Genomic DNA, 272,923 nt, shown 5'->3' with positions numbered 1-272,923 from the left:
GCCATTTCTGTGGCAGCTTAAGGTAGCAGACCAATAAGTTTATAGCTACAAATGTCACAAATAATATAAGTATCCGGACCCTTAATATTGCATACCAATATAATAAAGAGTAAAATTACACTAAAATAATTAATAACTACATAATACGATTCATAAAACCAATACAACTGGATTCCATTGCACTAATAAGTTTCATACGAAGGCCTATCAACTGCAGTTGAAGAAGTAAAGTAGGTACTGTGTAACCACCAGCTCAGCGTCCCTGGCTGGAATGCGGCGACTGCCTGCTAGTAAGACAAGGACAGAGCTATGTTGAGGTGTAACATGCATGCTACTACCTAAATAGAAAATATTACTCACATTGTATTCCTCATGGCGAAAGTGGTGTTGCTAGATCCGATAGGTCCGACATGCGCAGAAATGAAGAAGTCTGATCGTCACTGTCATCACTATCACTGTTATTCTCACTATCATTATCAGTGCTGAAACCGTCTGCAGAAATGATAATGCTGTAGATAACATCAGGTAGTCTTCCATCTGCTTCCCAGTATGAGTCCTCCAGTTTCTTCACGTGGTCACAGCAGTGTTTCCAGTCGTCTTTCGTTATGGACGCTATTGCATATTTTGCAATATTATTCAGCGCCTGTAAGGACAGGTCACCTGTAACATTATTTTCTCGCACTATGCGCTTCATTTGTGCCCAAATGAGTTCACACATGTAAGGGAGTAGTCGCAATATGGTATGACCATGTGAAGCAAGCATGGTTAAGTCTCAGTGTACACTTTTTTCTGCAGCCATGTTATAATATCCTGTTTCACAGCACACCGTGAGGGAACTTCGTCAATTTGCATACTGTGATATGGGGCGTTATCCATAATCACTACAGCTTGGGAAGGGAGATTTGGAATTAGTTTTTCCGTAACCCACTTCTCGAAATTAACATGGTTCATTTGACCATGGTAGTCACCAGTAGACGTACCTGCCTTTATAGATAAACTCAGAATTTTGAATGAAACCGTTGCTACTGCCCGCATGAACAACGATCAATCTCTTTTTGGCACTTACGTCCATATGAATGCCTATATCACTATCATCTTGCCAACATCTCCTGAAAGTCAAGTTACTGTCGATCCAACTTTCGTCCAAGTAAACCAGCTCACGACCAACTTCCCTATAGCGCCGAATTTGAACTAAATATCCGTGCCGCCAACTCAAAATATCAGGTCTCTCTAATAACACTTTCCGCTAACTTCGACATTTTTTCCACTTAAATCCCATCCTCTTCATAAGAGTTTGGAGAGATGATTTACTCCATGGAAAGTGTATTTTCTGTCGAATAATGGGCAGCAGTTTCGGCACGGTTGGAACTTTCTTCTCTTTTAAGTAGAAGTCGTGTACAGTCCTGCGAATGACACATTGATTGAAGTCATCTACTTACATTGTCGTATGAGGTGGTTTAGTTTTGCGTTTCTTTCCTGGAGTAGACAGAGGTTCATTAGGAGAATTTATTTCCTGTAATTTATTCTCTTTACGTATATTTTAAGTAGTTTCCGATTTATTGCAATATAATGCTGCTCTTTTTGCTGCCTGATTTATAGGAAAAAGCATTATTCCTAGCTTTTTTTTAGTAGGTTATTTTACGACGCTTTACCAACAGCTTAGGTTATTTAGCGTCTGAATGAGATGAAGGTGATAATGCCGGTGAAATGATTCCGGGGTCCAACACCGAAAGTTACCCAGCATTTGCTTATTCCTAGCTTATCATCACACTGCTTAATAACGGAACTGATAATGTCGCGGCCTTCCGAATGGATCAATTTACTCTTCTTTTTTGGCGGCATTTTAACATTACACCCTTTCAATATAGCTTACTATTTTATTTATAAGTCACAATCATAAATAAACACAAGAAGAGAAAAGAGAAAATGAAAATACACACACTAAGAACCACACTATCGCTATAGCACGCTGGCCTACTGGTTGAGACAAGTGTTTTTTGCACGAATACTACAGTCACCCCTACCCCAGCTAACGGGACTGATAATCTACCCCTCACTTCCCCAGCTCTCAGAGGTGTTGAGCTGCTGGCCAGACAGTACCGTACATACTCTGATATATAATTTTTATTACGATATTTTTTTACGAAACTAACAATCCTCTTGATACATATTAAATACTATACAAATGTTATTGTGACAAAGTGAGAGAACAAACGGATATAAGTTAAGAAAATTAGGCCTACTGGCTTACTATCTGTCCTAAAATAATAATAACATTTAAATAATAATATTAATAATAATTTAGGCCTATTATTATTATTATTATTATCATTATTATTATTGTGGAATAATGTAGCTCTCTTTATTAAATCAAGCATCAGTTCTGAAAAATTGCTGTTTACAATGCCATGCACATTTTCGTTAATCAGTTTTTTTCCTTCAGTTCTTTAGTCAAGCTTGTAAGTTGGATATTATAACTGCATATCTGTCACATTTTCTTTCATAACCAGAGTTTCTTTTTTCAAACTCCTAATCTGTTTATTCTTTTTCTGTAACTGATATTTCATCAGTGGCGTAAGCAGAATATTGTCAAAGGGGGAAGTTATATTTACATGATCGGTATTTTAAGTTTTGTGTATTGTTATTATTATTATTATTATTATTATTATTATTATTATTATTATTATTGAAATCGACAACCTATGAGTTCGGTATGTGGCCATACGAACTTAATTGCAGAGTGTATTGCTATTTCAAAATCTGCTATTTCAAATTTCTGAAATGGCTCCTATGTTGCCAATGTTAATAAATAAACGCTTGGGGGATGAGTTTACATGTTACCAATGTAAAGAAATAAACGCTAGGCGGACGAATTCACATGTTCGATTAAAATGTCACGTCATCGAAATGCGATGTGTTTGTCAGTTTTGAATGAATTTACATTTCCCCGGAATTTTATAACGAAATTTTGGCTAGTGTATGGGACCGGTGCCACTCAGCATCTGATGAATTTGAGAAGTTAGACTAGGTAGCAAAATTCGGTCTCGAAAACCAGCTATAAACACTGGAAGTGGGAATCATCGTGCTAACCACACGATACCTCCATACTGACTGGATTTTCATTCACCTCCGTTTAGGCATGTGGACGCGAGGATAGCAATCGTTTGGTCAGCCTTGACCCTACATGAGCTGTGGCGCCACAGGTTACTTTATTTAATACTAGCTCAAAAATTGTATGACAAAATTGCAACGAATTTGATGACTCTTGAAACTTCGCAAGGAATTGAATTGCGTACTTGGTTGACCCCGGAAGGGATTTAATTGTTTATTTAGTCAGAACCAACCGTAAGGAATTCCAGTGCGCCCGATGGCGAGATGAGTCTGAAGATTACCTAGGAGATTACGTAACATACACCTTTAGGTTGGGGAAACCTCGGGTAAAACCAAGTCAGGTAATCGACCTGAGCGGGATTCCAGTCACATACGGAGTATTACAGATTACATCACAGACCGCCCAATGAGAGACAATAGCGAGTTCGAAGTATAAACAAAGCATTGCACTAAACTTGATTGCGACCTGAACTTGTACAATATTAATTCGAGGAATTGATAGCGCACGGAAGATCTGAATCCATTACAACTTCCAGTGGTTTCGGTGGTGGAATTTCCTGTTCTCTTCGGATTATTCATCCAAAACTAGACGTGGTGCAATTTTCAACGGGCAGGAAAAGTCGTGATTTCATTTCCTTAAGTATGGGTGACAAATCGTTCGGTATTCTCGCCACAATTTTATGGAATCTTATTAATTTGAATATTCATTACCGGTATTGCTAATTAGAAACGTGATGTGTGTGAACTCAACATTTCTCTCTCTCTCTCTCTCTCTCTCTCTCTCTCTCTCTCTCTCTCTCTCTCTCTCTCTCTCTCTCTCTCCACTCTTCGTGTTCCTCTTACTTCCTCTCTCACTCTCTTTTCCACGCATAGCTCAAGGGAAAGGAAATAATGAGGATGAAAATTATGATTATGATAACAATGATTAGAGTAAAGAGGCTGATCCCTAACTTTGCTCACTATTAAAACATACACTACTTCTTCTCTTTCTTTACTTGAAGATATGATATACTGTATGTTATATTTCGTGTCAACAATTACATACATGTAATGTGGACCTCACAATTTTGCATCTGGTGCCACTATTACATTCATTACAAATATACTTTTTTTTTCCTGTAGACGATCTTACAATTTAGATTCATACCTAACCGAACGAGTTGGCTCATGAGAATCGCATGGGACTCACATTTGGGAGGTCCGTGCTTCGAGTCTCGGACCGACCAACCTGCCTGGTGTTTTTACACAGTTACTTAGGCAAATAATACAGAACCTAACATCGAAACCATTCCAAATACACAATGGAGTTCGTCAAGGAGATGCATTAGCATGCCTCCTATTCAATATTGCATTGGAAAGTGTCGTCAGGAAGTCTGAAGTGCAAACACGGAGCAACATTTTTTATAAATCCACACAAATATTGGCATTTGCGGATGACATTGTCATTATTGGCAGATCCATGAAATATGTAAAGGAAGTGTTCCGTTCCTTGGAACAGGCTGGAAAAGAAATAGGCCTCATCATCAACGAGAGGAAAACAAAATAAATGTTGGCAGATAATGGAAAGATAGGTGACAAAATAGGCAGCCTGCAGATATCAGATTATAATTTTGAGAAAGTTGACAACTTTACATATTTAGGATCAGTGGTCACTAGCGATAATAACATGTCCAAAGAAATCTCTAATCGATTAATGAAAGCAAACAGAGCATATTTCGGCTTGAAATATCACTTTAGTTCGCATGCTCTATCCAGGAAAGTAAAAGTTATTCTTTACAAAACATTAGTGAGACCAGTTTTGACATATGCGGCAGAAACGTGGTCAATCTCCAAAAATGATGAAAAAAGACTGGAGATTTTCGAAAGAAAGATTCTGCGAAGGATCTATGGCCCAACATTTGAGGAAGGTCTCTGGAGGAGGAGATGCAACTATGAATTATATAGACTTCTAGGAGAGCCGAATATAATCAATACAGTTAAAACTAGCAGATTGAGGTGGGCAGGATATGTAATACGCATGGAACCAAGTGAACCTTGCAAAAAAATTGTAATAACAAATCCGGGAGGTCAGAGAAGACGAGGTCGACCGCACTTGCGGTGGATTGATGGAGTGGAAGAGGATCCCAGAAAGTTGGGGTGCAAGAATTGGAAGGCTGCTACACAAGATAGAGATGGATGGCGACAATTACTAAGGGAGGCCCAGGCCCACCAAGGGCTGTAGCGCCAGTGATGATGATGATGATGACTTAGGCAAATGCTGGGTTGGAATTCCCATTGCCACGGTCCATTTTCCCTTCCCCACCCATGTAGAAACAGAAAAAAGAAGAGCTAAACACAATCAAATACATAGCACAAGAAAACGGATACAACCCTAACATAATAGACAACATAATACGTAAGACAAAACATAATCACAAAAAAAACATAAGAATACAACACAAACACAAGAACACAAAAAATACATCACACTAACACGCGAAAACAAACAAAAAAAAAAAACAAAATTGCAACCTCATTCAAGAAATTAAATTAAAACATCGCATACAGAACAAATAACACTCTACAAAAACATCTCAACACACAAACAACAAACAACAAAAAACCAACAAATACTACCACACAGGCGTATACAAACTGAAATGTAACACCTGCAACAACTTCTACATAGGACATACAGGCAGATCGTTTCAAACACGTTACAAAGAACACATCACAGCCATAACAAAATTACAAAACACCTCCACATATGAGAACACATCATAAATGCTAACCACACCCACAGAGACATCAACATAGACATGGAAATACTATACATCCAACCAAAATGCCAGAAACTAAACACACTAGAACAATATGAAATATACAGACACATAAAAACACACCCCAACGAAATTCTCAACACACAACTCAACTTCAAAACACACACACTCTTTGACTCTACATTATACCACACGAACACACCCTCACAGGAAACAGAACAAGTGGCGCCAAGAACAACAACGACCAGTTCTGAAGATGACCCATAAATAGGTCGAAACATGTAAACGAGGTACGTTGAAATTTAAGACAGGAACGTCTTACCATATATATTCCGAAAAGAATTTATATTTTCGTATAATTCATCTTTCTCCTCATTCAATAGCCATATTCAGGTCAAGACGCATGCCTTCATCCGCTTACGGGAAGGGGCGTCCTCTCTACAACCGTTCTGAGTTTCCAGCCTTCCGCAATATCTCAGCCAGAATCCATTCCTTAAGAGCACTTCCAAGGACGTTTCGACACTTTGGAAGGGCCTTTGAAATGGATCCTGGGATACTTGTTGTCCTTGGCGGTGTGAATTTAGAGTGGGGGAGGGTAGGAGGGTGAGCGGAGTAGGGGTCACATGCGGCCGGTGGGCTGGTAACCCTCATCATCATTCATCCCATATACTTTGGGGTGCACAATAGGCCTCAGTATAGCCGACGTGCAAAGGATCGTCTTAACCCGCCCGTAGCCACCGTGACCTAACCTAGATTCATACTTCATACATTCATTTTTATATCCTTCTCACTCACTATTTACTACAATCTCTCCCTTCTGTTCCCATCTAAATTTTTCCATACTCTTCCCTTTTAAAATCTAATGACCTTGAAGATATAGACATTAACCTTCCCTATACCAGCTGTAGATACATAAAAGTTATTATTTAAAAAAAAAAAATATATATATATATATATATATATATATATATATATATATATATCATGCTGTGTGTAATTGAGGAGCTCAGCGCGCACCTACAACATTTTCATATTTATTTTATTGCTTTAAAGAGCTCCTCATATTGTTCTCTTCAAAGTGTAAATCGGTCTAATCATCATTCCCAGTTTTTCATAAGATTTCAGCACAATTTTCGTTTGTGTATCACATTTCGCGCACTGTTACAAAGACGTAAAGTGAAAATAAGAAAAATTGATTAAATGGCACGATGAAAGAGTAATGGAACGGAGAAAAATTCTCTCCGGCGCCGGGATTTGAACCCGGGTTTTCAGCTCTACGTGCTGATGCTTTATCCACTAAGCCACACCGGATACAACCCCGGCGTCGGACAGAATTGTCTCTGATTGAGTTCCAACTCTTGGGTTCCCTCTAGTGGCCGCCCTCTGCACTACGTCATAGATGTCTATGAACATAGGACCGAAGTCCACACATGTGCTGAGGTGCGCGCCGGAGAGAATTTTTCTCCGTTCCATTACTCTTTCATCGTATGATGACGCAGAATATCTGCATGGAAATGTCATATGTACTTCGGTACATTGAAATAATATATATGATATGCGTAAATCACTTCGTGATTTAAGACGGCGCTTATTCCGTCGGATCCCGGCCAACTAGTCACTCATAACGAGTGCACCTCAGCACATGTGTGGACTTCGGTCCTATGTTCATAGACATCTATGACGTAGTGCAGAGGGCGGCCACTAGAGGGAACCCAAGAGTTGGAACTCAATCAGAGACAATTCTGTCCGACGCCGGGGTTGTATCCGGTATGGCTTAGTGGATAAAGCATCAGCACGTAGAGCTGAAAACCCGGGTTCAAATCCCGGCGCCGGAGAGAATTTTTCTCCGTTCCATTACTCTTTCATCGTATGATGACGCAGAATATCTGCATGGAAATATCATATGTACTTCGGTATATTGAAATAATATATATGATTAAATGGCGATCTTACTCTTGTTAATTGTGTAAGCATGTGCGGCTTACAGCTGTTTCGGTGCTTCTTCACACCATCCTCAGAGCCTACTAGATCTCGGCGTCATCTCGAACTTCGCTGCCTGTTGTGTGGGTGCGTTCGATTGTTGAAAAGTGTTGAAATGTGGTGTCAAATAGTGTGTGTGTTCTGAAATTGATCTGTGTGTTGAGAATTTGATCATAACTAGCACATAACTAATGCTAACCACACATACAATAACATTAATACAGACATGGAAATCCTACACATACAACCCAAAAACCAAAAACTCAACACACTAGAACAATATGAAATATACAGACACACTAAAACACACCCTGATCAAATTGTCAACACACAGATCAATTTCAGAACACACACACACTATTTGACACCACATTTCAACTCTTTTCAACAATCGAACGCACCCACATAACAGGCAGCGAAGTTCTAGATGACGCCGAGATCTAGTAGGGTCTGAGGATGGTGTGAAGAAGCACCGAAACAGCTGTAAGCCGCACATGCTTACACAATTAACACGAGTAAGATCGCCATTTAATCAATTATTTATATTCAAGTGTTAAAAGTAGTGTACGAAAGATTCAACATGAAAATAAGATATTGTGGGTTGGGCCCAAGAGCTAGAAATAATACTTCTAGCTCGTTGGTTGGGCCATTTGTGCGCTGAGCGCCTCAATTGTACCAAGAAGAAAATCATATATTCATAAACACTCTTACTAACATACCACTTGTATTGCAGTATTACTTAAAACGAGCTAAGAATAAACATTTCCTAATATGGTGCAAAAAAAAAAAAAAAGAAGAATATAGATTTCCTATTATTATCACAAAACTAGTTTTCATGGTGATTTTCAATATATTCAAATAACTAACACCCTGCATTTAAAAGTACTGGGTGTTCATTTCAAAGTGTGTCATGACGTCACTGTTGTTGGGTCACCGATTTGAAGCGAGTTTCAGCTTATATGTTAGAGAAGTTGCCTATTATTTAAGGCGTTCTTCAATCTGAACTTGAGAACGTGTACGGTATAACTTGAACGTCGTAGCAACAGATGGCGGTCTGTACGGTCTGTGTGCTACCATAACCTCTTTCGAACTGTGTTTTGCGCCGGCAAGTCGTACGCAGGGTATTTGTTATCATCTTTTGCGTACGGTAACATTCCACAACACAAATCAAATGCTCCGTGTCCATGTTGACCGTCGAAGTTAATGTCAACAAATACGTAAGTAATCGTCTTAACCCTCTCCCCATATCCCGACAGTACGTATTTCCAAACAGTTCACATTCCTGCCACTACCGGCGTTACCGTACGTATCGGTACGTACTCTTCAGAATGAACGCCGTACTTGCTAGGAAACTTCTCTGCCTCTTAGGTTATACACCTCTGCGGAAGTGTAGGAAGATTGAATTCTCTAGGCTCATCAGCTAGCCACATGACGGCATACAGTGAGCCATGACACATTTTGAACTCAGCACCCAGTATATTAAAGATTATTTAAACATAATTGATATATATTTTCAGTCTATATTTTTTTCCGGTACTATAACAGTGAGTTTTTATTATAGACGGTATGGCGCACTGGCCGAACTACAGCACTGGATAGACCTGTTTGCAAATTAAGTGTTGGAAAGAATAGGGAGAGACGGAGGAGACGAAAAAAAGATTATAGGGGAAATGGGCGAGGAGTGATGGGTGGAGTGTGTTGGGAGGGAGGGGAGAGTTGTAAAGATTTCTGCGCGGTGTTTTACTGTAACCTTGGAGTTAGCTGAAGGCATTCGAGCGACTGTAATGGTTTTATTTGTGAAGTAAAATTGTTTCCTCGTAAATAAATTATATTCCATAGGCTGTTTTCGTTTAGGAAACACTGTATGTTATGAGTACTCATTCTCATGCAGATGACGAGTAGAGTCCGGATTTTTATGTAATTAAGCCTACATATTTTTTTCCTTAGTATATGAGTCGGTTAGAGTCATAACTCACATGCTCCAAAAAATGAAAAATTGAGATACCGTTATATTCCCATGCAGATATCTGCGTAGCACACAATTCAGAAGTTAACTTTTCACATTTTTTACATGATGCTTGTGTAAATGGGCGACAAACTTCCCGGTTTCTGTCAAAAGTCTCATGATCCATTGGATATTGTGAGTTCTGTTGTATAGCGCTTCTCGACCAATCACCGATCAGTATTTCCATCCCGCTTCTCCACTTCTAGTGTCTACAATAGGCTTGTGGATAAGTATCTTGCATGTGCCTTGTTATTTTTATAAATATCAGTGAATTTAGCGGCTGTAATTGAGCATTTTGTAAACGTAATATTATGGAAGAGAACGTATCACCGGTTGGAGAGAGAGGACGACCAAGGAAATGTATAGCAGCTCCAGAAATAACGAAAAGAAACCAGGCCAAATTAGCAAGATTAATATTCTTCTCTGATTCTGCTAGGCTCCTATTGATGTATTGGTAAATTAAGCAGGATCGAATGTTTTATCACAATTATAATATATTCAAGTCCTACATGTATGTCATTGATTGTGCCGTGAATAATAATCAATTGAACAATACTGAACATATGTACGAATTGATGGAAGAAGATTTTAATTTTGTGATATAAAGGAACGTAGTAACGAAAATTTGATTTTTGATAAAATTTATAATTAGTATTTCTTTTGTAGGTTGTAAATTGAGGGTTCGACTTAAATAAGGGGAGAACCTGCTTTTCTAAGAAAATTTAGTTTTTTTTCGTCTCTAGAATGTTGTGTCATAATTGCAATAACTCTGGCAATAGCTTAGCCCACTGGAATTTAAATTTCCGCAATAAATTCTTAGACTGTTTTGAGAATACCTAATTTCCGTATTCCAAGATTTGTGACTTATCCTTCTCTCTGACTGGACCCCTCAATTTATACTGTACTGTATTATTTTGTAAAATGTACTCATCTGAAGAATTTAATAATCGGACACCTATTCTTTTACATTGAATTTTAAAATATGCTTGAGGTAATGTTATTGTGTAATATTTTAATTTGTTACTATCAAATCCCACATGATCGCAACTGGTCACTTTCTAAATTCACATGTTCCAAACGGAGCACTCTCAGAACACTCATGATCCAAAGATCATTGTCAAAACTTGTATGATCCATAATTTAAAGCTAAATAACTTTTACTCCTGTATAAATAAATACGGTTACAAATCTGAGTAGTAGTTTTTAATCATTTCTCTTTCATTTATTAACCTTCATTGTGAAGAATATGGTCTCCAAGTATTACAAATATGTTTTCCCTCATTTGTGAAAATTTTCATTTTTTTGGAACAAGTGAGTTATGACTCTAACCGACTCATATGTCTGAAAACTCTTTTGAGTTGGCAAATTAGGTTACTAAGACCATTAAATTTAATTTTAATACTACATATTTTTAACATAATTACACATATTTACATCATCATCCTTCCATATGTCGACCTGGTTGGCGAGTTGGTACAGCGCTGACCTTCTATGCCCAAGGTTGCGGGTTCGATCCCGGGCCAGGTCGATGGTATTAAGTGTGCTTAAATGCGACAGGCTCATGTCAGTAGATTTACTGGCATGTAAAAAAACTCCTGAGGAACAAAATTCCGGCACATCCGGCGACGCTGATATAACCTTTGCAGTTGCGAGCGTCGTTAAATGAAACGTAACATTTAACATCCTTCCATATATTGTGTCTAGTGGCCCGTTACAGTCTCTTGTCAAAGTTCTAACCGTCTGCCCAAGTATCTCTTGCCCATAAAATTAATATCTATTCAAAATTTCATTTTATTAAACGCTTTGTAAGGAAGAATAGGCATACCATGATTTCAGCACAAACCAAAACGAAATTATAATAGTACATTATGTAACGAGCCTATAATGGTAGTAATTAAGACGCGAGTATGTTTATGAAACGAGCGCAAGCGAGCTTCATAATTTTCATATGAGCGTCTTAATTACCATTATAGTCAAGTTTCATACGACTTTTTATGCTCGACCATATTTCTAACTTGAAATTATTCATAAGTATTCATGTTATTTTTATCTGACTGAGGAGCGGAACTGACCTTGTGCAATACCTCGTAAATTGTGAGATGTGCGCAGACGAGAAAGTATTTTTTTTCCGAGAAACAAATGTCGACATTGACCTTAATATAATCTAGAGAGTAAAATAAACATTAATCTTGATATAACCTTGAGATTGAATTAGACATTGAAAAACGAGATGACAAATTGAATTTATTTGAATATTATTTACAATTAACTCTAATTATTATAGCGACAGAACTAGTTGTCTTTCGATTGCATATCCGAGAATAATCGATACTTGCGCTTTCATATTGCTACAATGGTATTTTCTGATTGGTGGAACACCTGAACTTTAATGAATAGGTGTACTTTAATGAGGTCCATTAAATGGCTGCTATCAGGTGTATAATTAGTACATTTCGGCATGGTCGAGCTACAGTGGCGGCTCTACAATAAGAACTGCAGAGCTGCAGAACCGCCATTTAAATGGACCTGTAAAATTAAAAATGGAAAATGTGCTTTTATGTAATCTAGTTCATTGTTTCATTTATTTTTCCAATTTATTCTCCTTCGATTCGAGATTTTACTGTCTGTAGGAGCCTTGAACTGCTGGAGAATTTTATCTGTAGTGTACTTTTCGGATCTGTGCTCGGCAATTCCTGAAGCTCAACGTAGGGTAGTCGGCAGCAGAAAACTGGTTTTCTTCACTGTCCCATAAGACTGCATTAGAGCTGCAACCGAAGCAGATCTGTTCGAGTACACAAAAGAACCGTCAACACCCTCATCTCTTTATGACCTGCGTTGGAACACAGGCTTCTAGACTACTGTATATCATTACAGTTCCAGTGTATTATAGTACTGTGGGTGGTGTGATGATTAGTCAGTGTGTCTAAGAAAATATTTTATATTAAAAATGAGTGAAATGAAAATCTAATCGACCAAGCCTTTTCGAAATTAAAAGAGAAATTGCACGTTAACTTAAGAAATTAGGACATCCTACACCAAATTTAAATTTGGAAATTTCTGGAAAAAGTCCAAGAAATCATGTAGCCTACTAGTCATTTTAATACCGAAATGTGTAATGGAAACGATTGGTTTTTTGCTGCGATCATGAAAACGCTTTCTCCCCCACCCGTGTATTCTGTTTAGAGGAGAAAATACATGGACAAAGACCGGAGTGAAGGATTTAGTTAATTTGACTTAAAAAACTACAAGAGCATGAAAATTCGAAAACTCATTTCAAGTCAAACAGATTTGTCACTGTTAACGATATTAAAATATTCTAACACAGCTTGATTCTGCGTATTGGATTAACATTCAGAAACAAGAAGGAAATGTTTCTAAAAAGAGATATGGTCTATCTAAAATAAATTAACTGTGTGAAATTCTGTGCCGCATTTGAATTAGCGATTCGAGGACTTGCTGAATCAGGAGATTCAACAAACAGCGGTATATTTCGGGGTTTGACTGATTTTACTCCACATTTAGATTAAACTTCCAAAGATCATTTATAGGGCTCGTCACAATTGAAAGGAACTACGAAAACAATTCAAAATTAATTGCTGGATAGCAATAAAATTATTGGAAATTTCTCTTCACTGCCACCAAGACATGACGCTGAAAGTTTGGTGCAAACTATCTTAATGGAATTTAGGCTTAACGGAAATTCAGTCATAATTGAACCACATGAATTAATTGTGCTGGTTAATGGCGGGGCTAACGTAATGAGTGGGAAACACGGAGAATTTATATTGTGTTCCACAACATATTTCTTGCCAAGGAATTAAATTTAATAATGCAACAAACATGTTCACAAACTGGTCAAGTTACGATACTTTATTGCAAATCTGTAGGAACTCCCAGCTCTCTGTTTTATAATTCCGTCTGCCGGTACGGGTGTAGGCTAGAAAAGTTGACGTAAAGAAATTCGGTAGGAGTTAAAAGCGTTCGAACGATAAAAAAGTTCCTGATGGTTGTTCATTCAGGTATCAACATGAGGGGCATATCTCCACTAGGTGACTAGTTGTGCCAGGTGGGAGAGGTGAAGCGCACGGGGTGGGGAGGGCGCACGGATTGTTGGAGTACAACTTCGAGAAGGGACTGTAATTACACGCGTTATCCGATTTAAATGCAATAAACAGCATGCGTTTGCTAAATACACTATTTTTCATGCAGAACTGCCAACCTTTATAACCGCGGGCCGCTACTGGACTCGAGCATAAAAATATTTATGCAATTTTAGTTAGTACATAATGGGATAGATATATTTTCAGCATTCAGCACAGGATAGAGACTCAGGTATAACCAGGTATTAATTTATCTGCCAATCATGCCTTCTTGCACTTTGTTCTCACCTCTTGAAAAACCTCGGTGCACTTTATTCTAATCTGGAAAACCCCACGTGATTGAAAGGTCTCGCTAAATAATGACCTCGTGTCACTCCACCTTCTAAAGGCAGCTCAACTTTAGTCTTTGTCCTTTGTTAGCTGGTGTTTACAAAATGCAGAAAAGGACATTTCCTGCATATTCTGGATGTTTTGTTATACTTGACAGTGGCTTTACCTTCTATTCTAATATTCACTTGACTGCTTCACAACGTGTGTTACAGAATTCTAAAATTAATTGTGAAGTGGCGTATATAGACTTCAAATTCGGCTGGATTTCCATAAACATAGAATAGTTGGAAACTGTCGGACTTTCTCTCATGGAATTGATGGGCCTCATCTTGACGCACTAAAAAGAAATTGGGGTTACGCCAGTTCATTTAATGTTAGTCAGATCCTCAGCGGAGCGACGAGGAAATCTCCAGAAGACACTTATCAGCCATATCTAAAGGTTTTTTTTCGATCTCTGATAACGAATTTGAATGACATCATGTGTGTCAGGAGTCACACGACAGCTGAACTGTGGCGCGAGGTGACAGACCAGCAGTGAGTGATCTCATAGTCAGTGTGCACGGCGACTCAAAGCAGAAATTTCCAAGAAAATCGAGCCTTTTTGGGAGTACATAACAACCCTTTCCGATACCAAGTACAGTTAAGTGAAAATAAAACAAACCTGCAATAAACGAGTTTTCGTTATTTGCAAGAAAGACATCTTCTGTGTACTTAATAAGATTGGTAAAGCTCGAATGGAATTAATTTGTATCATCTCGTGGGGTGCGGCGACTTGTGACGGGGGTGGATTTAATTGCTTTTTCCACTCTGGAATTAATCCCATCCGAGCTTTGCCAGTCTTATTAGGTACACACAAGATGCCTTTCTTGGAAACCACGTGTTTTGCAGGCTCTATGATTTTCACGTAACTGTAGGCCTACTTGGCATCGGAAAGAGTTGTTGTGTACTCCTCCTAAAAGGGCTCGATTTTCTTGGGCATTGCTACTGTGATACACCGTGCACTCTGATTATGAAATCACTGACTAGTGGTCTGACACCTCTCGCCACAATTCAGCTGTCGGTATGATTCCTGACGCACATGACGTCATTCAAATTCGTTATCAGAGATCGGAAACAACCCTGTATTTGTTTAAATATGCACCAGTAACCACATGCGATGTCGAGAGATCGTTTTCTGTGTATAGAAACATACGTTTTCGCAGAAACAACTTAACTTCTCTAAGTGTGAGGAAATATCTTGTGGTAGGGCCCCTACATTATGCTTCATGCCTCAACTTTAGAACCCACCAAACACTATATCGTGGCACATACTCTTATAATTTTGTAATTTCTATGAAATTAATCTTCTAATGTACCTTAATTTAAAGTAAAATTAGTTTTTTAATTAAGTAACAATAAATTTTAATTGTCTCCAAAATTTTGATATTATATAGACATAATTAATACATATTTTGAGGTTTTTAATTATACATTTATGTACATATTTTCAGGATAAATATTACATAAAATTCCGGGCTCTAATGAAGAGCGTAACTAACGAAAGTTTAAGCTTATAACCAGATTTGCTAAAACATTGTCAAAGAGCTGCCCTGTTTTCTTTCATTCTAAATACAGCAGACGGTGAATCATCTTTTTGGAATATGAAATATAGGGATCAGCTTATTTTCTTTGTAAAGGTAAGCGTTCACTACATCGTATCGCACTCATCGGACGAATCGCACGGATCGGAAAAAGACAATCTTTGCTGTAATTCTTATGTAACCGCGTTCACTACATCGTATCGCATGCATCGCCTCTCGGCAAATCCGTCCACGTTTCTCGGATGAGCAACTTTTCCGATGCGTGCGATCATGGCCTCCTTTAATAAGTCAATTTTAATTGCTCAACTATTACTATTATGTTGTGCCATGTTCAGTATCGCGCCAAAATGACAGACGGAAAACTTATTTCGCTTGTAGAAAATTGCGAAGAATTATATAATTTGAGGCGTTCCCATTACAGTAATCAATTCATTTCTTACATATATATTATGTAACCAATATTTCTTTCGTTTCTTCTCCTTCAATTAAGAAGCATGAAGCAATTACAAATTCTTATTCGCTAACAGTCATAATTAATAGACCTTACCTCAACTCCTCTGCTTTCAGCAATGTCAATATCGTAAGACGTTATGTTTCAAACAGCTGACAGGGGAATCCGATGAGGCGATGAGATGGAGCCGTTACAGTGAACGCACTGCACTTAAAATATTCGTTGCGTGCGATTCGTACGAGGAGTGCGATACGATGTAGTGAACGCTTACCTTAAATAGTAATTCCCAACTGTCACACAAATCTTACCATCACTCCCACTAATCTTACTATTAGCGTTATCTGTTCGCTTGCATTATCCCAAACTTCGAATTTTTAGTTTCTAAAAATCCTGCTTTAGATACTTAAACAGGCTTTATTCCAATACAAAATAGGTTCAAAAGGGCAAATCAAGTTTTTAAATTACATCAATAAATTATCAATTAAAATAAAATAATGTGAAATGTAATACAGAAATGTATAGTGGAGTAGAATGAAGTTGCATATTCAAAATTGTACTGATAATAAACACGCGAAAGCTTTTGTAACAATTAACTTTAGAAGTCCCGATGGATGAATTTTCCTCAATGGTTTAATTTTTCCGGCCATGCTGTTTATTCAGCCTCTAACAGACATGAATACCAGGGCGTTCCTTGAGGTAAAGGAGGCCAGCACATAGGGCGGATTGTCTGTGAAGTTGGAAGCCTAGACCTGCCACCAACTTCTGGGCCGATTTTGCCTGTAACGAGGTTGAATTTACATTACATTTATATAAAGAAAGAAATAAGTACCGCCTATAAAAAAGAGTATATTTAATTAATTTTCCATTAGTGTTTTAACTAAACTGACAAGTACACCAGAGACACCTGTTGTTCTTCATCTCAATACACCCCTTCCTATTTACCCTCCGTGTTCGAAACAGAGGTAGTTGCACGGGATCAATAATTTAATTTCATTATAGCCGAATTGTCAATCAGCCATTCTAGTTGTCACGGATGTTACATTTTCACTATTTTCAAACTCTATAGAGACTGATTCACGAGGATTTACCGTCACTTACAGAGTTCATTACCGAAGACATTCTGAGCAAAAAATGTCAAATAAACATGTGTCCTAATCTTAATATTTTCAGAGTTACACTAATTTGAAGTTGTTAGTAAAATACCTTTCTTCTTTAGTTTTAAGGGTAAAAAAATATTACAAATAGAGAATGAACTATTCAGAAGTATCATTTCTTTAATTGGCTAGTGTTCTGAAGCTAAAAATGTGTTGTTAATTGCTTTGTACAGATTTTGTTTTTCAATTTTTAACTAAAAATTACATTATTCTTATGCACTGATAAAAAAATTGTTACAAATCATACGACTTAAGGAACTTGATTTTTTACAGTTTAATTATGCGTCTTAAAGTACAATTTTGAAGAATTTACAAGAACGGCGTGATTTGTAACAACTGTTGTGATAAATGCGTAAGAAAATATAATTTTGTGGTTATAAATCGGGAAAAAAAATTGTACGAAGCAACTATGGAATTCACAACATATTTTTAGCTTCAGAATACTAGCTAATTAAAGAAATGATACTCCTGAATAGTTCACTCTTTATCTGTAATATTCTTTTACCTATAAAATTCAAGAATAATGGAATTTTACAAGCAGTTTCAAATTAGTGTAACTCTGAAAATATTGAGATGAGAACAAAAATGTTTATATGACACTCTTTGCTCAGAATGTCTTCGGAAATAAGCTCCGCAAGTAATGGTAAATCTTCGTGAATCACCCTGTATATTGAAAATGGAATGACATTTGTCAGCTTTTATTATTAGAATCAATTTAGAAAATCAGTATCATTTTACAGAAAAAAGGTTGTTTGAATAAAATTTATTATTACTGCAAAAAATAAAGAAAAGATTCCGTCACGGATGTTGCAAGATTTGTGAACTATCTTCACACCTTATTAACAAAACGTAAAAAACACAGGTCTCTGCCTCAAGCAAAAAGAGATCCATTCTCATAGTGTCCATGTAAAGCTATGCAAATCTCATGACATCTAATTAGTTCACAAAAATATAATTGGTAAATATTTTTATCGCTGTTTCTTCCATATGACTGATGTTACACACATTTTGTCACTGATGTTACAGATGATTTAATGTCCTTCATTTTTCCAGTTTCAATACAACAGTGGCATTTCTAACTCAAAACATTCACTTGAACTATAAGATTGCTAATTGTTATTAGCCCAATCTACTTAAAATAAATGGCAGAAAGAATGTAGTACAGAGTAAAAAGCTTCTTGATCCTGGAGCTCTGGAATTAATAGTGCAGGCTCTCAAAATATTTCTTCAACAATAGCTGCTTGAAAAACATACATTTACAGCTGATCTTTCTACGAGTAAGTGCTGCAAACTTTATGGAAACAAAAAGTACCTATTACCTAGCGAAGACCACTTAGATTCAATGCCTATAAAACTTGCAAAATATTTTCTTTCTGAAAATAAATTATTATAATATTTAAATTTAGAGTATTATCTATGTCTTACACTAACAATAAACAAATATTTCTGAAAAATACTTTTTCATTGGAATTCCCAGTTTGCCTGGAATGGCTACACTGCAGAGACAGGCAAACTGTCGATCAGGCTTGCCCATGACTGGCTACGTCCGTGAGCGGGCTTACGCTTCGTATCGTTCGCCCGCCTGCAACCTTCCCTCACAAGCAGGCAGGCAGTGTGGTTGCACGTGATTCCAAACAGTCTTAAGAGTGACCCGAAAGGACTGTTGGGTTCCGCCGACCTGCGGTAGACTGTGCTGCTTTCAGATGCATGATAAATATGAACCAAGTCATTCAAACCTGACAAAAGCCTATAGATATAGACAAACTACTGAAAACTTAATTTGTTGTCTTCTGAAACGTGCCGTTAATAAATACAAAGAGTCCACACCTGTGGAGTAACGGTCAGCGCGTCTGGCTGCGAAACCAGGTGGCCCGGGTTCGATTCCCGGTCGGGGCAAGTTACCTGGTTGAGGTTTTTTCCGGGGTTTTTCCTCAACCCAATACGAGCAAATGCTGGGTAACTTTAGGTGCTGGACCCCGGACTCATTTCACCGGCATTATCACCTTCATATCATTCAGACCCTAAATAACCTAGATGTTGATACAGCGTCGTAAAATAACCCCCAAAAATAAAAATAAATAAATAAAGACAAAGAAAACTATTTCTCGTCAACATAATATTCATTAAATGCCAACAGTTATTACAAATTACTTGCACTTTCCTTTTCATCGTAGTAATATAAATTTAATGCAAACCATTCAAACTTTCAGCTTCATAAATAAAATGAAATCTGTTACTCAGAATTTAAATAGCAAATCAATATTCTGAAGAACGGAAAACTTTTATACACTTTACAGTTATTCATGAGGCTTTTAATTGTTGATAAGGAAAAAGTTAAAATGAAATATTTTTCTATAATAGTTGTTGATATTCATAATAATTGTTACCAATATCTTTTCAACATATTTCCTTCTCTTCTCTTCTCTTCTCTTCTCTTCTCTTCTCTTCTCTTCTCTTCTCTTCTCTTCTCTTCTCTTCTCTTCTCTTCTCTTCTCTTCTCTTCTCTTCTCTTCTCTTCTCTTCTCTTCTCTTCTCTTCTCTTCTCGTCACAAGTTACTTAATGTTACTATTTTGTTGAGTCAGATGCACTTTGCAGGAATATGAAATGTATAATATTGTCTTATTACTTTATGAATTCTGTAGCGCAATAAATAGTAAAACCGTGTTTCTTTAATCAAGAAATATCTGCCGTGTTGGATCATAAGATAAAGATTTTTTGAAGTGGCTAAATAGCCAACTGTTTCATCTTAACCAAAGCAGACTGGCTTCCGTGAATGCAAGTCACTCTACCTTATAATACGAGCAAACAGGCAGGCTTTCTTGGGTCCCGCCTGGACTGAACCTATAAAACCCGGGCTCAATGGGCTCAGGCTAAAAGTTAACTTGCTTTGTAGCGTCACCGGAACCCAAGCATGACGGCAACCGGGTACGGGCGTGAGTCTTGTGTGATTTGCCGGTCTCTACTACACTGTAACCGATTTCACTAAATTCTGAGTTGATTGTATGTTTGTGCGCATATATGTGTGTGTAATTAAGCTTTTATATAAACTTATATTGGAGCTACGTCATATTTTAAAAGGAATATTTTATATACTTTATATACCGATGTGTTTTCACAAAGAAAAATTATAATAAATAAAAGTAATTTCTAACAACAATTTAGATGTTTTAGGTACTATAAGAAACCGAGCGGGCTAGCGGCGTAGTAGAGGGCTGGCCTCGCATTCTGGAGGTCCGGGGTTCGATCCCAAGGCGCCGGCAATCCTAACTGAGGTTTTTTTTTATGATTTCCTCAGTTATTTCCAGACAATTGCCGCGATTGTACCTTTTGAAAGTCCGGGCATGGACGGCAATCCTTCCCTTAATCCTTTCATTTGTGTGAGTGAATGCTGTGTAATGTCTTAAATGTTTGTGTTGTATCGGAGGCGGCCCTGGCATTGAGCTGATCCCTCATCCGTGGAGGCCCTCCATGTCCTTGTGTGATCAAAAAAGTATGTACAGTAGTGGCAAAAAAACCGGACCGACCCTTGTAGTTGATTTCAGAGTCACAGACTCAAATTTTGCTAGTCACAAAACACATACATATTGTTTTGTGCGAGATCGTGCGTATTTGCTTGTTTTCCGCACAGAACCAATACGCGGTAAGTGTGAAATACCACATTCAGTATTCCCAACGTAACACACATAACAATTTCCCTCTTCTTACCGCTTAAGCGCGACATCCATTTTACTGCTTTAGGCTTTTAACATATTATTTTTAGAGACGTTTAACATCGTAATAATTATAAATTGGAAACTTACCACTGCAATTTCACCTAAATTGCAATATTAATTATTGTTTTTAAATATTTGCAAAAATTAAGTAAAGTCTACTACTCCACGAAACTTATTGCATTCCTGATACAAGTAACATTAAGGAAGCCGTGAAAAAATCAACGAGATTCCAGATGCCGATGTTATTACTGCAATATGTTATAAAAATAATATTGTTAAAATATTAAAATGAAAAATAAATCATTATATAACCTTACCGTTTGTTTTAAGTTCGCATTTATAGACTGGGGGGGGGGGAAAGACAGACGTATATCACGGCCTGCTGGAGTATAGTAAACACAGAAAACATTTTACAGTAACAATGTTGAAGAAAGATATTTTGGTGTTCCGAAGTTGGCGTCATTAAACAGAAACCAACATGGAGATTTCATTGCAACTAATTAGAAATTCGTCTTTCAGGTATCTAATAAACGATCTTCGCACAAAATAATGTACGATACACGAGCGGTATGTTTGTTTTCATGTTCTCGGGAATTAAAAAAGCTCAACTACGTTTCGCTTTTTCAATCTTTTCCTCGAACATGAAAACGTCAACATACCGCTCTTGTAACGTATATTACTATTATTAATTGTAACAATGAAATTTATTGCATTTGTTCGATTCTTACCGCCTTTTGTTTCCTTCAGTGCCTCAAACTTACAGACGAAAAAAATTTGAGATTTTTATTTTCATCGGGCATCAATATTACATTTCTACCTCTATTCGGCAAAGATAACTGCGTATTTTTACATTACTAGCAGTACATACCTCTGGTTTCACTATCCATATTGAAATTACCACAGTTTGAGACAATACACAGCACAGGATTCTTTTGTACCAGCTACAAGGGTCGGCCCGGTTTATTTGCCACTACTGTACAGTATGTGGTCCAATAGATTAATTCCTCTCCCGACAGGTCGCGGCCCAGTAAGGCCCGTGTTGCTCCTGTGGCGTGGTTCGTATAAATGAACCTAAAAAGGAGAGGTTAAACTAAGGTAAAGAAAGAAAGAAAGAAAGAAAGAAAGAAAGAAAGAAAGAAAGAAAAGGTACTATAGGACTACCAATTACGATAATAACATATTTCCATATATAGTGTATACATGAATTTATTTTCATGTATTACATGAACAAAATAGGTTTTTACCTAAATTCCGAAGAGTATTCATTATTCTCATAACATTTAACTACTTATTTGAGAAAAACTATTAATGATATCCACATCATTGGAAATGTGGGGGGAGAAGGGGAATTCGAAGTGCTAATGCAGGCTTTCCTGTAACCACATCGTAATCTTTCCATAATTCATAGGAAGCTGCTGCATCGTATCAAATTCCCAAGCGACGGGATGTCCGGCGATGCGTCATCTTCATCCTTGCTTTCGTAGTTCGTAACATTCACTATTATTCTTGTCATCATGATACTCAGTATTTTACAATACGTAGCAATCTGATAACTATACCTATGTATCATGTGATAATATTGACCACTATTTTTTTTACCATAGGTAATACTACAAGAGGTTTTCATTTTTGTTTTGATAAATTCACTAGCACGAAGCGCGAGTGGATTTATCCAAGGGAAATAAAATCCCTGAATGACATTTAAGCCGACTATTTCGCGAATAGGCCTAAAATAATAAATTCATAATAAATAAATAAAATGAAGATATCACATATCATTTTAAAACATGATAATTAATTTGCTAACATAGAATTATATTTTATTTTTTTGGCATGGCCTTGGTTAGGGTGACCAGATTCACATAGATAAAAAAGAGGACACAAAATCTATACTAGCGACAGACTACAGACGCTAACCGCGATTAACATTTATCGCGATCTCCGATTGCGATTACCGAAAATGTGTTGACACACTAGGTCACGCTTGGTCCCGTCTGGTCAACAGCTGAATTACCATAGAGGAAATAATTTTCTCTATGTACATACTTGTATCACAGTCTAGTTCACAGTCTACTATATACAGCCGCGAAGCTCAATATGTAGTAAAAATGCAAACATGGGTAGTTGCCCACCACTAGGATCGCTACTATCGCCTCATCATCGCAGATCTCTCTCCTAGTAGACGACAAAATATGTTACACTTTCGTTGTGTTCTTTTGGAAAAATTAACACCTCCCTTCCATTATTGAAATATTAAATGCATAAAGTTAATTTATTATTTTAATGAAGTATATTAAATTCCACCGTAAACTCGAAGATACTTGCAAGAAATAGATTAATATTATTTTTGTTTGTGCAAAACGAACTGAAATTTACTATAATCGCTTCACTCATTCAAGATTATAGCGATAATTAACTATGAAACCAATAAATATTAATTTTCATTTCCCTTTATAACAATAATAATGGAAATATGAATTAATGGAGTAACTTACGTGTACCGGTACTTGTAGTGTAGGCTTACGTAGTTAACAAAGTGGGATGAGGTTAAGCAATAATAATCACACCAGAACTGGATATAAAACGTGATCAATAAATTTTATTGTAACAGACTTACTTTTTCTACGTCTCTAGTAAAGTAAAAATAAAAATAACAACAAAATTAATAGCTATAATTAAAAACATATCCTTTGAAAAAAAAGTAGGCCTAAGTAATAATAATCCCACCAGAATTGAAAATAAAACGTGATCAATAAATTTCATTAAAACAAACTTAATTTTTCTACGTCTCTAGTAAAATATTATTATTCAAATTATTGTATTTTAGCCATTAACACTTTTATTATAACCAATAACGAACATTTCACAAGCATCAATGTGAAATACGCAACGAGCTAGCACTCGATGGAAATACGACACAGTCCAAAGTCGACCGTGGACATTCTATTGTTTCTAGTTGCTAACCGCTTGGAGCGCTTTATCACGAGATTTGCAAAAAATCACCTCAAGTTTCGCTACTGTATATAATAGACTGTGGTCTAGTCAGTGTTCCGCAACCGGTGTACCGCGGCACACTGGTGTGCTTTCACAAGGTGAAAGGTGTGACGCGAACTTTTACCTATTATTGTAAGAAATTGATGTAATTAATTTAGAATAAATTAAAATTAAAATTTAATTGTTTTCATAAATATATGTTTGCATATAGGTCATTCGGTATCTCGTAAAACCTACATGCGCGTGAACCTAATTACCCGCCGAGTTAGTGGCATGTCCAGTGACATCGAAGTCATTATGAAGGAGAAAATAAAGGGCAGTCAGAAGTTGTCACTTCAGATCGACGAGTCCACCGATATTAGCGGTCACGCACAACTTCTTTCCCATTTTCGGTACATTGATGGGCATGTAATTGTAAATAATCATTTTTTTGCAAAGAACTGCCCGAGCGAGCTATCGATGAAGAAATATTTCGTACAACTAATCAATATATATTCCTTAATGAATTAACATGGGAGGATTGCATTAGTATCTGTACAGATGGAGCCTCTTCTATGACAGGCTGAGTGAAAGGATTCGTGGCTAAAGTACGTGAAATAAATCCTAACATACGGAGCAACCACTGTCTCATTCACCGCGAAGCCATTGTTGCTAAGTCTTTGCCATCTCCTCTGAAAATTGTGATGGACGAAGTAAAGGCTGTGTGATGTATCTTGTCTCACTGTGAAAAGAGAGAGAAAGGAGATTTGTCTTCGTCTGTGTTGTTATGGGGATGGGGGAGTGGAGCGGTGCCGTCCATCCATCCAGTGGCGGAAGGGACTAGTTGATAGATTCTGTAGCACAAAATAAAATAACAAAATACCTCTCTTCGTACTGTGTAGTTCCGTCACTGAGCTTGTCTTTCAAGAAACTGAGTTCAGGAAGCCTGTACAATAACAAGGTTTTGAAAGGAATCCTGAAAATTTACAATCCTCCTATGATCTCCACCCTCATTTGAAGGGACTTGGTTTTATTGCTACTGAGACAAGATACACCTCACCAGGTATAGTAAAAGTCGTGAACTTCATCAAATCGCGGTCCCTAAATACGCTACTTTCTTCCGTTTTGTGTCACAAAATGGGATCAGAGCACACTACACTCTTGTTACACACAGAAGTGCGATGGTTATCACGAGGTAAAGTGTTAGCGTGAATTTTTAACTTAAAGATGAGGTAGGGTAAATTAGGGTCTGTTGGACAGTCGGGCATGTTGGACACTTTGTACTTTAACGTGTTACCTCGCCACTTGTGGGCACCACAGGAAGTAGCCACGTGGCTACTTCCGTCATTGACTTCTAGCAGAATATGGTGCCCACAAGTGGCGAGGTAACACGTTAAAGTACAAAGTGTCCAACATGCCCGACTGTCCAACAGACCCTAATTTACCCTACTTGCATTTTTTACTATTGAGGGGCATGAGTACGCGGATTTATTTGCTGATGATGAATGGGTGTTTAAGTTGGCATATCTTTCAGATATATTTGTACATTTGAATGAGCTTAACAGAAAAATGCAAGATAGGAACGAAAATATTCTGACTAGTATGGATGAGATTCAAGGATTTGTGAATAAACTGAATTTGTGGATACAGATTATATAAAATACGTGGTTTGAGATGTTTCCAACTGTATGACCCCTTGCGGACGGTAATATATTTAGTAATCTTGCAGCAGAAGTTAAAGAATTATTTTGGAGAGAGTGTTCAAGATTTCGACTGGGTTCGTGATCCATTCATTGTGGATTCAAACAATCTTCCGAATAATATACTTGTACAACTGGAACTGGCAGATTTAAAAGCAGACAGAACACTGACATTAAAACTTCTCAAAGTGTCTTTGGAAACATTTTAGCTGTCAATAAGGAGTGAATATCCGGTGATCTCTCAGGTGGCAGTTAATATGTTATTGCCAATTTCAACTACATATATGTTTGAAGTGGGCTTCTTAACGTTAAATGAAATTATAACATCAAAGAGGGAGAGACTCAAATCCATCGATGAAAAAATGAGGCTTGCACTGTCAACGATTCCGTCACGGATCAATCACCTGTGTGCAGCTAATCAGGCCCAAGAATCACATTGAAGATATGAGTAGAGTTGTTTACTTTAATATTGGTAATAGAAATGGGTATTTTCTACAGAGAAGTTCATAAATTGTTAATAAATATAAGAGTCTATTTATGTTTTATAAAAAAGATACGGTCACACGTCTCTACTTTTGCTGCGCAACTTTTGTACTGCAGCTGCAAAAGTTGCGTGTCGTGTTCACACGTAAGCCAAAAGTAGCGCGCTGCACGCTACTTTTCGTGCTGCGCAACCCGAGTACTGCAAAAGTTGCAACTGCAGGTTGCGAGTCTCTTCACACACAAGGCGCTACTTTTGCAGCCGCAGTCATGTTGCAGGTTTCCATCTCCGTGTTGACTTCTCAATATACATTTTGTAGTTATGTTCGCACTATTAATAAACTCATGCGAAAGCTTATTTATCTATTATTTGCTTTTCAGTCCTAACTAGTATTCAGAAATTGGCATTATTTTACTATAAATCTTTTAAAAACGCCTATATACTTAAATGATAACCAACAGCATATTCACGTAATCAATGTTGGCAACCCTCCTGTTTGAAACTACGCTACAGAAAATTAAAAAAGTGAATTATATCGTCAGCAAATATGATCAGACTGTGTTGTACATTTAATAATTGTTACAAATTATTTATTTTCATCACATCTAACATTAAAATACATCCAAACAATAAGAGTATCATTGGCACATATGGGTGGCAACACTGGTCGCAACAGCAGCAAAAGTTTCAACAAAACCGATATCAAAAATGCTGCGGCTGCAACCCTGAGAACCCTGTTCAGACGTCGCTACTTTTAAGCTGCGCGCAGCATGAAAAAGTAGCGAGCAGCAGGTTCGACAGCCGCTACTTTTCGGGTTGCACCGTTGTTCACACGTCGCTGTACGAGAGTTGCGCAGTTTTTTGTACTGCATCGCTGCAAAAATAGCGACGTGTGACCGTACCTTAAGATGTGCCGTGTTGAGTCTAGGCCCGTCTAGGGTGTGCCGTGGATAGAAAAAGGTTGCGGAACACTGATGTAGGTCACGATCCCTCTTTGTCATAATGATGCTATGGTACAGTGACGTAAAATAACCTTTGTATTTGAAGTCATCCGGGAACAAGCGCTTAGTTTCAGAGGGAAAGCCCAGGTGGAAACCGCAACATCCCGCGACCGCGACGTCTGCATGACAGTAGGCCTACTGTCTAAGGACATGACAGTTATTTTTATGTAGTAACCTAGAATTTCAGTGCCACCATTAAAATTATTATAGAAAGTAAAGTAAGACTAGCGAATATGTATGAATATTAACGGGAATCGTCAGAAGTTAGAAACGAAAACTGAAATATAATACACCTTGATTACACAACTTTTAACACTGTATCACTTCGGAATATGTATTATATGACTTTCTTGTGTTAAATTCTATAGTATTTGGTTTACATATTCCGACCTATTATGGGTCATCTTCAGAACTGGTCGTTGTTGGTCTTGGCGCCTCTTGTTTTGTTTCTGGTGAGGGTGTGTTTGTGTAGTGTAATGTGGAGTCAAAGAGTGTGTGTGTTCTGAAATTGAGTTGTGTGTTGAGAATTTCATTGGGGTGTGTTTTTGTGTGTCTGTATATTTCATATTGTTCTAGTGCGTTTAGTTTCTGGCTTTTTGGTTGGATGTGTAGTATTTCCATGTCTGTGTTGATGTCTAACCTAGAGTTAGACCTACACAAAGTGAACAGGAGTAACTAATATATGAGGACTCAATTGAAGAGTACTAATAATAATAATAATAATAATAATAATAATAATAATAATAATAATAATAATAATAATAATAATAATAATAATAATAATAATAATAATAATAATAATAATCCGTGGCGCTACAGCCAATGAAGGGCCGGCTGCTGGCCTCACGCCCACATGTCGTAGCAGAGGTGGACGATCATCCAACCAGAATGGAGGTATCGTCTGGTTAGCATGATGATCCCCCCAGTCGTTCAATTGAAGAGTATGATCCCAAAACTCGATCAGTATATTTGGCCATATTTATGATTTATAGTATTAGTATTTATTTATTTAATCTGGTAGAGATAAGTCCATGATGCCTTCTTTTCCCTCTGTCAGGGGATTACAACTACAATCTGAAGAATTCAACTACAGGTTAAATAAATAAATACTACTACTAAATACTACTACAATCATAATTAGAATTAATATTAAATTTATAATTGCAATTACAGTAACAATCGAAGTGCGAAAATATTACCTGATTAATAAAGATTAGGTAATTTATTGTAGAAGTTAAGAACAAAGAAATATTTTAGAAACTTTGGCAAAATCTGAATATTCGTAGCTTAAATATCAATCACTAAAAAAACTCTAAAACGAATTAACAAAAAAACCCCTGCAGGATATCAAAGTTGTAAAACTCAACTTTTGCTTATTTTAGAGGAGAGGCGAAAAACTAGATCCTTGTATACCCAATGTCACCGTCATACGTACACTTTTTTCAACATTCTCATGGGTCATAGAAATATTTTTTTCGGTCTCAAAATGTGATTAAAATTAATATTCAAATCGAAATTTAAATTTAAAAAGTGGAGTTGTTCATCTCTGAAACTAAGTCAAGGAGTCGTGTGTTTTTGAAACTAAATGAAGCTATATTTAAAGTGGAGTTGTCTGTTTCTGAAACCAAACGAAGCCATTTTTTAAATGAAATTTTCTACTTTTGAATCTATAAGTCTCTTCTAACTCGGCTGCAAAGCAATTTACGTAAAACAGTAGGCTACTTATTCATCCACAAACCGATTATATAAACAATTAGCCATGTTGTATTCGCGATGTATGATGGGAAAAGGTGGTACGAATGTGGGCTTCTCATTGGCTACTGAAGGAATTGTTCTAATTTTTAAACCAAGCCACAGTGGATTTGTCTACATTTTTATTCTAAAGCGCTATTTGAGCTCTGTTCTGTCTGTTTTTGAACCTAAACAGTTTCAGAATCGCATTCAACACACAAAATTCAATGAGAAACAATCAATATCTCGAAATCGCAAAAAATGGAGTTGTCTAACTTTGATACTATGCTCCTCAATTATATAGTGATGAAATTACCGGATATTGAAATATTTTGGGATAGAATAAGAGAACTACTGACAAGAAGGTATGTGTGAACGAGTCTCAATTACTGACCAAGTGCCTAGTAAGTTTGCGTTTGAATTCAATTTTATTTCTACAGTCCCTGTTGCTAGCAGGTAGCGAATTCCAGAGTTTTGGCAGGGCTCGTGAAAGAGGATGAGTATGAGGAGGTACGATGGGATAATATTGTTGGTATTGTTTCATGGCGAGAGCGTGTGTTCAGACTATGGTGGGAAGAAAGGTACCGGTAAGAGAAGCGAGTCGACAGGTACGAAGGAATAGAAGAGTTCAAAATTTCAAAGAGAAGGAAAAGTGAATGTAAATTTTTTTTTATCTAGTTTAAGTCAATCTATTGTTGCTTCCAGGGATGGGGTAATATGATCACATTTGCGAACTTTGCTTACAAAACGTAGGCCTACACATAAATTATGAGCACGTTGAAGTTTCATTTTGTTGTCGCTGGAAAAGACAGTCAGTAAAATGTCGGCATAGTCAAAATAGGGCAATACAAGCGTCTGTATATTTATATACGCACAAATGATTTTGTTTGAGACCACTATCACGATATTTTAAGTGTATTTTCTTTGAAAATAACGCTAATCCTTGTCTAAAAGTCTGTGTTATTGTGCATGTCACTCGAAAACTCGCTCAGTCCGCAGACCGGTGGATAAAGAACTATCCCAGTCCTTCATAAAATGGACTTAACGCGTTTTGAGATAATTACTGTTCGGGTGTTTATAAGGTTATATTTTTATTCGGGCTTCTATTTTGGTTCTAAATTGAAATTAAAGACTTTCTTATCGAATGATGGTTACTTGATTGATATCGAAGCCTCCTTTCTAGAAGTGACGTGTTCTAAATCAGGGGCGCCCAAACTTTGTACCATGTCTCTCACGCTAGAATATTAACACATTTAAACATGCATTATTATTTAATTTCAGAAAAAGTAGTAGAACACACAAATATTTATTTAAACTGATATTAACTGTATTGTGGGTCCCTATCACCACGGCATGGCGCGTCCTCAGGTTGCGGATTGAGGAGACGGCCTCCAGATATGGAGGGTAGCTGTGAATATATTGAATAAGCTGTCGCGGACAGCCGATGAGGGGTGGTCCTCCAGCTTGGGGGTTTGGCGAAGGGCTAACAACCCATCACCGTAAAAAAACAGCTTGTTACGAATCCTTGAAATAAGCCTCGAAATGGGACTGATTCTCTGGCACGACCACAGCAAACGAATAAGGTTTTGAGATTTGGTACTTGGAATGTTACAAGTCTATATAGAACAGGAGGGGTAACATTAGTAGCAAAAGAACTAGCTAGATATAGAATAGACTTTGTGGGAGTACAGGAGGTTAGGTTAGATGGGAACGGCATAACACAAATAGAAGATTATTTGTTGTATTATGGGGAAGGAAACGATAATCACCAATTAGGAACAGGATTCTTTATTCATAAAAGAATAAAATCAGCAGTAAAAAAGGTCTAATTTATCAGTGATAGGTTTATCGTGTTTAGTAGGCTACTTAAGAGTAGATAGTGCGATATAGTAGTTATAAATACTCATGCCCCTACAGAAGAGAAAGACGACCATATAAAGGATAGCTTCTATGAGGAATTGGAACAGACTTTTGATCAGTTACCTATATATCACATGAAAATTTTATTGGGGGATTTCAATGCTAAAGTAGGACGGGAGGATATTTTTAAACCGACTATTGGAAAAATGGAGAAAGTTACACAACACAGAACTGCATGCATTGTATTATTCGCCTGACATAATTAGGAACATTAAATCCAGACGTTTCAAATGGGCAGGGCATGTAGCACGTATGGGCGAATCCAGAAATACATATAGAGAGTTAGTTGGAAGGCCGGAGGGAAAAAGACCTTTAGGGAGGCCGAGACGTAGATGGGAAGATAATATTAAAATGGATTTGAGGGAGGTGGGATATGATGATAGAGAATGGATTAATCTTGCTCAGGATAGGGACCTATGGCGGGCTTATGTGAGGGCGGCAATGAACCTCCGGGTTTCCTTAAAAGCCAGTAAGTAGGTAATATTAACTCTTTGCTAGATATACCTACTGATGTAATTGTTTTCGTACTTTAACTAACGAATAAGCAGTATAACGCAAATGAAATAAGGAAATAAATATTTTTTTTTTTCTGAGAAAACTATCGAAGTTTTGACCTATGTTGTATGGACTTCTTTTTATCCTGTAGACCGTCCACGACGACTGTGAAAGGACGACACTTATATACCTTACACCCTGTATATGTATGACATTTCTTAATTGGGTCTGCTAGGCGAAAGACCAGAATGGTTCATGCAGGATATGCCGCACAGGACCCAGAGAGTGGGCTCTCAGGTCACCTGACTTCGTTTTCTCCGGTTACCTTAAGGAAAATGTATAGGCCTACACAGTGAAGATTCGTGACTTGCAACATCTAAGAACGTGGATCGAGGAAAAGTATCGTGAAATCACCGCCGACATGTTACAAAGCGTTGTAAATAACATTAAGTTCCGCCTCCAGACTTGTTTGGAATCGGAGAGTCATACTGAACATATTTTATAATTTAGCCTATGATGCAGGACTTGTAGAGGACAATGTAATTACTATTATGTAACTTTTAGTAAAGTATTCTTGTGCTCAAATTGTACAATAAATTTGCGGTGCATATTAAGGGCGTAATACCATGGATAGTGAAATAGGAGCTAGATTAGGCTAATAGCAGCCAATAAGAGCTATTTTGGATTAGCAAATACAGGGACATCATTTTATTTTTACTTCAATTTTTATTGTACCTGAGTTTTTGAATATACTTCACTCCCACCCCTTCTACTAATGAAGTTCAATCGTCCTCCACACAGATCCAAGACCGCATATACAGTCATAGAAGCCTTTCGGTCATAGTAAACAGTACGTTCTAAAAATATGTTCGCGTTTTCCAGTGACAAAAGAGCTTTCAATATTGAATCATTTTCGCACAGGTACTGTCGTCCATTTGCCTACGTCGCATCCTGGTTTCCCCCACCAGCTTTTATTCGCCAGCTAGTAGCTGGGCTGTCTTAGTTCTTTTCTGAGAACATTAATTTCTGTTAGGAATTGGACGTCTACGTAATATTATATAACTGTTTAAAATAACTTAAATAAAAGGACCTCGTTAGGTAATTAATTGTTACGTGATTTCCTCCCTTTCTACGACCCTACGACATAACCATTTGGACGGACAGTAAATAGTATGTCTGAGTAATTTTATCTTTTCGGATCGGGCAGAAGTGAAGATTGAATTTACAGTACGTAAAGTACTCTTTTATAGAGTAGGTACAGAATTATTTCAACATGAGTTACTAGTACGAAGAACGAAACTGGTAATTGGGATTAGGTACAATAATCTATAGTGCGATAATATGCACATTAGAACTGAAGCCTGTATCGAAATGAACGGCCACCACTTTAAAAAATGTGTTTAAATATACATATTATGATTATTTTTCAATTTAACTTCATTCTCTATATTGTACGCTAATGTGCTGTAGACAGTATAATATAGGTACACTGCATAATGAATACGTCCACATGGAAAGCTCAGTTCGTGAGTAAAAACACTCATTGTTAATACTGCACTATATTTTAATTAAACAAGAACCTAATGAAAATGATCAAACTCAAAAGCGCAATATTTCCTAGTTTACGTAAATGGATGAACTATTTTTCTTCCCTCCTATACCTAGTAAAGTGATTTGTTTGTATATTACGCCAGTATCATCGAACTCCAATCGTGGAAGGGGGTAGCAAACGGCGTTGATCCAGAGATATAGGCAAGTTAATATTAAAAATGTTAGTAAAAATAAAATGATGTCCCTGTATATTAAAAGCAAAGAATGTTCCTTGTACGATTAAAACTAAAATTTACAAAACAATGATAAGACTGGTGTTGATTTATGGAGCGGAGACTTGGACCCTGACAAAAAAGAGGGGAAAATTCTCTGGGAACTTTCGAAAGAAAGATCTTAAGAAGAATATATGGAGCGATTGAATGGGAGGAATATGGAGAAGAAGGTTTAACCGGGAATTATATCAGTTATATGAAGAACCGGATATAGTGGCGAAAGGATAAGATGGCTTGGTCATCTCATGAGAATGAGCGAAGACGAAATAGCCAAAAAGCTGCTTTTTAATGAAACTGGAGGGATAAGGAAAAAGGGAAGACCTAATCTCAGATGGTTTGATGGCGTGACAGATGACTTGGTGGCATTGGGAGTGAGAAATTGGAGGAGGAAGGCACAGGAAAGACAAACATGGAAAGGAATTGTTGAGGACGCCAAGGCCCATGTGTGGCTGTAGTGCGGAGATGATGATGATGATGATGATGATGATGATGATGAAGGGCGTAAATAAAGATTCAGTGTTTAAATATTGATTGAAGTTATTATTAAATGAAAATTGGCTTTTTTTCTGTAGAGAAGTACAGTTGAATTTCGATAATACTAATAAGAGATAATGAATGGATGAGGGTAGCTCGGATTTAGAATAACTCGGACTACATGGAACGTCATAGGAATAACCGTAAGACGCGAAATAGATCCAATAACATTTAAATCTAAAGGTATTTTATTGTAATTTTCAGTGTTATGACTCAGATTGATTATTTTGCCAAAATGAAACAACATTGAATTTATTTTTGAAGAAGTCCGTAAGCGAATTCTGCTTCAGGATGTTGCAATTTCACGCCATCACGCCATAAAGTAATTCTTCATGCCTCGAGGCATGCGGCGATAGGGGGCGGATGTTGATGACCTAAGAATCTACTTAAAATGATCATTAAAATGCCCTTAAATTAATGGCAAAATGACATTAAATTAAAAGAAAATGACATTTAAATATTATTCACCGTACTCGCATCATAACTTCTTAAATTTTAGTCACCTTTTTTCAATGACTTCCATACAAATCTCGGAGAGAGGATGCAACTTCTTGTAATTTGGCTAAGATAAAGGAAAAGAACATGCAATAAAATGAAGGTTTCAAGGAAAAACTATAGATTTTAATGAGGGTTTACAATGTGTTTCAGTCACGGGTGGTCCATATCAGTGCCTTCATTCTCTGTCTCCTCCTCCTTCCGCGCTTCTCTTTTGTTTCCATATCTTCCAGATGAGGGAGTGTTAATGACAATAAATTGTGGGCGCAGCGTGCATTCTTGTAACCTTTGTGTTAAAAATATTGTCCATTACAGTACATCCCTTCCTAACCACGTCCTGTCCAGGACACTGTGAAAGTTTCCACCCTTCCAAACATAAATTCTAAAGACACCCTCGCACCGACAAAAGAACAGTAGCGGTCAAAGCCCTCACTTAAACTTAGCTGTTGTCAAGCATTTTATATTACTTCCATTGTGTGAAGTGAAGCCTTCAGTGGAATGAGGGATGGATTTTACAGTCTGTTCCAAACTATAAAACTCAAACTTCACTGTTATTCACTTATTCAGTAGGTAACTACTACTGACCTATTTGCTTAGAAAATGATTTAATAGTCCTATCGGTAAAGAAGAAAGTAAAATGCATTCCAAATTATCTAAAAGTTCTTCAAAGTATTAAAAATGAACAAAAAATGCCGAAAAAAATATAAAGATAACCTATTAGTTCAAAATCGTCAAAAAATGAAAAAAAAAATGCAATATAATAAATTGTTTTTTTACGTTAATATTTGTAGAAGGAATTTCTATATTAATACGCATCGTCCTAATATGAAAAATATTATGACTTTTCTTCAAAATCCGCCCCTACTCATGACACATGGTTTCATGTATCATCGATCCACGCACGTTTTAGACTGTATCAGTGAGGAGAAAAACACTCAATTGGAGAAATAGTACCTGGTAAATGGAGATGTACTGGGGACTTAGTGTCCTTACAAAGGCTGCCAAGATCCTCAGATATATCCGCAAAGGAAGTACGAGATAAGTTCAAACATTTCTTAAACAATGAAGGGCAGAAGTCATGCCTTTCAGAACATAATTACTGGGTTAGTACAAAAGAAATAGACACTTTCAATGTTTTATACAAATACAAAAATATTAACGTTATCAGGAATCAATTTACACTGTTTTATAAAGTAATTCTTCAAGTTTAATTCGGGAACTCACAAATGTCCAATATGTGCTCCTTGTGTCACATGACACACATCAAGAATATAGTCTAGTTCATCTCAAACCAAGTTTAGCATACCTGCATCGACATTAGTCACAGCAATCGTGATGCGTTGTTTAAACTCATCTAAATTACTAGAGGAAGTAAATACTGTTTCACATATCCCCAAAGAAAAAGTCGCGCAGTATGAAATCGGGGCTACTTGGTGGCCACCGTGCGAGAGCGCGGTTGTCGTCTGTTGCACGGCCAATCCAGCGTTGTTGAAGTGTTTCGTCCAGATATTTTGTAACACTCTGGTGCCAGTCATTCTGTTGGAAGATAGAGTTCACCCCTTCACTATGCAGTTGAGGCAGTTCCTCAAACTAACAGCGCAAAATGCATGTCTGTATCACAGATAGCCATCTTAGCTATTATGCTTGCGCCAGAGCAACAATCACAGCTTAATACCAACAGTGTCTTGTCGAAACTTCAACAATTCTTCAATCTAACAGCGGAAAATGAATGTCGACATCACACATAGTTTTGCTTTATACAACATTGAAAATGTATATTTCTTTTGTACTAACATTTGTTTTGAAGATCGGGGCAGAAAATTCAGATTCTTCAATTATAACCGAAATTAAAAACTATTTGTATAATCTTTATCATCATCAAGGACTTTTTATTCATCTCCTGCAAATTTTTCGGTCTCTTCTCTTGGAGTTACTCTATCTGTTAAGAAAATGAGCAACTTGAAGTATCACAGGGTGGGTACATAAACGCTGTCTGGTGACGATCTTGTGATTTGGGAGTCCTTGAATTTTTTTAGTTCCTTTCGCAAACTGCACCTGAAGGTTTGAATTTTTTGTCACGAAATCTTTATTTTCGGAAGGATTTATTTATTTGCACTTTTCTTTAAGTTTCTCTATACCAGCATTTTGTTTTTGTACTTCTGTCCAAGCATGACATTGTTTGCACTTTTTACAAACATCGAAAATTGCTGTACATATCCATAAATTCCTCTCAGAAGTACCACACTCCACTATTTCATCCTCTCACACTGATCAGATGGCCCTTCTTTGTAACTGTTTGAATAAAATTGCATTGAAGTTCTGCCCTACAACCCAAGAGGAATCTTCCATAAAGTTTAAGAAAGGGAGTCAGAATTGGGGCAGGGGCGGTTATTCAGGTGAAGTAGGTGAAGTACCATATCACCTATTTACGTGTAAAACACAATTTTATCTCGTATTAATATATATATATATATATATATATATATATATATATATATATATATATAGTTATTACCGGTTCCGTATTTCTAAAATAAAAAAAGTTTTATTTTCAGTCGTTATTAACAGTGTTTAGTTGCATAAATAGTACCTGTAACCGCCCGCTGAATAGAATAATGTCAACTGTTACGAGCGCCGAGCGGTGTCTATTGAAACCTGTAATACTGTAGAGATGAAAATATTTGGGCTCCCATTCTCATACAGCACTTGGTTTCCATGGTAACGTGACGTCACGCACTAAAGAAAGATTGTATGAGTGAAGTGCGTTTCTGAGTCTTTCAGTTACGGAGAACTGTCAGACTTGTTGTAGGTGGAGTAACCAGTTTGCAGACCTAACGTTACAGAAGGGTTGAAGCTGGTCTCCAAGGCCGGGGGCTATTGTTTAAGGGCTGTGAAATTTTACAGCATGTACTACCTGACTCGAGGTAAGTATCCTCATTCCTTGTGTCCAAGCAGCCACCCTTGCAGCGGTAAATTAGCTGGCTCTATGTTATTTTATCAGGACTGCACGTCACATACATTCGTAAAGTTTAAAAGTTGTTTTCCGCCGCATGTATTATTTCTTTTCATAAGTTTGCCAGTTTTGTTCCAGCTCTTGTACTTGAAAGATTAACGCGCGCGTAAATGTGCATACGTAGTTTAGTACTTATTAACTTATTATTTAATGTATTTAGAGTATATTATTGATAAGTGTATATAGTGTATTAATCCTACATCGTAGTGTACGGTATATTGAATGTTTAATCACTATATTACTATTATGCAAGTACTTAGGTACCAGTACATAGAAAATATTAATAAATGAGTGCGAAATATGTATCCCGGAAATGGCACGGTTTGTAATATATTGGAAATGCCGTTTTGCAGACATAAATATGAGAATTGAAAAGATGTTTTAAATTCTGGACGTCCTGCAGTTCCATTTTTTCTTTGTTTTAAAAAGTGCTAAAAAGAGAGAAGTTGTATAAAATAACTTAAATTATTCCGATGAAAGAAGCTTTTCTCTTTGAAAAGATTGAAAATTTAATTTGAAATGCCACATAACAGGAGAGACTTTCATCATTAGCCCCATAGCTTTGCATAGAGATATACTGTCCACCCTCAGTTGAACTGAGATATTTTATGAAGACATCATCGACAGGTTTGCTGCTTTAAAAGACAGAAGGATTGACTTGGTATGCAAGAAATTGGGTGAGTCCTGAAATAAATTAATTTTTCTGTTTCCATGTGTTCCAGAAGTAGTAAAATTGTACGTAGTTTACGAATAGTAGGCCTACTCATTATATTGGTTAAACTGTTCATGCATTTGTGTATATTAACAGCACTTCACCTATTTTCTTTACGACGAGCCGCTACTGAATTGGGGTCCTGTAAGATTTATTGGCAGTAAAGTGACATGACAGAAAAGATGACAGGCACAGCATTTACATGGTCAACATAAAGGAAAGAAAAGGGTAACATTGAAGGAAAAGAAACAGTGATGAAACCGAAGTGCGTAATACAGTGTGATCCGTTTGGGTACGGATAAAATAAAAACACCGTAAAACATTTACTACTGAAATTTATTTGTTGAAACTTTGTGCATACAACACTGAAAGATGGGAGATTCCTCAGAGCTCAACATGACTCCTATTGCGCACCCTGCACAACTCATAACGGTAATGAAATACAGCCCATGTCCATTGTAACATAAGAGGGGTGATTTGTTATAAAGTTTGAGTAATTTTTACTCTCAAATCATCAATGTTCCTGAGTTTCTGTGAATAGCAATGTCTTTAACAAAATCCTACCCGAAGAAGTCAGGAGGGATTAGATCTGGGGAGTTTGGGGACCAAGCCAAGAGATAGCTGCTTCTCTTACTGGGTTTCGCCTGCGACCTCCTGCATGTTTCATTAACGCAGAACCTGTTTCTACAAATTTTCGATACCACAACATTATGGAATCGTATTTAAGTACATTATGCACATTATACTCACGTCAAATTTCCCTTTGAACTCTTTTAACACACTCAATTTAACATACCAAAGAACACATTGTGCCCGCTGTTGATTTGTACTAGCTATTTTAATTATCTACGGTTTTCATTTGTCTTTTCAGATTATGCATTGTTGATTGTCATATATGAAAACTCCCATCTTTTATTCATAATATAACCAGCAAGAAATTTTTCCTACTGTCATAATAGCTTTATAATAATAAATTAATATTATCCATACCCAAACGGATCAGACTGTAGAATACAGTAACAGTATGTTGTGGTTTGACCATCAGGACAAGGTTTATTTCCCTTCCCCATTATGAGGAAATACGTAAAAAAGACTACAGAAATGTTTCCTTCAATATAATGGTTATGGTACTTTCAGCTTTTCAATGCCTACGTAATTGCATGTAAGACCTTGAAGGGAAGCAAACCCAGGAACAAAACGAACTATACAAATTTTCGGCCAGACCTATAGTCCGGATCAGCTTACTTAATACCCTAAGGGGAAACCTAACCATTTTCCCACTATTACTAAATATGCTAGTGAATTATAGTGGTTTTCTAGCTCTCAGGTTGAATTTTCTTTTACCAACTTCGTTTCGAATTTCAAGTACTGACAGATATTACAACTGGCAGTTATTTTCTAACTGTTATGTTGGCATCAATGATTTCGGTTTACAGTAAAGCAAACTGATGAAAGTGCAAGTAAGTAAATACATTTTTATATTAGGTCTCATCAATCGTAAACTTTTCAGTCAAAGCAATAAATTTCATGTTGCCTGACAAAATAAATTGTAATATTAGATCATACTAATCCTAATTACCAACATAATATGCGAGATATCCAGGAGGAAAATATAATATTTCATAAATAAATTATTGAACCATTTAGGAAACACCTCGCAACATAAAGATGAGATGTGGTATACAAGCAAGACATTGTTATTGTTAACATTATATTATTATTATTATTATTATTATTATTATTATTATTATTATTATTATTATTATTATTATTTCAGTACATAGCATTGTGATTTTACCCTCTTTGGCGATATCTGGTGTTAATTGGCAACACTGAAGAGACGGCCAATTTAGCCTTTTAAGAACTGCTCTTACGTGATCCTCACTATAGCAGCAGACATTTTATAGGGGATTAACCTTGCCTGACTGCAATGTTGGTGGAAGGGAGAGGAATGCTGGAGGTACGCCGACAAGATTACAAATTCCCCAGTCATATTTCACCCACAGAAAAAGAAGCCAGCGAGAATCTGCAAAGCTTTTAAATCTCACAAAGAAACAAAGAGAAACAACGTGTGAATGCAAGCAATGTTTGATCACAGTCTACTATATACAGTCACGAAGCTTGAGTTTTGAGGGTGCTAGAAACAATAGACTGTGACAGTACTATTTTGCATTGCCTGTAATGAGGCGATATTAGCGATCCTAGTGGTGAGCAACTATCTAGTGTTTGCATATTTACTACGTATTGAGCTTCGCGGCTGTATATACTAGACTGTGGTTTGGTCCTGGAGTCGTTCGAAGCCTACCATACTATTCAAAATAATTATTAGTACCCAAATTATGAGTATAATATCACAATTGTAGTAAAAGACCGTGTTTATTGCAAACGACCTCTACCTGCCTCTAAATGCCACTTACCCCACCACTACCAATTCACTGCCTGTGTGCGGGGATTTAAATAGATTCCAGGCAATAGACGCGTCCTTTTAAATCTTACCGCATGGGTTTAAAGGTGGCAACAAGAGGACTAATATATATAGGCCTCTTGGGTGGCAACAAGCAAACTTTAGAAAAATCAACAATGAAAATTTGTTAAAGACAAGTAGAGAATTAACTACGTTCATTCTAGTGTACTGCTTTCGTTAGAAATTTTACTTTCATGGACTTAACACGGTTTGATCAAGTCAGGCTGATGGACAGAATGCGTTCTGAATCAGACCCGCGATTTGAGACTTTATTTAAACAGGCTAAATATGTGAATTGCAACAAATGTCACGTGTAGGTTGATGAAGCGCTTCTAAAAGAACGCAAATTCGAGAAAAAAAAAAAAAAAAAAAAAAAACATTTCCAATAAAAATGTGGACTTAACGCGTTTTGATTCCGAGCTCTCTGTTTGTTTCAAAACTCGTAAAACATGCTCGTATTATGTCATCTTTGTAAGATCGATTTTTTATACCCAGGAACAGTAAAGTTCTTGTGTGAAAGTGCTTAGTCAATTGTTCAACGCTGACATACGCTTTAAGAAGAACTTTTTCATACTTGATAGCATAGGAAATTCTGGGAATCACAAACCACTGCAGCAGATGTAGACCTTGAGAACCGGTTCGCTGCATAGTTGAGGCGATTTAATGACAGGTTTTGCAACGTCGTCGGCGATAAAAAAAAAGGAAGAAACATTATTTCGATTTAACTCTTGGATCTACAGCAATTATTACGGCCTCAATGCCATGCTAGGATGCTGAAATGTCGTAATGAATGACTGTAAGATAACAATCCGGTTATTGTCTCAAAAGAGTCTGGATCCCAGATCGAATGTTTGCCTTCCAGGCGCCAAAACTAGTATAGTGACAGATGGCAATTTAAGAATATATACATACGTAGATGACAAGTCTTAGTAATTTCTGTTGCATAACACAATTTTACTAATTTGTTATGACTAGCATACTTTACGGGTCAATGACAGCCATATTGACAAATTCTGTTTCAAAACATTACGAAAAAAACAGTTGTCTTACTACTAAAATCAGTTGAAAGGATTATTTAATATTTAATTAACTTAATTACGAAAGAAGAAAGACAGTCGTCTGTAGACCGCCTCTGTGTTGTGGTGATCAGCACGCTGGCTTCCAGATCTGAATGTCCCACCTTCGATTCCCGGGTTCGACTATCGGGAAATCTTCCCTGTGCATCTGGAGTCTGGAAGTTTGTACGAATATGAGTGTGATTGCGAGTGTGCCGGGTTATTAATTAAACAGCCTTAAAATAAAATACAATATATCAGGACTTACGATGGGCAGGAAAGTGAACGCACGTTTCAACATCATATTGTTTCCAAAGTAACACCATCAATGAGCACAACATGAATTGTATATGCTGTAACTTGAATAGTAGTCAGTATAGCTCACCTGATGAATTGTTTATGATTATAAATTAAATTAATCTACTTTGTATGAATTGTACAATTTTGTATAGCTTAACGAATGTATGCTTGTAAATTAAATTAATCTGTTTACTTTGTGTTATTATTCGGTTGAGAAGCTATTGTCATGTAGTCTGCTGACAAAAAACCTCAACGTTAGAATTTATAAAACAGTTATATTACTGCTTGTTCTGTATGGTTGTGAAACTTGGACTGTCACTTTGACAAAGGAACAGAGATTAAGAGTGTTTGAGAATAAGGTTCTTAGGGAAATATTTGGGGCTAAGAGTGATGAAGTTACAGGAGAATGGAGAAAGTTACACAACGCAGAACTGCACGCATTGTATTCTTCACCTGACATAATTAGGAACATTAAATCCAGACGTTTGAGATGGGCAGGGCATGTAGCACGTATGGGCGAATCCAGAACTGCATATAGAGTGTCAGTTGGGAGACCGGAGGGAAAATGACCTTTGGCGAGGCCGAGATGTAGATGGGAGGATAGTATTAAAATGGATTTGAGGGAGGTGGGATATGATGATAGAGACTGGATTAATCTTGCACAAGATAGGAACCGAGGCGGGCTTATGTGAGAAAGACAATGAACCTTCGGGTTCCTTAAAAGCCATTTGTAGGTAAGTAGGTAAGTAAGTTTACTTTGTATTGCATATGTTTGTATAGTTTGGCTGATGAATTGTATTATATGCTTTAAATTGAATAGTAAACTGTATAGCTCTACCGATGAATTATTTATGCTTGTAATTTGAAGTAATTTGCATATGTATTATCAATTTCTGTATATCTAAACTCATTGAATTGTTTATGCCTTTAAATTGAATTAACTTACTTGCTATGTATTATATTTTATAGCTAAGCTGATGAATAATCGTTTGGGTTTGTAAATTTAATAATCTGGTTGGCTATGTACTGTACAGTATATCGTCGTTGTTCCTGCAATAACTCCTATGTGACATATTTATCGATTTTTAGATTTTTGCTCTATTAAATAGTTTAAATAGTGATACAGCAAATAATAAAATCTCCTGTATGTAATTATATTTCTTTGTTTCGAAAATGTAAGAATTCACAGTCTCCTATGTACGGTTGCCATAGGATGAATAAATGTGTTTTCGCTTCCTACTGAAAAATTTTATCTTTCGCACATAGGAGTTATTGCAGGAACAACGACGATATTTTTAGTAGAGCCATCACTGTAGCTCAGTCGGCAGACTCCCTGGCCTGCTGATCCGGAGCTGCGCTCGGGCTTGGGTTGGATCCCCCGTTTGGTCTGATTGATTGGTTTCTTCCGAGGTTTTCCCCAGCCGTGGGAATGATGCCGTGTGGTCTATGGCGAATCCTCGGCCTCACTTCACTTCATCCCCGTTTGGTCTGATTACTGGTTGGGTTTTTCCGAAGTTTTCCCCAACCATAAGGCAAATGCCAGGTAATCTGTTGGCGAATCCTTGGCCTCACCTCATCTCACTTTATTTCGCCAAAAATTTGTAAAAACAATTGAAATTTAAAAAAATTGTAACAATTGTAATTGCAATCTTGTAAAATTTTGACTTGTTTCACATCTTAAAGCTTCATTGCTAATTTAAGATCTATGGAATATAATAAATGAAAGAAATAAAGCACTTAAGAGATACTAGATGCAACTCTGGGCACAAGAGGCAAAATCAAAGGGACGCAGAAACCCACGCACATGTCCTTTTTGCTTACACCGTCTTATAAACAAACAAACAGTAAGGATCTGTGCATCAGTGGTGCATTTTAGACGACCAGCGAGAGCCGAAAGTTCGTGAAAGCTATGATGCCCGTTTGGTACAATCCGTCACTCACCTTCCTGTCTCCTCGTACCGCATCAAATCATAACTGTCTCAGCCGGGGAAGGTGGAGTGGGGAGTTAAGGGATGGTCTGCACTGACTCAATCGAGTTATTAGCACCAAGGCCTATGCTAGAGTGTTAACAATAAATCAAAAAAGATGATAATAATAATCATCATCACCATAATAATAAGAGGGTCACTCGAAAAGTAATGCACAACATTTATTTAAAAATTACATTTTTATCCTACGGTTTTGCTATTTTCACGGATAGTAGATATAGCCTATAGGAACAAAATGCCACTTTTTCACATAATCCCCGTCTCTTTCAACTGCCTTACGCCACCTTGGAAAGAGGGCCTGTATATCTACACGGTAAAAGTTTGGTACAACACGTCTGAGCCACTCTTTAGCAGCGTACACGAGGGAGTCGTCATCTTCAAACCTCGTTCCGCGAAGGGATTCCTTCAGTTTACCAAAGAGATGGTAACCGCATGGTGCCAGATCAGGACTGTAAGACGGATGTTTTAGTGTTGTCCATCCAAAATCTGGTCTGTGGTCTTGTGACTGACATGTGCTCAGTCGAGCTTGAAATTTCTTGAGAGTTGCCACATTCGCGTCAGAATTAATAGTGGTTCCGTACATCCAAGACTTCACACTAGCCTATTTTACTATTGCAGATGATAGCAGAAATGAGGGGGAGGTGTGGTGTGTTGGTGGAATTATATAAAAGAACGAGAGTACCAGGAGAAAACCCTCTGTAATGTCTGCTTGTCCACTACAAGTTCCATCACGACCTGCACGAGGATCGAGCCCGGGCCGCCTGGATAGAAGACCAGCGCGCTAGCACCTGAGCCACAGACGCAGCTACTAGGCAGCTGGCTACCAAGATAACTTGCGTGGACAATACTACTACAGTACTACTACTAGTATAATGATGATTATGATAATAATCGTCACCAGAATGTTGCCCACATAGATGATGAAGTAACTATGACGAGCAGGTCGAATTCAAGAATAGATAGTGAAAAATAATATAAGATGAAAGATGCAAAAAAAGGTAGGCTATAGGCTACAGTATACTCAAACAATTATAGAACAAAATAAGGCTACCAAATGGACACATAATGCGAATGCTCTAGTAAACAAAGAAGTCCTATACCAGATACCACCTGGAGAAATAAAACAAATGTGACATTGTAAAATTCCTTTGCAGAACGAAAAGTTACATTTGTTCGTATCAAATTTCTTCACATTTTAGAGGCAAAACTAAAACTATTTCTATAATTTATTATCATAATATTCTGCTCTCTTAAATTGACTGAGCATATTCGGAATTCAATCAATGGGTTTTCCGAAACACGCTGTGAAATGTTTCGTATAAAACAATTTTCATCTCAAAAAGGACGCAAAACGAGCAAAATTACATTAAATTTTTTGTTTGAAATATCTCAAAGAATAATCCCCTCAAATTAATGGAATTACTTACGGTTTACCGTGTACATATGTATATCATATACTGGCATTATTATTATTATTATTATTATTATTATTATTATTATTATTATTATTACTTATTTACTTACTTACAAATGGCTTTTAAGGAACCCAGAGGTCCATTGCCGCCCTCACATAAACCTGAAATCGGTCCCTATCCTGAGCAAGATTAATCCAGTCTCTACCATAATATCCCACCTCCCTCAAAACCATTTCAATATTATCCTCTCATCTACGTCTCGGCCTCCCCAAAGGTCATTTTCCCTTCGGACTCCCAACTAACACTCTATATACATTTCTGGATTCACCCATACGTGCTGCATGTCCTGCCTATCTCAAACGTTTGGATTTAATGTTCCTAATTATGTCAGGTGAAGAATACAATGCGTGCAGTGCTACGTTGTGTAACTTTCTCCATTCTCCTGTAACTTCATCCCTCTTACCCCAAGATAGGCTACCTGCGTGGCTCAGTCGGTTAAGGCGCTTTCCTGCCGGTCTGAAGTTGCGCTCGGGCGCGGGTTCGATCCCCGCTTAGGCTGATTACCTCGTTGGGTTTTTTCCGAGGTTTTCCCCAACCGTAAAGTAAATGCCAGGTAACCTGTGGCGAATCCCCGGCCTCATCTCGCTATCATCAATCTCATCGACGCTAAATAAGCTCATAGTTGATACAGCGTCGTTAAATAACCAACTAAAAAAAAGCCCCAAATATTTTCCTAAGCACCTTATTCTCGAACACCCTTAACCTCTTTTCCTCTCTCAAAGTTAGAGTTATTATTATTATTATTATTATTATTATTATTATTATTATTATTATTATTATTATTATTATTATTATTATTATTGAGAAAGTTACACAACATTTTTATTTGCGAAAGTTGGCAAGCCTAAGCATATTGGTCTTTCAAAGTTTTTAAGTGTTCGAAATTATCAGCAAATAGGCTAGTCGAAATGTTGTTAATGTAATATGTTGTGTTATTGTTGCACTATATTCTTCTATTTTGGTCATTCTTTGGGTAGTACCCATTAATTTTGAGTAAAATAATCATTTCAACTTTCAGGGATTTATATTTTCCGAATAAGGTTAAGAATCCTTCCAGTTCGGTAGTCTGGGTCGCACACAGAAGTCTCGCCCAAAAATAGGTCGCACTTACATAAAGTTTGGAAACCACTGGTCTAAGGTATGTTTTCTTAATTAGATTTAGACCCATATTTCGGGGAGTACTCAATTATTATACATGAAATATATCTACATTTCGTTGCGAATATTCTAGTTACAATAGCCTCTGGACCTAGTCAGACAAATCCACGATTGTTAATAGATGAACACCTCAATATGCTAGGAGGAGCACTCCGTGTCGTACACGTCTTAAGTGGTATCGAAAATATTATTTTGAAGACAACGTGTGTAAATTAAAATATCTTATAAATAGCCGCAACAACCGACATTTTATAAAGATCAATATATTATTTAGGTAGTAGGGAGACAGGTGCACAAGAGTGGGAGCGGCTATTAAGTCTTCTTTAATTACAGAGGATTTCTGTTTCTTCAAGTTATCATGAGTAGTATTTTCCATTTTTATTTATGTGTGTACATAATTACTTATCCACATGCTTTACATGAACGTGACATTTCCCACCTCCACCCGCTTTTTTTAATACGAACATGGCCAAACGAAGGAGAACTTTTATTTTAGTTGGTTATTTAACGACGCTGTATCAACTACTAGGTTATTTAGCGTCGATGAGATTGGTGATAGCGAGATGATATTTGGCGAGATGAGGCCGAGGATTCGCCATAGATTACCTTGTATTCACATTACGGTTGGGGAAAACCTCGGAACAAACCCAACCAGGTAATCAGCCCAAGCGGGGATCGAACCCGCCCCCGAACGCAACTTCAGACCGGCAGGCAAGCTCCTTAACCGACTGAGCCACGCCGGCGGCTACGAAGGAGAAAAGATGCACAATTACACAAAGAACAACAGACTTTTCCGTCTGAGAAACTAACCAGTCTCGATGTGAGGTTTGTGGAAACAATAAAACTCGTAAATCCAAATTGATGAACAGAATAACGTGACGCAGCATCTATTGTCTCAGTGCAGTGTTGACAAGTTTATAGCTCCATAGGTTTCGAAACAGCCGACACCAGAACTTGACACAATTTCACATACCAGTGCAAAAAAAAAAACATTCGAAAATCAAAGAGAGACTTTCTTTCTTTCTTCCTTTCTTTCTTTCTTTCTTTCTGAGAGAGAGAGAGAGTTCTTTATTTCTTTCTTTTTTCTTTCTTTCTTTCTTTCTTTCTTTCTTTCTTTCTTTCTTTCAGAGAGAGAGAGAGAGGGGGGAGAGGAGTGGAGAGGAGAGGAGAAGGAAAAGGAAAGGAAGGGGGAAAGGTAAGGAAAGGAAAGCTCTCTCTTTCTCTATCTATCTCTATCTCTTACAATCACCAAACTAATTGTGCAAGGGTAAAAGAAAAAACGAAATCGAGTAGGTGTTTTGTACTCTAAAAATGATTAGATATGTGGATATATTAAAATTAATATGAATTATGATTTAGGTTAAGTTAAATGAATAGTGTAACTTATTATTTAACACGTTATTTAATCGGAAACAACAATTACATCTAATATCTACATGCAATTGTAATTTATTAATACAAAATAATTATATATGCTACAGTTAACATTTCATATTAAAAAATAAAAAACGTATACTCATCTTGACAACGCATCCTACGTTTTCTCTTTATAATGAGTAATTCTTTAGCTTCCCGCCTGGGAAACTCCATCCGGAGTGACGTCACTAGACGCGTCACGGTTGTAGGTATTTATGTCGCTGCGATCTTGGATCAGGCACAGTCGCAGCGCCTCACGACGATCAGAATGGTAAGTCACTTGCACTCTGTATACATTCCACGATCGACTTTACACGGCCGAGATACAAATTAATCGAATGTTGAATTTTTAGTAAAAAGTCTATTGGGAAATAACGACAGAAATTAAAACTAATAGGAACGGGAATTTGCTGTGTCAATTGTACCATAAAATTCTACACTGCTTCGGCTATGATAAAAATGTTATGTCAAAATGTGAAATATTATTTAGGTTTTTTAACAATGTGATTTGATGTGGTTAATAAGATAGTTAGCGGTACTTTAATCTAGCTTATGTATCGCAACTATCGTAAAGAGGAGGAAAGTTCTCTAGTAAGGAATATATAATTCAGCCTACAAATACTAAAAAATAAAATATAATGCAAGCCGAAATAATGCTATCAGAATCAAAATTACATAATATATAAAGCTTGAAATTGACACAGAGCACGGGATTTTGCTGCGTTAAATACATCATAAAATCTTCACTGGTTTGGCGATGATGTTATGTCAAAATGTAAAATATTTTTTCGTGATGTAATTAATGTTTTATTGACCTTAAAGTAGCTTATATATTGCAATTGCCGCAAAGAACAGCAAAGCTGTCTAGTAGGAATGATATAGCTAATAATTCGGTTTATGAATTCAAGAAAGTTAAAAAAAAAAAAAAACTGAAAAATATAATAGAAATCGAAGCCATGCCAACAGAATCGAAATTTCGTAATGTGCAAAACATTAAATTAAACAGAATTTAAATATATTGAGATCGGGATTCTGCTGTGTTAAATGTACCATAAAATTCACATAATTTCAGCGATTATAATAATGTTATATAAAAACGTAAAATATTATTTCCTTTAATTACTTAATATCTTCTGATATAATTAATATTTAAATGACCTTAATCTGCCTTATATATTGCAATTTCCGTAAAGAGGAGCAAAGCTGTCTAGTAGGGAAGATATAATTCGGCCAATAAGTACAAGAATGTATTAGAAATTTAAAAATACAATGGAAGCCTGAACTGTGCTAATAAAATCGAAATTAGTTAGTGTGTAAATCATTACATTTAAATATATACTGGAAAATGTTTAAAATTTAAATGTCATGCTTAGATCTATTATGTAATATATTCAAATATCGATAAAAGTAATAATAATGTGTTCATTATTGTAGAATATTAATTTATCCATATAAACTTTTCTATGTGATTTAATGAAACCCTTCACAGTCTGTATTAAATTGAATTTTGGCATGGCATGCTGTCTAACGGAGCCGCAACCGGGCAATTTAGAATCAGGCATAAACTAAAGTTGTAACAATGTCATCTATTTTCATTCCTTTTTATGAAAATATATTAACAAATAGCATACATGTGCATCAATGTATTTGCCTAGTACACATGTATGCACTCAAAATGACTCAAAATAATATCATAATATGTACAACTACTATTTCTTTCTCAAGAAAATTAATCTATAGTTGGTTCGATAATATGATATTGGAAACAACAAACATCAGAAATATCTGAACCAGGTTTGCCAACCTTGGAAGACAAAATTATCATATATAGTCACAAAACTTGCCATAATTTAACCTATAATTAACGTATTTAGGGTTAGGATGATAGAAATAATAATAATAATAATAATAATAATAATAATAATAATAATAATAATAATATTCAAACGACTTACTGCAAAAATCATCAATAATGGCGTGGTTGTCCTCATGATCTTTCTTCTGCTTGTCAATACATGCATTTAATTTATTCACACAATTGTTCAACATTTGACAGCGAGCATTACAACGCCGACTGTAGATTACTTTGATGTAATTTCTTTCTTAACCGAGTTGGGGAATTGTAATTTTGTTAGACAGCAATTCAAAACTTTAAAATGTTACAAACTACTGCACTTTACAGTAAAAGCACAGTCTAGTATATGCTCGTACAGTCACGAAACTTGAGGTGATTAGAGTATTAGAAACAATAGACTGTGCCGGTACTATTTCCCACTGTCTGTAATGAGGCGATAGTAGCGATCCTAGTGGTTAGCTACTATCTACGGATGCATATTTCCTACGTATTGAGCTTCGTGACTTTATATACTAGACTGGTAAAAGTCCGTTTGTTATTTTTATTTATTGTGAAATATGTTTCTGTTGGCACATAAAATCCAAAACTCACATTCTCAACTAGTACATTTGATTGTATGGCATAAATTGGAACGAATCTGTTCGATCTACGTCTGCTAGGTCAGTTCTGTTGTAGACTATTGTGAGGAGGAATAACTAAGCAAGATATTTTTGTATGATCCAGTCTTCCATGTAAGGAGCAAATTTACCAAATATTCACGTTGAAAAATGAATTGAGAAACACAAATTTTGGTAAACTCTATGAAAGAAATAGGAACTAAAAACATAAAGTTTTCTACGTAAAGATTAATTTTTGGACCTACAGAATATATGTCAACATATATGTCGAACATGGAGTCAGGCCACAAAGGGAAAAACACTAGAGGAGAGGGATTCGATCCGGTGCTGTGAGTTGAACTTGGGCGTAGCTCAATGGTTAGAGTGCTTGGTACGTAGAACCAAGGACCCGTGTTCGATCCCCGGGGCTGGAGCAAGTTTTTCTCCTCTAATAACAATTGTTACCATAACTGATATAAAGTTTTCATTTAGTGACCAACCAATTGCTCAGCGGTGTAGTCTTTCTTATTTCCACGTTGGAATAAAAATAGTTTGTGATCTAGGATACTGTAAGTGAAACCCAGCTTAATATTTAGTCATCTGTTTGTGATAGTAACAATATATTGGGAGGTTCAGTGTGCTAAAACTCTTGCAATTCAACAAACTGAATAATTACAATCCAACTGTATTTTTTTAATATTTAGTTCGTACAACTTTCTCAGTGTGCAATTTCTTAGATTCTTTGAACTTCCAATTGCATTCGAGGAAATTAAACAGACTTTAGCATCGATGCTACATAAACACCTTTGTATTAAAATTACCAGGAAATCATTTTTGTAGTATCCTCACGGAATTATCTTTCACTATCATTGCGTTGCTTCCGTTTGATGCAAAGCCTACTATATTTTAACATGAAATATTATTTTCGGTTATAAAATTTTGTAGAACTTTGTACAAAAGATTGGCGGTAGCTGCCTCATGCGCGGCCTCTGCATTTTCTTTAGTTGCAGACCTAACACAACTGCCAAAATATCTGTATTTTCATGCGATTTTCATCAAAATACTCTACACACACGAGCACATATTTTGTGACAGAAATAGCGGTAGACTCGTCAACTATTACAATGATTTTTTAACACGCTGTTTCAATTCATCCACAGATTCATATCAAATTTGCTTATGGCATTTTCATCACCATTGCAGTGTAAATTATTCCTAATTGAGCAACTTTGAGTCAGGAAATGCGTTTCTGTGATGTGTGCTAAATGATGATGCGTTTATGGATACCGGTATAGGCCTATTGCGTTCTGCTGAAATTCGATATAATGTTATTTACGCTATCTGTGTTCGAAACGATTCCGACTCAGATGATGAATAGTCAAGTTTCTTTCGAAAAAACGTACACTTTTTACAGCAGTGAATTTTTTTTTTTTTTTTTCCTTTAGCGTAATATTATTCACTGCCGTCAACTTAGTAGTACATTTTCTTCTACGTGTATATAGGATTATAATCAGAACATGACGAGCAAATTTTGTAAGATGATGTTTTTGATATGATTAATAATCTATTGAGAATTTGTAATGTTTCGGAAAATTAAATGCAACATGTAGCAACGTTGCAACACATAGTGGCACTACGTGCTTTTTCACTTTGCTGACTATTAAATATGGTCTTAATCACTTTACTTTACACTACGTTAAAAAAATCGTAGACTATATATAGATTAATTTAATGAAATTTGCAATCAAAATGTTAACGCAAAATGTCTTTTTTTTTAATAATCGTTTGCAAAGGAACAAGTTGTTATACTTTCATTTTTCGCCATACTTATAGGAATCATATCTCACAAGCAAATGTAATACTTTCCTTTCCAGTGTAGACTATATATGAATTAGCCAAATGATTTTCAGAAAAGAAGCTATATAAAAGGAGAGAACACGCTTAGAGATATAAAAAATAAGTTAACTTTCGATGTTATAAGAGAAACTGAAAACATGCAACTATTTCCATCATCTAGAGATTAACATTTTTCACATCATTTTATTTCCTTTGTAATTTTATGAGAAAGGAAACATTTCCAGAGACTGTAAATAGCCTCCTGTTTACATGAACTAGGGTACGTAAATTGCCTCCTCTTTACCTTAGAAAACGAACGTGATTCCCGTTTGTAAATACAGTACACCACTGTAACCAACATCCCTGCATATATATATATATATATATATATATATATATATATATATATATATATATATATAAAATCAGATTGGCCATTCTCATGTTATTAAATGCAACATAAAAAGAACCTCCACTGTCGAAAATTATTTTTTTTGTTAACGACCGCCGTATGGAAGTACAGTTGCAAGATATTACCTCATGCAATTCCATAAGAGTTATAACGTGATTTCTTTTGCAGTCGCTAGATAGCAGCATAGTGAAATTGATACAAATGTTGTGTTGAAAGTCCATTAGACTGATTAATCTTTTTTAAGTGATCAGGGCCAACATTTTCCTTCCAAATTGTAGACTTAGGACTGTCAGTAATATAGGTTTCCGTGCATAATGCGCACAAATTACTGGCACGGTTAAAAAGGTGGTTCAATATGATTAAAATATTGGTCAGCTTCAGTTAGAAAAACTTAGTCTTAAAATTTAAAATGTGTTCAAAATATTAATCACTGATTGTCTTCTTTAAATAGGCGGGAATTTCTAACTAACAGCCCTTACGAACTCAAGTCGAGTAATCTGTTTCTGCCGAAGTGCAAGTATTTCATTTCGTGAAAATAATTCTTTGCGCAAAACAGATTTATTTCTTTTGCCCAGGTTTCTAGGTGTCGCTCTGTATTTGTTTGAAAACTTCAATTACGTGATAAATATTTGGATGGGTGACGCTGAAAAGTTTTCTATTGAATGACATCATTTCGGCGAATGAACAAGCAGTACCGTGCAAGATGCACTCAATGGCGAATTTGAATATTCGACATCATAAGCAAATAGGAGGCAATTTACGTACAAAGTCTCTAGTAAACCGGAGGAAATTGAGATATTTATAAAAGGTTAACAGCCCCCTTGGATGAAATTTACATTACCACAATATTTTTATTTACCGTATTTTCCGCGTATAAGACGCACCACTGTTTTTTGTAGGCCTACACATTTTTGAGAGAAAAATTTTATCATTGAATATTATAATAAATTTACAGTATTTCGAATATAAAGTAATACGTAGGTCTATTTAATTAAATACCTAATCTAGCTAGGGAAGAATATATTTTAATCTTCTTCGTCAAAACCCAGATTTTCATCTCCAGAGCTAAATGAAGAGCCACTTGAAACATCTTCTAAATCAGAACTTGAGTAATCATAAAACAAACCATCCAGTGCATTACCAATGCCACACCTCTTAAATGACTTAACCACTACATCAGTTTTCACAGCATCCCATGAAGCTTTGACCCATTCACAATCTTGGTATCGGCGTATAAGACGCGCCCTGTTTATCAGACCTATTTTCAAAGAAAGGAAAGCGTGTCTTATAAGCCGGAAAATAGATTAGCATGCAATTTTATTGTAAAGAATAGTCAAAGCATATCGTCGTTGTTCCTGCAATTACTCCTACGTGACATATTTATCGATTTTCAGATTTTTGCTCTATTAAATAACTTAAATAGTGATACAGCAAATAATAAAATCTCCTATATGTAATCATATTTCTTTGTTTCGAAAATGTAAGAATTCACAGTCTCCTATGTATGGCTGCCATAGGATGAATATAAATGTGTTTTTTCTTCCTAACATAGGAGTTATTGCAGGAACAACGACGATATAGGAAGGCAGCAGTTCTGGGAATGTCCTTAGTTACGGATACGCTTTCTGTAGAATGTTTTCCCGATGAAATTATAATTTTACCAACTTAAAATGAGTGATTTCGACAGATTAATTTGGTAAAATTATGGTACAAAAGTTCTCCAGCAATATTTATGTTTTATGTAGCATCAGACATAGATAATAAAGGTTTAACTGAACCAGTGTCACTTAATCTGCAATTTTGATGTTACAGAGAATCGAAACCAGCATTTGTATACTCATCATCGCTGTAACAGCAATGGCCTTCCCGCAGACTTCCTTTTATGCTGGGAACAGGAAACAGTCTTACCCACAAGTTCTTTCTCGATTTGGTGGAGGTGACGACACAAACGTTGATAATCGCTTTGGAGACACCAATACAGCCAGCACTAATACTCCTGTCACAGAAGAATCTTTTCGAGATCCTGAGATTGTCAACAGGGTGGCATCGTGGCCAAAGGAACGCCAGCCTTTCTGGTACATTAATTCCCAACACATCGACAGTCAGCGTGAACAGAAGGTTCCTTGCAAGGGCTGCAACAGTCAACAACCAGTTCCACAATCTCCTTCCCGAACACAGAATTAGTTTCAAATCCTTTTGTGTTTGATATTGTGAAAGCAAACTTACATTTCATTTGCATGTAACTTCGACACCAAAGAAACAATAAATTTTATATTTTTGTATTTTAACTAAGAACTTTCTTTTTCTTTATAAAATTATGGGTCAAATATAAATGCTATATTTACTTTGTAACCAAACCTAGTACACTGGATTCCATTAATGCCGTCTCGTTGTTTAGTAGTACTGACAACGAAACTGCGTCTTCTTCCCCCACCTCTACCGTACACGTGCGGCTTGACTCGTCTGTATTGTGTATTTTGGTTTTCAGTGGTGCTCATGCTGGAGTAGTAGCAGCGTCGTCATAAAAAATTAGAACTACTTTTTCGATGTATTCCAACATTTGAGAGAAATGGTTATCTGTGTTTCTGTTCTGTAGGCCTACATAATTACTAGACTTCGAAGTTGAGGCACATTTACTCTGAAGTTAAGCACATACAAAATAATACAGTGTTTACAAAGCAGCTGGCAAGGTAGTCCTTTCCCCTCATACACACATGTCAGTTAGATGGGGCTTTTGCAATACATGCCGAGCAAGGAAAAAAAAAGTTAAACATTCGCCTGAAGGACAAATGTAGGTCTAAATATTATGTTGGTTAGAATCAGTGGCGATTTCTCTTAAGGAGCACAGGAACAGTGCACCACCTCTTCAAATAACACATGTTTTTAAATTTATATCAATGAGCTGCAGTAGACTATGTGAGCGACATAATTCTTTATTATAATACTATGTAAAAATAACACTGCATGTGTACTGTTCTTGTTGACGCCTGGGACTTACGTTTACCGCTCGACACTTGCGGCACACTGTTCCATTCGAGCATGCGCAGTAGTACTGTTTCACTGGCAGCTTTGGAGCATGGGAGGGAGGCAGTACAGTGTGCGTAGGAGGGGTTAGGAGCACTTTCAGATATGTTCTCAAGCTCGTTCCATCATAATGTTACAATGAATAGTGTGTAAAATCTTTTAAATGTGTAATTTTCTATAAGACCTTTACACGAAAAGATCAAAATAAAGAAGATGGGTAGACCTACACATGAATTAAAATTATAAGTGACGAAGAACAGTAATAGAGAAGTGGCAAGAAAATTCAACATTCGGACTTACGAAAAATGCAATATGCGACTGCAATATAAAAGATGCTGTATTTTGTTTTCCTTGTCTGTTGTTCAACGGCGAACATTTACTGACAAAAATAAGACAAGTACGTTTTATGAATTTTATTTATTTTTCTGTTTGAATTTAGGACTGTGCGTAGTAACTAAATAATTTTGATTATCGTTCTGCAGATATGATTGATTTGAAGCACATGAATGAAAGAATTAAAAAACACGATTCTTCAACTGCACACATCAACAATAATGTTAAATTAGCAGTGTTGGGTGGAACAAACATACAGACACAATTGGATTAAATGGATTGTTGCATTTCACAATGATAAAGTTACCAAGAACAGATACAGTATGTGCGTGCGGTTTTGTGGAGCTTTTGAGTTGGCTTTAAGAGGTCACGAAGATGGAAACTCATCTTTAAACGCTAGTATTTTTCTTGGCCTCATCAATTTCAGTTCTGAATTAGACGCACTCTTAAGGAACATTTGGAAAGAGGAACAATGTTTAAGAGCACATCAAACACTATACAGAACGAAGTCCTTCAAGCCATTTTGATGTATGCCATGATGAGATTTCAAAGAAATAGAGAAAACTGCTGACTTTTTAGCAGTTAAGGCTGATGAGACGACACACGTATCGAATGCTTGTGAACGTGTGAACTGTGTTATAAAACACAATATAGCGAAAACAATATTATTGACGGTGTGCTGCAATAGAAATTGAACACTTTACTTTGCTATTACTGGACCTACATAGGAAACTAATTAACTGTAATTCCTTGACTAACAAAATTATGTAAATCTATACCTACGTAACATATGTTGGAAGTTATGTAGTAGTTAGTACCTATAATAATAATAATAATAATAATAATAATAATAATAATAATAATAATAATAATAATAATAATAATAATATGATAATCATAATCATAATAAATATTTATGCACCACCAGGATTATTTATCAACACACGCCACTGGTTAGAATACATTGTATTATCGTCTTTCGGGTGCAGAAACGTACTATTTCTCTTAGACCTATAAACTTCTATACAGGGAAATAATATTTTCACAGTTAAAAAAAATAGGCCTATAATAGTGGTGGTGGTAGTGGCTGTGGCGGCAGTAGCAGAAAGTCACGGAAATAGACTTGTCTGCGAGTAATAAACTTTGTTTTTTTCCACAGTAGGCCTAATCTTATTATTCTAAATCCCGGTTATTAGGCCTACATGTGTCGATGTGGAAGAGCGGAATTGTAGGCTAATTGCGGGTGACTCGCGCATTATGCGTGAAAGTTGGTTCTAAGTCTGTACTAAATTACTGATGACAGCAAAGCTATAGCAGCGACCTGCAATTTTATTTAAAAGTAGAATGTTTTGTAGAATGTTTTATTTTCACTGGTAGAGTAAAGGCTAAAAGCAGGGGCGGCTCGTCCATAAGAGCTGCGGAGCTGCAGCACTCCCTGCTTTGACAGGAAAATAAAAATAATGTTTATTTTAATTTTTAGAAGAATTGTTACAGCTTTTATTGGTAAATTGCTTTATATTTTATCTGGCCGGGAATATGTACTATTAACTTATGCATAATCTTATTGCGCGTCGACTGTATTGGAATTGACACTGCATTCAAAGTCGTCCTGGGATCTGCAGAGTGGTCAGCTCATAGAGAGTGTGTCTTGCTGGGTCAGGGGGTAGAGAGGTGAAGGGAAGCAGAGGGAAACTGCCGCTGTTTAAAATCCATATCTCGCTGCAGTGGCTTGCAGAGCCAGGCCACAAGGGATCTTTCCCACACCGCTATTGTAATGCTGCGTCAAATGGATTCTCTATTCCCTAGAAACTTAGTGACAAAATTTTTATTTTCTTTTACATACTTATTGTTGTAGAATCTTATCGAGTTAATATAACGAAATTAATATTATCTTTTGCCTTATTATTACGTATATATCCAGCCTCCAGCAGAACTTAATATTTACCTTAACTCAAAATGATTGCACGAGTAGAATCCTTTTGATATAGCACGTAAAATACGAAAGAGACTTCTTTTCCAGTTTTAGAAAATTGTTGACCATCAGTATATCTGAGTGTTGCTTTGGTGTGACGTCTTAATACCGTAACTTAACCAGTGCAAATTTGCAAGCATGAGTGAGTGTGAATTACAGAATATTAATTTTATTTTTCTCAATTTTCCCTTGCGGAGAATATTGATGTAATGAAGTGAAGTTAAAGGGTCGTCCGTTACCCGACTTAAATCTTACTTAAGCTTCATCCAGCCGAAATAGTGCATATATGTAAGGAAGTATAACAATGAAATTTACGCTAAGCATTTGTGATTACGTGGATGTGAACAAAAAAAAAATCTGTATTTTGTTTTCCTTGCCTCCTCTTCGGTGGTGATGCTGCATGGACTAGGAGTGGTGTGACAGATTTAGGACATTTGCCCCTAAAAAGCAAAATGCACGAATCTTCGCAGTCTCACCTGAAAAATGTTGTATCATTGGCTATGTTAGGCAAAACTAATACTGCTGTGCAATTAATTGAAACGAACAGAACAAACATTCTCAAACATAATCAAGAAGTGAGAAAAAATCGTGAAATTATTAAAAAAAATATATTGATTGTATCAAATTTTGTGGCCAATATGAACTTCCCCTTAGGGGACATGATAAAAAACGATTGGAAGAACCCTGATGTGTTTCGTGGGTTGCTACAGTTCGTGAGTAATCTAAATGAGCCTCTCAAAAATAATTTGGAACATGCCACTGTTTAAGGTTATTCTAAGACAATTCAGAATAAACTGGTAGATTGTAAGTTGAGTGTCTGCCGATCTGAAATTCAGACTGAAATCGATGGTATTAGTTTTTCTTAGGGATTAGCAAATGGTCCCTCAGACATCTCCCAACTATGTCAGGAAGTTTTGGTTTTTCGATATGTAGTTCATTTATTTTTGTCCTATACTGTACCTATTAGCAATGGTATCAAGAAGTGAAATTTGTATGTACCGAAATCTACTGCAGCTCTCCCAATCCACAAGTTCACGAGCAGCCAATGGCCAAAAGGCTTTCTCTTCCACTCAACCACCCATAAGCAATACAATAGTGACATACATATTTAAATTACGAATATTTACAATACACTAAAGTGTCTACAGTAGTAACCTCGAGTTAAATTTTTAACAACTAGTATACTGTATGGCTATTCAATTTGAGATAAATTCTACATGAAAACATGATACTTTATGAGCTAATATGATACAATTCAGTCTCTATGCAATATACACGTTATAATAATCCGTGGCGCTACAGCCCTCGAAGGGCCTAGACCGACCAGCCGGCTACTGGCCTCATGTCCACATGCCGAAGCAGAGATAGACGATCATCCAACCGAATGGAAGTATCGTGTGGTTAGCACGATGATTCCTCCAGCCTTATAGCTTGTTCTCGCAACCGAATTTCGCTACCTATCGTAGCTCCCCAAGTGCATCACGATGCTGGGTGGGCACCGGTTCCATACACTGGCCGACATTTCATGAGAAAATTTCTTCCCCATGAGGACTCGAACCTGAGCGCATTTCGTAACGCGAGTCCTAGGCAGGATGCCTTAGATCACAACGCCACGGCGCGGGACTAATATACACGTTATATGGAATTATAATAAAATTGAGTTTCTTAACCCTCCTACTACCAGGTTTCTTTTTTTACACTGAGTACCGCTGGGGTCATATAGACCCCAAGTAATTTACACGATATATATAGGTAGTAATGCAATTGTTTTAATTAACTGGCATAAAAACATACATGTTTACCTTGAAAACAGAACAGCTATGTATATAAACACTTTTATATTTTTACATTTTACACTTTGCCATCCTTCCGCCCTCATCTTATACGTCCTTACATTTGAAACAAAACAACTCGGAATGTTGTTTACAGACGAAAGATGGATATTTTATGGACTTTTCTGGAGGCTTTCTGTCCACAGAACGTTCACATAAGTGGCATCGTCCACGTTTTGCCCCACTTTGCACTTGTGCTGAAAGAGGAGGAGGAGGAACTTTGGTGCGCCTACTTCTGTTCTTCTGTACTAAAGATGTTCTCAGCTCAAGAATAAATTCTCTCCTTCTGTAGTTGGTTTTTTTCTTCCAGTCAGGATTTAACTCCAGCCAAATTATGAACGTATTGAGCGCACTAATATCCAAAATATTATAAAAATAAACATGGGCCACCTCCTTGTCACACGTTTTGTAGTGTATGTCCTGACTAATTTGTCCACTGTGTCTTCACCTGACTTTGTTGCGTTATAGTCCAGTACCATAATAGGTTTTTCTTTTTCATCTTCAGCTATTTCCTCTTTGAAATGCATAGTGCTCAGCAGGGTCACTACCTTACCCTTTTTTGGGCAATAGGAAACTATCGTAGCGGATTCCTGGAATCTGAACAGACTTGAAGCTGCTTTTCTTTCCTTTGCTATGACAAATTCTGCGAGTAGTTCACGGCGATTCTTTCTTATTGTTGCTAATAGAGTCATCTGTTTTCTTTCTAATTCCTTTGCCAGGTCCAAACTTGTGAAGAAATTATCTGTTGTGATGTTTCTGCCACTCAGGATTAAATTTTGAGTTAAGTCCAATACTACTCTTTTTCCCTGATTCGATTCGATTCTCTAGGCTCGTCTTCGCCCCTTCCTGTGTACACTTGCAGGTTTGTGACATAGTAATTAGTGCTATCACAAGCAGCCCATACTTTGATGCCATATTTTCCGGATTTTGAGGGGATATACTGCCGAAAAGGACACCTGCCCCTGAAAGTTACCAGTTCTTCATCAACTGTAATATGATCGGCCATGCTCTGTGTTCCATAAATTCACTATGCCCTCATTGTGACCTTTGTACACTCCTGCGAATATAAGCAGGCCAAGAAAGGACTCAAATTCTTCTCTATCAATATCTATCCATTTGTTACCGTAATGTTACCTTCTTTGTTGGTCCACTTCAAAATATTCTGCAAAATGCTGGGCTTCATAAATAATTCAAAAGCTGACTGCACAGTGTTTACATTCCTCAGACTATGCCGCGTTGGACCTGGAGCCGTCTTCATTACGTTTCGTGCTGGCTGCCTCCCTTGATGCAAACTAACAGGACTTTTATTCCATACTTCGTTTCCATTTCTGGACCTCTAAACAACAGTATTACTATTCCAGAGTCCACACCTGTGGAGTAACGGTCAGCGCGTCTGGCCGCGAAACCAGGTGGCCCGGGTTCGAATCCCGGTCGGGGCAAGATACCTGGTTGAGGTTTTTACCAGGGTTTTCCCTCAACCCAATACGAGCAAATGCTGGGTAACGTTCGGTGCTGGACCCCGGACTCATTTCACCGGCATTATCACCTTCATTTCATTCAGACGCTAAATAACCTAGATGTTGATACAGCGTCGTAAAATAACCCAATAAAATTAAAATTAAACTATTCCAGATATTTACTTAGTGATTATCTGTTATTATAAAAAGTAAAGTAAATCCGTGGCGCTACAGCCCATGAAGGGCCAAGACCGACTAGCCGGCTGCTGGCCTCACGTTCACATGTCGAAGCAGAGGTGGACGATCATCCAACCAGAATGGAGGTATCGTATGGTTAGCACGATGATCCCTCCAGCCTTTAGAGCTGGTTTGCGAAACCGCATTTTCGGTAAATATCGTAGCTCCCCAAGTGCATCAAGAGGCTGGGTGGACACTGGTCCCATACACTGGACGAAATTTCATGAGTAAATTTCTTTCCCCATGAGGATTGGAACCAGCGCGTATTCCGTAACGCGAGTCCTAGGCAGAATGCCTTAGACCACGACGCTACGGCGCGGAACATCTATTATTATTGCTGCTGATTTTTGTTGTAATAAATAATTGGCAGGTGAAATATACTTACTTGAAAACATTCAAATTTGAGATGTTAAAAACTTCCGGAACAGTAGTTTCTAAATCTCCATCATCATCGACATCATCCTCATCAGAATTTTCAGCCGATTGACAGTCTTCTGTTATAATAGCATCAACCTCTCCATCGTCATCAGATTTTTCTTCATTATATTCATGTTCCTCATTATATTCCTCTTCCTCATTATCTTCTTCATTCACAATTACGCCTATTTCTGAACTAGTCAAATATCTTGCACTCATCATGTAATTCTACATCACACTGAGGCAAAACACTAATAAAAACTTAGGCAACAAGCCTTAACAATGGGTAAGAAATAATATTTCAATGTTGCATGTGTTCCGTATAACAGATGTTAAAAGTGACGGTCAGCATTTCTATTTTCATAATGTTACATTCAAAGAAAAAAAGTCAATTTTTAATGGGATCATATAGACCCCAATGGTACTCAATGAAGAAACAATGAATATTTTTTAATGTGTTGAAAATATAAAAATGAATGAAACATCATTGGATACAGTTGACTCAAAGAGATAAAGTCATACATTTTGAAAATTATAGTTTTAAAAATGGCGGAGATTTTTCTTTCAAAAGAGCTACTGGGGTCATATTGACCCCTTTGGTACTAGGAGGGTTAAATGATTAAAATTAATTTAATAGTCTACTCTAGAATTATGTAATAGAGATCAAAATATAAATAAAAAATATATCGAAATAATGAGAATAATATTAATGTAATGGGATTTAGGTATTCGAGATTTCGTATTCTAATTAAATAAATTAATGATGATAATAATAACAATAATAATAATAATAATAATAATAATAATAGGTCTAATGGACAGAAGTTAGTTTCATTGAAAGTAACAAATATTAATCAGCAATTTATCTGTTAAGCAAGAATTTATGTAATTTTGATCTAGATCTAATTAAAGTAAATGTCCGACAACCCCATAAATGGGCAACTCGTGCTCAAAAAGTGTTAAAAAAACTTGAAAGAGAGAAAGACAGACGTAGCCAGACACAGCAGTTACAAGTTGCTTGTAGTTTCGCTGCAAAAGCAGTTCACTGCCACGGTGCGCTCTGGCGGCTCATGCAGTTGATCATGATATCTACTCCATGAATTGGATTTCAGAATGATGCATGGTACTTCCTAGCTTTGTAAATTATTTTAGTACTGGATCATACACTAAATACAACCTTTTCAAAATAAAACAAATATAGCTGCAACATTAAATTATTACGCTATTTGTTAATATTTCTCATTATACTCGTATGTCTTATTTGAGACATAGAACGCGAAAATTTACAAGTTTTTATACATTAAAGAGTATTCCTCTGTTCTCAGAGAGGTAATACTCTGAATTCGCAAACAATCACAATTTCAAGGAATTATTTTTTATATGTCACGGAAAATGAAATAATCTTACTCCTGAGCTCTTTCTGCACATACAGAGCTTTTACACTTCTTTCTTGTATTTTATTTTTTTATTATTTCATTGGGTTATTCTACGACGCTGTATCAACATCTCAGGTTATTTAGCGTCTGAATGATATGAAGGTGATAATGCCGGTGAAATGAGTCCGGGGTCCAGTACCGATAGTTACCCAGCATTTGCTCATATTGGGTTGAGGGAAAACCCCGAAAAAAAAACCTTCTTGTATTAAACTCTGCCTCAAGCACATACATTATATATGGAAGCAAAGAGTAAATTTGGAAATTCCGACTTAGGCAGCATTACGAACAGGTCTGTAGAATTCAAGCTATAAAATTACAGGATTTTCTATAGGCTGTAAGCCAAAAGGATTTCAGAAAAATCTCGATTCCTTGTCAATTGCCAATGTTTCTCCAAACTTACCAGTGAATCTGCTGTAGATCTTGAAGTAGGGTCTTATATTTGATAAGAAGATTTTCTTATCTCTTCAAGATAGTTTACAGTCAAGGAAAGTGAAGTTGTCTATGTTCTACATGGTACTGCCACATTTAAAATTTATCCATAAATGCTCTTATCTAGTCGATCTTATGTCGTGTAACTCTGTAACTCGCACGCATAACGTGCTAACGATATTTGATATTAGTCTCACATTGTTGATATCCAATTTTTAACTTTAGCTGTTCTAAAGCAGATCTAGATAATATGTCTTTATTAAAACCTTCACTGTGTTTATTTGTAACATAAAATGTCATACGTAAGAAATTGTAATAGAACAAAATACAAGCTCTACTTCCCTTCTTAATAAAAACTCTTTCTCTTTCGACTCATCACTAAAGGGAAATGATCTGGGGATTATATTGTTTTTCACTTAAAACGAGCCGCCACTTCCTGCTGACGCGAGTGCATTTTTGTCTTGCAAGAACCGCATACAGACACTACAGCTATAAAAAAAAATATAGTACAGAGTCCGTTCTACCTGCACTGAGGTTGTGTTGACACTTTGAGAGCACGAGTTGCCCACCCATGGACAACCCCTAATGTCACTTGGAAGCGATTCCAATTTCTAGCAATTCAGACGGTATAGGATGAAGAATATGAAGCTATCTTGTGGCAGGGTATAATGAGCAAGTTGTAATGAGACGTGGTACTTAGCTGATGATGTATGGAATGGGGTAAAGGTGCATAGAATTTGAAATAAGAGATTACATGGCTCGTCGATCGCTGTCTTAACCAAGACAGAGTTTCGAAAGATGGGGGAAACATGATCATACAAATATTGCAAGTGTAACGGACGCACGCATTATGCACACGTTGTAGCCTGCTACTCAAATTTTCATTTAGATTACTATTAATATAACCACAGTCTAGTATATACAGTCACGAAGCTTGAGTTGTGAGGGTGCTAGGAACAATAGAATGTACCGGTACAATTTCGCATTGTCTGTAATGAGGCGATATTAGCGATCCTAGTGGTTAGCAACTATCTATGGATACATATTTACTACGTATTGACTTTCGTGACTGTATGTACTATACTTGTTTTTTTTTGAAAGATGGGACATGACAGTTAAGCGGCTGAGCTTGGAACTACAGTGCCATGCTGCCAATATGGACTACCACACTACCAGCTGATGGTAGCTAGCAATTGTCGTTAAGATGGCTGACGTTAAAACATTCATTGACAATTGACGCGAAGGTAAGAAAACAATACAAAAATCGACAGAGGATCAAAGACGAAACGTGCCAATGCTAATATTGTGTGCACAATAAATTAGCTAAGAGAGCTATTAAGCACTCGCCACATGGAAACTGTAAGTTTGGCAACTCAACCGTTGTTACCATAGCAACAGGCCTACCACGCTATGTGACATTCAGTTGTTTTTCCGATCGCAACGCTCCTGTCATGCCCCATCTTTCAAAAAAACAAGTATAGACTGTGTTATAACATCGCAGTAGTCGAAGTGTGGTATCACGATTGTTTGTACAAGGATTCATTATAGTTTATCTAGAAGAGAGTACTTCAGTTGCTTTAATGAATGGATAATCGAAAATATTGCTTATTCAAATCCAATTCCAGTGTTGTTATTACAGATTATTGCTGTTAATGAGCTGTTTCCTTTTTGTCATCAGTTGATGCTCATATTTAATTGTAAATATATGAAACGATGACTGGTTGGAGAAATTTTGTTTAATCGTGATGTCTTTCGAAAGAAAAAGCCTGCGAATGTGGAAAATTAAGAATGAATATCAATGTTACAAGAGATCACCATACAATAACGGGCAAGCCACCGGCGTAGCTCAGGCGGTAGCACGTTTATCTGCTGATCCGGATTTGCGCTCAGGTGTGGGTTCGATTCCCACTTGGGCTGATTACCTGGTTGGGATTTTTGCGAAGTTTTCCCCAATCGTAAAGCGAATGCCAGGTAATCTATGACGAATCCTCGGCTTCATCTCGCCAAATACCACCTCACTATCAGCAATTCCATCGACGATAAACAACCCAGTAATTGATACAGCGCCGTTAAATAAGCAAGTAAAAAAATAATAGACTTATTGAGTGATTTGTAAAAAATATATTATGTTTGCGAGATTTTTTTAACTAAAGAGGCATATCATTTGTCGGTTATTGGAGTTTTTCATCTGTTTTCGAGAATGGGTCTCGTTTGTATTAAGTAACAATAATTATTAACTTGTTTAATTTATTGAGAAAAAATGTAATGTTAAAATGCTAGATATGTGAGAGAAACTAGATGGTATAGGGATATGAGATATCCTAAACGTAGGAAAAGTTACTCGAATTAATAAAGCTGATACTGGGAAACACAAGTACAGTGTTGGGCGTGTTATAAATGGATTTCGGTGACAATAAAATGAGACCTAAGTTACGTTTCAATTTTCTTGTAAAAAGATGGAAAATTACTTCTTCGCTGTTTTACATAATTTTATAATATTGCAGATAGTAAAATTCTCTGTTGATTTTGTTTCTAGACCCAGTGATTGGTGAAGACACCGATATATTAAGAGAATTTGAAGAGGCGTTTATGCAAATATATCTCGGTTCTGTAAAAGTAAATCCATGGCGCTATAGCCCATGAAGGGCCAAGACCGACCAGCCGGCTGCTGGCCTCATGTCCACATGCCGAAGCAGAGGTGGACGATCATCCAACCAGAATGGAGGTATCGTGCGGTTAGCACGATGATCCCCCCAGCCGTTATAGCTGGTTTGAGAAACCGGATTTTCGCTACCTATCATAGCTCCCCAAGTGCATCACGATGCTGGGTGGGCACCGGTCCCATACACTGGCCGAAATTTCATGAGAAAATTTCTTTCCTCACGAGGGTTCGAACCAGCGCGCATTCCGTAACGCGGGTCCTAGGCAGGATGCCTTAGACCGTGACGCCACTGCGTGGGACCCTCGGTTCTGTCTGTAGACGTAAAAAATTATGAAGTGCATCTTTTGTTTCCAGCATACATTTCTCCAACAGTTCGTTGCAGTAGTAAATAGGTTATTTTACGACGCTGTATCAACATCTCAGGTTATTTAGCGTCTGAATGAAATGAAGGTGATAATGCCAGTGAAATAAGTCCGGGGTCCAGCACCGAAAGTTACCCAGCATTTGCTCATATTGGGTTGAGAGAAAACCCCAGAAAAAACCTCAACCAGGTAACTTGCCCCGACCGGGATTCGAATCTGGGCCACCTGGTTTAGCGGCCAGACACGCTAACCGCTACTCCACAGGAGTGGACTTGTTGCACTAGTAGTAGTAGTAGTAGTAGTAGTAGTAGTAGTAGTAGTAGTAGTAGAGCTAGTAGTATGCTATCTCAAGAATATTTCATTCATTTATTACCTAATATGTAAGACAACTACAAAGAATGAAATGTATAAAAGAAAAACAAATTAGAAGACGCCTGTCACACGTGGTGTGCACTAACACCATGATGTCGTCCACGTTAGCGCGCCTGACCGTGGAACGAGCGGGCTCGGTTTCAAATCTTGGTTGGGTTTTTTCGGGGTTTTCCCTCAACCAATTGAAGCAAAATTGCCGGATAACTTTCGGCGTTGGACATCGAGGTCATTTCACCATCATTAATTCACATATCATCATCATTATCGATACAATATCCTGGGTTAACTTCAATGTGCGGCGTGCTGTAGGGCTACTTGTGCAACAGCATGGCCTCTCGGCTACTCAGTCATTCACAGAATAGGAGTGGTAAGCACAATAAGCCTTCGGGTTTCTCCTCCGTACAAAAGGAAAAAACGCCATGTTGTCACATCATTTAGGAAGGGCAGAGAGGCAATTGCCCTCTCCTTAATTTAAGTTAAAAAAAATCGAGTAAATATTAGGGCCTACTAAAGAAAATAAATGTGGGAATTGCACTGCAAGTATTAAAATAATCCACTTTATAAACGCTTAAGAACTAAAAGTCGAGTTAGTTAATCACATTGCTCAAATGAAACCAAGACGTTACCCTTTGTTACCGGTACATTTGTGATTGTTACAGTACCTGTTATAAATAAAATAATGTTTAACGGAAATTATAGTTTCTTATGACGATGTATCACACAATATGGACAATAATTCCAACAGCTACTGTGAGAATGGTGAGTACCAAGTGTTATTAATATAACACAGTATGTAAGTTTCAATACGGCAAAGCAACGTGAATTCACAACTGAAACCAGCGGCAGTCGTAGGGGTATCTTCCACTGGTCAGCTGACAGAAACATTAGAAATATTCACTGGGACTTACTACGAGGCGCATCCACAAAGTAAGTTTCCCTATTTAAAAAAAAAAGAACACACACTTTCAGGAAAACATTTATTGGCAACAGGTACAGCAATGTTTCAGCTATTTTTCAACATAGCCACCATCAGAATTGAGACACTTGTATCGTGGGATCAACTTTTGTATCCCTCTGCCGCCTGTGAATGGAACCAGCGTGTGACAGACGTCTTCAGCTCTTCGTCACCGGAGGACAGGAATTTCTTGAGGTGCAAGAAAACGTGAAAGTCGCTAGGAGCAAGATCAGGACTGTAGGGTGGGTGATCAAACAACTCCCAGCCAAATTCCGTCAAAACAGCTGCTGTGCGCCGAGCCGTATTTGGACAAGCATTGTCATGAAGGAGCACAACACCTGCAGTAAGCATTCCACGCCTCTTGTTTTGAATGGCACGTCGCAATTTTCGCAGTGTTTCACAGTAATGGTCAGCGTTCACTGTTTCACCTCTTGGAAGGAAGTCAATGAGCAGGATGCCCTTCCTGTCCCAGAACACCGTGCACATCACTTTCCGTACCGACAGCGTCTGTTTGAATTTCGTTCTGACCGGAGATCCTCTCATGCAACAAGGATCGCGATATCTGCGGAAAACGGCTGCTCAGCTCCGTAATCGTGAAGCGACGGTTCTCCATGATGCACTGCAGCACCAGCTCAACACGATCATCATTGATGAGGGACGGTCGCCCACTGCGCTCTTCATCATGGATACTTTGACGACCTTCGGAAAACTGCCTACACCAGCGACGCACCATCTGCTTACTCATGATGTTCGGCCCATAGACCTGACAGAGCTGCCGATGAATTTCAATTGGCGCAATGCGGCGGCGGGAGAAGGAATAAGAGCTTCCATTTCGGACCACTGCTGCCACGCTACTGGCACCAGGCGGGACCTGTCCGGCTGGCATATGATTGATACGTCATAGATCTGTTACACATGCGCAATTGACACGGCTAATTATGTTTACTTTCAAGGGGAAAAAATCGGGAAACTTACTTTCTGGATGCGCCTCGTATATTAAATCAGAATATTTATTCATGTACAATGAAGCAAATACCCATATGATTATGTAAACATTGAAAATAAGTGAAAAGTTTTGTCGACTAGTAATTCATCAACATGTTGCTTTGCTATATGACATTGTACTGGGCCTGGGGAAGTAACAAAAGTGTGATACCTTCGTGCTGCACTGAAAATACAGTACCATATTTTTCCACATTATCAAATAGAACTACCACTTAGAATTGATAGTGCAATATACACTGAAATAAAGGTACAGATAATGTATTTTATGTTTAATACTGGTCTCATTAAAGATAAAGAAAAATATAACATAAAAAGGTATAAAAGTAAAAGCATGGTGGATCCCAAGTACGAATTGGTCACTGGCATTTTCCATGTGATAGTGATTTTCTTCCATAACACTTTATGAAAAATATGACTAGTTGGTAATTATGTCATATATTCGAAAACGTTGCTTTCCTTGACAATTTTGACAAGTTTCATGCAAACTTTCATTCTATATATGGATCCATTAAATAATAATAATAATAATAATAATAATAATAATAATAATAATAATAATAATAATAATAATAATAATTGTATGTATGACTTCTCCTTATGACAACTGGGTATTTCTCATGGATGGGTAATTGTTGTATTTGTTGCTAATCACAAGATCCGTGAACATATCAAATTGGCAGTACTGACTTTGCTCATCTATTATATTATATTATTATATTTTATGAGTGACAGTGAATGGAGAAATGTTAAATTATGGTGAAATTATTGCAGGACAATTGGTAGTGCTCAGAGAAAATCTGCCCCATTTTCCACCACAAATTCACTGATTTGAATTCAGGTCTTAGTGAGGAAATTCGACTTTCTAGGAATTTAGCTACTAGTCTGTATTATTATTATTATTATTATTATTATTATTATTATTATTATTATTAGACCACGAAACTTCATGCAATTGCATGTTTTTATTGATATGGCATATTGAAAAAGTAAATGTGGATCTTTGCTGATCATGGTTTTTACATTCCAATAAAGCCAACTTCATTTTGCATAAATGCTTATTTTGGGGGTTTTCCTTTTTAAATGCATATCTATTTTTATTTTGCATATTTAAATGCATATATTAAGATCTTTTCTTGTTTTGTCCGGTACCGTATATTATGTTACTAAAAATTTGCCTGTGATAAAAATAAGAATATTTTTCAAACATAAAAATTATGTGAGAAATAAAACCAATGATTACTCATGAGGACATAAAATTCCTGTGACGACAATGCATACTTTTCGCTAGTGTTTAAGTTGGGTCGTTTTCTAGATTAACATAAGCAAGCTCTGTGTACATAGGCCTACTAGCCATGTAAGTATAACGATTTAGGAGTCAGGCAAAAATACACGTCGCCTAGATGTCTTCAGACTTTTACTCTGATTTCGTATTTAGACACATGCAAATAAAGTCATGTATTGTTGAGGTTATGAAACTGCTGCGACAACAATGCTGCTCTGATTTCATAAAAACAAAACAAAACCACACTTCTACGCCAGGTTACATCGGGAAGCTATTCAAATTCATAAACACGAAAATAACTTTAACCGTAAGGAGGAAGGATTCAAGGTCAACAAAGCTTGGTATCCGGCCCTCAGAAGCACACACATCAAACCCTTTCTCCGATAATTAGACACTATGACAAACAATCAGAACACCGAAGCCACTGGTGCAGACCGCGGCGACGACAAGCAACAACAGTCCAACACCTTAAATATCGACGTGCTACCAGTCTCAATGCCAGTTCCTGATACACACAGCGGATCTCTCCGCACACGTGTACCACACCACTGAAGATGTCCACCGGAGTAGTAGACGAAAGGTTTGGTTGTAACACCGATAGACCACGGTCCTCTAGCCCAGAAAATACGCATCCTATCAACACTGGCCGTGAAAGCCTACATTCCAAAACTAAATGTATTTAAACACCTGCGACAATGAAGTCACTTGGCACATCATAATGATGTCGAGAAATCATTCTCGACATTTAAATTAATTCTGACAGATAAGGGAAGTAGTTTCACAGTAGAGAGACTGGAGAAAGCATTGATCGTTTACTGCCATAATAATTACATGAAATGCAAAGGAAGTTTTAAAAAAGGTTGGAAAGTTAAAAATGTATCAATTAAAATATATGTGTACAATGAATAATTAATATATTTATAGAAAAAAATAATAAAAATGATGGTTACCTTAAATTATTTTCATTCATATCATATTATTAAACAAATAAATCTCTGAAATGTATTTTTTACTGCATATATTTCAATTTTTAGCGCATATTTCAACAGTTTTTATGGCACAGTTGCATGCATATTTTCAAATTTTTTTAGTGCATAAAGTTCCATGGTCTAATTATTATTATTTTTATATTTAATAGTTGTTTTAAATGTATGTACTCTTTTATTCCAATAATACCCACTAGCACAGTTTCTCCCTTCATCTCTTGAATAAACCCCTAAGTGAGAACAATATGCTAAGAATAGAGTTCTTTGTAACTTTCTTCTAAACTCTAATATTCTTTTTCAGTTCTGAAGGGATGACTATCAGTGTTTCTGTATTGAAAATCTCGGTCATTTTGAAGCTTGTTAATAATTTTATTTGCTTCCTTGTAATTGTTTTAAACATTCATACAATTTTATAACATTTTGCATAGATGATTTTTCTTGTTAGATGAAACAGAAATGTACAAAAGAAATATTAGCAAAAACAAAACAGTACGGTACATTTTATGTTGGTAACTGTGTTTGTTTTATGAGCCAAGTGTGTGATGCAACATATGTTATTATTTACTACAAGATAATACTTTTCTGGTCATGAACAGAACGTTAGCAATTTAATTTCTTATGTCAATGCCCATCGTCTTTCTAACTATGACGACTTGATGCTTGACGAATTACGGCACGCATGCACACACACACACATACATACACATACTTACACACAAAAAAAAGGTTTCAATAAAATTTACAAATTAATTTACAGATTGTCACAGATATACTGTTCTGTTTCATAACTTCCTAGATATTATAACAAGGGGAAATCTTGACTGAAAGACTGAAGCTTACTTGCATCTGTTGTGGCAGACACGTGACCCCTCTGTTACGAGACGTTTTGTCAATTTTAAGAGCATAGTGGTACCTATTTTCTGTTACATCCTTCAAGAGATTAAACAATAAATGCAGGTACATCTCGATTAACTTTCAAGATGCTTAACAATTTAGGGTTACGTGTGTGTATGAATAGAGACCAAATGGTTAGGTACCGGTACCAGTAGTATTTCAGTGATCCATTAGTAATGTTGCCACTTATATACCTCATGCATACTATGATCACTCTATGAATACTAATTGAATTATAAATATAAAATCTTCGTAAACTTTGTATCAGACAGAATCACTGGCACACTAAGGGTTGAAGTAATTATACAAGAACATATGATTATTATTGATCACATTCTAATGTGTGGTTAATTAAGGTATGATGAAAAACTCTGTGCCAGGTGCAGAAATCTATATCTTCCAAGCTAACATGTACAGAAATAAAAGCCATGTGTATTTGAACATATCCCAAAGAAAATAAGTACAAATATGTTCCACTTGAAATGCTATATCAGATGATTTACCCATTAACTGACTAAAAGGTAAAGTCGTTTATATCAACCTGCAACGAAATAGTATTGTAAGCTGTATAGGTTGATGCCAAGCGATATCTGTGACTTTCTGTTTGTCTTTAAATACGAAAGACCGAATTTCTGATATAATGCTTGTATACTACACTTGCAACAAAAAAGTTACAATACTTCTAATATACGCTTCGATTTTATATGATAAAGAAGTTAAATACTACCTATACGATTATCTATATTATAATATTAACTCGCTATGAAACCACAATGCTGGATTTCATTTATATCAAAATAACTAAGAAAATTTTCATTGTATATACGATTTTTTTGTTTAAATGTTTGATATAATAAAAATAATATTTGTTTTAAAAATGTGCGACAATATACATATTAATATTTTCTCCCCTAAATTACCAGACACCTTATCATTATTATTATTATTATTACTATTATTATTACTATTAATTTTATTATTATTATGAGTGAGACCAGAAGAAAGATTAACCAAAATAGTTAACAAAGAAACACATATTCCAAATATAACTTACTCTTGTACTATTTTTTTTTATATAAAGTTGTGTTTTTATCCAGTTTACTTAAGTTTCAATTAATTGTACAATGCAAATTCAGTCACGACACTGAGTATAGTATTGCAGTACCGTATTGAAACCAACGTTCCTAGAAATATTCTTGTACGAAGAAGACAACATATTAATTTAACTTACCGGAACCATTAATAACTACTGTACTTCAAATATAAATGACTGTCAAACAGAACAATGCAACTATAACAAAACATTCCAAACAAGACTTGCCGATTCATAGAATCCATAACAAATAGTATTAAGTAAGTAATTTGTTGCAAACGTTGATTCTATGACAATACCGATGTCTTATCAACTACATAAATAACAAATTTTGGAATTATAATACAAACCAAGAATTAAAAAAATCTATATTGATCTACACGATGAATGCAGATTAACTCTGGCTTTTACATGTATTTCCTTGACAGAGTGGTTATGTGACAAACAAATATCCTTACAACGGTGTGATAAAAATAACACAAATCCAGAAGAAAGCCACACAAAAATACTGAATTATTGCAGTCATATTAAGTACATTTAATTTTTCAACTTAAAGTTTGACCACAGAATACTGCATGGCAGTGTATCACGTCTCAGTTCCTCAAGCTCTTTATCTATGTACGTATCTTAATGTGTTTACAACACTTCATTTTTTTGAACTACAAAATATTTATATTTCTGGAAAAATATTTTATGCTTTGGCTTTTCAATTAATTTCCTGAAGAAAAGAATTGTAACACAGATTACAACAGCTCTCAGTCTTCAGTGACCTACAACACATAAACATAACAAACACGAATTGTGGTTATGAAGAAAGTGCTGCCATATTTGTTTTTTACAACTCCAATGAAAAAAAAAGTGATGTGTATGAAGTTTGGTAATCCGTAATTCTGGAAAAAGAATCTGTAATACTCATGCTATATATATTTTTAGAGCAGATCCTAGAGGTTGTTCTGAAAGTTAATGCAGAGAAAAAAATATATGGTTAAATTCTGTAGCCTGTGGCCACTTCCATCAACAATGCAGCATTTTGAATGAAGTACAAAGAGTTTGCTGTGATAATATGAAAAATATATTGCTCGGCCCTGGAAGTCCTTATAATCATCTTGACTCCATCTCGTGAAGATTTTCACGCTGTCTAATGAATACAATATTATGAAAAATGCAATGGTGCATGATTGAGAAGTATAAATTGCACTTTTTTCATTGCTAATTAAATATACAGTGTACAACTGAAGACATAAGTAGAACAAACTTTTAAAACGTTGAGTACTTTAAAATACGTTACTAGCCATGGAAATTGCTCAAACTATACTTATTTTTATTAGAACGAACATAACTATCAAAGAGTGTGGGGACATAAGACTGAAACATATAATTTACGACCCCAAAGTTCATGCCCTAAAAACCTACCAGATACAGATGTTGTATTATATCTCTGCCTGTGACAGACCACTGAGTTTCAGATGACATCTTTATCTTGGTCGCAGGTGTCAGAGTACTAAAAATCAAAACAAAATATACATGGTTGCCTTCTTTCCAATGCTTTGGTCACTGCTTGCTTGAGTATTAAAGCTGAGTTTTTCTCACTGATTAGTACAACCTTTTGTTATCTTTCTTCCCCTATCCATAAACTGTGATGTTGAACACAGGCAGAGACATAATACGAGATCAGTATACATGCAATTGTCTTCAGTGGCTTAATGATAACCATTAGAGTCCTGCTCAACCAGTTAGGAGAAAAGGAAATTACATATTGCTTTTGAATGCCCGGTGTTTTAGGGAAATATGCAAAGCCCTTCCATCTTACAGACTGCCACAATGATCGAGTTGTTTCGCAATTTTTATGGATGGACGGCACTGGTGAATAAAGAGCACATCACACTGAGCCTTCCAAGAATTACAGTTGGGTATCATCAACAACATGCGCAACTAGGCCAGAAGATAATGGGGTAGGATGGCCAGCTCCTTTTCTCCTCCATTGCATACATCGCTCACTAATCACACTTGAGATGTATGCAACATTGTTCTTCCTATGACACACATCATCAAGTGAGACGTACTGCCTGATAATAGATTTATCAGTCAGAACCTCAATCACGAGTAAAACCAATAATAACCTTAAAAGGAAAGTATGTCATTAAGTATGTGCCAATAAATCAACGAAATTATGTTTTCCGTAACTAAGGATTCTGAATGAGTATAAACTTAAATTCGTTCCATAGGATTCGAACCGAAAGTGGTATAGTAATTTGCCTAAAATCAGAGATGAACTGTATTGCATCTCATACCAACAACTGAATATTTTAAATTAAGAAACTTTATAATACATTTTGGAAGAATTGAACGTCTAATCTATATCAAATTTTCTTCAGAGCTACAGAATTAATATTGGAAACAGCATGTCGAGAGAATGGCAACAGAAAGATGCCAAAGGCAGTGCTACATTACCACCCTTCTGGACAACGATCTGTTGGAAGACCATTGAAAAGATGGCCTGAGACCATTGAGACTGCAACAGACCACTAGGTCTAGTGTTTGAATTGGATGATGATGATGATGATGATGAACCTTTGTCTCTTGCTCATTAAGATGGTATTATGTCGTGAGGAACTTATTTCCACGTTACATAGGGGTGAATCTGAATAATGTTAACTATTTCAAGGGCAGAATTAAATCTTTTAGTATAGTGAAGGATTTTTCTTTCAGCTAAAGAGGATTCCACTTTAAGAAAATAGCATTGAACATATGGAGGCTCTTCCAGCAACTATTTATAAGTATTTTTCTTGAGCACTGAGAATTAATTAGTTTCATTTAATTCATGAACATGATTTAATTGAGAACTAGATCGATTTCGTATGCTAAAATTGTGTTACACCTCTAAAATTACCATATATTTAATTTACGAATGATGGGGTAACAGCTAAATTGATGGCATAGTCTTCTGCTCTCTTGGCAAAGATCTCCGCTGAAAAACATAACAGACAAGTAGGAGTGGTACAGTTAAAGCTAAGATTTCACACTGATAAAACAGGCTTATTTGAAAAAGTACACAAAATTTAACTGTCAGCAAAACAAAAAAGGCATTAGGTATGTATTTTAGGTTCTTGTTTGATTATAGTGTGAAGTTAATAATGGAAAGGGTGTGCTGTACATAATCCTTTCTTGTTTGATTATAGTGTGAAGTTAATAATGGAAAGGGTGTGCTGTACATAATCCTAAATTTGTATTATAAGCACTTCTTAACATTTTTAATAACGGAAAACATGTGAAGCACACAATCTTAATTTTGTATTATAAGCACCCGTAACATTTAATGGAAAATGTGTGCTGCAAATTATCTTAAATTTGTATTACAGGGGCTTCTTAACATTTTTAATAACTGAAAAAGTGTGCTGCACATAATCTTAATTTTATATTATAAGCACTCCGTAACATTTAATAATGAAAAACATGTGCTGCAAATAATCTTAAGTCTGTATTATAAGCACTTTTTAACCCAATAAAATAACAGTTTTATTATTATTATTATTATTATTATTATTATTATTATTATTATTATTATTCAAATATTTGGGATGTGCTATAAGCAGTAACATCAGCTGCTGTCAGAAGTCAAAAGGAGAATAGCAATGGCAAAAGAAGCTTTTAATAGAAAAAGAACCTCTGGAGAAAGAACTAAGGAAGAGACTAGTGAAGTGCTTTGTGTGGAGTGTAGCATTCTATGGGACAGAAACATGGAAATTATGACGAAGTGAAGAGAAGCGAATAGAAGCATTTGAAATGTGGATATGGAGAAGGATGGAGCGTGTGAAATGGACAGACAGAGTAAGAAAGGAAGCTGTGTTGGAAAAAGTGGATGAAGAAAGAATGATGCTGAAACTGATCAGAAAGAGGAAAAGGAATTGGCTGGGTCACTGGTTCAGAAGAAAGTTCCTTCTGAAGGATGCACTGGAAGAAATTGTGAACAGGAGAAGAGTTCGGGCCAGAAGAAGATATCAGATGATAGACAACATTAAGATATATGGATCATACGCGGAGACAAAGAGAAAGGCAGAAAATAGGAAATACTGGAGAATGCTGGGTTTGCAGTCAAATACTTGCCCTTGGGCAGAATACTATGAATGAATTATTACTGTTATTATTATTATTATTATTATTATTATTATTATTATTATTTGTAATTGCAGTAACTTTTTAGGTCCCTAAAACTGTATTTTAATGCGTATTTTCGATCATTATGGAGCCTAGTTGAGGTGTCTGAAAGTTGGTTAATGGCCTAAATATCCGAAGTCTAGTTATAATGTATATAAAATATAATGTATGTTTTTGCAGGAATAATTGTGGCATTAAGAGGTTTTTTATCATTTCAACAGAATCACCATACCTATCTTGTGCGATAAACTTGCTTAAACACTGTACATATTAGAAATAGAGTGAGATAGAGATGCTATACCTCACTCGTTCTACTAACGGAGGTATCTTGCGGCAACAGTGTACTAGGCAAGACCCGTAAGACCAATGCTTTTTTCTTAAGGTGGAATATTCTATAGTCTCAAATGTCCCAAACCTGTTGTTATCCAGAACTTTAAAATTGTGTAAGTTGCTTTGAAGGACGTGGCCAGGTAGCTCAGTTGGTAGGGCAAGTGGATATGGACTGAAAGTCCCAGGTTCAATCCTGGGTGGTAATGAGATTTTTCTAATTCCGAAATCTTCCAAAACAACCCCGAGATTCACTCAGTCTTCTATCATATTGAGTACTGGGTTCTTTTCTGGGGTTAAAGGGAATGCCAAGGTCATCAAAGCATGGAGCTCTACCTCCATGACCTTTAAATGCCTTCATGGCATGTAAAGGGAATATCTTCACCTACTATGAAGGACCAATGGCAAAATATTGACAAGTGTCCAAACCAGATTTACACATGATGTTCCAGTATTTCTGTTCTAATAATGATAAAAACGACTTATATTGACAATGTAAAATGAAAAGGTATTCCCCCTTAATACTGGTACACAATATAGATATTAACACACTGAACATGATAAATTTAAAGGATGTGTAAAATTTTTAAGTTATATGCAACAGAAGATTATGTTTAATAATTTATATACTGGTAGATAATTTAATAGCATATATAGAGTGTTAGTTGGGAGGCCAGAGGGAAAAAGACCTTTAGGGAGGCCGAGACGTAGATGGGAAGATAATATTAAAATGGATTTGAGGGAGGTGAGATATGATGATAGAGAATGGATTAATTTTGCTCAGGATAGGGACCAATGGTGGGCTTATGTGAGGGCGGCAATGAACATGTGGGTTCCTTAAAAGCCAGTAAGTAAGTAAGTAAGTACAGTTTTAGTCATCAGAAAAAAAAAGTATCCAAATACGTTAAAGTTCCGGGCCTTACATATCATATAACATGTATCAACTTCTGTGCTTAAAAATCAAAGTATTAAGCACATCAAAATGGAGGTTGCTTTGTACAGTACCTGGCCACATTATTACAATCACTCACATTTTTACTGTATTTTACATATTACTTCCTCATTTGAACTCTGGTTTCCTTTCTTAAGCAGAATTCACATTACATATTTAATTTTTAAACAATATTAAGTATAATTACAATTATAACAATGTTAATTCAATAAATATTGATAAATAACCAACCACACCTCATTTTTACAGAAATTTCAGTATTTCGTACGACCTCCTTTGGCTTTAATTACAGCTTCAATTCTCTTTGGCATGCTTACAATACACTTCTGCATTATTTCCTGGATCCTCTCATTGTGATTCCAAACATGTATCAGCCTTTCAATAAGTCGAACTCTGGTAGTAATAAATTCTTTTGCCATCTTTCTTTTTACGAGGGCCCAGACGTTCTCAATGGGGTTCAAGTCCGGTGAGTTTCCTGGCCATGGCAAAAGTGGAATGTTTTTGGAAGCTAGAAACGTTTTGACTCTCCTAGCAGTGTGGCAAGGTGCACCATCTTGCATAAAAATATATTTCTCCCCATTTGGGAACCATTTGTTCAGCTGAGGGATAAGCCTGTTTTCCAATACCTGGATATATTGATCTTGTTTCATTGTTCCCTGAACAATGTAGAGTCGTCCTCAACCTTTGCCTGATATCACAGACCATATCATGACTGATACTGGGTGTTTAACTGTGTTAACCAGGCATCAAGGAGCAAAATTTTCTCTCTTTCGTCGACGAACAAACATTGCTTTGTCCATCAAACACTGAAAGGTTGATTCATCAGAGAAGCAAACCTGAAAATTGTCAAAGAAACTGATAAAAACTCTAAATTTTATCTTTAAGTATTAAATACAGTATTCAATTTAGAGTTTTTATCAGTTTCTTTGACAATTTTCAGGTTTGCTTCTCTGATGAATCAACCTTTCAGTGTTTGATGGACAAAGCAATGTTTGTTCGTTGATGAAAGGGAGAAAATTTTGCTCCTGGATGCCTGGTTAACACAGTTAAACACCCAATATCAGTCATGATATGGTCTATGATATCAGGCAAAGGTTCAGGACGACTCTACATTGTTCAGGGAACAATGGAACATGATCAATATATCCAGCTACTGGAAAACAGGCTTATCCCTCAGCTGAACAAATGGTTCCCAAATGGGGAGAAATATATTTTTATGCAAGATGGTGCACCTTGCCACACTGCTAGGAGAGTCAAAACGTTTCTGGCTTCCAAAAACATTCCACTTTTGCCATGGCCAGGAAACTCACCGGACTTGAACCCCATTGAGAACGTCTGGGCCCTCGTAAAAAGAAAGATGGCAAAAGAATTTATTACTACCAGAGTTCGACTTATTGAAAGGCTGATACATGTTTGGAATCACAATGAGAGGATCCAGGAAATAATACAGAAGTGTATTGTAAGCATGCCAAAGAGAATTGAAGCTGTAATTAAAGCCAAAGGAGGTCGTACGAAATACTGAAATTTCTGTAAAAATGAGGTGTAGTTGGTTATTTATCAATATTTCTTGAATTAACATTGTTATAATTGTAATTATACTTAATATTGTTTAAAAATTAAATATGTAATGTGAATTCTGCTTAAGAAAGGAAACCAGAGTTCAAATGAGGAAGTAATATGTAAAATATAGTAAAAATGTGAGTGATTATAATAATGTGGCCAGGTACTGTAAATTGAATTTACATAAACATCTTTTAATACGGTACTGTAAAAGGAAAACAATGCTTTTATTTCATGTTAATATTATTGTGTTTGAGCTAGAGACAGAAAGAATTTTGAAAACATTTCATTCCTAAACCAATTAGACACGCAACTAGACCATTTTAAAGCTACCTACTTAAGTTATTTCTCATTATACGTCAGTTTATGCACACAATACTATTGAAAAAAATAAGATGAAGTAATAGTAAATAAGTTGCAATTTTAGCAGTATTAACATCAATTTCCTTTCCCAACCTAGTTTCAATCGTAATATTTCGATCTTTGTTAATTCCTCCATACGTTATATTAATATGTGAATCATATGAAATATGGTGAGATTCGAAGTGACATCAGAATAAAAAAAACTGTCACGAAGATGACACTTTCTCACTATTACGTTTTATGTGTTTTTAAAATTCTGTTTCTTAATCATGTTCTGAATGTACAGTCGAACCCCATACAACAAAAAAACAATATCATAAACCCAATTTACAGGTACAATGATAAAGTTAATTAGTCCCTGCATATTTCCTATATTTTCAATATGTTTTATCCATCATTACAATGATGCTCAAATTTTGGAGAAGCCCCAATGTAACAATAAAAACTTTTTCATTATTTTTTTAATTTACTTGGTTTTCATGTTTAACACTATTCCACTCTTACTTGGTATCACCCTCCTAAAGAAGTTTTCCATTATTTCGCCTACCCTCTTTCGTACTTTCGTTGAGCAATCTTGGCATTCTGTGCAAGGAGTTTGTTGCAATAGAAGTCTACCTGTTTCAAAGGAGTGTGGTCCTTAATAGAATTTGCCTTTATGGTTCCTGCCACTGTCTTCCTGACCGCCTGGCACTTTTAATATCCGAGTGTTACTTGTTAATGATGGCAGTTTTAACACGAAAACAAATCAGTTTAGAGACTAAATTAGCTGCATTTAGTGATTTAGATAGGGGATTGAAGCAGAGTGAAGTGGTTAAAAGTTATGGATTTGCATAGTCAATGCTCACAATATTCTTAAGAAACGCAAGGAAACAGAAGACAATGTTGCAAGTGGTAAAATTAATCCTGAATGTAAACATTTACTGTGGCAGCAGAAAACAACATTGCCGCCTGGAAGTAGTTTAATGTCTCTAGTATACCACCATACCATCCGATTTTGCTAGAAGCAATAAGAAAACCTTAAAACCAAAAGACAGAGTACAATTACCGATAAAAAAAACATGCATGAATATTAAATGAATTTATACATCGAAAAGGGTAATCAAATGGTGAGTAAATGTTTCATAATATATGCTGTTTTATATTTATATTATATTCTCTTTCAGAATAAATATATATATATATATATATATATATATATATATATATATGGGTAAAATTTCATAATAGCTCAATAGAAAAATAATAGTACATTATGCAACGAGCCTATAATGAAGGTAATTAAGAAGCGAGTATGGATATTTATGAAACGAGCGCAAGCGAGTTTCATAATTTTCATACGAGCTTCTTAATTACCATTATAGGCGAGTTTCATACGACTTTTTATGCTCGACCATATTTCTAACTTGATATTATTAATTTTCTTTGTATCTGACCTTGGCCAATGTCCCGTATGTTGTGAGATGTGCGCAGACGCGAAAGTATTGATTTTTTCCGAGGAACAGATGTTCACATTGACCTTGCTAGGCCATAAGAACCTACAGAGATAACGTTGAAATTAAATTAGACAATGAAAAACGAGATGACAAATTGAATTTATTTGAATATTATTTACAATTAACGCTAATTATTATAGTAACAGAACATAACCTTCTGTGACAGTATTGGATTTCCAGCTTCCGTGACTTTTCGCTAATTCTCTTTCGATTGCATATCCGAGAATAATCGATACTTGCGGTTTTATAACGGTAGAAAGCTGACCTGTCATTGGCTGAACAGATGTAACCTGAGTCGTCATTGGCTGAAAGACCTGACCTTTAATGAGTAGGTGTACTTTAATGACATGCATTAAAGGTCTGCTACCAGGTGTATAATTACTACATTTCGGCATGGTCGAGCATAAACTTCATATAATGATACAGTTTTCCTAGTTCCCAGAAACTTGTTGTATCAAGGTTCGACTCACTACCAATTAGAGCTTATTTGTTTGAAGTAATATTCAAAAGAAACATCTAAATTAAATCATATGCTAATATGCACCCAAAATGAAAAAGATGATCCATCATTTTCTGGATTGCACACAAAAGGTATTGTGTCTATAATCCCAAAATTACAGTGGCGAAACTAAGGTATATATACTGAGTAGGCTGAAAAAATCTGCTTACCTTATATCTTTTTATACACGAAATGTTTCTCGGCTTTTCTATCAAATTTTTTTGTGACACAGACCCCACAAGAAAATGATGATCATTCATTTTCACCTCCAAACAGAATACAGACATAAAAATATAACTTATTTGTCTCAGAGCACCCTGATAGTCAAGGATATTTCTTATACTATGAAAATTGAAAATTTATACAGTGCCTTTCACTGTCGAGTCGCCTGTTGCACGATGGCAGGCAATAGCAACCATTGATAACCGAGTTCCCAGCACTGCAGCCGACTTGAATCCCCTCCCCTTCGTAGGAGTACGGGAATCATTCAGTGAGTCTCACAGCGGTTTTGTTTCAGCGTGGTCGTGCTTTGAAGTGCTTCATATGAAATATTATTTCTGTATTAGTGCTGTGCTATAGTTTATACAATGCCTCGACATACACATTACAACAAAGAATTTTTATGTATGATTCGTATGTGTTAAAAATTCTTGCAGGGAAGTTGTAAGGCGATTTTTAATTGAATATCCAGGTGTGCCTGCCCCACACAGAGATACTGTGCGAAAACTTGTCACTAAATTTAGGGTCTATTCTTGATAAGAAGCGAAGTTTAAATAAACGTGTGCTTACTGGAAGAAACTAGACGAAGTGGGAGAAAGATTAGAACATACTCCACAGAAATCCCTCTGACGACTTGCACAGGAAACTGAAATTTCGAAGACCTCAGCATGGCGATCTACCAAACTCCTAAAATTTAAACCATACAAGCTCATTGTTGTTCATGAATTGTTGCCACTTGATCATGAAAAAAGGTTAAATTTTGTAACTGGATTTTGCAAAACGTTCATGATGGAGTACCGGTAATTGACCTACGCTTAATTTTCTTTTCTGATGATGCATGGTTCCATTTACATGGGCATGTGTCCATTCAAATTACAGGTACTGGAGCGCAGATAAACTCAATTTTATACACGAAACTCCCTTACATGATGAGAAGATCAGGGTTTGGTGCACACTAAATGCATATAGGGTTATAGGGCCTATATTTTTTGAAACTACCATTAATGCACAGAGATACAGGGATGACATACTCACACCACTCTTTGAACAGTTAACTGACACTTAATGTCAATCAGGGTATTTCCAACAAGACTCTGCCACGGCACATATAGCTGACGAGACGTTAAATTTAATTCAGGAAATTTTTGAAGCTAGGATCATTAGTAAAGAATTATGGTCGCCATGATCCCCCAATCTGTTTACGACTTTTATCTATGGGGGCATTTGGAAAATAAAGTGTATGCAACGAGCCCCCACACTTTAGAAGAATTGAAAGCAAGTATCAGGCGTGAAATTGACTCTATTTCGGAAAGATGAATTAATACATGTAAATGCACATTTCCTAAAAAGATGCAAGAAATGTGTAGATGGAGGAGGACAACATTTCCAGCACCTCATGTTATAACATACGTGATTATTTTTCTTTGTAATTTTACTCAATTGTACATGGTCATTTTCATTGTACATTGTATATCTGTACTGGATTGGCTGTGGGGGGGGGGGAGGGGGCGGAGGTAACACTGGTTGCTATCGCCAGCTGCCATGCAGTGAGGGTTTTGCTTTCGATTTGCTGAGAACTGGGCTATCATCGGTTGCTTTCGCTGGCCGCCGTGCAATGGGCGACTTGACAGTGAAAGGCACTGTATTGTGTCTTCTTTCATCTGCTATTTTAATATGTAAATGTGGTGTCGATCTCCTACCTTTGTAAGCAAATTTTGCACAAAAATAATATGTAACATACACACGCATGCACTTTTGATTAAACTAACATTCAACAACACAGCACATTCACAGAACACCAATATAGCGCGACGTATTATTGTAGCAGACGGCTAGCCTTGTTTCATACAGAGATGTGGTGAATCGATTCTCCTCTCCAGTCTCTCCTCAAACTTGCGAGTCAAGGTCGTAGCCATGCCTTTAGAGGCTTCTGCCACAAGCCTCGCACTGAACTGTATATACTGGAATGACTGCCAACAGTGAATTTAATATATGGAAGGATCAGAGTGAAACCAAGTGCTGTGATACATCGTTATTACGAACTTATAAGGCTAGGTATAACAATGCAAACTTTTTTAGGTAGGCTAAACTTCAAAAGCCTCTTAAGAGCTTCGCCACTGCAAAATTAAGACATCTGACTTTATTCATGTGATTGTACAGTTTAAGCAGATATATGTAGGATAAATAATTTTTCTGGAATTTACATGAAAGTGGTAGGCTATATGTATATTGTAATCATTTCTAATATTATTTTTATATTAACGAAAAGTGGCAAAAATAAAAATGTTAAGATATATTAAACATTACTCTGGTTCAATCACGCATAAAAATAAGTTTATTTTATTGGGTTATTTTGCGACGCTGTATCAACATCTCAGGTTATTTAGCGTCTGAATGAGATGGTGACAATGGCGGTGAAATGAGTCAGGGGTCCAGCACCGAAAGTTACCCAGCATTTGCTCCTATTGGGTTGAGGGAAAATCCCAGAATAAAACCTCAACCAGGTAACTTGCCCAGACTGGGATTCGAACCCGGGCCACCTGGTTTCGCGGCCAGACGCGCTGACCATTACTCCACAGGTGTGGACAAAATACGTTTATGATGAGGAATGCTAATCCTGTAATAGTAAGGAGCTCTCTCTGAAACAGTGACTATACATAGTTGGTCCTGGATGATATTGTAACTTAGAATATTCCTAATGAAAACTAAAATAATTCTGTATAATAAATAATATGTCCGCAACTTGTCTGGGGACATAATGGGCAGCTCATTTACATACTTCATTTCTTCATCTTATGCAAGACATCAAATAAAGAAAAAATGCTTAAAATACATTTTGGTTTCATCAACATTTTATGTTTTTTGATTTCAAATGAAGATCTCTTAATGTTTTAAAACAAAAATGATTATATTTCATATGTATTATACCAGAATAAAATGACTTATAAATATTGATTATGAACAAAATCCGTGCAATAGCTTACCAGAGAATTTCAATGTCGCATCAGAATTTTTAAGAAGGTGTGGGACTATCACAAATTGGGGAAGATTGTAACGTACACATGAGAAGTGAATACTCGGCTTACTAATGATTTGATAGAAAAACTAGTGTGCTTTACTTTGTTTGAAAGTCTCAATACAGGGTGTAACGGAAAAAGTGGCAAAACTTCAGATATGGATTCCTAATTTGTATAAAAAATGGTTACCGGGTATATCAACATTGGTCCGGAAATGCTTATTTTCTGAGTAGGGCTTACAAGTATGATCGTAGTGCACACCAGTGCATTTGTTTACTGTAATTATTATTATTATTATTATTATTATTATTATTATTATTATTATGTATTCTGTTTATATTTCCTTAAGTAAACTACTGAAAATGCTGATCCCCTGTCTAAATACAGGCTGCAGTTCGTCGTAACATCGAGATCTGAACATACTACCAAATTTCTGACACAGTTATTATTGTCTAACAGCCTTGCAGAATCAGCTGATGAAGAGTTCCTTCCGCAGGAGTTGGCTACACCAACAATTTTAAGTTTCCCCTCAGAAATAAGTGCAATGGGTTGAGATCTGGTGAGCATGGAAGCCAAGCATCTTCAGATCCCAATGATACAACGAACTGGGGATCTATATTCAGGCAAGAGGTGGACATTCTGAGCAGTTCATCTAAAGCAGGGCTGGGCACCGGGAGTGAATTTTTATTTTTTGTAGGTTATTTTACGACGCTTTATCAACATCTTTGGTTATTTAGCATCTGAATGAGATGAAGGTGATAATGCTGGTGAAATGAGTCCGGGGTCCAGCACCGAAAGTTACCCAGCATTTGCTCATATTGGGTTGAGGGAAAACCCCGGCTAAAACCACAACCAAGTGACTTGCCCCGACTGGGAATCGAACCTGGGCCACTTGGTTTCGCGGCCAGACGTGCCACAGGTGTGGCACTGGGAATGAATCCAGACTCCAAACGGGGATCCTTAATATTCATCCATCATGGCATCAATGCTGTGCGGTGTTCAGTGGGGAAGAAAGTGGTTGAAGAGAAGTCATATGGCTCTCCGTGAGAGATTATAATCTGCTCTTGGTGCCCAGCTTTGATCTGAAGAAATGTAACAGAATACATCATAATATTTCCAATAAACATTCTTACTGTAGTGCACTATGATAATACTTGCAAGTCCTACTCACTTTTCCTGACCCATGTTGATATAACCATTTTTTCCTCTATATATACATATGAGGGATCCACACTTGAAGTTTTGCTCACTTTTTTCGTTACACCTTGTATATACACGTAATTCATTTCACATCTTTTTTAACGAGTATAAACAAAAAATTTCGTTTCATACAGCAAATGATCACTCCAATTTCAATATAATGAAATGGACGCTTCTGCATCAGTCATGGTTTGTACCTAGTCCCAGTTTCTGGATGCTTTACATATACAAGCGTATAAGATATCCTTTATTTTCTATACTTAAGACAGCATTTCTCAAACTATGGTCCGTGGACCACCTGTGGTCCTCGAGGTCTGCCCTTGTGGTCCTTCAAAATAGGACAGAAGAAAAAATAAAATCCAAACGAATTGCATATCACACTATAGCTGAAAATTTCAGAGTTTGGAAATAATACACGGCAATCTCCTTTCACCTTTTCTCCCAGTACTGACATTTTATGAAATTTATTACCCTACCTGTCTACCGATTTCCCACTCTTACTCTCAGCAACAGAAGAAGAATTTAAAGCACTATGAACGTGGTGTTTCTCGCCATCTTTTCCCTGCACATCAGCTGATGACATGTGGCTAAGTACATTGGCATATCTTTCAGATGTAATCTCAAAACTAAACGAACTAAATCTTTCTCTACAAGGTAATTCTTTGACTGTTCTCGATGCGCATGAGAAAATAAAAATGTTTGAAAGGAAACTTGGTTTGCTAGTCATTTCTGTAAAACAGAGGATTTTTTCACTATTTCCAACCCTAGTCTTTTTTGGTTGAAAATGATTTCGTTATTAGAAAATAAATGTGCAATGAAATATGTTCGCTCTAGAAACTCTGAGGTCACAATTTGAAACATTTTCCAAGTAAATATGACAAATTTTCATGGCTTCGTTATCACTTACATTGCGATATTGAAAATAACAAACTTTCATTGAGTGAAAGAGAACAGTTAATTGAACTCTCGAACGACACCGGACTTAAAATGAAATTCCAAGCGGAAGGTATGGTTAATTTCTGGACCTCATCACAAGTGAAAAGAGAATGTAGTGAACCGTACAATAATGCTTTACAGATTATAATTCAGTTTGCTTTTACGTATCTGTGTGAGAAATGGTTTTCATCACTAATTCTAATAAAAACAAATTACCGAAATCGACTCGGTATGATGATCTCCGACTTAAGCTTACCAGCATATAGCCAAATATAGAATAACTGTGCAAAAATCAGCAGGCTTATCCATCTCATTAATGTAACTACTAACATTTATTTTGTTTAGTTAATAAGTTGAAGATTATCCAAACTCTAGTCTTGATTTATTACAAAAAAAAAAAAAATGAATTTTTTTCTATTAACAGTAACTTAATTAGTTAATACTAATATAAAATAAAATGAATTAAATTGATTTTAATTAATTAATTCTGCTTTAAAATATAAGTATACAGTACTGGTATTAAAATGTACTACAAAAATGATAAATTTGCTTTCGTAGGGAACAAGAGTAAGGTGGTCCGCAGAACTGTTCTGACTTAAAAAAAGTGGTCCCCACTTTAAAAAATGTTTGAGAAACGCGACTTAAGATATACCAGTATGTAATCTGCTTCAAACGAAAGAGAGTTCCCTGTTGTAGAAAGGACTTTCTCTGTCTTAAATATGTCCTGACTATTGAAAACTCATAAGTTGGCCAGCAGTGCACATACTGTAATCACAGGTAACTTAAACAATCCTACTGTTACTCCTTGCTCCATGCCCTGAAACAAAGTAATTCACATAGAGGAAAAAGTTAATGATTTTTCTAAAGAAATGGAAGACTGCTTTTAACATTGAAAAACATTAGGGTGGAATTTCTTTTTTTTTTTTTTTTTTTTTTTTTTTTAAGAAAGAAAAGAAAAGAAAAATCGGAGTCCCATCATGACTTCGGAAACATAAGTAATGTCTTAAATGAAATATTTGAGTTCATCTCTGTTAGGCAAAATGCAATACTTCTACAGAGGCTACCAGTCTCACGAAGAATTAATTTCTACAGCAGATTACTTCAATTTATTACAATTTTATTTATCAACATAAAATAACTGTTTATAAGAATTCGTAAAATTTAAATAAACAACTTTAAACCATTCTGTAACCTTACACATCAATAAGCCTAATATTGGATTTAACAGAACAGGGATCTATTCAAAAGTAGCCTATATTTCTTGTCTGTAGTTTCTTATGAGTCTAATGTGTTGAAGACTCAAGCCCGTAAAATGTGAATAAACTTAAAATTGACATAAATACGTAACTGAAGGTAATTATTACAGTTTGAATTGCAAAGTATCAACTTTATTCATGATACATCGAGTACATAGTGTACACACACTGAAAAGGCTAGATGCATGTCCCCAGTGTCAGTAATCATGACAAGATTTTTAGTTGCCTTCATTTGTCTTTCCACTTCAATTCCTACGTGCCATGACCAGTTTCTTCTAAATACATCCCAGTCGCAAATCTACCATTTCACCATAGTGAATAACCTTTCCTTTGTGATGCATGCAAATGGAATCAATAAGGAATTATTATAAAATGTTGGGGACAATTCTTTCCACTACAAAAATTGCCTTAGAATCTCTGCTAATGAAAGTGACATAATTAAAGAATTAACTCGTAAATAAACATTAAATTGCACATGTTTGTTGAGAAAAGTACTTTGAGTAATATAACGAAAATAACTTTTGTGTTGGGTTGTATTAACAAATTGGAACTGCATGATGTGATTGACCAGATTTGTTGCAGAAAGTGTGAAATAGAGTACAAAAACCTTGCAGCATACAATGTAATATTAATTTGGAATTCATGTCGTTTCTTGAAAACATAACTGAAATTATTGGGTCTTTTTTATGAATCTTCATTGTTTGGTACACTTTTTTAACACTTGTATAATCAGTGGTTAACAATAACTTCTTTACTGTGTAATATTATAAAAATACCTGGCTGACTAGTTTCGACGTGGTGTCCATCACTGTCCAAATCCTAGTGAGGTCCAGCGCTATCTTCTGGTTTCCTGTTGTGGTGGGGTGTGTTCATGATTGTGTCGAAAAGGGTGTGTGTTTTGAATTTCAGTTGAGTGTTCAGGATGTGCTGTGGGTGTGTTTATGTATGTAAATTCCATATTTTTCTAGAGAGTCAAGTTTGTTTTTATTTTGGCTGGATATGTAATATTTTCATGTCAGTGTCTATGTTGCTGTAGTTGTGATTGGAGTTTGTGATGTGTTCTGCGTAGGTTGAATTGTTGTGTGGTTTGGTTATGACTGTGATATGTTCCTTGTAACGTGTTTGAAATGATCTACCATTCAGTCCAATGTAGAAGTTGTTGCAGCTATTTCAAGATAGTAGGCCTATGTGTTTCATAATAAATACTTGTGTTTAGATAGTAGTTTGTATACACCTGTTAAGTTGTATTTGTTTGTGTGTCTTGTCTGTGTGTTATGAAGTTAAGTTCAGTTATTGACTTAGAGTCCCCACCACAGCCATTTATATTAAGCAATAGCAGTCATTTCATTTCTGCATTACTTCCACGTCCCAAACATTTTACATGTGCACTTTACATTACATGTTTCCGCTATCAAACACTCAGCTTGAATCATACCACCTCCTTGTGGCAGAGATTGTACAACACAGAAATTCAGATTTAAAACAAATCTTTTTCACTTCAAGTTAAAAATGCATAATATCGGCTTCAAAATTTCTTCAGCACATTATTGACAATCATATGTAAGGATATTTCATTTAGAACTTGAAACGAGTGTCAAATAATATTATTTCACTGTTTACATATTAAGCAAATCAATACACTGAACATGGGAAATTGGGTTGTAACTGCACTTGAAACATATTACTATATGAATTTACCACGTTCTAGTACAAAATTCGTGAGGATCACGGTACTGTAAATTTCTCTACATACAGCTAATAATAAAGGTATCAGAAAATGTGTATCTTATTTTATTTTTCAGTCTGCGATTATATTTAAACTTGCGAGGCAACTTTTTCATTTTCTGATCTCACTCAAATATGTACTTAAATTAAAAGAATTCTATGCTACTATTCAACAACAAATAAAATAATAATAAAAGTTGTCATTATTCTTGTTCACTACAAGTCATACTTAAAAAAAGACATATTAACAAACGTGCACTGCACACAATTCCTGTATTATATCTAAGAGTATGAAAATGTTATTTTTGGTTCATATATACTGCTTATCTCTCGAGCTGATACTCTTAACAAAACGATATAAGATAAAAGATATGCAATGTTCATCTTTTTACATCCAATATTCACCCAGTACAAGAGTTCTCAAACTTTGTATCCAGAGGTCTGTAGTAGCTTTGGTTTGTCTATTACGAAGCATACATTTAATTATTAGCCCACCTGCAAGTCTGAAATTAAAGCTTCATTGTACCACTTAAAAATATCTTGATATTACGCACAGTATTGAAGGATGAGAACCTCTTGTATGAGGTTACAAGCAAAACTCGAAGTCAAGACTGTATGTGGGATTGAAAGGATTCTCCCCCTCCCTCCAATAGCCGTCTAGACTGTTCTGTTGAAGGATTGTAAAGACATGCGAATGCGATCTATCTAGAGCTCCTATGAGATATTGTTTGTGACCCTCTAAATATTTTACTTTATAGTTGTCCAACACAAAGGTTAAAGTTTGCATAAACATTATGCAGTCTTTTATGTTCTGCTAATTAGGAAAATACAAAATGTATCCAAATATATATCACAAAGAATTTCATGAGTAATTATATTTTCTCTTCTGAATTAGTTTCAATACAAGGAAGTGAAGTATAATTTCTTAATTTGATAGACTGAATATATTTCAGAGAAACGAAGTACTGGAGGAGAGGAGGAAAGGATGGAAAAAGATATATCAATCAATCTTGACACTTGATATAGTATGAGATTAATATGAAAATAACTATTAACAATTCAATTTCACCATATGAGGCGTTAAGTGCCAAGATAACCTTCAATAAGAACGGTTCATTTTTCGAGGTGAAAAGCTTATTGACATTCTTATATTATATTCCATGCAGGAAAAATGGCCGAACTCTCTTTTCTGACATGACAGGCACAGACCAATGTACAATATTTTAAATAATTTCATTTTAAAATCATTACTTCAAATATCTTACAAAAATATAGAGGTAAAAATTTTTATCTTGTTCGATAAATGTAATTGAATTACAAATAAAATTTTTGAGAAGTTATTACGCAGAATGATTAGATCTGTACAGCACTGAACGTCTCACACAATTCCAGCAATGAAATATAAAACAACTGTCCAGACAAAATAGTACCATGCACACAAAACTTGCATAAAATATTATGTCTAGGACATTTCAATACAGAAGTTTTCCAATAATGTTCTTTCATTTTTATATGATGTAAAAAAAAGGTCGCACTATGTGAATGTCGTAGAAAATTCTATTTGATGTTACAGATAGTAGCAAAGCAAAATTGTCATTCCTTTAATTGTTGACACTGTACCCTTTTTCTTTTCATCTAAGCATCACATTGTTTCCGTTTAACACTGTAATTTATGAAAATGCAAACTGGTCCTTCAAATTTGGAAATGAAATGTACACATAATATGAATTAAATGGTTTTTCATTCGCTTTGTCTTCGACGTAAGGAACTTTATATATGCTATAAACATAAAAAAAATCCTGTGTACGCAATATTTTTCAACAGATCCTATTCTACAAACATTAAAAAAGGATAAAATTCACAACCCTAGAGATAATAGTTAAAACAAAATCCTTAAAAAGAGAAACATTTTCCAATAATTTTGTAAGCTCTATTACGAATGAAAAAATTCTTTCTTAGAGTAAAGAGATTTATTCTGATGGATGCAAATCATATTTTATATTTTCTTTCAATAAATAACCACAGGTCCAAAAGAAAATCTTCTGAAGAGAGTGAAGTTTGCGATTCTTGCACTAGACAAATGGCTAACCAAGGAAATTTTAAGCTTCTAAGAACTCTTAAGAATTCCAAGATATAGACAGAATTTATGACGACTCTAATCTCACCCATGTGAAGGTGAATGTCTCACAAATTGCATGCATACTCTTCCATTAATCTGCAGTTATTAGTGTACACCTTGATATATCAATTGTTCAACAAAAGAAAATTATTCACTTGTGATATGAAGCAGAAAAGGAAATAAAATATAATGAATTAGCATGTTCATGCAGATATAAAAAAGAGCTGTGCTTCCAAGACAAAACACAAGGAATGTCAGTTTGGGAGTAGGTCCCGCCAGAAGTTTATAATCTTAAAAAGTAATAATTTGACATTTCTTTGCAGAAGTGTGAAATTTTACACAGAAAATTAAAAAACTATGGTCGTCTTGGTCATAAAGTTTGTGTAATACATTAGTTTGCTGCATTATATGCCATTCCATAAGAAAAAGGTACAAATGTTACTTACAATCAGTGGTCACAGTTACTGAACTTAGAATGAGTTAGGAGTCTAGTGTGAAGAGCATAAGACACTAGTAATAGGACAGCGTAAAGAAACGCAGCATCAGAAGTCCTGGGTCAAGTCAACCCCTCATCTAAGTCACAGAATTTGTATAATGTCACTTCTTGCAGACTAGAATAACAGGAACACAATGAAAAATATCACATATATTCAGATTGTGTTACGTTATATTTTGATAGTTTTAATATTCTCTATTGCACTGGGATTGTTTAAGATTAAGCAAAATCATGACGTAAAATCCTGAGTATGCTGAAGTAATTTCAATCAGGTACAAGATTACACTTAATCATAAATAAATACCGATTTTATTCCTGAGTGAGATCCAATCTAAATTAATTGGGATTCTTTACATAAACAGTGTCATCAGTACTGCTGTGTCTTGAGCAAGGAATTATATTAAAAGTGAAAATTTAAGAATTTATCTTTGGTTATACATATACAGACTCGCACTTAGAGCAGTGCTAATTTACAAAAATATATTCATACACATATGCAGACGAGATGTGTGCGTGTGACCAACTGATAGGAGTAATGAGCTTTGTTTGGACAATGCATAATCCATCAGGAATTTCTCTATTTCCTTACTAGCAAAATGACTTACAGCACAGTTTGTAGCTTGAACTCTCAGTTGTTAAAAACCGTTTCGAATGAAGACCAGTATATGACAATATAATGAAACTAGGAGACTTGGATGAAAAGAAGGCAGAGCACTGTTGTACAAATGTAGGCTCTTCATTTTGTATCTGGTTGCCGGGTATTTCTATACTTGGGAGGTTTCGGCAGTGGTGTTACATATTGATGAGGCACTTGTTATTTTTATGTTATTTTAATTCTTTAAAAACTAGTCATGCCTTATTTTCATTTAACATGATTTTCCATTTAAACATCTCCCTTCATGCTTATAATTATCACAGTAGTAATATATTCCCCCCACCCTTTCTTCGCCACTGATTTCTTTTCTTTCTGCCGAACTCACAAAACCCCTAACAGAAATAAATACATTAAAGCTTCTCTTCGTTCCACCTTCAACAATTTATTTAATAATGATTTCCTTTAACACTGTACTGTTACATAAACTATTCCAGTCGAGATAACTAACAAAATATGCTCATTTCCTTTACATAGATTCTCCCAGAAAAATTTGTGAGATAGCAGAATATACTTGGAGCAGTCCAAGGTGAAACTTATACCATAATCACAAATCTTTAGCTAGCTTATAAAAAAAAGTTACCAGGAATGAAGTGTAAGGACGAAAGGGAGCAATATCCCCTCAGGCCCTTGACCAGGAGTTTAACAGGTTATTAAGAATTTTAAAATGAAATCTATGCTAGTTTATATATCAAATATTTCAAGTGCTGAAGGAAATCACTATCACACAATAACAAAGACATCAAACTAAATGGTTAACTGCAAGTATGAATTACCAAATAAAAAATTACTGCTATTAAAGTGGAAATAAATCCAAGGATAGTGACAATTCTTTAAATAAGAGATGTGCAAACAGTGACTCAAATTTGTTAGAAGCTGTTACTCTGAAGATTGTGGTATGTTTTACAATTCAATTTTTTCTCAAAAATGCTATTTTATCAGAATTATCTATTGCACAGTCCTTCACAAGGAGGTTAATCTTTTTCTAACTTCTCTAATTCTGGTACACAAATTGAAACTATAAACTAATTTGCTTGTATATATCAGAACATTTTTCAATGCAAAATGTCAATTTTTTATGGAGACAGTGGAAGCTACGCATTAAGCTTTCACAAGATGTTGACGAAGAGGAAACAGAATATGATCTTAAATTTCAATCAATCATACCACAATTCTAGACTTTGATTACTTGATGTGATCTAGATCAGAAAATCTCAATTCACTTACTCTGTATCCCAAATACATTGTTCTCGAAATGTTAAGAATATTTGTATTCAGTATCTTGATTATAAATTTCAAAATTTTATTTTCTATAGCTGGGCATTTCCGAAATTTGAAATGTCTTTATTTATTTAAATATATCACACGCAAACTACATTGTCATGAGGCATACACACTAAATACGGAGCGACCACTTCACTACAGTCAGTGAATCACATGTCTATAAATACTCTGCAGTGTAGCACACTACAATATTACACTTAGTAACGAAATACCAGACAGACAAACAAGACGCGGAATAAACTGGAGGAATCATGTTCAGCATATGCCAGATACCAGAATAACAAAGGCTACCTTTCTGTACAGTTCTACAGGAAAAGAGAAATTTGGGTTGACCTTTTAAAAGGTGGCGTGAACACTTCTGAGACAGAATAGGCCAGAAGATGTAATCCTTGTTGTCGATGATGATATTATTTAATTTGATGATGATGATGATAATAATAATAATAATAATAAATATAGTACCAGTAGGTGGTTAGATATGATTTTTCGGAACATATTGGTTTTATTAATTTTTTTAGTTAGTTATTTAACGACGCTTTATCAACTACAAGGTTATTTAGCGTCAATGAAATTGGTGATAGCGAGATGAGGCCGAGGATCCGCCATAATTACCTGGCATTCACCTTACAGTTGGAGAAAACCTCGGAAAAAACCCAACCAGGTAATCAGCCCAAGCGGGGATCAAACCCGCACCCGAGTGCAACTTCAGACAGGCAGGAAAACGCCTTAACCGACTGAGCCACACCGGTGGCCTTGGTTTTATTTGGCAAGGCTCTGAACAGAGAATAGGTGTAAAAGAGCAACAGTGAAAACAGAATTCTATTTTGAAGTTAGAATTTGAACGCACTTCCTGATAGGTGTAAAAGAGCAACAATGAAAATAGAATTCTATTTTGAAGTTAGAATTTGAACGCACTTCCTGATATGGCAATGTGTTGTGCTAGTCCAGGGATATATAAGAAATAGTGCGCAAACGACCTTCAATTCTTTTGCGTGCTACCTGGCTTCAATATTTATGCTATACAAATAGGAGCGACCAAAAGACAAGGGTGAACAAATTAGCATTATGAAGTCTAGATGCAATAACTCTTCATAATTTTGTTTACACATTTTTAATAAATACAATACTATTATTTCACAGCTGATGCTATTATATGTACGATTTTGAATTACTACCAAAAAGTTCCTTGTACATTACACTACAGAATGAATAACTTAAAAATAACCGTGTTCACGTAATACTACTTTCGAAACTGCTGGAGTACTGCATAATTAATAGCAATACTGTTATGCGAAAATAAACCTTTTAAGATAAAATTTCGCCATAATCTCTTCTTCAATTTCCACCTCACACCAGCCTTGTTACATTTTGCAAAATGTTATTTAAAGAAGTAAATCTAAGCGAAGAGTGTTTATCATGATCGAATAGCTTGGTCCTTAATCCTGGCTTTGTTAGGTTCATGAAAACTTACCAATATGTATGTGCTGCTAAAAATCGTAATAGACTAATTTTCGCTGCAAATTTACGAACCTTCGGGCACAGTTTATAGTTTAAGGAATTGTAAACACTAAAGAAGTCCTTGTCATTATACGTACATTTCAGTAGTGCAGCATGTGAAAGACTAATTAATTTTAGCTGCAACTCTGAAGGCAAAATTCCTAGATTTGCTGAATGGATGCGACAGAAGAGCTCTAATTTATATTGAATCATCTCCATTTAATGTCTCTAAATACTTCATTTCTTGATAATGCAATTTTTTTCGAAAAAAAAAAAAAGAACAGTATATTTCTTTTTTCTTCTATACATCACTGCTCTACCTAACCTATGCAAGGACAACATTTGCACAGCCACCCCTCTTTTGGTGTGTTCTATTAGGGGAAGAAAGATAACCCACATGCAGAGCAATCTGCCCACCATGCACTCGAGCCTAGTTCTTTATCTAACGATGCACTAAAACAATTGAGGCATTCCCTGGAATAACAATTTAATGTATGTTACATCGTTTTTCCATTTCCAGCATACATTGAATCCTTAATAACACATGTCCCTCCTGACAAAATATTATTTCCTTCCAACACACACAGTGCCCTCTAGAACATCGTTCTGAGCAATGCTGTTATGCCAGATCTAAAATATTTGCTGCTTTGTATCTCAAATTCATTATTTTGTGATCTTTGGTTCTAGAGAATGCCTCAAAGAGATTTGCAAATATTATGCAATGTAAAAATTTAGAATTTGTACTAATTTGTGTGCTAAATTTTATAAAATACTGCAATTTATTTATTAGTCCATTTTGTCTTACACAGTACATAGAGATTAAAATCATTCTCCCGCTTAAATTTTTAAACAATTCACAGGTGTTGCATTCAGTATTCAAAGAAGTCAATATCTTAAAAAAAAAGTTTCTGCTCTTAGTATTATTATTATTATTATTATTATTATTATTATTATTATTATTATTATTATTACAATCCATGCAACACCATTTTTTTAGATATAATTTGAAGTATGTATGCTTCGGAATTTACAACTACCATTTACTTATTTACTGAATTTGGTACGATACCGTAATGAAATAAAAATTATAAATGAAGAAATAGGAAGAGAACGAATTGGTGTCCGGCCAAACAGATCTTATATTCACAGAATATGCATTTTCAAAAATTACAACAGTATTATGAATGAAACAAGGCACTATGGTGATATCTGCATGTATTCATTCAGTGGTATGTGAAAGTAAGTGGAAAGTTAAACTAAGAAAGGTAATAAGTTATAAAAAAGACCATAGCCAGAATGTGTGAAGATATTTAACAGATCTTAAATGATAAGCTAGAAGATCTGGATTTTGCCTTCTCATGCACTCCTATAACTAAACCAGAATACCAGATTTTTTGAAGGGAATGAAAGGAACTAGGACTTATTGATAACGGCAATGAGAGAATTAATACTTCTTTATATATTATGAAAATTTCACTTTTGGTAGTGTGGTTACAAAAAGTGGGAGTGTGCACGTTTTGCATCGTATAAACAAGATAAGTGGTTAATATTTGAGGAGAAAAATTCGCTCTGGTGCCGGGGATCGAACCTGGGTCCTTGGTTCTACGTACCAAGCGCTGTAACCACTGAGCTACGCCGAATTCAATCCACAGGACCGGACCGAATCCCTCTCCTTCGTTGTTTCCCTTTGTGGCCTGACTCCAAGTTAGGCATACATGTTGACGCATATGTCCAATGTCAACTGCCATTATACTAGGAGCGCACTCAGCTGAGTGACTTGTTTGGCCAGGATTCCGCAGTTACGTGCACAGTAATCTGCACAAATATATGCACTGCAGCTATGAGAATATTATCGGGTTCGATCCCCGGCGCCGGAGCAAATTTTTCTCCTCAAATATTAATTGTCAATATCACAGATACTATTCTGTAGGACAAATTAATAAAATCGATAATAAGATAAGTGGTGTTTTTGTTCAATAGACCCTACCAGGAAAACCAGGATTGTAAACACTAAAACAAAAGTACTAAATTTTTGTAATTATGTTAAATCAGTACTGTAATTCAATACTATGCAAAATAACAAAGCAACTACAAATGTTCAGAAATATATGTATTATAAGAATAATTATAGACCAGAAGTGAAAATCTGAGACACTTCTGCTGAAAGCTAAATAGTGAGAAGAAAATGAAATTTGCTTAGGCATATCCAAAGAAAGAAGAGGATTAAAATGCTACAGAAAACAGGCATTGTATTCGAACTGTCAGAATAACTGAAACAGAGATATAAGAAAAAAGGGAAAGAGCTGAGGGAAATTACCAGGATACAAATCAATTAGGTGAGATTCTCTATATGTTTCACCATGTATTCTGTCGAAACAGTTGCTCATTTCCCTTTTTTTTCAAGTTCGAATCTGAGTTTGTATTGCATATTTCGTTGCTGTGCCTCCAAAATCCACTATGTGCTTTTAAAAAGATTTTGCACGGAGAAAGGAAAAAGCACTGTCACTTTAAATTCCCTTGACTTTCAAAGTTACTTTCGGTATAATTTCAATCATTACATAAATAATGATGAAATTATACCGAAAGTAGCTTTGAAAAATCAAAGGAATTAAAAGTGATGTTTTTTTTTTTTTTTTTTTTTCATTTTTCCTTAAAAATCTGTTTAAATGCACACAGCAGATTCAGTATGCAGGAAAATGCGGAATCTGTGTAAAATCTGACTTTTATATTCATTTACACACTGTACAAAGTGCTATTTTCAGATATAAAATAATCTTTATGCTCGACCATGCCGAAATGTAGTAATTATACACCTGGTAGCAGCCCTTTAATGGACCTCATTAAAGTACACCCATTCATTAAAGTTCAGGTGTTCCACCAATCAGAAAATACCATTGTAGCAATATGAAAGCTCAAGTATTGATTATTCTTGGATATGCTACGTTTCATAAACATACTCGCGTCGACATTTGTTTCTCGGAAAAAATCAATACTTTCGCGTCTGCGCACATCTCACAATTTACGAGGTATTGCACAAGGTCAGTTCCACTCCTCAGTCAGATAAGAATAACATGAATACTTATGAATAATTTCAAGTTAGAAATATGGTCGAGCATAAAAAGTCGTATGAAACTTGACTATAATGGTAATTAAGACGCTCGTATGAAAATTATGAAACTCGCGCTCGTTTCATAAACATACTCGCATCTTAATTACTACCATTATAGGCTCGTTGCATAATGTACCATTTTTTCTCTGTTCTCTTCATTATCTCAGTGCTACATCATAGTATGAACATTTAGCCACACTAAAAATTATAATCAGCAATAGTATTTTATTTTACACCGTCAACATTCCAAAATACATAAAACTGTGTGGCTATGGTCTCAATTTTTTCTAGTTCATGTTAATCGTTTTGCCTATGTTGCTTCTAAAATTTTGACCAAAACTGCAGCTTCACGACATTTAATTGTCGTATGAGTGCAAATAACACAAAAAAATGCTTTTCACTAAATCTGTTCTTAAATTACAGAGGTAGGAAAATCATATAAACAGGAATAGTTATATAGTAAAATTTAAGTGAATCTTGAAACACAAGGATAATATGTACAGTTATTTAGTTCAACTGTAAAAAAGGGGGGGGGCACTTGGACATAAATTTGATTCTTAGTTCACTGTGCAAAAATTGTCATGATTATGTTTCTATGAAACTATAATATGGTATCAAAAGTGATTTTTGGCATGCCATCCATCTTCAACTCTCAGACAGACTGTGTGTCAAAGTTCAATGTTCGTAAGATCTCTGTGGAAAATAAAAGCAGAACATTAACACCATTTTATTTCAAACTCTCAAGAGGAAACTGATATAAAATTGAAAGTTACAGAATATCATCACCAAATATTTTTTTTTTTCAGTTAGTTATTTAATGGTGCTACATCAACTACTACGTTATTTAGCATTGATGGAGTTGGTAATAGTGAGATGGGATTTTGCGAGATGAGGCTAAGAATCCGCCATAAATTACTTGACATTCACCTTACGGTTGGGGGAACCTCGGAAAAACCCAACCAGGTAATTGCCCCAAGCAAGAATCGAACCCACGCCCGAGCATAGCTCTGGGTCAGAAGACAAGTGCCTCTGCTGACTGAGCTATGGCAGTGGCTGATTTATTCTTGATTCTTTCCTTTCTCATATGAAATAATGATGAATATTTTGTTGGTCATTGGTGTCAAAAGTAGACATTTGCATCTACAGTAGAGCATCGATTATCCGAATACCGATCAACCAAAAGTGTTCCAGTCAGCAAATTCAAATTTGCGCGTGTGCCGGTAGCGCTGTTTGCAAGATTTGGCTGCAAAAAAAAAAAAAAAAGTCTCAGCTCTGAAGCAAAAAAAAAAAAAAAGTCTCAGCTCTGAAGCAAAAAAAAAAAATTTGGACTTCTTTTCCTAAACTATAGGCCTACTTTAATGGTCATTTTGAACTTGTCAAACTAGGCTAGTCAGTTCTCTGTTTTATTTGTGAGAAGTGTGATACAAAATATATATGTACAGTTTTGTGTTTAATAATAGTGTTTCTTTGTTTCATACTGTTTCTATGACACTTGTACAATTTTTCATAAATGATCAGTTATCCGAAAAATTTGTTATCCGAACAACCCCCATCCCCAATTGTTTCGGATAATCGATGCTCTACTGTACTTGGTATCTCAGGACTATCAGGTGTATCATTCTGCTACCAACTTAGATGAAAAATAGTAACACAATTATTCATTCAACGTCCTAATTGACAATAGAAGAAATATATTCATTAACAGAGTAATGATATGAGGGCTGTTTCATTCACTTCAAATTCCGTAAGATTAATAGTAATTCTCTTTGATACTTAAAACATTTAAATTAGTACGTACAATAAATATTTATTGTTTAAATTAATTATGAAACAAACATTATAGGCTACATTTTGATGTGGATTCTACTTCACACTCTAATACACTTCATTAATTAAAGACTGTTAGCGAAATACTCCCTTAAGAACTGCAGTTTCAAGAAAGGTGGCTGGTCCATAAAGGCTGCAGTCTTTCTAGTCATTTTAAGACACATTAAACTAAAACTAAAAAATGTGATCGTTAGGAAATAAGTATATATCCTGAAGTTAACCTTCGTACAGATCCTGTACTGTTAACAGAAATGGGAGCAAGCACTGGTCTGTTTGGCAACATGAGTAAGTTCGGAGCAATAGCCCATTAGATATTATTTATCAATGAATTTCATGCAGCTGTTTACACTCTCTAATATTTTAAATACTGATATTCTGATAACTAGCCATAGCTAATCATAAGGAACAAATATATAAGTTATGTGGAAATAAAAGAGGAAATGGTAATTGTATTAGACTTTATAATATTTTTATTAACGTTAAATACTTTTATCGACGATCTTACAAAAAGTTTATATATTAATCTCTATTGCTTCAACTTAAGTACCCACCACTTTGGAGTAATGGTTTGTATGTCTGGCCGTGAAACAAGTGGGAATGATTTCACATCCTGTTTGGGACAAGTTACCTGGTTGAGGTTTTTTCCCGAGGTTTTCCTCTCAACCCATTAAGAGCAAATACTGGGTAACTTTCTACGCTGGACCCTGGACTCATTTCGCAGCGTTATCACCATCATTTCACCAGACTTTAAATAATCATCACAGTTGATAAAGCATCGTAAAATAAACCATTCTTATTCAACTTAAGTGGTTACAAATAAGCGACAAAAGATCGAAATAAACCCTCCTGACCTGTCATATAGTAACATGAGTCTCAGCCCTTCTATTAGAAATTTTTATTAGCATAAGTAATGTTATCAAAAGGTATACATCACACTCAATCTGTTTTATGTTCCACAGTTTCTTTCCCTTTTTCTCAGTTTCTGCATAATATAAAGCTGGAGCTCTTTCAACTCTACAAGCATTCAAGGCATGAAAATGGATATCTTCATCCACAAGTGAAGGGACCAGAGCCATAGTGGGCCAAGTGCCATACATTAAAAATGGAGAAAACAAGGGTTAAAATTAAGTGCTTACCACAATTCAATGAAACATATAACAAATAATATAAAGTGTGCACATTAAAACTAAATTATATGTCAACCTTCATTAAATTATGGTCTTCACTTAATTTTAACCCTTGCTTTTTCAGTTTTTAATAAATGGCGCTTGGCCCACTATGGCTCTGAACCTTTCAATTCTGTCTTTGTCTAGTCATAGTAAATGGAAATGAATTTAGACATTCATATATACTTATATATATTAGCTTTTCGCTATGAACTGAAAGAATACAGAGGTTTAAAATCCGAAAATTCTACAGTAACTCAATGTCAAAAATGCAAGTCGGAAAATAAAACATGGCTTTCAAGTTACAAAAGGATTATGCAAGGAATGTTGCCTGTCACCCACACTATATAAAATTTACACAGAGAAAATTTTAGAGATTTGGAAGAAAAAATGGAAGAATATGGGAATTTCAATTGATGACAGCGCAACTGTATATTCATTATATTTGCCGATGATCAGCTCCTCTTAGCTCAAGAATATGAATATATAGAATACATAATTAGGAAATCAGTACATGTGTATAAAAAATGGAATCTAAATATAAACAGGCGGAAAATAAACTATATACTTATTGAAGATATTCATCAAGATTTAATACTAGAAGGAGAAATAGACTAGAGAATATCTTGGAGTGAAACATACAAGTTATGGCAAACAAGACAAGTAGATTAAAACAAGAATAAATTCAGGACAGTCGACTATACCTACCCTAAATTTGGTTTTATGGGATAAGCATGTTACAAAAGAAACAACAAAAACTAAAATCTTTAAAACCAAAGTCAGAAGTAATACCTAGTATGGACTTTTGGAGAAGTTTTTCAAGGACATCTAGGAGAGATAAAATTAGAAAGGAAATTATAAGAGGAAGAATGGATGTTCAGAGTTCAATTTTAGATTCATAAAACAGAACAATTGAAATGATACAGACACACTAAAAGGATGGCAGATGAAAAGATGCTAAAAGTACTAGAATGGACACTACAGAGGAGAAAAAAAAAGGAAGACCACTTGTTACTCGAATATAGAACATCAACACAGAAATAGGAGAATAGAATATTTGACGAGAATTTATGGGTTGACATACAAGAATGAAGGAAAAATAACAAAAATCCTGAATGTTGTAGTCATTGGTTCCTGAAAATTGTGTACACATTGTAAAGCCGAAAACTTGCCAATCACGTCTTGCACAAGAAAAAAGAAAAGGCCTGGTTCCAGACGGAAATAAATAATTTACTAGAGACTACGGTATTAGACTGATGAAATGACGAGTCACAGTAATCACGAGTAACCAGTTCATTACCATTGGAGAAGAGGACCACAAACATACATGAACTGACAACCCCTAAACTAGAAAAGTTATTAACTGGCATTAGTCGAAAGTTCAGGGAATCATCAGTGAAGTCATGTTTCAGTCTGGAGATTTTTAATGACACAAAATACTGTGAAGTGATAATCATGTTAAATCAGTAGTCGACAAGATTACGTCATATAAAATGCAGCCCGCAAAATACAACAAAGGGGAAGGTAGGAGGGGGTTTTGGTGCACAGAGACAGACAGTGAACATACCCAAACTATTGAATAAACATGTGCTGGCTAAGGGGAGGGAAATCATGCCTTACCTCTTCATCATGCTTGTGTATTAAGGGGTTGGTTCGCAAGTCAAGAAATTCCGACCACTGTGTTAAATAATTGTGTTCTATACAAATCTCATTACACATGAAACAGAAACAGTCACAAATGTAGAATGTGGTAGGGATAAAAGTTTCTCTGGTTAATTTCTAGTTAAAAACCAAAACTCTGATCTAATTGAAATAAATTAAACATTTATGTATAAATGAAATGATAATTCTGGGTAAGAATAAATTGTCTACTTCTTTTCTTTCTATAAATTCAAGAGTTTTTCTTTTAGCTTCCAAGCAACAGTATAATTTATGAACTGTCATTCATCTTTCAAGAGAAGTGAGAATTAATAAAGCTCCAATGAGAAATCATTCACTTTTTTTCCCCCCCCAGTTTTCCCTCCTCAGCACAAACAACTTCAAGATTTTCTTATGTCACTGCATGTATGGCAATAGGTATTTTACAATCTTACAAATGTAACTACTAATTTAAACTAAACACCCACCTTTAACAGATGGCATTGGACTCTCAATAATTATTTTATTTTCTGTTGTTATTAGTTCCACTCCAGGATTAAGCCGAATTTCTATTCATATACTTCTCAAAGACATAACACTGTATCACAAAATATTATACTGTTAAGAAAGGGAAAAATGCTATATTTCGTTCCATAATGTCTGACAGGAGACATAAACATTGCCGGCAGAAGAGGAAAGAAGTATAATTGCTATTCAACCAATGATAGAGGTCTTATTCCATGCTTGGAACTTGGGTGGAGATAAAATGCTTCAGACTGCCCAACTTCAAGATAAGCGTGGAATGAGACTATGTCATTGGTTCAATAGCAATTATCCTTCTCTTTCTCTGCTGGCAATGTTTACGTTGCCTGTCAGACATTATGGAACAAAGTATAGATATATTACAGAAACAGCCAATTCAATAGAAAAACAGATTCATATCACCATTTTTTCCTATTAATGCTATAAATCATCTTCGTAGTTTTTGTTTCTTCATCTAACACTAGCAGTTTTATGATATTTATTTAGACTCTCCAAAATCATAAGACTCCAGAACAGATTCCTATACTTCACAATATTACTAACACCTCATTTTCCAGTAAATATGAAAATTAAATGTCCTGGAATGATAAATCATTAGTTTTATTGCTGGTATGGGAACAAGAGATTACCACCACTTAACATCCCTGAAAATGTACGTTTTAACATATGAATTTACTGAATACATTTCGTCGATATATATTATCCGAGAGTTAATTAAATGCCTCAAGAATTTTCTCTCCAGTAACTCTTTACTTTTACTACAATCTGAATAATTGCTTTTTAGTTTTGAGTAACAACCTTTATTTCTCATAAAATATGTCTCAATTTGTAAACATCATTATTAGCATTGTACACTTCTGCTTTCAGCAGATTAATGTAACATTTGAAGTTATAGTTAACTAAGAATAACTTAAAAATGTTTCAAACATAAGTAGTAAAATGCTATATCATGTGTAATATTATACTTTGTATTTTGTAACAATAAAAGTGAACTCTAATCCAGGAATGTATTGTATCCATTCTATTGAAAAATTAAGTTTAATTGTAACATTATACTATGCCATTTCACAATGGGAAAGGAAAGGTGTAAAAAGTACGTGAGAAATACTAACAAAATCTTTCGTCTTCTTAGGTATTATTGTTAATGTCTCACATCACCTATGGCTAGAAATCAATTCTCTTGCTCCTCCTCCTCCTCCTTCAAATTATGCCGGTATGTATGAGTGGGGACAATTTACATTGTTATGTACTCATTACTGAAATCTCTTAGTGCATGCTATATTCAGCTCATCAGTTTCTGCAAATCTGGTATTGATGAGAGGTAATATTATGGTGAATATTCTTATTATTATGTATAAAATGTTTTAACATGGACGGAAATTAAAACAATGCATACATATATGGTGTAAAATACAATACATTAGTCACCTGAATGGTCATCATCAAAATAATATAACAAAATTTTTACAATACTATTCCTATGTAGCACAGATGTACATTGTACACATAAGTAAACAGCATAATTGAAAACTGCTGCAGTGATAATTCTATGCAAACTTTCTTGACCAATGAAATAAATTCAATGGTGTAAAATAGTAATAATCCGTGGCGTTACAGCCCGTGAAGGGCCTAGACCAACCAGATGGCTGCTGTCCTCACGCCCACATGTCGAAGCAGAGGTGGACGATCATTCAACCAGAATGGAGGTATTGTGTGGTTAGCACAATGATCCCCCCACCCATTATAGCTGGCATTCGCAACCGGATTTCGCTACCTATTGTAGCTCCCCAAGTGCATCACAATGCTGGATGGGCACTGGTCCCATACACTGGCCGAAATTTCATGAGAAAATTTCTTCCCCCATGAGGACTCGAACCAGTGCGCATTCCGTAATGCAATTCCTAGGCAGGATGCCTTAGACTACGACACCACGGCGTGGGATGATGTACAATAGACCAATGGGAAATCATATTACACTGATGGTATTTCGGTTACCATACTATAGCAATACAGCTACATGCAAATATTTTATTCCAAGGATTCCAATATCTTTATTTATAGTTATTACATAAGAAAATATGACGAGATTTGGAACAGAAATGTCTTCAAAACCTGAATTTATCTATTAATAATTTAGCACCAATAATAAATAAAAATACCTAGACCAGAATGAAATATAACTTCAAATATTTTTCTAATAGTGATTTTTTTAATTAATCACAATTTCTATAACTAATGTCAAACATTTAACCAAGAACTTCCTACTGCAGGTGACCAGCATCTTTATTTATATCTTCTGCTTCAAAGTAAATAAAAGAATGCAATTGGAAAACAAGCATGATGTAATATATCCTGTCCGTCAAGATGAAATTATTTACCCAAATTTCATTTGTGCTAACAATTTTCTTTAGTAATTTAATTTCGCTTTCAAACTCATGTTTGTTATTATGAGATACGTATTTATCGATCTGTGGTGTCTACATAATTATTATGACAAGAACCATTCCTCAATTACATTAATGGGAAACTGTTAAGTTCATATCAGCATGCAAGAATGAAAAAAGTCAGAAAATTGGTAACTGAAGCATTGAAAACACTCCGACAGGCATATATTAAAGGAAGCATGGACCATAGTGCAGAAAGAAAATGATGTGTATGTAGGAGTATAGACAACAAGATTCATAGAAAAGATTCATGGACTTCAATGTGTGGTACATGAAAACTATTCCCAAACCATTGCAAGAAGGATCAGATCAAATCTGGCAGTTGCAACTGTCACGCAATTTGCACAAGTCTCATTTTGCAAAATACTTTGTTCATCACATTCTGACATAGGACATATAAAACCACACGACCATTTGCCTTGCTGATAGAAAAGCCAAGTTTCTGTAACATATCACAACAGATTATGAATTTTTTATTTGGAATTGAAGCACTAACATGCAAAGGGGAAATTTTTTCATTTATGTTATGCAGAAAATGAAGAAGGACAGGTTGAAATGCAAAATCATACTAGCAGTGTTCTGTAACACATTGGGAGCTTTTGATATGGAATCATTCCTGTTGATGCTACAACCAAAAAGGAATGATATGTGAACATTTTTCACTTCTGTGTCAATAAATGCATTGGAAACATTCTTATTTGTAGTGGAATAATTATTCATTTCTGTTACATGAGAATGCTACAGCATATTAGTCTGTTCCTATCCAAAGTGAGCTACTAAACGCCACAGTGTTGTCTGACTCAGTACCATGTAACTGAGTAGCCCGTTTCCAAAACACAAAGAGCAAGAACATGCGACAATTTTTTGAGCTGATCGATTTTAGTGATTTTTAAACAAATCTCTTAAAATACCTTTACTTGTCTCATTAGATATACCAGTCATTTTGAAAATAAAAATGCTAGTTCTTTAAAATTTACTTCAAAAATTAACTTCGACTACCTGCTTGGCAGGCATCAAGGAAAAATGAGAATAATTTTATATGTAATAATTTCCCTTAAAAGTTCATATGACAGAGATATTTATCTATCAACACAAGTTTGCCAAAATTACTAAAAACATACTTGTAATTATTTAAATTAAATTTAAAAATTCTTCTCATAAAAAATCAGAATTAATATTTTCCTCCACAACCTTAGGCAGTAGGTTTTGGAAATTAATATTATGCTTGGATACACTTTGGGGAGAAAAAAATAGCATTATATGGAATCAAAATTACATTTCAGTGCACTGAAAATTGTATGTTCTGGAAATAAATGAACTTTGTAATAGTATTTTTTAAAATAAAATAGTAATTTTTGGCAAGAATTAACTTCAACACTGCATTTAGGACGTGAAAATTTACAGGGTTAACATTTAAAACGTGAAATTGACTTTTTTTATAAGTAGCAGGTTTTGGAAGCGAACTACTCAATTGTTTACTTTTCCCTCTAGATGTGTAAGTTTAGTTTCGTGGGCTTATATTCTCTTTAGGACAGTAAATAACTGCAACTACAATACAAACCCTTATGGTCACTACGTGACTCTTTCCAGCAATTGTAGCAATAATAATAGAAATATTAAAGTATACTCGTAATTATGAATATATTGTAACAACTATGTCATCAGTTTCCACTTCAAGTAATATTTAAGTAATAGTATTGACTATACTATACACAAATCCATTCTCTTCCTTTCTCTAATAGCCACTTATCTGAGGGTATTACACAAAACACATATGTATCTCTCCTACTGGAGGCTGAACTTCTATTTTCAATGAACCTTCAAAATAACGAATGACCCTTCCTGCTATCTATGATGGAATAACTCGTGAAAGATTTTGTTAATGACAATAAATTACAAATGATTGGTTGATTGGCAAACTTACTCGTGTTAAATTACATAAGCAACTGTGGCTTACAGCTGTTTTGGTGCTTTCACACCATCCTCAGAGCCTACTAGATCTCGGCATCATCTCGAACTTCGCTGCCTGTTGTGGGGGTGCGTTTGTGTGTTGAAAAGTGTTGAAACGTGGAGTCTAATAGTGTATTCTGAAATTGATCTGTGTTTTGAGAATTTGATCAGGGTGTGTTTTAGTGTGTGTGTATATTTCATATTGTTCTAGTGTGTCGAGTTTTTGATTTCTGGGTTGTATGTGTAGGATTTCCATGTCTGTATTTATGTTATTGTATGTATGGTTAGCATTAGTTATGTGTTTGGCATATGTGGATGTATTGTGTCCTCTGGTTATTGCATTAATGTGTTCTTTGTAGCGTGTTTGGAATGATCTGCCTGTCTGTCCAATCCCAAACCAAAAACTCAACACACTAGAACAATATGAAAAAAAAAACACACGCACGCACGCGCACACACACACACACACTAAAACACACAGATCAATTTCAGAACACACACACTATTTGACTCCACATTTCAACACGCAAACGCACCTCCACAACAGGCAGCGAAGTTCGAGATGACGGCAAGATGTAGTAGGCTCTGAGGATGGTGTGAAAGCACCGAAACAGCTGTAAGCCACAGTTGCTTATGTAATTTAACACGAGTAAGTTTGCCAATCAACCAATCATTTATATTTAAGTGTTAAAAGTAGTGTGCGCAAGATTCAAGATGGAATAAATTACGATGCAATAAAATTATGGCTATGAAATGTTACTGTTCTGTCGACATAATTTTATCGAATAATAATAATAATAATAATAATAATAATAATAATAATAATAATAATAATAATAATAACAACAACAACAATAATTTGGTTAAGTTCATCTTTCCTTTTTCTGGAGATTATGAGTTTAGTGGCTCAATAAACTGATGGAGTACAAGCTAAAATTAAATGTAGTCTAGAAACTTGATTACAGAACCAGTATCACACAATTTTAAAAACGAATTTATTGTATAAATGGCTGATCAACTATAACTACTACTGTCATCATTATCATCATCATCACCATGCTTTCAAGGATATAGACCACTGTTCACTTGTTCTGGCCTTAGAATTCATCCATCAGTTTCTTCATTGGTCAGCCCTACTCTTCTTCCATCTGACGAGTACTTAATTAATAATTCTGGCAATTTGGTTTACATGTTCAGTTTAGTTCGTTTTGTGTGTTTCTATTTCATAATTTTGTCTGAAGTCTAACCAACTGTATCCTGATGTTCTTTGCATAAATTTCATATCGGCAGATTTCAGTCTGTGTTGGATTTGAAAATATTGTTACCGATTTTTTATTATTATTGTTTAACAACCCTATATTAACTATTGAGTTATTTAGCATCGATGGAATTGGTGATAGCAAGATGATATTTGGTGAATGAGACCTAAGATTCGTTATAGATTACCTGACATTCGCCCTATGTTTCGGGAAAAAATCCAACAGGTAATCGTCCTAAGCAGGAATCGAACCCATGTTCAAGTGCAACTCCAGATTGACAGGCAAGCACACCAACCGACTGAGCTACACAAGTGGCTTTGTTAGTAATTACTGGTATAAAAACAAATTGAAATTTTACTCTCAATATGCTTCTCATTTTCATATGAAACTAAACTTCTTAGATGGATATTTACCTACTCGAAAATTTTGTTAATTAATATTTTGCTTTTCTTTGGGTTATTACCTCAAAATGCCATTACTTTAGAATTTTCCGTCGAAATTGTTAAACTAAACCCTTTCAAAATAGTTTTATGTAACTTGTGATTTGTAAATTGTAAACTATTTTCTGAATCTGATATATGAGCTGAATATTATAGTTGAAATTTTCGTTTTAGTAATTTGAATTCCTCCATTATTCAGTTGTACTCACTTATTTTGAATAACATCCACGTAAATACTGAATAATTTTGGTGAAGGAGAACAACCCTGCTCTACTTCCTTTTTAATATCTTCTTCTTGGACAGTTCAGTATCAGTTTCAATTGTTATTTTGTTTTCTGTGTAAATATTCACTATTGCTTGTAATAATACTTTCTGGAAAATTTTTTGACTCTAGAATTTCAAACAGTTTTTCTTAACTAGGCATTTCTAAATATAAAAGCAATAGATATATTTAGATATTATATTCTCTCCTTTTCGTGATTAATGATTTTAAAATGATTGTTGCATCAGTGCACAATCGGTCATTTAAAAGCCACTTTGTTCTTCAGAAATGAAATTTTCTGTGTATTGCTATAGTTTTTTTTGTTTAAAATCTTGGTATGAAGTCTGTAGCATGTGTTACGTATGCTCATCCTTCCGTAAATTTTGGAATCTCATTTGTCGTTTCTTGCATAACAAAATAATTGCTTCTTTCAATTCCTTCAGTATAATATTTTTAGTACAGGATATATTTTGTTTGAAAAGTTTAACTCTGAAAAAACCTGTTCCAGAGTAACTTTGTTCACCGCAAATTTCACTGACAGTGCAGAGGATGGAACACTGTTGCCTCAGTGCAAGGTTGCCGTCCAAAAGTGTTTAATTTTGAGAAATGTTTAGAAAATTTAGATACACACTGAGAGTCACTGATAATGTACAGAATAACTATCTAAAACAGAGCATTTTTATTTTGAGAGATCGTACCATAGCACGTTTAGAGAAGTTGCTCTGACGACTTTCTTTGCACGGGAAAATAAAAGCATAATGCAGTGAAAGATGCTTGTGTGTAGTGTGTTATTGCAAGTGCAAAGGTTATTTATGGTGAGGTCTTCGTGAATTTGTCATCGGAAAGGCATCTCTAAAAAGTAGCCATGAACAATTTATTTGCCACAATTTATGTAAAACAGCAACTTTATTAGTTATTGCGTAAAATTCATGTGTGTGTGTGTGTGTGTGCTATTTACATGACACCATTTATTTACATTGTGACATATTGCATTCCAAAATATTATTCAATTTGTTGCTTAAATGAGAGAAGAATTTTGAGGAGAGTGGACAGATAACTCGGTGTACGGATACATGTAACACATCAGTGATAATGCCAATATGAAGATTATTGAACATTTTTGTGGAAAAATTGTAGTTCACGTGAGCCAATAAAGAAGTGCCATACAGAAAACACTTCAATCTCATTATACAGGGCTTTTATTTCAAAACTTCCCAGTCTAAATAGCCTAAATATTTCAATGAAATTTAACTTGAACAAAAAACACGTCAATTTAGATATTGAGGAAGGAAATTTAAAACCAGTGTTAATTGCATTTCAGGTTTCACCCCCTTACACCACAGCTCCCTTCGAAATTTCAAATGGCAACCCTATATTTTGATACTTAAATATGAAAGCGTATTTATGTCATAGTACAGTAAGATTATTTAGTCTTGACAGTTGCCAGAGATGTGCGCCTGGGCCAGACGAGTCCATTTAGTTATGCCAAGGAGTGTTTAGGTTATTCACTCACTTGCCTTTGGAGCAATCGGATGTCATGCGTGCGGTAGAGTGCTATGTTTCCAGTACAATTAAGCTGTACTGCATTCTTTTACCGACAGCTCGCCCTTATCTCTACTCTGAAACTCTCTCCACTCCTATTACTTCCCCTCTTTCGCGTCGCTGTACTCGGTCTGTACTCTCTGTGTGTGTTTGCAAAGAGTTTATCAGTACCAACTGTTACAGACCGATTATTTAGTCCTGACAGCTCAGCGACGCAAAAAAGGGGAAGTAATAGGAGTGGGGAGTGTTCCGGAATAGAGATAAGGGTGAGCAGTTGGTAAAGCAATGCAGTACAGCTTAACTGTACTGGAAACATACCGCTCTACAGCAAGCATGACAACCAATCGCTCCGAAGGTAAGAGAGTGAATAACCCAAACACCCTTTGGTGTAACTAAATGGACTCGCCTGACCTAGACGCACAACGCTGGCGACTGTCAGGACTAAATAATCGTACTGTAATTAATATGAAGCAGTTGTTGGACTCTCACTTTGAGAGAGGAACAGAGGCTAAGGGTATTCGAGAATAAGGTGCTTAGGAAAAAACCAGTATTTGGGGCTAAGGGAGATGAAGTTACAGGAGAACGGAGGAAGTTACATAACGTAGAACTGCACACATTGTATTCTTCACCTGACATAATTAGGAATATTAAATCCAGGCGTTTGAGATGGTCAGGGCATGTAGCACGTATGGGCAAAAGCAGAAATGCATATAGAATGTTAGTTGGGAGGTCAGAGGGAAAAAGACCTTTGGGGAGGCTGAGAAGTAGATGGGAGGATAATATAAAAATGGATTTGAGGACGGTGGGATACGATGGTAGGGATTGAATTAATCTTGCTCACGATAGGGACCGATGGCAGGCTTATGTGAGGGAGGCAATGAACCTCCAGGTTCCTTGAAAGCCATTTGTAAGTTGTTACATCCCATGTAAACCAATATTTTGTCCTGATGGCTTCATTTAAAGTACCATTTCTATTCAATTAATTATTCTGAAAATTCATCTGAATATGTGCTAGATAAATTAACATATAAATATTAAGAATATATACACGTTGACATGGAAATTGATCACTGTTCAGAGACGAAGTTTCACCTCAAAATAGCTCGGGAATCGTCGTGTATGCTGTGTTCACTCACGTGTGTTTCTTTAAATTCAGTGTCATTGACTCTCAATATGGCCAATGTCAAATGTTTATTTCACTCAAGGATGATAATCCATACCTTTATTATGCATGAGTGTTGTGAATTCGAATCCACTATATATCTATTAAACACTTATTACCAATTTTAATTAATTATCATTTCACAATTGGGGAAATTATGATAGACAAATTGGATAATTTCACATCAAGAACTCTAGTTACAGAACTGGGCTGGTTCTGAAAGAACGGAATCGCGGTAGGGAAAGTTACCCCACTCTCATCACTTCTCCTCACATGACAGCCTCTCTCTCTCTCTCTACTCCTCTCCCCAGCGGCTTGCTGCCTAGTATGTGCATTCGACATCTGGTCACACACTCGCATGGGTAAAATTACTGTTGCTTATTCATTAGTATGCCCATTCAACACCTCGTGTAAGAAAACAACACGACTTACAACCCTCAGTCCGCCAAAATTCTGAATTAACTTAGTGTAAAAGAATACACTGTCACTCACTTGCTATGTGCACTCCACACCTCATAAAAGAACACTCACATGGTAAAATTAGACTTGCATGTGCATTCGATGCCTGTTAAAATAACAGTCACCACTGCTTTTGCAACATAAGTAAATAGATTTTTTCCTGTTTCCGCATCAACTCTCATAGCTGAGTGGTCTAAAGCATTACTCATTACCCATTGTGTGTGTTCGGTAGGCAACTTCGAAGGATCGAGTCCCATCATAAGAAAAAAAAAAAAAGAGGTTATAAAATGAGGAAGGGAGACAGAACAATGTTCTGCTTTTGCTTCCTAGATAGCGCTTTCAGTTCCATTTTTCTCCACTAGGTGTCACTCCACCCTAAATTCCTACTTTCCAGGTTTTCTGCTAGAGTGACTCATAAACTAGTGGAGGAGATAGTGGGTAGAGCTTCTCTGTTCCGTTCTTTCAGATTTTCCCCAGAACAGAAACTGCAATCTTCTAAAACAGAAATACAAGATAGTTTGCACCATCACATAATAAGTTTAGATAAAAATAAATATTTAATATTAAATAAAAATTCCTGTTCCCAAAAATTAATAAAATATTAGTAGTGCTTCCTTAAACCTTCCACTGTAACTAGATTATGGTCGTAGTCGACAGAAAAGCATGCATTTTATTTAAACTTGGAGACAATAGATCTACGTATTGTGTACAAGTGGTAAAATGCACGACTTTTAAGGTGTAGTGCCAGAGTTCGAACCCAATTACTTGAAAGAAATTCGTATATTTCTTTTTATATGCTCATATTATTTCAATCATTTTTAGTTCATAATCGGATAGTTAACATGGCTGGTTGTATCCAGACCTTACTATGTGATCAGTATATGCGAGCACATCAATACAAAATACAAAAGAATTATGTATTATTTAGTAGCCTACCTTAATTTATTCTAGAAATAAATTCATTTTCGTAAGACATAAAATAAATAATATTTAAAACTAAAACATGGGAAGAAATTAAAAAAAAACAGTTGTTCTGAACCATTTCCTTCCTTAGAAATTCAATCTCGGTCTAACCATTATTTGTTATTCTATGAAGTTATCTGTCACTTGCGTATAAAGTGCTTTTTTTTCCTGGAGAATAAGGTGTGAAATTGTGTGTAAAATTTATTGGAAGGAACAGGCAGATGATTACTCCCAGTGCAGTGGGGAATTCAAAGGCCTGAAAGAATTTAGAAAAAAAAAATACTATTAAAACATAATCAACCCTTATTTTCACATCTTAATGCAGCTTTCAGAAGAAGTACAAATGAAATCCATGTTAGTATGAAAAGATTCTATTTGAGCTAACAAAACGATAAATTGGTCTGTAACAAAGTCATTTACTAAACTCCATAGAAGTACCCAAATGATTAAGATTTTCCAAAGCATAGATATTTCTTCAGTATTTTCTCCTTTGCTTTTTAAACTCTTTTCTTGCAACTTACTATTGCAGCATGACGACCTTTTAGCAAACAAGATTTAATATGCAACTCTAGCTTTCAGGTAAAGCCCCCTGTGAAACAGACTTGAATAATTTCAAGGAAAACATTGTTCCGGGATCGAAACCCGGCCCCGGAACAATTTTTCCCCTGAAATTATTCAAGACTTAACATACTTGTCAGGGATGAAGTTAATCAAAAGGGACCCAACAATTATAATAAGAAGCAGGTTCCTCATGGTGGTAACTAGCAGGGATGAGCTCAGTGGGGAGACAATGAAATTGAGTTGGGAGAAGCCTCACAATACATTGACGGCACAAAATTCGAACATTTCTGTGGCTAGAAGGCATATGATGCCATTTCTTGCAGTTTTTAGGAGTGAGCATTTAAAGTTGGAAGGGTTATATAAGATCATGGGAATAAAGTTTCATAACAGATTAGAGAGAATAATAATAATAGAGATATGTATGTCCTCTTTCCCACAATAAAGATAACATCAGAATGCACATCACGATCTCATTTTTGACAAAAATGGACATAATTCTTTTGCCGGATTTCTCAGTTCCATGATGAAAAATATAACAAAACGTTGGCAGAACAGTGTTCCAGCATGTTCCACAAGAAAAAAAAAGCACTGTATATAAATATTAAATTGCATGATTAGTTCAGCTGCCATCATGAATTCGATTCTCCAATAATGTAAAGTAATTCAAATATATGTTTTTTTCTATTGTTACTTTCTTTCATATGATGGTATTTTGAAATAAGGACGTTTCTATAAAATTGATGCAATGTTTGAATATTACTATTGTGTATAAGCTAAAATACTAAATTGGAAAATTAAATTTAAATTAAAACAAATAGCACTGCATGCTAATACTTATTTACTTACAAATGGCTTCTAGAGAACCCAGAAGTTCATTGCCACCCTCACATAAGCCCGCCAGCTCCTATGGCACTGGGCTAAGCATTAGTGGGTCTGACTCATATGGGGCTGGTGCAGGAGAAGGTAGATTTGGTGGTGTATCGTTATCAGCTATGACTGGTGGCTCAGGGTTTGGTAATAGTGGCAGAGATTCTGATTCCCGGAGTGCAGTCTGACAGGAGGTGCAGGTGGCTACAACTCGAGTGCAGCTGAGAGATACTTCAGAGATGGAGCTGGGGTAGGCTCTGACTATGCAAATGCTCCATCTCACGGGGCATTAGGTGCAATGCATCAGAGAATGGTGCCCGAATCTGACACAATCATTGTCAAAAATTTGCTCTCTGCTGCAACTTGGCACATGCTTCGAGATAATTTGGAATTTGGTTTGAAGAAATGCGAGGTTTTGGGAACACAGGTCTGTGGACAGGGTTGGCAGACATGGGAGGTCTTGATGGTGGCAGCCTCGTCGGCTTTTCACTTAGTGGAGGTGATGAGATCGTTCTAGGACTTGGCCCAGCTGCATCAGGCCTAGCAAACCTTGGCGGAGGCAGCTTCATTGGCTCTTCACTTGGTGGAGGTGATAAGTTCGGTCTGGGAGCCAATCTGGGTGGAGCTGCGCATTTGGACTCAAGTCTGGGAGGAGGATTTGGCCCAGCTGCATCAGGCCTAGCAATTCTTGGTGGAGTGGGCGGAGGCAGCCTCATTGGCTCTTCACTTGGTGGAGGCGGTGAGACCGATCTGGGAGCCAATCTGGGTGGAGCTGCGCATTTGGAGGCTCAAGTCTGGGAGGAGGATTTGGCCCAGCTGCATCAGGCCTAGCAAACATTGGCGGAGTGGGTGGAGGCAGCCTCATTGGCTCTTCATTTGGTGGAGGCGGTGAGACCGACCTGGGAGCCAATCTGGGTGGAGCTGCGCATTTGGAGGCTCAGGTCTGGGAGGAGGACTTGGCCCAGCTGCATCAGGCATAGCAAACCTTGGCGGAGTGGGTGGAGGCAGCCTCATTGGCTCTTCATTTGGTGGAGGCGGTGAGACCGACCTGGGAGCCAATCTGGGTGGAGCTGCGCATTTGGAGGCTCAGGTCTGGGAGGAGGACTTGGCCCAGCTGCATCAGGCCTAGCAAACCTTGGTGGAGTGGGCGGAGGCAGCCTCATTGGCTCTTCACTTCGTGGAGGCAGTGAGATCGATCTGGGAGCCAATCTGGGTGGAGCTGCGCATTTGGAGGCTCAGGTCTGGGAAAGGACTTGGCCCAGCTGCATCAGGCCTAGCAAACCTTGGCGGAGTGGGCGGAAGTAGTTCCTATGGCACTGGTGGGTCTGGCTCATATGGGGCTGGTGCAGGAGGAGGTGGATATGGTGGTGGATCGCCATCAGCTATGGTTGGTGGCTCAGGGTTTACTGGTCTCTATCCTGAGCAAGATTAATCCAGTCCCTACCATCATATCCCACCTCTCTCAAATCTATTTTAATATCATCCTCCCATCTACACCTTGGCCTCCTCAAAGGTCTTTTCCCCTCAGATCTTCCAACTAACACTCTATACGCATTCCTAGATTCACTTATATGTGCTACATGCCCTGCCCATCTCAAACATCTAGATTTAATGTTTATAATTACGTTAAGTGTAGAATATAATGCGTGCAGTTCTGCATTGTGTAACATTCTCCATTCTCCTGTAAATTAATCCCTCTTAGCCCCAAATATTTTCCTAAGCATTGAATGTTAATATATTAAAAATATCTTAAAAATTTAAACATACATAAATACATTTGAAACCCAGTATTTGGAATGTGAAGAAAGTGATTTACCACTAAGCCATAAAGATTGCGTAGGGAATATGTCATTTCATGACTACTACAAATTGACTTCAACCTTGATGCTTAACTTTTCCCTATGTGCATCAAGCGTTAACCCAAATGACACTCAGACAAATTCATACTACTGGAGAACGACCATTCTCTGTGTCAAAGGGTGTACAAAATCTGTTTAATAATAGACCAAAAGGCTTTATCTCGATACATAAATGGATAATGAACAGACACAGTTTGACAGATGATCAGAAAGACTACTCATTGAAAAATTATAGCAGATGCTGCGAAAATGTATATATAGTATTTCAAAATATTAAAACGTAGTATTTTTCATAATTCATTCCTTTCTATACATTTCATATAGAAAAGGTATTTGTGTTTCAAATATAGAGAAGTGAGGAAGCCATCAGTGATGTTTGTACCTTCAACAGAATTTTATGTTCTTTAGGTCAGAGCTCAGTCTTTGCACATGTGCAACTTCCTTAGTATCACAAGTAAGTAGCAAGCTGGTTATCTTCCCCCACTAAAAAACTCAAGACATGTTTAAATTGAACTCGTTTAAAACCTCTTATGAAAGTATACATGGTATATATTAACAAGTACGAAATTTTTCTACAATGTAAAAATGCCAATATTATACAATGTTTCAAAAGTTCGAATTAAACACTATTAAACGCAGCTATACTAAATTATATACACTGTTTGCACATCTTTTAAAAAACATTTATACACTAAAACCTGTAACATACATTCATAGATCATTTCCTAAAAATATATTATATTAATCTGATTATTCTACAATTTTGTTTCAAAATTAATCTTATTATGGGAAAATGTAAGCATAAGTTCCACTTGTGACTTAAATCTTTATTAAAAATATTTCCTTTCACACAGCAATGAAGAAATGAAAGGGAAATAAAATACCTCGGCTGTAACGAATACACTCGTGAAATTTATCACTTTTAAGTACAGACAGTTCTATTTTGCCATTTTACTTGGTAGGATCAGAAGAGAACCTTTATGTAAACTACCGATCTAGAGTAACAAGTAGTTATACAGCCCTCCCACTATCATGCAGAGTGCAATCTTCTGTATGTCTCCAGCAATTCGTTTGCAGCAACTGTTGCAGGAGTACAAAGGTATGCTGTAGCAGCAGCTGATGACACCTGAATCATGGCAGCTGTAGCAGAGTTGTTTCCTGCAGTGGCACCTGCACTTGGCTGCGTTGTCACATGGTGCAAGATGTTTGGTGCAAGGAGAGCCGAGTTGTTTATTGTTGTTAATGGAACATTATTGTGGCTGAGTGCACTGGCCACGTTGGTCTCGGTGGTACCAACATTTTCCACCTGGACTTGACTGGGCGTGTTGGTTGCAGCCTGCCCACCCTGTATCTGTTGCTGTTGGTTCTTGTTTCGATGTCTCTGTTTGTGTGTAATAAGATACTGCTTCATTGCAAATCCTTTACTGCAGATGTCACATTTGTACGGGAGGGAGATTTCTGCAGTAGAATTGGTACCATTACCTTCGCTGGTTCCATCATTATTTGCCATAGATGAACCTGGTGTGGCATGACTTCCACGATGCATCAGGTAATAATGTTTCACAACAAATGACTTACCGCATGTCTCACAAATATATGGCCCAGCTATACCGTGAGTTTTGCGATGCTTATGTAAATTGTCTTTTCGGCTGAAACTTTTCCCACACAAATCGCACCCATGCATTTTTTGTCCTGTATGAGACACAGCATGTCGTACCAAATGTTCTTTACGGCTAAATGCCTTCCCACAAGACACACATACGTACGGTCTCTCACCAGTATGTAGTTTCCTATGCTGAAATAGATGTTCTTTCCTTTTAAATGGTTTACCACAGATCTCGCAACCAAAGTTCCCACCACTGCCTGCTGGATTGCTGGCATTTTTGTCTGTGACTGTGTTTTCCGACTCCTGATTTGTCGCGCAGTTGCAAGGCGAATGCGAATGAAGTTCCTCAAGAGTAGTGAAGATTTTACCACAACGCTCACATGGCCTTGCAGGAGGATTTGGAGCAGCAGCCACTTCCACAAGGGTTGCTGTTGGGCCAGCAGTGCCATCAATGATATTCACACTCTTCATGCGTAGAAATTCACCAATTTGAGCTATTGACGACCTGGTAAAAATAGTAAATACAAATTACAATAATGTTATGTTTAGTCAAGTCAACAGTCCAGAGACTGGCTGCAAGCAAATAAGGCTTCACTCATGAGACAACTAAGGCAGGGGATAAAGAAGTTTTGCTGCCAGTTCAATTTTCCCTCTATTGCATTCATCACTGATTAGTAACGTAATATTTCACTAATCAGTTTTTTTTCCTTGTACGGAAGAGGGATCCGAAGGCTTACACTGCAGCCTGAGGCTTATTGTGCTTACTACTCCTATTCTTGTGAATGATTGGGTAGCCAAACGACCGCGCTCTTGTACAAGTACAGCATGCTGCACCATGAACTTAACCCAGGCTATTGCATGGATGATGATGATGATGATGATGATATGTGAATTAATGATGGCAAAATGAGTCTGAGGTCCAATGCCTAAAGTTACCCAGCAATTCTGCTTCAATTGGTTGAGGGAAAACCCCAGGAAAAAACTCCAACCAGGTAACTTGTCCCAATCAGGATTTGAACCCGAGCCTGCTAGTATCATAACCAGACATGCTGACCATTACTCCACAGCAGTGGACTTACTAATCAGGTTTAAGAAGCATGCAACAATTATTGTTATTTCTGTGCCACATATAGTCAAGTGACATATCAGTCAGAATCTCAATCAGAGTAAAGAGTTTTAAAAGCAAAGAAAAATGAATTTACTGACACACACCATTAAGCTGGGAGTCTAATAATTGTAAAAATAATTTAGAATGTGTCGTAGAAAATTATGCAGAACTTGTAAGGCACAGGCAGTATGTGTAAAAGAAGTCAGGGAAATGTTATCAAATTAAATAACTTAATTTCACCCAAGAGCATGTACCATAAACTATAGATTATTAGAAATGTATTGTAACAAGTAGTTACACATACCATACAAGAATGAACCTACATTTTGAACTTTTTTTTATTATTTACAAAGCAAATATTGTATCACTAAAGCAAAGAGGAAACTTAATGGTTTGAGCAAATTGGCATTAAAACTGAAAAGTCTTTTTTTTCTTTGTACATGACTGAAGCAATATTTCCAAATTGGTCACATACACATATATTAGCCTTTGCCAAGAAAAGATATGGCATCCATTAAAGATCAAGTACTCGTTAATATACATCTATCTTGAATATTGCAGACTCTAACATGTTTTAATGTCCATTAATTTTATAGTGCTATTTAAATGAAATAAATAACACGTAAATGGTTGAGCAAGTAAAGGACATGAAAGGAGTTCTTAACCTATGGATCGTGATCCAAACATGGGTTGCCATGGGTTTTGAGATGGATTGCCAAAGCTTCACGGAAAAAAAGTTAATTAAATTACTTCATTAATATTATAAATCTCTTCAGAACTATGGTATTATGAACGATAATGAAAACACAATAACGTGTCTCTATATAATACTAATAATAATAATAATAATAATAATAATAATAATAATAATAATAATAATAATAAATTTCTACAATTATGTATACAGTGTTGTTATTTTAGCACTGTTTCATTTCAAAACAGACCCATAGGTCGCGCCAATTTATTGCTTAGTTGATTTTGGGTCTTGGAGAAAAAAGTTTAAGAACCCCTGAAATATGATTTATGAAGAGTAGAAAATAAAACTTCACGGTAGATTTCTTAAAAAAATTTGGCTAGTTAGAGAAGGTATACATCAAGAACAAATAAATTCTCAAGATCTGAAATAGATGAAACAGAAGTTAGTATTAAAACTCCTCTCCACAGAATGGAGAATACCAAAAAACCAGAAGTGCCAGCATATTTAAACACAAAGCCAACTGCAAATATGAAAGAATCATCAGGGGAAAAAAAAAACATAATGAGCATATAAAGAATAAATTCCAGAGTAGAATAATTATTATCAATCCCAGTATGAGAACATTACAAAAGGAAAGCAGAATCTTTCATTAAGGACACCAATGAAACAATGAACTGTAAGATACACTCTATTACAGAACTGAATCTTATTATACAATTGCAAAAACTATGACATATTGCACAAAGAGAACCACTAAACTGCAAACCAGCACATGACGTTTGTGCTATTTGTTTAGTGTGGTATTCATTGCTGTATGCAGGAATTGTAGAGGTGCAGGGTTATAAAAAAAGTAAGGTCAATTGTTAAGGAGATAATAGAGGACCTGCTTTGCTGCAAAAAAAAAATGTTAATACCACTTTCCGAATCTGTACCTGTTTTCAATGATAAACATTCCTTTGATTGTCATATTCTGTAGATCCATTTGTTGTTTTATTTCTCTGAGTATGCACTGTTCTGGTTAGTGTACTGTATTTCATAGCCTACATTCGGATTCTCCAAACTGTAGTGAAACAAATAGAATTATTTGAAATGTGGTATGGAGAAGGATGGATCATGTGAAATGGACAGACAGAATAAGAAACAAAGCTGTGTTGGAAAGAGTGGGTAAAGAAAGAATGATTCTGAAACTTAGGGGAAAGTCGGGTAGTATCGGACATCGGGTAGTATCGGACAGTGCGTTTCTTTCATCTACCACCTAAATGACATGGTTACGTTTCTCTATGCGACATCACAGAAACGTAACCATGTCAATCAGGTACTACCATCGTGTGATAGATGAAAGATACTCGCTGTCCGATATTACCCGATGTCCGATACTACCCGACTCTCCCCTATCAGGAAGAGGAAAAGGAATTGGCTGGGTCACTGGTTGAGAAGAAACTGCCTACTGACTGAAGGATGCACTGGAAGGAATGGTGAATGGGAGAAGAGTTTGTGGCAGAAGAAGATATCGGATGATAGAAGACATTAAGATATATGGGTCATATGAGGGGACAAAGAGGAAGGCAGAAAATAGGAAAGACTGGAGAATGCTGGGTTTGCGTCAAGTTAGATGTACTGCTTGATAACAGATGTACATATCAGCCAGAACCTCAATCAGAGGCAATAAAGAAAGTAAACATACGAATTCGAAATGAGACAGTAGTACAAGTGGGCAGCTTCAAACACTTGCGATGAACAGTACTATAAGTAGTAACAAAACTGATTGCAATTATTTTCTTCTTACTTAAGATAGCTTGAATAATCAATACTTTTTTAATGCAACTAGAGTTACCATCCGTCCAGCAAAACCAGGACATGTCCTCTTTTTTAATCATTTTATCCTGTCCGGCAGGCATTTAAAAAAAAAAATTTGAAATGTCCGGCATTTCGTATTTCAACTAGAATTAATATTAGTATTGAATAATGTGCGATATTATGAACAGAATATCTAAACAAATGGTGAAAACCTATGAAAGAATTTAAGTGCTTTCAATGGTTGAAGCTGGAGCACATAAAAAATATAAAATATGATGACCTATTGACATGCATTGAATTCTTACACTCTAAAAATGTCACTATTCATGATTCTAAGCTATTTTATCAATTTTATTCTGCAATGTACAAAAATATGCCAATCAAGTTAATTTGGACGAAGATTTAACTTTACATAAACAATGGTGCAAATTCTTCAATTACAATAGTTCTGCGAGCACTGAAACTTTCTTAGAACTCTTAAAAATATGTCAATTCTATTTCTCTATCCCAAGTTACAATGGAAGTGCTGAGAGAGCATTTTCCCTAATATCTGCTCAATGGACAAAAGAACGAAATCGCATGCTAACGGAGACAGTCAGAGGTATCATCATGGTGACATATAATTTCAACGACATGTCCTGTGAACAGTTCCATAGTTATTTGTTACAAGGTGGAAGTTTGTCTCTTCAGGTTCTTGTGCACACAGTGATGCTAATTATTGAGCTGATGTCTGGAAGTCAAAAGGAGGGTAGCAATGGAAAAGGGAGTTTTTAATAGAAAAAGGTGTATCTTCTGGAACTTCCTGCAAAAGAACTAAGGAAAAGACTAGTGAAGTGCTTTGTGTGGAGTGTGGCATTGTACAGTGCAGAAACATGGACGTTATGATGAAGTGAAGAGAAACGACTGGAAGCTTTTGAAGTGTGGGTATGGAGATGGAACGTGTGAAATGGGCAAACAGAATACGAAATGAAGTTGCGCTAGAAAGAGTGTGTGAAATTTTAAACTGTAAATTATGTTTTATTTAATGACGCTCGCAACTGCTGAGGTTTTATCAGCATCACCGGTGTGTTGGAATTTTGTCTCACAGGAGTTCTTATACATGCCAATAAATCTACTGACATGAGCTGTCGAATTTAATCACACTTCAATGCCAGCAACTTGGGTAGGGATCGAACCCACAACCATGGACACAGAAGGCCAGCACTTTATCGACTGCGCCACCCAAACTGACGAGTGGGAGGAAAAAGAATAATGCTGAAACTGAGAGAAGGAACTTTCTACTGAAGGATGTGCTGCAAGGAATGGTGAACAGGAGAAAAGTGTGGGATAGAAGAAGATAGCAGAAGATAGACATCCAAAAGATGTATGGATCGTATGTGGAGACTAAGAGGAAGGTAAAAAAAAGGGGAAGATTGGAGAATGCTGGATTTCTGTGAAGACCTGCTCTTGGGCAGAAAATGATGAATGAATGAAACAGTATTGAAATTTGTAAGTATAAGCTATCATAGGGACTCATTTTAAAACAAAGAAAGAGTATAAAATCAACTGGTGTTATCTTTCCTTGGTAACAAATTAAATGCAGAGTTGCCTGGAGGTGTAGAAATTTCACAACAAGCCTTGAGTTGAAATTTCCTAGAAATTTCATGGGAATGCTATAAATGTAGGGTTGCATAAAGCTTAATACTAAGGTTCAAGTGAATTTACTCTGTATATTACATGCTTTATTTATTCACTTTTTCCTGAAAATAGAACAATGACTATTCCCTTCACTATTGGTATGAATATACGTAAAAACTACCCCACAAGATCACAGTTATAGCAATTTGTGCTAGATGGTTGTTACCTCTGTAAAGCTACATGCTCCTCTGGTCTGAACAGTGTCTCTCTGTCTTTGTTAAAATTGAAATGAACGAGCATTTCTTGCCCTGGTCCTGCTGTGGTGAAAGCCACTGCTGTTGCTGCTGTCTGCTGTTGCTGCTGCTGAGCAGACACATCGCCCTCCTCGCTACTCTCAGGCGACTGAAAGTACAAACACAACAATAAGTAAACACATACTAGAAATATACACTGTCGTCCTCAGAGATCTACTGCGTGTTCAGTTCAAAGTGTGTCATGGCTCGCTGTATGCCGTCATGTGGCTAGCCAACGAGCCTAGAGAATTCAATCTTCCTACACTTCCGCAAAGGCATATTACCTATGTGCCAGAGAAGTTGCCTAGCAAGTACGGCATTCATTCTGAAGAGTATGTACCAATATGTACGCTAACGCCGGTAGTGGCAAAAATGTGAACTCTTTGGAAACACGTACTGAGGTGAGTTTTTTCTTACTGTCGAGATATGGGGAGAGGCTTAAGATGATTACTTACGTATTTGTTGACATTAACTTGGACGGTCAACATGGACACGAAGCATTTGATTTGTGTTGTGGAATGTTGCCGTACGCAATTGATGATAACAAATACCCTGCGTACGACTTGCCCGCGCAAAACACAGTTCGAAAGAGGTTATGGTAGCACACACACATACCATACAGGCTGCCATCTGTTGCTACGACGTTCAAGTTATACCGTACACATTCTCAAGTTCAGATTGAACGCCTTGATTAATAGGCAACTTCTCTGACATAAAAGCTGAAACTCGCTTCAAATCGCTGACTCAACAACAGTGACATCATGACACTTTAAAATGAACACCCGGTAGTGTGTGTTTAGAACCAGCCAAAGGTATATCAGTAGTTAAAGTCTTGAAAAAATGAGGTTAATGAGCTTAATGGGGCATTTGTAGCAATAGATTTAAAAAAAAGTATGTAATACTGTCCCCTGCAAGGCAAAGTATCATAAGCACCAATGAGTTTAAGGTTCTTAGAATATATTGTTCAGCACTGCACATCGACTGTAAAAGTTCCGTAATCCTCAACAACTTTTTTCCTTCTGTGAAGAAAACACGAAGGAAATCTTTATACAGTAAAACCTCCCTAAAACGAAACACAACCGTTCGAGAACTTTTTCGTTTTCACAGGTTTTCGTTTTATAAAGGGTTGAATATACTATTGCAAAATGCTCACTGTAAGAAGAACACAGTGAAGAAATAATTTGAAATAAAAGTTACTACAGAACATGGAAAGTGACTTTTATTTTCATAATTATTAACTTTCGTAATTACAGCCTCTCTCTCCCTCTCTCTGCACCCTAGTTTCTTGGCCCCCACATTTCATTTAAAGTGCATTGCCGCGACTTTTTTGAAGGGAACGTTGTAGGATTTCCTTTGAGTCCTGCATCAATTCAGAGTGTAAATTGCGCCCTGATCCATCAGTTGTGTAAATGAAGTTGTGTTTGATGGAAAATAAATTAACTTCACGTTAGACAAATCAATCCTTGGATGGCAGGTAGCGTTGTCTAAAAACAGTATGACCTTACGACCTTGACGTCTCATTGCTCCATTAAAATTATGAAGCCACTCTTCCATGACAGAACTGGTCATCTAGGCCTTTTTATTAAATCACACAGTTTTCCTTTATTCACACTGCTATTTAACAATGTATTGGCATATTAACACAAAACTCAGAATAAATAAACGGAAATGTGAAACTAAATTTCCTTGACAATAAGCATAGAATACTGACATGGTTAGAGAAGCTTCACCCCAACGCCTGAAAAAGAATAGTGAAAGTCTTCCAAATCATTGCATGTGCAGTCACACAAAAAAATTGTCATGCTTCGTACAGTATTATCACAAAATAAAAATGGTTTGAAAGAATTTAGCGACAGTTGCGCTTAAAGTTATCCGTTTTAGTCAGGTTTTTTTTTTATCTAAATGGTGCTCAAAAACGATTCCATTATCGTGTTAGGCAATTTTCCGTTTTGAAGTATTATTTTACATAGGAAATCATTCTGTTCCCAAATTTATTTTTCGTTTGTGCAGGTTTCCTTTTTATAGAGGGTACATTTTAGCAATGTTTTACTGTAATTCACAAGTAAGATACATGTATTTTGAGTCCAGTAAATTGTTTTCTCAATTGTAACATTTCATTTAAAGCTAATTTAAACTAAATATAACTTGTATAATAACAAGGTAAAGGTATCCCCATCACATGCCATGAAGACACTTGGGGGGCATGGAGGTAGAGCCCCATGCTTTCCATGACCTCGGCACTAGAATGAGGTGGTGTGGTCGGCACCACGCTGACCGCCTTTTACCCCCGGGAAAGACCCAGTACTCAAATTTATAGGAGGCTGAGTGAACCTCGGAGCTGTTCTGAAAGTTTGGCAATGAGAAAAATCCTGTCACCACTTGGGATCGAACCCCGAACCTTCCAGTCCGTAGCCAGCTGCTCTACCAACTGAGCTACCCGACTTTGAGAGAGTTGGGGCGGCAAATTTTAGCACTGCCTAGGGGCAGCACTATACCTAAATCCGGCCCTGAGGACCCCAGGCAAAATTATGAACCATTTCTTCGCTCATATCTTCTGCTTAAATTAATGTACAACTTCGCAGGCCCTGTGAGACTACATTGGTCTCTAATGCTGGGAGAAAAAAAAAACAGTTCTTAGCATTGATACAAATCTTCTGAGCACCTCTAAGAATCGTCAAACTTGGGGAAAGGATTAAAACTGTTTGAATAATTTCAAGGAAAAATTGTTCCGGGGTTGGGTATCGATCCCGGGACCCTTCGCTTAGCGAGTGAACGCTCTTCTGACTGAGCTACCCCAGGAACTATACACGACACCGTCACAATTTTTCTTTTGTATCCACACGACTCAAGTGAGTTGACAAGACGCCAGAACTCAACTATGAGTGCACACAAATACTTGTGTGACTTAAATGTGGCTTTCTGTTAACGTACCTTCAGTAACGAATGTATTATACAAATCTGGCTTTCAGGTAGTAGCTCCCTGTAAAGCAGGTTTGAATAATTTCAAGGAAATGCCAGATTTGTGTAATACATTCGTTACTGGAGGTACGTTAACGGAAAGCCACAATTTAAGTCACACAAGTATTTGTGTGTAATCATAGTTGAGTTCTGGGGTCTTGTCAGCTCACTTGAGTCGTGTGGATACAAAGGAAAAATTATGACGGTGTCGTGTATAGTTCCTGGGGTAGCTCAGTCGGAAGAGCATTCGCGCGCTAAGCGAAGGGTCCCGGGATCGATACCCGGCCCTGGAACAATTTTTCCTTGAAATTATTCAAACCTGCTTTACAGGGAGCTACTACCTGAAAGCCAGATTTGTATGATTAAAACTGTGTTAACAGTGTTAGGTATCCAATGTTAAAGACACAAGCACTATGGATTCACTGAGGCTAAACTGCACATAACATACTTCTAGATCTTTGCTAGAGGACTGTTAAAATACTTGTTCAAAATTTGCAGCTATACATGGATTTTGATTCTCTTATACTTGTCAATTTTTATCTCTGTGAGATAATTTACATAATGCCTCATCAAAATTTAACACATTACACATTTCTTTTCTAAGCACATGGGGGACCAAACTCTGGTGAACAATATGAATGATCTGTACTGCCCAATAATACTTTGGCTTTAAATTTCACTCTTGCTAAACTATAGGGTAGACCAGAGTAATTGTAAACACTTTGCATTATTTCAAATATATTTCAACATTACACAACCCTCAGTAACGGTAAGCATGACAAAGAAACATTGTGTTATTTTTAGATCTTTCTTTTCCCTGAAAATGGGTTTAAAATAATAAGGTTGACTTTTTTTCATCTTTTAATTGCTAGTTTACATTTATCCCACCTGTTTACATTTACCCCTTTGAGAGTGGGGTAATTGTAAACACCAATTTTCGCACTGGCTATCAGACACTGAACATTTTTTGTTCTGTTTCAGAAGAAAGAGCTGTATTCCTTCCAACTTCAACTTTGGTCACTGGTACATTTCGTCCCTTTAACCTATGATATATGACGGATATAGGAACTCAGTACCTCTCCTGAGTTTCACGATAACTGTAGTTACCATTTTTCACATCTGTAACAGCCCTCTCTAAATCCTCCACAGTGTAGTTGGTGGGGGTCTCTTTCTAATATAATTTCTTTGCATTTTGATTACTGGAAAGTATACGAAATGTAACCATAGTAAAACATGTTTACAATTACCCCCACGCAATTAAAACTATGGTGCAAATGTAAACATCTCATAATTTAATGAACTGAGGTTATGGGATATCTCAAAACCATTAATAAATGTTAACTACTATACATTACTCATAAAAACAACATATTCTTAAAAAATAGCACTGTATGTTTACTTACAATGCCAAAATTGAAGGTGAAGCAAAACTCTTTTTCAACTTTTTTGTAGACTTTTACAAAACATTCGTTCACAACTAAGCAGTTACTCCTATTTGGCGCCAAACTGCTTTGTAGGTTAGCCAACATGTTAATTTAAATATTCCCCAAATTAAAATTTTTATATCGACAGTTTTGTATTTCTCACAGCATTTGTTTCCAATTACCCTCGTCTACCCTCATATAAGTTTATTAACTGTAGTAGTTGGTGTCCTATTGCTGCATCTTAGACCAATCAAAATTCTGTCTGCTTGCAGCATTTCCAGTGGTTCAACAGAGTTGTAATAGTTTTATATTTTCATTTGTTTCAACTATACCTAGAGATTTATACTATTTTCATTGATGTTAGCAAATTGATATGCTTGGATGGTAATAATGTAAATGAGAATCAGATTTTCTTGCATTATTATTATTATTATTATTATTATTATTATTCATTTGCTGATATGGGACAAATTTGATAGAATTAGAGTTGTTTTGATGTCAGGTATTTTCCTGATCATTTACAGAATCCTATCAGTGTCTATGTTTTATAGCCTGGTATTACAAACACAGTCTGTCATGGGAATAGAGTTGCCACCTGTCCTGATTTTGTCAGTGCAGTCTCGATTTCAGAGAAAATGTCCTGCATCTCAACATGGCTCTGTTGGGACAGTAAAATGTCTTCATTTTTGTATATTTAATTATTAATTTCTAAGTTATTATTTTTCTGAAATAGAAATTATTTTAAAAAGTTGGTACCACATTCTTTTAAATGATTTCTCAACACTGTACTGCTACTGCAACAGTGCTAAGCAACATTTAAAATTGAAATGAGTGACATTGTTGGTTTGGTGGTTGTTTGGTGTAGTTGATGAAATTGCATCTTTTTTATAGTAAGCCAGAAACATTGCTGCTTTAGTATTTATATGTTATGTGATAAACTGAGTGTTTTAAAACATATTTGTTAGGGCATTTTTTTAACATTTTTTTTTTACTTCTTACAACTCCTAAGAACATTTTTTGTTTTATTCGGTCATTTTTTGAGTATTTTCATTTAATTTTGGCCATAAATCCCCATTATTAATGTAAAATTTTATTTATTTACTTTGATATTTTCTCTACATATTTCTTCAATTAATACCCATTATTTTGTTTATTATTTTAATCGTTTTTCTACACAAATATTGTCATTTTAACGTAGTATACCCCCACATAATTGATCAGTCCAACCACCCCTTCAACATAGACTCCTCTATACCTGCTAGTTCCGGATAAGAGTGGCCTTGTGGTGAGCTACACCAGGTAAAATAATTAATTAAAGTGTACTACTTAGAAAAATTATGTAAAACTAAAGGAGCAGTCCGCGATAAAATTAAGTTGGCTTTAATCAAACACGTTTTTCAATCTAAGTAGAATGTAATTTGCCGCATGTCAATGCGAGGCATGGTTCTTGAGTTACTGACTCCGCACAAATACTTATGACGTCACAGCCAATGAACTGGTGTGATTGCGTAGTAGACCGAGAACATTGGCGAGTGCAGCACAGCACTTTGTATTAAAATAAATAATCTTCTCTCGCCGTAGTAAACGTGAACAGAATTTCGGACTTAGTTATGATTGTGTGAAGTCATGTTTTGCTTTTCATTTAATCATAAAACCAGCACATACCAATGTTGTGGTTTTATGTAGACGTATTTTCTTTTATATGAACGATTTTTAACTACAGTAGACTAAACAGAAGAAGTTGTATCATAATACAGTTTAAAATGCCGTGGTGTTGTGATTTTTCGTGTTCAGAGGGAACAACAAAAACAGAACATGAAGAAGGGGTATCATTTCATGTATTTCCGAACAGAGAAAAGTTACTGCAAAGATTTAAAACATGGGTAAAGAAAATCAACACAAAAGGTTTTACACTATCGAAAACTACTGTTGTGTGTTCCAGTCATTTCTGTGAAACTGATTTTGAAGAATCGTCTTTACTAAAAAGACGTTTAATGAAAGACAATAGAACTCCTATGAAAATTAAGAGAACTTCTGTCCCTTTCCTATTTTTGAAAGGAGAATCTCCCCAAGACAGTTCTGATCTACGCGCTCCTCTGCTTATAAATGAAAGAAGGTCGTCGAAGAAGCAATAGCAAGTCGCAGTGATGCACCTATAGCTGAAAATATTGACGTGTGTGTAGTTCTCGATGAGGCTGAAAATTCACAGGAACCTAACATAGACAAGTTGTGCAGTGTGAGATAGGGTGCGAGACGCTAAGAAATGTGTGTGGTGAATCAGAGGTGGGGGAGCAGAAACTCACTTAGAGACATATTTTCAAATTAGAAGAAGAAACTTCAAATTCTAATTCATCAGGTTCCGAGGACGCCGCACATGAAACAAAGTAAATAGGGAGTCAAAAAGCGGGGTTTTTTTTTTTTTTTTTTTTGTATTCTGGTCAGCGTTACAAATTTTGTTTTTCTTCTGTAATATTTGTCATTCCTCTTTTACAAATATTTGGTAGAAACAATAGGACCATTGCTGAAAGTTAATGCAGTGTGCCAGAATGCCCGTAATTGGGAGTGGAAGTCTGAACAGAGGTGAAGCATAGCAGTGAGTTCTGCGTTATACTTGTGCGATATAAGATACAAATTGTTTGAAAAATTTTCAAAAACTTTACAACTATGTTTCATCGGCAAGACAACATTTTATAAAATAATTTCAAAATTCGTAGAACCAACAGTCAGATGTACTTATTTTCAGATTCATGAACAACTTATCAATTCCCTAAAAGATAAAAATGTGTGAATCACAGTGATGGCCAATTTGACTCACCTAGTTACAGTGCAAAATATGTGACACAGTGTAATGGACCTCGATTCAAATAAGATTATAGACTTCGTAGTTCTGCAAAAAGGTCTAATTGTAGGTGAAGCAGCATGCGAAAAAGTTCTAGATCACCTAAAAGAAAAAATGAACATTACCCTCTTTCTATCGGATCGCCATAGAGGAATTAGGAAATTGATAAGGACCAAATATGAATGGATGGGCTATCAATTTGACATTTGGCACATGGCAAAAAGCTTAAAGCCGCCGCACAAATGTGGAAAGAGAGCATCATAAATCACCTCTGTGGTCTCGTCCTACATGTGAAGGTGATTCTGACGACTTAGAAAACAGAGTCATTTCTGTATTAAATCATGTTTGTAATATACACGAATGGGGAGAAACAGAGACATAAAAAATGTGCACACATTCACCCATACAATAGTGAGAGGGAATGGATCGAACCTGGATCCAGCGATTACAATGCTCTGAAAAAAAGTTGTATGTAACCCTGCCCTTTTGAAAGAACTAAATCAGACTAATCAATTTTGTCACACCAGCAAATTTGAATCATACCATAACGAGAGATTGCTTTACATTCCTAAGAGAAAACACTTTCCATATGGTGGAATGGTAACAAGAACTATGATTGCGATAATGGACCATAATTACAATGTGAAAAGAGATGTAACTGGCTCTAGACTCCAGTACTCTAAAGCCACTAAACGATGGGTAGAAGAAGACAAAACATACAGCTGGAAGAAAAATGCGTGGAGAGGAGATACTATATAGAAAAATGTCTTGGAAGTAGTTCTGGTTATCAACTGCCACAATTCGATGATCCACATGTTTTAGAGGTTCCCTCAAACATAGCTTCGTGCCTAAACCGTGTGACTCAGCAACTATGACGCAATAGAATAATATTAACCATGTACTAATTTATTGTTGATGTGAGATAAACACGTATTTGCAGTCCATTCATAACGAATATTTCACGTCTCACATACATTCACTCACTCAGTGAAGGCGTTGACTTAGGTTATAATGGATCGACATATTAAACCTTTTCAGTTTGAACCCTTACCAGACCCAAGTTGTTCTATCACTATGAGTACGAAATTCAAAATGGGTAAGTTATTATTATTATTATTATTATTATTATTATTATTACAGTATATGCATATGATAGGTCCTAAGTGTGTTAATAATAACTGACTGTAACTTATGAATATATATTTATTCGTTCTATGCTGTATGTCAAACGGAACTACAACTCAGTCTTATGAAGCGATCAGTGGTTATGACGTCAGAGCTTGCAGTAAGACCTTTAATATTTCACAAACTAAAAGGCGTAGAGCGATGCGACAAATGCCGTTAATCCAAGGATTACTTTGGTAAACATCCTATAATATAATCAAAATATGGAATTTTATCGCAGACTGCTCCTTTAAATAAACTTGAAAGTTGGTACTAAAATTTAATTTAATTACTAGTCTAAATATTAATATTCCTACTAAGCCAATTATGCAAGATAAATTTGAGGGCATTTTTTAAAGATTTTTAGTTCATAAATGCATTGTTTTTAGGACATTTTTTCATAATTTATAGGTCATCAAAATCCTAGTCCTAATAACAAGTAACAGTCTGTTTAGATTTACAATACATCTACAGTGTTTAGCAAATTTAAATAGAGAATGGACGGTAGTGAACATAGTAACAATGGAAAGAAAAAAAACAATGTTCAGCAACAGCAGTAAAAACAATATTGAAATACTGTAGGCTATAGCAAAATTATTTGTTTAGAAATGTGACGGTATGCCTATACATACAACAGAAAACAATGCATATATATATGATGCTGAAATAGTAATAGGCCCTAAGGTATTGGCACAGGTTAATTACATTTCTTTTGTCTTTGATGTTAACTTTATCACATATTATGAAATATAAAACCTTCTTGAAAACATAAATATTTACAAGTGTTAAAACTTATTAAAAAAGTTTTATAAATTATATTTCTATTTGAAGTTGGCCTTTTTTTATTATGCATTATAATAATATATTGTAAACTTTATTAGTAACAATAATGTAATTTACTGTCACAACAATAATTCCTTTCTACAATTCACCTTAACGCTCTCGTCAACAATTGGATCTTCACTCAACACAGTATTCGTTATAGCACTCCACCGACGACAATGACAATTTACTTGGACTATTACGCACAACAATGAACTGTTAATCTTAACTAATATTTACAAATCAGAACTACCAGTTCTCAGTTCACAGTTCTTCTATCTCAGTCACTCGAGTTCACAGTATCTCGAACCACAGACTTTCAGAGACAGTTCACTGTACTCGAACTCGGGTCCCTCCAACTGCGGTCCACTGCACTCGAACTCAGGTCCCTCCAACTGCGGTCCACTGCACTCGAACTCAGGCCTTCGGATGCTGACGCAGATGCGGACGCACACTCGAGTCGAACTCCGGCACACAAGTCTGGCTTGCTTGCTCTGGCTTACTCACTGACTGAATAACTAAAAACTCTGAAACTGCTGTCGTTCCTTCGCGACCGTAATTTATAACCACAGTGACGTAACCTCGAAGGTTCCACCCGTCTCTAGAGATGGCATTCCAGAGAAATCCAGAGCCCTCTCCTCTCTACCAGCACCAGATGCGCGCGCAAACTCGTCGCGTGACGTAATACACCCTCTCTCTTCTCTCCACCGCGCGACGTCACTCAATGTTCCGTGCAGCCTGTGCGATCTGCTTTCATGCGGGACGCTGGTCGTGAGTTCGAATCTCACGTCGCTGTCACATTGCTCCCTCCTTAGGACTGCTCGTCTCGGGCAGTCCCTTGGTAGGCTGCTAATCGGTCCAGATGCACCACCATTATCTTCCCTCGAGGTTGTCGCTGGATGCGGTACTCCACGTCGTTGATCCGGCTCACCACGCGGTATGGTCCATCCCAGGCACGCTGCAGCTTTGGTGATTTCCCTTTGGTCCTGGTAGGTTGATACAGCCACACCAGGTCACCCTCCTGGAATCCTGCAGAGTTGGCTAATCTGTCGTAGCGCACCTTCATCCTGTCGCTGGCCATCTTGAGGTGCTCTCTGGCCAGTTGGTGAATTCCATTCAACTTCTCGGTGAGTTCTGCCACATAGTCAGTCGCTGGCTGGTCGGCGCTGGGTGGCGTGCCAAACAGCAGATCACAGGGCAGGCGCAGCTCTCTCCCGAAGACCATGTTTGCCGGTGCCATCCCTGTTGTATCGTGGACCGAAGCTCTGTAGGCCAAGAGGAACAGTGGGACTCTGGCATCCCAGTCTCGTTGATGGTTGGACACCACCTTCCGCAGATGCTCTTCCAAGGTTTTGATGTAGCGTTCCACCATACCATCGGACTGTGGGTGGAGGGGAGTGGTCCTGGTTTTATGCACTCCCAGACGCTCGAACAATTCTCCCATCAGGTTGGATTCGAAGTTGCGCCCCTGATCGCTATGCAATTCCCGGGGCACCCCGAATCGGCAGATGAAGTTGTCAAGGAGCGCGTCGGCCACCGTCGAAGCCTCTTGGTTGGGAATCGCGTACACCTCTGGCCATTTTGTGAAGTAATCCATGGCGACTAGCAGGTAGCGGTTCCCGCGATCCGTGACCGGGAACGGTCCAGCAACGTCGATGGCGATCCTCTCAAAAGGAGCTCCCACGTTGTACTGCTGCATGGCTCCCCTGCTGCGGGTCCTTGGTCCGCGACTGGCTGCACAGGTGTCGCATCTTCGGCACCATTGTTCCGTGTCGGTTCTCTGATGCAACCAATAGAACCTCTGCCTTAACTTGTCCAGCGTCCTGTTGGCTCCCAGGTGGCCTCCAGTCACTCCAGCATGAGTCTCCTCCAGCACTTCCTTCACCTTGCTCCTGGGCAGGACAAGTTGTTCTATGCGGGTCCTTCCATCGGCCGACTCCCAAATCCTCTTCAGGATACCATCCTTGACAGTGAAGGATTCCCACTGGGCCCAGTAGCTCTTGTAAGTGGTACTACGGTTGGCGATATCGGCCCATACTGGTCTCTGGCCGGACTCCACATCACGTAGTAGCTGTCCAATGTTTGGGTCCTCCAGCTGCTCCCTCCTTATGGCGGCGTTATCCCATCCTGGGCTCGGCTGGGCGGCAATTGCTCGGATTGCGTGGGCGCCATCCCGCTCTTCTACTTTCAGGCAGTGTTTGCAGCCATCCGGGCACGGACGTCGTGATAGGGCATCAGCGTTGGAATGTTTCTTCCCTTGTCGGTGTTCAGAGGTGAAGTTGTACTCCTGCAGACGTTGAACCCAACGGGCGGTCTGCCCCTCCAGATTCTTGAAGCCCAATAGCCAGGTGAGTGCAGAATGGTCTGTCCTCAGATGAAACTCCTGGCCATACAAATATTTGTGGAAATGCTTCAGGGCTTCCACAATGGCAAGAAGTTCTCTACGGGTCACGCAGTAGTTTCTCTCAGCCTTGGACAATGTTCGGCTGAAGTAGGCAATCACCCTCTCTTGCCCGTCCTGTTCCTGAGAGAGTACTCCGCCGATGCCTACGTTGCTAGCGTCCGTGTCGAGCGTGAACTTCCTTCCAGGGATGGGATATCCCAGTACAGGAGCAGTGCAGAGCGCCTCTTTCAGCGACTGGAAGGATGACTCCGCCTCGTCTGTCCACTGGAATTGTCGTTTCTCCTCGGTCAGCTGGGTTAGAGGCTTAGCGATGTTGGCGTACCCAGCTACGAACCTTCTGTAATAAGTGCAGAGGCCGAGAAAGCGGCGCAGCTCCTGCTTGTCCCTCGGTCTCGGCCATCCTCTGACGGCTTGTAGCTTCTCCGGGTCCGTGGCCACTCCGTTGGTCCCTACTACGTGTCCCAAGTAGTTGACCTTCTTCTGGAATAGATGACATTTCTTCGGGTTCAACTTCAGTCTGGCTTGTCGCAGTCTCTCGAACACTTTCCTCAGGTTCAACAGCTGTTCGCCGAAAGTCTTGCCCACCACGATGACGTCATCAAGGTACAGCAAACAGGTGTCGTATGTCAGGCCTCTCATTACGGACTCCATTAGTCTCTGGAATGTAGCCGGGGCGTTGCAGAGGCCGAACGGCATAACGGTGAACTGCCATAGTCCCTGGCCTGTAGAGAATGCCGTTTTCTCCTTGTCCTCAGGATGTAGCGCCACCTGCCAGTATCCTGACTTGAGATCCAACGTCGAGAACCACTCTGCTCCGGCCAGGGTGTCCAAGGTGTCGTCAATTCGTGGGAGGGGAAAGCAGTCTTTCCTGGTGACGTCATTCAGTCTTCTGTAGTCCACGCAGAAACGCAGGTCCCCATTCTTCTTCTTCACCAGCACTACAGGTGATGACCAAGGGCTGTCGGATTCCTCGATGACCCCTCTTGCTTCCATGCCCTCCAGTTGGCTGTCAATCTCCCTCTGTTTAGCTAGAGGGACGCGTCGAGGAGGTTGTCTGATTGGGCGAGCATTTCCGGTGTCAATGCGGTGCTGAACTTTCTCCGTTCTCCCGTAGTCGTTTTCAGACAGACTGAACACGTCCTGAAACTCTGTCAGTAGATCGTGGACTTGTCTTCTTTCTCTTTTGCTTAAATTCGCCGGCAATTCTCGAGCTAGCTCTTTCAGTGATGGGTCTAGATCTGGACGTGGTCGGTGACACTCCTCGTTTTCTGCCAGCGACGTCACAGACACCACCGGCTCGACGTTACCTAGTACAGTTCCACCAGGCACCTCCTTGTCCCGATTGGTGACATTCAGGACCCTCACCGGTACCACCTTCTGATTCGGGAGTAGGGATCTGGCCACATAAACCCCATCTATCGGAGTTGTTTGCGAATCGAGGAGCAGGTTTCTCTTAGGTTGTCCGTCCAGTCTTGCCGTCACCACCATCTCGCAGCCTGCTGGGATTGTCACTTGATTCTCCAAGGTGAGTCTGCCGGCCATGGGTTGGTCTTCGACGTCCCTCAGGAACACTTCATCCTGACCAAAACGGAGGATACGGCGCCGGACGTCCACCGTTGCATCGAAGATCCGCATGGCGTCGAGTCCCAGGATGACGTCTTCAGTGATGTTGGCGACGAACACCCACATCTCCAGTCTCCTCTTTCCCAAGGTCAAGTCCAGGAAAACCTCTTTTTGGATGGGCAGGTTCTCGCCTGAGGCAGTACGTAGCTCATACCGGCGCAGCGGCGTCCTCCCAGGTAGTCCACGCACGACTTCCGGTCTGGCGATAGTGAGCGACGCCCCGGTGTCTACCAGTACTCTGCATGGGCGGCCTCTTATCCATCCGTCAGCAATCAGCCCATCGTCGCATCTTCTGTTAACCGTCTTCAAGATCAGCCGAGGGGATGGTGATGACGGCGCCGACGTGCCCCTCATCGCATCGGCCCCTTTTAGTTTTCCTGTTTGTGACCAGATCGGTCACAGTCCCTCCTCAGGTGTCCAGGCTCGCCGCAGGACCAGCAGGTGGGCACTCCTCGTCTTCGTCGCTCGGGTGATTTCGGTTGACGTTCCTCGACGTCGGCCGCCGCGACGCTCCTAATCCGGTGCGATGCCGAGACGTTCGCCGTCAACTTGGCTGCCTCCATCCTGAGGGCCGCCGCCAGAGCTGCACTGATGGTGCGATGCTCTGCCAAGAGTAGCTGTTGCTTTATTTCCGGGTCTCGAACTCCGCTGCCGAAGGTGTAGGCCGCCTCTCCAGCGATGAAGTCATTAGGTAGGCCCCTGAGCGCCTTATGGGCCAGTTGTTCCACCGCCATCGCGAATTCTTGCAGGGACTCGCCTGACTGTTGGACCCTCGTTTTTAGTTGGGTCCTAAATGCTGCAGCAAGTTGATGGTCACCATAACGTCCCTCCAGGGCCGCCATTATCTCAGCGGCTGTCCCATCTTCTGGAACGCTGTGAAGAATCTCCGACGCCTGTCCTTGAAGCGCGGTCAGCAACTGAGTAGTCTTCTCCGCTGGGGTCCAGCCATTATGTGCTGCGGTGGCCTCGAACTGGCGACGGAATATCGCCCAAGACGTCGTACCGTCGAACTTCGGCGTCTTGACGTTGTGATGTCTGGCTGAAGGAGATGATTCCGCAGAGCCACTATATGGAGTCCTCAACTCTGTGGCCGCTTCTTGCATGGCACGTCGAACCTCCTCGGCAACTATCTGTTTTTGTTCTCTAGCCTGGCGATCCACCAACGCGAGAATGTGCTTGTTTTCTTCAGCATGTCGGTCCATCAACGTGAGTATGTGCTTGTTTTCTTCAGCATGTCTGTCCATCACCTCACTCGTCTTGTCCAGCAACTCGCTCGTCTGCTCTTGACGACGCTCTAGATCGCGGATTTTGCCGTCGAAATGGTCTACCTCCTGTCTCAATTCGGTTACTGTCTCGTTTATAGTTGTAAAATTCTTGTTTAGGTTGTCAAGATCGGCTTTGAGTTCGTCTTTCACGATGGCGACAATTCCATCTACGTGGGCTGAAACGCTTTCAATTTGCGTAGTGACGTCATCTTTCACTCCGCTTATGTCACTTTTCATCTCCGTTTTCACTTCACTTATGTCGCCTTTCACTTCACTTATATCGTTCTTGACCTCACTGATGTGCTTGTTCATGTCGTCTTTCATTTCTGCTTTTACTGCACTTATGTCGTTTTTCATTTCAGCTTTCATTTCCGCGATGGCTTGCAGGATTTGCTGTAGGTTCTCCATTGTCGATAATATCCCGATTCTGACACCAGTGTAAACTTTATTAGTAACAATAATGTAATTTACTGTCACAACAATAATTCCTTTCTACAATTCACCTTAACGCTCTCGTCAACAATTGGATCTTCACTCAACACAGTATTCGTTATAGCACTCCACCGACGACAATGACAATTTACTTGGACTATTACGCACAACAATGAACTGTTAATCTTAACTAATATTTACAAATCAGAACTACCAGTTCTCAGTTCACAGTTCTTCTATCTCAGTCACTCGAGTTCACAGTATCTCGAACCACAGACTTTCAGAGACAGTTCACTGTACTCGAACTCGGGTCCCTCCAACTGCGGTCCACTGCACTCGAACTCAGGTCCCTCCAACTGCGGTCCACTGCACTCGAACTCAGGCCTTCGGATGCTGACGCAGATGCGGACGCACACTCGAGTCGAACTCCGGCACACAAGTCTGGCTTGCTTGCTCTGGCTTACTCACTGACTGAATAACTAAAAACTCTGAAACTGCTGTCGTTCCTTCGCGACCGTAATTTATAACCACAGTGACGTAACCTCGAAGGTTCCACCCGTCTCTAGAGATGGCATTCCAGAGAAATCCAGAGCCCTCTCCTCTCTACCAGCACCAGATGCGCGCGCAAACTCGTCGCGTGACGTAATACACCCTCTCTCTTCTCTCCACCGCGCGACGTCACTCAATGTTCCGTGCAGCCTGTGCGATCTGCTTTCATGCGGGACGCTGGTCGTGAGTTCGAATCTCACGTCGCTGTCACAATATAGATAATATTAGTTAAATTGATCTTACCTCTTCATGCTTTATGTTTACCCATTGCAAACGTATGGATCACTTTTCATTAGAAAGAATAATATTACATAAGAACGACTGGTAATACAACTGTTTTATAAATTCTAACTTTCAGCTTTTTTGAGCGCAGACTGGATGACAAAAGTTTCTCAACAGACTTGCGAGTGTCATTTATATTCGTTACTGTTGTTCCAAGATATTTGGATTTTTCCACCTTTTCAAAGGATAAATTTACAATTTTTATATTTCCATTTCGAACTATGTTCTGGTCACGAGACATAATTATATACCTTGTCTTTTCGGGATTTACTTCCAAACCTATCTCTTTACTTGCTTCAAGTAAAATTTTCGTGTTTTCCTTAACAGTTTGTCATCCACATAGACAAGCAGCTGATATAACCCATTCAACTCCAAACCCTCTCCATTATCCTGGACTTTCCTAATGGCATATTCTAGAGCAAAGTTAAAAGTAAAGATGATAGTGCATCTCCTTGCTTTAGTCTACAGTGAATTGGAAAAGCATCAGACAGAAACTGGCCTATACGGACTCTGCTGTACATTTCACTGAGACGCATTTTAATTAATCAAGCTATTATTTTTGCCTCTAGTGAATTTTAATTCCTAAATAACATGGTCGTAACAATCGAATGGTTCACAATGTATTAATAATGTATTTAGCATAAGATATGGCAACCCTGTAAATTCTGACATTTGACAAGTTTTTTTTTTTGTTGGTTATTTAACAATGCTGTGTAAACTACTAGATTATTTAGCATCGATGGTATTGATGATAGTAAGATGGTATTTGGCGATATGAGGCCGAGAATTCGACATAGATTACCTGACATTCGACTTACTGTTGGGGAAAACATCGGAAAAAACCCAACCAGTTAATGAGTCCAAGCGGGAATCGTACCCGTGCTGGAATGCAAGTCCAGATTGGCAAGCAAGCACCTTAGCAAAGTGAGCTACACCAGTGGCTTAGCACGTGTTAAAGGCACTTTCAGGTAGGGGGATAGAATAATTTTATTATGGAAACATTCAATCTGTTTGATACTGGAAGTAGAATCTATGTAGAGACCCAGAAAGAAAATTTGAGCCACCTGAATTTTGAGCATGTGCAATATGTTATAAATGGAACTGGAAAATTCAGGTGGCCCAAATTTTGTTTCTGGGTCTGTATAAATGAACAATTGTTTGTTGAATGACTCAGACCGCACAGGTATGTTGAGGTCACAATTTTTAAACTCTACTTATCCATTTTATTATTATATACATACATAGTGTTCTGCCAAATGGCAGGTCTTTCACTGGAAACTCAGCATTCTTCAATCTTTCCTATTTTATGCCTTCCTCTTCATCTCCACATATGATCCATATATCTTAATGTCCATCTAATATCTTCTTCTGCCCCAAACTCTTCTCCCGTTCACCCTTCCTTTCAGTGGTTTTTTTATTATCTGCTTATTTTCCATGTTTCCATTCCTTTGGTAAACACTTTGTGTTTAAATTTATTTTTTAATCTTTACATGCACGCCTACTTTCTTATTTATGCCTCATAAATAACATGGTTGTAACAATCGAAGAATTCATAACATATTAATAATATATTTAGCAAAAGATCTGGCAACTCTGTAAAATTTTATGTTTGGCACATGTCAACTCTGCTTTCAGACAGGAGGATGGGGCGAGGACGTTAAGGTTTGTCCTGAAGTAAAATAACAATAGAATGGAGAAAATGCACTGACCTGGTGGTGCCTAGCTGATACCACCTTGTTAGCAAAGTCTGTCTCACTGCACTGGGTGCTTCCATCCTCCACCTTCACAGTCATCTGTGCCACCACAGGATTTGATTCTGTGGTGCGTGTGTTGGCAGCAGTGCACTCATAGCTGTAACGAGCCTCTGTGGCTGCTGCCTCCACCACTGTTGCCCCTGCTGAGCCAGGCTGCATCTTTCAATAAACAACATCAATTCAGACACAAAGATCTAGCCAATGAATCACGCACCAACATATTAACAGAGACACATACTAACCTGCATGGCACATTTGTACTGTTGCACTCTGGTTCCATCTGCATCACTCACAATTTGAATGCTGGCAGCTTGCACCAGACTGTTCAAGCCATCTGTGGCTGCTGTCAGAGCTGCTGCTTTATTGTGCTGATTTTTTTCAGTATCTGAATTGGCTGTCGTTGCAACAGCCACAGAAGTGGTCGCCTTCTTCTTTGGAGGACTCTCATCTTTGACATACACCTGCACGTAAATGGTGAAAAATTCTTGCATATACTTTCTCAAAATATTATTCACTATCCCTTTTCCAGTCTACAATCCCATTGTTTTCCTGTCAATCAACATCAAGAACTCACTTGACATATCACAGGAAAAATAATGACACAGATTTCTAACTTATTTATACTGACAATGAGAGAATGAGACAAAGTAGGTTTCATTTCATACACTATAGTTATTTTTGTCCTCGGCAATGAAATGGCATTATTTTTATATTTGTTTCAACCTTGCTGACTACAAATTAGACATTCTTTTTTCTGACACTACGTCAATAACTTTTACGAATGCACTTAAATTTAGGGAAAATAAAGCAATTTGCCAAAGATATTACCAGACAAACTTACACAAATTCACGTTTCATCATCAATCGACTTACAATTTTCTAATATCCATTGGAATGCTTCCATTATCTCAAACACACCTTTATTTACTAAACTTTGTACAATACTAAGGAATCTGTAAACATATTCTTCGATTTTTGATTTGATCATGTCACAAAAAATAAAAGGCCTCAAATATTTCTAACTGAACAATGGCAGACAATGACTTATGATTCAGGTTCCTCTCACAACTGTTGTATGAAAGAAGATAAAGTTATCCCAGTCAAAAAATTTATGGAAGTTGGACTCCACGATTTTATAACTTCAGTATTAGATTAAGGTGATGTGGTTGACACCATGCTTTAGCTACCTTTCACCCCCTGGAAATACCCAGTACTTAATTTTACAGGAAGCTGAGTGGAACTCTGGGCTATTTTCGAAGTTTAGCAACGAGAAAAATTGCGCCATTACTCGGAATTGAACACATGACCTTCTAATCTATAGTCAAGTACTCTACTAAATGTCTGACAACTTGAAAAAAATCCTATAAAATACTCCAACTTCTGGTTTCACCTCTCTCCCACGTCCTTACCACCAATCCCTATATAAGAGGGTGTGTGTAGGCATCATAGCCAATAGAAGAGACCATCCTAAAATACTGCCACAATTGCAGATTCTCATTTCTGCCTTGATTGTTTGCTTGGAAGATTCTAACAAGGGAAGCATCGTACCCTACATGCCAAAACTTGCCTCGAAACTTTGGTGACATAACCGATGTGCTACGAGAAGATTATGTGCAAAATATTAGCTGCCTATTTTCACTGCAAGGCCCCGAAATAAACCCTGGAATTATGCATATACTAGTGGATACTAGTCGCTACAGGTTGAAATGGACAGCCCTTCCTGTGTGCAAGCCAGTGGAGCAGTGGCAACCAGCAGCAAACAGAAGCACGTGAGTCAAGGGCAGTAGTACAAGCGGACAGCTACAGGGTTAATGTATCCAGTACAAAGTTGAGGGTTGTGTAAGAAAGGAGAACTGTTGCAATGAGTTCCATGGAGCAAGACATAAATTCGATTAATGTACTAGAGTTCGCCAGTTCTGTACGAATGGGAAATGGCCAAGTTCATTATTTAACTGATTGAAAATAGTTGTACAGGAGTGGGCCGGTATGAGAAGACAACTCTCGATGTATGTGATGGAAGTGATTGTGATTCAAGTGATAGTGATACCGATCCCACCTCCCTCAAATCCATTTTAATATTATCTTCCCATCTACACTCGGCCTCCCCAAAGGTCTTTTTCCCTCTGGCTCTCAACTAACACTCTATATGCATTTCTGGATTTGCCCATACACACTACATGCCCTGCCCATCTCAAACATCTGGATTTAATGTTCCTAATTATGTCAGGTGAAGAATACAATGCGTGTAACTTTGAGTTGTGTAACTTTCTCCATTCTCCTGTAACTTCATCCCTCTTAGCCCCAAATATTTTCCTAAGAACCTTATTCTCAAACATCCTTAAACTCTGTTCCTCTTTCAAAGTGAGAGTCCAAGTTTCACAACCATACAGAACAACCGGTAATATAACTGTTTTATAAATTCTAACTTTCAGATTTTTTGACAGCAGGCTAGATGACAAAAGCTTCTCAACTGAATAATAACAGACATTTCCTATATTTATTCTGCGTTTAACTTCCTCCCGAGTGTCATTTATATTTGTTACTGTTGCTCCAAGATATTTGAATTTTTCCACCTCTTTGAAGGATAAATCTCCAATTTTTATAGTTCCATTTCGTACAATATTCTGGTCACGAGACATAATCATATACTTAGTCTTTTCGGGATTTACTTCCAACACTATTGCTTTACTTGCTTCAAGTAGAATTTCAGCATTTTCCCTAATTGTTTGTGGATTTTCTCCTAACATATTCGCGTTATCCGCATAGACAAGAAGCTGATGTATCCCGTTCAGTTCCAAACCCTCTGTCTTATCCTGAACTTTCCTAATGGATATTCTAGAGCGAAGTTAATATCCAAAACAAATAAAATTAAAGTTCTTGATAGAATGAAAGTAAAAAGCATTCAGAAGTCAAATCTTTCTTTCTTCCTCAACTCCAGCAACATGATTCTCGTTATAGGGACCATGAAGTATTTGAATGCAACTCATGATGAATGAAGCCTGCTCAGTAAATTACATATAAAAAAACTATATATTTGAGAAACTGACCTGACTATGTTGAAGACATAACCTTTTATTTTGGAGATAATGTAAACACGTTTCTCAAGAATCTCAAATTTAAAAATATGCAACACAAAAGTAGTACTTTCCGTATATTTCGCAAAATGACAAAATAAAAGCATTGCAATGTAAAATGCACACAATTCATTTCTGTACCATTATTTATACGGCTCGGATTTTGATGACTTCAAAGTTAGTATTGCAATGTGGTATAGTGCAAGATCAGCAAACAATTTCTCTATCTCAGGTAGAATCCTCAATGTCACTGGATACTTCGTTACAGTCTGGTGAACATTGACTCCGAAATCTATTTACTAATTCTTTGATATTGAAAGGAAACAAGAGGAAGATTACAATATCCTACCCGCAGGTAACAAAATCTGTGACACGCTGTTTACAAAAAAACTCAATTTGAAATATCACGTGTTTAACGACTTTTTGAATTCCAAACCAGTGTAAACCAGGAATTTACCTTACATATTCTTAGACACAACTAATGATATATACTCACGTCATTTTTAACTTTAAGTCATTAAAATCCGAGCCCTAATAATTTCTATCCTCTCTATTCAATTCTTCCTTATTCAAATCACATTGGGACTACAGATGGAGTCTTTAACATGCCAGTTTTTCTCTAGTCATGCGCAACGAAAATCGCGAAATACACATTCAAATTGTACGTTCAGAGTGAAATTGCAAATTTAATTTATATACTGTACACATATTTTTTAACTGCTAATATGCGGAATCCTCATAATGGAGAGAAAATGACTGTCCCCTCCAGTATTCTTATTATTCTCTCATGAACACAGCACTTTCATCACAAATTTGAAACAACTTTCTACTTCTATAGGATCCTCTCAAACTTTCGGCTGCAAATTTTGTTTGTCCCTTGATGTTTACTTTCTGATGACTGTTTCATGTCTTCTAATACGTTCTCTGCACATATGTATGTTTTCTGCATACTAAAAATTGTCCTTAGACATCCACTTCACAAAGTGCATATTTCACCAAAGGAATCACTCTTGCAGTTTCCTTTGGACTTAAAAGAGACCAAAACACAAAAATCATGTTGCTCGTCAAATAATACAGACATTATCACACAAGTACTCGCAAACTAATTTGTGACATTAGCAGTCACGTGGAAGCCAAACTGATCCCCAAGCAATAATACGAATTAAAGCATAAAATTCGCGGTTCTATATAAACTTTCTAGCTCGTATGTGTCATTACTTGCCATAATGTTGAGTACTAGTTTTCATATATATGCACCACAAAAATACACTGCCCTACTTGTGAACTAATTTGAGACATTAGTACTTGCATGGGGGCAGAGTGACCTCCAAGCAAAATCACTAATTAAAATATAAAATGTAACAGTTCTATGTGAACTTTCTACCTCATAATGTTTGTCATTACTTGAAATAATGTTGAGTAGAGTTTTCATGTAATAAACCCCAAATATAACACTGCACTACCTGTGGACTAATTTATGACATTAGTAGTCACGTGGAGGTCAACAGAACACACTGCCTGAAAAATTAGAATTAATGTGGCAAATGACAGTAACAGACTGGAAGTTATTATTTGGTCATATTGCCCACAAGGTTTTTAGGAAAGTACGGATAAGCTGGGCAATGTAGGCAACTGTGTAAAAGAAATACAGACCAAGACATAACACTGGGGTGGAAGGGGGGGTCAACGTGGCTACTTAAATGTCAAGTAGTACAGGTTGGTATGTTTACTGTTTGCTTTGCAGTTCCATTTGCCAGTGATAAAATGAAATAGAAATTACAATGACATCATTGGATCTTATGTCTAGTGGTGTGTGGATGGCTGTGCAATCATTCCACATGGAGTTACGTTGCTGCAACTTCACCTTGCAGAGTACATAGGTTCTTATTATTTTTTTTCAATTATGCTTTCAAGTGTCACTGTGGAATGTGTATGGCTGTAACATAAAATGATTATGAGGAATGTAAAAGCACTAACATACAGTTTCATAGGTTTCCAAATCGACATACATTGCCGAAGAGACATGGGAAACGAGTTAAGTTTTGTGAGAAAACTGCCAAATCGACTAATGCTGCAGCAGGTGCCATATCTCTTACGAATGGTGAATATACGGTTCAACTTCTACCTCCACGCACGCATGCACACACACCACCCCTCTGATAATACATGCCCATTTGTTATGCTATCCCACATTATATGCTCTTTTCGTCCAGTCCCTTGACATCCCCATACAAAACCATGTAAAATGCACCGCATAATATGCTCATCACCACGTTTAATACTCTCTTTCATCTGCCGAAAATTCTACAATATCGTACTTTAAAGGATATAAAGGACTTCTACATTTACCACTAGTGTCGGCATAGTCAAGTATTTCTAGGGGTTTTTGTTCGGTGAATACAACAGAATGGATTGCGACCCTTGAGTACCTGCAAGACTACTGTATTCAGAGCCTGTCCTTCTTGCTGGTAGTTTTAAATCGCACTGTCAGTGGAGACTTGACTGGTGCATCGTGTACAAGTGTGAAGTGACTCGTTAGTGCCAACATGAATAAGAAAGTGAAACAGAAAGCTTTATCGATACCAGAGAAATTACAAATTCTTTGTAAAAATGATGAAAACACCATTATGAATCAGAAACAGTTGGTGGAATCATTAGAAATCCCTTCTTCAATGCTTAGAACAATAGTGATAAATCGTGAACCTTTTATTCTGCATAATTACAGTATTTGATCCTTAAATTTCTTCAACAAATGTTAATGCTGATTCATACCTTTGTATTAAAACTTTAAAAATCCAAAAATGACCCACTCTCACTGATACGTGGTCCCGTTTAACACACTATTTTTATGCGGTCCTTTGAAGAGCGTCTTACCGAGGTTTCACTCTATATATATCCTGGTAAGGAAGCTGTATAAGGTGTGTCACTCTGAACAAAGTCAAATACTGAAAAAAAAATTAATATCAAATGAAAATGTCCGAGGACCGTCATTGAAGTCAAGAACAATTCCCACCATCAGACCAACTGTGAATGACAGAACTAGTCCCTCAACATGAGCCTTTCCAAATCTCCCTTCAGAAAGTAAAAGAGAAAGGACAGGGATGTACGGCATAAAAATCGTCACGAAATTGTTTCTCAACTATTTGTGGACGATTCTAGTATTTGTGAAAATACCAGCAATAATAAAAAGGCTGCCAGTGAATCCAGTGAAAATTATTTTTATTAGGGTACATAAAAATCGTGGCAATGTAGAAATACAGTGCAATCTATGGTCTGAAATTGCATGAAAATTCCTTGAAATAGAACCAGAAATTAGTAAGATAATGTTGGATGATTGTTCACAATCTGATGACAGTGATACAGATGAATAAAAAGAAGACAAACGGAAATTACGGAGTAGAGGACATTCATGTGAATGTGAAGTTTTAAAGAAAATTTTAGACAAAAAATGTTTAAATATGAGCAATAAAACACTGAATGGAAACTTGAACTATTAAATAAAATTAAAACTGACTTACATTCAGAATTTCGAGAATCGTCACCAGGAGTCAAAGCAATTCATCTATCACTGCCTAAGAATATCGCTCCAACACCTTGTCCAACATATGATGAACTGAGAAAGAGGCTGTTTTTCATGCAGGAAGGTTTGTAACAGATACAATAAAATTATCATTAGTGGACAGCGAATAATCCAAGTGAATGTGCTGAAAATCCCCAGAGATTAGTTAAAGTAAGTGTGGTGCTGCATGGCATTTACGAGAATTTGAGCCATTTTTCCTTCATAAGACAATGAATGCAAAATCATATTTGAATATGTTGACTAACTAAGTGTGGCCAATGTTATCGCAATGGAATATGAACACCCTACATTTTATTCAAGATGGAGATCCCCCGCATCATGCTCTGAATGTCACATACCAGAATTTCACTGGAATTGGAAGGCACTGATCTCATGACTGACTTGTTTGCAGTCCAGATCTGAAGCCTTGTGATTTCCTCTTCTGCAGGGTGGACAAAAGAGGAGATTTTTAGAACAAAACCCTAAAATATTCGAAGAAAACATTGCAGAAGTAATCAGTAACGCACTTCTGTGCATGTTGCAGGAAGCAACATACTTAAGATTACAGAAGTGTGAGGAAAATGAAGAAGCCTATGTCGAATTTTGAAAACTAATAGATTTGATAATCCATTTTTTTTAACATTGAGTGATGACAATAAGCAACAAATTTATAAGAAATTTAAAACAGGTAGTCACTATCACACACTGTATATATACAAGTGTGATTTCTTCAAAGATAATATGCAAGATCCACTGCTAGAATAAGAAAAATACAGAATAAGATACACTTGCTGTCACCAGAAAACACATATCATATTTTTAAAACCTTATTTATTTTTAGGAACTCCACTGGTGTAATTAGAATAAATTGTAACAAAATCAATTTCATACAAGGTTTTTAAGCACTTTTGTGATTGACAAGATCAGTGCTGCTACTGTAAACCTTATACAATACCTATACAATTTGCAGAGAAGGATCTGCGTAGAATAAAATATTGGTGCCGTTTTAAGGACTTGTTTGTGTACCATTTACTATAACATACAATACAAGAAATTTGTTGTTTTCAATGGCATGAGTGGTGACCACGCCATTAGTTCCGAAGTTTGAGGGTTTTAAACTCAGCATGATTTCTTTCAGGAGAGCAAAACCAGGAGTCCCATGTCAGATGTAAAGCAGCTCCAGGTAGAATGTGGACGTCAATGTGATGCTGAAGTTGTATTATCCCGTGTGTAGACCAAGTGAAATATGAAAGCAAGATATAAGTCAGAATACAAACAAATAATAAAATAAAACTCGATAAAATAAAAAATAATGACAAGATACAATTAAATGTAATCGAAAAGGCTAGAATTTCTATGAAGTAAAAATACACTAAACATGCGCATGAATATGAAAATATTTTTCTTGAATTATGTAACAAAATATGCAATAAAACGGAACAGTAAGTAAGGCTGGATTAAAACTAAAGTTCTGTATAAAATGCTGTCTTCAATTTAGAATTATTATGTTTTATCACTGTTATTTTAACATTTTCTTATTTACTTTTCAAGGCTTCAGAGTCATTTTTGTTAAGCAATAAGTGATGTGATAGAAAAAAATGTTCAGACCACCACTGCTATAGGTTTGGGGAGTCAGTAGAGGAAATTTGTTTTGTTCTTGAATGATACTGAAAATGTCATCGTTCTTTCTTTGTTCATTGAACCAAGGCACCCGGCTGAGGAAGGATGTATTAAGTGGTGTTGGATTTTGTTTGTGTGAAAATGAATGAAAAATGTGGAGCAACATATTCGCATCAAATTTTGCTTTAGAACTAGAAATTTGGCTTCAGAAATTTTAAGAGAACTTGAAGATAGGTAAGTGTATAAGCAGATCCAGTCTTTTTTTTTTTTGGGGGGGGGGGGGGTACAACAGGTTTTTGGATGGCCAAAAATTGAAGATGACCCTCGATCTGGGTACTCCTCCACTTCAAAGAGCAGAAAATAACATTCTTAGATTTTGTGGTTTAGTGTGCTCTGACCATTGACTCACAATTACAGAGTTTTTTTAGTTGGTTATTTAACGACGCTGTATCAACTACGAGGTTATTTAGCGTCGATGAGATTGGTGACAGCGAGATGGTATTTGGCGAGATGAGGCCAAGGATTCGCCATGGATTACCTGGCATTCACCTTACGGTTGGGGAAAACCTCGGAAAAAAACCCAACCAGGTAATCAGTCCAAGTGGGGATCGAACCCACGCCCAAGCGAAAGTTCAGACCGGCAAGCAAGCACCTTAACTGAACTGAGACATGCCAGTGGCTCAATTACAGAGATGGCCAACTGAACAAATATTGTGCACCATGAATATGACCCAAGGGGATAATCACCCAAGAATACTATAAAAGTATTCTAGATTACGAGAAATGTGAGGAAGAAAATACCAGTGCTACGGCAAGACAAAACTGGAGCTGTAAATCATGGAAATGAACTCGCTAATAATGCATTCTCGAGCACCAAATTTCTGGTAAAATCCCAAATTCGTGTATTTCCCCAACCTATCTATTCTGCTGATTTAGTACTGCTAGCTTCTATCTTTTTCGAAATTTGGCATTTCTCTCAAAGGAAAAAGATTTGACACAATAAAAGAGATTCAAACAAATTCAGAGAAAATTCTCAATATCATGAAAAAAGGGATTCCAGGAATGCTTCCAAAAGCGGAAAATTGTTGGGGGTCTACTCGAGGGGAATCTTCACAATGGTCTGAAAGTACTGTCATGTTGAAATTATACACCAAGTTTTAAAACTTTTGGCAATCATTCCATATACAGTAAATTATTGTTTCGTATTTCATTTATTTTCTGTAATTTATACCTAGAAAATTTTAGAATATAACAGTGTAGTTGTGGAAAAAAAAAACACATACAGTTTGAAAAGTTTTCATGATAATTTAATTTGCTTCAGACTTAAAGATCATTTCCATAGAAGTGATTTACAGTATGTATCTCAAGTTTTGGAAAGTGTATCTTCTACAACTGCCTCTTAGTAGTGATTTGTATTAGCTAAGATTTTGTTCCACAACACATGAAATGATATAAATGTATTAACATGCGCTGAAGGCGAGTCTGATTCTAGATTAACACCTTGCACATCATGAAGAACATCACTTATATCTGAAAGCATAGGACTGTTTCTGAAGATTGTAATTACTTTGGGTATGTAGGAGAAATAAGCATAACATAAAAATTATGTCTTTTTCACTTTCACTGCATGCAACTTACTCAGCAGCTTCTATGGTGGCAGCACTTTCAGTCTAAGGCACCAAGAACATTCTTGATGATCTCAAGGTTTTTTGCATAATATGTAAAAATACTGTATGTAAAACACATGCAACTGATCATGAAATATACAAAAATATGCAACATAAATATGACTTATTTCGACTCTAAAACTTGTGTTTCGCAAAAGGCAATAAATGCCCTATGTGTGTATATATCCCTAGTACTAAATCATATTTGTCCATGGAAGCATCAGTATATTCATTCTCCTTTTTTTATAATGTTAATTATACTTTAATCGAGAACTGTTTCAACATTTTTATGTGTTGTGTAGATCTAGATCCAAATCGATGTTTGATGATAAAAGGAAATCTCTGGTGTGTTCAAAGACAAAATCATCCCTGAAGATTGCCTTGGCTGTTTGCTGGATTATTTGTAGACAACACCCACAATCTCATTTATATTTATGCTCGACCATGCCGAAATGTAGTAATTATACACCTGGTAGCAGTCCTTTAATGCATGTCATTAAAGTACACCTATTCATTAAAGTTCAGGTTTTCTATTATTCTCGGATATGCAATCGAAAGACGAGGGAAACGTCACGGAGGCTGGAAATCCAATACTGTCGCAGAAGGTTATGTTCTGTTACTATAATAATTAGCGTTAATTGTAAATAATATTCAAATAAATTCAATTTGTCATCAATTCTAAATCAATTTCCAGGTTATACATTCTCTGCATTACATCAAGGTCAATGACATTATTGTTCCTCGGAAAAAATCAATACTTTTGCATCTGCGCACATCTCACAATTCAAGAGCTATGAACAAGGTCACTTCCGATCTTCTGTCAGATACAAATAAAATGTATACTTCTGAATAATTTAAAGTTAGAAATATGGTCAAGCATAAAAAGTCGTATGAAACTTGCCTATAATGGTAATTAAGATGCTCGTATGAAAATTATGAAACTCGCTTGCGCTCGTTTCATAAACAAACATACTTGCGTCTTAATTACTATCATTATAGGCTCATTGCATAATGTACTATTAAAGTCTGTCATGAAGGATGAAAACACATGAAAGCTTGGGCTAAAATTATGAGAAGATATAAATGTATATTGGCATGTTTTTGTAGAACTGTAAGAATTCAAAGCAAGAAGACAATGTATTAAAGGATAGAAACAAAAATGGATTTCATTCTATTATTTTCGAGCAACAATGTAAAGAAAATTATAAAAGACACCGCAGAAACACAACTTTGAGGAATAAGATGAGTAAGACCAACACTTTTCTAAGAAGGCCTAGGACAAATTTGGAACCTAAAGGGAAGTGCTCAGAACATCTATACAAAACAAAAACCTACAAACCATGACATCATAGACCCACTACCTGTGCAGAGGAGGAAGAAAGTAGTCTAAATACAGTCAACTCTGGATATAGTGAACTCGGTTATAATGAACATTCGGCTATAGTGAACCTAAATCGTTGGTCCCGACCTACACACAGCGGCGCTTCCTCTATATTCATTCATTCATTTATTTTATTCCATAGATCTTACATGAGCAATGAAGCTTTAAGATGTGGAACATGTCAACATTTTACAATATTACAATTACAATTTTTACAAATTTTTATAGTTTTACAATTTAGTAATTTTCTACAATTTTTACAATGTTGTACAATTTTTTTTTTTTTTTTTTTGGCGAGATGTAGTGAGATGAAATGAGGTCCGAGGATTCGCCAAAATATTACCCGACATATGAGCACAGGAGCACGTGAACACCTTAAAAACCAACAATAATCATACATATTACTGTATTAATATTGTTACATCTATTACTTTCCAATGTGCAATGACGTTCCTACATTTTTCGTCTCGAGAGAATGTCCCGTTTGTGTGTCGTGTGTCTTTAAATCTCCATTGGACAGGTTGACAGCAGCTCGCACAATTTTTCTCTAGCAGGGTGAAATAGCCTGAGGCGAGAATATTTTCTGGTTTGTTACAATGGTTACAATAGCTCTGGCTCGCACAGGTCTTAACGTGCTAGTGACAGAGAAATAGAGATGCTCCATCTCCCTTCGGTCTGCCATCCTGTTCCTTTCTCCCTCTTTCCTCGTTTTCTCTTTTTTACTCTTTCTTTTCAAAATACGCGCGGGAGCTGATTCTGTTGTCTTTTGTTCAGCAAACTAAGGAAAATACATGCTGCAATGGTGCGTATTGAAAGTTGAAACAGCAACACTTGAAGTTTGGAGACGGACGTGTATGAAATTGTGTGTTACATTAAAAGAGGATTATAACATTCCTCCGCACCATGACAGAAGAGCGATTAAGTACATTGGCTATGTTGGCAGTGGAAAAAACTTGTTAACTACATTAGAGACTTCAATAATAAAGTTATTGATAAATTTACATCTCTCAAAACTAGGCGCATGGAGTTTCTCTATAAATAAATCTAGATCTTCAACACCATCTACAACAGCAGTGAAGGTGAGTCCCATGAATTAATTTTACTCTACTCTTGTTTAATGGTTTTAATTTTGGTTTATATGCATAGATTTGGTACATGCATATTAGAACTGGTTTATCTCTGACGTGTGACTCAGCTATACGAGAATATATCAGTGCGTTGATTACTCATTTTTTTTGTGAACACCCATCCAAGAAAGGCACGAGCTGCCACTGCCTGCACACATTATAAAGTACATTAATATTTCCATTTATAGTGAACCCTCACTTCGGTTATAGTGAACTTAAAACTAGAATTTTCCCAAGAAAATGTAATTCTAAAATGGCTAAATTGGTAATTTAGGAAACCCTTCCTCCTATAAACTTCCAAGAATATGTTGAAAACAAAATCTCAAATCATCTATTCGTTATGTGCACTGAAAGACAGAGGATTTATTCAGCTTCCTAGGCAGCTTGAAACATGTTAAAGAGAATAGTGTACGCAGTGAGGGAGAAAAGAAGGATTAGTTCTGACTTCTTTAAAAGAGATTATTAGAAGAATAGGAAGAGAAAGTGTTTTCTTTTGTAAAAGGTAGTAGAGTGATGACCAAAGGGTAAATACAAGGATGATTACAGTATAATGGTCCTCAACCCTCTCTCCCGCATCTTTGTAAAAGTGAACCCGGGGAAATCTGAGGCCGAGTATACAGTAGGCATACCTCTAGTTGGAAGAGGTGCAAAAATGGTCAGTGCCTACTACCTAAATGGCCAGATTAGATTCAAGTTTCGAACTGTGAACATCTGAATGTCGAAGCATAAAGTGTTTAAGTTGAAAGATAAAATGAACATTATTTCTGATATTGAACATGGTCTGTCCCAAGTGGGCATTAATATTGTATGTATAGCAACGTCAATAGGCAGTGTCTCAAAGCTCAATTCTATACTTCATGCTAATAACTAGCACCCAGCTAACTTGTAAACTACACACTATACTGTTTTTGCTGTAAGAAAAATCCTAATGTAAACATAAGCACGTTGCTGGCATACCCGTGATTGGCTCCCAGTCGAAACACTCACATGACGCAGGAAAATATAGTTCGTATTTGGAAACCACAACCTTGTATTATTTGAAAATAAAAAATTGAATTCTAGTTGTTAAATACAATGAAACATTTAACTTCACTCATGTGTAAAACGCTATGTAAAAGAAAAGCTACTTTTATATTTTGTTATGTACTATGAACGCGGATGAATACCAACGGTAATACCGAGGTAGTCTGTTCTTGTAACAAGCTGGCGTCACTTAAGCACGTGGTACTGAAGTATGGCTTCTGTATCCTCAACTGTCCATTGTGAAGACATAAGAATTAAAAATAATTTAATTGCAGTAATTATATTGTAAATATTTCCTAAGCAAACGAATGCATAGTAGTGAGGTTAGGCCTACTTGACGAGTAACGGGAAATGTTTAACATGAAACAGAATGGACAACAGTGGGCGGGAACACGTGCTGAGAATCTATGGCGCCAAACATAGGCCAATGAAGCCTCACTTCAGTCACGTGCTATTGTTTACATTAGGATTTTTCTTACAGCGAAAAGATAATAGAGAGCTTTGAATATGTATGCTGGAATCATGGCCTTCTTCATAGACTATTTTTCTAAAAGCCATGAAATTATGGTACAGCACTAAATTAAGAAGGCAGTGTCCTAATGCAGTTTAATTACGAGTTATAAGCTGTTATTTTTTGGAAATTCGAATTCTTTGTTTATAAACAGTTTTCCAATAAACAGTTCATGAAACTTAAGTCTCAGGTTTATGAACAGAATGGTAATTTCCTGCGATGGTAGAAAAGAAACGTAGAAAGATGTAGAATTGTAAAAGGTGTTCAAAAGATAGTTATGAAAATTACGTTTGGCTGTCAACAATCGAAATAAATGTGGAAAAGGTAAGAGCCTGAAATATTACAATATTAAAAAAATGTAACGCAGATACCAACAACGTCAATATTCCAAGTTAACGTGTTATTCTACACTGGACTCACATTTTATTTCCAAAGCATCATCAGATTTTATAACCTCCAATTGTTAATGAGGTATCCATGTTTGTTTAGTATACAAGTCAACAATCAAGCAAGCATTTTTGTTTACTAGCTACTATGGACTTGATTGCTATTCACTACGTAGCTTTGGATCGTAACTTCTGATGTCACATCTGGCTATTTAGTCAACAATCTAATTCACTTCAGCTGAAAATGTAGCTTTAAGACACGACCATAGTATAAAAACACACACTTCGGTTTTAGTGAACCTCGGATATAGTGAACGAAATATGCTTGTCCGCAGAGGTTCGCTATAACCGAAGTTGACTGTATTGCAGTAATAGTTTATCAGCAGTATGACGACCCTCGGTAACTGCAGTTCCAAACATCAGTATTATTTTGAAACACACTAATATCTAACATTCCTAAAACAAAATTTTTTATGTTCAAAATATGCTGGCATACCTACACTGCAAATAATCACAAAATACGATGACAATATAACAGTAGGCCTATATGTCACGTGAGTTAAACATTATGACATTCCATCTTGGAGTGTGACTAATCCCGTATTAGAAAGAGTACAGTGAGTGAACTGGGAAGTCTAAAACAAGGACGTGTATTCAAAAAAGTAAGGCAATCAATGTCTACATTATAATAATAATAAAAAAATGAAAATTATATTTATAACAGAAGGAGGGCAGTGCCACCAACATCTTTCTTTTAAACACGATCCTGCCTCACGAAATTTTTTAACTGTTACTAACCTCCAACAAAATGAGGAGACTAGAGAATACTCGAAATAACACCACACAATTACGATGATCACCGACTATCTGAAATAACACCACACAATTACAAATTTAAGTGCTGAACTGATTGCAGAAAGACACGAAGAAACATAATTAAAAGTCAAACTACAGACAATTACTGAACTAATAGAATACCAAGAAATTGCAAACTTCTGTACAAAACTACAATTGGCTGCTTAGAATAATCAAACCGATGTGACAAATTTCTGTTGCGTATTCTGTTTTGACCTTAGTACCAAAAGTGATCTTTACCTTGGTTATTTAATTACCTGTTTCTTATCGTTCCACTATAGAAACAATTCTGTGTGTAATGAAGTGCAGTCATATTTAGGGTTGCCAACTTTTTTTTAAGAAAATACAGGAGACTACGCAACCTACAATATTTCACACAGAAAACAGACAAATTATACAATTCACAAAAATTAACGGTACTAAAAAAAAACTTTATTCTACACTTAGGCAGTTGGGCTTAAATTAAGAGTATTTTGAGACATTTTACTTAGTGTAATAGTTTAAAAGAGAATTGTAAACATTTCCTACATGAGTAGTTGAAGTTGACTGTGATTTGCAGTTCTGATTTAATTATATGTGTTGTGCTCCTGTTTCCAACATCTGTTCATAAGAGAAAACACTCTCTGCATGAGCTCTGCTGCCTGGTATGCTTATAACAGAACTTGCTAGTTTTTTTTCTAAATTTTTAACTCTTTTAACATTATTGCATTTTAAACTAGTGGCTCCTGAAACTATTTCTGGCAAGTATTACTTCTACAGAGATTGCACATTTTAGTGCATCTCTGGAACAACAGAATCCATCATATAAATCACCTTCAATCATCGAAAAATTAAATGTTTCAAATAGATTTTTACATTATGCAAGAACAAGGGAGAAAAATGCTCGAAGAGAAGAACAATACGGAAGTTGGGAGACTGTTAAGAATTAGGGCTAAATATGGGAGATCCCGAGAAATATGGAAGGGCTGGCAACCCTAGTCATATTTATAAAGTAAATTATTATCTGCAACTGGCAATGATATGTTATTGTCACTAGAGCAACCTTGGGAACCACTCATAGCACAGTACAGTCAATTAAACTGGTGCATTAATTAATGCAATGCTGTGAAATTTCCAAAGGCTCTCTAGTACTTTCCTGCAGTAGGTATGTGTTCTGTTAAATTAAAAGTAATACCAAATGCATCAAAACTTGTTCTAATCTAATCTTTCCTTCACTATTGCAAAAGGATTTCTCATGGTCATCAGCATAGTGCACTCTCGTGCTGGCGTCTCTTACACACTAGCACATTGGTGCATCCATGGCTGCTGACGAGTAAGTAGTATTAAAATGGCGGAGTTTCGTTCATACCAGAAATTACGTAATTTGTTAGTGGAACTCACAAGGAAGGCTCACCAAGTGATACTGGATTTTCACAATGATTGTTACTCCATACAATACATTTGAAATAAGAAACCTCTCTATAAATTTCTACTTCCAGAGAAAGCCTAGTTTTCGAGATATGATCTTTTCAAATTCTTCAATCCGGAGCTGTAACAGCTAATGCAAACAGTGCTATGTGCTAGATATATCAGGCAATAAATCTCATCTAGCTGCATACCGCACTGTCAAAATCTCCTTACATAACATAAGTTATGAAAATGACTTATCAGATATATTAGTTTCGGCCCAAGACTTTATTATAAACTCACAAATCATTTTGTGCGAGATCGTGCGTATTTGCTTGGTTTCCGCACAAAACCAACCCGCGGTAAGTCTAAAATTCCACATTCAGTATTCCCAACTGAACACACACAACAATTTCCCTCTTCTTACTGCTTAAGTGACATATTGATTTTACTGCTTTAGGCTTTTAACATATTATTTTTAGAGACGTTCAATATAGTAATAATTATAAATTGGAAACTTACCACTGCAATTTCACCTAAATTGCACTGTTAATTATTGTTTTTAACTATTTGGAAAAATTAAGTAAACTCTACAACTCCACTAAAGTTACTGCATTTCGTGATGCATGTAACATTAAGGAAGCCGTTTGTTTTAAGTTCGCATTTATAGACTGGGGGAAAAAAAAAGACAGACGTATATCACGGCCTGCTGGAGTATAGTAAACACAGAAAACATTTTAAAGCAACAATGTTGAAGATAGATATTTTTGTTTTCCAAAATTGCCGTCACTGAACAGAAACCAAGATGGAGATTTCATTGCAACTAATTAGAAATTCCTCTTTCAGGTATGTAATAAACGATCTTCGCACAAAATAATGTATGATACACGAGCGGTATGTTTTCTTTCAATTCTCGGAAATTAAAAAAGCTCAACTACGTTTCACTTTTTCAAACTTTTCCTCGAACATGAAAACTTCAACATACCGCTCTTGTAACGCATATTACTATTCCAAATTTGAAATATTTTAAAATTGAACCTTTTAAAAAAGAAATGAATAAAATTATTCATGATATATAATATTAACAAATGTGTGTATTTTTTACCTTTTTATTTCTGTCAACTATATTTTTGTTTTTATTGAATGTCACTGGTTTCTGTCTGATTGTCAATTTATATTAAATGTGTTTTTTTTTCTCTTGCATGTTAGCTGTTGGTCTGAATTAAGTTAGTGTATTTATTAAACCGTCTTTGTAAATTTTATTTTATATTATTGGCTACGACCACACCATAGACGAGCACAGTAGTGGCTAAAAACATTTTTTGTTGTACACTTTAGAATCTGTACTCACTTCGCTTACTAGCTAAATAAAATAAATATTCATGAAACTGACCACAGAATAGTCTAAAAAGAAATAAGGAAATGTAAGCATACATGAAATTACTTACTGTATTGATCACAGTAGTGGAAATCGTTGTAAAAATCCTCAAAACAGAGTGGCACTTTGCACCATGAACATTTCTGAAAAATAAGTTTCTCACAGTCAGCTTTAGAGCAGTTCTGTACATCAACGTGAAAACAGAATTCTACAGGAGTAACGAATTTATCTGGTTTGTTGTCAAAGTACCCAGCTTTATGCCAGCCGTATTTAAACATATTTACATATCTAGTAGATGAAAGCTTATTATGTGTTAAGGGCTGCAATTTTTTCACAATATCTCTCTGATGCAATATAATATTCGTGCCAAGTAACAAAACACTACCAGAGAACTTCCGAATGAAATTTTTCCAAGGCCTAAAGCATACACGTCAAGAGGTTGAACAATCGGAGATTTGTGTGCTTTGGAATTGTTAACACTTCCACCATTTTACCTTCTGGAGTTATTCTTTCTATAGCCTGTCTAGCTTGGTAACTGGTCCACGAGTCTACCAAAAAATACTATGATCACTGAAAGATGGAAAGTATACTTCCTGAAACCACTTGAAGAGGTGAGTTTTCATAAGCTTCCCCGATTTTTAGGGCATTGCATAAACATTTGGGGCCTTAAACATTTTCTTCTTCATGATGGCAATGGAGATATGGGACTTTTATGAGTATCAAGCAATTATTTTGAAAAATCATATCTCGAAGGCTAGGCCTTCTCTGGATGTAGAAATTTATAGGGAGCTTTCTTATTTCAAATGGAATGTATGGAAAATCCATTATCACTTTGTGAGCTTTCGTTGTCAGCAATAAGTTTAATGAAGCGCACAATGTTCACATATGTATTTAATTAAGCATATTTTATGGAATTAATACTCAGCATGTTCGTCTGTAATGTCAATAACTTAAAAATATATGTCTCCTCTGAAATTGAGGGGTTCAATGAAAGAAGAGGACGAACCACAAATCTTGATGTGTAGAATATCTCCTTATTTCACTGGGATGTGAAAAAATAATATCTTTAGAATAAACTCTATGACAACATATTATCACAGTCTAGTATATACAGTCACGAAGCTTGAGTTTTGAGGGTGCTAGAAACAATAGACTGTGACAGTACTATTTTGCATTGCCTGTAATGAGGCGATATTAGCGATCCTAGTGGTGAGCAACTACCTATTATTTGCATATTTACTACGTATTGAGCTTCGTGACTGTATATACTAGACTGTGATATTATTCCATTGATATAATTCACATCTGTAAAATTTGGGATTTAAGAGCACAGATGGCAAAACATTCCAATATGTAAATATCTTAATTGTGGCTTATCTCCTTATCTGATTGGGCCCCTCATCACATGAAGGATTAACACAATTGAGAGGCTGAGTCTCAGCTGTGTATCTAATATACAAGTATTGGTCGAAAAGAGAAAAAAACTTCACGAAAAAGCCAATCATAAGAACAGCTTATTTATTATTTATTTTCACAATATTTCTCGTGAAAAACAACTGAATAGACTACAGTGGACTATAGTGGACTTTATGTTGTCAGCAAACAACTGGAGACATTAAGAAGATTGATTGATTTTCACAATATTACATTTGTGTTAATTTAGACTACATGTACACATTGTACACTTCTTGCAATTTTATTATATGACGATTATGTTTCTTTATTAATTTATTATTGCCAAACATGCCCACAGAGGCAAGATTTGAAAAATATATGATATCCATGTCAAGTAGTTGACTTTCCCATAACAGTAGTTTTTGTTTCAATGCTTTAATATTTCCAAACAACTGAACAATAATTATTGTATGATCTCCACTTCCAAGGTAGGCATATAGGTTTGTTGAGAATATTGACATGACGGGTCAAATCGGCAAGAAAGGCTAAGTCACTGATCCATTTATCATCTTCAAGCTCTGGAACTTGCTTACCATTAATAAGGCGATTACTTCATGCAAAGTGTAAAACGGTGAAGGAGCTTCCCACGACTGACTGACCTCACATTAGTATTTGGGTCTTTTAACTGCTCCACCATTGCGATTCTTTCGTCTTTCAATGTGTCGTAATCATTAGCATGAGAATCTATGTTGAATCTTTCGTACACTACTTTTAACACTTGAATATAAATAATTGATTAAATAGCGATCTTACTCATGTTAATTGTGTAAGCATGTGCGGCTTACAGCTGTTTCGGTGCTTCTTCACACCATCCTCAGAGCCTACTAGATCTCAGCGTCATCTCGAACTTCGCTGTCTGTTGTGTGGGTGCATTCGATTGTTGAAAAGTGTTGAAATGTGGTGTCAAATAGTGTGTGTGTTCTGAAATTGATCTGTGTTAAGAATTTGATCAGGGTGTGTTTTAGTGTGTCTGTATATTTCATGTTGTTCTAGTGTGTTGAGTTTTTGGTTTTTGGGTTGTATGTGTAGGATTTCCATGTCTGTATTTATGTTATTGTATGTGTGGTTAGCATTAGTTATGTGTTCGGCATATGTAGATGTATTGTGTCCTCTGGTTATTGCTTTAATGTGTTCTTTATATCGAGTTTGGAATGATCTGCCTGTCTGTCCAATGTAGAAACTGTCGCAACTATTGCATGTGAGTTTGTATATGCCTGTGTGGTTGTAACACTAACATACGAAAACAAAAACACACACAAGATCGCATCCTCATTCAGAAAACAGAAATGCAACATAGCATACAGAACAGAAAACAAACTACAAAGACATCTCAACACACAAACAACACAAACAAATAAATACAACCACACAGGCGTATACAAACTCACATGCAATAGTTGCGACAGTTTCTACATTGGACAGACAGGCAGATCATTCCAAACTCGATACAAAGAACACATTAAAGCAATAACCAGAGGACACAATACATCTACATATGCCGAACACATAACTAATGCTAACCACACATACAATAACATAAATACAGACATGGAAATCCTACACATACAACCCAAAAACCAAAAACTCAACACACTAGAACAATATGAAATAGACAGACACACTAAAACACACCCTGATCAAATTCTCAACACACAGATCAATTTCAGAACACACACACTATTTGACACCACATTTCAACACTTTTCAACAATCGAACGCACCCACACAACAGGCAGCAAAGTTCGAGATGACGCCGAGATCTAGTAGGCTCTGAGGATGGTGTGAAGAAGCACCAAAACAGCTGTAAGCCGCACATGCTTACACAATTAACACGAGTAAGATCGCCATTTAATCACTTATTAGCATGAGACTTGTCATATTGTTGCTGCAGGTTATATTTTCTCATCACATTGAGAATCTTATTGCAAATTAAATATCTCGCAACATTTTCAAACTCTGTAAAAAAAAAAAAAAATACTTCCTCCTGTTGGGTTAAACAACATAGTGCAAGATGACCTCCATTAACCACTATCTGAACGTTCAGCATTACACTCAGTCACAAGTTTCTACTGACTACTCTCCACTGATCACCCACATCAACTAAGGCAGCTTTCTCCCCTTCCCTTCCTCAGAGCATGGACCATGGTGCATTCTCCGAGACACTCCTTATCCGTTACCTGTTTCAGCAAGTGCTGATGAATGCTGCACTAGATGGTGTCTGAAATCTCACTATTTTCATCCAAAATACGCAAGATTCCTTTCTGTGACAGAAAACTAAAACTTGATAGTACACAAGTTTTTTTTTTTTTTAAGAACTTATTGCCCGAATTAAATTCATTCTATCAAGAACATTTTGCTTGTAGTCTTATGTAACTGCAAAACAGTAATAAATGTAAAGTAGGGACAATCAGTGATCTGCTAAGTTATCTCTCAAGGACATAGCTATCACATGTCATAGTTACATGCCTTAGGCCTGGTATTATAAACACACTTAATCTAGAGATTATGTAAAGCTGAAGTTAAACCTAACCGAGAGTTTAACTCAACACACTGTATTAGAGTCTCAGTGAAGTTAAACTGTAGTGGAATACAACTGGTATTACTGCTAGGAAAGAAAAGAAGACGATCGCTGCTGTTTTATTAGATTATTGCTGTTAAAATATACGATGCTCGTGGAGAATCTTCATTAAGAAACATCTTTGTTCTTCGATAACAGAGAGAATATCAAAAAACCCTGTAGAGCATACATGGGCATAATTTTCGGTTACGTGAGCCACTCGATTTGAAATAGTTTGTTTACTAGGAGAGGAGACTGCAGAGTAGGATGGGAAATATAAACTCCTGTGACCTGCGTCACCTTATCGTAATCGCTAAGGCGGTCAGTGGCGAATTATTAGGAAAGCGCTTGGTTAATGTGAGAGACTCGAAAACTTTTATTCAATTTGGCAAATTAATTCGGCAGCTTTAATCATAAACCTCTTTACTATTTCTCCATCATTGAATTGATTTAAATCACAGGCGAAAAATTGCGTAAATAGCCAATAATATTCCATCACGTTGACTACGTTTATTTTCTTGAATATTCTGGCGTTGATCAAGATTACTTAATAGATTTGCACGTTCTTGACCTAAAATAATTTCAGAAAATCATATTTCGTTTTCTACGCACATTTGATATTTTTTATAAATTTCTTTTGGAAATAATACGTACAAACAACATTTAATTCCTCGTACCTTTTAATGCAGCGTGTTTAAGGTATAATGTCGTATTTAGTATACTATGCAACTGTTAAGATCATGCATTTTCTTCGGAATAGCACGAAAAAAAAACATTTAATTTGTCTTACCTTCCAATTCAGCATGTTCTTTATGACATAAGGAGTAATGTCATGTTATATTAAATTTATTAATGCCTAATAGGATTTTCGAGCATAACATACATCGTATGTTCTCCCCTTCTAAACAGCAAAAAAAAACTCTTCCACCCATTTCTCATGAAATAATAGTTTTCTAACATGTACACACTGCTTTGATAATGCCATTATGCCACCACTGATATTGCTTATGAAACTGATATAGAACCTGCCCACGCCTAGGAGCTACATGAGGGAGGAACGGGGACTGTGAAGATGATGTCACTCAGAGCGATAAGCTCTGTGAAGGTCAGTGAGGCACTAATTCTCAAGTGAGGCATGATGCCCATGTTTGCTGTAGAGGAACAATACTGCCTACTTTAGTATGCTTGTCAGACTTAACCTCAAATAGTTTCTTAATGCTGGCTACCAACGTTATGCTCCCGAATACATTGCAACCAGACTAAACCATGCACGATCATCCATGACTAAATTCCATACACAATCAGCTGACGAATGAAGTAATAATATTAGTGTGCGTTTTTTATAAGTTGCGTAGAATGTTTATGAAACAATTAATTCAAATAAAATTATTTTTAAAAGTTTAGTAATATTAGGTAATATTATGTGTTTATAAAACAGGCCCCAGTATCTCATAGTAAATCTTACCAGAAGACTGCCTGCATACATAGTACAGTGCGCAATAGGCTTACAGTTGATTTGTGGACATTTCCGAAATCTTCCATCGCTTTCAGCATATCTATTACCAGAGGAAAAAAGCGTGACATAACAAGTAACTGACGCAGAGTTTCAATATAATATTTAAGAAAATAAAAAGGAAATCTTAGAAAGCATGATGGAAATATTCAGATTGTCAATTAATATAGATAAACACAATATAATATTTGTTACTCAGTCAAATGACAAATCAATGTAAAATAATGACTTATATTATATGGCCATTAAGTTTTATATACATGAATTACAAATTGCAAACGTTTTCGCCCATTTGGGCATCTTCAGGCACAATTATACAATATCTCAATATCAAACTGTGTAGCCATTACATTGGTGGTAGATAAACTGTTTAAGATTAATGATGTACAAAACATCTCCATAATTAAAATGTAATATTACAAGTCATAAAATTAAAATAATTTTAAAAACCACGTAGTGTTATAATTACTAGCTACAGTTCCAACAGCAGCAGGTCGTCTCACGTCTACATAACTACTTCAAACATAGGATGTTTTATAGTGATCTATACAGTTGCCACGTTCAAACGACACATAATTCATCACTCATTGGACTCTACTGAACAAGAGTTCCACAGAATATTATGAAGTTTAATTACAACACTACGTGGTTTTTAACATTATTTTAATTTTATGACTTGTAATATTACATTTTAATTATGGAGATGTTTTGTACATCATTAATCTTAAACAGTTTATCTACCACCAATGTAATGGCTACACAGTTTGATATTGAGATATTGTATAATTGTGCCTGAAGATGCCCGAATGGGTGAAAACATTTGCAATTTGTAATTCATGTATATAAAACTTAATGGCCATATAATATGTCATTATTTTACATTGATTTGTCATTTGACTGAGTAACAAATATTATATTGTGTTTATCTATAAAAAGGAAATCGTTTATCTTTCCAAATAGTCTTCAAATTCAAACCCTAAAAAACACAATTTTTGCACTTTCTAATTCTTTTGTTGCATGTTGTATCCAAGTATAACAATTTTTCGAAGCAAGGTTAGCACTATAAAACATAATTCTGAAGGTTTGGACCATGTACTTCGAAAGTCTGAATCTGCGTTAAAACTCACGTTCATTTATACGTCAAAGTGGTGCACTCTATTTCGAAAAATCCTTCGCCACTGTGGTCGTTCAGTAATATGTATATGTCTCGAGTGCTCAATATTTAATATCTGTACTGTAGAATTGTCAAAACAACCTTTCAATAAGTTTCACAACAAGTTAAGGTCTCTCTATAATAAATATAACATTGTTATAATTTCAAACGTGCCGCAGCACCATGCACATGGATTATATTGAAGGAGAACCGAGGGGTAGAAGGACTATGTCTTATATCGATGTAGATTTTGTAACTCTGACAGTGAAAAATTAGAGAAGGGAAAACGATTATGAATAAAAAAAAAAATACTCAAACTTAAATATGTCTTTTTTCGAAATGTTCAAGTGGGGGTTCAAACTCGATAACCCCCTCCTTGCATATGCCCCTGAGTAGTGGCATTGAAACTAATAGCTCATGCACTTCATTGCTGCAAGGGAGAACAAAGCATGAAAGGGTAAAGGTAATGCATAAGGGCCGTAGTTTTCAACCATCTTGAACTAACCAATTTCTATGTGTGTTACATGAAAAATCAGATGTTATTTTCTGTAAAATATGTCAGGAAATTTTTGAGGAAGAACAATTGAAGTTTTCTTGGACTTTCGTGCAGAGTTCTGCCCCTTGATCCCCAATATTTTAAAGAAGCTGATGCCTATATTCAAGTTGCAGTGCCAACAAATGAATGAAATAATTAGATAATAAAAAAAATCTATTCAGGGACATGAAAAGTAGAAGTCAAATGTCACCAACACCTTTTTTCGCAAATTTTTAAATAAATTGCACAACAGTAGGAAGTAACTTTCTCTATTCTTCACATAATAACAATGTAGGAAAAGGACAAGGAACTGTCACGAACACAAACTAATCACAAGAACAAATAATGACCTTCTCAAGAAGAATTATGTAGAACTTCAATGAACTTGACAACGGCAGTAATACAGTAAGCTTAGTAAGTGATGATTGTGACAAAGAAGAATACCAACTAATGATGTAATTTTTTTCCCTTACTCAGAAATGCCCAAAAGCTTGCACTGCAGCCTGAGGTTTAGTCTGCCTATCTCCTTATTGCAGGATAATTATTTAACTATTCAGGACAGCATTCCTGTATGTATGTGGTTCACTGTTTAGTACCATTTATCTATTCAGCTACAACAACTGGTTTGACAGAGCCAGACTTCTCCACCTCCCCTTCCCCAGAAATTCTGTAGCTTTCTCAGATCAATGCCATCTATATGTAAGTCACAGTACTAGGCTACATTCATGCTGCAGTCCACACCTGTTGAGTAACAGTTAGTGCGTCTGGCCGCCAAACCAGGTGGCCCGGGTTCGATTCCCGGTCGGGACAAGTTACCTGGTTGAGGTTTTTTCGGGGGTTTTCCCTCAACCCATTACGAGCAAATGCTGGGTAACTATCGGTGCTGGACCCCTAACTCATTTCACAGGCATTATCACCTTCATCTCATTCAGATGCTAAATAACCTAAGATGTTGATAAAGCATCATAAAATAACCTACCAAAAGAAAAAAAATAATAAAATTCATGCTGCATCCTATATATTGACCTAAAGATCGCATTACTGTAAGTATCATGATTCACTATTTGGTGCCATCTATCGTTTCAGATACACATCACTCAGGTCTGAGAGAGTCTGTTATGAAAACCCCTTAGTCTCCCTGGGACTTATGCATCTCAGTCAGATGTCATCTGAAGTGTACATGGGAAAAACGAACAATGGCACAATTCCTTTAAGGGTGATGTTGTTATCTAATTCACTGTATTACTACTAACTTTAGTGTTATTTTTACCAAAAGTGGTGAAAGAGAATTAAAACCACGGATACACTCATCGTTTCCTTCATTACAAGAAGAAACAGCAATAAATTTTGCAGTAATATACTGAAATAGATCATTATGTCACCCTTAATGGAAATGTGACATTGTTCGTTTTTCCCGTGTACCCTTCATCTGTGTGCAAATCACAGTACTACATCCAGTGCATTCTCGGTCGACCCGAAACTACTGAACGATGATAGATGAAGTTGAAATTAATGAAGGTGAAATGAGTCCAAGGTTCAAAACAGAAAGTTACACAGCAATTCTGCTTCAGTTGGTTGAGGGGGAAAACCTCGGAAAAAACCCCAACCAGATAACTTCTTCCAACCAGAATTTGAACAAGAGCTCATTCGTTTCAGTGTCGAACATGATAACCATTATTCCACAATGGTGGAATGATATAATAAATGAATTCTAGAGAAAGATACCAATACCACAAAATCCTAGAAACTGTCACATTTGTTCTTTAAAACCCTATAGCACTATTAATCAGGTCAATGGAATACGAACTAAATTCCAATACAGCAATTCTATACATTTATTTAGAATAAAGGGTGCGCTTCCATACAGGGGCAGTGGCATTTCCTCTAAGGTTAAAGCCCAGCTTAGGTGTGTGTGTATTAATCGAAAATTAGGGACTACAAAATATTGAGAATAGGACGCATGTTTGTATGACATTTTTTTTTTTTTTTGGATTAATCACACACCTAAACTGGGCTCTAACCTTAGACAAATACCACTGTCCCTGTATGGAAGCGTGCCCAGAATAAATATTACTGCCATTACGGCCCTCTTATATTTGAGCCGTTCAGAGCAAAAGTGGTGTAAGTCAAAAATGGATAATGAGGGTTAAAGTAAACATTCTGTAAAATACAGCTCAAAGTAGCAATTAATATTCAATTTATTGAAACTATTAGTAGTCAGTGGATAGCATGAAGGACATATTAACTGCTACTTTGCGCTGTATTTGACAGAATTTTTACTTTAAACCTCATTACCCAATTTTGACTTACACCACATTTGCTCTGAACGGCTCATTTAAAGAAAAACATAGTGGCATTGTGAATGTAATTTTAACAAAATGTTTCAAGATGAACAGCAAAAAAACAAGACAGAAAAAACAATTCTTATTTAGGAAAGAAAGTTATTTGTCTCTGGAAGCATGAAGACTGAAAAATGAATGAAATTTTCAAGGAATACAGGCAAAAAATTCCACAGAATGAAGAGTGCTACCAGAAACTAATAACTTAACTTCCGAAGAGAGATGACATATCCATTGAAAGTTCATTACCGAAATGTTCAAACTCCTTGATCATTCACTGCAAGTATCATTCAGCAATTAATCCCTCCTCAATTGTAAAAGCTCTCACATTGGCCATGACAACATAAGCACGACATTGCAATACTATAATTTCACTTACATCTTACTTTATTTTCTTTACCATTATCAATTAGGTATACATAGACTTGGAACACAGGACAGAAAATAACTTCAATTATATGTGGTAGTATGTGTCAAGTATGTTGTTCAAACATTATTTAACAAAGACAAAAATCAGAGACTCTCATGCACAATCCGTCTCAATGCCAAACCAATATAAATTTCATGAAAGAATGCATTAAAAATATTGACGATAGATATAAACCAAAATTTTAATCAATTCTGTCTTTAGTTGTTTAGTTTTCAGAACAAACATTCAATGATGCAGGAAGGGTAATGTAAGTAAGTTATGGTAAGATCAGGTTAAAGCATTTTTTTTTTAAATTTAATGATTCTTTCTATTTACAAATATTTAAAGACATGGTGGAAGACAATGGTGGAAAAAACCGAAGTTCTCAGAGAAACTTTGTCCTAATCCAAATTTCACAGACTCTGTTAAGAATCACATCGTAATTCCTCTGGTGAGAAGTCATCAGCTAAGTAAAGTAGAGTTACAAAGAAATTGAGTTGCTGAGATACAGTTTATACCTGTAGATCTGCATCTTTTGATACTTCTGCACTATTTTGAGAGATATATGTCCTGTCAAGTAGCCTGCCAGGTAGTGTTTCACCACAGGAACCCTGGAGATGAAACAGTGCAGTAGATTCCCATTGTTTTCTGCACTGATGGCATTAATGAAGGAATTGTCAGGGGAAATAAAAAATGCACGACTCTAACAAAATAATTACTGTTATAAAATGGTACATTACAACAAATTAAAAATTTAAATGTATAATTCGGTTTCTTAGAAGGGAAAGTATAATTTATTTTTAAATGCAAATACTAAATTATGTGCCAAAAATGCAGTCAAAATAATAAAGAGAATTTCTGCTCATAAAATTGCCACAGTGAACTATTCTATGATTACCAAATACATTAAACATATACAGAACTAAAATCGGATATCTTACTGTTTGATGATTATGGTATATGAAATTATACATACCTTGCCCTCTCGTGTGAAATCATCTGAATAGCGAAGCGATGTAAAGTAACTCTCCAACATAGCTTCTGCATTTACACAAGACTCCCTAAAGTCATAGAAACTCTCTAACTTATCCACGCAATGACTGCAGATGATCTTCGGTAAGGAATCGTCCTCACACACCTATGCAACAAACACAAACACAATGATTATATTAAACTAAATTTGTCGCATATTCTTAAGGCTCATCATGAATAGTCAATAAACTGAATCATTTTTAAGTAATAATGAAATGTTCCATCAGCACTCTGATCTTACAGGTTGTAAAATTTAGTTAAATGTAAAATGTTATGTTTTATTTAACGACGCTCGCAACTGCAGAGGTTATATCAGCGTCGCCGAATGTGCCGGAATTTTGTCCCGCAGGAGTTCTTTTACATGCCAGTAAATCTACTGACATGAGCCTGTCGCATTTAAGCACACTTAAATGCCATCGACCTGGCCCAGCATCGAACCTAAAATTTAGTTAATAATCTCATGTCTAGTAGTTACTATATCACAAAAACTGTAAGCTGGTACTTGTTAAGATTATGAAGACATCTATGAATAACTGCTTAGACCACAAAAAGATCTACACATCATGGATGAATATGTAATAGGATGCGTAATTTACCGAGTTTCCTGCTTCACCCGCTAAAGGCACTAATGTAGAAATTGATCTTGCTGCCATCTGTTATCTTTAGAAGAACTTATTACATCTAGCAGCACACCAAGTGGCGAAAAGGATAACTAATGACTCCATGCATCCAGTAGCGCACCTGGTGGGGAAAAGTTAAACTACATGAAGAAAATATTCCCCCCCCCCCCCTCCATTCTCAAACCAAGCAATTTTAAACAAAACTTTACAATTTTTATTCCTCACATCATCTTCCACTGAAAGTTCTTATTGGGGCCAACAGGAAGATGAAAGAGACTGTCTATTTTACACTACCTTCTAATACAACTAACTAAAATACAACCAAACAGGGACAGAAACGAAAACAAAAGGTTACATAATTGAGATCGTATTCTTTGGGTATTTAGTGTACAGTGCACTGAAAAAGTCTGCAAAAACTAGTTGGATAATTGAAATTATTATATTACTATCTAATACTTTAAAATACATTCAACAACACCATTTTTACAAGGTCCATAAACATCACTGTTTAACATACACTGCTTATACACATATATCACTTATATCCACTTCTTTGCAAGTTTCTGGCAGCCATCTTGTCTTCTCAACCAACGTCTCTAACACAAGTGGAGAATTTTGGGGAACCTACCCATCATATAGTTCTAACGTTCACCACATATGTCAGGCACTGGTTTTGTTATTTGGTCTGTAAGACGTAAGATGGTGCTGACTGCAGTTTCACATCCTATTATATATTCATCCATGTACACATGGTATGGATTGCAAGCAAAAGTCGGGGCAATCCCACTGATAAGCTCTTTGTTACATTTCGTGATGGTACTGTGCACAGGCAGGCAAGCAGGATTCATACTCTTAAAATTGGAGGGAAAGGGAGGAGAAAGTGACCTTCAAACATCAATAAAATTCAGTATGTTGGAGTCTATAAGTATGCATTTTTAATGTTTTCTTTTATAAGCACATATCCAAGTAGATGCATTATCTTCCACTCCTATATTAGATGATGTTCTGTGATGTACCACAAGCTGTCAGATGCTCTGCTACTATTGTAACTACTTCAAAAAATATCACAGAAACGAACTGAATGAATGAATGAATGAATGAATGAATGAATGAATGAATGAATGAATGAATGCATTACAACAGGTTAACGAGTGAACATGTGAATGCAAATCTACGTCATCACTTGGTAAACAAAAGACAGCTTTATCTTAGTAAACATGGTCTCTTCCTTTGCAATCATTACTCATTATTGTCTGCATATTATTCTTCTATTTCCCACCTTTCAATATCATCTATACAAGACATTATGTAAACCACAAGACGTTGAAGTTAAGTAAGTAGAGAATGTAGAAGAGCATAAGGAAATCCACTGATGTACATGTGAAGAATTTCATAAAACTGTGACAGCATAAAAGATTTCAACACTGAATCAGTGTGTGAACGCATAATTATGTGTTTTTGGCCCAATTTCCACGTAATTCAGTCAACATATTAAGTTATTTTTTATGCTCGACCATGCCGAAATGTAGTAATTATACACCTGGTAGCAGCCCTTTAATGCACCTCATTAAAGTACACCTACATTAAAATTCAGTTGTTCAGCCAATCAGAAATCACCATTGTAGCATTATAAAAGCGCAAGTAAGCTTATCGATTATTCTCGGATATGCAATCAAAAGACAATTAGCGAAATGTCACGGAGGCTGGAAATCCAATACTGTCGCAGAAGGTTATGTTCTGTTACTATAATAATTAGCGTTAATTGTAAATAATATTCAAATAAATTCAATTTGTCATCTCGTTTTTCAATGTCTAATTTAATTTCAATGTTATATCAAGATTAATATTTAGTTTACTCTCTAGATTATATCAAGGTCAATGACATTCGTTCCTCGGAAAAAATCAATACTTTCGCGTCTGCGCACATCTCACAATTTAGAAGGTTGGTTCCATTCCTCACTTAGATAAACATAACATGAATACTTATGAATAATTTCAAGTTAGAAATATGGTCGAGCATAAAAAGTCGTATGAAACTTGCCTATAATGGTAATTAAGACGCTCGTATGAAAATTATGAAACTCGCACTCATTTCATAAACAAACATACTCGCGTCTTAATTACTACCATTATAGGCTCGTTGCATAATGTACTATTATTACACTGCGTTTTTGATAATTCTATTGTATATGAAGTACCCATTAAAAAGCCTGCATATTAAATACCACACTTAAATATTTTCAATTCAATGCCAGGTACTTCACTTTGTGCTGATGCAGTTGTCATCCTCAATGCACCATGGGAGGCAAATTACACAGCATTATCAACATAATTAATGGAATGATGGTGGAATGCTGGTATGGGAAATGGGAGTACCCCATGAAAACCTACAACCAAGAATTTTGTCCATCACAAATTTTACATGAACCTGCTGGAATTCACAAACAAACTTCTCAATTCCTTCAGTTAAACAATTACCCTGTAAAACACATAAAAAAGGCGGGAAAAAAATCTGGTTTCGAGCAAATCTTTCACTTTCTTTTTACAAAGTATATATAGAAATAGTAGTGATACAGGAAAAATAATTTGCAGATTATATATGATTTCGTTACCGATATGTCTTGTCTTTATGGATAGTAATTTCTCCTTAACTATGGTACAGACTCCACTTGTACTGAGTATCTAAAAGTCCAATGATGTGGGAATGAATAACATTAAAGAATATACTCATTGTTAATAACAAATTAATTTATTTGAAAAATAAAACAGAATGGGGATTGGCCAATTTCAGCTCTAATACATTTTTGATGATTTTGTTTTTTATATAGAAGCACACAGTAAATGAAATTGTGAAGGCAGTATGTCTCCAAAAAAAAAAAAATCTTCCCCTCCCCCCCCACCCACCAAAAAAAAAAAAATTTGTTATGGATATTGTAAAACCTTAACCCGAGAATAACTGAGTAACACACGCTTCATGCAATTCAAGTGTTAATGTACTAATCACTGTAAAATTTAATAAAGGTGTTTCTTCATACCAATCATCATATTTCATTCAGTATTTCACTTCTCTTTTCACTGAATACTCACATTTATAACATAATCATATTGTTTTAAAAATAAAAATGTATCGCTTTCCATTCTACAAATCTGCAATGCTTTTGTATTATTTATTTTTTTTCTTTTCCAGTATAGCAAAGCTGATGAATAAGAAATTTGTTGTAAATTTACATGTGCAACATAAGATGTGCGATTATTTCCTTGATATCCCACGACTAAAAGGGCCTGCATAGCAAGCAGAGCCATACTCCCCAGAACACCATAAATGGAAGTACAGCTATTACAGCACATTGAGTGTACGTTCGTAATTCCGAACTGATGTTGAGAAGTCATTAAATTGCATTCTCATTGTGTTTTGAATCTTGTATTGAAACATTAGTGGTACACTTTATTATGTATTGTAAGTATTGTTTATTTATATATTAATAATGGCAAAATCTAAGTACACTTTAGACTTATAAGTGTTTATGGTCGCCCGTGGTGGAATGGTTAGTCTCTCTGCCTTTCACCATGGCGACCTGGGTTCGACCTCCATATGAGTCACGACAGAAATTGTGGTGGACAAAGAGGGCGCGAAAAGTTTTTCTCGAGGTTCTCTCATTTCCCTCATCATTATCATCATTCCATCATACTCCACAGTCACCTTCATTCTGTGAGGTCCTGAGCCAGGCCTCCAGAACAAATAAAAAATGGCTGTAAATTATACACATATGTTTAACAACGAGTATTATTATTATTATTATTATTATTATTATTATTATTATTATTATTATTATTATTATAAGTGTTTATGTACGAAGAGTATTAAAAACAGGGAGCTACAAAAGTAAGAAGACAATTTTTAAGATTTTGCTATGCGAGTACCATAAATGCATAACAAATAATAAGAGCCTATTTCCTTTAATGGCAAAAACAACTGTGAAAGATAAAGGAAGGAATAAAAAATTCATTTTTCGAACAATTAATTGTTTACAAATGTTGACATGCCATCTTCCAACAAGATTCTCCTACTTGTCATGATTAGAGACCGTATTTTTATGTAATTACATATTATATTCCTTTCAACCTAACCGTATATAAATAACAGATCTTTGCGAATCTTGTAATTACTATTAATATATTAAAATTTGATACTACATTTTTTACATATTTACCCCACATTATATATTATGGCTTGGTATTGCATAAATCTACATATTTAGAGTTTTATTCATTTCTACTTCTCTAAAAGGGGGGAAAAAAAACTTCTGCTGAGGAAGTTTACAATTTGAAATACACAGATTTAAAAACCCTTTTTACCTACCCAAGAAGGAATATATTTCGGGACGAAACATAACGTCCTTAGTTCCAGGAAGTAGTAGAGGCACTCACCCCATAGCGCCCACTGTAAATATGATTGAACAAAAGGCAACCTTTCTCATACACCTTGTATTGTAAATATTACTCAGAAAGCATCGTTGCCTTCATGTGGTGGAATGGGACGAGGACGACATGATTTGTCTCGAACTATATAATTGTTCTGCATACATCTTAACAAGCAGTTTCCATGCAATTTGCAACCTTACCCACCCTCTTTCTAATCCTTCCAGGGAAAAGTCTGTCAAGTCTAACATGAGTCACAATAAAGTAGCTGAATTTTGAAAAGAAGCTGGAGTAAAGGAACAAACTGGAAAGATGAAAGATTAAAATAAATAGCTTTTCAGGTTATTGCTTGATGTCTTTACTTTAAATTTAGTAGACCTATATGGAAATGGCATTTTCCGAGGAATTAGAAAGTATGGATCTTGGCTGGAATAATCCTACCCTTCTGAATCAGACAGGAATGTCACTTTTCAAACAACAGTTTGTAAATACCTATAGTTTGAGGTTTTAGTAGGTACTTTGTTTCTTACTGGGAGCAGCTAAAATGCATGTGTCCCACAGCTTATTTTCTCCTAATCCAGTAAAGCAAAACAGTGCTTGTAGTACTGTTGTGTCATTCATTTCATTCAGTTCTCTAGTTTTAGTACTTACAGTATAAAGTGCAAGTGAGTTTATCTACTGCTTTTAACTAACTAAAATGGCTCCTGTATCTTCAACCCTAACAACAAAAATAAAATCATGGATTACGATGGACGAAGCTTTCACTACAGATAGAAAAATAGTAATGTGTCAAGTGTGCGGTAAAAAATTGGGTGCTCTATGAAATCACAAGTGGATAGTCTTATCTATCCTATACCTGCCAGATATTGATATTAAATATTTTCATGATTTCACATATTTTGGTACATATTCAGCTTATTTTTCTTACATAAATATGTACATATTTCACACCTTGATATTACATAAAAATCCGGTCCCTAGTCATGATGCAGAAATAATAATGGCATACAGTATGAAAATGCCCGGACTTATATGCAATAAAGTTGATCGGTTTAGTTTATGAACATACAATCCACGTCCTCACTTCAGTTAGATACCATTGTTACTATTCAGTATTTTTCTTTGATAACATTTATAGTTTTAACTGTGCGTTTGCAAGACAGCACATTGTTCACTCAATGCATTATCCAGTCCTAGTCTAAAGTGACATAGTTTTCTACTATTAGATTTTGGAGTGTTGTTAACCAGGCTTAAATTCCTCCTACAAGACACCACATTCATTTTAGTGCATTCGGTGCCATTCTTAACTCTTAGTGTACAGTGAAACCTCTCTGAAAGACTACACCTATTAAAAGACTGATTTCTCATAGGACAGATGTAAAAACCAATAAAATAAATTTAGTTTGACCTTATTTCAGGACCATTGCTCTCCCCATTAAATGGCCGTTTTCTTAATTTTATCCCCTTGCAAGGGACCAGATTTCAAAATTAGTGTAGAGTATTATAATTTTACAATGCATCAGCTTAACGCATTAAATAAATTCTCTACATTTGGTAAGAGTACTTTACTCTATCAAATGAAATTTTAAAACTGTTCGTGCTGAATGTCAGATCCTTTAATCATATACTAAAGAACGTGAGAATTTCTAGAGTGGACGAGGTTGTTGTTAAGGTTTGTTACCACTGCACACAGCCTTCAGGGTCTGACCATGTAACAGTAGGGTATTTGGCAGATTTAGGTGGCCAAAATTATTTTTGTACTTTGAGTCTAAACATGCTGTCTTACTAATTTATTGTATTTTAAGCAATATGAAATACATTTATGAAGAAAAATATTATTTCTACCATTTCAAGCCATTTAATTATTCGTTAAAATCAAAACATAAGTTTAAGCTAAATATTCATGCCTAGAGAGAGAATATCATCGAAATGATAGCCGTCCAAATCTTGGATTTAAAATATCGGCATCCTAATCAATTCAAATGAACAAAAAAGAAAATGTAAATTAATGTTAAAAAAATACACAATGAAATTTTAAAAAAGAATATCCTGTGACAAGATGTGGTAGCTATCAAAATGATAAAAATTTATTGAACATAAATAATATACATTGAATATTCTAAAGATGCGACTTAGAGACGGAAGATGGATGCAGAAAGTCACACTATGGGATCCCCACATTGGCAAGAGATCACCCGGAAGACCAAGACGAAGATGGGCCGACCTCTTCAGTGAACGAGTAGGAAGCCATTGGTCTAGCAGAGCAAGACATAGGGAAGACTGGAAAAACCTAAGAAGACAAGCGAACAGTGACTAAAACAAGTGCGACAGAAACAAGCGAACAATACCAAACTGTGCAGAATGTAAACCAAGTGAACAATTCCACTCTTACGAAGAGTAGCTCACCGCGTGAGACAAATAGAGCTTTCCCTCTATAGGAGGAGGCCTTTGCCCTTAACGGGACATTTTTTAGGCTAATCATTTCATTTCATTTCATTATAAAGATGAATAGAGATGGTGATTGATGATGTTCAATGAAGATTTTAAAATGGTTGCTGCAATTGTCTGAAGAGTCTTATCAGGAACATTTAATTTTCTGGGGATCTCCAATGTAAATTTGGGAATTGTTCCTCATGCACCAAACATAAGTCCAATGACATTCCAATCTTGAATATTATATTTATGACTGAGATCATCACAGCATGGAAGGTAAATAGCGTGTTTCTCTTCATGTACCCACTTTGGTTGATCTTCATTAATTTCGAATCTTACTTAAAATCTGACTCACATTGATCAGCATAATAATGATAATGATGATGATAAGAGCCATGGTTCATCAGAAAATTTCATTTGTTATGTTAGTAGATTCTTTGACAAATCTTATTCTATTAGCTAGAAAATAACATGGCGAAGGAGTAGGGTTCTGTCAGATCAATTTTTTATTTTGCTACAAATTAGTTGACGTCATATAAAAGAACTCAGATATATTTGTGTCGGGATCATATAATTCTGAAATCTCTGTTAATATTGAGCTTGCTGTAATCCGTCACATCCCCTTTTGCAATTTAACACCAGTGAGTATTTTCGTTTCACTTAAAGTTTTTATAACTCTTCCAAATGCGTGTAATCCTATAGTCCAATAAAATCTTTAACTCTATCTTAGCAGAAGTATTGGTAGCAACATATGACTCACTGTGCAAACAGAAATTCAATTTTCCTTCTGTAACACATTGCATCAAGGATATAAACTTAACTTTTTATTAGTTCCTATTATTTCACATTGTATTCTTGAAAGAGCAGCTTCAACAAACATTCATCATGCCAAGCTCCTAATTTCACCTGGATAGTATATTTAAGTCAATACTTCCGTATCTGTACTTGTAGGTAAATCAACTTTCTTCTTTTGCTTCTCTCACTCAACTCCTGAAATTTCTGTGTTAGCTGTCCTGGTCGATTCATTACTTTAGGAATCGCAAATATTAAATATTTCTTTGAGTCAATCACTGTCATTCTATTTTTTGGATGCTGTGATCCATCTTCATTTCAATTCAGACTTAAAATGTGAACATTTACACTTTATTTCTTTTATTTGTTTGTCTCAGTAATTTTTATAGGCTAGTACGTAATTTTTCACAAATTCTCTAAATTTACGTTAATGTTTGGTAAACTTTGCCACTGCATCATGTTGCACTACTTACTTCGAATCGCTGTATTGATGTCTGGTTGCCCTAAAAATTTGGATAATATAAAACAGAAATAAATATAGGGTCGAAAAATCTACATTTTTCCTAACAGGTCTAGTTTGCTCCACTAATACCCTACTCCATCCCTTCAAATCTGAATTTTCATTTTTACATAATATTTTTTCCTTCCCCTTCATATTTTGACATGTAGAACCCTAAAAGTTCTTTCTTGCAAAATTTAAATTTTCAAAATTAGAAAACTGATTTTAGCTTCCCCTCCATTTTTCTTCAACACTTCTACAAAGTAATTCATAAATTACTATTTCAACATCCTAAAATAAAGACAGTTTTATAAAATCTGTGCACTTATTGCAGAAAAAAACCGAAATTTTGGTGATGTGCATAATTATGCACATAGGATCGGAAAAGGTTAATGAACCTATCTCTTGGAAATCTGCGCAATTCTGAGGTTGATTTTTACGAAATCGTGAAGCAGAAGTCTTAACCTTTCTATTACAGTAAAAAAAGAGTACCGGGAAATACCCGGAAGTGAACTAATATAATCGAGTTTGCTAAAATTAGCCTATGAAAATCATGAAAAAAAAAAAAAAACGACGTTTCTTTGGAGCACTTTCTTTCGTCAAAATAAATACACTATCGATGAAAATATTTAAAATGTATTCACACATGCCAGCTTCATCAGATTCAGTAACTATTCACTTCAAATTACACACCGAATAAATAATATTAATTGTAGAATGTGAGCTTACACAGAAAATGCTGAGAAAATGTACGCACACTAAAAGAGATGATGAAGTTTCAACTATCATACAGTCTCAAGGTTTGCGCGATGCGGTGAGAGTAGGGTAGTTTATTGTTCCCTGACTATTCAGCTTTGCCATGTGGTTTTTTTTTTCCTACTTAGAATGAGTTTTAGAAAATCGATTTTTGTTTGCCTAAATCGGCCAAATAAGTTACCCCACTGTGATGGATTACCTGTAAGTATTTGTTCCATTGTTTAATAGCTTCATTTCTTTTCGTATTGTGTAAAGTGTATCTAATGCCTATCCACTTCACTTGCGTAATTCGGGTTTTGCATATTGCAGATAAATGGCAGGACTGTAACCCATTTTCAATTTATACACCACTTCTGCTGGCCACACTGTACATAATGTGTATCTGTGAAGAGTTATATCATGTACTAGTGTGAGTGTATGTGTAAGTGTAGTGTAGTGTAGTGTAAGTGTTCGTGTAAGTGTAGTGTAGGGAATGAGTGAGGATGGTGATGAAGGTGAGGAAGGGAGAAGGGGAAACCCAGTGCCAGCACATAGCCTATTCCTGTCGAATAGTTGTTACAAGTAAAAATATGTTCATTAAAATGAGAAATGTATTGTTGTCGGAAGAGTGAGTCAAAGCAATTTGCGAAAGTGAAAATGATTTAACTTAAAGAAAATTAGCAGAAAAATGTGAATGTATCAAACTTATGAATAATTCAGTTTTAAAATCGAAGAAAAAAATCACAACTTAGGAGAGTTCTTAATCGAAAGACTGTATGACTGGAGAACATATAAATGCATGTCTCCATATGTTAAATGATAGTTCAGAGAATAAAGATAATGTAAAAAAAAATGCAATGGAGTGACACAGATTTCAATTTATGACTTTCTGAAGTGGAAGTAATGTGTTATAATATAAAACTGTAAAGAAGTTGTGTAAGCAACTTATTATAATTAACAATACAGGGTGTTAAAAAAAGTATCCAATATTTTGAGAGGTAATAGATGCATCAAAACAGGAAAAAAAAGTCTAATAAACATGGGTCCTACAACACATATTTTCTGAGATCTGAACACTTGTTCATAGGAGGTGCTCAATGTGACGTCCATTCATGGCAATGCATTTTTCTGCCCTACAAATACAGCAGACAATACAGATAATCATACAGTAGTTGACACCCCTGGCATGGAATAATGATACGTCGCAAGGAATACTGAAAACAAAAGTTTGGTTGCGAATATGAGTGGGGTTCAGCAGAGATGGTGTTGTGAATTTTCGTAATCACCATGTTTATTTAGGCTGCAGTTTTCCGTGCAGTTGAAGAAACAAGGCATCAGTACCGATTCTCAATCAATGTATGGGCAGGCGTTCTTGGCGATAGATTAAGGGCCATACATGCTACCACAGAGATTAACTGGGGCTCGTTATCAGGACTTTCTTATTAACATATTGCCTATCTTGCTGGAGTATGTGCAATGTCAGCAAAGACTACAGATGTAGTTCATGTATGATGGCACACCAGCACATTTTTTCTGCAATAAGCGTGAACACCTGAACCTGACACTTCAGGACCACTGGATTGATTGGGGAGGTTCCACACCTTGGCCTGCTCCTTCCCCAAACCTAAATCCCCTAGACTTTTGGTTATCAAGAACAACCAGGTCAATTTCAAAGACTGTGTGATCCCTTATGCCGAAGGGCAGAGGAACTGCCTTAAATGGACGTCACACTGAGCACCTCCTATGAACAAGTGTTTAGATCTCAGAAAGTATGTGTTGTAGAACCCATGTTTATTCGATATTTTTTTCTTGTTTTGATGCATACTATCACCTCCCAAAATATTGGATACTTTTTTTTACACTCTGTATATTCCTAGTTATTTCATTTTATTTACGTTTAACCCATTATTTGTGTAAAAAAAGCCTCCCTATTAAGCAACCATCCTTCTAACAGATCAATTTTACATGGAATTATCAGTAGTTGTTTAATACAGGTTTCACTGTACCCAGGGACTGGTAGTATTAAAATTATGGCCACTGTGCTCCTATGATTTGAATCCTTACAATTTTTATTTGTGGAAAATCCTACAAGACAAGGTTAACAAACTCAATTCTGACTTACTGAAGCAACTAAGATTATCTTAATGGAGATAGCATCAATTTCAAAGAGATTAACTTCGTCATGTTAACACCAACATTTTACGGAGATATGTACAGAATATGTACTTGCAAATGGGGAGAATTTCCAACAATATCTATAGGCAAGTGTAGATGTTGCATCATTATATTTGCTCTATTTGTCAGGCTCTCATAGTCAGTGCTCTCAGGGGTGTGGCTTGGTATAATCCTCTGGGATTATTTGATCCTGTTTGATGTAGAAATAATAAATGTACTATTACAGCTGCTATTACAATAAATGGTAGTAGAAAGTGGAATGTGAAGAATCAATTTAGTGTTGTGTTATCTACAGCAAAACCACCTCATACTCATTGTACTAAGTCTGCTCTCAGGGGTGTGGCTTGGTATAATAGTCACATGGGAACTGTTGGCAATGTGATATAAAGGAAATAATGCCACTCTATTACAGTAAAATTTCAGTTAAACGAACCTCTGTTAACCGAGACATTTAAGTCATGTAACTGAATGTCTAAAAATAAAATTAAAGGTTATACTACGCACTGAATTTATGAAATTCAAAATTTATGTATGATGTATGGTACACTCATATATATTTTATTTCAATACTTTATGGACAAAATATAAGGGCAAAGTGGCAGTATCCATATACAATCAGTTGTCACTAAGTCAGAGGAGTGCATGTGAGGGCAACAACATGTCCTATTGTTTACGCGAACCAGCTGTTTCCCCCCACCAGCACTAAGCAGGCATAATAATAGTGCCAGAAAAAGATGGGAACAAAAATCCAAAAGAAAATTTCGGACATTTTCTTAAAGAAATAGTGAAAAATCACTATTAGATTTGGTAATAATATACCTACTCTATAGATTGTGTATCAATTTTTTAACACACATGATGCTTCATGTACACAATTTACGAGTCAGTTTTGTGGAGTAATGGTTAGCACATCTGACTGTGAAACAAGTGGGCCTGGGTTCAAATCCTGATTGGGACAAGTTACCTGATTGAGGTTTTCTTCCGGGATTCTCTCTCAACCCACAAGAGCAAATGCTGGATAACTTTCGCCACTGGACCCTGGACTCATTTTGCTAGCATTATCACCTTCATCTCATTCAGATGCTAGATAATTACAGCAGTTGATAAAGCATCGTAAAATAACCAATAAAAAAATGTCTAACTTCCAACTCTAAAAAAGGGTATATTTATTATCCGAAATGAGGCCAGCCCCCTTTATTTCGGTTAACAGAGATAAGCAAAGGTGGCACAGTAAATAAATAATTATAGTCAAACAGAGGTTTTCCTGTTTTGCACACATTGTTATTTCCATATGTATTATACAACAATATACATGGTGAATCGTAAGTAATGTCATTAACTTCAGGGGGTTATTCTTTGAGATATTTCAAACAAACAAGTTTAATACAATTTTGCTCGACTTTGCTTCCTTTTCGAGATAAAAATTGTTTTATATGAAACATTTCATAGAGTGTTTCGGGAAAGCCATTGATTTTGTTCCCAATATGGTCAGTCAATTTAAGAGAGCAGTGTAATATGATAAATGATTCAAAGAATTTTAGTTTTGTCCTTTATTTGTGCAGAAATTTGATGCAAACAAATGTAACATTTTAACATTTATTTTCAGAACGAAAAGTTACAGTTGTTCATATCAAATATCTGCACATTTAGGCCCAGTATTATAAATACGGTTAATCTGAAGATGCCATGCTTGCAGTTTTTCTTGAGAAAGGTAAATGCAGTAGCTTCTCTTTGCTTTCTGCACACCACTCTCTCTTTCGCATTTTAAAAGCCCCCAGGGGGTCCCAGAGTGGAGGTGAGGAGAGTGGATTTGACTAATGAAGCCCACCAGACTTCACCGAAATTCACAGCAAGGGTTAAATATCAGTTCTATCAGGGTTTCTGACCCGATCAAGGACCGGGAAATCCCAATAAGCCTTTGCATGAATGCATTTGAAATGTGGATATGGAGAAGGATGGAGTGTGTGAGGTGGACAGACAGAATAAGAAACGTAGCTCTGTTGGAAAGAGTGGATGAAGAAAGAATGATGCTGAAACTGATCAGAAAGAGGAAAAGGAATTGACTGGGTCACTGGTTGAGAAGAAACTGCCTTCTGAATGATGCACTGGAAGGAATGGTGAACGGGAGAAAAGTTCAGAGCAGAAGAAGCTATCAGATGATAGACGACATTAAGATATATGGATCATATAAGGAGACAAAGAGGAAGGTAGAAAATATAAACGACTGAAGAATGCTGGGTTTGCAGTGAAAGACCTGTCCTTGGACAGAACACTGAATGAATGAATTAATGAATCAATCAATGAATTAATGAATGAATGAATCAATCAATCTGAAGATTGAGTTAAACAAAAGTTAAACTAACCAAGAGTTTAACTCAATGCGCCATATTACAGAGTCTCGGTTAAGTTAAGCTATAGTGGAATACAATTGGTATTACTGCTAGAAAAGAAGACGATTACAGCTGTTTTATTATGTTATTGCTGTTAAAATGGCCAATGCTCATGAACAATCTTCATTAAGAAACATCTTTGTTCTTCGATAACAGAGAAAATAGGCCTAGGCCTATCATAAAAAACCTGTAGAGGACCAATATCGCATACTTCAGTATGCTTGTCACACTTAACCTCAAATAGTTCCTTAATGCTGGCTACCAACGTTATGCTTCCAAATACATTGCAACCAGATTAAACCATGCATGATCATCCATGACTGAATTCCATACACAATCAGCTGATGAATGAAGTAATAATATTAGTGTGCGTCTTTTATAAGTTGTGTAGAAGGTTTATGAAACAATTCAAGTAACAAAATTATTTTTATGAATATAGTAATATTAGGTAATATTATGTGTTTATAAAACAGGCCCCAGTATCTCATAGTAAATCTTACCAGGAGACTGTCTCCCACACAGTACAATGGACTTATGGACACATCCAAAATCTTCCATCGTTACCAGATGAAAAATAGCACAGTGCAACTATATAACTAATGCGGAGGTTCAACAGAATGTTTTCAAAAATAAAAAGAATATTGTTTACCTTTTCATATAATCTTTAAATTAAATCCCTAAAGTACACATATATTTGCACTTTTTCATTTTTCTATTGCATGTTGTATTCGAGTTTCAATTTTTCGAAACAAGGTTAGAGCCGTAAAGCCTAATTCTGAAGATTATAACTGTCTACTTCAAAAGCCTGAATCTGTTTTAAAACTCATGTTCATTTATATTTCAAAGCGGTGCACTCTATTTCGAAAAGTTCTTGGCCACAGTGGTCGTTCAGTAACATTGATCACTTCCTCACTGTCACTCATAAATTTTCGGAAAACATCTGTCACGTCTATGTGTATAACAGAAGCCACCATCTTGCACTGTTGAGCCTTGAACTACAGTTTAAACAGCAGAAGAATGCTGATCAAGTTAAACTCAAGTTAATGCAAGATTAACTGGTAGTTAAGGTTTATAATATGAAGCAGAACGAAAAACTTGACTTTAAACTGAACGTAAGGTTTAAATGGCGTTTATAATACTGGCTCTTAAAGGACAAAACTAAAATTCTTTCAAACATTATTACCATAATGCACTGCTCTCTTACAGTCTGTAATGTCATTAATTTCAATGGGTTATTCCTTGAGATATTTCAAACAAAATTTAATACAATTTAAATTGATTGAACGTATTGGAAATTAGCTCAGTAGCTTTCCCAAAACAGCTATGAAATATTTCACCCTGTAAAATGCACATTTGCTCACATTTTTCTGTACTCAACAATCTATCAAGCACTGTTTTGATCACTGACTGATCTTGGCATTCTGTGAAAGGAGTCTGTTAGAATAGAACTCTACCTGCTTCAAGGACACGTGACCCTTAACAGGATTTGCTTTTATGTTTCCTGCCACTGGTGCCTTTCACATTCGAATGTTCGTCAGTAATAAAACACATTTATAAAGAAATGCAAGGACATAGAACAGTGTCATAAGTCATAAAATTAATCCTGAACATAAGCATTTAAAAACTGTGGCAGCAGATGATGTTGACATTGCTACTTTGAATTGAGGACATTTAACATTTTTATAAGAGGCCCTATTCTGAGTCAAAAAGTGCTTAATTTTACCAGTGTACTTAGTGTTTCGAACTTCAACCAAACAACGGTTGTCTACAACATTTTAAAGACAGATAAAGAAATTATTTTTAAAGTGGTCAGTGGTAAGAAAAATCTGCTCCCATTTGACGATGCTAATTCTTCATAACCACTTAATACAATAAACCTGATATAATAATACAATTCTTCTAGTCTCTAGAAAATTGTTATATCAATGTTCGACTGTATGATGGTGATGCTGCAAAACAAATTTCTCGGAGAAAATACTTAATAGAAACAAAAAAAGAATTAAATATTGTAGTTAAAAGGACTCATAAGTCATAAACTTTGCAAAACACGTAACCTCACATTTCTCAAGGAGATCTGCTAGCCAGAATTTTGTCTTCGTCATTTATTCTTCTCATTGTTGTGCATGTAGTATAATTTAGAATCCACCAACTCTAATATATACAGTTGCTGCTTCAATAATGCCAGAATCATTACTGTGTAGTTATTTCTATTAACTTTATTTTGGTTGCCGATGTAGATATGATTTCTCATCCACCTGTATCTATCTACTGGAGCACAACTATTTCAGTGTTGATATGTTCCCTAATGATGAGAATTCATAACAAATGACTGATACGAATATATCAGAAGAAGAATTTATGCTACTTTCCCTTTAGTGTGTAAAAACTGAAACATATGTTTGCAACAGATTTGCAGAGTTTCCATGGCATGGAGCCAGTATGCAACTGGTCAAACTGCCACCAATTAATTTTTGTATATACTTATGGAATGGATTTGAGGGAGGTGGGATATGATGATAGAGACTGGATTAATCTTGCACAGGATAGGGACCGCTGGCGGGCTTATGTGAGGGCGGCAATGAACCTTCGGGTTCCCTAAAAGTCATTTGTAAGTAAGTAATATACATATGGAATGAAGATAGAAACTAGTCTCTAATCATTGCTACATTAAACCATCCTGTCAGCCAGCATCAAACTATCTATGGTAGATACACTCAACATTATCACCATCGTTTAATAAAAACAATCTTAAAATAAAATACAGTTTATCAATCTAGTTGGCTCCTCACTCTTTGTTCTTGTTCTGTCACAAATACAGCAGACACAGTCTTCATGTGGAGTAGCTACAGAGAATATATATGTATGCATGTTTTAATTTTTAACTATGTAATACAATTGACTACAATAACCATGCATTCCAAGACTTGTTACGACATATTAAAAGTTCTTGGCATGGATTGATTCAATTTCTATCAACCACTTCATCTGTGGGATAGAAGAAAGACGTATTTCTGTTCATTTCTTACGTTTATCTACACATTTTTTTACCGATATACTGGTAAGGTAGCAGCATTTTCAGTTAATGTCGGCTGCTGAAGGAGGGTTCTGAGTCACTACCCTCACTGCAGAAATATAATTTAATTTACCTCCAAATGAATGAGCATTTAACGATGTACAGAACTTGCTAGCATATAGATTAACGAAACAAAATAGACAGATGCGAGAATGTGTTCTAACTTATAAAAGTCTTATTGCAACACTGAGAATTTTTGACAACAGTGGCATCCCATGAAGATCACAAATTTTCAGCTCCTGAGCTTAGGTGAACATTCGTAATTTATAGTAACCTACCAAAGAGTCAGTCTTTATATGTTTTCTGTGTCCTACCCATTCTTTTTACTTCTTTGTAACTTCCTAATTTCTTCTCTGAAGACATATATTTTAGAATTAATACACTGTTATTTTCAGTGAGCTTACATACGTACATTTATATAAACTGTACAGTAACTCTGTTTGAGACAGCATAAATAAAATACTACGGATATATTATTTATGTAGTAAACCCCCCTCCCTCTATGTTAAAATAAAATAACGTATTTAAAATAATGTAAATAAAGTATCAAAATAATAAAAAAAATCAGTTGACCTCAGGTTCGAACCTGGGTAAGTTTTGTGCTTTAAGGCTGAAGTTTGTGTGTACATACAGAAAACCATGCACAATGTTTGCCTGTGTCATTGCTATGAGAATGTGAAGCTGATTTTAAAAGCAGTAAGTGGTATTATTCCAGAAATTAGTAAAACATTTCGTGACTTCATTAGCACTATAATATGTGATCAGGAGAAAGAAGACTGTATGATGTCAAAATGTGGTAAGTGTGCAAATACAGAGTGGAAGGTAAGGTAGTACATTAATTGTAGGATATGATTCCTTGAAATTTAACGAACTAAAAAGTAAGATACCATTTTACTCGTTTTTGCGAGGTGTTTGGAGAAATAATACTTTTATGCCGACATTCGATTGCAAATTTTACAAATAATGTTTTTTTTTTTTAGTTGGTTATTTAACGACGCTGTATCAACTACTAGGTTATTTATCGTCGAGATTGGTGATAGCGAGATGATATTTGGCGAGATGAGGCCGAGGATTCGCCATAGATTACCTTGCATTCACATTACGGTTGGGGAAAACCTCGGAAAAAACCCAAACAGGTAATCAGCCCAAGCGGGGATCGAACCCGCGCCTGGAATACTGTTTAAAATATGGTTTAATTTCTTGTATAACAACGAAGAGAATGTTTATTATGTTCACATTGCAGCAGTATTTTAATTAGAAAATTCACAGACTTGAATTAATCGATTGAAGAAACATTGGAAACATTGATTGTCGGGTCACGTACAGAAGGTCTAAAAATCTGGCATTGCTGTCCGATGGCAGACAGTTTGCCTAGTACTCGCAACTGATCAGCTGTTGTAATGTTTACATTGCATTAGTGTGCAGTTGGATGTACAGCGATACACTTTAGTTTATTTTAAAACTACGAGATGCCAGAGTTAAAAAATCACAGTACTTAGACATGATCCAGGCCGCGGAAGAAATTCGGAACAGTGAAGAACTACTGGCCAAAGTTCGTCATAATTGGACTAGAAGATGTGAAAGATGCACGCACTCTAACATTTATGCAGGGAAACTGCATATTATGTATGTTTCTTTGTCTTTCCCTCATTTTTTAAAGTGTGTAACCTCGTAAACACGATTAATTTATGTTTATGAATTTTGAACGTAACGATGACGCCCTCATAGGGAGCCTCTCAAGTTAGCAATTGGTATTCCTTTACTGCAGTCTTTAGCAGATTTCGATAGAACAATATCCAGTTTAACATCAGTTCCAGGAAATGTAGGAAATAAAGTGAACGAGAAAACAGCAAATATTCCTTCCAAAAACTCTGGCTATTATCAATTTAAAGAAATTCAAGATATTCTCAAAGGAAAAACACCCCAAAAACCAAAAAAATTTTCTATAGAACAGCTCACAGCTTTTGTGCAAGCTCCTCTTACTTCTTGTAATGTAGAACAAAGTTTTTTGTATTACAAAGCTATGCTGAGAGACAACAGGCGAAGAATGACAACAGAAAACATACGTCACTGCTTAGTTGTGAACTGTAACAGCATAAATGGAGCATTCAGCAATGAGGCAAGCACTTCAACATCCATTGACTAAACCTAAGTTACCTATACCTTATTATTCTGTTAAAATAATCTCAGAGTGATAATGCGTATTTTGTAGCATATTTATCTATTTTTATGGCATAAATGCATACATATTCTTCACGTTTTTAGGGCATGAACTTCCTTTCCCTGATAATCACATATAAATATTTTCATTATCATCCCAAAAATTTGTTCGCAATTTCAAAAAGCAACCTTCGGAAAATGAGAGTACAACATAGAGAATGGACAACATTCCATCTTATTTCAAGGGGATTTTTCTTTGGCAGTCTATGCTGGAAAAAGAAGTACTCGATTGTTTGTGGATCAGGAACTGATGTTAATAAAAAAAGATACGAAATTACATTTCCCAGAAGAAATTATGAAAATGGAAAAATAATCGAATTTCCCTCAAAAGGAGCTAAATGTTGGTAGAAGAAGACAAATTGTAGGCAAACTGCCAACGCCTACTATTAATCAGACAAATAAGTACCATTTCTCTGACCCTATCACCAGAGCAGAATTAAAATTTCATTCTGTTACCATATATTGTCATTCCGTTACTATTACGAATATTTTTGTGTGTGTGTGTGTGTGTGTGTGTGTGCGTGCTTTCACATGTTAATTAACTATGTTACCTTGTTGACTAGGTTCAGCTGGTGGGCCATCATCAAAACTGGGTGGTCTTCGAGCCTTCTGATTACGTTCCCTGTGGGGTGTGTTTGTGTAGTGTAATGTGGAGTCAAAAAGTATGTGTGTTCTGAAATTGAGTTGTGTGCCGAGGATTTGATGTAGGTGTTTTTTTGTGTGCCTGTATATTTCGTATTGTTCTAGTGTGTTTAGTTTCTGGTTTTTTGTCTGGAGATGTAGAATTTCCACATCTGTATTTATGTTGTTGCAGGTGCGGAAACTAAATACTCATACATAATACTGTAGAACCTATATTAATTATGTATTTTTTTTTTATTTTATGTACAGGATACAGTATAATCTTGCAATACATCATTTTTGGACTTGAAGAATAATATTTTGAGAGAAGCATATTTTAAAAATTAACAAACTGTTCTTTTCAGTAGGTTCAACATACATACTATTGTACATTCACGACATGATAAAACAGATATAATTTACCAATAATACATATTCGGTCATGAACAACAATATTTTGAAAGACATATATTTTAGAATTAATACACTGTTATTTTCAGTGAGCTTACATACATACATTTACATAAACTGTACAGTAACTCCGTTTGAGACAGCATAAATAAAATATTACGGATATATTATTTATGTAGTAAATCCCCCTCTATGTTAAAATAAAATAACGTATTTAAAATAATGTAAATAAAGTATCAAAATAATAAAAAAATCAGTTGACCTCAGGTTCGAACCCGGGTCTCCCTACACCAAAGCCTTTGACTGTACCACTATGCTACAAAGATCTATGTAGTGAAGTGATTGAATTTACGTGTTATGAATACTTTCATGTTTGCTGTCTCTTATGTTTGATTTTGAATTCTCAAATATTAAACAAAAATGTTTTTTATGCCATATTATATTGAATATTCATGCCACATGACACACGCAATCAAGAGATCGTCCCTAATTTACATAATTTTAATTTAATGTTATTTTATTTAATATTTCAGTAGCAATATGGCCACATTTACAACGGAGGAAGAGATGCACATCACTGTGTTTCTGATTCGTGATTGGATGACATCCAACTTATATTATACATGCATGCTTGATCGTATATCTTTCTAATTTTTATTGTTTTCAATAATTTAACGTCCATCTGTCCAATTTTAATGTAGCCTATGTTTTTCTTCTCGTTATGAAGGTTAAATGCGGAAATTTTGGCAAATATCAGTCAAAGTGTACAGATTTGTATAGAGTACATATATACATACACAGACACATTGACTTTTATATATAAGTAGATAGACAACACCATACCGGTATAAAGATGGAGAGAAATTATTACCAAAGGGATAAATATTGGCAGAAAGGATCTAAATAATATTTTATTGTATGCACATGATGTATTTCTAGAAAATATATATTCTAATTTACATAAATCAGTTTATTAATTACACAAAATGGGAAAACAACTAAATAATACCAGTTAATAAAACGAAGGCCATGGTATTCCAAGGGAAACACCCATTATGTGTAAAAATTGTAATAGAAGATCAAATTTTAGAACAGATGAGATACTTTAACCATTTAGATTAAATTAGTTATGACTATGACAGAGACAGAAATTAAACTACACTGATACCTAATGATATGTGGAAAGATTAAACGAATGCTACAAAATACATGAAAGGGCACACAATTAGGGTTCTATAAGGTGTTGGTGGTCCCCTCCCTTCTTTATGGATGCGAATCATGGACAATCAGACAAAAAGATTTAAAAAATCGAAACAGCAGAAATGAAATTTCTACGATCTCAAGACTGCTCAAGGATAGATAGAATTCATAACAATGATATAAGAAATGATTTAAACATATTTAAAATCGTTGAAGAAATATTACAAAATTTAAATTATGTTTTATTTAATGATGCTCGTAACTGCCGATGTTATATCAACATTGCCGGTATGCCAGAATTTTGTCTCATAGGAGTTCTTTTACATGTTAGTAATTTATTGACGTGAGCCTGTCGCATTTAAGCACACTTTAATGTCATTGACCAGGGCTGGGATCTATTGACATGAGCCTGTCACATTTAAGCACACTTAAATGCCATCGAAAGGGGCTGGGATTGAACCCACAATCTCGGCACAGAAGGCCGCAGTATACCAACTGCACCACCCAGGGCACAAAATCTTACAATGCAGACGAAACTGGAAAGATCATTCGGGGAGGATGGATGGATCAAGAATACCAAAATTAGCCTTAAACTTTGGCCCATTAGGAAAAAGATAGGTAAGATGCCCCAGAATGCAATAAAATTGAGGCCAGAATAGAAGCAACAGCCTAAATCCATGTGAGGCAGAAGGAGAAGTCAGATAATGATTGTCGCATTAAGGGGACACTCAACTTAAAAATTGCAGAAAAAGTGTCATAGAAATGAAAAATTAAATTTCTACACTAATTTACGTGACAGAACTAAATCAATACGCAGAATTCTTCCCCTATTCATTGAGAAGTCACAGTCAAATGCACAAAGCCAAAAAATAAAAAATGATAATTAAAAGTGATATTTCAATTAATGATTGATTAAAAATTGAAATATTTTTTATTTTGAAAAGTATTGGATCTAATGAGCTGAGATTTTGCATGTTACTTTCCATGTGTATATTAAACTTTTTCTCCAAATTTGAAAAAGATTGCTCAAATAGGAAAAAAGTTCCAAAATATAGTTGAGTGTCCCCTTAAAGAAAATGACATCAACACTGAGATATCTGGAAATGTCAATCCAAACAAGTTCCTGATCATGTAATTGGCATGTAAACTGTGAGAATTTTCTGATGATTATAATCATGTGTATAATTCAACCCTGAAATGGTGACATTCACTCAGAAACATATTTTCGCCTTTCTTAAGGATAATCCTACTTTTTAAGATAGAATGGAAGTACATGGGTTACTGGGGTCTATCGAAAATATCAAACAAATATTAGTTACATTTTAGTTACCACAATTTAATAAATAATCATAAGCAAGATTAAAAAATAATCACATTTCAGTCATCTTACGATCTAACATGAGACTTGCTTCTTAAGTTCTCTGATCTCCAGTTCAATGAACAGGCAGCCAACTTTTTTTCCCAGAGTGGCATATGTAATTGTTGACTACAGACCTCTGCAGTTCAGGCAACAGGGACAAGATTAAATTAGTGAAGCAGAAAAATATGCGTACCTGTGATCATTAGTCTTTTAAATTTAATACTTTCGTTACCAATTACTTAAATTTGTTAATTTTTGGTTATTTTTGTTACATCATGGGGTTAGTATGAAGGTGGTTGTATTGCTGTCAAGTTGTCTCTCGCACTGTATTACTACCCGACAGCAACATATCAGTTACTCAGCTTTCTAGTATTATATTATATTAATATGATTTTATAATTCTGAATTATTACTCTTTTAATGCTTATTTAATTTCATTAAGGTTGCATGCACGAAACAAAATAAATCTAACAATTTGGAACTATATATTACTTTTAGGGACCTATGAGGGTATGATGAAAAGTAATGCCTCCTATTTTTTTTTATCGCTGTGAATATAGTTAAAAATATTAGTGACAGTACATTGTATTCAGTGAACTTTCTGCTTTCAGTGACGCACGTTTCATATCTCTGCCAGTAGAGAGCTCTGAGTTATGGCCTGAAACATGGTGGAGTGTACCAGCACTATGTCGGTATGTATGAAGCAACATGCTGTGATCGAGTTTTTAACAGCAGAAAATGTGCCCCCAATAGACATTCATCAGAGATTGAAGGCTGTTTATCATGACCAGTGTGTCAACAGAAGTACTGTGCAACGTTGGTCTGCTCATACTCGTAATGAACCTGGTGCAACTCTAAACTTGTGTGACAAAGGACACAGTGGCAAACCATGTACTGCAATTGATAACACTCATCGGAATCGTATCAATGAACTCATCACATCAAATCGTCGCATAACGCAGGAACACCTGTCAATCCAGTGTGGCAATCAAGGGAGCATGTGCAACTGATAATTGCAGAACTGGGATTCAGGAAAATTTGCACACGATGGGTGCCTCGAATGTCCTTCCTCACATGAAACAAAAGAGATTGGACATTTGCCAAAAATTACTTCTGCGCTACAAATGGAAAGGCGATGAATTCTTACAGAACATTGTAACAGGTGACGAAAGCTGGGTACACCACTTCGATACCAAAACAAGAGGTCATCAATGCAGTTCCGCCACAAAGGATTACAAGCACCCAAAACGTTCAAGGCTGTGCCATCATCAGGCAAACTCCTGCTTACAGTCCTTTGGGATATTCAAGGCGTGGTGCATATGGAATTCATGTCTAAAGGCACTACCATTAAATCTGTAAGATATTGTGAAACCCTAAAAAAAATTTAAACCACGAATTCGAAGGGTTCGTCCAGACATGAAGCATCCCCTCCTACAGCATGACAACGCTCCTCCATGTAGCCCCGGAAAAAAAACACGCACGCACACAAAGAAGAAAACCACTTACTTTCGGCTTTTAAGGAACCCCAAGGTTCATTGCCGCCGCCCTCACATAAGCCCACCATTGGTCCCTATCCTGAGTAACATTAATCCAGTCTCTACTATCATATCCCACCTCCCTCAAATCCATTTCAATATTTTTCTCCCATCTACGTCTCGGCCTCCCCAAAGGTCTTATTCCCTCTGGCCTCCCGACTAACACTCTGTATGCATTTCTGGATTCACCCATACGTGCTACATGCCCTGCTCATCTCAAGGTTCCTAATTATGTCGGGTGAAGAATACAATTTGTGCAGTTCTGCATTGTGTAACTTTCTCCATTCTCCTGTAACTTCATCCCTCTTAGCCCCAAATATTTCCCTAAGAACCTTATTCTCAAAAACCCTTAATCTCTGTTCCTCTCTCAAAGTGAGAGTCCAAGTTTCACGGACATACAAAACAACTGGTAATATAACTGTTTTATAAATTCTAACTTTCACATTTTTTTACAGCAGACTAAATGACAAATGCTTCTCAATTGAATAATAACAGGCATTTTCCATATTTATTCTGCATTTAATTTCCTCTCGAATGTCATTTATATTTGTTACTGTTGCTCCAAGATATTTGAATTTTTCCACCTCTTCGAAGGATAAATCTCAGATTTAAAAAAAAAAAAAACACACACACAAAAACCACACACACAAAACACACATAGAGTGAACCATAAGTAATATTATTAATTTCAGGAGGTAATTCTTTGAGATATTTCAAACAAAAAACTTTAATACAATTTTGCTCGTTTTTGCTTTCTTTTCGAGATAAAAATTGTTTTATATGACACATTACATCGCGTGTTTTGGGAAAGCCATTGATTTTAATTCTCAAAGTGTTTAGTAAATTTAAGAGAGCAGTGTATTATGATAATAAATGACTGAAATAATTTGTTTTGTCCTTTAAATGTGAAGAAATTTGATGGAGGCAAATTTAATGTAAGATTGTAAAATTTTTGTTCAGAAAGAGAAGTTACATTTGTTTGACTCAAATTTCTGCACATTTAAAAGACAAAACTAAAATTATTTCAGTCATTTATTATCATAATACACTGTTCTCTTAAATTTACTAACACTTCGAGAATTAAATCAATGGCTTTCCCAGAATACATTATGAAATTTGTCACATAAAACAACTTTTCCCTCGGGGGGGGGGGGCGGAAAGAGTAAAAATGAGCACAATTATATCAAATTTTGTTCGAAGTATATCAAAGAATAACCCCCTGAAGTTACTTACTTACTGGCTTTTAAGGAACCCGCAGGTTCACTGCCACCCTCACATAAGCCCGCCATTGGTCCCTATCCTGAGCAAGATTAATCCATTCTCTATCATCATATCCCACCCAAAGACGTTATATAGTATACTAGACTCACACAGAGCGCTGGTGTGCTGTCCAAAATTGAAACCAGTCTGCGCATGTTTACGGCGCCATGCTACTGGTAGAAATAGAGTGGTAAACACAATTGTTCGTTTTGTCTCTGGTGTTTTTAGTGAACAGTTTGAAAGTAACGGCAATAGAATTTTGAAAGATGATAAATATTATCGCCGCGGACTCATGCTTAACATGTCGGCATCATACAATAACGTGCGGTGTGCTTTTAAAACATAATTTTGCTGACCGATTGTTGCTCTGTAGGTTTCACTCTAAGCGTCACGTCTACTTCCTCGATAAGAATAAGCACTAGTTTGTTATATTGTTAAATGGCTATTATTAGTATAATTATTATTATATCATATACGAGTACGCTGGCTTTCTTAACTCTTAATAATAACTCTTTAATAATAATTTTTAATCACATACCTTAATGTTCGTCCTCAGCACAAGACATTGCAACCTCGGTTTTAGTCCACATGGATTAGACAAGTAAGTGTCATTTAATAATGGAAGCAGGTTATTGGTTGCAATATTGAAATTGAGGCGAGTGATTGGAGCAGCGACACAAGAAATTGAAAACAATAATGCAATTAAATTTCAAAGACCTGCCGAATGTTATGCACGAGGCCGCTCAAAGACCTGCCGAATGTTAACCACGAGAGCGCGGCGATAATACCATCCCTGTTTAATTTTCCAAGCCATTTGCAAAAGGTACAATATAATATTATCTCTGTTGTTACAATATCAATATCATTAAAAATCAATCAGTAGTTTACGACAATAAAGAATACTTATCAGACTGTAGAGAAATCCCACTGAGTGAATTATTTAGACTAACACATCAGATGTTAAAACATTAGTGGAAAGATAAATTTTTGTTTTTATTATGTAAATGAATTTATCTGCAAGATTATAAACTTTCATTCAAGATCCATAAATTGATAAATAAATATACAGATAATAAATAAATAAATAAATAAATAAATAAATAAATAAATAAATAAATAAATAGCTATAATAGCTAAGCCGTCTTTGTGAACTTATGATTCAGAGTTCACCTATAAATAACTCTTTTACATTTTGCCGGACATATATTTTATTAACAAAAGCAAGGAATGGCATTTTATTGATATTACATATGTGCATAAAAATTATGTACCATCACTCCGCAAGCAATGATAATATATCTATTTTATTTATTTAAAATAAAAATACAATACCGGTATGTAAAAAATCCACACATGAAAAGTATGTGGTTTTTTTATCTTGCATAAAGTGACTGTTTAGTTTTTAGGTCTTCACATTACCTATTGTTTGCAATTTATTAGGTACCGGTACCGATACTTTTTATAATTGATAGCATTCCCTTTATTAATTGAAGAATGAATTCAATGTAATTTGGCTAACTTCGCACATTATATTTTGCCAGATTACCTAATGTCCTGTGGTCTAGATGTATCGGTAATATAATTTCCGATTCTCTAAAACTTAACAACAGGTCTATACTGATTATCACATATTTACTTCACTTAAGAATTTGATTATAATAAGAACTTGTGTAATCAAGGTGCATATATTTATGTCTTGTGATCTAAGAGTAATGTATGTTAATATAATATTAGAGTCTCTGAAACCTAACAATTTGCTGATTACCGTAAAATTATACAATCTATAATGTGTATTGTGTAGGCCTATTTATGGATGTATGAGTATGTTTTCTATAAATTGCTGCGTACGTATTTTCTTTTCTTTAATGTTCTAATGCATATCAATGAAACTTTGAATATGTTTATTTCGTCCTAATTTTACGTTAAATGTCGAAAATGGCCATAATCTGTCAATTTTTAGATCATCACAGCGTTAAATTGCGTGATTTACGTACTATTATGCGTCTGCTCTCCAACAATATGGCGGCAAGCGCAGCGTTCAATTTGCCCCGGTTTCCTCGTTTCGCGCAGCCGAGACTATAGGGGCTTGATCCCACCTCCCTCAAATCCATTTTAATATTATCTTCCCATCTACATCTCGGCCTCCTTAAAGGTTTTTTTCCCTCTGGCCTCCCAACTAACACTCTATATGTATTTCTGGATCTGCCCATACGTGCTACATGCCCTGCCCATCTCAAACGTCTGGATTTAATGTTAACCCCCTGAAGTTAATAACACTACTTATGGATCACTGTATATAGCTCCAGGAGCTACCTCCTTTTTGCAACGAAACGATTAGGTGAGCTTCAATTCGACTTTAACTTACTACCAAATGCTCGGAATCACACCATTCTTGCACAAAAAGATGGGACAAGCAAACATTAATTTGACCAAAACGTGGAACCATGTTTTTTCTGCCCAACTTGATGAAAGAAGAGTCGCGTGATCAATCAGTCGAGTATTTTGTTTGCTAGATGCACGCGCAGCATTCACTTAAACACTCTAGTAATACTTAATCTTGTATCCTCGTGGGACAAAGTACAGTAGCTACTGATAACAAAAGTACATATCGGCCAGAACCTCAATATTACTTCAAAATAAGTGACAGGTACCAGAAATGAAGTAATGTGGTAAAGAAGAATTGGTCAGATAAAATGAAAATCCATTTCTCAGCAAGTGAAAATGCATGAAGATAAAAAATGAAGTCTTCATTATTAATGTAGCTCTATATTCCTGGAAGAAATGTACATCACATGACTTTATGTAGAACTTGCAAAAGGCGAAGAGTGAAAGAACAGACCAGCTACAAAACATACGTTTACCTCACTGTAGTGGTCTCACTTCGAATTAGGCTAAATCATGGCTACGGTTAGTTTTCTGGTACAGCAATACATTCATTAAAGCCAAAAAATTACATAGGCATACTTGCCCCAACCTATATGTTGCATTTTTTCAAAGAATTCAAGAACCAAAATGTAGACATTGTTTCTATCAGATTCCTTGAATCACAATTTTTTTTCTAAATGTTTGAAATTGCGACATCTAGATATTTGTTATGTGGCTGATGAATTGAATTAACACTACAAAATACGCGTAATTATACTTTCTCTGCATTTTCCACCTCACATCATAGGCCTATGTTACACATAAATCTACTGCCCAAGCCTGTCTTTTACATGGATGCAAGAAGTTCTGTCATTTCTGATTCTTAGTTGTATATAATTTTGGCAACGTGGTGGAATTTCTTTACATAAATATGATGGGTGATCATTGTGGCTTTGTTAGCTTTCTGCAATACAAATGGAACTTTAAAGTTATTGCCACATTCCGTCTCCATAGACTGAACAATGGAAGCAGATGACAGAACAGGCGCGCTTCCAAACAGGGGCAGCGGCATTTTCCCTGAGGTTAGAGCCCAGTTCAGGTGTGTGTATATTAATCGAAAATTAGGGGCTAGAAAATATTGAGAATAGGACGCACGTTTATGACATTTTTTCCGATTAATACACACACACCTAAACTGGGCTCTAACCTTAGGGAAAATGCCGCTGCCCCTGTTTGGAACCGCGACCGACAGAACCTCTTATTAACCAAAAGCAATGAATTTTCTTTGCTTCAGAATTAAGTTTCTCGTAAGGTTACAGATAAACATTATGAAATATATTAACACTTACAGACTAAGATAAAGCACGAAAATTAACTGCAATACATGCATACTACGTCCTTCAATGATATATCAGTACCATAATAATTAACTTACATGCATAATGTTACTTTTCCTCCACATCGATCACATGCAAATAGGGGAGGCCTATTTGTTTACTTTAGCAGCATCAACTGTGACCAAATGTGGGGAGAAACTTAGCGACATCTGCGACTAGCCTAGTCACAGTTCTCGATCTCCTGTCACTTAGGCTAGTTTCCCCCTTATCTAACCCACCCTAACCTTATCACATTCCTCGGTCTCATGTCAATTAGTCATCTCCTAAACTAACCCACTCTAACCTTGTCACATACCTCAGCTTCAGGCTATATCATTTACCTATCCCTTCATTTAACCCAATTTAACATTGTCAAAGTGCTCGGTTTCCTGTGAAATAGCTATCATCTCATATAATCCGCTCTAAACATTTCACATTCCTGGGCCTCATATCACTTAGCACCTATCCCCTCAACTAACCTAACCTAACTTTCAACTGGCAATATTTACGGGAATACACGCCGGCGGAGGGTAAACCACAATTAACACGATTCCCATAATCAGATGCTACCACTAATATGTGCGAAATAAGTCAAATCCACGGTGCCGTTATAGTATATAATTACGGTAAACAGGAATACTTACAGCAGTATGAAATTATTAATTGCCGAACTGTCTCTTGTACTGTCACTCTTAAATTTTCCGAACTACAAATCCGATCACATTTTTCAAGAAAACGAAAAATTTAATGCTGAAAGCAACACATACACACACAAAATCTGAGCTCGATTATGAAACGCTCATATATGCCGTTGCACATTACAACAAATTCCTTTTCGTGACTACATATAGACGTCCATAAACAAGACAACTGAATAATGAATTTCAAATTAGATGTCATATTGACTGTAATCCAACGTACATTGTCAGAACAATTAAATATATTGAAATAACATCTTAGAAAAAAAGATGTAGGTTAAGTAACAATACCTTTCGTAGTTGCGTAGTGACATTGATGGAAGAATAGAAGAGTTACCACTTGGAAAAGAAAATTGAGGCATGTCTACAATTTTTTAACAGAGAAAATTTGAGGAACGACCATCAGATAATATTGTCCAGAGGATTGCAAATCCCCCAAAACTATATTACACTATACCTGAAGTGGCAGACAGATCTGAATTTTTGTTGGGAGTTGCCTTCGACGTCCCTCCTCGCGGAATATGTGCATTTTGGTACCTTCACTCGATGTACAAAGACGACAAAGTTCGTAATAATTCACCCTTCTGTACCCTGCCATTGCCTTAAAGTTGGTTTAAAGTTAACACTACACTTTATACAATGGTATCTCATTAAAATACTCCAAAAGAAAAAAACATTTCCTTCTAGTTGAAATTGCATCGACAAATTTTATTGAGAACTGTGACGTCGACGCTCTTTCATAGTCGATTCTTCTTCATCGAAATTTAGCTTCGAGTGATGTCGAAAGACGGTTATCGAGATTCTCGAAAGCTCATGGAAGCCGAAGAGAAGTTAACATTCCACTAAATAAGTTCTTTTTTTTTTATTCATCCATTATTTGCATACATTCCATTTCTATATCAGCTTTTTGTCAAGATATCACACATAGAGGTGGCGATTGCAACAAGCAGTCATTTGTTGTTTCTTTACTCCCTTTTGTTCGCTTATAAAAATACAGCGTGTGTACAAGATGGCGGACCTTGGTAACTGTGGGAGGATGTTTAATTTTTTACTCGAGTTTTGTATTTACGTCACGTGCTTGTAAACAATCTTTGTGATTTATAATGTTCAAAAAGACCATGTGCTTAAAAAGGGAAAGTCACTAATGGACTGTGCCAGAGAATAGGGAACATGCCCGACTCAAACATTTATGAGCTTTCTCTGTTTATGAAAAAGAATGTAGTATTATGAACGTGTGTATGTAATGAATGTTTAAAGACAATGAAATTTCGATATTTTAATTACTTGTGACAATGGAAATGACCTATTAGTTCAATAATTTCATAACAAGTTTCTCGATTTTGAAGATTACTTTAAAAACATCGTGATGTCATGTGGACCAGATAATTACATGGAGCTTTGCAGGCTCTGTGCGTGTTACGATGCTATCAAAATGGAAATATTCGGACAGGAAGGGAAGGAAAGGAAGTTGGTTGAAAAAATTCAGACTTGCCTTCCTTTCCAGGTATTATTATTATTCTTCTTATTATTATTATTATTATTTTGTAGTAGTAGTAGTAGTTTAATGAATGAGATGTAAGGTTGTATTTGACATTGCGTGGGCGAACTCACGTGTGGAGGCTCGGCGTGATCTTGTCCAATAAAATTTCGTGACCTCGTACATCACCCTTGGGTCGTGAATTGCTGTTGGAAGAGATAACGTCGAGCCTTCTCCACACACAAGAGTTAGCTTACACAGTATCAGTCACAACCTTATATATCTCTCAGTGTAGTAATATGACAGCCATTCCATTTGTTCCTGGAAGGACATTTACATATTGTTATTACAGATTAAAAAAATGCGAAAGCATATCATTTACTCATGTCACTAGATTTCTCAGTTATGTATCAGCCATTACAGAATAATTGAGCCTGAGGACAAAAATTTCATTATTTTTTGCTACCTATCAAGTGCTCCTTTTAAATCTTAAATTTATGACTGTGGAAAATGCAGGAATTTGGTTTAAAAAAGCAGACAATGTACTGCTAACACAAATTCAGGGAATTTTATTGGGAAAATTTCAGTATATGGATTCCTCACTGACAATTATATCTTAAAATACTAAAACGATCAGATTTGTCAAATGCGGATCATCATGCTTACGAAAAGGCACTTTTCAGTGCCAATAATTTATTTTTGTTTGCACAAGGTTGGAATTTTGAAGTAAGAGGGAAAGGAAGGAATTCGTGTTCTGAAAGTTATCCATTAATCTGTACATAGGCCTAAATGTAGTCTATGTTACGGGATACATTCTGTGTTCCATACGGAACTGTTCATTTTGTGATTAAAATTTGCCAAAATTTCATTTGGAAAAGACATTTCCTCTGAGATAAGCTTTATGGTATTAAATCAACAGTCTTCATGGAATATTAATTTTTAATAAGAAGACAGTCTACTAGAGTGTACCCATCCAATAAACACATACAAAGTGACTGATTACTCCGTGCGGAACTTGGAATGGTTGGTATATGGAGCACGCTTCCAAACAAGGGAAATTGCATTTCCTCCAAGGTTAGAGCCCAGTTAACGTGTGTGTATGAATTAATCGAAAATTAGGGGCTAGAAAATACTGAGAATAGGAGGCATGTTTATATGACATTTTTTTCGATTAAGACAACCACAGGCGTGGCTCAGTTGGTTAAGGTGCTTATCTGCCGGTCTGAAGTTGCATTCGAGCGCAGGTTCGATCCCCGGTTGGGCTGATTACCTGGTTGGGTTTTTTCCGAGGTTTTTCCCAATCGTAATGTGAATGCAAGGTAATCTATGGCGAATCCTCGGCCTCATCTCTTCAAATATCATCTCGCTGTCACCAATCTCATCGACGCTAAATAACCTAATGGTTGATACAGCGCCGTTAAATAACCAACTAAGAAAGTCGATTAATATACACACACACACACACACACCTAAACTTGGCTCTAACCTTAGGGGAAATGCTGCTGCTACTGTTTGGAAGCACGCCTGGTATATGGACTCCATATGCTCATAATATGCATATTTAGAGATAAATGTTGAAATGTCACTTTGGGAAATTGTGAAATTGAAAAAGCAGAATTTTTAAGTTTACAGAACCACAAAGAAAACTTGGCATTTTTATTGGGTTATTTTTTACGACGCTGTATCAACATCTAGGTTATTTAGCGTCTGAATGACATGAAGGTGATAATGCTGGTGAAATGAGTCCGGGGTCCAGCACCGAAAGTTACCCAGCATTTGCTCGTATTGGGTTGAGGGAAAACCCTGGAAAAAACCTCAACCAGGTAACTTGCCCCGACCGGGATTCGAACCCGGGCCACCTGGTTTCGCAGCCAGATGCGCTGACTGTTACTCCACAGGTGTGGACGGCATTTTTACTGCAAGTTTTCATGTCATACTTAACCACCCCCCTTGGACTCATTGCTTCTGGTTGGTGAAGATATTCAGATAGCCAATTACCTGGTCGAGTGAAGCAAAACAAATAATTTTTTACCATTTGATTGTTATTGACAGATATCACCATGCTGTTTCAGGTGCATTCATTTTAAATTTTCTTTTCCAGTAGGATATTTTTGGCAGATACAATTGGCTTTTTTATTAATTAATTAATTAATACAGGATGTTTCAAAAGTTATGGTCAATAATTTATAGATTAAAAGTACAAACTGAAAGAAGCAATAAACATCAATCTGCAAATTAACTGTTCATGTGATATTCCCTTACACAGAGGAGGGCTTGTATCATGAGGTCGTAGGTCACTGGATTTAAATCCGATTAGATTTCTGTATTTGGGGTCATGTAAACTGGTTGTATTTGGGGTCATGTAAACTGGTTTACACTTCTGAGGCCAGCACACGTCGAGAATTGCAGTTTCGGATTTCATGTGTCTTTCAGCAAATAAGGAATGATCTAGGACTTCCCGAGAGGATTCACGGCTCACTACAGAGAAGAACACAGCGTTGCATTCAGATGCATGGACAGCATTTTGAACACCACCTCTAGGTAGAATTCAGTTAGGAATTTCAGCACATCTGTTCTTAGTCAGCACGGAATCTCAGCGGAAAGTGTGCATTATCTCGACAACTACTGTTAATTTGCAGACCAATGTGTATTGGAGCTTTTTTTGTGTTAGTTTGTACTTTTGATCTGTAAATTATTGACTATCACTTTGAAACACACTGTATATTGTGTGAATCATAACTGATTGGAAATGGATTAGATAATATAGACTATAGTGTAGAGCAGTGGTCAGCAATTCAGCCCTTAACATGTCACAAACTCATAACCTGCCGATGATGGAGTCTTCTAGGCTCTGAAAGTTTGTGGCTCATTTCCTGCAAATAGTAATTTTAGAATATTTAATTATTTTAACATGATATCTCAGCCAACTATGGTGATACCAAGAAGATATTGGTGTCATTTTGAAGCTTGAAATGTCCTCTAGTGCCTGACAATGAGTAAAATAACATTAATATAGTTAATAATTATCTATGGATTTTTTACATGATTTATGCAACCTAAAATATTAGTATAAGTTACATATATGGTAATATTTAATTCATGTAAATGAAAATAAAAAAATAGCTATATGTCAGGCACTAAAGAATAGTTTTAGCTATAAAACAGTGAAGAAACTGTGGCTCTATCTTAAAAACTACATGAGCTATCATATTTCAAGTTGTATGTCAAAATTATGAACAAAATAATTTTTATAAACAATTTAGACATAATTTTAAGGGATCTGTTCACTTCATCCTCTTTCTGGTACCATTCTCAATTGTAAAAAAATTTTACAGAGCAAAATTATGCAAAACAAAATTTTTTGTATGTAAAGGTGTACATAGGTATACCTTAAGGAAGGACAGTCCTCAAAGACTGCTGCAGGTAGGTCATTCCAATCATTTATAGTTCTATCTAAAAATGAGAATTTATCTACATCTGTTTTCTGTTTCCTACATTTGATTTTAAAATCATGATCGTTCCTACCATAGTATGTTGGCTTCTCTAACCAAGCCGTTATGTCTACCCATGCTTTCTGACCTAGATGTGCTCTATACAAGGATGTTATTCTAGTTTCTGTTTTCCAAAGTTTCCCATTTAAGTTCTTTTATCGTACCATTTCCATCTTCTCTCTTACCTTTAACAAATTTAGCTGCCCTATACTGGATTCTTTCTAAGGAATTTATCTGATATATTCTATAGGGATCCCAACATGTAGTTCCGTATTCCATTAACGGTCGCACTAACGTTAAATATGCTATTTCCCTCGATTTGGGGCTAGCCTTTTTCAAGATTCTCATAAAATAAAGTGAACTGCCCTCCATGCTTTACCCGTAACATTATCAACATGCGCTCCCCAAGAAAGTTTGGAGTTTAATACACTCCTAAGTATTTACAACATTGTTCTTGCGGAATTACAACACCACTGAATTCGTAATTATGACTAGTTTCCTCTCGGGTTTTACAAAATGTTATAGATTTACTTTTAGAACCATTTATTTTCATCCTATGCATTAACGCCCAGTTATAAATTTTATTCAAGTCTGTTTGAATAGCATCCACATCTGAATTATTTCTAATCTTTCTATAGATAATGCAGTCATCTGCAAATAGCCTCACATTTGATGTACTATTTTGGCATAAGTCATAAGTTTTAATGTAATAAATAATCAATGTGCATGTATTTGAGTGAATTTACTTATCCTTTAATTGCGAGGTGACAGCTATCATGGTTGGCCATGTGTTGTGACGTCACCAATCAAGCCTTCAGGCCTGATACATACCGGGGACCTCGCTCCTACCCCGAACTTTTCTTCTGTTTACCATTCCTTCCTGTGCATCCTTCAGAAGACAGTTTCTTCTCAACTATTGACCCACCCAAGTCCTTTTCCTCTTCCTAATCAGTTTCAGCATCATTCTTCCTTCACCCACTCTTTCCAATACAGCTTCATTTCTTGTTCAGTCTGGCCACTTCACACGTTCCATTCTTCTCCATATCCACATTTCAAATGCCTCTATTTGCTTCTCTTCACTTCGGCATAATGTCCATGTTTCTGCCCCATACAATTCCACACTCCACACAAAGCACTTCACTAGTCTCTTATTTAGTTCTTTCTCCAGAGGTCCGCAGAAGGTGCTTCTTTTCCTATTAAAAGCTTCCTTGGCCATTACTATTCTCTTTTTGACTTCTTCTTGGGAGCAGCTCATGTTACCGCTTATAGTACACCTCAAGTATTTGAAGCTGTCCACTTGCTCTACTGCGTCATTTAGAATTAGCAAATTTACCTTGAAATCTTGATTCATCATTTTTGTCAAAATATGCGGATAAGGGATAACGATTGAAGAGGGAGTCTAAATAAAACTAATAAAAGCAATCATAGTTTAAGTAACTAATCTTCAATTGTTTAGGAGTATCTTTTCTTTTCTGTATAATAAACATTCAATGCTAATGGTATTCACTTCATCACTTTCAGTGAAGTTATGAGAATACATGATTTATCTCAGGACTCAAAATGCTGCATTCATTCTAAAGCAAAACTTGTTTCACAGGAAATGCCATGTGGGGCAAAATTGAATTACGGGGTAACAACAATGCTAACAGCAAAACAAAGCATTGTAGAGGTTCAAATGCACAGGTGAACTGCGTGCTTTAATTACCTTGGTAATAATTTATACGAAAGTGCGAAATGAAATTGACATGAATATAGAACAGGTTCAGCCTGGGTAGTGCAATTGGTATAGCACTGGCCTTCTGTGCTCGAGGTTGCAGGTTCGAGCCCAGCTCAGGTCGATGGCATTTAAGTGTGCTTAAAGGGGACAGGTTCATGTCAGTAGATTTACTGGCATGTAAAAGAACTCCTGCGGGACAAAATTCTGGGACACCGGCGACACTGATACAACCTCGGCAGTTGCAAACGTCGTTAAATAAATCATAATTTAATTTTTAGAGTAGGTTTTTCTAGCTGGACCAGGCTCTCACTATGCTTGCAAATATTTCCATTGTCTTGAAAGTAAGACACAACTGACCATACTGAATTAAAATAGCAAAATGCTACACCAGGTTCCATGAAAATAAATTGCTGTACCTAATACCAATGTGTGTGTGGTGTAGCTCTTTATCAAAATGGATCAATCTGGAATTAAACCAAAAAATTATTGATACAGATTTTTATTTCCATAGTTCAAATAGCATGCATTCAGGAATCATACAAATTGGACGATAAATTCAGGAAAATAATAGTCTACATCTGGGAATCATAGATCGAGGTTTCACTGTATATCAACTGCAAAAATATAAGTTATTTTCTTGAAGATCCGAAGATACATCATTTTTATTCATTTAGTGTCTGTAAATTAGGAGTGAGCAACTCAGAAAAGTCTATCTGAATGAACACCCAGCTTGTGGAAAGAATTTTTGACAGTGCACGAATGAAGAATACACAGTGGGGGCATGGGAAAATTTATCAGGCCATTCCAAAGTAATGATATGAACGATTCATGGAAGCAGATCATGCAGATTTTCATAGAGAGTTTTGTGAGGAGAAAGACATTGCTTGTAACACACAACAGTTCATACGGGTGAAATCATTTGACGAATGCTCAGCTCATGTGAGAGAAGTTTAAACTGTCTCTATTCTTAAAGTAAAGAAACTCTTCATGTGTTATGTTATTAATGATATTCTGTATTTATGAAAATTTCAAATTTTCTGCGCCCTTTGCACAGAAGCATATATTTGAATCGGGCAGAGAAAGGCATGTTGAGTATATCAAGATGTGGTGCACAGTATATGGGAGGCTGCCTTGAAATCCCCACCTTAAGCAGGCAGACATAATTTTTCAGTAGAGCAAAATAAAGCGAATCAGGACAAAATCGATTTTGAGATTTTGATGCCATCTGTTAGATTACTTCATGAACTATATATTAATTACAGCTCCAAGGCTGCCAACGATGTCGTAACATGTTACATTAGCGTCCAATTTTATAAGTTCAACTTTGAATGCAATTTACTAAAAATGCCTATTTTAAAAGTAAAGTTTTCATAATTCAATAAAGAATGTAATTTTTGTCCTAGAAACATGATTTTTTTCTTTAAAATGTTCAGCATTTTCTCCTCTTTCCAATACAGTAAAGAAAAAAGCAATGGAAAATTGATCTTTGCTGGTTTAAGGTGGGGATTTCACAGGCAGCCTGACATATTTCCTTGAAATGTGTTGTAAACATATTCCAGTCTGTATGCATTTTTAAGCTGTCATAAAGACTGTAATCAGAATTAGGATTTGGATATTTCAGGACACAGTGGAATACCCAAAAGCCTAATTCTGATAATTGAATCAGTCATTGTTGAAAGGCACTAAATTATTTCTTTCAGTGTTGTGATAATTGAAGAAATCTGTTCTACTAGCTTAATTCTGAAGTATGTTCTGTTGTGTTTAACCATGATAATACTAAGCTAGAAAGTATAATTAGTTTATTTCATCCTCTATTAAATCCAGAAAAAAAACTTAAGAAATTCAACAAAATGTCCATTTTGTCAAAAATTGATTTAGTGCCCTTTAACCATGACCGATTACATGTTTATGATGTCAAAGAAATATTTTTTCTCCTAATATATATATATATATATATATATATATATATATATATCTGTAAAAGCAAGAAAGTATAATTAGTTTATTTCATCCTCTATTAAATCCAAAAAAAAACTTAAGAAATCCATCAAAATGTCCATTTTGTCAAAAATTGATTTAGTGTCCTTTAACCATGACCGATTACAAGTTTATGAAGTCAAAGAAATATTTTTTCTCCTTATATATATATATATATATATATATACAGGGTGGCACACGAAATGTCATATTATTTAATTATCACATAAAAATTTTAATACTGTTGTTTCGATGTTTCTAACTGCGCTAGTGGATGCCAAAATTCATGGAAAATCCGATAGGTAGCATCACAGTTTGGATGTAACCATAGCTACGAGCACAAACATAAATTTGTGAAATGGCGGACAACGGGCGATTGGCTGTTGAACACGAGGTGAAAGTTATTCTGTGTTGTGAGTAAACAAAACGTTCGATTATGGGCTAGGGAACCTCCTCGCATGCTGCATGAAAAAGAAATGTTTGGGGCAAAAGTTTCTGTATAGGCCACAATTTCGATTCACGGAATCATCGGTCCAATTTTCTTCGATGAAACTGTCAACCAAGTTCAATACAAAACCATGTTGGAGAGCAGTTTTATCCCCCATCTCATGGCAAAAGGTCTCACTATGGAAACTCAGTGGTTCATGCAGGATGGAGCCCGTCCACACACTGCAAACACTGTTCTGGATTACCTGCACGAGATGTTTGATCTTCGTGTGATGTCACATCGACATGGGTGCGGCAAAATGTGGCCGCCTCATAGGCCGGACATTAATCCGTGTGATTTCTTTTTATGGGGATTCCTAAAAGGGAAAGTGTACCAAAGGAGGCCAGAAAATGTGGTGCAGCTCAGAGTCCTTCTAGTGGAGTTGTGCCGTGCGCTCTCTGAACACTTGTGTCAAAAAGTGGTGATGAATGTAAGGGTTCGTTTGCAAGAAGTTGTGAGGCAAAACGGCGGTCATATGGAACATGTTCTGCATTAGAGATAAAATTCCAAATCCTAATTATTAATTCTGTATAATTTTGTAAAGCTTCAATACAAACGAATAGGTGTTACGTGTAAAATAAATGGTATGACATATCGTGTGCCACCCTGTGTATATATATATATATATATATATATCAAAATTAAAATTTTTCAGACAAAATTACATTTACTGAGCTCTTCAAAAATGTATTCTCCACTAATTACCACATAACTAGTTGTGAATGCCTTCCTAGCTTCAGTAAATATATGCTATATCCATTTCCTCACCTTCTTGTCTCCCACACAAATGTATCAAGTTCTAAAATCGATTTTAGAAGTAATACAGGTATAAATTTAACAATTAAGTAGTTATAAGTTTTAGGTGCATTGAAAGTAACAATTCCAGTTTTTTACTGTATAGGCTATATTCATTAAATTTATTTATAAAATGTTATGAAAGAGAAAAAGCTGTTGTAATATTATTATTCTCTCTCGTGAGGCTTGCTGAACTTTTGTAGATTTAGCAGACATTTGAGGATTATTTTGAAATAATAAACTATCTTATGTTTGTATTTCAGGTTTCTGAGGCTGACAAGCTGCCAAAATCTCTCTGTTATCGATGCATGTACAATTTGGAAAACTTCTATGACTTCAGGAAGAACAGTGTTAATGCAGTTGCTCTTCTGGAGAGCTGTATTGAGCAGCCGGAAGGGGACACTGAAGTGGTATTTATATTCTTTTTTTTTTTTTTCCCCTGTACTTTAACATTACATTATCTCAAATAACAATTAAATTAAACACTGTGTAAAGCAGTTTTCAGCGCTTTAACTGCCCAAGTGTCATAGTAGTGCTTTTGCAATTGAGTTGCTTTAATTGTACATATAGTTTCATTTGTTATTATTCAGAGTAGAGGTAAGAAAACCGTCTCTTTGCTTCACAGATGTGAGTTAAAGACTTGCATTGGAAATCAATACCTTTTATTGTTTCATTTTTTTTATAAAATATTAGAAACTACGAAAACGCATTAGCATGAATGATATTTGTTATATTTGAAGTCCTTCGGAGTAAAGAGTGATAACCCTAAACATTTAAATTTAAAGTTTTCTGGTTTTAAACTGTCTCTAATATAAGGTTACCAGATTTTTTTCCTGAAATCTGGGGACAGCAGTCAGCTCTAGAGTACGATCACTGCATTTAATGCCATTGTTTCTGTAGCTGCTGTTTTTGCTATTATTATTATTGTCATCATCATGTCCTATTATTATAATAGGTCTATTATTACTAGAGTCCAAGGGATTAGTCCCAATCTAGCCCGCCATGTGGTGGATGGGGTAGCATTCCGTCTGTTTATTTCTTTACCTTAAATAAGGTATGTACAGTCAACTCACAACACTCATTCAGTAGGACCTGTCAAGCTTCATACAATGCCATCATTCTCATAGGATTTGCCCGTGCATAATAATATAATTAACCATAACTTTTTAGTTATTTCTGAAACTAACACCATTTTAGAATCATCACAGTTGCCAATGACTGAAGCTCTAAAAACAAGTAGCAATATCTCTCCCACATATTCTTATATACCAGTATCTAAAACAAAAATTTGTTACATAGGTATTCAAGAACAATAAAATTATGGGAATGCAGTAACGTTGACAATAATACGAGAATATTGTCGGCTTACAAGCAAAACACATTAAGTCAAAAATGTTATGCAAATCAAGATTTCATGTATAACTCCCTGTAAAGTTGATTTGAATAATTTCGAGGGAAAAATTGTTCCGGAGCCGGGTATCGAACCCGGGACCTTTGGTTTAACGTACCAACGCTCTACCACTGAGCTACCCGGTAACTCTAACCGACACCGATCCAATTTTTCCTTCTATATCCACAGACCTCAAAGTGGGCTGACAACTGTCAAGCAACCAACTTCGAGTGCACACTAACTCAGTGTGACTTAAATTGTGGTTTTCTGTTAACGAACAGTAACGTGTATTATGCAAATAAAGATTTCAGGTATAACTCCCTGTAAAGTTGATTTGAATAATTTCGAGGGAAAAATTGTTCCGGAGCCGGGTATCGAACCCGGGACCTTTGGTTTAACGTACCAACGCTCTACCACTGAGCTACCCGGGAACTCTAACCGACACCTGAAATCTTGATTTGCATAATACACGTTACTGTTCGTTAACAGAAAACCACAATTTAAGTCACATGGAGTTAGTGTGCACTCGAAGTTGGTTGCTTGACGGTTGTCAGCCCACTTTGAGGTCTGTGGATATAGAGGGAAAAATTGGATCGGTGTCGGTTAGAGTTCCCGGGTAGCTCAGTGGTAGAGCGTTGGTACGTTAAACCAAAGGTCCCGGGTTCGATACCCGGCTCCGGAACAATTTTTCCCTCGAAATTATTCAAATCAACTTTACAGGGAGTTATACCTGAAATCTTGATTTGCATAATACACGTTACTGTTCGTTAACAGAAAACCACAATTTAAGTCACATGGAGTTAGTGTGCACTCGAAGTTGGTTGCTTGACGGTTGTCAGCCCACTTTGAGGTCTGTGGATATAGAGGGAAAAATTGGATCGGTGTCGGTTAGAGTTCCCGGGTAGCTCAGTGGTAGAGCGTTGGTACGTTAAACCAAAGGTCCCGGGTTCGAAACCCGGCTCCGGAACAATTTTTCCCTCGAAATTATTCAAATCAACTTTACAGGGAGTTATACCTGAAATCTTGATTTGCATAATACACGTTACTGTTCGTTAACAGAAAACCACAATTTAAGTCACATGGAGTTAGTGTGCACTTGAAGTTGGTTGCTTGACGGTTGTCAGCCCACTTTGAGGTCTGTGGATATAGAGGGAAAAATTGGATCGGTGTTGGTTAGAGTTCCCAGGTAGCTCAGTGGTAGAGCGTTGGTACGTTAAACCAAAGGTCCCGGGTTCGATACCCGGCTCCGGAACAATTTTTCCCTCGAAATTATTGAAATCAACTTTACAGGGAGTTATACCTGAAATCTTGATTTGCATAATACACATTACTGTTCGTTAACAGAAAACCACAATTTAAGTCACACGGAGTTAGTGTGCACTCGAAGTTGGTTGCTTGACGGTTGTCAGCCCACTTTGAGGTCTGTGGATATAGAAGGAAAAATTGGTTCGGTGTCGGTTAGAGTTCCCGGGTAGCTCAGTGGTAGAGCGTTGCTACGTTAAACCAAAGGTCCCGGGTTCGATACCCGGCTCCGGAACAATTTTTCCCTCGAAATTATTCAAATCAACTTTACAGGGAGTTATACCTGAAATCTTGATTTGCATAATACACGTTACTGTTCGTTAACAGAAAACCACAATTTAAGTCACACGGAGTTAGTGTGCACTCGAAGTTGGTTGCTTGATGGTTGTCAAAAATGTTACTTCAGAAAAAAAAAGTCGTTTTGAAAGCTCTTAATGAAACTGAATCCTCAAAATATTATTCTTATTAAGTTGTTTCTCTTTATGTGTATTTAATTTTCCAATTCTAAGTTTATACACATACATTATATCCATTATATACAACTTTTCTCAGAAGTAATATTTTTTACTTAATGTAAACCAACGGTATGTTTATTCAGTGAACGTCACTGGTTTCACAGACGCAAACCTGCATGAATATAACTTATGTGAAAGTACCATCCATTAATTTAGATATGATCTGTTACGTCCTGTGGTGTGAAACGGTCCATTTCACGATAGAAACCCTGTCTGAGTGAACATCGCAAAAAATTTTCCTTTGAAACATTAAGAATGTACATTGTAATTCACTGCATTGTTGATTATAGTGCAAAACAGAACATTGCTACAGTCTCGCTATTGGCAGAGGTTATAAGTTAAACAATCTTGTAAAGAATCCAGCGGTGTGAAGTGTATATTACTCATATAATGTAAGTAATTGAAAATATAGACAGTTATAAAATGTAAATGATGTAATTGCTATGTTTGTATTCCATCTGAAGGGTACACGGGAAATAGGAGCTCATCAACATTTTCTAAATTTTAGAAAAGAGCTTTTTAATCAATGTAATGGGCCTATTCTTCACCTGTATGGAAAGATTTCAGATGTGATTTACTTCTCACAAGGAGCTCCTTCTTTCTAGTTTGCCTTGATCGAATGAAAGGCCTCATGATAATGTCCAAATGATGCCAGTATTGCAGTGTCTGGATAAAATGCAATGAGCCCTTTTTTCCCATGTGTCCTTTCTATGTAGTGTATGTATGTTCTTTCAACAAAATAATATTTTATTTCTGGAAAATTATGACAATGTACATATTACTGTTCGTTCATATAATTTAAATGTTAGTTCACGTGTGCAACTGCCTACTGTATGTATGTTCTCTGAAAGCCAATATTATGTTCAATAACATTGTTTGTTTATTATAAGTATACTGGCTTCAGTAATTATAATATTATAATATAATAAGTTCTCAGTTTGCATGCTTTCTTTTAATATTAAATCATGGCAGAGCCATGTGAGGATTTTGGGTTACTTTAAACTGGTTATTTCTTTCATCATATCTATTCATTTTCGTATATGACATAATTTTTCCTATCGAATATTCAATATCAATTTATCGTCCAGTAGTACTACTTCTTCTGGTAGACCTCTGAATTTATTCAATCAATCAATTATGTTTATTTGTCAAAATTACAATATCGTAATTATAGACAATGGTCAATAAAACAAACAGAGTAAAATTCCATGTTCATATGGCTGTCGATAAATTCATTTATATGATAAAAAGGATTATCTAAAAGCCATTTTTTTTTAAACAACTGTAAATCTAAATAAGCTGAGTGGGCATTCTTAGGCGATCTATTAAACATATCTAAAGAAATAACACTGAACTATTTCTTGGTCTTTGTCAACCTGACCATAGGTGTTACAATATAATGATTATTTCTAGTACAATATTTGTGAAGCTGGGATTGAGAAGCATGGCTATTTAAATTAATATTAGTATAGACTAAACAGTCATAAATATATTGATTAATTACTCGTAGAGTAAGAATATTAGCATTACGAAATAAAGGTCGACAGTGAGCATTAAAAGATGAATTATTAATAATATGTAATGCTTTTTTCTGCAAGATTAGAACACTATTGACATTAGCACCGTTACCCCACAAACGAATACCATAATGAAATAAACTATGGAAAAATGCATAATATGTTCATTTCAAATATCTACTAGATACAAGAGCTTTTAATTTACACCAAAGATAAAGTACACGAGATAACCTTTTGCACATAATCGCAATGTGACCCGCCCAAGTAAGTTTTGAATCTAATGTAATACCAAGAAGTTTAACTTCTGAAATCATTTCATCAGGAACATGATTGAATGAAAATAGTATCTGCTGAGTTTTAGATCTATTAAGTTTCAATTCATTGGCTTCAAACCAACCAGCAGCATCACATAAATAGGAATCCATTAATAAAGACAGATGATGTATATCATACGCAGTAGGCAAAAAAAAGTGTCATCAGCAAAAAGGACTGTGTCACACTTTATATTAAAAGATAGATCATTAATCATAATAAGGAACAGTAGAAGACCCACAACAGATCCTTGAGGAACTCCAGTATTAACATTAACATTGGCAACATTATTCCCTGTTGTGTTAAATTTGTCTTCAATTATGTTCCATATCTGAGTCACTTTCTCCATACTTCATGGGCCTTGATTCTTGGGCACATTACTCTAGAATGAACTGCAGGCGTTGTTACTACAGGATGTACTGAATGAAAAATTGATGAACAATTATGGATGTGTTTTCTTCAGTGAATCCTGGAGAGTGTAGAAATGTTTATGTAAATCCTGGAGAGTGTAGAAATGTTTCTTTAATCAGTGATTGATCCTCAAAAATGAAATAAAATATAATTTTTTTTATTTCAGTTTCCTACAATTGGAAATGAATGGAAAACATAGCTAAGAAATTGAAGAAAAATGGAATTTCTCTCACTGCCTAGGAGCATTGGGCGGCAAACTTACACAAACAGTGCCACATACACTTAGTGGTTCTTTTTACTAAAATTATAAAGGAATGAACAATCGTTATTTATGGCAATTTCTAATACAATCTATGTATTCATCATCTGTAATTTAGTCATAAATGTAAGAGTTTCTGATGTTGGTTTAATGGAATATACACTATTTCGAAATAGACTGACAAGTCATGTCATGCATTCACCTAATGCCCCTAAATCAAAAAACAGTAACCACCACTGCCTTTTGTGTTTATTGAGGATGTAGCTTTGTCTTGACAACCACCTTTCGGAAACTTCCAGCAAAAAAAAAAAAAAAAATAGAGAACGGAAAATCTTCATTTATAAATTGCCTACATTAGGAAATTTGATACAATGGTTGTAAGATTTCGAATATTTCACTGTACACTTAATTTAAAGCTAGCAAATATGAAGAAAAGTATGATGGCATACTGTATTCTATATAATATTTTGTTTAGCAAAAGTCATTAAAATTGTGCACTACCAAATTGATTTTATACAGATAACTGTGGAATCGGAAATAGAGAGTATGATTAGAGAGTGGAAGGAAATACTTTAATAGATCTGTGTGTGTATACATCAGAATTTCCAAAATTGGTTTATGATTCATACAATTCGTATTTCTATTAAAAAGAATTTAGTACCTTGACATGAAAATTGTATTATATCTGTAATTTTATCTTGTACATACACTTAAACCATTGGTTAGGCATTTCCAGTTATACAATTTTTTGTCTCAGTTGCTCATTGTTTCATGTACTTCAAAATCACTAAACTAAATAAATGTTTTTCAAACAAAATGATAAATCCTAAATTTCTTATTTATTACTTATATGCTTGGGGACAATGGATTCTACTCCTCAATATTTATTACACTTGCCATTTATGTCTCTTAATCAATTAAAAATAATAAAAAACACAATACCAGAGGAGCACTCTAAATATAGACAAGAAACTAACAGGAATGGGGATGTGAATTTGAAGAGATATACAAAAGAAAAGTATGAAAACATAGAGACAATTGGAGGAAAACTTGAAATCTACGTTCTGAAAGGAGAACATGAGGAAAATGATAATGGTGATGAGTGCAAGTACCAGAGATATGGTTTATACACAGTGTTGTCATGGTAATTTTTTTTTTCTTGACCATATGCCCCCTTCTTTTCTCCTTTGAAATATGTATTTTGGTCAAATCTTTCTCTCTCTCTCTGTGCCTCGTGGATGTTTTTATGTCAAGAAAGAAGTAAATAAATTGTTTGCTCTATATTTTAATTGTAAAACAAGCTTGATTTAAAGAAGAGCCCATGAAGCTCTAAACGATAGATTCACGCTTGTCTTTTGTTGGTAATTCTCCAGAAAAGCTACATTGAAGAAAGTACAATTTCCTATTGTTTCACTGGCTTCTGTGAGATGTATGCAGTTTTTGTTTGCAGCCACAAATACTTTCAACATAAACGTTTTTTAATACTTACCTATATGGTATATTCTAATGCATTGTTGTAGTCCCCCCCACACTTGTTACAAATATGACACTTGAAAGGTCCATGACGCAATACTAAGAAAATAGACCATTTTCCTAGTAATTCCTGGACCTCTCACATGTTATGTTGGTAATTAGTAACAAGTAGTGGGAAGGAATTGGCCTACAACAGTGCATTAGAATAAACATGTATCGGACGATTTTTATGTTGAAAAAGTGTTTGTGGCTGCAAACTAAAATCATTTGTTTTTCATTGTACATATTCCACAGAAGCCAATGAAGCAAAAAAAAAAAACTGTGCCTCCTTTGGTGTAGCTTTTCTGAAAAAAAAAAAATCACTTTTTATAGATGGTTCTGGACTCCAGCAGTGTAGAGGCGGGCTGTTTATGAACATCAAAGAAGATATATTAGGAACAGTGAGAGGTGATCTAAGATCAGCACAGCTCTCCTTACAAAAATATAGATCTCTGTGTACAAAACTTAGGCACTCATACACTGTATGGCTCCATATAGACAAAATTTTCTTTCCCATTTGGTTCATTAAAAAATTATAGATTCCCATATGCCGTATGGGCCCCAATGACAGTACTGTTTATACATTTCATTAGCCCCTGTGCCCGACTTTTTTTGTATATTAACTTACTGTAATTCTTTCCTAAAACATGAACATTGGTAATAATATTTTAAATAGTGCCCCTCACTGCAGTACCATCAACTTCTTTGTACTTAGTATTCATTTTCTTCATATGCATTATTTTTTTTTTATTTCAATATCAGTACTCTTAAGATTTAATCTTCCAGAACAATAGGTGACACCTGTAGAGTTCTGTGAAATCAATAAGACACTATTTACTGAACTATCTTAAAAAAAAACAATTGCACACCATTAGCTAGCCACCAACCTCAACAGTGGACAACAATGAAAAAACCGTCCTTTTTAGCTGTAAACAGGCTACACATTGAAAAATTTGTACAAATACTTGAAAAAGATGGTTGAAGTTAAGCTGCACATTGACCAATTTGCACTAATACGTTAAAAAGAACGTTGAAATTAGGCTCCATTAGATATGTTTTAATTCCAGCAAATAGGATGGTTTCCAGTCACACACCTTCAGTTTTGCGAAAATTTCATCCATACCTGCTCATCCAGATAAAATCGAGTAAAAGAGTGAGGTTTGTGGCACACTATATTTTTCATTTTTCTGTGGCCTGTTTAATTCTAAAATTTTGGAGAACACAATTGTCTCTATCTACTTATTTGATCAAAAGAGGTAGTAACTCAGCTACTTCTGCTGGATTTGTAATTATTTTTCTGTTAGTTAAAAATTCCAAATGGGTGCTCTATATTTTCTCATCTGGTTGTACGAGGTGCGTCCATAAAGTAACTTTCCCACTTGTCACACAGCTAGCAAACCATATGTTGCGCGAAGTGACTGCATGTACGTGATAGAGTAATGTCCTGGCATGGCGCATGCACTACCAGAACTTCCCGAGTGCTCTCAGTAGGTTTGTTGCATTAGTTGAAGATGGATGCTCCTATTCCAGCTCCCACCACGTGTGAAGTGTGATCATTGATAAAGTTTTTGAATGCACAGGGCATAGCATCGATTGAAATTTATCGTCAGCTGTGCCAGTCTATGGGTCTAACGTCATGAGCAAGCAGATGGTGTGTTGCTCCACTAGGTCGTCTGTGATGATGGTTGGCATCCTACTGCACTCCTCGTCATGCACATTTTGGTGTTCTGCTGAAAATTGTCTACACCAGCAACACATCATCTGCTTGCTCATGACGTTAGGCCCATAGACCTGGCACAGCTGACGATAAATTTCAATCGGTGCTATGCCCTGTGCATTCAAAAACTTTACCACTGATCGCACTTCACACACGGCAAGAGCTGGAATAGGAGCATCCATCTTCAACCAATGCAACGAAGCTACTGAGAGCATTCAGGAAGTTCTGCTAGTGCATGTGCCTTGCCAGGACATTACTCTATCATGTACATGCAGTCGCTTCATGCAACATATGGTTTGCTAGCTGTGGGATGAGTGGGAAAGTTACTTTATGGACGCGCCTCATATCTGGGACAATCAGCTTTAATAATGGAACATATTTTCGTGCGTGATATCTTACACTGTAAATATTGTGGCAAGGTCTAGCATAAAGACTTTGTAGTGGTCAGAATTCTATGGAGTAGGATGCTGTTCAAATTATAAATGCGTGGACAAAAGTCAACTACAGATGGAGAGAGAGCTGTCATAGAGAATGTACCACAATCCAGAGATGTTGTAGTAAGGTTAAGATGTCTGCTGTCTTATGTCCATGCTTTGTTATTGTATGCAAGTGATGGGAGGCATTAAAATAACCGCTAAGAGGAATGTGGCAAGAAACTGCTCTTGTGGTGCTGAGTGAGAATTATTCATTAACATTGATAGGGTAGAAACCTGATAACTTTTTTCGAATACTGCCTCATGTTGCTTGTGTGTTAATTTCGTGAGTAAGAGCTTGCCACTAAACTGGAGAATTAGGTAACACAGCTTTCAACTGTACCATTATATTGATAACCAAGTACACAATGTCGTCAACATATGGGCATGACATTTACCTGTGACATCGTTACCAGGAGAAATTTGATTTTATTCTCCCTCCCTTGTTCTCAACATTACTGAGAGGTAGTGCCACTGTTAATGAGTTAATGACAAGGTTAGGTAGCATTTGATGAGACATATTAGTGCAAATTAGACGCGCTGACAGTGATAATGTTAGGTAGGGTTTGATGAAAATGTCAAAACTGATCTTACTCTATACTCCAAGAGGCCGAAGAAAATTGGGAAGACCGAGAAAGAGCTGGATAGAGACTGTAACAGACTCCTAGGTCTAATATGTAAAATGGTTATGATGATGATTTCAGTGATATTTCCTGGACCATATCGTATTTCTACTTCATTTCACTGTAATAACTTGCTATGATATCTTCGAAAACATGTATTTTCTTTTAAAGCATTCAAAAAACCGCCATTATACTCCGTAAATCTTGCACGTGACTAGTGAAGTGAATTTTAAAGATTATAGTCACGAATTTTACTAACAACATTTCGATTCTCTTTCGTTTCACAAGGCTTGGTGCTTTTCCTTCTTCTGTTTTAAGGGTATTAAACTGTAGCACTTAAGCACAAAAGGCCCATTGTGCACCCCAAAAACTGGAATACAATCCAAAAGACTGCAGTGTGACACAAGCCTTGTGATATTACAGGGTTTAATTTCCTGAAATTCCTTAGGAGACAATATAGTATATGTTTTCCGAGATAACATTGCCTGATTTGGCTTAAACCTGGGCAATCCAGCAAAATGTGAGGTGATGACTCAACCTCCATCCCACACTTCCTACAAGTTGGATCATCACTAAGGCCCAAAATGTGAAGGTGCTTATTTAGATGGCAATGTCCAGTCAGAAACCTGGTAACCCATCCTAGAATTCTCCTTTCCAAGGCCAGGAGTTGTTTAGTTGAGTCAGGTTTTGGTTCTCCAATAAGAAGTTTAGCTTCTCTCATAGCTGTTGCATATCTCCAGGCTCCTAGTAATCCTTTCATAAGTTCCTTCTTTAGAGCCTGTTTGTAGTTAATCGGTTCCTTTAAGTAAACTATTTTCTTAGTCATTGACCTCAGCTATCTTGAATGACTCTCCAAACAGTCGTCGTATGCACCTTCAAGCACACAATTAAAAGGTCAACCAACAATAAAACATATCAATCCATTTAAAATAACGAAGTAGACTTTCATATCTCCTTTACATCTCCATCTGTGCAAAAACTATTAATATCATATTATGTCCCCATTCAAGCCAAGCAAATTTTATCTGAAGAATTTTCTTCTGACACTACAAATGGCCACGTTATTCAGGTGACCTGTTTTAAGTGCCTCATCCAGTATATCTAATATTTCGACTGTAGCCCTCAGGTTCAACCAAAAGCTCGTCTGCTGGTGCAGAAAGCAGCAGTAGCCTTTCTTTGTATGATATTCCACATGAGTTTTCCAAATCAGTTTGGCATCAAGGATTACTCCTATGTATTTAACTGATTTTTTTAAGACGAGGTTCTTGCCAAGTAAGGAAACTCTTGGTATATTTCCCAGTTTTCTTTTCTTCATAAACAGAATCATTTCGGTTATGTTAGGATTTACCATGCACCATGCCTGCACCCTGCTCAAAGCCTCCTTTTGAAGCTCAACACTGTGCTGACATGACGTCCAAGAGTTAATATAACTACATAGGGCTGAGTATAGAATTCTACCCTATTAAGATTATAAGTTCGTCTATCACTAGACACCACAATAAGGGTGATAAGATGCCCCCCTGAAGGCACTCTCTTGTGATGAAACATAGTTATTATGCTGTCATTAAGACATGCTTTAACGATTCGCTGAGAGAGTAAGGTTCTTATCCATCTGTTTAAAGTATCTTCGATATCTCTTCTCTCTATAGCTTGAAAAATGGAGTCAAAGGATGTGTAATCAAAAGCTCCTTCAGTATCCATGACTCGGTAGAGCCTGGTCACTAGTGGAAAGTGTAGTTGGCACTGCTACATTATCCATTTGTTCCGAGCTTGCTATTCCTATCAAACTTTACCTACCATTGCGTCAAAAGCATCTTATATAAACTTATATAACACTTACCTTTCTTCCCACCACAATCTGAACACATGCTCTCGCCATGAAACAATACTAACAATACCATCCCATCGCACCTCCTCATACTCATCCTCTTTCACAATAGCCCTGCCAAGACTCTGGAATTCGTTACCTGCTAGCATCAGGGACTGTCAAAATAAAATTGAATTCAAACGCAAACTTACTAGGCACTTGGTCAGTAATTGAGACTCGTTCAGACATGGTTTCTTGTAAATAGTTCTCTTAATCTATCACAAAATATTTCAATATCCGGTAATTTCATCACTATAGAATTTTGTTATTCTAGGTTTAATTTGTAATTCAGTAAATACAAAAATATTCTTTGTTCTTAACTTCTATGATAAAATGTCTAGCTTTCTTTAATCAGGTAATCTTGTCGTACTTTAATTTTTATTGTAATTGTAAATTTAATATTAATTGTAATTTTATTCTTCATATTATAGTTGTAATCCCCTGACGGCCTTATCTCTACCAGGTTAAATAAATAAATACTAAATACTGACTAGATGAGAATGGTCCAGGAATGGGGCAAGCACGTGTGGAAAATGCTGTTCAATGCTTGACCTTGATCCACCAGTTCGAAATGTACTGACAATAATTGATTTACTTTCTGCATGTTAGTCTGCATGAGACACAAATAAGCAGATAGAATGTTATATTCTCACCATTGTGTATTTCATAGGGTGCAGATTTCAAGGAGAAATTGCAGAATCTCCAAAAACACTTGGATCAAGTGGAGGGAGACAGTGATCTTCAAGAAATGCCACATCTCGAGCCTCAGGTAACTATGGCCATCTCTTGTACTGACTGACTGACTGACTGACTGACTGACTGACGAGTTCACCATGTCCTCAGTTGCTGAAATTATTGTATGTGTAGTAAATGAGATTCTGTAATTTCTGTTACTAAAACAGTTTTTAAAGTAATATTACTAATTCATATCGTCCATTTTTCAAGTAGCAAGAATAAGTACAATCGAGCCTCAATTGCAGCGATATTTTACTACTTAATTAACTTATTATTCCCAGAACATGAATTTTACCAGCAATTGAAAAGTATTGGGAATAAATTCGAATAAGGAACAAAAAAAAGTTTCTTTCCCAGGCAGGATTCGAACCACGAAACTCTTAGTTACCATAAACTGGGGTTACTTTGAACACAGAGGAAAATTTGAACATTCTTTCAGAAAATCATATTTAGGTTTCTACATGCTGCACTTGTTGTAGATTGAGATAAATTTGGTATGAGAATGATTTTATGGTAATTTACCACCATCTGTAACAGGTGCAGCATGTAGAAACCTAAATATGATTTTCTGAAAAAATGTTCAAAGTTTCCTCTGTGTTCAAAGTAACCCCAGTTTACCGTACCAGTCTATTGTGCTCTGGAGTGAACAAGGCTCTGAAATCAGCTACAAGGGTCAGTTCGGTTTTTTTGCTACTACTGTACATATTTCTGGGGGTATGGAAGAGGAGGCGAGATAGCCTTAACTCCTTCAGAATAAATAAATGAATAAATAATAATAATAATAATAATAATAATTATTATTATTATTATTATTATTATTATTGTTATTAAAGAACGTAAAATCGTACAGTTTCATATTAACAACCTATAACAAATGTATGTAGAGTGTTCATGCATTGCAAAAAGATGAAGAAATCATGTTACATATCATAGCAACATTAGTTTGCATCAAGTGTTTCTCCACGATCTCTGACATAGTCTCGTGTTCGCAATATTCTTTTGTATCTTCTTAGTCAAAAGATAATAATGGAGACAAAGATTTTATCCTTTCAACGTAAAATAAAACTATCCATCTAGGAAAATATTGCGTCAGGACTCTGATTTCTCAGTGGTCAATATGATAAAACAACAGTTCGAGGAACGAAGAAACTGGGAAAAAATAGCTTTATTAATATGGGACTATTTCTGGGACCAAAAAAGCAGACTAAAAATAAGCAAAAACTATAGGGGGAATGATGCAACGAGGCTCCATTGTACTCATTCTTGCTACTGTTCTCCAAACAACTTGAATATTCTTTAGAAACTGTAGTGTCTCTTGCATCTTGTTTATGATCTTTTTCAGTAGCTTCACTTATGATTTCACATGACAGGAACATTTGAGCTAAGAGATACTGTTCATGCTCCAGTAACTTATGTAGCTGCATGCACAGACTACAAGACTTGAGTTTACCATATATATTAAGTGTTAAACCTACATAGCAGTCTTTCACTGTGTAATCACTAGATTTAGGAAAAAGTATTACTATCCGCTAACTATGCAACGTAGTATATTTGTGTGGCGTAGGATGGGGTTGAACAATGATAGACAGTGTGATGCTGGCAGCAGTACAGTTGATTCAAGAGAAATAACTGATTGTTAAGTACTTTTCTTTTTGTGTTGACATTATATTTCTAAACTAATGGTAAATTAATAATCATTGTCTATTTACCTGTTATTTATTTGTGTAATGATGAGACTGAATCACCTTCTGCACTGATTGGAAATGGACAGGGTAATATTATTGCATGCATTCAACCTCGTTTCCTATCGGCACACTGTTTTATGAATTCATAAATACGATTCGGTGTCTTAACAAATACCTTTTATAACATTAGTCATTAGTCTGTCAACATCAGGAAATTGTGATCTCACCTCATCTACAAGTATATGCAAGACATTCACATGTATCATATTCGGATAATGCTGTTGAAGAAACTTTGCCGATTTGCTCATGTAGGTTGCAGCATATGAAATTTTTTTGCTAGATATTTTCATATATCATACATGATGGAGAAAGCATACTCATAGCATTAAAAAGTTCACGCATGGTAAAATAAATAACCTTGTATAACGCTTCAGTGGTTAGAACAGGGCTGGGCAGCAAGAGCGGATTCTACTCTCTCACGGGGAGCCATATGATTTCTCTTCATCCCATTTCTTCCCCGCTGAACACCGTGCAGCGTTGATTCAGTGATGGATGAATATTAAGCGTCCCCGTTTAGAGTCTAGATCTGCTCCCGATGCCCAGCCCTGGGTTAGAAGGTAGAGTCTATCAGCACCTTCTGTGCTTAATCACCTACAACTACATCAGCAATGTGGCATCCGGCTGAGTCCATACTTTCATACCCAAATTTTCTTATCTTTTAATTTATTTTTCACTTCAATAATACATTGGCCATATGAATGTTGTACATAATTCTTCCAGGGTGTTGATTCTGTAAGAATTTTCCTCCATGTGTACTTTCCCAAAAAGCCTTACAGATTCTTCTGCAATTTATTTAGCGGCAATAATAGGAAACATTCTTTCACTTAATAGTGATATAGACTCTTGTTGTGCTTAGGTAACTTGACATTTTCTGTTTATTATTATTTTTATGTTTCCTAACGTTACAAGCCATGTAACATACTACTTTCACTGCACAAATTTATAAGAGTTCACTGTCGTGAATGAAAAACTCATTTTGCCTCTGCTGGTCAACATATTTTCTTAGAATCTCTATCTTAATTATGGTCGTGGCAATGTTAACATACATCTAGGTCGTTAGTCTGTTGTGTTATTTTTGACTGCGCTGTACTACACTGTGCTCTGGGATTACTGTGAGCTGCCCAATGAAGTGTGCACAGGTATTGTGCTTGTAAACATTAAGTATAGTACATCGCAAGACTAACTATAAGCAATACTTTTCCCTAACTCTAGTAATCACTAATCAGACTCAAAATAGAAAAGGAAATCAGACTACTAAATCATGTACCAAGAGGGAGAGGAGTATTTATACTTTAAACTGATTCATATCAGTTTGTTTCTTTTTATATTACCATATTTACCTGCATAATTTCCTCCCATAATTTTGAACTCTTATATTAAAAATAAATAGGCACACGTTTTCCCTTCAAGACCATCTTTCGTGAAGATTCAAAGTATCGTAAATATGTGCACAGAAAACACAAAGTTAGTATTAAATTCTTCTACAGTGAAAAACCCTATAATTTCTTTGATGGCCTGGAAGATGATCTGGATTTCATCTCTTATTAAAATAGTAGAGTGTAAAATATACGTACGTTTATTATCTTTACGCAATTAGTTAATTTTCATACAAATTTTCACGTGAAGTTTAACTACATGATTCGAACAAAGGGGAACACAGTAGGTACAACTTAAAATGAACGGGATTCAATCCGGCATCGAAACTTGAATCTGGTGTGGCTTAGTGGATAAAGTGCCAGCACGTAAAGATGGAAACCTGGGTTCGAGTCCCAGTGCCAGAGAGAATTTTTCTCCGTTCTAATGATTCTTTATCTTATGGAAATGCAGAATTACTGCACTGAAGCTCCTTACGTACTTTGGTACATCATAGTAATATGATAAAGCGTAAGTAACCACTTTGTGATTCAAGATGGAGACATGTTCCATCAGACCTCGGCCACTTAGTCACTCGTAATGAGTGCACTTCTGTACTTGTGGTTGGACATTGTGTCTAATGTCACACATACTGTGACACGGTACACGAGGTACAATCAGGCATCAGAACTTGAATCCGGTGTGACTTAGTGGATAAAGCGCCAGCACGTAAAGCTGGAAACCTGGGTTTGAGTCCCTGTGTCAGAGAGAATTTTTCTCCGTTCTACTGATTCTTCACTACATGATTCGAGGTTAGTCATAATCATGTTACTGGCATTAGAACTGACTCATATCAGTACAAAGAAAAGCTGCAAAATTACTGAAATATTGTGTGTGTATATAATCTGTTTAGTATGAAACATTAATTTGATTAGTACATGAATTGTTAGATATTATTTATTTTATGACCAGTTTATTCTCAATATTTTGTACACATCGCGTAATTTCCCTTTCCCTCCATTTTTCAAATTTTTAGAAAAAATAGGTGGACAAAATTACACAATTAAATATGGTATATAACAATGCTGATTTCCTTTTTACAGCACAGTAATTTTCTGTTAAGCAGTGTAAAATGCATTCAATTTATGAGTACAGTATCATAATCCTGAATTTACTTAATGTGCATCATTCACAGTTGCCAGTGCCCATCCCACATTCTGCAGGAAGAGGTACTGAGCCAGAACAGAGCCCTACCAACACACAGTCATCAGGAAAGGAGGACCAGGCAAGTCTAATTGTACAGTAGAATTTCTATACTTGTGTTTTCTTTTTATTGTTCAATTATTTCTTTGCCAAACTCTTACTTACGAGGCTTGTTCAGAAAGAAATGCCCATTATTTCTTGTTGCAAAATATTTACTTAAATATATGAAATTTACATCCAATTGGCAGTAGTGGCTCACCATAAAAAAAAAGATGAAATGCTGTTCACTTACCAAATGCATGAACAGTTTTACCAATATAATGAGTGGGCCTACTATTCGTAAACTACGTACAATTTTACTAGTTCTAGAACACATGCAAGAAAATTAATTTATTTCAGGACTCGCCCAATTTCTTGCATGCCAAGTCAATCCTCCTATCTCTTAGTGATGTAGCATTCTGAGGGAAATTTTCAAACAGAAAAGCTTCTTTCATCGGAAGAATTTTTTAAAGTTATGTTATACAACTTCTCTATTTTCTTAGCACGTTTTAGAACAAAGAATAAATGGAACTGTAGGTCGTCCAGAATTTAAAACATCTTTTTTATCCTCATATTTAAATCTACAAAACGGCATTTTTAATAAATTACAAACTGTGTCATTTTCGGGATACATATTTCGCACTCATTTATCAATATTTTCTGTGTACTGGTACCTAAGTATTTGTATAAATAGCACTATAGTAATTAAACATATAATATACACTGTGATGTAGCATTAATACACTATATATACTTATCACTAATATACTCTAAATACGTTAAATAATAAGTTAATATTTAGGTACACACTATTAAACTACATGTGTTAAACTTTCAAATACAAGAGCTGGAACAAAAACTAGCAAGTTCATAAGCTCATGAAAAGAATAATAATGCACGCTGTGGAAAACAACTTTTAAACTTTCCGAATGTATGTGGGGTGTATTCCTGATAAAATAACATGCAGCCAGCTAATTTACCACGCAGGGGTGGCTGCTTGGACACAGGGAGTGAGAATACTATTCTCGAGTCAGGTAGTACATACTGTAAAATTTCACAGCCCTTCAACAATAGCCTCCGGCCTTGGAGACCAGCTTCAACCCTTCTCTATTATTAGTACAAGTCTGACAGTTCTCTCCGTAACTGAAAGACTCAGAAACGCACTTCATTCATACAATCTTTCTTTAGTACATGACGTCACATTACCATGGAAACAAAGTGCTGTTTGAGAATGGGAGCCCAAATAATTTCACCTCTACAGTATCGTAAGTTCCTATAGACACCGCTCGATGCTTGTAACAGTTGTCATTATTCTATTCAGCGGACGGTTACAGGTATTATTTAAACAACTAAACACTGTTCAAAACGACTGAAAAGAAAACTTTTATTTTATTTTAGAAATACGGTACCGATAATAGGTAGAATTAATTATTAATACGAGATAAAATTGTGTTTTACACGTAAATAGGTGAATTGGCACTTCACCTACTTCACCTGAATAGCTGCTCCTGTCAATTGGATGTCTTTTACACACAATATTTTTCTTCGTAATCTCCATCAACTTGTATGGCCATCCTCCAGCATGAAACAAGCATGTACATGCCTTGCCTTACCAGTTCGCCTCTTCTGCATGTAGCTATGTCCTCACTATATCAATCATTCGCTTGTCATCCTCAAACCTTGTCCCACAGATAGAATTTTTAAGTGCTCCATAATTGGAGGGAGTGAGATCTGTACTTCATCTGTATCCAACCCAATTTGATGATGGTTTTCCCGGTTTTCAGACTTGTGCAAAAGTGTGTATTATCATGATGAAGCAACATTTTTGCCGGACTCAGTGAAAATATGGGCCACTAATCAAATTATTTTTCTTAATTTATTCTTCTTGCTATATTTTCAGTATCTCTTCAATCGAGATTTAATATAATTAATGTCGGTTACATCACACATAAAAGTAACTTCCAGTAAGTCCACCATTGTGGAATAATGGTTAGCATGTCTGACCATGAAACTAGCGGATCTGGGTTCAAATCATTGTTGGAACAAGTTACGTAGTTGGGGTTGTTGTTTGATGTTTTACCTTAAACAATTGAAGCAGAATTGTTGTAACTTTCGGCATTGGACCTCAAACTCATTTTACCATTATTAATTTCAACTTCATCTAGAATCATTGTCATATTGTACTTGGCATCATTTTGAGGAGACTGCCGTAGCTCCAGGGGAATGGAGGAGCATTATTCATGGACTCTGTTGGAACTGGGTATTGCTGAATCGATAGATGGCACCAAATGCTGAATCACAATATTCAGGAATGTAATCCTACAGACCTAAACAATCATCCCTACAAGAAGGAATGTTAAGCACAATTATCTTCAGGCTGCGATGCATGCCTTTGAGCCCCTCTATAAAATAAAATATTCAGCCACCATTCGAAAGAATGCAGTATGATGCAGAACATTACTTATCTCATTATTTACTAGTTTAATTTCATAATAAAAGGCTAAAAAACGTTGCAAAACCCTTCTTTTACTTAATCTTTTGGCCCTTCATTTGTAAAGAACATCATCTGGTTGAGTGTAAGAGAAGGCCTTACGGCCTTAACTCTGCCAGGTTAAATAAACCATTATTATTATTATTATTATTATTATTATTATTATTATTATTATTTCAAACAAAGTTCTTCAAATAAATCTTGGAATAGCGTGTGTGTGGTTTAATTAACATGAGATATTGAAATTGACAATAAAAGGTATTTTATTCATTACAGGTTAGGAATTATCATCACATTTAACAGCCACCAGCGTGGCCCAGTTGGTTAAGGTGCTGGCCTGCCAGTCTGAAGTTGCACTTGGGCGCGGGTTCGATCCCCGCTTGGGCTGATTACCTGGTTGAGTTTTTTCCGAGGTTTTCCCCAACCATAAGGTGAATGCCAGGTAATCTATGGCGAACCCTCGATCTCATCTCACCAAATACCATCTCGATATCACCAATCTCATCGACGCTAAATAACGTCGTAGTTGATACAGCATCATTAAATAACCAACTAAAAAAAGAATCACATTTAACAGAAAGATTTTCTTGATGTAGTATGCAATGATTAGTAAATGACATGTATACAGGTGTTTCAAACATCTCTGAAACAGAGTGGTGGCAGAGCAAAATTGAAAGTCGAAAATGCACACTGCGAGTGTGGGAAGTCAGACTACGAAACAAAGAGCCAGATTGAGAAGTAAAATAAATCAACTAAATCTATGTGAATGGGGTCAGATATCTGCAAGTATCAGCAGCAAAGTAGAAACGAAATTTTAACAATTTTAAAATATACACAAAATATAACAATAAGAATAAAAACAATATTGATGAATTTTTAGATACACTGAAACTGAGATTTTCCATGGTCTCAAGATGGTTGAAACGTTACATTACCAGACAGGAAAATGGCTAGAGAACAAATTATTTCAAGGAAAATAAGGGAAATTCTACAGCTTCATGGAATGTAAACAGCAAAATATCCAAACTTATATCCAGAATGAAGGGCATGCCGAACAACACTGGTCGTGCATGAGTCTAATGAGGTTTTTTTACTAAAATCTGTAGGGCTTGTAGGCATACCGCCACAGATAATTTAAATATAGATATGTGGAATGAAGTTCTCAGTAGAGAATCCCATTATGCAAAAATATTGTTTAATATTTGTAACAGGTGCTTTATTTATAAAATGAAAAATTATTTTCATTTATATGTTTAATTATTTTCCCTGTGCTGATTTATTTGATATATACATAATAGCAGAAAGTATCCATCAAATGCAAAAAAAAAAAAAAAGAGTAAAATAAAAACTGACCCTACCATCCTGAAATTTTCGGAAACGTGTTCTTCTCTCTTAAATTATTTCGTATATCTACTCGGTTACAGAAGGCATTTTGTCTAACTTCTGATCTCTACTAATGAAATACTTCGTAGCTCCAAGGTCTATCATGATGTGCTGAGCGTGAAAAGCAGCTCTATAAAAATGACAAGTGGTGCTGCATCAGTATAATGAACTAGAGTGATTTATTTATGCGGAAAATAGTCTTGCTGTGAAATTAAACGTGCATTTCTAAAGATACAAGCAGTGAACTTCTTCTTTGCTAGATTTTTTTGGCTTCATTTATTGTGAAATACACGAGACGCGTCCAGAAAGTAAGTTTCTGTGGGGCTATTTATAGAAAGAAAACACAATTTCATGCAAATATTTATTTGGAACAGATACAGCAATTTCTGAGCTATTTTTTAACATATTCCGCATGTAATTGAGACATTTGTCATGCTGTGGGATCAACAGAGAAGTGCAGATGGCTGTCACACACTGGTTCCAATTCCAGGCAGCAGATTTCTACGACACAAGGATACAAAAGTTGATCCCACAGAATGACAAATGTCTCATATTCTGGTGGGAAATATGTTAAAAATAGTTCAACAATTGCTGTATCTCTTCCAATAAATCTTTCTTTTCTTTCTGTAAATGACCCCAGGGAGACTTCCTCAGAATGACAATGTCATGACATGTACATGTTAGTAATTTTAAATATTTTTAAACAGTCATATAAACTATATAGAGTATAAAATAAGTATTTTCCAATAATAAAAGTAGGAAAAATGGCCTTTTCCTGTTTTGCCAAAACGTTCAACTAATATGTACTTCGAGATGAGTTTGTGTCACCACATCTGATCTGTAAGAAATTGGTAGGGTTTTGTTCTGCATGAATCGTTACATCGTAATAATATTAAAAATCATATATGAAGTTGATTTTTAATTGAAAACTCGTTCAAAAAGCTTTATAATATTACTTCTGTTTTCTTAGTTTTGAAACTGTTGAAAATGTGACTCTCAAATTTTTAAAATTATAAATGAATAAATCTGATGAACTTTAATCAGACTGACATTTATACATTAAAATGAAATAATAAGAATTAAAGGGATGATGGTTAAATTTGTATTTATCATTAATTTTGTATAAAACCACTAAATTCATGAAAATATTTCCACTTCCAGTATTGCATAGACGGTATGAAACAAAGTTATAAACAGCAATTTTAACGAATTTTTTCTTCCTTTTTAGGATATTGAGGAGATAGATGTTTCTGTTCAATCTGACAGGTAAGTGATTTGAAGTCATGCAAATAGTGTTTAGTAAAAGTGAAAGATTTTATAGAGTTGTATTTTAAAGTCAGAGAGGTTATAAATTGATGTATGGATATGATATGCGAAAAGCTAATTAATGATTTCTTAAATGTTTGTTGCAGAGATGACATGGCGACCCTCCACACTTGCAGCACCTGCAACAAAGCATTCTCCAGCAAAGGACATCTCGCACTGCATAACAAGATTCATTTAAAAGAAGGTCAATCATCAGCACATAGTTCTGTAGACAAATCACTGGATTCCAACTGGAAGAGTGGCTACTATCGTCCTTATCGTTGTGACCTATGTAATAAATCTTATTCAACTGCAAAACATAGGTGGGGACATGTGAGTGTGTGTCATCGTGGCAATCCCCTTGTAACATGCCCCATTTGTGCCAGGGTTTTTTCTACATGTTACAATCTTGGAGAACACAAAAGAACAAAACATGGACTGGATGAGAAGGAGGTTCATAATGGTGATGTTAATAATATACATGACGCAAATTCAGTAACAGTGCAGAATAGCTCAGTTAACAAGGAGTTATTTCCAGGCATTGATGATACATCTATCAGTGTAAAAGAAACTCAAAGCAGGATTTTGCACACATGTGTATATTGTCTCAAGGTTTTTGAGACAGAGATGGAATTGGAACAACATTCCCTGTGTCATACACTAAACCCAGATAATGAAGGGAATTGTGACATATCAAAAAATAAAGAAGTTGGAAAGAAATGTGAAACGATTAGCAAAGCAGATTTGAATATATCAGAAAACAACCAAGAAATCAGTTTATTAAAACAAACACTCTTACAAAATCGTGTATTACCTCAAGCAAAATATAGGAAGAGAAGTCCATCACCAGAATATCGTGCTGAAGAAGTAAAATTTAGAAAGAGATTAGAATCGTCAGCTGAAACACGAAACAATAGTGGCAACAGGCGCAAGAGTTCAAAACCAAGAAAAATTGCGAGAAATGAAGATGAAGACATTGATGAAGAAGGAAATAAACATAATATCTCTTCCCACAATATTTGTTCAAATGTTTCCCCTTTGTTATCAGAATCCCAGGAGAACAGACACACCCAGGATGATGCTGATAAGGAAGTGGATACTACAAGCATAAATAATGCAAAACCTTTTATATGTTTGCTTTGTGAGAAATGCTTTTCGCTACGCACATCCCTTAGCAGACACTTCCATGCTTGTCATGGAATTGATCTATCAGAAATTATGGATGTCTCACAATATCAGCCATCAAATGTAAAGAAACAAGATTCAACAACAAAGAAATCTGAAGAACAAAAGAAAACAACAGTGGAAGAAGAAGTTATAGAAATAGACGATGACATGGTGCTTACAGAGCCCCACTCCAATTCGCAGGCTGAGTTCATATGTGAGGTATGTACAAGGGAGTTTGGTGACCGTGCCAGTCTCTGGCTTCATTTGCGATACACTCACAAAGAATATGCAGCGTATGCTTGTGGCATTTGTCTCCAAATCTGCGAAGATAACACACAACTTTATCAACATTGGAAGTCTTTCCATCCTCCAGACCATAGTTCTGCAGAACAGCGTCGCTACATTTGCCAGATATGTGGTCGTCAGCATGATTCCAGAAAGAAACTGCTGGCTCATGTGAACGTTCATAACCTTGACAATGGTGCTGGAGGAGTGTATAATCCTGAGATGCTTGTTGTACTCAATACTAGCTTTTATAATAAGTTAGAGAGTCAGGATGAGAACTCAACGTCGAGTAGGTATGAGCCCAGACAAGAAAGGGACTGTGCAAGTACGCGAATGGTGAAAGAGGCACCCTCATTTGGCTGTGAGCTGTGTTATAAGTCATTCCCTACAGAGGACGGATTAGTGAAGCACAAGAAAGGGGCCCACAAATTGAATTCTGACCCAGACATGGGAGGTTCTACCAGTACTAGGGGATCCTATCAATTATATTTTGTTTGTGAGCTGTGTGGAAGTTCTCATAGAAGCAAGTCTGAAAGGTGGAGGCATGTGTTTCGAGCTCATAATGGTGAATCTGCATTAACTTGTGACAGACAAGGTTGTGGCAAAGTGTTCCCAACCCAAACTCTGAAACGAGAGCATTGTACCAATCATCACCGTCTTCAAGGAGCTACGCCAAATGTTTGTGAAATCTGTGGAAAACTTTGGAGTACTCGAGTTGACTTTTGGAAGCATTTGATGGGTGTTCATGCTGATTGTGTACCACTGACATGTGGTGTCTGTCTCAAGATATTTTGTACTGTTCCAGATCTTCAAACCCATGTTCATTCAAATCACCTACCATTAACTGGTGGAGACTTCTGTTGTGATATTTGTGGTCGTCCATACTGTAACAGGTCAAAACTTTCGAGGCATCGTAGAATTCATTTAGTAGCAGATATCGGAGATTCTGCGACTTCTCATTGTGTTGGAAAACCACAGTCTTTACATGAGAATGTTCGTGGAAAGAGTGACCATACAACAAATTCCATCTCACCAGAAGTGTCATCTGTAGGATTATCAAAGAAGAGTGAAATCAATATTACAAAAGCTACAAGTAAAGCACATTCTGTTACATTAAATTCTAATCCAAAGCCTCGTAAAACTGCAGTTATTAAACCTCAGCCAGTTCTCTTCTGTGATGCCTGTCCAGATATTATATTTGAGTCAATAGCACAATTAGCAGAGCATAGAAGAAATATCCATTCTCTCCAACCATGTGACCTGTGTTCGAAATTTTATGGTAGAACAACCCATCTATGGAAGCATGTGAAGAGAGTTCACAACAATCATCCTGAATTGACTTGCCCACTCTGTAAACGAATCTCAGCAAGCAAAGCTCATTTAGAGACTCATATTTCTTTGAAACACAATGCCAAAGCTACAAATAATGCTCCTAAGGCATCCTTACAAAATGCAAATTACACAGCTGGAAAGATTATGAAAATTCCAACACTTTACCCATGTCAAAAGTGTTCAAAACGATTTTGGAAACGCTATTTGCTGAAGAAACATCAGCGACATTGTTTGCGTACAAATAAGCCCAAAGCATGCGACTTGTGTCCTAGAGTCTTCCACACACCATCTCTGCTGAAGGAACATCAGAGAGTAGCCCACTTCCCACAGCACTGTGAACTCTGTCCCGATGTCTTCTACACGTCCAAAGTCGAACTTCTCACACATATCAGGGAAGCGCATTCTGGTCATCCCCACTTATTTTGTTCCATTCCCAGTTGTCTGAAAGCATTGCGGTCCAAGTCAGATCTGGATAGCCATCAGCAGCAGCACAAATCTTTCAAATATCCCCCCACCTGTTTCCTCTGTGGAGAAGTCTGTGACAGCAAAGCCAGATTGTGGACCCATCTTACATCAGCAAACCATAAAGCTGCTATCCCATTGACATGTGGTGTGTGTTTCAAGTATCTGCCAACAACCAAAGAGCTAATTGAGCATATTGAGTGCCTTCATCCAAGAGCCTTGGAAACTCCAAACACATGCAGAATATGTGCTAAGACTTATTCCAGCATATATAAGGTAATGGATCATTTCACAAAATGTCATTCAGAATATTTTGCCTGCAAAGAGTGCCTCAAAGTGTTCACATCGAGGGAAGAGTTACACAGTCATAATGAGAAAGGGCATGAAAAACAACCGCGAAACATTGAAAATGATGGCTGTAAGGAAATGGAAATTGATGTAAAGATGGATCATAACACTGATCTAGAGCACTGTGATCAGTTCTCATGTCAGTTTTGTAATGAAACATTCTTGACACGCACAGATTTGATGAAACATTCTGAAGCAAAGCATAATGTCACGGAGGATGAGAAATTAAGTTTTGGGTTTGAAGATAATTCGACACAAAAACGTTATTACAATTGTGAAAAATGTACTGAAATCTTCAATACACCATCAGATCTAACTGATCACAGAAAGAAATCACACCCAACACTAACTTCAGAAACAAACTCATGCCACTGTGAGCAATGTAACAAATACTTCACTAACAAATCATCATATTGGAAGCATTTAAATTCACCCACCCATCTAATGAAGCTAATGCAACATAAATCTGAATCACGATCAGTAACTTCTGAAGTAGGAGAACACATTTCCCAGGAAAATGCTCACCTAGACACCTTTGTGAAGAGAAGTGTACCCTTTGTTTACATACCAGACTCAAATTTGGAAGAAAACTTTACTCAAAATGCAAAGATTGAACAGAGTTATACTTCTGTTACCGAAAGTTTGTTCCAGAAAACTGAGAGTAAAGTTATTGAGCCAGAATCAGAGCAAGCTAATACTGATGGAAAGCAGGTTAGCAATATATCATCCAATATGAAACCGAATTTTCAGAGATCAGAAGCTCGTAAAGTTTACAGTGAAAGTCCAGTATCCAATTTACCCTGTTACTGTCAGCTGTGTGGAAAGGAGTGGCCAGCTCACAAACATCTGTGGCAGCATCTTATTAGGAATCACAAAAAAGAAGCTGCTGTGACGTGTGGGGTGTGCCTCGAAGTGTGTTCAGATTATCATAAACTTTCATCTCATCTTAGCTCACAGCATCCTCACAATTTCAGCGGCAAGGGGAACTGTTTCACATGCCGTATTTGCGGCCGTTACCATAATGCGCGATCCAAATTGATACAGCATGCAACAATACATACTGTGCTGGGACCTGAACCTCATCAACAGCCTCAGTCAAACCTTCACAACTGCCAAACCTGTTTCAAGTCTTTCACAGATTCTCGAACTCTTGAAGATCATCAGAAAGTGCATGAGGTGGGTCATACAGACTCTGACAGTGTGCACAATGGTAGTCAAGGTGCAGATTTGGTAGAAATGGAAACAGAAACTGATGGTATGAACCACAATGCATCTGCCATTCCAAACTTAGGCTCTGAACGATTATACAGTTGCGAAATTTGCTGCAAATTATTTAAGAATGAAATTCTGTTTCTAGAGCATAGACAAACCCATACTGGAGTCTCTAAGAGCAAAACTTTACCCTCAGTGTATGGTATGAAGACATTAGTACCAAAGATTGAGAAGAAGAATGTTTATGTCTGTAATGTTTGTGCATCAATTTTCTTAACAGAAACAGCTTTGGCAACTCATCTTGAAAGTCACCATAGACCTTCCACACCATCATCTGTTTCGAATGAACATCACTCTTCTGGTGGTGTGAACCAAGATGCTATTGATGAATCAAAAAGTGAGTTGACCTGTCCTACTCGTCATGCAGCATTTGATACTTCTACTCTTTCATCTGCCCATATAAGTAGGAAAATCTTCACTTGCAGTCGCTGCAAGAAAAGAAGTTTCACATCATACATAAATCTAACCAAACATTATCGTTTCTGCCATACAAAAAAAAATTACCCACAAACTTTTCAAGCTAGCATTCAGTCACTTAAGAAACGAAAGAGGCACAGTCAAGCACAGTCTGATGATTCAATAGAGGACAGTCGAACTTCCTACCAGTCATCAAAGAATGAGCAGGTATCAGTTAAGGTTAGAAAATCTCACTTCACAGAAACTCCGTATTCAAAACCTGACAGTGAAGTTCATCGTTCTGAATATTTAAAGAGTGTGAACAACAGTGGTATAAAACTTGACAATTTAGAAAAAACTGCTGACCGACACAGGTGTAACGAAGCAATAAGCACCATAATAGATCTGTCTAATGAAGCTAATGGCAACCATACGGAGTCTTCTTCCATTCCTTATTACAGATCTCATCACTTAACAGAATCTTTCTCTAAAGAAAATGAATTTAGGGGGGGCGTGTCTGAAAAACAGATAAAAAGTGTACATAAAGTTAGTAATATTAATTCTGCTACAAATAAAGTACTTGTAAATGTTGAATCACAGATGGAGAAATTTGTAGGACATTTGACATTAGTCAGTCCGAAAAGTTCATCTAATTTTGAGAGTACTGGTTATGATACAAGGAACTATAGAGAAGATCAATCAGAGAGTGATGCAAAAATTTTGTCGAGAACAGAAAGTAAAATGAATGTTCCTTCAGTGAGTGAAAGTCACAGAATTGATATTGAAGTTACAAACTCATTGCCAACAATAGAACAGTCGAATCAGAGTGAGGCACCAGAACAAAGTAAAACTTATAGACGAAGTGCTGTCAAGTCGGAAATAATTGCACAAGCTGTGAGTAAATATCTTATAAAAACTACGCCAAATCTTGCACATACACAGCAAGACTTATCTCAAGGTTCAGTGGTGCATTCAGATAGGCACCTTAAGGATGATGTAACACTGAAAGAAAGGACAGAAATTATTAATGATTAAATGTTTAGCGTTGCTGGAGTAGTTTGAATTTGTCAGTAGAGCTCAGTGGGGAGCAAAGAAAGTGACAGACTTGAAGAAAGAGAAGATGAGGACAGTTTCACTCTGGAAGTTGCTACAGACAAACGTAAAGCTCTGAATGTTGAGGGGGAGTGATACAAATATTGTCTTTATTATTATTATTATTATTATTATTATTATTATTATTATTATTATTATTATTAATATTACTGTTATTATTATTGTTATTATCATTATTATTATTATTATTATTATTATTTCATTTCATGTAGAGGTAAAGAAATAAGTATATGGAAGTGAATACCTAAATTATATCTGGACTTCATTATTATTATTATTATTATTATTATTATTATTATTATTATTATTATAATCATCCATATGGTAGCTACTCGACTTTACATCATTCACCCAAGCATCTCCATCTGTAAGCAACATGCCAGAGTTTTAGTGTTATTTTTCCCGTCAAGCATTGCCCTCGATGCACCATGGGAGGTGAACTACATAGCACTACATGATGAAGATAACGGAGCAATATGGTATAGGAAATGGGAGTGCCTCACGAAAACCTACCACTAAACACCATCTTTGTCCACCACAATTCCACTTGGACCCACCAGGTTTCAAACACAGATTTTTTATTATGATTATTATTATTATTATTATTATTACTGCATTGGCACACAACCAAATAGATCACATCTTGATAGATAAACGGAAACATACTAATATAGCAAACATTCGAACTTTCAGGGGGGCAGACTGTAATTCAGACCGTTATATGGTAATTGGAGAATTAAGAGAAAGATTAACAGTAGCCAAGCGAGTAGAGTAACAAGTTAATATTAGTAGATTCAATATCCTGAAATTAAAGGACGAGAAATCTAAGAAACATTATCAGGTTAAAATTTCGAGTAGGTTTGCCACTTTAGGAAGATCCAATGAAGTTGAGAAAGAGATGTTAATAGCATGTGGGAAAATATCAGAGATAGTATCAAAATTACAGCTGAGCAGAGCATAGATTATTATGAAACTAAGAAAAAGAAACCGTGGTTTGATGAAGATTGTTCCATGGTAGTAGAAAGAAGGAAACAGGCAAAATTGAAATTCTTACAGGTTCCAGTTGAGGAAAATAGAGATAATTATTTCAATGAAAGACGGGAAGCAAGTCATGCACTTAGGAATAAAAAGAGACATTACTTGAAGGAAAAACTAAATGAGGTAAAAACAAACAGTAAGCATAAAACATTCGAGATTTATATAAGGGTATAAAGGAATTTAAGAATGCATATCAGGCAAGGGTAAACGTGATCAAGGATGAGAATGATGACTTGCTTGCAGACTCTCATTCAATTCTGAATGGATGGAAAAACTATTTTGGGCAACTACCTACCAAATGCATAGGCCAAATAGAAATGATCAGGACGAAATTCAAATACAAACTGTCGAGCCATTTACACATGAATCCACACTTTCTGAAGTTGAAATTGTGATAGAAAATCTGAAAGAGTACAAGTCTCCAGGTATCGATCAAATTCCAGCTGAATTAATATAAGAGGGTGGAAGTGCATTATCTAGCGAAGTTTATAAGCTTTTACTTGCTATTTGGGAAAAGGAAATAGTACCAGAACAATGGAAGGAGTCCATAATTGTACCTATATTTAAGAAGGGGGACAAGACTAACTGTAGCAACTTTCGAGGAATATCACTTTCATGGACGTCATACAAAATTTTGTCCAATATTCTTTTGACAAGATTAACTCCATATGTAGATGAAATTATTGGGGAACATCAGTGCGGTTTTAGGCATAATAGATCGACTATTGATCAGATTGGAGAAAAAATGGGAGTATAAGGGTACAGTACATCAGTTATTCATAGATTTCAAAAAGGCATATGACTCTGTAAAGAGAGAAGTTTTTTAACTAGTTCAATTAATTACAATCTGTCTCAGTGAAACTTAGAGCAGAGTCCTTACAGGCCAACTTTTGTCTGATGCTTTTCCAATTCACTGTGGGCCAAAGCAAGGAGATGCACTATTACTTTTACTTTTTAACTTAGCTCAGAATATGCCATTAGGAAAGTTCAGGATAACAGAGAGTGTTTAGAATTGAACGGGTTACATCAGCTTCTTGTCTATGCGGATGACGTGAATATGATAGGACAAAATCCACAAACGATTAGGGAAAACACTGAAATTTTACTTGAAGCAAGTAAAGCGATATGTTTGAAAGTAAATCCCGAAAAGACAAAGTATATGAATATGTCTCGTGACCAGAATATTGTACGAAATGGAAATATAAAAATTGGAGATTCATCCTTTGAAGAGGTGGAAAAATTCAAATATCTTGGAGCAACAGTAACAAATATAAATGACACTCGGGAGGAAATTAAACACAGAATAAATATAGGAAATGCCTGTTATTATTCGGTTGAGAAGCTTTTGTCATCTAGTCTGCTGTCAAAAAATCTGAAAGTTAGAATTTATAAAACAGTTATATTACCGGTTGTTCTGTATGGTTCTGAAACTTGGACTCTCACTTTGAGAGAGGAACAGAGATTAAGGGTGTTTGAGAATATTTGAGGCTAAGAGGGATGAAGTTACGGAAGAATGGAGAAAGTTACACAATTCAGAACTGCATGCATTGTATTCTTCACCTGACATAATTAGGAATATTAAATCCAGACGTTTGAGATGGGCAGGGCATGTAGTGTGTATGGGCAAATCCAGAAATGCATATAGAGTGTTAGTTGGGAGGCCGGAGGGAAAAAGACCTTTGGGGAGGCCGAGACATAGATGGGAGGATATATTAAAATGAATTTGAGGGAGATGGGATATGATGATAGAGACTGGATTAATCTTCCAGAGGATAGGGACCGATGGCAGGCTTGTGTGAGGGCGGCAATGAACCTGCAGGTTCCTTAAAAACTATTTGTAAGTAAGTAATATTATTATTGTTATTGTTATTATTATTATTATTATTATTATTATTATTATTTGGACCTGGGTTCGATCCCTGGTATACCCCCGATTTATAACTTGTGTTGGGCAAGTCCATGGTCAAGGTAACATGGGTTTCCTGTGGAAGCTCCGGTTCCCCTGTGGCATCCCAACAAATCTCCATCACCTCATCCCATTATGGGTGTAGCATAAACCAAACTCCTATGGTGCATCCTGGGCAATGACTCTCTCGGTAAATTGGTCTACAGAACTGGCTTCATATGGGTAAATGATGAACAGTGAAGTACCTGCCATTAGCAAAAAATTATTATTATTATTATTATTATTATTATTATTATTATTATTATTATTATTATATTATTATTCCTGAGTTGCAAGTATTGTAGGTAAAATGCATAAACTAACAATATATTTTAAAAACATAAAATTGCTTAGTCACATGTTAAAAAGTGTTACAATTTTTAAAATAATGTTATATACCGTGGACAGAGACACTGATGAAGACGCAACATTGCGTCGAAACGGGCCATCTGTCCAAGGTATATAACCTTTTTTAAAAATCTTAACACTTTTTAATGTGTGACTAAGCAATTCTATGTGTTTAACAAACAAAGTGTTAACGTGAACTAGAATCAATCAATATATTTTCTCTTTATAAACTTCCCTAAAACACTAGAGCAGTTTATACTTTGTAGTTCTCGTTTATATATTACAAACTGATACTTGATCCTCTTACATTCATTGATGTGTTGAGGTTACTTGAATATTTGTTGGCAAATAGTTTAAGGGTGATGTGAGATATAAGGCCAATTTCCCTCACCTTTGTTCACATTCTTGGCTTTCAAGTGCTAAAGTTTTCTTCAAGTTTAAATTATTAATATATCCTGTCCTAGGTTTTCTTTTAAAGTAACTTTTGATACTATCCTTAAGTCTTATATTTATTTATTTATTTAAAAAATCTAAACATATCTTTTTTTTTTCTTTACATATGCTTTCCTGATTCAATCATTACGCATTTTTCACTCTTTCAAACAGGAAATATAATCAAATGAGAAATGTTAATAAAATACCCTATTTAACACTTGTAAGTCAAGATATTGTGTTAGTGACATTAGGAATACGAAAAAATAAAAGCTGATACTCGCCAATTGCAAGTACAAATTTTATTGTGTAGCTTATTTTTTATTTCATTTGTACTATTGTCTGTGTCTTTCTTGTATTTGAGTTTAATTCCTATTAAAGACTAAGTCAGTATACATTTTTAATGAATGAACATTTCATTGATTATTTATATACACACATACATACATACAGAGTGGAAGTGAAATAGCCTTGCAGATTTTCAGAGCGAATAGCTCATGTTGTATGTAACAAAAATGTGTAATACCATATTGGTGAAAAGTTCATAGTTTCCTCAGAAAAAAAAATCCCGAATGTTTAACATCCTCTTATTCGGTAACTTGCGAGTAGGATTGTGATTTTTGTCCATATCGATAGAAAATCTAATGAAAATCGTTTATTCCTCTGGCGTATTTCAATAGCATGGACAGTTTTCATGTAAATTTAATTTAAATACCACTAATTTCAAGCCACTGGATGATGCAACCAGACTGCAATGTTGCAGACTATGAGGGATGTTCACATAGAGCAGGTGTCGTCAGCACAGAGCACCCTGGGGCTAGCATCTCTTACCCATAGAAAATGCAGTGCACCATGGTGCACTCGTAGCTGCTAGCGGGTATGCTCTCTATCTCATCCTGTTGCATGACGGTGCACATGAGATGACACTTCTTACACTTTGCACATTTCAGCGAGTGCTGACGACCACTGACATAGAGAGACAGACCTGAGTTCCTTGACCTCTTACATCTATATTACAAGAAGAAAGAAGACTGTGTTAGTGGTGATGTTGCCAGACTGCTGAAACTTCCAACTTAATTTTCTAATTAATCATGCGTTTAATCACGAAGCATAATATAGGTTTTCTATTTCTTTAAGTGTACCCTATTATCCCTTTCAATCTGCAGGATTATTTCACTTCCACCTTGTATATTGTGGAACTAGTTTGTTTCATCATGTGGTAGACATTGTGAAAAGGATAATTTATACTTGAAAATTAAATAATAAATGAGCTTTGCCCTTTGTGTCCCATACAGTTTGAAATCTTGTTAATGGAAATGAAATGCAGAAATCAGTATGGAATAAATTCTCAAACCTTATGTAGTAAAAAAATGTAAAGTTACATATTCACACTGCGACTGAAGAGCTTGCTTGCTAAGAGAAATACTGGCACTGTAGAAATGATTGTGAATGCCTGTACCAGTGGCGGTTCCTCGGGGGAGGGAAGGGAGGAACATCCTCCTCACATTTTTCTTTTGAAAGTAAATACCAAATGATATATATGCTTTGAAATTCGAGGAAGAGTCGATCATTTTTAAGTTCACGGCTATAAGAAAACCTCTGTTGATCGAGTTTTAAATGACGCTCACTTATGTGCTACTAGAAAACTGTGAGAAGGATGCGAGATTGTTTGTGTGGAGGAAAGTCAATCCATTCCTCCTTTACTGCAGTTAATACACACAAACAACAGTGCATTAGCGGCCAGAGAAAGAAGCAGAGTTTTAAAGCAAGTAAATGTACGGATAGGGAGGAGATGATCCTCTGAATCAGCGCATGGGCGGGAAATAGAAACCAACTGGTCTTGCAGCAAGCTTGCTACCGCTGCCATCTTACGATGTTGCATTCAACCGGACTATAACACATCTAGGAGGAGACACAATAAAAACAGTTTTAAAGCTATGAAAGATACCATATAAACTTTTTTAAAATTATAAATCAAAATATATTATTCATTGCACTTTATATAAGCTACTATTCATGGTTTGAAACTTTCGAGGATAACTTAAAGTTGAAGTTGGATTTATATAAAACAAAGAGGAATTAGTTCTACATTAGTATCGCCAATCTTTTCGGCCTCTGAAATTCACTTCCATTCGTTGTCTACTAGACAGGACAACAGCCAAGTTGTCAGTTTTGTACAAATATATTTGAAATTGAAAGTACTGCAAACTACATTATTTTTAACATAAAAAAATTAATCGGCCACCGGCAGCTTTGAACAATAATGGTAGTATGACTTTACAAGAACTGACATTCTTCAAAAGCATGTGATACTGAACTTGTAAAATGTACATGTGGCAACACAGACCACGTAGGTGGATGCAGTGTTCTAGCTTTCCTAAAAGATTATTTCTCATTCCCATTTCCGTAAAACAGTTCCGGTTACGTGTTAGTAGCTGGTCTCTTCCAACATGTGTTATACTATAGTGTGCGTGAAAAATGCTGCGAGGTTGTGAATTCCTTTGTAATTGTTAATTTGTGCAATTATTTAACAATGAATAGAAGTGAAAAAAATTTAGGAAACTCAGTTTACAAAAACAGATTATTGCTATACAAAAGGTAGGAAGGCCAACTCTAACACTACCTAGTCTTACATGTATGCATGTAGGCTAATTTGTAGCATGTTTCTCTCAAGAAGGTGTCATTTTGCGCTGTTAACTTCTTTCCTCCTCTTAAGAAATATGCAGGAGCCGCCACTGGCCTGTACCATCACTTCAGTTCCCAATAAGGTTTGCATGAAATAATGTTTGGAAATGTGGAAAAATATAGAAGAGAAGCTGTCTTTATTAATTATTCTCTATGCATGAAAATTGTCAAATAGTTAATACCTCAGTTTGTTCTTTCAAATGCAATCGAGCCCATTTCAGTAAGCAAGAGGCTATCTCATTCCCTCCTCTTCCAGCAACAGTTTCGTTCCATAACATACAGTAGGCCTACCCTTTATTAGATACTGCGTTATGTATTGTTAAATTCAGAGTCCAGAGTTTGTGTAAGTAAAATGATAGCAGTTAGTAAGGCCAGGAGTTGGAAGATATTTTTATAGGTCCATAGTTAGGACATTTTGCTTTGGATCTGATTTTGCCTCTACTTTGTCACCATCTTTCAGAGAGTGCCTATCATCTGCTTCCTTGTGATAATTTTCAACATTTTTCTTGGATTCAGTCTTTGCTTCTTAATTACTGGCATTCTTAATCAATTTCTGAAAGTAATCATATTCATCCACATACACCCAAACCACGCAAGAATTCTTTATGAAATAGAAGCATGAGGCAGATGTCCCACATGTGTCTATTTTCTTCTGATTCTTATGTGGACAGCCCCTTGATAACATGCCGTAAACATGCCTTAGACTGTGCAGAGGACAACTGCCTTTGTTCCATATGTGCAGTCAAGTATGCTGGTCACAGAAACGCCATTAACTCAAAATCGACCAAATTGGACATACGCCCTTTTGCTTCCCAGGTACGGATATAGTCTTGCCTAAAGTGGAGCTGAAACAGCTGAAGTTGCGAAAACAAATGTTATTGGAAGAAAAAGCCTTGGAATTGCAGTCCATTGGAATGAAGATCAAAGAATTTAAGAAATAAGTTTGATGACAGATCATAAGATAACTGAAATATGATTAGTGCTCCTTCATCATCAACTTTATGAGTAATTATTAAGTTATAACTAAAAAGTAACTTAATTTTGGTTCACATTTTTGGTAGACACCCTGATTGTGATTCTGATATGAACATTTTCACATGAGAACTCACATTGAAACAAATGACCACCCTTTCATATGGAAATGGATCTGTAATAATTCTTCACAATAAACACTTTACTATACATATTCACATTCACTGGACGACTAGGAAGCACTGGTACATTTGACCACAGGTTCCTCACCATGATTTTTATAGTCAGTGAAAAGGTTACAGTCTAGTTTCGTTATTGGCCACCCCGTAGGGGCACTCAAGTCAGAAGTTGCACCCAAAACCTTGTAAAGGTTCATGATAGGAAAGATTCCTTCTGGTGAAATTGTAGTTAACACTGTAGATTTTAAGCCCACCATAATAACTAGGAGGCGGATGTTGATGACCTACAAATCTACTTAAAATGATCATTAAAATGCCCTTAAACTAATGGAAAAATGACATAAAATTAAAAGAAAATTACATTTAAATATTATTCAAAGTACTCGCACCACAACTTCTTAAAAATTAGTCACTTTGTTTCAATGACTGCCCTGCAAATCTCGGAGAGAGGAGGCAACTTCCTGGAATTTGACTAAGATAAAGGAAAAGGGCATGCAAGAAAATTAAGGTTTTAAGGAAAAACTATAGATTTTAATGAGGGTTTACAATGTTTTTCAATTGGTGGTGGTCCATGTCAGTGCATTCTCCATCTCCTCCTCCTCCTCCTGTTCTTCACTTTTGTTACCAGATCTTCCAGATGGGGGAGTGTGGCTGCAGCTTGCATTCTTGCAATCTTTGTGTTAAAAATACTGTCCCTTCCCTTCCATGAGGACACAATGTCCTGTCCAGGACAGTGAAAGTTTCTCCCCTTCCAAACATAAATTCTAAGGACACCCTTGTACCTACAAAAGAACAGTAGCGGTCAAAGCCCTCAATTAAACTAAGCTGTTGTCAAGCATTTTATATTACTTCCGTTGTGTAAGATGAAGCCTTCAGTGGAATGAGGGTTGGTCTTTACAATTTGTTTCAAACTATAAAACTCAAACTTCACTGTTACTCACTTATTCAATAGGTAATTACTACTGACCTATTTGCTTAGAAAAAGATTTAACAGATCTATCGGTAAAGAAGAAAGTAAAATGCATTCCAGATGATCTAAAATTTCTTCAGAGTATTAAAAATGACCAAAAAATGCCGAAAAATATAAAAATGACCTATTAGTTCAGAAACGAAAAATGCAATATAAGAAATTAATTTTTTACGTTGATATTAACTTAGAAAGGATGTCTATATTAATAGGCATCATCCTAATGTGAAAAATAAAATGACTTTTCATCAACATCCACCCCCTAATAATAACCATAACAGAAACTAGAAGGGGAACAAGAATGAATGGAATACCCAGATAATGGCATAGTGAAATCAGACAACGGAGATGTAAGTGTGCTAATGGGTGTAATAATGTGGTGTACATTCCTCATGTAATGGTGGCCAGCTATATTAGATAAAGGAATGGAAAAAGACAGATTGAAACAAATATGGTAGGTAATAACACCAGTTTAGGTGAAGCTCCTATTCTGGACAAAAACTGGCTAGGAAACTGGTCTTAGGTCCAAACAACTCTCCCTCCTCATCTCTACTCAAATTGAACAGAAGAGGAATGGAAAGTGTAGTTGCATTAATTACTGGTCACAGTGGACTCTATAAAGAGGAACCCATCTGTCGAATGTGCAAACAGGAGGAGGAGACTGCCTCACATATCCTGTTTGACTGTCCACTCCTGGAAAGGAAAAGACTTAGGAATGGACACTAGCGTTGGAGTCAAGATACTGTTATTAGTCCAAGTAAAAGATTTTGGAAGACATTGCTAGTGTCTATTCCAATGGGGATGCACAATAAGTCTTTTAGGCTGACGTGCAGGATGCCTTTAAGACTCCTTAAAAAAACCCGTAAACTTAACATGAGAAATAGAAGAAAAGTATGCCTGAAGGTTTATGATATACTACATGACGAAGTGGTATTCTCGTGTAAGTCACTTCATTAAATTTCTCTCAACACTGAAACGTCATTACATAGTTCACAAAAAAAATATATATATATACAGAGTGTTACATTTACCTCGTGCACATATAACTTTTTTTATTTGGATAGGTATTGGAATTTTTGTTTTTGAGCATTATGTTAGAATGAGGGGCTAACATGAGTGTGGAGATTTGGTGCATAGAACTACATTATGGTATAAGATACACGTGATGTCATCAATTTTCAAATAGCACTACATACTTTAATCATGTTATATTGATTACACACTTTAAGACGAGTTCAAAAATGTATCACAATGCCACCTTCCTAATCAATAACAACAAAACGAAACAAAAACTTACTTCCAATGTGATAATGTTATGCTTTGAGAGTCACAGAAGATGTTCCAAATGGTGACCATTCACATTAATGCATATTCGAAGGCGTTCCTCAAAAGACAATATGATTGCCTGGCATGTTGCTGGCTGAATGGACACACAAGCCTGTCGAATGCGTTGCTGCATGTCGTCTGGTTTTGCCAGAAAGTTCTGGTACAACAGTCCTTTACAGTTCCCCACAGGAAGAAGTCGAGTGGCTATAGGTCCGGAGAACGTGCAGGCCACTGTACGTGGATTGTGGCGTCGACAGTTATGGTTTGTTTACATGTTAAGACAGCAAACACACAAAACACAACGTGTATGGACGAGAGTCGTCTTTCGTTTTGTCTAAGTTAATACCCATAGAGTCCACACTTGAGGAGTAATGGTTAGCGCGTCTGGCCGCGAAACCAGGTGGCCCAGGTTCGATTCCCGGTCGGGGCAAGTTACGTGGTTGAGGTTTTTTCCGGAGTTTTCCCTCAACCCAATATGAGTAAATGCTGGGTAACTTTCGGTGTTGGACCCCAGATTCATTTCACTGGCATTATCACCTTCATCTCATTCAGATGCTAAATAACGAGAGATGTTGATAAAGCGTCGTAAAATAACCTACTAAAATATTTAAAAAAAATACCCATAGACAAGATGAACCAGACACCACAACAAACGGCATATTCTGATGGCATTCATTTTGCATTTTGTTGTTATTGATTGGGAAGGTGACATTGTGGTACTGTACATTTTTGAACTCGTCTTAATGTGTGTAATCAATGTAACATGATTAAAGTATGTAAGTTAGTGCTATTTGAAAAATTGATGACTTCACGTGTATCTTGTACCATAATGCAGTTACATGCACCAAATCTCTACACTCATGTTAGCCCCTCGTTCTAAAATAACTCTCAAAAACAAAAATTCCAATACCTATCCAAACAAAAAAAGTTATAATAGGTGCACAAGATAAGTGGGACACTATATATTTGATATGATATGATATATATTTCTTCACAGCACTTCTTTACGTGTAATGGTGTACCTCACATTTCTGTATCCGGTGCCACCATTAACATATTATTACAATAACACAGTATTTGCCGTACACGTCTACACACATACTCCCAATTAAGCTATGTACCTTTTTTGTTACTTGATCAATCTCCCCTTCAGTATTTCCCTACATTTCATTTGCTATTCTCTATTTGTTCATTAATATATCTAATATTGTATACTCCTTTCACACCCCCTTTACCTCTAACTACTATTCACTAAAATCTCAATTTCAATTTTTCTCTAGAAATTATCATATTGAATTATTTGCCTATTTGTTCTTTGACCTTTTATTCAATTACTGTTCCAACATTCAAATGTTAGTACTATTTTTATGCTGTCACTTGTTCATTTCTCTAAACCCTTTCTCACTATTATCACTCATTCCTATTTGTGCTCACTTTCACTCTCTCACTATTCTCCTTACACCTAATCCATTGTCACTATTCACACTTCCTATAAATACTTTTATTTTATTTTACACATCTGTTTATACAGTTTCTCTCTCCCCTATACTTCTCGGTCTTTTCCAGTTTCACTTTACTTGCACTTTTTTTATCACAACCCTAGTTTTTTTTTTTTACACATATCAAATATCTCTGCTAAATCCTCAACTGTCGCAAATTCTGACCTTTCTTTACTGTTCGTCTCTGCACTCTGTATATATAAACAATGCAGTTCAGTAAGGTATTTACTCGCAGGATTTGGGCACAGAAAGAAATTCTTAGAAATTCATCTAGCAAATCACAACTCAAAAACCGACTTTGCAAGGAATCATTGACTTGTTTGGACAGATTTATTCAGTATATTATTTCCACTACTCATACTCGCAATAACTTCCCCAAATGCCACCTTAAATAGTGTACATGCCAGTGAATTTTCTTGTCTTAATCCTTTTCTAACTTTCGAGGTTAATTGTAGCCTCACTTGAGTTTTATTATCTTCCGTTGTCATTTCAATTAAGTTAATGTAATAAATTACTTTCGAGAAAATCCCTATCTCTTTCATTGCTTTCGTTAACTGATCTCTGTTAACACTATCATAAACTGCTTTAAATTGTACAAAGCTACCATATTTGTTGGGTATTGAGTTATTGTTATTTTTTAACTCTACAATATTAGTTTAACTTGTGCATGGAAAGAATTAAGCTTAATGGATTTAAAAAAAGATAAGACCTATAAAACTGAAGCTACATCTTATTAAAGGAAAACCTATTTTTCAGTATAGAGGTTTCTAAATTTATTACCGGCATATTTAAACATTCATAACTGGTTATGTACATCACTTACGCTGATTATGCTATTTTCTGTTTCATTGACATGTTTTATTTAGACCTTAATTTCCAAAATTAATGAAAATATAATGTAGTGTTTTTTCTGGCATCAGTTTATCAACAAGAACATCCAGATTTTCAGTCTTAATTTGTCTCTGTTTATTTTATATAAATTCACACATTTAACAACCTGATCTGTTGGAATCATACATGAATTTTTCTACTCCTGTTCATCTCTGCGTTTTGGACAAATGATAATACCCTTCACTGTCTAATCACTGTGGCCAATCTTCTTCAATGTAGGACAATTTCTTTTTCTAGGAGATAGTTTTCTCGGAATAGGAGGCTTCCGTGTTTTATTAGTAGAAGTTGAACATTCAGCGAATGTAGAAGAAGGTGAAGTTGCTGATCTGTTGCCTTCTTCTGAATATAGAAATGGAGGTCTTGGTCACAGTATATCCTTCTTATCTTCAGGCACAAAACGACATATCCTGTCATACAAATAAGTCTGACTTTCATGGATAAGACTGCTTGGTCTTATGATTTCCAGTATGTCTGTAAAACTTCCAGGCACGTCACCATGAAGAATATTGAACTGTACAATTTCTGAATGCAGAGAACTTCTAGTAAACATTTATCCAGGAGCTTCTTTCTTATTTCAAAATGGTGAATTTGAGTTATATTTGGAATGTTCTTAATGTGTATTGTCTCAAATTTTAATTGCCAGTCAAAGGTCGGAATGGATACCTTTCCTGACTCTGTTCCTACGGCGATTGAAATTAAAGATTCAGCTGGTGGGCAACTCCTTCGTGCTACTTTCAGAACATAATTTATGGTAGCGCAAGAGTTCTTTCCGAATGCCCTTTCGAAACATCCGAAATATAGATCTGGTTGAAACTTTGTGTGTCCAGTTGGCAAGAAAGATATTTTACAGCATAGATTCTTGTCACACATTACTCGCCACATCAAATATCTCATTAATATGTTTTTATTTTGTCCAGCACAATTGTCAGCATGCAGTAGCACAGTACCAGCACTGGAAATACTACAACTGCAATGTAAACTTTGCACATTGGACTATTAGGCCTACACTTTTACATTCTACTATATTATACATGATTTAATTTTTGTTGGAAATACTTCTTCTTCTTCTTCAAACTCCTGTATCTCCTCATGAGGAGCATAGGGCATTCACAAAGTGCCTCCATCGGACCCTATTTGTAGCCAACTTCTTCACTTCGCTCCATGTTTTCCCCTCCCTAGCAATTTCCGCCGAAACTGTTCTCTTCCATATATTTTTTGGCCTTCCTCTTATTCTACTATCCTGGGGGTTCCAATCCAAAGCCATTCTTTCTACTGCTCCATCTTCTTTCCTGATTGTGCGCCCATCCAATTCCACTTTCGTCTTTTGATTTCTATTGTGATTATATCTGGCCATCTAATTTTTAAAATGTTGGAAATAAAGTAATACTAAAATTATTTTGTAATGTGTTACTGCTGTGTACAATAATGGTCCGTCTCTTTTAGTGCCTGGTTGAAAACTAAAGTCATGGCAATAGTAATGAAATACGGGCCCTTCTCTCTTTCCCTTTCTTGTGTACTAAACATTTGAGCAAACATCCCCCTCTATATGTGACAATGCATCTTAGCCCAGCTTGTCTCAATTGGTTTGTTTTGTCTTCCGATGTTACAACTGAAATACTGTTATTATACACACTGATTGTGCAGGCAGATATAGACACGTTTGTGTTGTAGAAGAACAGAAAATGTTTCAGTTAAGTGCATGTGTTCACTGTGCTTATTTCTGTGTTACCCAATGTTTCAGTATTCAGATATAATTCATAGTACAGAATCTGACTTATTGAATGCGCACAAATTGTCACATCAATATTTTGCATCTCGAAAACCTCCCACACATCAAATTTAATTTCTCACCCATTTCTGCCCCCTTTCACTTCTTAGGGAATAAATTCGCAAAAAATAATGCCATATTCGTATTTTGTGATCTGAAAAACCACCAGATATAAAATTTCATTGAGATTGGACGACATGATATTTCTCACCTCCTGCCTCCTCTCCATTTGAGGATGATATTTTAAAAAAGGTATCCAAAATGTGTAATATAAATTGTAGTTGCATAAAGTAACGTTCATTTTGAATTTCAAAACTCCATGTCGAAAAGTTAAAACATTTTGAAAACTTTCAATCCCCCCCCCCCACCCTTTCCTCTTCTCTTCACTCTCTTAGGGGATGAAATTTGAAAATCCCTCAAAAGTCTAAACGAATTCTAGAAAAGAGCCTTTGTTAAATTTCAAGGCTGCATGTCTGTTGGTTCAAAAGTTAAAACAGTGAATTTTGAATGTGCACTTTATTCCTGTCATGAAAATGTTTTTTGTTTGCAGTTTACTTTAAAGTTCGAAAGTGTTGTAATTTATGCAAAATTTAAAATAATGCATTTCATGGAATTATTGAGGCAATGGCTTACATTAATACATGATTATGAGTATTATGACACAAACTATCACTGAGCGCATATCTTGACCTAATGTGTGTCACCACCCCATAGTGGCAATGACGTCCTCCATTCGTCACACCATGCTGAACACCAGATCCTGCAATGTTTCCTGAGAGATGAGATTCCGGTTCTAAAATGCTGCCTGCATTTCGTTCAAGAAGTCGAAGTTGCGATGTCGGACACTTTAGCCGAGCATATGCCACAGGTGTTCGAAAGAATTTAAATTTGAGCTGCATGCTGGCCAGTCCGGGGTTAGTATCCCGATGCTGAGGAGATAGTCCGTTATGCAGTGAACAGCATGGGGATGGGCATTGTCATGCAAAGGAAGCGAAGAGGATTACATGGTCTTCTGACACTTTCACTATGTACCAATGTGCATTCAGAGTGTCTCCATCGACGAAAACAAGCTTCTTTTGAGCGTCAAAACTGATATATCACACTATACCATGACAGAGATACCTCCAAACAGCATTCTTTCAGAGAAGATGTAAGATTAATATCGCTTCCCACACTTCCTCCACTCTCTCTACCATCAGGTGCCTGGAAGCAAAATCTTGACTCATCCGTGAACAGCACCACTGACCACTGGTCCACAGTCCAATTTCGTTGTGAACTGTAATCAGGCTGCCTAGTGCTGGGGATGAGTTATAGAGAAATTTTAGGTTTTCTTGAGGTCAAGTTTGCTTCTCGGAGTCTTTGTCTAACATTCCTCACTGTTTCAAGATGATTTCTGTCCTGAACCACAGTTGTGTAGAGATATCATACCACGTGGAGAATCAGAAACCTGTCATACCATGGCCTGATTCCGGTCATCCAGTTCACAGAATCGCTGTAGGGAACATTGGGTGCTTCCAAAAAAAACGCACCAATGACATTAGCCACAAACAAATGATTCATTCACCCTCAACCAATGTGACAGCTCTCGCAATATCTTTTCAAAGAAGAGGCATTTTAACTTATTAAATTCAAAACCAAAGAAAAATGTTCACTTATGACAAAAAAAAAATGTGCCATACATTGAAAATTCAATAGGGATCATTCCACAAATGTAAAACTTAAAAAGTTTTATTGCTGGTCTGTGTTGTAAAACCATAAAGCACACAGCCTGGCCCTTAGGGAAAGAAAGTGGCTGATGGGATGGAATTGTATGGCCTCTTAAGATGATATTCACCTCCAAAAATGTTGAACACATCTTTCCTCGGCCATAAATGTTATTCAGTTTAATAATACCCTTCCTAAATTGGTGGTTTATTGACGATATGTTTTACGAAGTGATCCACTTTCTTTTTCGTCAGTCAGTGTATCAAATAAATACCGGTATATGAATTGAATGTAACTTATTGCAACATACACTGTCTGTAAAAGTAGTGAATGTTAGTCAAGCAGAATTAACTAGATATTACTTGAACACAAAAGAAAAATTACACAAAACTCTTGCCAATATATCATTAACATTCAGAAGTTAATAAGATGAATATATAAATATATAGGATAAACCGTAAGTAAAGTAACATTTGTAAAATTCCTTTGCAGAATGAAAAGTTATATTTGATCAGATCAAATTTCTGCACATTTAAAATACAAAACTAAAATTCTTTCAGTCATTTATTATCATAATACACTGCTCTCTTAAATTGACTGAGCATATTAGGAATTCAGTCAATGGCTTTCCTGAAACACGCTATGAAATATCTCATATAATGAAATTTTTTATCTCGAAAAGGAAGCAAGGACAAAACAAAGCTGTATTAAATATTTTTGTTTGAAATATCTCAAAGACAAACCCCTTGAATATAATGACATTTCATACGGTTCAACCTGTATAAATTGAATGTAACTTACAGGGTTAACAGGTTGAACTCGTGGTCTGAGGCTGCGAATTGAAGTGGATTCTAATCCTGTTTGGACCGAAAATCTGGTTTGTTTTCTCCGTAGGTCTCCCAAGCTGTAAAGAGAATATCATATGAATCTTATGGCGAATTTTGGGTTTAATCTCACTATCGCCAATTCCATGACCCTTGTAGTTGATAAAACATTGTAAAATAAAATATTAAAAAATCGCCTTAAAAGTTCCTAACATGAGTGGTTGCTAGTGTACTACTTTGGTTTAAAGACTATGCTATTTGAAATGGAATCCAACATGTTTCTATGGAGAAAAATTTTGCTCCTACCCATAGTCATAGAAAATTGATAGAGGTGTATGGCGAAAAACAAGAAAGATCTGCTAACACTTAGTGGAATCGAATTGAAGTGCCTTCTTTAGCTGTCATCAGAGTCTAACTGAATGGAACTAAAGCATACAAATAGTTACAGTTTAAAAGAGGTCACCTAATAACATCAGCACATTTATGTGAAGAGGCTCTAAAAAAAAAAACGTTGGATTTATAAGATATTTTTAACTAGAGGTATAGTAGAAAAGGGGAAATTTAGGACATTATTTGATTAGCTTCTGCGAGAGGAAACAGCGTTTAATTTGTACTTTTAAATGAGGATTCTCAAGTTCAAGTTTTACCAATTATTCAATTTGTCTTTACATTTGACTAAACATTTTACTAAATTTCATTAACCCTTTTCTCATAGAAGAATTCAGCAGACTCCTAAACATCGAAAAGAAAAAAAAGTTGAGTAGGCCTACCTGTTTGAATTCTATTACTTCAGTTCCATGGCAAATCGTAAATCGAGGACGAATGAATGTTAATCAGCAGACCTAGTGATAATATTAAATTTATGAATTAAATTATTCCTACCATGGTGTGATTGTATTAATATTGGCCTAATGCCTCGATACAAAAAAAAAAAATGTAACAATTGCATTACCATATTGCCTAACCATAATTAATTGTATTATATTTTGTGAACAGTATTTATTTTCAACAGAAAATAGAGATTTTATACTTTACCTGATGTGTTTCGCATCAGTTTGGTTCTTTCAACATTTTCTCGCTCATTATTATTGCAATACAATTTATGCATCTTGTCATAGAGAAAAAGAATTATTTTGACAGGGTTGAATAATTTAGCTTCAAGATGTCGAAGGTATTTATACCCCGATACAAATATAACAACTTTAAATTACGATAACTAAAATCAATATTGCCGCCAGGTTGCATCATTTGTTTTCCTCGAAGACTCACGAGAACATGCGATTGTACCGGAAATATAGTAGTTCCGTTTCTAGCAGCGGTAAAATTGAATCGTTTATTTCAGAAACCAGTCAAGCGCCAAGTTAGCCAATTGCGGAAAAATAAAAAAAAACTGTCTAACATCAGACTATAAATGGTTTGGTAGTGGTTTTTATATATATACTGAACAATACGCGGTAAATGTGAAATACCACATTCAGTATTCTCAACGTAACACACATAACAATTTCCCTATTCTTACCGCTTAAGCGTCATATTCATTTTACTGCTTTAGGCTTTTAACATATTATTTTTAAAGACGTTCAATATAGTAATAATTACAAATTGGAAACTTAGCACTGCCATTTCACCTAAATTGCACTGTTAATTATTGTTTTTAAATATTTGCAAAAATTAAGTAAACTCTACAACACCACAAAAGTTACTGCATTTGTAATGCAAGTCACATTAAGGAAGCCGTGAAAAAATCAACAAGATTCCAGACTCAACCACAGTCTACTATATACAGTCGCGAAGCTTGAGGTGATTTTTTGCAGATCTCGTGATAAAGCGCTCCAAGCGGTTAGCAACTAGAAACAATAGACTGTCCACTGTCGACTTTGGACTGTGTCGTATTTCCATTGAGTGCTAGCTCGTTGCGTATTTCACATTGATGCTTGTGAAATGTTCGTTATTGGTTGTAATGAAAATGTTAATGGCTAAAATACAATAATTGGAATAATAATATTTTACTAGAGAAGTAGAAAAATTAAGTTTGCTTTAATGAAATTTATTGATCACGTTTTATTTTCAATTCTGGTGGGATTATTATTGCTTAGGCCTACTTTTTTTTTCAAAGGATATGTTTTTAATTATAGCTGTTAATGTTGTTGTTTTACTTTACTAGAAACGTAGAAAAAGTCTGTTACAATAAAATTTATTGATCACGTTTTATTTCCAATTCTGGTGTGATTATTATTGCTTAATCTCATCCCACTTTGTTAACTACGTAAGCCTACACTGCAAGTACCGGTACACGTAAGTTACTCCATTAATTCATATTTCCATTATTATTGTTGTAAAGGGAAATGCAAATTAATATTTATTGATTTCATAGTTAATTATCGCTATAATCTTGAATGAGTGAAGCGATTATAGTAAATTTCAGTTCGTTTTGCACAAACAAAAATAATATTAACCTATTTCTTGCAGGTATCTTCGAGTTTATGGTGGAATTTAATATACTTCATTAAAATAATAAATTAACTTTATGCATTTAATATTTCAATAATGGAAGGTGTTAATTTTTCCAAAAGAACACAACGAAAGTGTAACATATTTTGTCGTCTACTAGGAGAGAGATCTGCGATGATGAGGCGATAGTAGCGATCCTAGTGGTGGGCAACTACCCATGTTTGCATTTTTACTAAATATTGAGCTTCGCGACTGTATATAGTAGACTGTGACTCAACATAGACTGGGGGAAAAAAAAAAGACAGACGTATATCACGGCCTGCTGGAGTATAGTAAACACACAAAGAGTTTGTAATATATAACTAGAGACACCAATGGCGCTAGTGTAGCGTACAATTTTGAACCGCTGTTCGGCCGCCATTAAAGGGAGTTGATGCTTTGCCGGGATTGCGAGCAGTTCATACTTATTTGAGGAGTATGAATAAATATAAGTATACTTGAAGGGAAATAATAAGAAAATGGTGAAATACTGCGCCGCAAATAATTGTTGTAACATAGCCTACAATTGTAGGATGCCCAGAAAAGCATGCATCTCTTAATATGTGGAAGAATGTTCTAAATGCAGTTCCTCTTTTGAATGTGTTTACAGAATGTCGGAACATTTCTTGGATAAAGTTTTTTTTTCCAGAAACACATTAATCAGGTTTACACGGTTTATTTCAACAATGTATGTAAGGGTTAGGTGGCATCGTATTACAATGGTTTATAATAGCAAGAAAATCCTCAGACAGCATCTGTATAAAACTGCTTTGTTTCAGAATAAATAAAATCATATATGTTCCCGTTTTGTACAGTATATACTTCTAGTTTATTTTTGAAAGTATAGCCGATGACAACCTATTTATTACCACTACCACTACCACAACTTGCCTTGCCACCACTACTAGCCTACTAGGCATAATAATACCACCAATACTAGGCCTACTATTACCATTACTACTAGGCCTACTACCACCACCACTATTAATGGAACCAATACTAGGCCTACTATTACCACTACTACTAGGCCTACTGTTACTACTACTAGTACTACTACTACCACTACTACCACTAATACCACTGCTACCACCACCACCACCAGGTCTCAATTATATCACTACTAAGCCTACTACTACTTCTGCTGCATTAAAAAGTCTGTACTGACCTCTAACCTGGTGGTCATCAACTATACAATTAATATATTATGATGATAAAAATGTATTCTTATTATTTTTTAAATCAGTGTTTCCAGAATTTTGATGATCACATATTTCACCACTAAACATTTTCTAAGCACCATATACCTTCCTCTTCCTTTGCTTGAAAGGAAAAAAGTACGGATTATTTTAAATATTACAGTAGATATCTATTATTATGACCTTAAACAATACTGGTAATACTGACAATTCATGTTGGCATTGCCATTACTCAATATTTCACTTACTTATCCTGAGTAAGCCTATATATGGGTGATTTAATTTATTTTTTATAATATCGCCAAAGATGAATCGTATAATATTTCAATAAATACAGCGCTCCTCTGCCATTCATATTTATTTCATCACGATCCATCCTTGGTAAAAGATGTTTAAAACAATGTCTATCATCAGGCTACATCAATTTATTGTGGTGCTGTTTTCGAATTTCGCGCCGAAAACACTCCCTTTAATGGCGGATGCTAGCCGATTCAATTTGTGACATTTTCCTTGCCTGCCACTCACGGGTATGTGTCTCTAGTAAGTATTACAAACTCTTTGTAAACACAGAAAACATTTTATAGGAACAGTCCACACCTGTGGAGTAACGGTCAGCGCGTCTGGCTGCGAAACCAGGTGGCCCGGGTTCGATTCCCGGTCGAGGCAAGTTACATGGTTGAGGTTTTTTCCGGGGTTTTCCCTCAACCCAACTTTCAGTGCTGGACCCCGGACTCATTTCACCGGCATTATCACCTTCATCTCATTCAGACGCTAAATAACCTAAGCTGTTGATAAAGCGTCGTAAAATAACCTACTAAAAATTTATAGGAACAATGTTGAAGATAGCTATATTTGTTTTCCAAAGTTGCCGTCATTGAACAGAAACCAAGATTGAGATTTCATTGCAACTAATTAGAAATTCGTCTTTCAGGTATGTAATTAACGATCTTCGCACAAAATAATGTAAGATACACGAGCGGTATGTTTGTTTCCATGTTTTCGGAAATTAAAAAAGCTGAAAACGTCAACATACCGCTCTTTTAACGCATATTACTATTGTGCATTTTAACTTAGCTGTAAAAAATAGGAAAATGTTTTTCACTTAACTGGTTTAAGTTGAATACACCATGTAGGCCTAAATCAACGAGTTCCACTTCTATTACGCACACGTCCAATGTAACATCAATTGAACCACCAATCACATTCAAATTTGAAAATTGTACATTCAATAACTATTCCTTTTAAAATTATTAATTCGGAAATTCTGAATAAGTTGAATACACCATGTAGGCCTAAATCAACGAGTTCCACTTCTATTACGCATACGTCCAATATAACATCAATTGAACCACCAACCGCATTCAAATTTGAAAATTGTACATTCAATAATTATTCTTTTTAAAATTATTAATGTTTATTTTTTATGTCATCGTCGTTAATTAAAACTTTTCTAACACTTGTGTATATTAGTTAGGTTATGTTATAGCTTCTGATATATGATATTATGGATAGTCACGTATCAGACATTGTTTAATATTAAGATTTATTGAAAATCATCTGCCAAGTGACGTTGATTACTGGGATTCGGATAATTGAAGTGGAATGTTGCATTTTAATAAAAATGAAACTGAATCAACAAAGCCTTCTTGACTAGTAACATTGCCATCGTGCATAATAGATCGAGAACTTCTCGACGAGAAGGCGTTGCTCACTACTGCCATCTAGCATGCATCTTGCGTAATATTTGTTTTTTTTTATGTTTAATATTGGTCGACCAGCAAACTTGCTATACAGCCACTGTTAAATTATGGAATATCACATGCAGAATATCATGCTGAGGTTGGCTCTAAAGGCTCCTCTAATTAATTTAAATTAATTAATTAAACATTTTTGTGAATTATGGGAACAAATATATGATCATTTTCTCTGTTAAATTATGAAGAGTCGTCAGTATCACTAAGAAGGATGTCTTGAGGGAGTTTCCTTTCAAGTTGAGATGGCTGACAAGATCTTGCTCCAATGTTATATGTCACAGCTCCAGGAACACCAGGAAGTTTGTTGAAGAAAGATTTTGACATTGAATGGATGTACTGTTCTAGTGGAAGAATTCCCAATTCTTGATGCAGTTGTTGATTTCTTACAAACCAGGGGGCATTTGTTGCAGTGCGCAGGAACTTGTTCTGGAGAACTTGTAGGCGATGCATGTGTCTTATTTGCAGTCCCCCACACTGGCGCTGCATAAGTTAAAAGAGGTCGTACAAGCGAGGTGTAGAGTAGCATTGAAAAGTCCAATCCAATTTGTGAACGTCTATTAACCAAAGGGTATAATTTTCGAATTCTAGAAGAGGTTAGTGTAACAATGCGAGTTATATGGGCATTCCATGTAAGTTTCGTGTCTAATAATATTCCCAAATATTTGACAGCTTCTTGACTAGAGAGCCATGTAACTTGTTCATTTAGAAGGACCAATGGAGGTGGACTACGAATAGGCCTTAAAGAGAAGATTTTAGCTTCTGTCTTGGTAATGTTGAGTAGTAATCTCCAGTCAGAGAACCATTTAGACAGCTCCTATAAGGATGGCTGAAGAGTGCTGATTGCAGTATTTAGGTTACTATGAGAATAAAAGAGAACTGTATCGTCAGCATACATAGCTATGTGTGACGGTTGTAAACATGGAATGTCATATGCGAAGATATTGAAGAGAAGTGGTGACAGTATAGATCCTTGTGGTACTCCGGCTAAAACTGGACGAAGCGTTGATTTAATGCCATCTATACGTACTGAGAACTGACGCTCGGATAAAAAACTTTTCACGATGCGTTTGAGATAGTCAGGAAAACCAATTCTATATAATTTTGGCATTAAACCATCATGCCAAACAGTATCAAATGCTTCGGCAATATCCAGAAACACAGTGGGAGTATACTGTTTTTCTTCAAAGCCTTTTATAATGGATTCAGTGACTCTTTGCAGTTGGTGTGTTGTAGAATGTTTTGGACGAAAGCCAAACTGAAAATCTGGTATTATCTTGTTTTGGAACGTAAATTTACAAATGCGATGATGAATAAACTTCTCAAACAATTTCGATAGCGTGGGCAGTAAGCTAATAGGTCGATAACTTGATGGCAAGTGCTTAGGTTTGTTAGGCTTATGAAAAACAACAATTTCAGCAAGCTTCCAGGCTCGAGGAAAGTACCCAATTAAAAGGGCAGCATTGAATTATCGTCAAGTAAGTAAGAGCTTTGTTGGTGAGCTTTTTTAGTATAATGTTGGGTATAAGATCATGGCCTGGAGATTTTTTATTTGGAAGCCTTTGAATGAAGTGAGACAATTCTTGTGGAGTAGTATAGGAAATTTTCTCTGGCACAGTCGGTTTATTAATATTTTCTATATGTTCTTTTTCTCATTCAGAGGTAGTCTGTTCATTTTTATTCTCGTTTGGGGTGAATACATGTTGGTAATGAGATGCAAGCAAGTTACATTTCGACTCTGTGTCTGTGGCTATTTGAGAGGTTAACCGAAGTGTCGGGATGACTGTTGGCTCACGTAGAATATGCTTAGCGTAATATTTTTAATGTTGAGATGGTACAATAATACATTTGAAGACAGTTGTATTTTCGTAAGTCAATTAATATTTTATTGTATTGGAGTACTTCGTTACTTCTAATCCTTATATACTTTCTTCTAATCGTGTAATAGTCAATTAAATCCCACTCGAGTTCTGATTTTCTCTAGATAAATCAAAACGTCTAGTGAGATTACTGTTGATAAAAATTTATCCTTATTTTGTTTTAAATCAGTGTTTCCAGAATTTTGATGATCTCATATTTCACCACTAAACATTTTCTAAGCACCATATACCTTCCTCTTCCTTTGCATGAAAGGACAAAAATATAGATTATTTTAAATATTACAGTAGATATCTAATATTATGGCCTTAAACAATACTGGTAATATTGAAAATTCATGTTGGCATTTCCATTGTTCAATATTTCACTTACTTATCCCGAGTATATATAGGTCATTTAATTTATTTTTTATAATATCGCCATAGATGAATCATATAATATTTCAATAAATACCGCGCTCCTCTACCATTCATATTTATTTAATCACGATCCATCTTTGGTAAAAGATGTTTAAAACAGTGTCTATCACCAGGCTACATCAATGTATTGTGGTACTGTTTCCGAATTTCGCGCCGCAAACACTCCCTTTAATGGCGGATGCTTGCCGACTCAATTTGTGACATTTTCCTTGCCTGCCCCTCACGGGTATGTGTCTCTAGTAAGTATTACAAACTCTTTGGCGGAGACCTACGATACAAAAGCACGTGTTTGTGTTAATTTCGATTTTCAATGTAAATGAATGTTATAACAAGACAGTGTATGTCGATGAAATTATGTTCGCGGTCGTACCGAACGTTCATTGTTTATGTATTATCCCTGATCATTTATAAGTGGTCACGGGTATTATGAACTAAGTGCGTATTGGCGATGAAAGCTATTATAGGCAATAAATGAAAATAAAATGATTGCAGTCTTTGGTAATTTTTATTGTTAATTGTGACAAAGTCATTGGCAATTCTTCTAGATATTAAATATTTTATGAACTACATTTTTATAGTCTTACTTTTGGTTTGTGGTGTATCAGAATTCAATATTTGTTGTTGTAGCCAAATTGTGGGGTCTCGCGTGCTATATATGTCGATAAAGTTACTCCGTTGATTTTCATTGTAAACAGCTATTTTGTGATCCCATAAATGTTGCAGTTTTGTTGAAGATTAGGATTGACTGCTGTACGTCAGAACTACCTATAATTTGTAGATGCATACACTCGCTTTGTTGGTTTCCAAGGTTTGTTTATTATTATTAGACTTCGTGGAATTGCCACGACAATCGCACGCGTTATAGACTGTATGAGAAGGGGGCGTGCAAAGGACGAAGTATGCTTCTGATGTAAACACTGAGCAGTATACTGCGGTTACAATAAAACCTTTATCCTGCATTCAAGGAATATAATGAATGATCATTGAAGTAGGAAATGTCTAAACATGTAAATACACAATTATTTATAGTGAGATGTATTAACTCTTAAATGTAAGATACTCACATCATCCTTGAATATGTGCATTGCAGTGAAGAGTTACGTACATTTTGAGCTACTGGAAAGTGAACCTCCTCAAACAGTCTTTATATTGGGAAAATGGACGTTCAACATCACACGATGTAATAGGTGCATATTTGAAGAACGGGAAGTCACTACTTTTTAGTACACCAACTTCAGACTTCTTGTCGTGACCTGATAGTACATCATTTATAATACGAAGTTGTGAATAGGCAGAATTTTTAGCAATAACGTTTCTCAACTTACATTTAACTTTTTCTGAAATTAGTGAAATGTTATTTTGTATAACGGTTTGTTATACTTTAGCCACTATATTAAGAGCTTCTGAGAGTTGTAGTTTAGACGATTCTAACAGGATGATGCTTTTGGTCACGATTTTAAAATTATTACAATCAATGTACAGAATAGTATCTTCGAAAAATAAATGTCATGTTTTATTTAACGACGCTAGCAACTGCAGAGGTTATATCAGCGTCGCTGGATGTGCCGGAATTTTATCCCGCAGGAGTTCTTTTACATGCCAGTGAATCTGCTGACATGAGCCGATTCTGAAATATTATATTACGGCATGTTTGATTGAATTCTTGTCTGCACTCAACAAATGTTAAGCTTTGACTATTCCAACCACAGTAATGCAAAAACAAGTGCTTACATAGGTATACATTAGCTGTAGCTGCTCCATCTATTTGGACCGGTCACAACTCTTAACATCAACTCCTTATACTACGAGACCGGGCGGTCGCTCACCTCCTCAATACTACCACAGTCTACTATATACAGTCGCGAAGCTTGAGGTGATTTTTTGCAAATCTCGTGATAAAGCGCTCCAAGCGGTTAGCAACTAGAAACAATAGACTGTCCACTGTCGACTTTGGACTGTGTCGTATTTCCATCGAGTGCTAGCTCGTTGCGTATTTCACATTGATGCTTGTGAAATGTTCGTTATTGGTTGTAATGAAAATGTTAATGGCTAAAATACAATAATTGGAATAATAATATTTTACTAGAGACGTAGAAAAATTAAGTTTGTTTTAATGAAATTTATTGATCACGTTTTATTTTCAATTCTGGTGGGATTATTATTGCTTAGGCCTATTTTTTTCAAAGGATATGTTTTTAATTATAGCTGTTAATTTTGTTGTTTTACTTTACTAGAAACGTAGAAAAAGTCTGTTACAATAAAATTTATTGATCACGTTTTATTTCCAATTCTGGTGTGATTATTATTGCTTAATCTCATCCCACTTTGTTAACTACGTAAGCCTACACTACAAGTACCGGTACACGTAAGTTACTCCATTAATTCATATTTCCATTATTATTGTTGTAAAGGGAAATGCAAATTAATATTTATTGATTTCATAGTTAATTATCGCTATAATCTTGAATGAGTGAAGCGATTATAGTAAATTTCAGTTCGTTTTGCACAAACAAAAATAATATTAACCTATTACTTGCAGGTATCTTCGAGTTTATGGTGGAATTTAATATACTTCATTAAAATAATAAATTAACTTTATGCATTTAATATTTCAATAATGGAAGGTGTTAATTTTTCCAAAAGAACACAACGAAAGTGTAACATATTTTGTCGTCTACTAGGAGAGAGATCTGCGATGATGAGGCGATAGTAGCGATCCTAGTGGTGGGCAACTACCCATGTTTGCATTTTTACTACATATTGAGCGACTGTATATAGTAGACTGTGATACTACCGTACATCGGCAACTTGATAGCATGCTGCGTGTGGCAATTCAACGAAGTCTTATTATTATTATTATTATTATTATTATTATTATTACTAGTAATAAACGTGTTTCATTTCACTTCGTATTTACAGAATTTAAAGTTCACTGAGTTTACGCTAATTGGCACATACTTAATAGATAATGATGAGCTTTGTTAAGAAATATGTTGAAGGTTTGTTTCTGCATTTTTTCATAGATCTTTATACTTTGCCTAACTGTATTTACACCCTCATACTTTATTATAATATGACAGCAGTTTCCTCTGTTTATAATTTTATTTTATTTGCATAGTTTACATTCTTAGGCCGTGTCTCAAAGCTACATTTTCATCTGAAGTGAAGTAGATTGTTGACTAAATAGCCGGATGTGACATCAGAAGTTACGATCCAAAGCTACGTAGTGAATAGCAATCAAGTCCGTAGTAGCTAGTAAACGAAAATTCTTGCTTGATTGTTGACTTGTATACTAAAGAAAAATGGATACCTCATTAACAATTGGGGGTTATGAAAGCTGATGATGCTTTGGAAATAAAATGTGAGTCCAATGTAAAATAACACGTTAACTTGGAACATTGACATTGTTGGTATCTGCATTACATTTTTTTAAAAATATTGTAATATTTCAGGCTCTTACCTTTTTCACATTTATTTCGATTGCTAACAGCCAGACGTAATTTTCATAGATATCTTTTGAACATCTTTTACAATTCTACATCTTTCTACATTTCTTTTCTAGCGTCTCAGGAAATTACCATTCAGTTCATAAACCTGAGATTTAAGTTTCATGAACTATTTACTGGAAAACTGTTTATAAACAAAGAATTCGATTTTCCAAAAAAAGTAACAGCTGATAACTCGTAATTAAATTGCATTAGGACACTGCCGTCTTAATTTAGTGCTATACCGTAATTTCATGGCTTTGAGAAAAATAGTCTGTGAAGAAGGCCATGATTCAAGCATACATGTTCAAAGCTCTCTATTGTGCAGTTTACAATTCAGCTAGTTCCTAGTTATTAGCATGTAGTATAGACTTGTGCTTTGAGACACGGCCTTGGCTTGTTTTTTGTACAGGGACATCATTTTATTTTTACTAACATTTTTAATATTAACCTGTCTATACCTTTAGAGAACCGGAAACACCGCTTGCTCCCCCCTCCAAGACTGGAGTTCGATGATACTGGCGTAAAACACAAATCACTCTACTAGGTATAGGATGGAAGAAAAGTAGTTCATCCATTTACGTAAACTAGGAAATATCGCGATTTTGAGTTTGATAATTTTCATTAGGTTTTTCTTTAATCAAAGCACAGTACTGTATTAAGAATAAGTGCTTTTACTCACAAAGTGAGTTATCCATGCGAACGTATTCATTATGCAGTGTATACTGTCTACAGCACATTAGCGTGCAATATAGAGAAAGAAGTTAAATTGAAAAATAATCATAATATGAATATTTAAACACAATTTTGAAAATGGTGGCCATTCATTTCGATATAGGCTTCAGTTCTTTTGTGCATATTATCGCACTATAGACTATTGCATCTAATTCCAATTGCCAGTTTCGTCCTTCGTACTAGTAACTCATGTTGAAATAATTCTGTACCTACTCTACGTACTGTGAATTCAATCTTCACTTCTGCCCGACCCGAAAATATAAAATTACTCAGACATGCTATCTACTGTCTGTCCAAGTGGTTATTCCGCATGATTGTAGAAAGGGAGGAAATCACGTGACAGTTAATTACTTAACGAGGCCCTTTTATTTAAGTTAAATTAAACAGCTGTATAATATTACGTAAACGTCCAATTCCTAAGAGAAATTAATGTTTTCAGAAAAGAGCTAAGACAGCCCAGCTTTTACAGAGGGGCGAGCAGAAGCAGGTGGGGGAAATCGGGATGCGACGTAGGCAAACGGACAGTACCTGTGCGAAAATATGATTCAATATTGAAAGCTCTTTCGTCACTGGAAAACGCGAACATATTTCTGGAACGTACTATACTCAGTAACTCAGTACTGCTTACTATCTGCGGTCTTGGTTCTGTGTGGAGTTGGAACTTCCTTAGTAGAAGGGGTGGGAGTGAAGTACATTAAAAAACTCAGGTACAATAAAAATTGAAGTAAAAATAAAATGATGTCCCTGTAGTTATATTTATTTAAAATTATATTTTAAAATGTTACAAGAAATAATTCTGGATAACATTATTATTATGGTGACTGGCCAGGCTCTAACTAAATTGGCTTCCTAGGCATCTGAAATATTTATAGAAAAGCACGACAGATAACCACATGAGATTAAAATTTGTATAATATCCTAGACCTTTCACGTAAGAGGTGAAACAACATAAAGCGGCCAAACATTGTCAATTTACTGGCTACATAATGGTCGTCAATTGGTTGGAATAAGGTATTACGAAAGTACGTCTTTATTTTATTTACTTTTGCTATATGCAGCATTTCTTTAAGTATATATTTCCCCTTGTACCATCAATAAAAAACACGTATGCTTTTGAGTTTTTAAAGTTATTTGAAGTGGCTTTATGTAAGTACTTACGCGGTATTCTGAAACTCAAATAAAATACCATTTCGGATTCCGTAATAAATTACGTACATCAATGCACTGAATCTTGATCATATGCACATACTTTTGTATAAATGAATGTCGAAAATTTACACGTTACTACGAAACCAAAGCACTAAAACGTCAAACGTTGTGGTAGTGTTTAATTTTGCCTCCTCCCGCCTCTACTCAGCGTTGCCAAACGTACGCATGCTCCAGCTTGTAACTGAAGATGGCTCTGCTCTGGTTCGGCGCGTTCGAATTTGCCGGCGTTGACACAACCAAAGAGAACAGAATTTCTGTACTCTTTGAAGACAATGCAGAGATTACTCATAGTAAGAACACAGTCTACTATATACAGTCGCGAAGCTTGAGGTGATTTTTTGCAAATCTCGTTATAAAGCGCTCCAAGCGTTTAGCAACTAGAAACAATAGACTGTCCACTGTCGACTTTGGACTGTGTCATATTTCCATCGAGTGCTAGCTCGTTGCGTATTTCACATTGATGCTTGTGAAATGTTCGTTATTAATAATAATAATAATAATAATGATTTATTTTGGCTGGCAGAGTTAAGGCCGTAAGGCCTTCTCTTCCACTCAACCAGCAGAAAGTGTATATACATATGCATGAACTTACAAAGAATTCAACAATTTGATTTAGATGAGAGTTACATGTATACAAGAGTTATTTACGAATTAAACAACAAAATACTATGAACTATTAATTAAACACTGAAATAAACTGTGTAGCAGAATTAAACTAAAATACATAGAATGTTAATATATTTCAAATGATATTAGATAATAGAAAGAGATTATTATGAGACAATTTTGAAAATGCAGCACAATCAGGATGATGTCTAAAGAAAAAAGCAACAGTTTAGTCAGTAATATTTTAAATCAGTATGATTGGAGTGAAATGCTAATAAGGTTATCTTTTAAGCTGTTCTTAAAGGTGTTTGTTGTCTTGCAGCCCCTAATACTTTGTGACAAGGAATTCCAATGACGCGAGGTGGATATTGTAAAAGATGAGGAATAACAAGATGTTCTATGAAGAGGTATATTTAGCGTGCCACAGATAAGTGATCTGGTGTTTACGTCGTGGTTAGAATATAGATAAGAGAAACGAGACGAAAGGTAATTTGGTGTTGAGGTGTGCAGAATTCGAAAGAGTGAAGACAAAGAGTTATTGGTTGTAATGAAAATGTTAATGGCTAAAATACAATAATTGGAATAATAATATTTTACTAGAGACGTAGAAAAATTAAGTTTGTTTTAATGAAATTTATTGATCACGTTTTATTTTCAATTCTGGCGGGATTATTATTGCTTAGGCCTACTTTTTTTTTTCAAAGGATATGTTTTTAATTATAGCTGTTAATTTTGTTGTTTTACTTTACTAGAAACGTAGAAAAAGTCTGTTACAATAAAATTTATTGATCACGTTTTATTTCCAATTCTGGTGTGATTATTATTGCTTAATCTCATCCCACTTTGTTAACTACGTAAGTCTACACTACAAGTACCGGTACACGTAAGTTACTCCATTAATTCATATTTCCATTATTATTGTTGTAAAGGGAAATGCAAATTAATATTTATTGATTTCATAGTTAATTATCGCTATAATCTTGAATGAGTGAAGCGATTATAGTAAATTTCAGTTCGTTTTGCACAAACAAAAATAATATTAACCTATTTCTTGCAGGTATCTTCGAGTTTATGGTGGAATTTAATATACTTCATTAAAATAATAAATTAACTTTATGCATTTAATATTTCAATAATGGAAGGTGTTAATTTTTCCAAAAGAAC

At 36.0% G+C, this 272,923-nt stretch overlaps 3 protein-coding genes across 5 annotated transcripts; 2 read left to right on the top strand and 1 right to left on the bottom strand.

Annotated features, from left to right (window-relative positions):
* The first annotated feature begins 48,054 nt into the window (after positions 1-48,054).
* LOC138707297 (uncharacterized) lies at positions 48,055-54,912 on the top strand. The gene is made up of 2 exons (XM_069836614.1): positions 48,055-48,189; positions 54,430-54,912. The coding sequence occupies exons 1-2, from the start codon at positions 48,055-48,057 to the stop codon at positions 54,799-54,801; spliced, it is 507 nt and encodes a 168-aa protein (XP_069692715.1). The 3' UTR covers positions 54,802-54,912.
* A 64,921-nt stretch (positions 54,913-119,833) lies between these two features.
* On the bottom strand, positions 119,834-203,750 carry LOC138708062 (zinc finger protein 16-like). Of its 2 annotated transcripts, XM_069838192.1 has the most exons (7): positions 203,399-203,750; positions 172,705-172,866; positions 172,247-172,339; positions 144,043-144,261; positions 143,756-143,959; positions 126,218-126,393; positions 119,834-121,277 (listed from the first exon to the last, which is right to left on the bottom strand). In XM_069838192.1, the coding sequence occupies exons 1-7, from the start codon at positions 203,537-203,539 to the stop codon at positions 120,197-120,199; spliced, it is 2,076 nt and encodes a 691-aa protein (XP_069694293.1). In that variant the 5' UTR covers positions 203,540-203,750; the 3' UTR covers positions 119,834-120,196. The 2 variants fall into 2 exon arrangements, with proteins under 2 accessions (XP_069694293.1, XP_069694294.1); XM_069838193.1 differs by lacking the exon at positions 172,247-172,339.
* On the top strand, positions 203,743-245,579 carry LOC138708061 (zinc finger protein Xfin-like). 2 transcript variants are annotated; one of them, XM_069838190.1, is made up of 6 exons: positions 203,743-204,445; positions 213,149-213,295; positions 225,454-225,552; positions 229,812-229,901; positions 234,961-234,998; positions 235,145-245,579. In XM_069838190.1, the coding sequence occupies exons 1-6, from the start codon at positions 204,308-204,310 to the stop codon at positions 241,332-241,334; spliced, it is 6,702 nt and encodes a 2,233-aa protein (XP_069694291.1). In that variant the 5' UTR covers positions 203,743-204,307; the 3' UTR covers positions 241,335-245,579. The 2 variants fall into 2 exon arrangements, with proteins under 2 accessions (XP_069694291.1, XP_069694292.1); XM_069838191.1 differs by lacking the exons at positions 203,743-204,445; positions 213,149-213,295 and adding an exon at positions 225,231-225,356.
* Positions 245,580-272,923: the final 27,344 nt, after the last annotated feature.

This window comes from Periplaneta americana, chromosome 10 (genome assembly GCF_040183065.1).
Source record: "Periplaneta americana isolate PAMFEO1 chromosome 10, P.americana_PAMFEO1_priV1, whole genome shotgun sequence".
In the NCBI taxonomy this organism is placed as follows: domain Eukaryota; kingdom Metazoa; phylum Arthropoda; class Insecta; order Blattodea; family Blattidae; genus Periplaneta; species Periplaneta americana.
This window is presented reverse-complemented; position numbering and strand designations above follow the sequence as displayed.

Bases quoted from the DNA above. Each gene is read 5' to 3' on its own strand.
- LOC138707297 (XM_069836614.1), top strand. From the start codon at position 48,055: ATGAGTAATTCTTTAGCTTCCCGCCTGGGAAACTCCATCCGGAGTGAC. The intron at 48,190-54,429 runs GTAAGTCACTTG...TTGATGTTACAG, and splicing joins GCCTCACGACGATCAGAATG to AGAATCGAAACCAGCATTTG.
- LOC138708062 (XM_069838192.1), bottom strand. From the start codon at position 203,539: ATGGCAGGGTACAGAAGGGTGAATTATTACGAACTTTGTCGTCTTTGT. The intron at 143,960-144,042 runs GTTAGTATGTGT...GTTTATTGAAAG, and splicing joins AGTACAAATGTGCCATGCAG to ATGCAGCCTGGCTCAGCAGG. The intron at 121,278-126,217 runs GTAACAACCATC...TATTTTTACCAG, and splicing joins GAGCATGTAGCTTTACAGAG to GTCGTCAATAGCTCAAATTG.
- LOC138708061 (XM_069838190.1), top strand. From the start codon at position 204,308: ATGTCATGTGGACCAGATAATTACATGGAGCTTTGCAGGCTCTGTGCG. The intron at 213,296-225,453 runs GTATTTATATTC...TGTATTTCATAG, and splicing joins CGGAAGGGGACACTGAAGTG to GGTGCAGATTTCAAGGAGAA. The intron at 225,553-229,811 runs GTAACTATGGCC...CATCATTCACAG, and splicing joins TGCCACATCTCGAGCCTCAG to TTGCCAGTGCCCATCCCACA.